The 288,358-nt window shown below is 41.8% G+C and overlaps 7 protein-coding genes across 13 annotated transcripts in view; 3 read left to right on the top strand and 4 right to left on the bottom strand.

The window, feature by feature from the left end:
* Window positions 1-21,880, bottom strand: part of Nup98 (nucleoporin 98 and 96 precursor) — an 82,006-nt gene extending 60,126 nt beyond the window's left edge. The window contains exons 1-10 of one of the 4 annotated variants that reach the window (XM_027407858.2): window positions 21,742-21,880; window positions 14,255-14,359; window positions 13,366-13,467; window positions 13,077-13,253; window positions 11,471-11,610; window positions 8,841-8,948; window positions 8,031-8,211; window positions 7,038-7,201; window positions 5,629-5,766; window positions 2,450-2,588 (exon numbers count right to left, since the gene is read on the bottom strand). In XM_027407858.2, the coding sequence (XP_027263659.1) occupies window positions 2,450-2,588; window positions 5,629-5,766; window positions 7,038-7,201; window positions 8,031-8,211; window positions 8,841-8,948; window positions 11,471-11,610; window positions 13,077-13,253; window positions 13,366-13,467; window positions 14,255-14,330 (1,225 nt within the window). In that variant the 5' untranslated portion in view covers window positions 14,331-14,359; window positions 21,742-21,880. Of the gene's footprint in view, window positions 1-2,449; window positions 2,589-5,628; window positions 5,767-7,037; window positions 7,202-8,030; window positions 8,212-8,840; window positions 8,949-11,470; window positions 11,611-13,076; window positions 13,254-13,365; window positions 13,468-14,254; window positions 14,360-14,831; window positions 14,854-18,719; window positions 18,806-21,503; window positions 21,651-21,741 lie in introns of those variants that run through there. The other 3 variants (XM_027407859.2, XM_027407860.2, XM_027407861.1) reach the window with 3 other exon arrangements.
* The window catches only part of Folr1 (folate receptor alpha), a 349,146-nt gene extending 327,041 nt beyond the window's left edge, over window positions 1-22,105 (bottom strand). Inside the window, 1 exon segment of the mRNA NM_001246763.1 lies at window positions 22,019-22,105. The gene's annotated coding sequence lies outside the window, so the exon portion shown is untranslated.
* A 441-nt stretch (window positions 22,106-22,546) lies between these two features.
* Pgap2 (post-GPI attachment to proteins 2) lies at window positions 22,547-51,353 on the top strand. Its single transcript, NM_001246811.1, has 7 exons — window positions 22,547-22,603; window positions 37,696-37,808; window positions 40,387-40,561; window positions 49,485-49,737; window positions 49,841-49,947; window positions 50,536-50,644; window positions 51,006-51,353. The coding sequence occupies exons 3-7, from the start codon at window positions 40,397-40,399 to the stop codon at window positions 51,134-51,136; spliced, it is 765 nt and encodes a 254-aa protein (NP_001233740.1). The 5' UTR covers window positions 22,547-22,603; window positions 37,696-37,808; window positions 40,387-40,396; the 3' UTR covers window positions 51,137-51,353.
* Window positions 51,354-52,802: 1,449 nt separating this feature from the next.
* On the bottom strand, window positions 52,803-64,349 carry Rhog (ras homolog family member G). Of its 3 annotated transcripts, none has more exons than XM_027407877.2 (2): window positions 64,219-64,349; window positions 52,803-53,995 (listed from the first exon to the last, which is right to left on the bottom strand). In XM_027407877.2, the coding sequence occupies exon 2, from the start codon at window positions 53,925-53,927 to the stop codon at window positions 53,352-53,354; it is 576 nt and encodes a 191-aa protein (XP_027263678.1). In that variant the 5' UTR covers window positions 53,928-53,995; window positions 64,219-64,349; the 3' UTR covers window positions 52,803-53,351. The 3 variants fall into 3 exon arrangements, with proteins under 3 accessions (XP_027263678.1, XP_027263680.1, XP_027263679.1); XM_027407879.2 differs by lacking the exon at window positions 64,219-64,349 and adding an exon at window positions 63,921-63,945; XM_027407878.2 differs by lacking the exon at window positions 64,219-64,349 and adding an exon at window positions 56,208-56,383.
* A 17,302-nt stretch (window positions 64,350-81,651) lies between these two features.
* On the top strand, window positions 81,652-248,619 carry Stim1 (stromal interaction molecule 1). 2 transcript variants are annotated; one of them, XM_027407886.2, is made up of 13 exons: window positions 81,652-82,424; window positions 173,224-173,354; window positions 200,096-200,210; window positions 214,785-214,896; window positions 217,413-217,528; window positions 225,911-226,088; window positions 231,710-231,887; window positions 236,796-236,963; window positions 237,385-237,485; window positions 237,919-238,154; window positions 239,845-239,937; window positions 242,095-242,161; window positions 246,722-248,619. In XM_027407886.2, exons 1-13 carry the CDS (start codon window positions 82,286-82,288, stop codon window positions 247,236-247,238), a joined length of 2,151 nt encoding a protein of 716 aa, XP_027263687.1. In that variant the 5' UTR covers window positions 81,652-82,285; the 3' UTR covers window positions 247,239-248,619. The 2 variants fall into 2 exon arrangements, with proteins under 2 accessions (XP_027263687.1, XP_027263688.1); XM_027407887.2 differs by lacking the exon at window positions 239,845-239,937 and having other exon boundaries at window positions 81,653-82,424.
* A 5,879-nt stretch (window positions 248,620-254,498) lies between these two features.
* Window positions 254,499-280,795, top strand: Rrm1 (ribonucleotide reductase catalytic subunit M1). The gene is made up of 19 exons (XM_027407889.2): window positions 254,499-254,803; window positions 255,665-255,753; window positions 258,653-258,830; window positions 259,540-259,640; window positions 261,810-261,869; window positions 262,632-262,671; window positions 263,419-263,581; window positions 265,831-265,972; window positions 267,777-267,860; window positions 268,404-268,565; window positions 268,859-268,938; window positions 270,382-270,583; window positions 271,109-271,258; window positions 271,453-271,674; window positions 272,756-272,832; window positions 275,023-275,158; window positions 277,107-277,202; window positions 278,481-278,669; window positions 280,171-280,795. Exons 1-19 carry the CDS (start codon window positions 254,785-254,787, stop codon window positions 280,357-280,359), a joined length of 2,379 nt encoding a protein of 792 aa, XP_027263690.1. The 5' UTR covers window positions 254,499-254,784; the 3' UTR covers window positions 280,360-280,795.
* Window positions 280,796-287,036: 6,241 nt separating this feature from the next.
* LOC100761875 (olfactory receptor 52E8) lies at window positions 287,037-288,047 on the bottom strand. The gene has a single exon (XM_027407956.1). It carries the CDS (start codon window positions 288,045-288,047, stop codon window positions 287,037-287,039), a length of 1,011 nt encoding a protein of 336 aa, XP_027263757.1.
* Between the last annotated feature and the right edge of the window lie 311 nt (window positions 288,048-288,358).

Here is a 288,358-nt window from a genome sequence, read left to right as displayed (position 1 = left end):
GAACATTAGTATAAATACAATTTTACAGCACCCCCCCCAAAAAAAACCCAAACAATCCAAAACCAAAAAAAAAAAAAAAACCACCAAGAAGTCAGGGGGCACACATCTAGAATTTTTTTTTTTTGCTCTCCATGAGTCTGAGGCCAGCCTGATCTACATAGTAAGTTACAGGCCAAACTAGGCTGCATAATAAGATTCTGTCTCAGTCAGACAGTCATGATGCCCACCTTTAATCCCAGCACTTTGAAGGCAGAGCCAGGGGATCTCTTTGAGCTCAAGGCCAGCCTGGTTCTACATAGCTAGTTCCAGGACAGCCAGGACTACATAGATAAACCCTGTCTTGAAAAAAAAACAAAAAAAAAAACCCACAAACAATAAAGAGTGTCTCAAAACACCCACGAAGAAACAAATCCCCCCAAGAAAATCCGCAATCTGTAAAACCTGTCCAAGAACTTGTCATTTAAAAAAATAAGCCCTCAAAACAAAAATAACCCATTTAATTCTGAATATGACCTATATAACAAACAAAGATTTTTTTTTAGTAAAAAAATATATTCACAATGGTAGTGAAAACTGGCCCTTTGGAGCAAAAAATAATTTAATGGTTAATGGTCTGCCAAAGGGCAACAAACAACAGATAAAAAGAATACATATGGTATTAAAAAATTTTCAGCTAGTGAGCTGAGCATGGTGGTGTGCACCTAGAGTCTTAACTGCCTGGGAGGCCAAGGCAAGATGACTGCTTGAATCTATCTGGGCAACATTGTAAAAACTCAACTCAGCAGGGCATAAGTAGCAGATCATTAAGAAATGTGGTCCACAGCTAAGTCTGGTGGCACATGCCTTTAATCCCAGTACTCAGGAGGCAGAGGCAAATGGATTTCTAACCAAGGTCAACCTAGTCTACATAGCCAAGACTATATAGAGAAATTGTCTAAGTGGAAGAGAGAGGAAGAGAGAGTGGGGGGGAGGAAGGGAGGGAGGGAGAGAGAGAGATAAGGTCTTCAAAGGCTCCTCGGGAAAAGGAGCAATGATAATGATCTTTTTAAAAATGGTCTGAAAAAAGGGGGAAATAATGATATACTTTCCCCCACTTTGGTTTATATGAAAACCATACTAACCATGTCTACTACCTCAAAGCTATTCTTCCAAAAAGAATTATGAATGAAATTATAGTCAATACTAACAATGAGTGAACAACCTGAGTAAAAGGGTCTATAAAAATCAACTATCTGAGTCTAAAATAGGCATGTGCAGTCTTACATGTCTTCTACAAATAATTCATACTTTTGTGAATACACTAACCTTTTGGTGCGTGCTTAAAATGTTTTTTAGTAGATTGCAAGACTATATAGTATAAACTCATTGAATATGCTGAGAATTTGGATCTAGAAAGTGTGCCTAGAATACAAGACCCTGTGTTCTCCCCCAACATGATAAAGGAAAACAAACAAAAAGACCTAAGAGCTCTCTGAAGAAAGTTCTAATTACCAGACCACTGCCAATAACTGCATTTTGCACACATCTTCCAGGAAAAACCAACCAGTACCTAATGAGGACTCTGGCAAACAAAATGTTCAACAAATATTTGAACTTCTATTACCCTTGTCAATAAAATGAATTCTTGAACTCTGTACAATGTTGAATATCTGAAAACGATCATGTATGGATAAAGCTGAAACATACTTCTCTTAAACTGGTTTAAATATTTCTAATGTATCTAAAAAGAATAAAGTTCCTTTTTAAAACAATTTGCTCAATCGCATTTCTATTTTCTTGATTTTTAAGTAATTAACAGGCACTTAAAAGAATAATTTCGGGGCTGGAGAGATGGCTCAGAGGTTAAGAGCACCGACTGCTCTTCCAGAGGTCCTGAGTTCAATTCCCCGCAACCACATGGTGGCTCAAAACCATCTGTTATGAGATCTGGTGCCCTCTTCTGGTGTGCAGATATACATGGAAGCAGAATGTTGTATACATAATAAATAAATAAAATCTTTAAAAAAAAATAACTATAATTTCGTTGTTGTTCTCTTGGAAACAAGTCTCATTCTGTATTCCAGCCTAGACATCATGACTCCTGCTTCAGAAGTTAAGGCATTACAGGTATGAAGCTTTGACTTTCAGAAAGAATCATCAATCTCTCCTTGTCCACTACACTCCCAAGTTTGAAACCTACCTGAATAGAATGGGTTACTTCAGACAAATGAGGTTTGCATATACTTTTTCATTTGCTGGTGAGGTAACCCAGAGAAAATGAAAAGCAATTTGTCTATACTAAATATCTCCTATCATTTACAATGACTTTAAATCTTGCCTTCTGGTACCTAGCATCAGGCTACCGCTTACCTGAGAATTTTTAAACATTTCCAATCATATGAATCAGGAGAATGATGTGTGGTATAGTCAGTGTAACTTTAAGAGAGTCAAACCTGCATTTTATATGTACCAAAATTGGAAGTGTTTGTATTGGTTCCTAAAGTCAGGGTTGGTTTGTTACCGAAGAGCCCGCCACTGGTTGTACCAAATGAAGGAGCACTGGTTGTGCTGGTTCCAAAAGTTGTAAGCTTGTTATTGCCAAACAGGGTCTAAAAGGAAAATAATACAGGAAAATTAAAATAATATAAAAATACAACAAGGAGAAAGTAAGCAGGCTAAAAAGATAGCTCAACAGTTACTGTTCTTTGCAGAGGACCTGAGCTCCATTCCGAGCAGTGACATCAGGTGGCTACAATGACATGTTACTCCTGCTCCAGGGATTTCTGACAACTCTTCAGACACATATACTCATGCATACACACATAATATAAAATAATAAAGATTAAAATAATAGGACCTGGAGAGATGGCACAGTAGTTAAGAGCACTAACTGCTCTTCCAAGTTCAGTTCCTAGCACCTGTATCAGGTGGCTCAAAACTGCCTATAATCTAGTTCCAGGGGATTCTATTCTTATGGCCTCAGAAGGTACCTCATTCATATGTTTGTACCCACATGCCAACACATAATACACATAATTAAAAGTAATGAAAGGATGCAAATAAGCTACTCCAAGTATCAAGTGTGTAATGAAAAAGTTATTTTTATGAAAAATTAAGACAGATGAATCAGCAGATATAATAATCTGAGCAAGATTATAAGTACAATGCTACAAACCCAAAAAAAACACCTCAGCAAACAGGATTTCAGTGACTCAAAGAAAAAAATAAGAAGGCAATCAAATATTTTCATTGGCCAGGTGTGATGGTACAGGCCTATAATACCAGCATTTGGGACACTGAGCCAGGAGGAAGACCAGGCTTCTGTATTGGAGACAAGAGGGAGGGAAGAATAAAGTGGGAGGAGTGTGAAGAGAGAAAACACTGTGTTTGTAGTACTGGGAACTGGACTTGGTATGTTATGTAAGCATTCTAATACTGAGCTACATCCTCAACTCGTAATTTGTTTGAGGCAGTATATTATACATTTTGGCTGGCCTTCAATTCTCTGTACCCCAGGTTGGATTCAAACTTTCAATTTTCTCATCTCAGCAATGTTTAATCAGCTTTTTATAGTGGTGGTGGTGGTATTGGGGACCAAAACTGGGGCCTTGCTCATGCCAGCCACTTATTTCTGTACCAAAGTTACATCAAAACTGTCATTTTCGGGGCTGGAGAGATGGCTCAGAGGTTAACAGCATTGACTGTTCTTCCAGAGGTCCTGAGTTCAATTCCCAGCAACCACATGCTGGCTCACAACCATCCGTTATGAGATCTGGTGCCCTCTTCTGGTGTGCAGATATACATAGAAGCAGAATGTTGTATACATAATAAATAAATCTTTAAAAAAAATGTCATTTTCCCAAAAATGTTATTACAATATAAAATCTACAGCTCTTTTTAAATGTATTCCAAAGCAGTTCTATACTGAGACAACTTATTCAACAAGGTCAATAACTGAGTCACACCCTTATTCCAGCAACATCACCAACTCCAAAAGCATTTAATTTACAAATACCACACTAGTTTATACCTCAAAACACAAAAAGGAAAACTAGGAGTTAAGAATTATCTGATTTGGAGTTGGGCAGATCTCTGTGAGTTGGAGGCCAACCTGATCTACAGAGTAAGTTCCAGGACAGGCAGACCTGTTACAGAGAAATCCTGTCTCAAAAAATGAAACAAACAAACAAAAAAAACACAAAAAGACTCTATGTTGTACACAATAAAAACAAACAGGGTTAAACTGGTCCATGGTGGTTCATGTCTTTAATCCTAGCACTCAGGAGGCAGAGGCAAGGAGATCTCTGTGAGTCCTAGACTACAGAGTGAATTCCAGGACAGCCAGGGATATACAGAGAAACTGTCTTGAAAATCAAAAACCAAAAAAGAACAGTTTTACTTCTCAATTTAAAAATTAAAACTAATCAACTATAACAGTATTTAATCTTCTTTCCCCTTTTAAAGATTTTTTTCTTTTAATGTGTATGAATGTTTTGCCTGCATATAGTCTGTATACCATGATCATAAGTAGTGCCTACAGAAGTCAGAAGTGAACTGCCACATGGGTATTAGGAGTCCTATCCAAGTCCTATTAGAGCAGCCAATGCTCTTAACCGCTGTACCACCTCTCCAGCACTTAACAGTACTTTCAAGAAGTAAACTATATCATCACTGAGCTAAGACAATTTAGTAACTGCCAACAAACCAGGGCAGGGGAAACAGCCCCCAGTTACAATGCTTTCCTAAAATGTATGAGTACCAGGGTGTAGTCCCTAAAACTTCATGAAACTGGCATAATGGCAAATGTTTGCAATCCTAGCACCTGGGAAGCAGAAACATGAAAACTAGTTTGGGGCAAACTATTAAAATTAGTAGTACATTCCTGAATCCCAGTACTAAGGAAGAAGAGACAGGCCTAGTTTGAGGTTATCCTTGGCTATACAAGTCTGAACTACTTGAGACCCTGACAGAAAGACCTAGAGAGAAGCTAGCAAGATCCCTCAGCAGATAAAGGTACTTGCCATCAAGCCTGATCTGAGTTTGATCCTTGGAACCCACACAGTGAGAGAGAGACTGGACTCCCACAAGTGGTTCTATTCTTTCTTTCTTTCTTTCTTTCTTTCTTTTTCTTTCCTTCCTTTCTTTTTTTGATTTAAAAGAAACAAGGGTTTCTCTGTGTAGTCCTGGCTGTCCTGGAACTCACTCTGTAAATCAGGCTGGCCTTGAACTTACAGAGCTCTGCAGAGGCCTCTCAAGTGCTAGGATAAAATGATGTGCTGCCGATGCTACCATCACTACCCAGCTTCCACATGGCAGAGGCATACATACACAAAAAATAAATTTAAAAAATTATCTAATTAAAGAGAGAAAATAAAAAAAAAAAAAACAAACATTAGCCAGGCAGTGGTGGCGCAAGCCTTTATCCCAACACTTGCGAGTCAGAGACAGATGGATCTCTGTGAGTACAAGACCAACCTGGTCTACAAGAGCTAATTCCAGGACAGCCACCAAAGCCACAGAGAAACCCTGTCTTGAAAAACCAAAACCAAACAAACAAAAACATTAAATTCTTAAAAGATAATTATCTGTTTTATATATTCCTTTAACAGATTTAAACAGTTCAAATTACAATCAACTGTCAACACCTACCGAACCAACTGCACCAAATCCAGTATTGGGCTGCCCAAAAAGACCTGTTCCTGTTCCAAATGCTGTTCCAGTGCTGGTGTTTGTAGCTGTGCCAAAAAGACCTCCTGGTTGTGAGGCTTGGGTTACTCCAAATAGGCCCTGGAAAGGGTAATCTAGATTAAAAGGCAATTCACAATAGTTTTCTTTATCATCTTAAGAGAGATTAAAAATAGTCACCACTGTTTATAAAAGCATGTGTGATAAACACAAATCTTGGAACATTTCTTTGCAACAACCCTGAAAAGCAAGAATAAGGCATCCTTCCCAAAAAAGCATAAAGTTAAGAGCTATTAAACTTTAGAATCCAGGTCAGTAAATTTATCCCTATATCCTAAGTTCCTGTTTCCAGAACAATGAACTTCTGATGCTGGGCATGTACTAAGGCTTTCTATGAATTCTCAAACTCTAAGGTGTTAGAGTTTCATACGGAGTTCCAGGATAATCTAAGACCATATTATAAAACAAAAAAAAAAAAAAAAAAAAAAAAAAAAAAACCCACCTCATTTTCTTCTAAACGCTTTACAAGCTGGATATAACTCATACCTATAATCTCTCCATTTTGAGGCTGAAGCAAGAGGATCATGAGTTTCAGGTGAGCCTTGACTACACAATGAGACCACCCTGGTCATCAACAACAAAAGACAACCAGAGTTTCAAAATTCTAGGTATTTGATCTATTGAGTAAACTCTGGCTATTAATGATAAAAGGGATTTAACCTCGTTTTTTTTGCAGATGGATAATCGGTTGTGGTATTCTTGTTGGAAAATCAGTTGTCTTTAAATGTGAGAATTCCTTTTTTATTCTCAATTTTATTCAAATGCCTCACTTAATTTTTGAGATTAATCTCATGCTGCCCAGACTGGCCTTGAACTAGATATATAATTAATGTTCTCCTTGAACTCTGAGATTACAGTATGCTCAGTTCTATAGTTCTATCCTATAATTGCCAGTAAAAACTGTTCCTTACTTTCAAAAAAAATTTTTTTAACAATCTCATCCACATACATAATGTATTTTGATGGTACATACTTTCTCACATCTCCCTCCTACTCCCTCTGGAACAATTGTCAATATCACAAGGTATATAGCCTCAAGATAGCAAAATTGCAGCCCACTAAGCTCATAATGATAACTATGATCAGAAAAGATAAATGATCCATTCAACAAACCTTCAATGAGCAGAGTATGTATGGGCCCAGACAAAATCTAGGTTTTCATTACTAAAAGATCTGTTTTCTTCCCTATGCTGAATAACCTCAGCTCTAAAGAACTGCTGTGGAGGTAGAATTTACAAGGTAAACATGATTACTAGTCTCATTAGTTAGCTTAACCAGTAAGACCTGGAGTCAGTCAACGCCTGTTTCCTTACCATAGTGTTGGTGCTCGGCTGTCCAAGTGTACTAGTATTACCAAAGGAAAAGCCAGTATTTGGGGTGGTTGTGGCCTGGCCAAATGGTTTGCTGAAGAGACTGGTAGTCTGTTGATTCTGTTGGCCAAAGAGACTACCTGGATTTGTTCCAAATCCAGTTGTACCTTTTAGAAAAAGAGGTAAAGGAAAGGGAAAATAAATAAACAAGAAACAATTGTCTGAGCTTTGTCTATTGCTATCTAAATTATTCTCGATTCATTCCTTACTTAATAGCCTTCATTTTCCATCTTCAGCTAGCTCTACTTTATAGTAAAACTTTCCTTTCTACAATACCTCAAAACTCAAGAATTCTTTTGTTTTTTTTGGGAGGGGGGTTGTTTGTCTGTTTTTCAAGACAAGCTTTCTCTATGTAACAGGCCTTAGCTGTCCAGGAACTTGCTTTATAGACCACACTGGCCTTGCACATAGAGATCCATATGCTTCTGCCACCCAAGTGCTGGGATTAAAGGAATATTACTCCAGGCCAGTTCAACTTAAGAATTCTAAAGAGACTAAATGACCTTCCTTTCTAAACACAAATTTTCTTTTTTTTAAATAAAGAAAGAAAAATATTCAATCTATATTCAAATTAACCTTGACAAAATGAGACTTTTTCTTCATATCAATATTCAGCCTAGTCTATTATACACAGTACTGTGGTTCACCTGTCTTGGGCGGGGGAGTTTCTAAAAGTTCAGAGTTTTGAGACTTTAGCTTCAAGTTAGCAGATTTTTCCTAAAAATAAATATAACCAGTTCTTTTACCTTCTTTGGGTAGGTTACTACTCAAATATCACCTTCTGAAATAAAGGACTCCTTAGCCATCTTCACTTTTAACTGTCTCTCCCTACTCATAAGTATCCTCAAATTATTTTTCTCCACAGCTCCTGTAAAGCAGTGAGTCATGATTTACTTCTGTTTGGCCGCTCATTTTATGATACAATAAAATACTTACTAGTTCCAAAGGCAGTTTTGTTCTGACCATATGAAAAGGCTGAATTAGTGGTGGAGGAGCTGAAGAGTCCTGTTGCACTTGAAGTCGCTGGAGAAGACCCAAATAAGCCAGCTGTGGTACCTGCTCCCACTTGGTTCTGTGGGCCTTTACGGTTAGCCTGATAATCCTCCAAACGAAGTTCCTGAAGGTAAGCACATTAGCAAACTTAACCTAAGGCAAAAGAATTTCCTAGAAGAGATCTACACAACAATCTGTTACAGAGTAATGTCACTGATGAAGTGTAATATTAAAGTATAAAGTAAGTGTCCATTTATATAAAACTCAAAGACCAGCAAAAATAGGGCAGACAAGATAGCAGTTAATTTTGGAAGGAGAGGATTATGATGAGGGGCAGGGAACAAGGGCATTGGGATGTTAGCTATTCATTCCTTTTTTTCTATGCTATAACTTGATACGTTATCCTTTCACTTAATGAAAAATTTATTGAGGGCAATTTATTTATTTACTTAGGATTTTGAATAAATCTAAAAACTCAAGTATGCACATACATGTATTGTCACTGCAATGTTAATATCTAATCAGAGAAGAATATTAGATAGAATATTTGTATCTATGTGGAGAATATTATCTCAGCCTAAAATAAAGGTATTCATAATAATAATCTTGAAAAACACATTAATGTAAAGCTTTTACTCAGACCCAATTCAAACCACTTAATCTTCAAAAGAATCAAACATTTGAAAAATCTGTTTTTTATGTATAATCAAAGTATTAAGCTGATTTTTTGTGTGTGTACTTCATTTTACTGACCTCTAGTGACTTGCTTTCATATTCTTTCATAGCAGTAATACACTGATGCTTGGTACTAATATTAGTGCTAACTCCAGCTTTGACCATAGTATCCGTACCAGTGGGAGGCTGCAAATGAAGGAAGACAAAGGAACATTTCTAAGTCCAGTTTTTTCTTTTTTCTTTTTCTAAGTCCAACTCTCACAGACACAGTTTCTCAACCACTGAACTTCAAAACTATCCCCCACCCCTTTCTACAAGCCAATGGCTATATACAGCTCAGTGGTGAATGGCTGCCTAGGGTTAAATACCCAACCCATCGCCCCCCACCCCACACCTACTCAAAAAATACTATTTATAAGGGCATGATGGCCCATACCTACTGTCCCAGAACTACAAAGCTGTGAATACCAAAACAACCTTTGTGGGTTACATAGTGAGACCTTGTCTCAAATAAACTAACACATGGAGCTAGGAACAGTAGGACAAGCCTAGAGTCCCAAATGTTTTGGAAGTTGAAGTAGGATCATTTGAGACCAGGAATTCAAGACCCAGCTTGGACATCACAGGGAAAACCAAATTGTTTTCAAGGATACTTGATTAAAATATAGGGCAACATTTCTGATTTTTCACGGTTATCTGAATAAACCAATCTTCATTTTTGAAGATTAATTATTATTTTTAATTATGTGTGCCTGCATGTAGATATTTCATGAGTGCAGAGGCCAGAGGCATTGGAGTTAGTTTTAAATCAACTCTTGGAGTTAGTAGTAATTCAACTGTCTATTATTATATCTAACTCCAAGATACTAGGAACCCAATTCCAGTACTCTGGAAGAAAAGCAGGTACTCTTAAATACTAAGCCATCTCTCCAGCCCCAAAAAGTCAATCTTGGTAACAAATTTACCACAAACTTAAGTATTAGTCTCTCAATTCAAGCTATCCAATTATATAGTAAAATATAGGCAATATATGCTTACAGATGGTTTTACCCAATTTACTCAAAAGAAGGATATTTATTTAAATATTTAAGCAGTATTAACTGCTCATTAATTATCTGCTTTTTATTTTTCATTCATTTATTAATTCATTTAGAGATAGGGTTTTTAATGTAGCCCTGGCTGTCCTGGAACTCTATGTTAACCAGGCTGGACTTGAACTCAGAGACTGACCTGACTCTGCCTCCTGAATGCTAGGATTAATGGTGTGAACCACTAAACCCAGCTTTATTTTTTGAGATAATATTCTATATAGCCCACACATGCCTTTGAAGTCCAGGGTTCAATTCCAAGGCCCATTGTGCACTGTTCTTTCCATCCACTTTATTTTTCCATCCTATCCAACATTTTATTCTTCACTAGATATAGACTATTGATAGACTATTCTATATATCTCCACAAAGAAATCTTATTTCTAGTTGTTTTTCTATGGTTTGTCCATTATTCTTTATTTCTATGAAGAGATGAATATTCCAATTCTGCCTTAGAACAGTAAATACTGATAGACACTCGTAACCCTAGCACTAAAAAGCCAAAGCAATATCACTCTGAGTTCAAGGTAAGTCTGAGCAATGTAGTTAGTATAATGTCAGCCTAGATTACACAAGACCCTGCCTCAGAAATTCTGTTTTATATGGGCTACCATAATCTACATGAATACAAATTTGACTGGAGTGAGCATAATTTTAACATACATCATAATCTAGATGATGTTGTTTCACACTGGAGATGAATTTCAACATAGTAGTAGAGTGTCTACCTACCATGCATGAGACTTTGGCAACAAAAAAGGAAAATTAGATTTTGTTTGTTTTGAGACAGGGTTTCTCTGTGTAACAGCCCTGGCTGTCCTGGAACTTGCTTTGTAGACCAGGCTGGAATCAAACTCAGAGATCCACCTGCCTCTGCCTCCCAGGTGCTGGGAATAAAGGTGTGCACCACCACACCCAGCTGGAAGATTAAATGTATGTTTCACATTGCTTGTGTATTATGAAATCATATGCAATATTTTTACTGTTTATTTTGTTTGCCTACATGGGGGTCAGAGAACAACCTGCAGAATTTCCCTTTATCATGAGTTCCAAAGATCAAACTCAGTTATCAGGCTTGACAGCAAGTGCCATTACCCACTGAGACATCTCACTAGCCTATAAAACTATTAGTACTATTTTAAAACCTGTTTTATTTTTTTCAGGGTGGGGAAGACTATAAAGAAATGGCTCCGTACATTTAAGGATTTTCCTGGAACCTGGAAATATGAACTAGGTGGTTGATGGATTTAGGTCTTTGTTCCCATTTTTGGCAAGTATTAGGATCTGTGTGTTAGGTTCTAAGGTCAGAATAGTGCCTCTGAGGTGGCATCAATTACGCCAAGGTCTTGAGACCTATTATACCAGCATCAGATGGAGGTTCACCACCATCTGTTACTACAATTGCAAGAGATCATGACACCCTCCCTCTTCTGGCCTCCCTGGATACTGGCACACATTCACACATGAAAAAATTATTCATACACATAAATAAAAAATACATCTAATTTTTTTAAAAGTCAAACTACAACATGTATTAATGGAGATAGGAGCAATCTGACAATTCATTCTACAAAGAAATACACAAATAGGAAAAAAGAATTCTGAATGAAAATACCATACATTAAATTTAATGGTAGTTCCTGTAGGTGCTGCTGTAAAACTGCTTGGTCCAAAGAGGGAGCCAGATGTGCTACCAAAAGGATTAGAGGTGGTGTTTGTAGTTCCAAAGAGTCCTCCACTGCTAGTACTTGTTCCAAAATCTGTAAATTAGAAAGAAAAATGAGAATTAAATAGCAAACAACTTAATCTTTAACAAACATTGGAAGTGTGGTAGGGTAATGGCAGCAGTGCTTTCACACTGTTAAATATTCTTTACTTCTCCTGAGCAAATTCATTTAAGCAATATTTCACACCAACACATACTTCCAAGCTACAACTTTTAAGGTAAACTATTCCGAACCCATTAATTAGCTATATATGCAGGTTCTTAGACATACCAGACAAGACTAAAAAGAAACATTGTTTGACTATTTTATCTTATCTCATTTCTCCTTTTCTTACTAAGCAAGAATGAATGCTGAATAAAACTGTCTATCTGAAAACACGTCATCATAACAGACATCACAACAGTATTTTTTATTTAGATGTAATACTGCATACACCATGAAAGAATATTTTGAATATTAAGTGGTCTTATTGAAGCAATCAAACATAGATAGGTTAACATAAAATATAACCACCCCTAAAAAAATTTAAACTCAGAGGGCATTGTTGGTCATTTTATAGAAACTAACTCAGAAGGAGGATTGTAATCCAAACACTTGGGAAGCTAAATAAGGAATGCTTCTAGTTCAACACTAGCTTGGGCTAGCTACAGAGTGAATTCTAGACTACCCTAGGCTACAGAGTGAGACACTTGTCTCAAAATCAAAAAGGAAACTAATACCAGACCCTACCTGGCAGGGCATAGTGGCCCACACCTTTAATCTCAGAAGGGAAGCAGAGGTAGGTGGGTTTCTATTTGAGGCCAGCCTTGTCTACATAGGGAGTTCCAGGTCAGCCAAGGCTACACTGTGAGAACCTGTATCAAAATGGGTGAAAGAAAAGAAATTAAGAATTTGGTTTTAGGCTGGGCATTGGTGGCGCACACCTTTAATCCCAGCACTCGGGAGGCAGAGGCAGACGGATCTCTGTGAGTTCGAGGCCAGCCTGGTCTACAGAGTGCCAGGATAGGCTCCAAAGCTACACAGAGAAACTCTGTCTCTAAACACCCCCCAAAAAATTTGTTTTTATTTTATTGTTAGTGTTTCATCATCATAACACCAATGATACTACTGTGACCTTGCTGTTTCGTCCTCTATCTATCTCTATCTCTGTGTTTGTTTGTTTGTTTGTTTTGAGACAGGGTTTCTCTATGTATCCCTGCTGTCCTGGAACTCACTTTGTAGACCAGTATGGCCTTGAACTCAAAAGATTCTGTCAGGCATACCTTCCTGTCTGCATCCATTACAAATACTAGTGCTTCAAGCTCCCATCCTTTAAGAGATACATTTACTGCCCTCTTTTCTAGCCCACAAACTCCAATACATTTTCAGGTTCTCCTATTTTCTAGTTTTGACCACTTGGTGGGAAAGGAGGTAAAGGAACATAGAGCAAAGAAGAGAGAACACAGTCAACAAACAAAATATTAAAATGTTAGAAGTACACAGAATGGTGTCCTACTCACTCCCAAAGCCAGTTGGTTTATTTTGTGCAAATGCATTGTTCTGGGATGAGAAAAGACTGGTCCCTGTACTTGCAGTTCCAAACAAACTGTTTGACGTTCCTGTTGATGTACCAAACCCAAAGCCGGTGCTTGTGGAGGTTGCTGGCTGGCTAAATGAATTGGTACCAAATAATCCTCCTGGAGAAATGGAAAGGGAGAAAACAAATTCATGTAGCAAATTGTAGTCACCAAGGAAACCTCTTATACCAGCTATATATAAACTATCTGTATTCCAAACAAAATCCCTTACCTGGTTTGGTCTGTGAATTTCCAAATAAGCCTCCAGTATTGTTGCTAGACCCAAAAGCAGATGTTCCAAATGCTCCTCCACTAGTAGTACCAAAGCCAGTATCTGAAAAAGCAAAATCCAGAGTCTATGAGTGAAATAGTTTTAACCTTTTATTTTGTTGGGTTTTGTTTGTTTGTTTGTTTGAGACAGGGTTTCTCTGTGTAGTCTTGGCTGTCCCGGAACTTACTCTGTAAATCAGGCTGGCCTCAAACTCAGAGATCCTCTTGCCTCTTACTCCCAAGCACCACATACCCATCACCTGGCTACATTTCTTATCACTCTGCATTATATAGAACCACTAATGCAGTTTGAAGCTTTTCTCAAATTTCCATCAAAATTCTTACAGGATGGAAATCAAGCCAAGGAAGTCAAAATGTATGACTCTGAACCACCAGAGGGTGCCTGCAGCCCAGTGGTAGAGAGTACTTGTCTAGCACAGGCAGTGGAGGGACCTCAAGCACAAGGAACAGTGCTATCTACAGTGGGTAGATCCTCCCCCATCAATTAAGATAACCACAATACTCCCTGCTGTCTACAGTGGATACATCCTCCCCATCAATTAAGATAACCACAATAATCCCTCAGATATTCTCAGATCTAATTCTCCATTATGTCAAGTTGACAGTTAAAACTGTAACAGTGGCTCATGCCTGTCATCCCAGAACATGTGAAACTGAGAAGAATTGAGAACTGGAAGCCTGAACTACATAAAGAAAGAGTTGTGAGCTGCCTCATGCTACAGTGACAACCAGTCTCAAAACAAAACAACTGAACTTAAAAAAGTCAGTCAATGCTAGGCATCGGTCAGTTAATTAGACATTTTCTCCCTTTATTATTTTTCAAAACTTACTTTGTCCAAATGTTGAAGTTGTGCCGAAGCCCCCTGTTCCACCCCCAAAGGGGGTTCCAAATGATTTGTTAAACATCTTCAAAAACGAGTGTTTGCTTCAGAAAGCTGTAAAAGAAAAGTTACTGTTTTCAGTGTTGTATGAAAGGATAAGTCAGAAAAGTTACTCTTTTAAAAATGATTTTATTTATTATTATGTATACAGTCTTCTGCCTGCATGCAGATCTCATTCAAGGCGGTTGTGAGCCACCATGTGGTTGCTGGGAATTGAACTCAGGACCTCTGGAAGAACAGTCAGTGCTCTTAACTGCTGAGCCATCTCTCCAGCCCAAAAAGTTACTCTTTAAAGAAACCACAGAAAGTAATTTCTTTCAAGAATTCTACTATTCTGCAAATATTAGTGAGGCCCATAGAAATGATAGCATGTTGCTCCTATTCAATATTCTACAACCTTGAATAAATTAGATTCAATTAAAATGTATTTTAATTAAAAGTAATAAATTAAAACCTATAATGTTCATTAATCCACACATCCTAAAATAACTAGTACTGCAATGTGAGATTAACTTTCTGATCTTACCAATGACCATCCCCTTAAGATGTCTTCTATTGGCTGTGTGTTGGTGGCGCATGCCTTTAATCCCAGCACTCAGGAGGCAGAGGCAGGCAGATCTCTGTGAGTTCGAGGCCAGCCTGGTCTCCAGAGCGAGTGCCAGGATAGGCTCCAAAGCTACACAGAGAAACCCTGTATCAAAAAACTAAAACAAAAAACAAAAAAAAAGAGAGTATCAAATCCCAAGAACTATAGTTATAGGTGGTTGTTAGCCTCTAATCGAATGTTGGGATTCAAACCCTAGTCCTCTGGAAGAGCAGTCAATGATCTTAATCACAGAGCCATCTCTCCTGCCTCCCCTTTTACAAAGTACTCATTTATTTAATGTATATGGGTGTTTTGCCTGCATGTATGTCTGTGTACCGCTTTCTGTGCCTGGTGCAGGTGGAGGCCAAAGGAGGGCATTGCATTTCCTAAAGCTGTGGAGTCACAGACGGTTGTGAGTCACTTTGTGGGTGTTGAGAATTGAACCCATGTCTTCTGGAAGGGCAGCCAGTGCTCTTGACCACTGAGCCATCTCCCCAGCCCACCCCCCTTTTTTTTAATTATTATTAAATATAATCAGGATTTTCTGTATTCCAGGCTGGGTCTCAAAGTGGCTATATTGCCAAGAAGATCTTATACTTCTGTGCCTTATACTCCTGTCAACTTGACACAACCTAGAATCACCTGGAAAGAGAGAACCTCAACTGAGGAACTGCCCAGACTAGACTGGCCTGTGGCCATGTCTGTGAGAAAATGTCTTGATTGATGATTGATATGGGAGGTCAGTCTACGTAACAGCAGCATCCTATGAAGGTCTCGTGGGTCTGGGCTATATAAGAAAGCAAGCTAAGGAGGAGCCAGTGAGCCTTTCTGCTGTTTCTGTTTCAGTTCCTGTCTTAAATTCCCTCCGAGATAGGCTGTGACTTGGAAGTGTGACATAAAATAACTTTTGCCTCCCCCAAGTCACTTTTGGTCACAGTATTCATTATAGCAACAGAAAAGTAAACCAAAACAACTTTGATCTTCCTACCTTCACCTCCCAACAACTGGAATTATAAAGTGCTGGGGATGGAATCCAGGGCTTCATGTGTACTAACACAAACAGTTCACTATACTGCACTCAGCTTCTAAATTCTGTTTTTTTGATAGATGCTGTCCTGGAAGTCCATCTGTATACAAGGGTGACTTCAAGAATGTAATTGAAGGCCTGTGCCAACACATACTGGCTTAACTACCTAAGAGAATACTAAGGTGGATTAATATAGAAACAACTGTAATATATGATCTGTCAAAATTGTAACTTAGTGAACCAATAATCACCAACACTGATGTTATGAAATCATGCATGAGTAACGATGCAGCATACAAATGAACTGATGAAATTCAGTATAACACTGCACATAAATTTAATGATAGTTTCCAAATCTGTAGTATAACAAACCTTTAACAAGTTATTATAGTGTCAATAGAAAATACAATTATCATTCTAGTCTGAAGAGTGAGTTCCAGGACAGCAAAATCTACAGAGAGAAACCCTGTCTTGACAGTGCCCCCCCCAAAGAACCCTACTTCCCTTTTTAGCTACTTATCTATATAAGGCTGGGTATTTCTCACAAACTTAAAGTAAAATAACCTTGCCGACTCTTACAACATAAAAGATGACTAGTATATCCAATCTTTTAAGTCTGTTTCCTCACTGAATTCTTCAATTATATTTCAAACTGCATTTTATTTTTCAGACAGGGTCTTACTATTTAGTTCTGGCTGGCCTTCATATGCTTGCCTAAAGTGCTAGGTTTAAAGGTATGAGCCTCCATGCCTCCACTTACTATTTATTTTAAATAGTCACTTCTATTTTATTTTAAACTTTTAATTATGTATGTATGTATGTATGTATGTGTGTATGTATGTATATGCGCATAAGGCAGTACCATGGTGGCCAAAAGAGGGCACTGGATCCCTTGTAGCTGGAGTCACAGGCAGCTGTGAGATGCCAGAAATAGATGCTAGGAACTGTACTCAGGTCCTCTGCAAGACTACATGTTCTTAACTACTATTAATAGTTAAGAAATATTAACTATTTCTCTACTCTCATACTGTAAGAGTTCAGGCTATCCTTGAACTCCTAGCAATCAACATTCAAGTTCTGGGATTAAAGACATGAGCCACAATAAACCTTTTTTTTTTTTTTTTTGGTTTTTCAAGACAAGGTTTAACAACCCCAGCTCATAATCTTAAAAATGTTTATTAAGTTTTATTATTTTTGAGAGTATGCCATGAAGTACATGCAGAGATCAAAGGACAACTGGAGTTGTTCTCTTCTTTCCATGCTTATGTGGGTTACAGGGACTGAATTCAGGTTTCTGAGCTGTGTGGCAAGCCCTTTACCTACTGAACCATCTCACTGGTCCTAGAACACTTAATTTTCAAAGATTTAAGGAGTTTAGGAACCACTAAGTTTGAGAGGTGCTATGTTAAACTACTGCCCACCTCCAGTTTCACACCCCTCAATCTAGCTACCCTACTAATCCTCATCCCCTTATTAAATTTACTTAGTTTGGGGAGGTTTTGTTTGTTTTGTTTTTTGAGACAGGGTTTCTCTTTATTGAGGTTGTCCTGGAACTTGCTCTGTGGACCAGGCTGGCTTCGGAACTCACAGAAATCCGCCTGCCTCTGCCTCCCAAGTGCTGGGATTAAAGGTGTGCACCACCAATGCTGGTCTAAATTTACTTAAAGACTTAGCTAATTGCATACACGCGCGCATGCACACACACGAGGAATATGTGAGTTAGAACTCACTACATACAGCCTCCTACCTTTACTGCTTAAGTCAGTATTTCCAACCTTCCTAATGCTACCAACCATTAATAGTTGTGGTGACCCCCCAACTATAAATTTATATTCATTGCTACTTCATAACTATAACTTTGCTACTGTTATGAATTGTAATGCAAATATTTTTGGATATAAAGGTTTGTCAAAGGGGTTACAGCTCACAGGTTGAGAACTCCTGGCTTAAGTACTGGGATTTTATTATGCCTGATTTATTGTGTGCTGGAGACTGAACTTGGACTTCATGCATGCTAAGCAATCAATCAACAACTAACTAATCTACATCCTCCAGCTCCATAAAACTGTATTTTTTTAAAATACAGCTGGGCATTGGCAGCACACACCTTTAATCTCAGCACTTGGGAAGCAGAGGGCATCCTGATCTATACAGAGTGAGTTCTAGGACAGCTAGGGCTACCCAGAGAAACCTTGTCTCAAAAAACCAAAACAATAACAACAAAACCCACAAAAGCAAATGCACAAAGTCAAAGGTATACATTTTGTTTTGTTTTTTTAGATAGCGTTTCTCTGTGTAACAACCCTAGCTATCCTGGAACTCACTCTGTAGACTGGGCTGGCCCTTGAACTCACAGAGATCCTCCTGCCTCTGCCTCTGCTGGGATTAAAGGCATGTGCCACCTCTGCCTGACTCACAACACTATATTTAATAGATGAATTCAACTACAAGTTCTTTTACCTCTTCCACAAAAAGAAAACTGTGGATTTGTCTTATGGACAAGTAATCTACCACAGATAAAAGAGGAGAATCTAAAGCAAAGTTGCTCTATGACTTGGCTTTACAGTTTCCCAATAGCAGTACTTGACAATTTTAAGAGTTTCATGGAAAGCAGGACATACTACCCTGTATTTGGGAGGAAAGGCAGGAGGATTAGGAGTTTAAAATCTTCCTGGAGCTACATACCAAGAATCTTGTCTCAAAGAAAAGGGAGGAAAAAGTCATTAGACAATTTATGAACTGACTTTACAAGCAAAGTAAGGGTATGGTTTTACTGAAATGTTGAGAATATTTTTACTTACAGCATTGATCTCAATCAGGGACAATTTTGATAATTTCTTGACCTTGGTAGTTAGTTACAACTTTGGGAAGAGCTGTTAAACAGTATCTAATAGGGAGAGGAGGAAGGCTGTTACATAGTCTACAACACAGGAGAGCCTACATTAAAAAATTATCTTAATATAAAAAATATTAGCTGCAGTAGCTGAAATATATTGCTATGAGTTCGTACTAAACAATTAGGTCAATTTCAAACACAACACATCAAATTCTCAGAAAATGCTTAATACCTGGCTTCTACTAAGATTTACACAAGATGTGTGTCTGTGTGTTTGTGTGTGTTTTGTTTTCTTGTGTGTGTGATTGGGATTTCTCTGTGTAACAACTCTGGCTGTCCTGGAACTCATTTTGTAAATCAGGCTTGCCTCAAACTCAGAGATCCACCTGCCTCTGCCTCCCCAGTGCTGAGATTAAAAGCACATGCCACCATACTCATTGATTTACAGATTATAATAATCTCAGAATTTTACAAAGTCTCTTACTAGAAATTAATCAATATTACAATACTCTATGTCCTAGACTGCTAGTACACAGTAATATGACAATAAATAACTTACTTTCCTAATCTGTGAATTTGGTGCGTGCTGTAAAAGTTTAGTTATTCTTAGATACCTAGGAGCTAGTGGCTACAAAAAAAAAAGAAAGAAAGAAAAAAAAAAAGTATTTCAGAAGTACACAAATATCTAGCCTTTTTTCTGGAATATTTTTCAGTTTAATTTTTCTGTATTTATTCATTCACAAAAATATAACTGAGGCCGATGAGCCATGTAACCTAAATACAAATTAATATACATGTTATTTTATGTTTGAGGCAGAGTCTCATATTGTAGTCCTGACTGGCCTGGAACTTGCTTTACAAACCAGACTGAACAAAAAGCCAGAGAGCCACATACCTCTGCCTCTGAAGTGATGGGGTTTTATTTGTTTGTTTGTTTTTGAGACAGGGTTTCTCTGTGGCTTTGGAGGCTGTCCTGGAGCTCGCTCTTGTAGAGCAGGCTGGTCTCGAACTCACAGAGACAGCCTGCCTCTGCCTCCCGAGTGCTGGTATTAAAGGCGTGCGCCACTACCGTCCAGCATGAAGTGCTGGGTTTAAGGACATTCAGAAAGACCAAAAAATATAAATTTTATCATAACCTAATAAAAAGACAAACACTTGAAATATAAAATGTGTGCTACAAGCAGAAGTATCAGTAAGGAAGTGTGTGAAAGCTTACATAGGAAAGCATACCAGGAAAAGTTTCCCAGGTTGTGATGTCCAAACAGATAAAATAGTACAAAAAAACACCAGGTCACAACTTTTAATATTTATACCACAGAACTCCTCTGTTCTCTTGAATTACTTGCTTTTAGGTTTTACTGTTTATATAAACATCAAATCTACAAGCTGATAAGTATGTTCAAATCAAACTGACAACTAATTTCGTGAAATCCTTTTTGTTGTTGTTTTGTTTTTCGAGGTGGGGTTTCTCTGTGTAGCTTTGTAGACCAGGCTTGGCCTTGAACTCACAGAGATCTGCCTGCCTCTAGCCTCCCGAGTGCTGGGATTAAAGGCGTGAGCCACCAACGCCTGGCTGCCCTCCACAATTCTTAAATGAGATGGATCTTCTATGTTGTCCAGGCTGGCTTCAAACTCCTGGGCTCTAGTTCTCCACCCTCAACTTCCATTACTGGTGACACTACAGGCTTGCAACACCACATCTATATTGACTTTTTAAAAATAATTTAAGCTGGGCGTTGGTGGCGCACACCTTTAATTCCAGCACTTGGGAGGCAGAGGCAGGCAGATCTCTGTGAATTTGAGGCCAGCCTGGTCTCCAGAGCGTGCCAGGATAGGCTCCAAAGCTATACAGAGAAACCGTGTCTCGAAAAACCAAAAAAAAAAAAAAAAAAAATTATTTTTGTTTTATATGAATTGATGTTTTGCCTTCATCTATGTCTATGTGAGGGTGTCAGAACTTGGGAGTCACAGACAGCTGCCATGTGGGTGCTGGGAATTGACACAGCTCCTCTGGAAGAGCAGTCAGTGTTCATAACTGCTGAGGGGTCTCTCCAGCAGCCCCTATATTGGGTTTACTCACCCCCAACGCCTGGGTTTTTTTGGGCAGTGTCTCTATGTGCAGCTCTGGCTGTCCTGGAACTCAGTATGTAGAGTAGGCTAGCCTTGAACTCAGAGAGAGCCGCCTGCCTTTGCCTCTCAAGTATTGGGATGAAAGGCGTGCATCACTAAGCCTGCCTCTTGAACTATTTTTAAAGTTTAGTTCTCAAAAGTCTAGGTTAGGGCTGGTTGTAATGGCAAAGACCTTTAATCCCAGCACCGAGGAGGTAGAGGCAAGTGGTTTCTTTGGTTTCGTGGCAAACCTACATAGTGAATTCCAGATCAACCAGGATTTGAATGAGATCTTGTCTCCCCGAGCTCCCCAAAAGTTTACATCGAGGTAATACTAATAAAGTTCTATTATCTTACTATATAAGCAAAAATGGTAGCACCTAAATGGAAATGTTTTGAACACTATGTCAAATGTCCGTTTCCTTCCCCCTACCAAATACAGAACAGCCAATAATGAGAGACTGGAACATACAGGGAGGGTGGAATAGTATAAAAATTCTAGGCTTGAGTCAAGACATCTGCCATTACTGAGTCCTCTCCCACCTTACAAAACCTCTGCACGTGATGCAGAATGGGGGCATTGACATAGAATGTCTTAAACGCTATGGCTACAGTAATTCAAGAATCCAATCTTTCTCACCTCGGTTTACACGAACATGCGGCAGAACAGAAAAGAACCTTTCATTCGGTTGACCAGACCCCTCCAATCGCCAGACAATGTCTTAAAAAGCTAACGCACTTCCGACTCACTCAACCCTCTGGTTAACCCTAGACAAGACGCGTACTGTAGAGTGGTCAAAGAAGTGATGGGGGGGGGGACCTCACTGAGTCCCCAAGGCACCATCCCCGCAAGGGCCAGCCTACCGCGGGCTGCTCACCTCTACCCAGCGAATGAATGAGTAGCACCGGAGACAACGAGGTTCCCTCAGCGTGGGCTGCCACCCGAGGCCCCCTGGCCTACGCCCCACGCGTGTGGACTCCCTCCCAGGGCCTCCCGAGCCAAGCCGCAGGGCCGCGGGCCCCGCCCCCTCACGCAGGCCCGAAGGAGCGCGCCCCGCACGAGACTGGGAGGCTGAGGGCCCGGGGCGTCCCGCGCAGATGCCGGTCCAAAGAAGAGGACCCGCCCGCCCGGCCCCAGCAGCACTCCCGACTTACCGCGGTGCGTCTGGGGTGAGGGCCCAGGTCCGTCTGCCACCCGCCGCTCACAGAGCAGCGCGCGGCCACCAGGAAACCGTCGCCGCCGCCGAGGCCGCCGCCGCCACCGACCGCCGCTTCGGGCGCAGCGCGCAGAGGCCCGACTGCGTCACACGCCGTCCGCCGTCAGAGGCCAGCCCCGGGCGTTCCGCCCTCGCCAGCCGGGCATTGGCAGGCCGTTCCGCCACTCGAGGCCTACCGTGTTACTCATTGGGCGACGAGCCTTTTGAAACCGAACGTGAAGGCGGTCTCTGAGAAGGAGTAGAGGGGAAGAGGAGGGGCGTGAGGAATTGGGTGGGGAGAAAAAAAAAAAAAAAGAGGGATGGTGGGGAGGGACCTGGAGTCCCACCCCTTTTGCCGCGACGGTTGGCTGATAGAGACTCGCGACGTCACACACGGCCCCTCGAAGAGGGCTGGGGAGTGGCTAGAATAGTGAGCACCAAAAAGCGGTGACGTTGTGCCGAGACCCCGCCCCTTTCCTTGGAGCGCGGAGACTCGGGCTACGGAAGCTCCGGCCAATCAGAGGGAAGGCCCAAGGATGACATGGTAACTGTTCTACCCTTCTTTAGTTCAAGTCTGCGGGTAATGATGGGCAGGCTCTCAGGCCACCCAGCTGGCACTTTCGGAGCTTGAAAACCCTTTTGGGATACCTATCAATCCATGTGGCTTATCAGCAGCCCTTCAGAGACCCTCAGTCCCCACTGTTGTTCTTGCCGGTCCAAGCAAGTCTTCTCACATCCTTTCCTCTGAATCTCTAAGGTAGATCTGAGCAATGGTCTATTATAAGGCTTGATCCCAATGAGGGTTCTGCTTCAGCTGCAGCTTCAGAACCTGTGCTGTTCTGGATGGATTGGGTGCAAATGTACTGCCTTCTCCAGGACGCATTTGCTAACCTCAACAAGTTGGGGTGATGCCTGGGCGGTCCTCTTATCAGGACTTGTTACTTTGTATCTTATTTTTCTATTCTTAGACTCCTCCCTCCCCTGGTGTTGGTCAAAGTTGCGTTTTCATCCTTTTGGTGTCTGTTTCCTCCTGGGATCTAGCTAAGAGCAGAGGAGTGGGCATGTTCTAGAAATCAGACCTGTCTCGTTATTGAGGTCTCACAGAGGAGCAGGACTGTGCTCAGAAAACAAGCGTGCATACTACCTTTCCACCACCACCAGGGACAGCAGTAGACAACTGAAACGATATTTGCTAAGAATTTTAAATGAATCCCTCAGTGTTTTTGGAAGTAAAGGGAATTAGAAACATCTTAAAGATGAAGTGGTTTTGGGGTGGGTAGGGGCTGTAGCTCAGTTGATAGAGTGCTTGCCTGCCATGTGCAAAGCCCTGTATTCAATTCCCAGCACCACATAAACTGGATTTAGTGGTGCACACCTATAATCCCAGCATTTCAGAGGTGGAGGTAGGAGGATCAAATGGCGGCAAGATCGCTCAGGTAAACACACTTCTTGCCAAGCCTGGTGACCATAGTTCCCATCCTTGGGCCTTACATAGTGAAAGGAAAGAATCAACTCCGAAAATTGTCTTCTGACATCCATACATAGCACAAACACACACACACATATATGCACTCATACAAAATAAACAAATGCAATACAGTTTTTTAAATGAAGTAGTGTGAAGATGAAATAAGATAGTAAGTGGAAGAAGTGTGATACATTGTATGTGTTCAGTATATACTTGGAAGAAAAGTTAATGTATAGATTGCCTGACAGGAAGCTAGTTTGAGCATCCATCTGCAGCCACCTTCCCTGATCTAATCCCCTCTGTCCAAATAGCCCTGCTTTTCTACCAACGGTCCTTGCCTTTGCTCTGAATCAGAATGTCATTAGCAGGTAGGGTGTAATGCCAGCCTGGTATAAATGAAACTGTCTCAAGAACAAAACAGGTGACAACAATCATTAGGGTTCTTTCTATTTATGGGTTTTTTGGTTTGGTTTGGTTTGGTTTTATTTTTTATTTTTTGAAAAAGGGTTTCTCCGTGTAACCCTGTCTGTCCTAGAACTCACTCTGTAGAGTGATCAGGCTGGCTTCAACTCAGAGATCCACCCTCCTCTGCCTCCAGAGTGCTGGGATTAAAGCCACAAGCCACCAGTGCCCAGCTGCTGCTGCTGCTGCTGCTGCTGCTGCTTTCTTCTTCTTCCTTCTTCCTCCTCTTCTTCCTTCTTCTGTCTTCATTCTTTATTCTTCCTCATCCTCTACCTTCTTCCTTCCTCCTCCTCCTCTTCTGATGTTCATTACAGTAGCTTTCTCAACACCATCCCAAACCTCTGATTTTTTGGTGCTTCAGTCTGCAAATATAACTACATTTTAAGCCTGCCTATGAACATTTAGTGTCCATAAAGCCTGGCACACATTGAATATGCTTTACATTTACATATTTAATGCATAGATGAGTGAATTATTGTTTTACCTGGGAAATGATAGAATTGAAGACTTCAGAATCAGAGAACCCCAAGTTTAGATCTAGACCTAACTATAGTCATATGGAAATAATTCCCACTGCCTCTGAACTTCAGTTTTCATGTCTGTAAATTAAGGATAATTTTGCTTGACTTACAAAACTATTGGGAAAATTAAATGAGAGGAATATGACATTTGCTATAGTACCTGGTAAACAGTATATCCTCAATAAATGGTAGATATATTTTTATTCCTTAAAAATGGGGCTTCCCACTGGGCGGCAGCGGTGGTGGTGGTGGTGGTTGGTGGTGGTGGTGGTGGTGGTGGTGGTGGTGGTGGTGCACACCTTTAATCCCAGGATTAGTCAGAGGCAGGCAGATCTGTGTGAGTTCGAGTCCAGCCTGGTCTACTAAGGGAGTTCCAGAACAGCCTCCAAAGCTACTGAGAAACCCTGTCTTGGAAAACAAAACAAAACAACAACAACAACAATGGGACTTCCCATTTTAAGTAGTTTTTAAAGCATAAATTCTGACAGAGAAAGAGGCTCAGAAATGTTTCTTAAGTGAATCAGCATATGAGTATATTCACTTGAAAGTGCTAGTAGGTTTTCAGAAACTGGACTCCTTAAATGGTATGTACTTGTAGGAAGAGTGGGGAGGATACATTGAAAGAGAAATGCTTCTGTGAAGAATTTCTGGGGACCACGGTGACTTTCCTTATTAAGTATTATTCTGGTGAGCATATAAGCCGTAGTTTATAATCCCCTTGAGCCCTGATTAGGAAGAACAACTTTGTTTGGAGGCAGCCCCCTCCCTAGTCTAATTATCATAACAACCCCTTGGAGTTACTATCATCTTCCTTCATCCACTCTAAAAGCAAGAAATTGGGGGCATACTCACAAGGACTTTCCAAACCAAGGTAGTGGGAGCCCAGAGCTGCCCATAGTCCTATGCTATATTGTTTGGTTCTATCTTAGGAGCCTGTGTTCTTTCACACACTTGACTTGAGAGATTTCTATGCAGCTATGAAAGATTATTGCTCAGAGAAGAGACTGTCCTGTAAAAACAGTGGAATCATGAAAGGGTAATGGTTTGGGACTGATGGTTCTAAATTTCTTTATGTTGCAATGTAATGCACAGCAGAGCTGGAGTCAAACAGAGTGAAGTCCATATCTCAGATCTGCTAGTGTTCAGACCGTGACAAATTGCTGTGGCCTGTCGAAGTTCCCTTATTATGAAATGGGCACAATACTTTGTAATTAATAAGGTGATTGTGAAGATCAAATTAGGTAATAGAATTGCAAAATTATGAGGTCAAGCTAGGCCCAAAATAAATACCAATAAGTGTTGATTCCCTCCCTCTTCTACAATTTGATAGGGAAGGATGAGGTTTGTAAGTAACACCTAATTGGATTTTTAGAGATTCCATGTGAAAATCAGGTGGTGAGTTCAAGGCTAGACTGGTCTAGTGATCCAGTTTCAGGACAGCCTCCAAAGGTACAGAGAAACCCTGCTTGAAAAACCAAAATAAGCCTGGGGTTGGTGGCTCATGCCTTTATTCCCAGCACTCGGGAGGTAGAGACAGGCAGATATCTGTGAGTTCAAGATCAGCCTGGTCTACAAGAGCTAGTTCCAGGACAGCCTCCAAAGCCACAGAGAAAACCTGTTTCAACCCCCCCAAAAAAAATAAATAAAAATTCCATGTGGATACCTTTGATGTTTGAGTATAGCATTTATCCCATTGCATTTAAAGAATTTATTGGCATACTCAGGGTTTTACATAACACAGTATTTTATGCTTTTTTCCTGCTTATCCAACCTATTCCACGTCTGTTTCTCTTTTATTTTTAATTTTACTTTATTCATTTTGTGTGCATGTATGTATGTGCATGCATTGTCTTGGGGAGCAGAAGAGAACATTGGATCCCCTGGAACTGGAGGTATGGGTGGTGTGAGCCACCATATTGGTTCTGGGAATCGAATCTGGGTCCTTGGGAAGAACAACAAGTGCTCTTAACTGCTCAGCCATCTCTGCAGCTCCTCACTTTTATTTTAGTTTTGTAGTAGTACCTTCTTTTTATTTAGTCCCAGTTTTTGACTAGATTTTTGTTTGTTTGTTTTGGGGAGCTTTTTTGTTTTATTTTTTTGGAGACGGTGTTTCTCTGTATAACATTTCTGGCTGCCTGGGACTTTGTAAACCAGGCTGGTCTCGAACTCACAGAGATCTGCCTGCCTCTGCCTCCCAAGTGCTAGGATCAGAGGTGCATGCCACCACAGGCCAGCTCTAAACTCTTGTTACAGCCCCCTAAAAAGAATCCCTGGGCTGGAAAGATGGCTCAGCGGTTAAGAGCACTGACTGTTCTTCCACAGGTCCTGAGTTCAATTCCCAGCAACCACATGGTGGCTCACAACCATCCGTTATGAGATCTGGTGCCCTCTTCTGGTGTGCAAAGATATACATGGAAGCAGAATGTTGTATACAAATAATTAAATAAAATCTTAAAAAAAAAAAAGAATCCCTATAACCTTGAGTAATTACTATTTACCTTTGAATTCAAGCCCTAGGAAATACTAATTAATCCCTTTCTTACATAGTGCCAGTAACAAAATAAAAATAAATAAATCTAAACAAAAATTAAACAAATAAATCTAAACAAAATAAATAAATCTAATTTTTTTTTACTCACTATATAGTATAAGCGCCCATGCTTACTTATTAGGCCAAGGTCACCTGAGAAACACAAAATAGGCTGAAAGCTTCACTGCCTCTCAGGAACTGGAATGCATATTGTACCCCAGGAGCCATGGACTCTAAATGCCTCTCAAGGCAGCTAGACCAAGCCAACTCCATGGTTCCCTTCAATTCCTCCTTTTTTTATTTTTTAATTTTAGGGTATGTAAACCAATATTTAAAACAGACATGGAGTAGCAAATCCATCTCAAGACTATTAATGCTTCCCAGTGTAACCAGCAAAAAACTTTCCTGTGACATTCCTATGAACTGTATTCCAATTAGATTCAGAAAAATAATGACCAAAAATCTTGGCCAGGTTTTCTGCAGCAGTGGAAGAGGATAATTCATCTAATTTTGAATGTTGAATGGTTAATATTTTATCATGCAAGGAGGCCTAAACATCAATACTTTAATTGTCATGTGACCATTTCTGCTTGGGAGCAATATGAGTAGCAGTGGGGCACCCAAGATCTCAGAGTCATAGACATAAACAAGAATATTATTCTCTTCCCAGTTAAAGTGAAGCACAGGAGGATCAGGTCCATTATCCCAATGTCTCAGCAGTAACAGATGCATTCAACAGAGACAGCATAGCAAAAACAGCAATTCTGCAGTCACACCCTTCCCCTGAGATTTCATCAAGTCTCTTCCCTCAGTCACTAGGTTCTTCATCTGAGTCATTGTGGGTAGGAAGACTTTCTTTTTCTTGGTTCCACAACTCCATTGCCCCATTCTCTTCCTTTTCTTCAGGTGTAGCTTTGGAACTTCCTGCTCCATCTTCTACACCGGCTCTTCAGCCCTGGGAAAAACACAAACAGCCTCGGCTCCAGTAAATTACTGGATCAGGCCATTCCATCGACCTAACATAATGTCTCTCCAAAGGATTTTGACCTTGAATTTTTTCAGAGGAACCCAAAAACATTTTGCAGCAGTGAGGCCATCTTGCTCAAATTTAAAATTTTAAAGTATATGTAATAAAAGATAAAATATGTGCGGAGTAGTCATATTATCCTTCTCCCCCACCTTTATTTTTAAATAACATTTAAGCTGTTCATTAGGTCTTTCCAAAAAAGATTGACCCTGAGGGTTATAAGGAATGCCTGTGATGTGGGTTATATCAAACTATTGGTAAAATTTCTGAAAAGCCTTGGCAGAGTATGTAGAAGCATTGTTGGGTTTTTTTCTTTTTAGTTTTTCAAGATAGGGTTTCTCTGTGTAACAGCCCTAGCTATCCTGGATCTAGCGCTGTAGACCAGGCTGGCCTCAAACTCACTAAAATCTGCCTGCCTCTGCCTCCCGAGTGCTGGGATTAAAAGCATGCGTCACCAACGCCCAAATTGTTTTCTTTTTCTTTTTTCTTTCCTTCCTTTCTTTTTTTCTCCTTGGTTTTTTAAAAAAAGATTTATTTATTATGTCTACAGTGTTCTGTCTGCATGTGTCCCTGCAGGCCAGAGGAGGGCACCAGATCTCATTACAGATGGCTGTGAGCCACCATGTGGTTGCTGGGAATTGAACTCAAAACCTTTGGAAGAACAAGCAGTGCTCTTAACCACTGAGCCATCTCTCCAGTCCCTTCATTTGTTTTTTGAGACAGGGTTTCTCTGTGTAACCGTCTTGGATGTCCTGGAACTAGCTCTGTAGACCAGGCTGGCCTCGAACTCACAGAGATCCTCCTTCTCTGCCTCCCAAGTGCTAGGAGAAACCCTGTCTCATAAAACCAAAAAAAGAAAAAAGAAAAAAAAAAAAAGAAAGAAAGAAAAGAAAAGAAAAAGAACCCTAAGAGTCAGGGCTGAGTGCTGGGTGCTGGGTACTGGTGGCACAGAGGCAGATGAGTCTCTGTGATTTCAAGGCCATCCTGGTCTACGGAGTGAGTTCCAGGACAGCTATGACTACACAGAGAAACCATCTAAAAAAAGGGGGGAGGGGGCAGGAGAGATGGCTCAGCGGTTAAGAGCACTGACTGCTCTTCCACAGTTCCTGAGTTCAATTCCCAGCAACCACATGGTGGCTCACAACCATCCGTTATGAGATCTGATGCCCTCTTCTGGTGTGCAGATATACATGGAAGCAGAATGTTGTATACATAATAAATAAATAAAATCTTAAAAAAAATAAGGAGAAGGAAGGAAGGAAAGAGAAAGAAAGAAAGAGAAAGAAAGAAAAGTCAAGGCTGGGAAAAGCTCAGTGGTTAAGAGCACTGGCTGCTCTCCCAGAAGACCCAAGTTCAATTCCCAGGAACCACATGGCAGCTCACAACTGTCTGTAATTCCAGTTCCAGGGGATCTGGCAGCCTCGCACAGACATACATGCAGGCAGAACACCAATGCACATAAAAATAAATCTTTTAAAATAAAAAAAGATCCTGCCAGGTGGTAGTGGCCCACACCTTTAATCCCAGGACTCAGGAGGCAGAGGCAGGTGGATTTCTTTGAGTTCACCTGGTCTATAAAGCAAGGTCTTTAATTCCAGGACAGACTCTGAAGCTACACAGAGACACCCTGTTTCAAAAAAACAAACAAAAAAGTTTTAAATGAAATGGGTGTATAATTATTTATTTATTTATTTATTTATTTATTTATTTTGGTTTTTCGAGACAGGGTTTCTCTATGTAGCTTTGGAGCCCATCCTGGCACTCGCTCTGGAAACCAGGCTGGCCTGGAACTCACAGAGATCCACCTGCCTCTGCCTCCGGAGTGCTGGGATTAAAGGCATGTGCTACCCATGCCCAGCTAACACATTAATTCTTTTTTTTTTCCTGGTTTAATAAGGAATTGTTTAATTTGAGAAAATGATCCCAAACATCAGGCTGTTCACAAAAATAACCCATGGTATTAACTTTAGAAAACAAAAATGTTATTCCTACAGAGAAAGCAACACATTAATTCTTAATTTAGCAAAATGCCGTGCTGTTAAAATACTTTTATAGGAAGAATTGGAATTTGCTAAGATGGAAGTGCAAGATAAGAATATTCCAGATGAGATGACTGGAGAAGCAAAGGTAGGGTCAGGAAAGTACTCACTATATCCAGGATTGAAATCTGAGACTTCATTTTAGAAGCAACAGAAAAGCCAAAGTTCCTTAGAACAATGAAGATTCTATTATTGTTTGTCTGGTACTGCAATTAGATGGGTAACCCTAGGGTTGGAGTTTATCTTTCCCAAGACAGGGTTTCTTTGTGTAGCCCTGCCTGTCCTGGAACTCACTCTGTAAACCAAATTAGTCTTGAACTCAGAGATCTGCCTGTCTGTACCCCCAAGTTCTGGGATTAAAGGTGTGCTCCACCATGCCTGGCCTTTTTGGGGGGGTTGGGGGGGTTGGGGGGGAGTAGGACTGAGATTAATGGCATGCACCACCATGCCTGGCAAGTTTGTTTTTATTTTTCAAGATTTTATTTATTCTTGTGTGTATGAGTGTCTTATCCGAATGTATGTTTGTGCACCATGTGCAAGAAGTGCCTGTAGAGGTCAGAAGAGAGCACTAGATCTCTTAGGACTGGAATAACAGATGGTTGTGAGCTGCCATATGGGCGCTGGAAATTGATTCTGGGTCATCTGGAAGAGCAGCCAGTGCTCTTATTATGGAGTCATCTCCTCAGTGACAGGGGACGTCCTTCTCTATATGTATTTTTCTTATTGGTTGATGAATAAAACGCTGTTTAGTCAATAGCCAGTAGAGGCAGGAAGCTAGGCAGGACTAGGAGACAAGGAGAATTCTGGGAAAGATAGGCAGGGAGAGACCAGAAAGGATGCCATGTAGTCACCAAAGGAGTAACAGGTCCGGACATTCTCTGGTAAGCCAAGACCAAGTGGAAATACACATATTTATAGAAATGGGTTAATAGTTAAGACAGCTAGCCAGTAAGAATCCCTAGCCATTGACCAACAGTTTTATAATTAATATAGTGTCTGTATGTTTATTTGGGGATAAAGTGGCAGCAGGACCTGGAGGGACAAGGAATTCCATAACAAAATGGCACCCAACGTGGGGTACGAACCCACGACCCTGGGATTAAAAGGCCCAGGCTCAGGCTGGGCAGTGGTGGTACACGCCTTTAATCCCAGCACTCGGGAGGCAAAGGCAGGTGGATCTCTGTGAGTTTGAGGCTAGCCTGGTCTACAAAGCTACACAGAGAAACCCTGTCTTGGAAAAAAAAAAAAGTCCCATGCTCTACCGATTGAACTAGAGGGGGCCCGAAGTTGTATCCTCAAGGCTGAGGGTAAGACCCTTACCTTTGACCAGCTAGCCCTGGAGTCTCCCAAAGGGGTGTGGCCACTAACAAAAATACAGCAATGATAGATGCCACTACACCTCAGCCCCAGAGTGTGGACTTTAAGTATTCAAGGAGGATATCTTGGTCATGACAAAGATATCTTGGAAAAACAATACTCATCAGTTTAGGATGAACTTGGTTTCCTACAGCCTCCAGTGAGGCAGGGCCAGGATTGGCCTGGATTTCTAACATTGCCCATGTCTCCCTCTTTTGCCTCTCAACTTTCCTCAGCCATCCTCCCTTCATCCCAGCCTCTAGCAATTGCTCTCCAAAGGCCTATCTTGAAATTCTTAAAGTGCTTCTAGATCTGTCTTAATACACCCATTCTTTAAAACCCAGTTCAGTTAAATCCATCAAATGTTTCCTGCACTATTACTCTATTCCTGCCCCTAGGCTGAAAGATCAAGTAATCAAGTGGAGGGTCACCTCCTTAAACTAGCTCCTGAATACTTGAGAGACTGAGATAGGAGGGTTTCTATGAGTTTGAGGTCAGCCTAGGCTATATAGTAACTTCTAAGTCAGTCTGGGCCACAGATTAAAATTATCTCAAAAAATAATTAAGAGAGTTCCCAGAAAGGTGGAGGAAATTAGACTGGGCAACAGACAAGGAAGTCATTTGCTCCTTTGTGGTCAGAGTCCTAATAAAAGCTTGGTAGACAGTATATATTATTACAGCTGTAGGAAGATAGGCAGATGGTCATAGGGTGTAGAGATAAGGAAAAGATAATCAAAGTTTCATGGAAGAGGGGGATAAAGTTAGGGTCTCAAATCTAATTGCTGAAGTAGAGGGTGACCAGATTATGAAAGCTGTTGAGCACTACTGCTAAGGAGTTTGCTCCTGCTCATAAAAGCTATGGAGAGTTACTAAATAATTGATTATTGGCATAGAAGGGATATAGTCAGATCTGTGTTTCAAGAGGGAGGAGACATGGTGCTGCAAACCTTTAAGCTCAGCACTGAGGAAGTGAAAGTAAGCAAATCTCAATGAGTTCTTGCCAGCCTGGTCTACACAGTGAACTCCAGGCTAGCCAGTGCTAAAAGTGAGAGCTTGCCAATAAATAAATAAAAGGTGGGGAGGAACAATGTGGGCTGAAGAGGTGGCTCAGTGGTTAAGAGCAATTACTCCATTATGATTATTGTTCTTTTTTGTTTTGTTTTGCTTTTGTTTTTCGAGGCAGGGTTTGTCTGTGGCTTTGGAGGCTGTCCTGGAACTAGCTCTTGTAGACCAGGCTGGTCTCGAACTCACAGAGATCCACATGTCTCTGCCTCCTGAGTGCTGGGATTAAAGACATGTGTCACCACTGCCTGGTTTATGACTATTGTTCTTACAGAGGGCCTGGGCTGTGTTCCTATCAACCATAAGATCGATCACAACTCCAGTTCCAGGGGATCTAATGCCATCTTCTGACCATGTTGGGCTTCTGCAGGCAGAACAGTGTGTACATAATAAATAAATCTTTAAAAAGAAAAAAGAAAGACGAATAAATAGAAAGAAAAGAAAAAGTGGCTCAATGCAGCTGTAATTTGAGGGTACTAGGGAAACAGTAAGCCAATGAAGCAATCTTACAGGAAATCGTTTTTTCTTTTTTCATTCATTATTTTGTAGATGGATGTTTTGCCTACATTTACATATGTGTACCTATGGAGAAATACAAGTGGAGTCAGAGTAATTTATTAGGGGAGATACTCACACAAGGGAACCAGTGACCTGGTTGGCACCCTGAGGCAGTTGGACCCAGAAATGCTTCCCAGTGTCAGCTCAGCCTAGAGAGCGACCACGTGTGCTGGCTTCCCTTGTTCTTATACACCCTGCTACATAGCTGTGACCATGCCCAAACGGGTGTGGTCATCGGTACCTATAATCAGGGTCTCTCCCTACAATTCCCCTTTTAGTCTAAAGAGGATTTAAACTTGATACAAAACTAAATTGTGTACAAAACGTCTTAACATATGTAAGAGCATACATCATCTTAAATAGAGAAAACTTTACAGAGTAAAACGATGTGTGACAAACAAATTATACATAAGTTACATCATACAAGGATCTATAACAGTGTAAGTTATCTATAATTAACAATCATAAAGGTGAATCACAAGAAGATATAATAATCTACTTATATCACATCCTAACTATATCTATTCCATCTAAACTCTAAAGTCCATCTGAAAGAGATGTCCAAGCCTGAATACCTCCTTCCAAACCCAACCCTAAACAATAGGAAACTAGCCCTAACGAGGTGTACATTATCCTTAGTGTCAACAGTGGGGAAAGGGGCATGTAGTATTCTCCGAGTTACTTCCTGCTGAAATGGGACGATCATAGCCTCATGGGGTCCTGTAGGAAGAAAATGTTAAGAGTAGTGGATTATCTGCAACACATGTATCCAGTCTGTGTTTGGTTTGAGATGCTTGATTGAAGTTCTTGATTGATTAAAGTTTATATCTTGATTGAAGTCCTTGTGTTGATTGAAGTTCTTACTTGAAGCTCTGGCCAGAGTGTAAATAGAATGTGCACCATCTCAGCTAGCTGTTCTGGAGTTGTTTAAAGCGATGTAGTCCAAACCAAGTGTGGGATGGAGATTGTCAGTTCAACGCATCAAGTTGGATCCAGTGGACTCAATGAGGTGGGGCCCCATCTTCTTTCTGGAGAGTTCAAAGATTGCTTTTAGGAAGTTATTTGCTGTGGGGAACTCAGGGTCTCTCCCTACATGTACCATGTGCATGGTTCGACCCGTAGGAGACCAGAAGAGAGTCTCAGATTTCCTGGAACCAGAGTTACAGATAGTTATGAGTCACTATGTGGATACTGGGAATCAAACCCAGGTCTTTTGGAAGAGCAGATAGTACCCTTAACTGCTGAGCCATCTCTTCAGCCCCACAGAGATGTTCTTGATATAATCTATATTCTCTTTTTATCTATCCCCCATTTTTACACTACCTCCTTGCTACTGGGTGCTGGAATATCTTTATGAACACTGAGTCTGCTTGAAAGGGTGTGTATGTGGGTGTGCATAGGGAGATTGAACAGTAACTGTGGCTAAAACTGGACATTGATGATGCTATTTAAGGCACAGCCTGCCTAGGGTATTTACAGATATAAGCAAATCCACAGGAGAACAAGAGATACTGGAAAATATCAACAGCAGCAGCTAGTTGGACAGTGGACAAATGCCAAGTTAGGAAGCACTAAGTGCCTGCTGGTTAAGGGGAGACTGGAGGTCTAATTGCTTATTAAATTTCTAATGCTTTTGTAATTAATTTACTCATTAATGTATTTTGGTTTTCGAGACAGGGTTTCTCTGTGTAGCTTTGGAGCCTATCCTGGCACTCACTCTGTAGACCAGACTGGCTTCAAACTCACAGAGATCTCCTGCCTCTGCCTTTACCTCCCGAGTGCTGGGATTAAAGGTGTGTGTCACCAACACCTGGCTAATGCTTTTTTAAAAATGATATTTATTTTATGTGTGTGTCTGCATGCATGCATGCTTATAAGTGCCCACCTTGGGTGTGGAGGTAAAAAAAATAGTTTATGGGACTTGGTTATCTCCTTCCACCATAAAGGTTGAAGTTGTCATATTTGACAGCAAGTACCTTGCCATCTTGCCACTTACATTCCCCCTTCTTTCCTTTTAGAGGCAGAGTCAAGGCTGGCTTTAAATTTGCCATGTAACCGAGGATGTCTTTGAACTCTTGGTCCTCCTGCCTCTACTTCCCTCCTGCTGAAATTACAGGCTTGTGCCACCACACCTGTTTGCTTGACTTCTTTTTCTGAATGATGGATTTTACCAAATTCACCTGTCTAGATTTTTTTGTTTTGTTTTGTTTTGTTTTGTTGTTTTTGTTTTTCGAGACAGGGTTTCTCTGTGGCTTTGGAGGCTGTTCTGGAACTCGCTCTGTAGACCAGGCTAGTCTCGAAATCACAAGAGATCCATCTGCCTCTGCCTCCTGAGTGCTGAGATTAAAGGCGTGTGCCACCACTGCCCGGCACCTGTCTACATTATTAAGAGGAGCAAATGGAACAGTATAAAGTCTCTAGCACGTTGTAAGAACACATTTCTCTGCTTTTCCTTCCATAAACCAAACAGACCAAAATATGCCTAGAGGGGGTCACTGGCCACTGAGGTCAGAGAAGGCTTAGGATGAGGTCCAACTGTAGCTTGTGTGTCTGGTTGTAACAACCTTCACATATTGGGCTGGAGAGATGGCTCAGAGGTTAAGAGCACTGGCTGTTCTTCCAGGGGTCCTGAGTTCAATTCCCAGCAACCACATGATGGCTCACAACCATCCATAATGAGATCTGGTGCCCTCTTCTGGCCTGAAGGATACATGCAGACAGAACAATGTATATATATTAAATCTTAAAACTAAACTAAACTAAAAACCTTCACATATTGGGCACTTTCCACTTGCCTGCCACTGCTGTATTTCTCCAATTCTCACAGTACCCTGTGATGTAGATATCCATCCCTTAAGCCATTTTACATATGAAGGAACAGACTCAGAACTGTGAGTTGAATGGTCCACGCTGTACAGATCCCAAGAGAATCAAATGCAAGACCAGAGACCCTCAAGCCAGACATTGGTATTAATTTAGAAACTGAAGGACCCAACCTCAGGGGCCAGTATTTAGGGCCATAGGAACAGTCAAGGAATCAAAATAGGGAACAAGAGCAAAGTAAGCACCACTGGGGTGGAGCCGGACAGAAGACATGAAGTCACAAGTCAGAAAACACAAATCTAGTTGCTGAGACTGGATAGAAGTGGTCATTTTAGGCTTGGTGGCAGTGGTGGCACATAACTTCAATCCCAGCACTCAGGAGGCCAGCCTGGTCTACAGAGTGAGTTCTAGGACAGCCAAGGCTACACAAAGAAAGCCTATCTTGAAAAACAAAAACAAAACAAAGTATCCACCTTATTTTTATGAGGATTAAATGAGTTACTGCATACAAAGTAGAAATGTTCCTAGGATATAGAGGATACCAAGACAGGTTATTACTGTGAGAATTTAAGTAGGGTTTAAGTGCTGATAACTGGCTCAGAAGTTCTGCATCTGCTGTAGGTGGTCCTGGCAATCCCCTAGATGCCTAGAGGAGAAATAAATATTTGGTTCCTCACCTCCTCCTTCCTTTTTTGGTAGGATAATCTTTTCAGAGAGATTCCCCTTTAATGGATCAGCCGAGGCCAGGCCAAAGTGAGAAAAGAACACTGGGAGCTGGTTTCTCTTCGTTGTGAAGAACCTTTTAGCTGGGTCCCGCAGAACTTCCACCTCCTCATCCCTACCCCCCCCCCTCGCCAGAGACGTCAGACAGGATAGGGCGCCCTCTTCTGATAGAACGTGGGACTAGGTTTGGCCCAAAGTTGCTGGGATAGATTTACAGTATCTATCTCACTACCTGCAAGGTGGTATTCGTGGAGTTTCTTGTTTGTTTCCCCAGCTCCTTTTGTTGCATGCTGTAACCGGCCATAGGGAGCAAAGTTTGAGGGAAAAGCTCCAAGGCTGGGGCAAAACTGGCTTAATGTTTTAGAAGTGCAAAACTGGATAATTCGTTTAGAATGAGGGTGGAAGACTGGAGAACCAGGTCAGGGAAAGAAAGAAATTTAGGTCCTACTGAATTAATTTTATGTTCTTTCAACAGGTGATGGCATGCAGCCAGAGGTAAGATGACAAGGTGACTTATCCAAGCTGTCAAAGCCAGGTGTCTAGGGCTCTTCTGGCTGTTCTCACGCAGTCAAAAATAGTGGGGACAGAGTATTCCTGGAGAAGCTTGGCTTCTGGAGACACTATATGATCAGTAAAGCCAGGGGTCGCAGTCCCCAAAGCGGGGAGGAGCCAGTGTAGACACGGGCCCAGTTTCCTCTCTAAGATCCGCCCCAGACGCGCTGGCTCCGCCTTGTGCGTTGCTGCTGCGACCCGCCCCCTCCTACTCGCCCCCTGGGCCGGGCGGGGGCTCCAGGTTCCCGCGCCCCTGGCTACGGGTTCTGCCCCGTAGCCACCACCGTTTGGGTGAGTAAGGGAATAGCCGGTTTGGGCCACAGGGTCACATCACTCGGGAAGCCCCGCCACAAGGTCTGGCCTCCACAGGCCTGGAGTCCGGGTGCCTGCCCGCCTTGTTCACATACACTCGGAACACCGGGAACTGTAGGCATACAGACGTAGAGCTGACCTCCTCTGTTTGCTCTGTGGTGGGGCTAGGTGTGCTGGGATTAAACACTGCCTTTACTCCGCAGGGACTCCTGCTCAAGATCCCTCCAGGCGCTGCGGATGGAGGCGTGGGGGAGCCTTGGAACCTCATAGTCTAGTTTGAATCCCAGCTCTGCCAGTTACTAGCCTGTGGTTTTGAGTAAGTGTTTTTAACCACCCCAAGGCTCAGTTTCCTTTTCTGTGATATGGGAACCCAGAGGACACCTACTCTAGAATAATAGGACTAAAAGAGATTGTATATCAAGTGCTGAGTTAAAAATGTGGATTCTGAATGGAGGGTGGTATTGAGATCTTTAGGGACTTTGGATATGAAGTGGGCATACTCCTAAAAAAAAAAAAAAAAAAAAGCAGTTTTCAGAGCCTTGTGTGGCACCTTTAATCCCAGCAACAGGAAGACAGAGACAGAAGGATTGGGAGTTTTCAGCCAGCCTGGGCTACACAGTAAGACCCCCTTCTTTATACACACTAACACACTAAAATAAAACAAAGGAAAACTGACTAAGTAGTACCAGGGAAGAAGTGAAAGCTGTCTAGGAGCAGAACTTTAGGTAGTGTACCCCTAAAACTGAGATGTAAAGCAGGGACCAAGTTGGTTGGGCCTTAGAAATAATCTAAACCTTGTGATTTCTTCCTGTTGTACAATTTGAAACAGTCCGAGGATGGTTAGGTGACTTGTCCAAGGTCACACACCTAAAAGGGAGGCCAGGCACACAGCCAAGAAGTGGAACCAACTATCATTTCTGTTAGTTTCTGAAACTGTTCTTGAACCAACTCATCGTCCCTTCCTGGGGTAAGGTCTGATCAACCTGAAGATCTGGTCTTCTGTTAGAGGAGCCCAAAGGTTCCTAGGGGATTAGGAGGAGGGCTGGTTAAATCTACTTCAAATACAGTCTAGGTATGGGCTGGGTGAGGAAAGTGATCCTGTGTAGGGCCCTACCTATTCAGGGAATGGGTTGGATGTAGGAGGGTCATCAATGCCACTTCCAGTTTCCTGGGGAGATGCTTGACCAAATATTTATTGCCCCAAAGGGAAGGAAGGACCTGAGAACTTGGGCTGGGCAGCCTGGTTTAGGCTGGCAGAGAGGTGGTTGGGAAGGTAGATGAAAATGTCGAGGTGTGTCCACCTGTTTCAGGAATGCTAGGAGGCCATCCTGAGCTCAGAGTTCTGTTTAAGGGTGGGGCCAGAAAGAGTCATGGCTTGAGACCAGAAGGGCCGGTTTTTTATGTAGCTGGAGCCAGCTATAGATTGGCACCAAGAAACCTAAACTCTGGGAGTGACTGTTCCCCAGGTTCAGCCCTGAAGAAGAGATTCTCTAGTCTTGTTTCTCCATCTTTACAATGGGAACAGGCAAATTGGCTTATCTATATAGTATGTAGTATTTGTTTTTCTTTCTTCTTCTTTTTTTTTTTTTCTTCTTATTTTTGTTTCTCGAGATGGGATTTCTCTTTGTAGTCCTGGCTGTCCTTGAACTCACTTTATAGACCAGGCTGGCCTCCAAAGATCCACCTGCCTCTGCCTCCCAAGTGCTGGGATTAAAGGCATGTGCCACCATGCCCGGCATATTTGTTTTCTTTAGTCCTTTGCTCACTCCTGTCCTAATCTGACCCTCCTGTCTATAGAGAAAGGGATGAAGAAAGTCAGAGTTGAAATATATGGCTTTTTGTGGACCCTACATTTTCTCACTGCTGATCCTGAGTAGCCTGCTTCAGCTCCCTTTCCAGACACTGAGAGGGGTTAGGCTAGGGTTGGTAGTGTGTACTTAGGTATTATAGTATTATAGTGCCTGGCCTTAGAAACTCTTTTTTCCCTTGTCTCTTGAGACAGGACTTCTCTGTGTAACCGAGCCCTGGTTGTCCTAGAACTTTCTATGTAGACCAGGCTGGCTTTGAACTCACAGATATCTGCCTGCCTCTGCCTCCCAAATGCTGGGACTAAAGGTGTGAGCCACCACTGGCTGGCATTCTTGTCTGAGGGAAAAAAAAAAATCAGTTTTTCAGGAACCTACATCTTGTCTCAGGAGGCACTGGATACTGGGAAGGTACCAGAAGCTGACCAGGCAGCTCTGACCTCACACAGCAAGCCCAGGCTCTTACCAGGCCTGATTCTGCAAAGCCTTTCACCCTTAGAGCACATGAGGCAGCAGGCAGGGACAATCATGGGACGGAGGTTCTGTCAGCTTCCATGGTGTCCCTGCTGCACTGGATTGCTGTGCCTGCATATAGCACCCCAGGGTCTGGGAAGGCCTGACAGTGCAGCAGGGCCCTGCACTGGTGAGTGAAGCAATGAGAACTGATAGGCCATGAACCAAGAGGCTGGGGCAGAGGCTTGGGGGTAGGGGTGAGAGTGGGGGGACATGGGCCAGTCTGTTTACCAGGTGGTTCTTGAACCAATGAGAGACTAGCTAAATCAATTTCTGTAGTCTAAGGCCTATCAAGCCAGGCAGAAGCTTGAGGAGAAGATTGTGCAGTCTGTTTCAAACTTTATCTTAGTATAGATGAAGTTCATTGTCTTCCCTCAGAAACTGAAGTTGAGTGTTGCCTTGGGATTCTAAGCTAGTCTTCCTTATCCAGGACAGGAACTGTAAAAGTTTAGGAGTCTCCTCACATTCCCTACCCTATAGCATAGCTAAGTTCTGGTTTGAGCGTGAGTGCTAGCATTACCACTGAGCCCTTAGCCCTGCTGCCTGGGACCCTGACAACATGCCCTCCATTCTCAGGTCTGACAAGATGTACCAAGTTCCACTCACGCTGGACCGGGATGGGACCCTAGTCCGGCTCCGCTTCACCATGGTGGCCCTAATCACAGTCTGCTGTCCACTCGTCGCCTTTTTGTTCTGCATCCTTTGGTCCCTGCTCTTCCACTTCAAGGAGACAACATCTACACACTGTGGGGTAGGGCTTGGAGGGCACTGGTGGCTTATATTCAGACCCATCTGGGCCTTTTCTGAGATCCTGATTTGGTATTAACAGAATTAAGCCAGTTCTATAGGCTCCATCAAATAGACTGGGCTAGTAGGTGGTAGTGGGTTACTTGTAAATTGAAGTCTCATGAATTAGGCTCCTTCTACTTTCCATAAAGGTTCTAGGAACTGGGGTCATTAAAGTGGGTCAGTCCCCAAACCCAGAACCTGGGGGCAGGTCTAGAGGTTCATGCCTTTAATCCCAGCATTTTGGAGGCAGAGGCAGGTGGATCTCTGAGGCCAGCCTATTCTACATAGTGAGTTCAAGAGAGAAAGGGATGAAGAAAGTCAGAGTTGAAATATATGGCTTTTTGTGCACCCTACATTTCCTCACTACTGATCCAGCCAGGGTTATATAGAGAGACTCTGCCTTAGAAAACAAACAAAGACATAAAAACCTAGAGTCCAATCACTGCTTCATAGAGGAACAGATTCAGGAGCTTCCAGGTTTCCTGGAGGGTGAGATGAGGATAGGACTAGCATAGAGGACAGTGTAGGTCTTACAGTGTGTTACAGTGGGCTTATGCCTGTGTTTGTGCATGTATGTGTCTCTTTGTGATTGTGAGGGACATGCCTATATTTAATGGCTTCAAGTAGGGTTGTGTGTGTGAGAGAAATTCCATGGGGGGACCTAGTTATGTGCATGAATATGTGTTCTAGGGTAAGTCCCATGCCCTCTGAGGGTGCTTGAGCTATGAAGAGAGATTTGAGAGTTTCTCCATAAAATATCAGAATAAATAGGGTAAGACTGTGTTGACATCTATTATACTCCTCATTCTCTGAGCAACAGTGCTACCTGAGACCCAGTGAGCTTCAGTTTCTATGTGTATTGAGAGGTTGATGATGCCAGCCCTGCTCCTTTCCAAGGCTAGTGTAGAGCTCCAGGTAGAGACAGCATGGGAAAGGTGGGTTGGGGAGTGCCAAACAGGAGGAGGAAGAGAATGAGAAGGAATAAGAGATCATAAGATTAGGAGGTGAATCAGGAGATACAGAAGCCCCAGGTGAGGCAGAGCCTGGATAGCCTTAGAGAGAACTCTGATGGCCCCTGCCAGCTTCCTTTATATGACCCTCATCTGCTCCATAGGTCTAGGTCTAGCAGATGATCCTGTCTGGGAGTTTGGGGTGAGGGCTTACTTCTTTTGTTGAGTATGACTTAAAACTTTTTTCTGATTGTAGACATGAGCTTTGATTGAGAGTACACAACCTGATGAGAGATATCAGAGGGCCTAAGGAAGCCAGAAGTAGTGACTCATGCCTGTAATCCCAGCAGTAGGGAGGCTGCAACAGGAGGACTCACTTGAAGTCAAGGCCAACCTGGACTAAAGTGAAACCCTAAATAAGTAAAATAAGTAAATAAGTAAATAGAAGGAACAGGTCTAGGAGAAAAGAGAGAAGCTAAGTTAGTAATTCTCAACCTGTGGGTCGTGACCCTCTGGGGTCAAATATCATATATTCTGCATATCAGATATTTACATTATGATTCATAATAGTAGAAAAAAATTACAGTTATGAAGTAGCAACAAAGTAATTTTATGGTTGTGGGGTCGCCATAACATAAGGAAGGTTGAGAACCACTGAGCTAGGTGATCTAAGATCATTTCCTGCCTTATTGTTTACCTATGATAATGAATGCATCATGTATTCCCATTACCTAACTCTTGTCCATCTTGAAAATCCTTTCCAAAGTGTTTCCTCCTCTGGAACACCTTGCCTAGCCTCTTTGAGGCACTTAATTCCCTCTTCTAAGTGCCTACTATTCTTGGTGTTATTGCCACATTTCTCTCATTCTATATCTGTATCTGTCTTCCTCTCCATACTGGAATCTCCATGAGAGCAAGCATTGCACTGAGTCAGAAAGTATTTGTTGAGTAAATAGATAGGACTTCCCAGTCTGGTGCCTTGGGAAAGGCAGATAGTCCAAACAAAATTAAAAAGGTTTTACAGTTTATATGTTAAACAGAGTAGGCTGTTTGCTCTGCCCTTCTGGCTGGCCCTGAGGGCTAACGGGACCAATGACCTCAGCCTACCTGATACCTACTACCCACTCTTGGCATACCAGTTAGGGAACTAAAGCATGAATAGTTGCTTGCCTAATACCCTGGGAATATTTCATCCCCATTCCCTGGGACTTTTCTGTTGAATACAATTGAAGCTTTTGATTTATATTTTGAATTTCCTATCCAGAATATCCCAGGAAGGGCCAACCCTAGGAATAAAATAAGTAACCTAGCATAACACACCATCATTAATGATGTCACCTCTGCTTATACATCCCAAGTATCAGGGAGCTCCCTTCTTTAGGTAACCTTTCTACAGAGGTTTAGTAACTGACAATGAGCATACTCTTTTTTTGTAGTAAGCATAGATTTAGAGGAGGTGATTTTTTTTTTTTTTTTTGAGACAGGGTCTCACTATATAGTTCTGGCTGACCTAGAATTTGCTATGTACAACTGGGTGGCCTTGAACTCACAGAGATCCATCTGCCTCATCTTCCCAAGTGATGGGATTAAAGGCATGCACTACAGATTTTTCCCCTCAACTGTCTACTCTGGCCTTGGCTCTGCTGTGATAACCATAGAGCTATGTTCTCCTCCTGGATTTTCTTCAGTCCTGCAGAGATGAGAAGACAGTAATGGAGACCCCTAAGTCTGTCCTGGTAGCATAGCTATAATTTTTGTAGGTAACCTTTCCAGGATAGGGGCTATAGGATCCTTATAACCCTAAATATGTCCTTGGACTCAGTCCAGTTGGTAACTGTATTGGGCCCAGATCTGGATAATAGGACTTCAGCTGACCTGGGCAATACAGGCACAAGCAATACTGTTCATCCCTATTTCTGCTGATGCAGCCCAAGCTGCCATGAGCTATTTCTGTACAAGTACAGGCTGGACACTGATTCCGCATATTCTAGAACTCTGATCTGATTCTACTCTATTTGCTGTTTATGTGTGTGTGCTCAAGCATATGTCACGTATGCATGTCCCACGGCACATGTGTGGCAGTCAGGGGATAACTTTGTGAGTCAGTTATCTTCTTCCACCTTTACATGAGTTCTGGGGATCTAACTTGGGTCAACAGGCTGCTGAGGAGTGTGTTTACCCTTCAGCCATCTCTCCAGCCCCTTGGCTCTTTTAATGCAGGAGTAGTCAGCTTACCTAGTGAGCTAAAAAAATATTCCCAGTCATGTTTCAATCAAAAAGAGCCAGATCCCATTCTTCTTTCTCCTTTTCCCTTTATAGAAATGCACTTGCCTCCTCTGGACACAATATTTAGAAAGATCTCCGCCTCCATGCCTGGCAAAGAAGCTAGTGGGCTGACCTTAGTCACTATCATTTCTTACAGTTGCACAGTGTTCTGGGATTTATGAGGTGGCCTTGTTGATTCTGAGAAGGCTATGTGCCTGGGCAGGCGTGGAGAACTTGGCTTTGTGGGCGGAGGGCAGGCCCTGAGGACCTGGGGGTGGGACCCTCTGGTCTGAAGCAGTTTCAGTCTGGCTGGAGCCCTCAATCCCAGCCCAGGATTCTTCAGCACCCAGTGTAAGTGTTTCTTGATCAGCCTCCTATTCTACCCCATTCCTGATGAAGAGCTAGTCTGGTAGACTAGGGTCCACTTCCTCCTTGATGGGAGGAAGTATGGGATCCAAGGAAAGATTTGGTCCTAGGCCTTCTAATCCAAAGCCATCTCTATTTGCCCCAGCTTGCCCCAAAAGAGAGCCCAGCTGGAAGAGCCATGGTGGTCAGGGCTAAAGGGGCTGTGGGGAGGGACTTCTCTGCTTGGAGGGAAAAAGGAGTAGGAAAAGATCAGCTTCTTGGGCTTGTGCTTAACCTGGATGGAGGCTTCCTGGGTTTGACTCAGTACATTAAGCTGAAGCTGAAGGGAGAAGGTTCAGAAGAACCTCATACTCCTCCAAATTTGGGATTGGATAAGCTAGTCCTCTCGGAGGGGAAAGGAATGGACATTTAGTCCTCCACAGGATCAGAATGCTGCTGTCCTGTGTCTTGGTTCATTCAGAGCCTGGGGGTGAAATGGCTGGTAACTTGTAGTTCTACTGAAATGGGCCTAGGACACTCATTGTTCCTCGTTGAACATGGGTGAGAATGAGGAATGTGATCAGACAGGGTCAGTGGGAGGGCTTAGCTAGTCTGAACCAAGGGTCCTTAATTTAGAGCCTTAAGCTGCTAGTTAACAAAAGGCCTTAATTCCATCACTTGATCCTGGCATAGTTCTGGGCCTTTGTCTCCTCTGTGTGGTGTGAATAATAACTTTTCCACTTTTGATCCTCCCCAGTTACCCTGAGGGTAGTGGTTGTGAAGTGAAGCCATCACAGTTCCAATGTTTAGGCCTCTTGTTGTCTAGAGCATCACTGCGCCATGGTTCCTAAGTGCTGCCCATCTGTCTGCCACTCCTGTCCCATCTCTTTGTTTTCTGTCCTTCTTTCTTTATACCAGCTCTGGAAAAGGCTCCACTTTCCCAGGCCCAGGTATCCTAGCAGGGCCCAAGTTGTGTCCCTTGCCTTGCGCTGACCACTCCTTACAGGATGTTCTCTGCGCCCCTGGACCCCGATGGGACCGTGTTCCGGCTCCGCTTCACAGCCTTTGTCTGGTGGGTCATCACTTTTCCCCTGTTCGGCTTCTTCTTCTGCATCATCTGGTCTCTGGTGTTCCACTTTGAGTACACGGTGGCCACTGACTGTGGGGTGAGTTCCAGGCTTCCGAGCACCCTCGGCAGGGGCAGATTATAAGGCAGTGCTAAAGGAAGAATCAGGGAATAGAAGACAAATGGAAGGTCAGAGAGAGGAAAGGAATAAAAGGAGTGGGAGTGGGACAAGCCAGAGTTTATGGAGAAGTTAGAGGCAGGAACTCTGGAGTCACTGCCACCTCTAAGACAGAAAGTACAAAAGAGTTGGGGCAGAGCATGGTGAGGGCATGTGGGGGAGGGGAGGAATTGGGGCTGGGCAAGAAAAGGAGGAAGATACTAAAGAAAAACTAGATTAGAGGAAGGTAGGGACTAAGGATGTGTAAGAGACCAGGAGGCTGGATAAGTAACAAGCAGTTTTAGCTCAGATTAGGGAATGATCCCTGTTCTGAGATCTCCTAGCTTGGTTCTCTACTGGCAGCCCTAGATCCCAACACCTGTGTGCACTCAGGGTAGCTAGAAACCAGGATGGACTTCCCACTTCCTAGATCAGTTTACTGGGTCTTTTCTGAGGAACCAGGGATATAAAATGTGTGTCAGAGGCATGGAGATGAATATACACTTGCTCTTAGCATCTATTCACACAAGAGATTATCCATAGATATGGTTACAATATAGTGAGTTGGAATTCCTTTTTTTTTTTTTAAGATTTTATTTTTATTTTTATGTGTGTCTGTGTGTGGGTATGTGCACATAAGTGCGGGTACTTAGGGAGGCCAGAAGCTCTCTTAGAGCTGGTCTCCTAGAGCTGGAGTTAAAGGTGGCAGTGAGCTGCCTGAGGTGGGTGCTGGGAACCGAACTGGGGTCTTTTGGAAGGACAGCAAGCTCTCTTAACCACTGAGCCATCTCTTGCCACTTAATTTGGATTCTTATTGTGATAAAAAGGAATACATGAACTACAGGGCTCAGAGGAGACGTTTACCCTACCTTGGAAACTGGAGATGATTTCTTTTCTGAAGGAGGCAACTTTGTTGCTGCATATGTGTGGAGGTGAGAAAGGATCATTGTGGATACTAGGCCAACAACTGTGGATTTTATCCTGAGGACCAACAACCGTGGATTTTATCCTAAGGATAATGGGAGCTTTAGAAAGATTTTAAGCAGAAAGAAACATGATTAGGGTTGTGCTTTAAAATTTCCTTCCAGCTTCTGAATGGAGAAAGACTAGGGATTAAGTATAGAGAGACTGCCAGGTGGTCTACTACTGCCAGGTTACTTCTAGCACTCCTGGGGCAGAGGAAGGAGGCCAGCCTGGTCTACAGATCAAGGCCTAGGGCAGTCAGAGCTACTTAGAGGAACCATATTTCAAAAAACCAAAACCTAAACAACAACAGAAAGAATAGGGAGACCAATGAGAGTGCTAGTGTAGTGGCTTGTATTACTGGTGACCAGCACCAAGAAGATATATCTCCTGGCCTAGATAACCTTTTATAACTAGTATATGTGATTTTTGCCTGAGTCCAAAAAATTATTCTTTAATGGTATAATCTGAATCTGGGAGGTGGTGGCACATGCCTTTACTCCCAGCACTCGGGAGGCAGAGGCAGGCGGATCTCTGTGAGTATGAAGCCAGCCTGGTCTACAAAGCTACACAGAGAAACCCTGTCTCCAAAACCAAAACAAAACAAAAGGTATAATATGATAAAGAGTGTATGTGCCAGAGGACAATCTTGGGCTCTCGTATCCACTTTATTTTTTAATACAGTCTCATTTGGCTAGGCTGACTGGCCAGTGAGCTTCAAGGATCTCCCTATCTTTGCCTCCCCAGCACTGGAATTACAAGTGCTTGCCATTGTGCCTGGCTTCTACCTGGAGTCTAGGGCGCAAACTCAAGTTCTAATGCTTGCACAACAAACATTTTACTGAGCTATCTTTCCAGTCACTAGTTAGGGGATTTCTTAGAACTTTCCCCTACTTTCTGATCTACTTCTCTATTAGAAGGGGGTTCTTTGCTCATCAATGCTTTTAGCTCTGGACTTATGGGGATGTTTGGAATGAACTGTGTATATCTGGTGTCTGATAGTTTCTGAGGTGGTTGTTGGCACAGTTAGTAAATTAGGGAAACTTGATGTGCTGGAGAAGGAAGTGGAAATATTTACCTGGTTATATGTGTATGTTTGTATGTGATGGGTGACACAGTTCCTACTCTTAAAATCCTGCCTCACCTTTAATCTGTGTGAAGATAGCCTCACAGTCACTAACCTTCTCTTCCTCTCAGTCAGGGGCTACCACCTGGAATGCTTTCAGTTTCCCAGTAGACTTTAACTGAGATTGAGAAGTAGTCTTCAGAATGAATATAACAGGAATCCTGACTGCACTCAGCCACCCAACTCAGGGCATCAGAGATGCAAGAGGTCTCACTCACCATCTGGTGTGCTGCCTTTCCCTTCTCAGTGGGTTTCTTATACTCATTAGCCCTGCAACTCACAGCCTTTTTCTCAGGCTTTTCATGAAAGCCTGTCTTCTGAAAGCCATCACTTTTATACCCACTGTGGGCCTGACACTGTAGAAGCTCTGTCACCCTACAAAGCCAGGTACACTGGCGAATGTTTTCAATCCCAGCACTCTCAGGCGGATCTCTTTGATCTCTGTGATTCAAGACCAACTTGGTCTACATAGCAAGTACCAGCCAGCTGGGGCTTCCTAGTGAGATTCTTTCTTAATTAATTAAACAAAATTAAATCACCTTATAAGATAGGTGGCATTATAGCTCTATTACCAATGAAGACATTGGAGCTCAGAGAGGTGAAGGGAGGGCCTTGCTCAAAGTCACCTAATGATAAAGACAGAGCTGGGATACAAACCCAGCTTTTGGAGCAGCTTCTCTGAGAACTCTGCACTTAGCTTCCTCTTGCAGTGCTGTGGTGGCTGGGAGGTCCCTGGATGGCCTACCCCATGCCCTGAGAGGTCCCTCCAGCATTGTCCACTGTACCAGCAGCCCAGAGGCTCATTCAGCATCTTCTCTGAAAGGAAGGAATGGAGCTCCCAGAATTCTGTTTCTGAAGATCTAAAGACTGGACCCTTCATAGTTAGAGCAGGGTCGCTGGGTGGCTGGGCTCTACACTGACCTGGCTGTTGTTGAGTCTAAAAGTCTGTAGAAAGTGTGGACAGTGGGTTGACAGCTTCTGGCATTGGAATCTTTTACAAAAGCCACTCTCACCTTCCAGGCCTGAATGTCCCACAGCTCCCAAATGAGCTCATGTATGTTAAAATTTGCAAAGCACTGCTTTGCAAGAGATCCTCTTCCCATCCCTGGCTTTCCCAGCCCCGTCTAAACCACTGCTCACTTGTTCCCATCCTCTTACTTGCCACACAGATAACAACAGCACTCCTTCATCTCTGTGATTGTTACCTTCCCCTCTTTCATCAAGCTTAAAGAGTGAGACTGCAGCTCCGCAAAGAATGAGGAGTCCCAGGCACTGAGAAAGATGGATGGAATTGTTGGTGCACAGGGACAGGGACATTTTCTTTTCTTTCTTCTTTTGAGACAGGTTTTTTTGTTGTTGTTTTGTGTTTTTTTGGTATCCCTGTCTGGTCTGGAACTCAGAGTTCTACCTGCCTCTCCTTCCCATGTGCTGATATTAAAGGTGTCTGCCACCTCTTCTCCATCGCGCGGAGAAGAGCCTACTTTCTTAAACACAATCAGATGATTACAATAGGGATTACCTGCAACTCTTGGCTCCCCTCAGGATCTCACAGCATCCTCTACACATTGCTGCACCTGCCTGGGGGAATGAGTGGAGCTGGGAGCAGTGACAGGAACAGCTCAGCAGGGGGGTGCTGTTCCAAGTAAAGTCCAAAGGTCTGTGGCCCATCCTGATCTTCAGGAATCAAACCTGGGATCCTGGGATGCCTACAGAGCCTTATTGAGTCACAACCCTGAGATGTCAGCATAAGGAGAGCCTGAAGTCATATGCATGCCTGCTCAGATGTGCGGGTTTCAGTTTCAAGAAAGATGGAGATAACCTTACCCCTGTCTAAATCCCAGACAGACTAGGGAATGAACGTATCAGTCCTGGGACCTAGAAGTGGAAGGCTTGGGAGGGCGTCAGAAGGAGAACTTGGAAGAAAAGTTAGTGGCTTTAATAGATGGGAAGAAGCCCTTCCTGGTGGGCGGGATCGGCAAAGGGGATGCCTAGACTCCCGGATTAACTCTCTAGGTGCCCAATTACCTGCCATCAGTGAGCTCTGCCATTGGTGGGGAGGTTCCCCAGCGCTACGTGTGGCGCTTCTGCATTGGCCTGCATTCGGCACCCCGCTTCTTGGCGGCCTTCGCCTATTGGAACCACTACCTCAGCTGTGCATCCCCGTGTCCGGGTTACCGCCTTCTCTGCCGCCTCAACTTCAGTCTCAACGTGGTGGAGAACCTCGCGCTGCTCGTGCTCACCTACGTCTCCTCCTCCGAGGACTTCAGTGGGTGCCCTGACAAGGGAGGGGTGAAGGGCACGGGAAGGAGGCGCAGCCCCCTTTCCTGCCTAAGGGTGAAGGTGGTGTCTATCCTCCTTTCTCCCTCCAGCCATCCACGAAAACGCTTTTATTGTGTTTATCGCGGCATCCCTCAGTTACATGCTCCTCACCTGCATTCTCTGGCGGCTGACCAAGAAGCACACAGTAAGTCAGGAGGTACGGTCTATCCCTACTGGGTACTAGGAAGCCCAGAAGAAGATCAAAGACATTGGTCCTCAGGATGTGGGTAATGATGGGTGATTAAGGACTTCCTATTAGGAAGCCAGAAGGGCATGGGGGCTTTGGGCTGAGGCTTGGAGAAAGGTTGATTTGTCCCAGTCAACCATTTGGGTAGTACTGAAGAATGCATAGAGGCTGGAAATGGGACCAAAATCAAGGGTAGCGGCCCAGTGGGTTTGAAACACTGTCAGTGGACTGGTTTATAATAACCCCCACCCACATACTTGGCCTTTCTTTGTCCCACAGCACCTGGAAGTGTTGGGTTGGTGGGTGAACTCTGTGCATCTTTCCTGTTCCATCCCACTGAAGTGGGAAGGGCAAGAGATAGCACTATTCCTTGGCTTCATTGTCACCCTAAATGCAGGGATGTGGAAATGCTCATCGTTTTTGCTGCCCCTGTCTATATTCCCTTCCATGACCACTTTGGGAACCAAGGGGGGAGTCCCAACCTTTAGGAACTGAGTCTAAGAGGGAAGCCCACAATACCCTACAAGCTGCAGAGTGATCAGATAGTCCATCCTCTAGGATCGCAAGTCCTACAGCTGGAAACAGCGGCTCTTCATCATCAACTTCATCTCCTTCTTCTCGGCGCTGGCTGTCTATTTCCGGCACAACATGTATTGTGAGGCTGGAGGTGAGGCCAGGCTACGATCTGTAAATGGTCATAAGTGACTTTAGAGCAGCTGTGGTGTTTTTTTATAGTAGGCAGTGGTCTTGGGCACTGGCTGTCATTGTGTTCTCTGGTAGGCTGGTCATGTGATGATTTAAGAAGCCACTAAGAGCTGGGTTGGTGGCACGTGCCTTAATCCCAGCACTTGGGAGTCAGAAGCAGGTGGATCTCTGTGAGTTCGAGGCCAGCCTGGTCTCCAGAGCGAGTGCCAGGATAGGCTCCAAAGCTACACAGAGAAACCCTATCTCAAAAAACAATAAAAGAAGCCACTAAGAGGGTAAAACAAGAGGTTCACCATACCCTATTCCTTATGTCCTCGTAACAGTGTATACCATCTTTGCCATCCTGGAGTACACTGTTGTCCTCACCAACATGGCGTTCCACATGACAGCCTGGTGGGACTTCGGAAACAAAGAGCTGCTAATAACCTCTCAGCCCGAGGAAAAGAGATTCTGAACCTATCTCTGATGCTGGGAAGAGGCAACCTACTGCCCAGAAACAAGAAACCACTCTGGCCTTTCCTCTCTCCATGTCCTCTCTGGGCCCTTCTCAAACTGGGGGCTGAGGGAGAAGAGCAGGAGTGGACATGACAAGGCTGACCCCAGCACTGCTGACCTCTCCCCAACCCTCCCAGAGATTTTCAAGAAACATCACCATTAAGTGAAAGGGCCTAAAAACTGAGCTGGCAGGAAAGCTCCACCACTTGGTGCTAAAAAGAAAAAAAGTTCTGAGGTTCATGACCATCCTTTAATTTTTGACCTTTATAATGACACTTTTCACTGAGGTTAAGAACCCCTGAGCAGTGGATCACTACTTGAAGATCATTTCTCTCTAGGCCCTTCATTTGATGTGTCTAGTGACTCTGCACACCCCAGAGCAGTTGTAGTTCTGTGAATTGCCCAGGTGTTCTAGATGTATGCTCTTCCCTTCAGCTTCGTGTTCCCGTGTAAGCCTGGGAGGCGGCTTTGCTGGTGTCTCTGAGGTCATCTGATAGAAGTAGTGCTCTGTATTTGACAGATGACTTGGCCCAGAAGCATCAAGCATAGAATGTATTTTCCTTCCTGTCTAGAACCACTGGCTTTTGGGGCACACTGAAATGTGCCTGTATGCTTAGCACATTGGAAGCTGAGACTGGTGGACTGCTTCAAGATCCATGCCAACCTGGGCTACAATGAGACCTTGTCTCCAAAATGGAGTGTTAGGCATTGGTAGTACATGCCTTTAATCACAGCACAGCAGAGACAGGCAGTAACTGTCAGCTCAAGGCCAGAATGGTCTACACAGTGAGTTCCAGGCAGGTCAGGGCTACACAGTAAGACCTTGCCTCAGAAAAAAAAAAAAAAAACAAAACAAAAAACAAAAAACCAATCCCCCCACCAAATCACAGGCTTGTAAAACCTTTCCCTCCAACAAGGGGGTAAGGGTCACAGGTAGATTTCCCTACTCCAGAATGGGTTCCTTGATTTTCCTCCATTTTCTCTATTGCCCCTGATACCCAGCTTTTATTTGTATATTTTATTTCGAAGAATAAATTTTTTCATTTGCCAACAGTTGGGGTTGTTATGTTACTCCTGGGGCTCATTTGTGCATGGGACAGACCTGAGGTGAGGAATGGAGGGATTAAGTCTACAGCAGCTCATTTTCATGTGGTTCTTCCTTACCTCTGCTGCCTAATGTTTCTTCAGCCTCCATTTTGGTGTACAGAAGTGGCTGAGCTATCTCTGAAATGACTCAGCCTGGAAGCTGGGCTGGCTAGGAGTGTTCAGTTGAAGCAGAGGCCTGGTTCTGGCTATAATCCTGCCAGTAACGGTCCCCTTGTAGTCTTGAGGGGACATCTTAAATGTATGACTGAAAGCACATGTCTTTAGACTCATGGCTTTCAACACCCCACTTTGGAGCCTGGACCAGGAAGTCTTTTCCTTAAGCTTTGCATTCTAGTCCACTATGGCATCTGTGGCCAGGTCCCAAAGCTTTGTTAGGGAAATTGAAGGGTGGTGGTAGAGAACCACAATGAAGCCTACTGTCTCCTATCCTCTTAGAGGAAACAAAAGGTTCCCAGTTTCTGGGGAGCCCTAGCTCATGCCCACCCGTGAATGCCCAGCACATAGGGAGGAGCCGGGGCCACTGGAGACAGGAGGTTTTATTGATGCTGATGGGGGTAGGAAAGGCCCCAGAAGCATGGGGCTCGAGTCAGTCAGCAGACGTATCAGGCCTGGGCACATGGGGCAGGTTAGGGCATTTTTCTTCTCAGGGTTCTGTGGCTCCTCCCTTGGGGGAGGGAGAGAATATCTTGGAGAGCCTACTCCAAGAGCAAAGGCAGAGAGGTTAGAGCCCTTAACCTGAGAGGAGGCACCACAATAGGCAGCAACAACTTTGTGGAAAGCTGGATGAACTGGTCAGTAGCAGGAAATGGAAGGCAGCACTGGGTTGGCCTCTTGGAAAGGTCAACCTGGCTTAGGTGAACTCATGGAATACTTGGTATTCCTAAGCAGAGTGGGGTGGGGCCCAAAGCCCCTTTCCCTGTGTACCTCCTTAAGGAATAAAAGGCATTCAGGGAGTCCCCTGGCATGGGGTGCCAGAATTAGTCCTTAAGGCACAGCTGGGAGCAGACAAGGCGCCAAGGCACAACTGGTGGGGGAACAAGGGGTAGGCTCCAAGCTGAGTGCCAGGGTCACAAGAGGATGCAGGACCGCCCACGCTTTATCGGTGTTGGGTTGAGCACTGCCCGGACAGCCTCAGCAAACACCTCCTTGACGCCGTCCTGCTGCAGTGCTGAGCACTCGAGGTAGCGCACAGCATGAATCTGCTTGGCCAGTGCCTGGCCCTGCTGCGGTGTGATGGGCGCTTGACCCTGCTCCTTGAGGCGTCGTAGGGTATCAGGCTGAGCTCTCAGGTCCTTCTTGGTGCCTACCAGGAGGATAGGCACATCTGGGCAGTGGTGACACACCTCTGGATGCCACTTGTGCCTCACATTTTCATAGGAGGGTGGACTGGCAATGGAGAAACAGATGACAAAGACATTGGTCTGAGGGTAGGAAAGGGTGCGGAGGCGGTCATATTCTTCCTGGCCCGCAGTGTCCCACAGGTTCAGGTTCACTGTGCGTCCGTCAACTGCACTCTGGGCGCTGTAATTGTCGAACACAGTGGGGATGTATTCCTTGGGGAAGGCATTAGTCGTATAGCAGATGAGAAGGCATGTCTTGCCCACAGCCCCATCACCCACCACCACACACTTGATGCTCTGCATTGTGTGTATAGCTGCTGGAGTGGAGGCAGTGCCTCCTCCCTCTTCTGGACTCCACTGGAAGTAGTAACCTATGGAGAGATGAAGGGGACATTCTTGATTTAGGAGACCTGTACCCACTGAGAAGAAAAGATGAAGATATACAGAGGAAAACCATTTCTCGTTCAGTTATCCTGACACCATCCCAAAGTATCATTGTGACAAACATTAGAAACAAGGAGAGGTACTAAGCAAAATGCTGCAAAGCTGCAGCATTGTATGAGTTCTGGTGTCAGCCTAAAGTCAAATCCCATTGCTATTTCTAGCAATGACAATGGACAGACCACTCAAACCTCAGTTTTCTTACCTGGGAAATGGAGATAAATAATATCAACTCCATGTACTTATTGTAGGGATTTAAAACATTGAGGGTAGTACCTGGTTAATTAATACTAGCTATTTTTATTCTTCTTTACAAGGATCTCCCAGTTCATCTACTACATATGGACTCCCCTCACCAGTCTGATCTCCCAATACTGGCTCCAGAGCCTCAAAAATTAAAGACAATATGCATGATGGAGGCTCTTTATTGGGGAGCGGAAAAGGAACTTTGGCTTTTGGCTATGGGGCTGCAATGGACCCAAGCATTGACACTGGTCCCCTCTCAGGCTGCAGCTTCTTCTAGGACCAACTGGGAGGGAAAGAGTATTACATGATGAGGCCACATCTCATATTCCTATTAACAGGATTGCCATCTGATATGTACTCATGTGAGTTCAACCTTCGGGTATTCAGGCAGACCCTGAGAGTGGGTAGTAGCGTAAATAATGGCCCTCTAGGGCAGCAGAGAGAACCTCAGATTTGAAGACCAGAGAGTAAGTTTTACCTCAGCTTTCTGACTCACTGCAGCCAAGCACGAGGCACTTATCCCCTCTGGGTCTCAGTTTTTCTTTTCAGGAAATGAAGGTAAAAGGTCTATGACAGGGCTGGAGAGATGGCTCAGCACATAAGAGGAGGTACTGCTTTGATGATCTAAGTTCAATTCCCAGAGCCCACTTTGAATAGCTCCACAACTGCCTGTACCTCCAGATCTAGGGAAGCCATTGCCTCTGGCCTCTGAAGGAACAAGCAGTCATGCAAAAACACAGCTGTGTGTTGTGTATTTACCTATAATCCTAGCACTCAGTCAACAAAGGCAGCAGATTACTGTAAGTTTGAGACCCATGTAGTCTACCTAGTGAGTTCTAGGCCAGCCAAAGATACACAGTAAAAACCCTGTCCCAAAGCAAAAACAAAGACAGGCTTAAAGAGGAAAACATATTGCATGTGTTTTCTCTCATATGTGAAGTCTAAATTTAAATATATAGCAGAGTTAAATGTGTGTGTGTGTGACATGAAAGCAGAAGGGGAACTATTTGGGAAGAGGAAGGACATCAGTGTAGAGAGAGGAAGGGTGACTATGAGCAAAGTATAGATAAAGATGATACATATAGGAAAACTTCATAATGAAATCTATTTTCTTGTATATGAATTTTAAAAATGTAACTTAAAAAAGCCTCAGGGGCAGGGGTCATTAGTTGTGTCCACTGTGTTATTTGAGTCCTGGCATTTCACAGCAAAACTCCTGGGCCTGAAATCTTTAGATCAATACAGAAGGGTACTAAGTAGTAGTAAGACTTAAGACCCCTAACCAGAGGTGGTGGTGTACGCCTTTAATCCCACTCTGAAGGCAGAGGCAGGCAGATCTCTGTGAGCTTGAGGCCAGCCTGGACTACAGATGGAGTTCCAGGACAGGTCCAAAGTTACACAGAGAAACCCTGTCTCAAAAAAACAAAAAAACAAAGACACCCCTACCCCCAGGTTCAGCAATGAATGCCACAGGCAGGAAGGCAAGGAGGGAATTCTGGCCAGAAGTCTGAAAGTACAACATGCTCTCTAGGGAGGTAGTTATCAACCAGCAATCAGTAAACCAGCTCTTAAAGAAGTGGGGAGGGAGAATAGCTTCCGGGCTGGCAAGGGAAGAGGGCCTGACACCGGAAAAGGATCATGAATGAGTTAGTGTCCAAAATAAGATGTGGCATATGATCAGCAGTAAATACCTGAATCTGACCCACTAGGTTCACCTGCTGATCAATAAAACACATCTATATGGTACAAGTGTTTACAGATGGCATAATACCATGTTACTTGATCCTCATGACCTTTTGATAGGACTTCTATTTTACAGATGAAGAAAACAAACTCAGAGCTGTTAAAGTAATCCAACCTCACACAGCTATTTAGAGTATGGGAGCCAGGACACACCTCAGTTCTGTGATCCAAAGTCTTCTTCATTGTATCACGTGGCTCCCAGCTAACTGTGGGGCCTTGAACAAATCAGTCACTTCCTTTACCACAGCCTCAGTTTCTTCATCTGTATAGCAAGAGTCATAACACTTGTGCCTTCCTGGCCTCGTGGGGATGTAGCACGAGAGCGGACATACTTTCCTGTACCGTGCATACAACATATGATTGCTCATGTGTGAGTAGTAGCATTGGCTTAATTCTCCCTGTTCACTCTTAGCTCAACCTTCACCCTCTCCTGATATGACTCTCCTCTCCTTTTTCCTTTTAGTACTTTTATCTCTGTTGTTGTTAGCACTACTGAGAATTGAATCTAGAGCCCCACACAAGCTAGACAAGTGCTCTACTATTAAGCTCTATCTCCAGCTCTCTGGCAATTCTTTTCTCTGAAATTCTTTGGCTAAAGTGGGTCAGCTTAGTTCCCTTTACCCACTAAACTATACACCCCTGGGCTTATCTAACATGTCAAATTGGAAGAAAAGACTGTCAGTGCTGTAGGAGGCCAATGTCTGGCATTGGATTTTGATTATGACTTTTGCTGGGAATGTGGCTCAGTGGTATTGCACTCGCCTAGTGTATGTAAAGGCCCAGTTTCAATCTCCAGAATTCTACTCCCTAGTAATAGATATAATTTAAAAAACAAACTTGGTTTAATAAATAAATTGATGTTTGAAGATCTATATATTAGCAAATGACAACAATTTGTTCTAGGTTTTTATACCCAATTTAACTCATTCAGATCATGCCTGGACTCTTTGTCATTCAAAGTTGATCACAATATAAGAAGGGCTTTAGAATCATACAGCCCTGGATTTAAATCCTATTTCTACCACTTACCCATTTTGTGACCCTAAATTTAGGATGAATTGCCTCTGTAATCTTCAATTTCCTTATCTCTCAAATTGGGCCACAATAGTACTATCTCACAGGGTTGCTATAAAGGCTAAGTGCATTAATATACAATATGTACATGATATAGGTACTTAGTATGAGTCCTAGCTCCTTGTTCCAAAAACGTCTACAATGTTGTCTCTAAAGCAAATCTTGGTCATTTTCCCCTGCTGCTCCCTTTTTTGAAACAGGATTTCACTGTGTAGTCTGGAACTTGCTCTGCAGACCATGCTGGCCTTGAACTCACAGAGATCCACTTGCCTCTGCCTTCCGAGTGCTGGGATTAAAGGTGTACAGCACCACTCCTGGCAAGTCCTAGACATTCTTCTATCTCAGATTTTATTCTTGTTTTTCTTTCTGCTATTATTCCCTTTCCCCCTCAAATCTTCCTGACTCTTCAAGGCCTAGCCTAAATCTCACCATGCCATAAAGCTACTGAATTATTTGCATTTCCATAGCATGGTCACCCCTTTTAATTCTGCTTTGGCTCCATGTAAATCTCCTTCTCTATACATAAGTCATAGATATCCCCTTATGTAGCAGACTGGGTTTCTGTCAACTCAAGCACAGAAAAGCTTTTTGTATAGAGCTAGACACATAGGAGTGTACCACCACTGCCTTTTGATGTGCTGAGCCAGCCCTTATTATGAAGAATAGGATGGATCCCTCTCAAGCCTGCCCCAGCCAACAATGTTACAATACTGAGTTTTAGTGAGAATAATGACAGAAAAGCTAAATCTGCCTAATTAGCTTGAAATGGCTCTAGAAAGGTTAGTATGCTCATGAGGCGCAGGAGGATGGAGCCTATTGGGGTGAATATGGTCCCTGGAGTCCAGTTTGCATCCAGTGAGCCCTGGCCTTGGGGTGTGTCCCAGGCAGGCCCAGAATGGGGAGGAAAAGGAAGTACTGATGTTTGCCTGATTGCCTGATCTCTGTGGCAGTTAGAGCAGGGGAAGTGTCCCAACTGGGAGTGGGGGAGGGGAAGCATGGTCTCTAAAAGATGGGTCCGTGTAATCCTACAGCCTCCTAAGACACCTCTCTAACAAAGCTCTCATGGTTTGTGCAACCCTCTCTACTGACGACGCACATTCCAAACCTTACCTCTGATTATACTACCCCATCCTTTGCAAAGTGACCGCCAAAGTCTATACCTCCAAAACACAAGTAATACTTAGCAGGGTCAAGCACTACTGTACAAGCTAGGTGGTGGTGGCAGTGGATTCGGCAGCCCTCATCTTAAATCCCAGCACTAGGGAGTTTGAGGCCAGTCAGGTCTACAGAGCAAGCTCTAGGACAGCCAGAAAACCCTGTGTTAAAAAATTAAAAAAAAAAAAAGTTTTTGTTCATAATCCAAGTCACAAGTGACTTCAGTGATCCAATGTCTAGCCCCTGTCTATTTAAATGGAGGCTGGCCAGAATCTTATCTCTTGTTCTTAGACTGGGAAAGCCTAAAGGGCAGAGTCCTGCCTGATTTCTGACTCTCTGAGTACAGCACATGGCGCTGTCAATAAAAAACAAACAGTGAGCTCAATCTGTCCCTCTTTGCACACAAGAGCTCATCTCCCGTGAATGCTGTGTACCTTCAGATTCTTCCTGTCCTCTGGGCTCAGTTCTGTTTCCCACCTTCTCCAGGCTACCCGCAGGCCCCTCCTCTTTTACCTTTCCCAGTACTGACTGTTCTGTTAATTGCTGAACTACTCCTGGATGATTTGTGAGGAGGGAGTCTGTTTATTTGCAGAAGCCCAGCACAAGGCTGAGCAAAAATTGCAGAGTGACATACAGCGCTTCCCCACCCCCCATCAAGCCTGACATTGAGATTGGGAACAAGGAAAGCCTCTATGTCCACAAGACACTGGACAAAGGTAGCCAACTTCTTCCTCACCCAGAGAAACAGAAAGTTAGGGTAATGAACACACAAGCTAAATTGCTCTGTCCTAAGCTCAAAGAGTGAGAGATCAAGCAACAGTAACTCAGAGGGGCTGAAGAAAATGGGAAGAAAAAGTAGAAGATAGGCTAAGGATTAGACTTGGTTAGCCAAAGATAACAAGCCAGGGACAGGGCACTGCAAGTTTGTTTGTTTGTTTGTTTGTTGTTGTGAAGAGGAGACAAAGGAGAGGTGACACAAGGAGGCTTACACTGGGGCTGCAGCTGCCTGCAGCTGGGCTGGGAGGAGGAAGCTAGGGAAGACATGAGGTCAGTGTGGGACTGGGATCATCCTACCCCAAGGACATTTGCTCAACTATGTTCATAGCAGCTTTATTTATAATGGTCAGAAACTGGAAACAATCTAGATGCTCCTCAATCAAAGAATGCATAAAGAAAATTTAGTACTTTTACACAAAGGAGTATTACTCAGCTACTCAAAACAATGATGTCATGAAATTTGCAGGCAAATGCTCAGCCTTAAAAAAAAAAAAAAAAAAATCCTGAGCTCATGGCTTTAATCCCAGCAGAAGCAGGCAAATCTCTGAGTTGGAGGCTAGCCTGGTCTATAAAGTGAATTCCAGGACAGCCAGGGCTACACAGCGAAAGAAATCTTGTCTCAAAAAAACAAAACGACAAAAACAAGCAAGCAATCCTACACTGAGGGGCTCTCCGCTTTTTGTCATTCTCTGGGGTCCTGTAGAAAGGATTCTGCACTATAGTAGGTAGGGTAAAAAGAGAGAGTTGATGCTACTTACTAGGGATTGCAGAGGAGGAAGCAAAAAGCCAATTGTAGCTGACAAGGACGTAGAGACAGCTCATCCCAACACCCAGGGTGTTCCACAAAGGGTGAGCCCCAGAGACAGGACAGCTCCAGCTTAGGGAGCCAAGCTGCCCCTCCCCCATCCAGCAGCACAGAGGAAGGCTCACACACTGGCTTCTCCCCGCCTAGCAGTAGCTCAGCAATCTCTGGGCCCCATGAAAGGCCTGTGAAGTGGCACTTCCTTTGCTTTTGCTCACTTCACATGAGGCTGTGAGTGCCAACCTTGCAATCCTGTCTCCTCCACTTAAAAACATAGAGAAACTCAGGGCTTCCCAGTCCTTTTAGTATGCCTTGCAGGTCTGAGGGGGTTTCCACAAGGGAAAAAAACATCAGGGAGGAAACTCCACATCTATTTTCCACTGTCAGTGGTTACAGTGCTGGGGCAGAGGACAGGGTATACACCCCCACCCTGGAATCCTGCAACAGAATCCCAGCATCACTGCAGTATCTCTCTCAACCTATAGCAATGTTCGTACTTTGCATAAGGAGGACAGTTCTGCATTGGACAGATCAAGGCTGGTGAGACAGGAAGGCTGAGTATGAGGCACTGCTATATCTCTTAGAGGAGGGACAGTCTAATCTATCAGTGTTCACTGAACCCTTTGGAAGTATTGAAAATGCAAATCTTTTTTGTTGTTATTTTATTTTATTTTTTTTAAAAACAAAGTCTCACTAGATCACACTGGCTGGCCTGGAACTTGATATGTAGACCAGATTGGCTTCTGCCTCCCAATCACTGGGATTAAAGGTGTATACCGCCATATTTCGTTTACAACCTACTTCAACCTACGCTGAAATAGAGGCAAAACAGAGTAAGGACCTGGATCTCCTAACCTCTGGCCTGATGTTACTCTCATGAAGCAGAGAAGGTGAAGACTGTTAGTCTGACCTTTGACTTCATTCAAGATGACCCTAGTGTGCTCCTTTGCAATGGGCCAGAGGGCTGGAGAGATGGCTTAGTGGGTTTAAGAGCACTTGTTCTTGCAGAGGACCCAGATTTGATTCCTAGCACCCACATGGTGGCTCACAGGTTCATACAGTTCCAGTTCTGGGGATCTGACATCCTCCATGGGCACTAGGCATAGATGTGGTACACATACACATATGTAGGCAAAATACCCATATACATAAACAAATCTAAAATAAAGAAATGGGCCAAAAGAGTCAAGTTGACACCTGTCTGCATCCTTTTGTTTTTAAATCCCCAAGTCTCCCCCAACCCCGGGCCCGTCTTGTAGTGCTCGTGGTTTAGCACTAACTGTACAGATAGCCACCCTGGCCCTGCCCTAGCTGAGAAACTCCTCCTTTGGCTTGGCTTTTAGCTCCTGGGGACATGCCCTCCCCCCATGTGAGATGAGGACAAAAGAGGAAGCTGGACCCTGGACAGGAAAACCAGTCTGATCTGGGGAGGTGGCCCAGGCTTTGTCTTTGGTTTCCCTTCAAAGATCTTCTCCCAGACCCCTACAAACCTTACCTCTAGTGGGTCGACAATGTACATGAAGGGAAGAGGCTTTTAGTTTGTACCCAGGTACCCTTTTTATTCCCAGTTCTCCAGCTACTATCACCCCAATATCGTCACAGCTGCCTATATAACCACAGCCTCTCCTATCTTCCTGATCATAACCCCCTACAAGCGCCTATCAGACACCTCATCTGCCTTAACATCTCCCCTGAAGCAACTCTCCAAAGCTCAGATTGCTAAGGAGGACATGTAACAATGTCACCCTACCACTTCTCGTATTACCTTAACCATAGTGTGTAGCCAAGGCCTCCACAGCAGCTTCTTAGGCAGCCCCCACCCATGGTGTTTGTCCAGTTAGAACCCTCTCATCCTGATCATATTTTTCTTGTAATTAGCTTAAACTGCCTATAAAGCCAGACCTTGCCTAAGAGAATAAACCCTGTTACTTCCATCCTATCTTTGCCCGAAGAGCCCTGTGGATTGCTTTGTTATACAGAACACTAAATTAAGTACTGGTTTGTCAGAGGACTTGGGGCTCCTGAGGATTTTTACTGAAGCTGTGATGCACATCCTTTCCTGAGCTGGGATTTAATACAGATCCCTTGGATTTCCTCTGTGGGGCCAAACCTCTGTACCTCCCAGAAACGAGAGTAGGAGAGACAGGTGGAGAAGGGCAAGACTAGAAGAAGAAACAATTGATGGGGAAGGACAACTGTGAGGTGGTAAGAGGATAGGAACGGGAAGGAGCCTAGCTCTTAAATTTAGCTTTGCTTGAAGATCCCCCAATTGTGGCATTTGCTCCCCACCACTTCTCTTTTATTCTCGTGGAGGGAAGTTAATACAGAAGAGTGGAGGAGGTAGAGACAAACAAAATCCCTGAGCATGTAACCCAAAGACCGAGGAAAGGGCTCTAGAATGGGGAAAAGAACTTACAGGGTCAGGACAGACTAAGTTAGACTTTGGAGAAATTTCTCAGGGAAAGGGAACAGAGTCCTAGGTAAGAAGCAAATAGCAAGGATGCTTAAACAGACCTGTCAGCAGAACTCCCTGAAAGGCTCTGACACACACCAGAAAATGCAGATACCCAACCTCTGCAGTCCCCAGAAAGCTGCAGGGAAGAAGAACAACCCCCTTTTTCTTATATCTCTTTCCTGGTCAAAAATTTAAGACCAGTCAGGACTGACGTTAGATCAGCTGCAGTTTTCCCTCCAGAATCTTGCCTTTGCCCCCTCCTTTTCCTAGCATACCAAACAGCCCACCCCATTCTCACCACTGGTTGGAACCAGCAATGGCAGGGACCTTCAGGCTAGCCCAACTCCTGGGCAGGACTCTTGGTTGAGCACCTAAAGATCAGGGTAGTTTTGATTTCCCATGGCCCTTCTCACTATTCCCTTATTCTTGTGTCATCCTACCCTGACTGCTACAAACTGCTTCCCCCTGCCTAACCACAATGTCACCCACTGCAGGTTCCCTTCATTCTGTTGGCTTCTGCTCTGGGCCTTCTCAAGGCTGAGGGCAGTTATTTTGTCTCTAAGAGATAAAGATGTTGACACACCAGAACTTACATGCTTATTCGCATGTGCACGTTTCCAGCCCTTTAATCATCTCCATCATCGGGAGGCTGCAGACTGCATCTCTAAGAGGCGTGAAAAGGCTCCCAAACTCAAGTCTAAAGCAGTTTCGGACACCAAAGCTAAAGACATGAACACAAGGAGACAGAGGGCAGCAGGGAAAATGGAAAAGGGGTGTGTGTGTGTGTGTGTGTGTGTGTTAACCTGTGTGTGTGTGTGTGTGTGTGTGTGTGTGTGTGTGTGTGTGTGTGTGTGTGTGTGTGTGTGTGTGTGTGTGTGTGTGTGTGTGTGTGTGTGTGTGTGTGTGTGTGTGTTAACCAGAGGCTGAAAAGAGATGGGAATGTGAGGCAGCAGAGAACCGAGCAGACAACGGCGGGGCAGGGTTAAGTGTGAGATTACCACTTAAGTACATCTATGTGGTTGGGGGAAAAAGAGACTGAAGAAACAAATGTGTGGTAAACACTAAGGTCAGTAGAGGAAGACAGTATGTGGAATTCAGGTGAGAAAGACTAAGAGACAGCTCTTAATCATTCTCGAAAGCCTAGCTGTCTCTCAAAGTCCTATAATACGTTATCAGTGACTGTTGGTATCGAGACCTTTTCCTTCCTCAGTTGATCCTCAAAAACAGCAACGCCAGATTGAGTCAGTCAGACACAACAGACATGTTCACTAAATACCTGTTGCACGGCACAGAGATAAAGAGGTCGGCTCAGAAAAATAGAGAAGGGGCGGGGATTCCCCCACCCGGTCCTCCAGAGGGTTGCAGCAACAGTGTAGCTATAGACTGGCCCGGACCTTCCCGGGTGAAACCTTTCTCTGCATTCTCAGGCTTCAGAGGCCCCAGACGCCGCCTCCCGCCCCCCCCCCCGGCCCAGTCTCACAAATGTCACAACTGCAGAGCCAGAGAGCGCGCCTTCTCTAGCCCAGAGGCCCTCTTCTTTCACACACTACTGAACACCCCCCACAACTTTTGAGGGCACCCCACCACAGAGTCCCATCCTCACAGCTCAGCGCTTTCCCATTTGCGAGCCTCTGACGGCTCGGATCTCAGAGGTCCCTCGCGGCTCTCGGGATCCCGCGCTGTCCTCTGGATCCCATCCTCAACTCAGCCATCAGCGATCGACTCGAGGTGGCCGCTGTCCCCGCCCGGCCTGCCGCTCCCGCCCAACTTGCAGTGAGCGAGAACCTCCCGCCCGCGGCCTCCCTCCTGCAAACTTCCCTGCTCCCGGGCGCCCAGCCAGTCCCAGCCGGCCGCACTCCTCTTCCCAGGACCCCAGCCCACCGGCCCGGGCCGGGCCTCACCTGGTGCCCTCCCCGCGACGGGGGAGCTGGGGGCGGCGGCGGCGGCTCTGGGCTCAAGAAGGAAGTGAGAGCTGGAGGCCGGAGGAAGTGGGGGGTGGGGGACGGGCCGGCGGGGCCCGGGGCGGGCGGGCGCGGGGCGGGCGGCCGGGGCGGGGCGGACCAGGAAGTCGGCGGCTTCCCACCCCATCGCCCGCGGTGTTCTGCAAGCTTTGCCCCCCGGGCTGTCCCGCGTCTCGTTTCCCTCCACCCTTCGCCCTATGGCCACTGAGACCCCTCGGGTCTGGCCTCTCAAAGTCAGGTCTCCCCGCTTTCACTTGGCATCCCACCCCAGCAGAGGCCCGAAGCTAGGCGCTAGGCATTTGTTCTCTTCCTGGTATCTCCCGCCCGGCAACCTCCGCGGGCAGGCTGAGAAATGCCTTCCGCTCAGCGCGGGCATCTAGAGGTAGCTGTGGCTGGCGAGGGGTTAGCGGGAATGGGGCAGGCTGGGGCAGTCCCCACCCCTGCCCTGAGCCTTGGGAGATTGCCGGATGGTGGTGATTCAGCAGTGGGAAGGTCCCAGACCCCTAGGGAGGGTGGGGAGACTAGGGAAACTAGGGGAAGGGCAGCTGCCGTCAGCACCCCGGGAAAAAGACACGATCAGCAGAGCCGCAGGCGGAGCTGCGCGGGCCCCAAAAAACAGGATGTCGTGTCGTGGTTCCGCACTTCGCGGCTCCGCGCGGCTCTGGGGAGGGGGTGGGGCGTGGGAAGACGTGGGGCTCCTCTTGTTCCCCGACTTCGGCCTGGCGCGCAGCTGTTTGGCGCGGTGGGACCCCACCCAGGCCTGAGGTCCGCCTTGGGCCCTAGAGACAGGCGAGTGGACGGACTCGTGGGCGCCCCCTGGTGCTTCTAACCCAGGCCGGGCGCTGAGTTTTGACTGGAGAATCCAGTTCTTGGTTCTTTTAACAACTTTCTGGGTGCCCTACCACGTGCAGAGCTCCGCTAGGTGCAATGGAAACAGTACTTACAAGGACTTCCAAATAAAGAGGATCAATTCTGAAAAATAGTTTAACCTTTCCAAGTATCAATTCTTCTCTCTCTCCCTCTCTTCTCTCTCTCTCAAATCAACAAAAAATTCTCCACCCTGAGGATGTGAAAATAACAGAGTATGTGTCTGTGCTACTGTATCGAAAGTGAAGTTAAGACGATCAGATTCAGGATGGCTGGTCAATGACTGAGTGAATGAAAGCGTGTTCTGAGATCTTTCAGAAACCTGTTCTGATTGCTTTTGGACTTTCTTCTTCTTTGGTCTTTGAGACAAATTTCTCCCTGTGGGGAACAGAGAATAGAAGAGGTTAGGGGAAATTTGGGAGGACAAAACTGGTACATGGAAAGAGGTTTGTGAGTCCTAGAAATAACAGGGTCCTGAAGTGTACCTCACATTCAGGCGGCTTCAATGAAGCCATTAATAATGCGTTCCAAGCCAGATGTGGTAACACACACTTATAATCAGCGTTCAAGAGGTAGAGACAGGAGGTTCAGAAGTTCAAGTCCAGCCTGGGCTATATGAGACCTTAAGGGGAAAAAAAAAAAAAAGCCCTAGTCTGGCGTGGTGGCACATGCCTTTAATCCCAACACTTGGGAGGTAGAGGCAGGCGGATCTCTGTGAGTTCGAGGCCAGCCTGGTCTTCAGAACGGAGTGCCAGGATAGGCTCCAAAGCTACACAGAGAAACCCTGTCTCGAAAAACCAAAAAAGAAAAAAGAAAATTCTTGCTCAGTGGCAGCGGTAGATTGCTTATCATGTGCTGTACCCCAACACCACAAACAATGGCATGTCTATTTTAGAGCCAGTTGCAGGGCATAGTGGTAGGAACAGGGTGGTAAGAGCATTCAGAACAGTAGATTGAAAGACTGGATTGGCAGCCTGGGATCATCCTCTGCTTCCTGAGCACTGAATGTCTTGGGTTTGCCTCACCTTAGACCAGGAGGGAGTGCTTTTCCAGACATCTGTTTGATGGGATATGGGACTATTGGATTTGAAGCTATCAGAAGATGAGGAAAAAAATCCCAGGACTGGGTTCTGGATAACATTGAAGACTAGACTCAGCCAGTTAGAAAGAATTTACACCACATCCTTACCCATTTCTGAATCTCAGGTTCCCCCACTGGAAAACAAGGGGCTGAAGTAGATGATACCCTTCAGCTCTGACCTTCTATGATGGACTCTTGAGAATAATAATTAAGTAATTGAGGTTTATGCATATAGCATATTGCTCATAGTTCTTTAATATCACTTAGGTCATCCTGTTTTGAGTTCTAGTAAATTGTATCTGTGTCTAATGTCTGTCTCCTCTACCAACTGTTGAGTCTTTTGAGGTTGTGTCTGATTCATCTCTGTGTCCACCTACTGGGTCTGGCACAGGCAGGTCTGAGCACACACTTGTGTTCAGTAAACATTTGTGGAATGAAATTGCTTCAATAAATTACTAATATGTATTGAGTCATTGGCATCCAGGTGATTTGGAGCTGTCTTTCTGTCACAGATGTGAGTAGGCAGAAAGGTGGATCCATCTGTCCATCTGGAAAGGCTTCTGTTCTGTTTGTTTTGTTTCGTTTTGTGGCAGGGTTTCTCTGTGTAGCCCTGGCTGTCCTGGAACTCACAGAGATCTGTCTGCCTCTTGCCTCCTGGGTGTTGGGATTAAAGGCGTGCTGGAGTGGCTTCTTGGAGGAGGAGAGTGTTAAACGGAAAAGGGTTCATCCCATATTGTTTTTCTTAGTCTTTCATGAGCTTTCCCCTATCAGGTGAGTTTGTGCAAGTGGTTCATTTTTTTAAAAAAGATTTATTTATTTATTATGTATATAGTGTTCTGTCTGTATATATCCCTGCAGGCCAGAAGAGGTCACCAGATCTCATTACAGATGGTTGTGAGACACCATGTGGTTGCTGGGAATTGAATTCAGGACCTCTGGAAGACCAGCTATTCTTGCTTAGCTAGTGTTCCTAACTACTGAGCCATCTCTCCAGCCCAGCTAGTGGTACATGTTAATGTTTACAAACAACTGAGAGACAAGGATAACCACAGAATCTGGATATTTAGAAGTGAGAGGACATAGGGAAGTCTTTTGTTGTTTGTTTCATGTAGTTAGGATCTGTTCCTAATTAGCTGAGGCTGTCCTTGAGCTCCTGAATTGTTGTGAGATATTTGTACACTGTGTGAATATTTATTGCTGTGACTAGTTTAATAAAGAGCTGAATGGCCAATCACTGGGCAGGAGGTATAGACAGGACAGCAGGGAATAGAAAGAGGAGGAGAAATCTAGGCGCTCAGGAGAAGTTAGACAAAGAGAGGAAGCAGGATAGGCAGTACAGAGATAAGGTAAAAAGCCAGGAGGCAAAAACATAGATCAATATAAATGTGGTGATATATTGTTTATGATTTTTTAAAGCCATTGGAGATCAAAATAGCAAAGCGCTCCATACTAGTCAGCCACAGAAGCCAGGCACACACCTTTAATACCAGGACTCAAGAGACAAAGGCAAATGGATCTCTCTGAGTTCAAGGCCACCCAGGGCTACACAATCAGGCTGAAAGAGTAACAGAGCTCACGATTTTAATCCCAGCACTAGAAAGATATAAAAGATAGGAGCAGGGTCTCCAGCCATGCTGAGGAGAGCATAGCAGTCTGGGATTGCATTGTGATGTTTGGTGGAGCCAGGATGGCCTTTCAGTCTGAGGTAGAGGTAAGATCTAGTGTCTGGCTGCTTTGCTTTTCTGATCTTCAACTTGAAGCTTAAACCCCAATATCTGTCTCTGGGTCTTTTATTTTTTTTGTGTTACATATAAATGGTTTAATTTAAGCTATAAGAGTTAGTGGGATAAGCCTAAGATAAGACTGAGCTTTCATAATTGATAATAAGTCTCAGTGTCATTATTTAGGGGCTGGCTAGTGGGACAGAGAGAGACCTGTTACATATGGTGTTCAACATAGGGCCTGAATTTCCACATAGGACCTGAAAAAGCTGGAAAAAAAAGAACCAAAAAAATAGATATGACTCCTTTATGAGTTGCTACTATGCAGCAGAACACTTGAACAGCCAGCATGCTAAGTAGAAACAGCTAACAAAATAAAAAAAAAAATGCCTGCCACAATGTGGGTACCAACTTCCTAGAGCTGGGGTGGTTAAATGCAGCTCTTGGTTAAACACAGTTCCCAGTTGAATGCAGCTCTTGGTCAGGCTCATGGGCTCAAGGCTCAGCTCTCACAGACCCAAGGAGGGGGCAGAGCCAACCACCAGAGCCTCAGGGTGGAAGGCCTAGCTGCTGCTTAGAAGTTGAACATTTGGCTCACATGGTCAGAAAACACTACAGGTGCACAGTAAAACAGGTCCAGAATGGAAAAAAAACTTTAAACAGGTCCAGTGTGCACAGGTACATAAGAAAGAAAAGAAAATGGGTATAGACAATCATAGGAAAAATAGTTTTAAAACTAATTAAAGTATTTAAAGAAAGAATAAAGTAATATAAAAAGAATAAGCCACATTAAGATGGGAAATACACAGGGAGTCTGGATCCTATATGGTGTTTTGTTGACTTTGAATTTTTGAATGCTGATGAACAAATGGCAGCTGCTGAGAAACATGGGGTTGTAAAAGGAACTGCTGAATTAAACATTTAGGGATTTCTTGAATTTAAAGTGGAATTCAGAAAATGCATTGTGTTGGGGGAGAGGTTATGCTTTTATTCCCACAGGAAATGAAAGACTGTAGATTCCTTCAAAATTAATAGAGACCAGATTTGATGGGGGAGACCCCCTGAAAATCTTGAGCTACAGACATAAAGAAATAAACCTAGAAAAACTACAAAACAGGTGACATTTATGCTGATCCCTTGACAAGAGAACAGCTCTGAGACTGGATGAGACATGATAAATCTTGTTGGTTACAGAGTCCTCATGACTTATCATTGCATGCCATCCCTTAGTATGGGGCATGGATAGAAGTTTGGTTATACAATCCTAATGGACTTACAAAGATGCCTTTTACCTGTTCAAACAGAACAAAAAATCATCTTCACTGCCCAGCTTGTTTCATTTAAGATGTGAATGACAAATGTCTTGATGGATTGTGCAGATGAAGTAAAGTACACTTGTGCAATGGCAAATTGGTACAACAAATTAGCATTAATTTCCATACCTCAGTGACTTTCTTTTTTCAAGCTTCCTCACTTTCTCTATTTCTTAAGTCAAAATGCTAGAGTTGACTTAGTACCCCTCAAATTGAAGGGTCCAGAGGCAGGGAGAAAAATTCTCCTGGGTGATCTCACCTGAGCTCTGCTGGTTTCCAAACAGGTCTTCCCATCCCTACTCCCCAGTAAACTCCAACTCCTGTGGTTTACCGGCAGCTGGCAGGGGGTTCTGAGTTTTAGTGTATTGACTAACTACTTTACCCTACTGGCTAATCTTAAATCTAAATTCTCTGTAGTCTCTGATGTGGCTTAGGGGAACTCCAGATTTCTCTGGGCTCCTCTTAATCCCTTGGTCACTTTCAGTCTACCTGAGAAGTAGACAGTCTCTTCATTCCTTTTCTTTAACCATATTGCTAAAGACAAATTCCTTATCCTATTTTGTGGGCTTTGATAACTAAGATGGGAGACAGCAGAAAGAAGTAACAAAGGAAATGACATTAAGCAAAGCTCAAGTCATTGGTTTTGACTGTTTTGAGGAACCCAGTATCTAGATGGAGGGAGTATGTACAATGACCATGTCCAGTTTTTCAGAGAGTCTTTCCTCCCAGGCAGCTAGAACAATAGTTGTCCTGTTTCTCTACAAAACCCTTTTGCATTTTTGAGATGGGTGGTACCCAGGTCTCCTGGCATAATCCCTTTTTGAGAAATTCCTCTTCTTCAGGAACAATTCAATTCTATAGATGCCTAAATAATTCAGTATTCCCTGTCTCCTTCTCCCCCCCTCCCTCCCTCCTTCCTTCCCTTCCTTCTTTCTCCCCACCTCTCTTTGTTGTTGCTGTTTTCCCTTTGAGACAAGGTCTTACTATGTGTAGACAAGGCTGGCCTCCAATTTCAGAGATCCACCTTCTGCAGCCCCAGTGCTGGGATCAAATGTATGTGCCACGTGCCCTTCCTCCTCTAATTTTCATCTTTGCCATTTACTTTCTATGTGTAAAAGTTATGATTTTAGCACAACTTAGATATGTGTTATACTTTTTATGTCTATATAAGCACTCCTCGAGGCAGGCAATATCTCCCTTCATTTTATAGATTAAAAACACAGCCTCCATGTAGGAAAATAGGACTTAGCAGAGTCTTAATTTAAACCTTTTTAAAATGAATCAGAATTATGGGAATTATCATCAGGTTACTGTGGATGTTAATTATGAGGCAATTATAGGGGCAATAAGTTATGTTTATTTTATCTAGTGCTGTATTCTCAGTGTCTGGCTCAGTGAATATTTGTTGAAGGAATAATTGGATGCAGTGTGTTTAACATAATATCTAGGCTGTAATAGTGCCTACCAGCTGGGCATGATGGCACATACTAGTAATGCCAGTGATCAGGAGGTGGAGCTGGGAAGACCAGTTCAAGGTCATTCTTGGCTACATAGCAAATCAAGGCTGGTCTAGACTCAAAAACAAAACAAAACCAAATAAAACAACAAGGAAACAAGACTACAATGTAAGTTTTAAAAAATTTAAAAAGTGCTTTGCAAAGTCACAGCCATTAGCTAATGATGATCAATCTTGATGCCTTACATTATCACCCAATTAATTACCAAATAATACATCACAAATCTGGATCCTTTCTATTATTTCAACTATTGCTCAATCATAATTACTCCTCAGGTTCTGCTCAAGTTCACCCATCTAATAAGAAGGCGAGGAGAAATGGCTCAGGGGTTAAGAGTCCTTACTGCACATGCAGAGACCTCAGGTTTGGTTCCCAGAACCCACAAGGGTCAGATACCCACTTCTGGCCTCCACAGGTACCAGGCACACAGACAGTGCATAGACACACATGCAGAAAAAAAAACACTCATACATATAAACAATAATTAAATAAGGAACAAGGTCAGCTGGGTGTTCTGTGTACATCTGCCTGACTATCTTCCTTGCCTAGCTTCTACTTCTTTAATCTATTCTCATCATTATCATCAGGGTGATTTGCTACCTATACATTTAGTTGATTTTGTTGTTTTGTCTTTGAGACTGGGTTCCATGTAGCCCAGGACTGACCTCTTATTCATTCTGTAGCTAAGGTGACCTTGAACTCCTTATCCTCCTGTCTCTACTTGCTGAGTGCTGGGATCATTGAGTACATTATAACACCTAACATATGTAGTTGATCTTGGTATAATTCTTTAATGGCTTTGATATTCTTTATAAAGTCAATATTTATTGAGCATATTATGTTAGATACTGTTCTGATTGCTTTATATACATTAAATCATCGACTTTTTTTTTTTTCTTTTTAAGACAGAATCTTACTCTGGGACCGGACTGGCCTGGAATTCACTTTATAGCACAGGCTGGTCTTGAACTGATGGCAGTTATGCTGACTCAGCCTTTCAAGTACTGAGATTTCAGGTATGAGCTACCATACAGCTAACTCACCTGAGCTTTATGGAATCCTTCCTTTTTCAGAGGAAAAGCTAAGGATAGAGGGAGATTTAAAGGCCAGGGAGCTTGAGTGACTTGCTGAGAAGTCACACACCAGAGCTCAGATATGAATCTAGGCCGTCTGAAGCAGTCCTCTTGTTTCTTGTTCTCCCAAATGGTGCCTCTGCACAACCTCCTTGACTACTTCTAGGTAATTACTCTTTCTATACTTCCTCACCTACTCTTGTACACTCCCTCTCAAGACATTACCGAGTTACTAATTATCTTTTCATGTACAGGGTAGTTATTGTGGTTATTATGAGTAAATGCTCAGTAGATGTTGAATGAATGAGTGAAGATTGACAGTAAGATTCAATAAGTGGGGGCTGGAGAAATGGTTCAGAGGTTAAGAACACTAGCTGCTTGTCCAGAGGTCCTGAATTCAATTCCCAGCAACCACATAGTGGTTGACAACCATCTATAATGAGATTTGGTGCCTTTTCTGGCATGCAAGCCCACATGCAGACAAAATACTATACATAGTATAATAAGTAAATCTTAAAAAGAAAAAAAAAGGATTCAAAAAGTGGAGTTGGAGCCAGGCTGTGGTGGTGCACACTTTTAACCACAGTACTTGGGAGGCAGAGGCAGGTGAATCTCGTCTTTTTGTTTGTTTGCTTGTTTTTTTCCTTTTGAGACAGGGTTTCTCTGTATAGCTCTGGCTGTCCTGGAACTGGCTCTGTAGACCAGGCTGGTCTCAAACTCACAGAGATCCGCCTGCCTCTACCCCCTGAGTGCTGGGATTAAAGGCATGCGCCACCATCGCCTGGCAAGACCTCCATGAATGTAAGTCCACTCTGGTGAGTTCAATCCCCAGGATGAACACAGTAGAAGGAGAGAACTGCCTCCAAAAAGTTGTTTTCTGACCTTCACAGGCTCCCATGGGTGAACACACACACACACACACACACACACACACACAAACTAAATCTTAAAAAAAAATTCTAGAAGCAATGGTGGAACGGAAGATGATTCTGTTTGGAGAAGCCAAGCAGCCAGATCATGGGTCATTTCTCAGTAACAACTGTACTTCCTATTTTGGACACCAGGGAGCACTACTATTAAGGCATTCCAGACAAGAATTGAGAAACCTTTCTAAGCAGATCTACAACTTGTGTGTGTGTATGTGTGTGTGTGTGTGTGTGTGTGTGTGTGTGTGTGTGTGTGTGTAGGGTGCTATGAGTGGAACCAAATTGTTGGGAATGCATGCCAAGCAAATGCTCTGCCCTGAATTATATATACCCAGAACTCTTGTAACTTTGCATTGAGATAGTATTTAATACAGCCCAGGCTGGCCTCCTAACTGGATCTGTAGCTAAAAATGGCTTTGAACTCCCAACCCTCCTTTGTTCACATCTCAAGTGCTCATATTACAGCTGAGTGTTACCACCTGACTGATGTCATAAAATGTTTTGAACATATATACAATGGAATTGTATTCACTGTAAAGAAGAAATTATGACATTTGCAGGATAATGAATAGAATGAGATAATCATATTAGTCAAAATAAACCAGACTCAGAAAGACAAGTATTGTATATTTGCTTTCAGATGCAATCTAGATTTAGTTTTACATACATACATACATACATACATACATACATACATACGTAGGACATGAAAGCACAAAGGAGTCAGAGAGTGGAGGAGGAAGGGGTTGGGAGGACAGGAGAGAAGAATTGAATACATCCCACATGAAAGTGGAAGGTGTGTCATTGGGGGAAGGAAGGGACCAGTAAGAAGGGAAGAGGGTAGGGAAAGACAGTAGGGGGCTAATAAGAACAACATATGATATTTCTGTATGAAAATGATAAAGAAAATCCACTACTTTGTATACTATCTAAAAAACTTATCAAAACAAAACTATAAGACAAAAATTTAAATCCAGGTTCTCTGGCCTACACTGAAGTCTGTTTCTGTTGGATAGCAGCTGTGTAAACACTGCAATCTGGAAGCCTCAAAGCAATTCAGAGTAACCTAAATTCAGGGTAAAAAAATTACAGTAATTAAAAACATGACTGGGGCTGGAGAGATGGCTCAGAGGTTAAGAGCACTTACTGCTCTTCCAGAGGTCCTGAGTTCAATTCCCAGCAACCACATGATGGCTCACAACCATCTGTAATGAGATCTGGTGCCCTCTTCTGGAGTGCAGATATACATGGAAGCAGAATGTTGTATACATAATAAATAAATAAATAAATAAAATCTTTAAAAAAACCATGACACCATGCTGGGTTCAGTGGCACACACTTTTTTTTTTTTCCTCTCTTTTTATTATTATTAATTCAAGTTAGGGAACAGGCTTGTTTCACATGTAATTCCCCTCTCCCTCTCCCTCTCCCTCCCCTTACCCCTATTCCTTCTCCCCCACCTCCAACCTACCCCCCACCCCATCCACCCACCACTCCCCAGGCAGGGTAGGGCCCCCAACCGGGGCTCCACCAAGTCCACCAAATCTTCCTGTGCTGGGCCTGGGTCCCTCCCCATGTGTTCAGAGACAGAGTGCATCCCTTCAAGTGGGATGGGCTCTTGAAGTCCCCCACATACACCAGGGCAAAAAGCCAGTCCACCTCCGGAGGCTCCCAGGAGTGCAGAGGCCTCCCCGATGGCATCCATGATCAGGGGGCTGAATTAGTCCCGTACTGGCCTCCCAAAGAGCATCTGGGGTCGATATGCTTTCCCTTTTTCAGGCCAACTGTTTATGTGGGTTTCTCCAACCTGGTACAGACCCCTTCGTTCTTCATTCCTCCCTCTCTTCAACTAGGTTCCAGAATTCAGCTCAGTGTATTTCTGTGTATGTCTGTCTCTGCTTCCATCAGCCACTGGATGAGGACTCTAGGATAGCATAGAGAGTAGTCATCACTCTCATTCTAGGGGAGGGGCTGGTGGCACACACTTTTAATCCTAGTACTTGGAAGGCAGAGGCAGGCGGATCTTTGAGTTTGAGGCTAACCTGGGCTACATAGAGAAATCTTGTCTCAAACTACAGCAAAATTTAAAAAATCACAACATAAAATCTTTCTTTTTACTTATTTCTTTTATTTTTATTTTTTTTATTTTTTTGAGACTGGGTTTCTCTGCATAGTCCCAACTGTCCTAGAACCCACTCTGTAGACCAGGCTGGCTTTGAACTCACAGAGATACACCTGCCTCTACCTCCTGAGTGCTGGGATTAAAGTCGTGCATCACTGCCCAGCTCCTAGCTAAAATCTTGATCTTTAAATTTATTTTGAGATGGGGGCCTCATTATGCTTTCCAGGCTGGTCTCAAAATCCTGGGCTCAAGCAGTCCTCCTGCCTTAACTTTGTCTGTAGCCATGACCATGGGTACATATCGTGGCACCTGGCTTTGGACTGCTGGGGTTGTGCGTGCTAGGCAAGTGTTCTACATTGGCCTCCATCCTCAATCTCTTTTTGTTTTTGTTGTTGTTGTTTTAAGATTTTATTTATTTATTTATTATGTATACAACATTCTGCTTCCATGTATATTAGCACACCAGAAGAGGGCACCAGATCTCATAACAGATGGTTGTGAGCCACCATGTGGTTGCTGGGAATTGAACTCAGGACTTCAAGAGGAGCAGTCAGTGATCTTAACTTCTGAGCCATCTCTCCAGCCCCATCTTCAATCTCTTAATCATTTTTAAGTGTACAGGTTAGCCATGTTAAGTATTGCACATTCACATGGTGGCATAATAATTGCTACAACTCTTCCTCTTGCAAAACTGTAACAGGCTATTAAACAGCTCATAGCCCTCCTGCTAGGTTTAGCAACTACTGTTCTCTTTTCTGTCTCTGTGAATTTGACTTCTCAGGAAGCTATCTAAATGGAAGGAATCATTTTTTTCTTTCATGATTGGTTTTATTAACATATTGTTTCATAGATATATCAATATAGTATCGTGTGCTACAATTTCTTTTTTTTTTTTTAAAGTTTTATGTATGTGTGTCTGCACATGTGTGTGCATGTCACCGTGTGCTTGTGGAGGTCAGAGAACAACTTGTGTAAGTTGGTTCATGCCTTCACCATGTGGATTCTGGGGATTGAACTCAGGTCATCAGGTTTGGCAGCAAGCACCCAGATCCTTTATCTGCCAGTTCTTTAATTCCTCACCCACCACTCCTACCCCAAGACAGGGTTTGTCTGTGTAGCTTTGGAGCCTTTCCTGGAACAGGCTGTCATCTAACTAACAAAGATTCACCTGCTTCTGTCTCCCGAGTGCTGGAATTAAAGGCATGCGCTGCCATCACCCGGCCTAAATGGGTGTTCTACCAATGAAATAGTTCTCATTTTACTTTTATTTTTTAAGATTTTAAAAAACTTGTGTGTGTGTGTGTGTGTGTGTGTGTGTGTGTGTGTGTGTGTGTGTGATTGTATACCACATGCATGTAGCTATCTGAAGAAGCCGGAAGAGGGCTTTGGATCCCCTTTAGCTGTAGGTATAGGTGGTTGTGAGCTGTCCTACGTGAGTACTGAAATACACTCCAGTCTTCTGCAAGTGGCAAGCACCTCCATACCTCTCTCCAGCTCTTTACTTTTTATTTTAATACATGGGCTAAATTGTCAAGGCTGGCTTTGAATTCCTTTTGTAGTCATCGTAGGCCTTGAATAACTGATACCACTTCCTGAGCCTCCCAAATAGCTGGGATTACAGGCTTGCTCCACCAGGCCCAGCAAGACCAAAGCTTTCTGTGTCAAGCTGGTTATGCTACCACAGAAATCATGGGGTGGTTAAGAGAAATGATCTGATTACTTTTGAGAGAAACTTTGTCAAACATGCATTGCTTTGCTGTTTCATGCTTGTCTTCTTAACTAAACGGGAGGTGGCTTAGGCAGATTTGATCAACAAGGCTGGAGGGGTTAATACAGGCTATAGATGTATCTCATGCAGCCTATGTAAGTTTACTGACTTTTGTGATGCTGAGGATCAAATTCAAGTCTCACACAAGCAAAGCATGTGTTGTTCCACTGAATTACATATTTTATCTCCTGCCTTGTGTATGTGTGTGTGCATTGTGTATTTGTAGACCAGAAATCAGTCTTGGGTGTTGTTTTTAAGGAGCCATCCACTGTGGCATTTGTTTTAGTTTTTCCTGACAGGTTTCCTCTGTGCAGCCCTGGCTGTCCTGGAACTTGTTTTGTAGACCAGGCTGGCCTCAAACTCACAGAGATTGCTTGCCTCTGCCTCCCAAGTGCTGGGACTAAAAGGCGTGAGCTACCATTGCTCTCACCGACTAGTTGTTTGTTTCTTTGGAAACATGATCTCTCATTGGCTAGGAACTTGCCAAGTATGCTAGTTTGGCTGGCTAATGAACCCCAGGAATCTACTTGCTTCTACCTCCCTAGCACTGGGTTACAAGCACACTACCACACCAAATCTTTGAGCTTATGCAGCAAGCACCTTACACAGTAAGCCATCTCCGTAACATGGTTTTATGTTTTTAAACTTAGTTACATGTGAAAGAACAGAAGAACAATAAGAACAACGCATTATCTGATGTTGGAGCTGGAGAGATGGCTCAGTGGTCAAGAGCACATACCATCTCCTTTTTGGGTAGGAGGATCTGCTTTCTCAGCACCAATATCAGATGGCTCAAAACCTCCTGTAACTCTAGCTCCAGGGGATCTGAGGCTCTTATGGTCTCTGTGAGCATCTGCATACATCTGGGCGTGCACACACATGGAGATACACGTGCACATAAATAAATATAAAATAACAACAATAATAATGATTACTTGCCTGGCAAGAGAGGCTTACCATTGTACTACAGATGTCTGATCATTGTGATTTCCCCACATATGGAAAGCTTCATTTGTGGTAGCAGGGGACTGAATTCAAGGTCTCCCCTTAACCAGTTTTTGAGTGTATGTGTGTGATTTCTTTTTTTTTTTTTTTTTTTTGAAATTTGGTTTCATATAGTCCAGGCTAGCCTCAAATTCACTATTGTCTTAGTTAGGGTTTCAATTGCTGTGAAGAGACACCATGACTACAGCAACTCTTTTTTTTTTTTTTAATGATTTATTTATTAGTTTCAGTTAAGGAACAAGCTTGTTTCACATTAAGTCCCTTCTCCCTCTCCCTCCCCTCACCCCTATCCCTGACTACAGCAACTCTTACAAAGGAAAACATTTAATTGGGTGACTTACAGTTTCAGAGGTTTAGTCCATGGTGGCATGCAGACAGACATGGTGCTGGAGAAGGAGCTGAGAGTTCTACATCTTGACCCACAGGCAGCAGGAAGTGAATGGTGACACTGGGCATAGCTTGAGCATAGGAGACCTCAAAGCCCACCCTCACAGTGACACACTTCCCCCAACAAGGCCATACCTACTCCAACAAGGCCACATCTAATAGTGCCATTTCCTTTGGGGCCATTTTCTTTCACACCACAATTGTGTTGCTGAGGCTGGCCTTGAACTCCTTATCCTCCTACTTCTACCTCTCAAGTGATAGGATTATGTGTGACTATTAATGGCCTTTCTTTCTTTCCTTGCTTTTTTTTTTTTTTTTTTTTTTGAGACAGGGTTTCCCTGTGTAGCTTTGGAACTAACTCTTGTAGACCAGGCTGGCCTTGAACTCACAGAGATCCACCTGCCTCTGCCTCACAAGTGCTGGGAATAAAGGCATGCACCACTATTACTTGGCTTAGACTATTTTTCTTTTTGAGACAGGCTGCCACTATGTGGCCCAGACTGACTTCAAACTCACAATCTTTCTGCTTCAGCCTCCAAAGTGGTAGGATTACAATCATGCACTCATTGATTTAAGACACTTTTGATTCAAGTCTTACTCTGTACCACATGGCCTAGAACTCACTGAGTAGCTAGGCTGGCCTTGAACTTGGCGTAATCCTCCTGTTTTAGCTTCTTAAGTGCTGAGGTTAGAAGAGTATCCCACAATGCCTAACAAAATCTTTTACTTTGTCTCTGTGTGTTGCTAGGGATCAAACCCAGAGCCTTGTGCATGGTAGGCAAATACCCATAAGCTACATTCCTAGCCCTCTTCTATTCCATCCATCCGTGTTTTCCCGTGTTGAACAATGCTAGTTTTCGTTTTTAACTTATTGTTTGTTTTCCAATGTGCTGGGAATTGAACCCAGGGTCTTGGTGTGGGAGGCAAGCACTGTGCTTCTAAGCTGTATCTCCAGCTCCCCATTTCTCTTGAGTTTTATTTTTTATGTGTGTGTGCCTGTATGTGTGTGTGTGCCTATGGAAGGCAGAAGAGGGCATTGGATCTCCCTGGAGCTGGATTCAGGTGGTTCTGACTGACCTGATGTGGATCCTCTGAAAGCACATGCCCTCTTAACTGCTGAGCCATTTCTCTAGCTCCTCTACCATTTTTTGGTGACAATCTGTTGACACTGGGTCCATTGTCCTGTCTTCTTTTTAATCTGTAGTCTCTATCACTCACTATTACTGCTACCTAATCACCCAGGCATATTACCTACGTGTTCACTTTGCCATTTGAGTGTGAGATCTGGCTCCAAACGTAGGTCTAATAGAATCTAGGTCAGGGGTTTGCCTTTTGTTCTGGCCACTTTCCCAGCATACAGCTGCCACTCGATACATATTTGAAGGGAGGCAGAGGCAGGCGGATCTCTGTGAGTTTGAGACCAGCCTGGTCTACAGAGCTAGTTCCAGGATAGCCTGCAAAGCCACAGAGAAACCCTGTCTCAAAAAACCAAAACCAACCAACCAAACAAACAAAAAAAACCAAACAAAAACAAAAAAATTGAGTGATCAAATGAACTACCTCTTACCATCGAGCTTTTACTAAGTATTTATTACCTTCAGGGTGTACATCTTGGAGACAAATGACCTCTGAAACTATAGTGGGAGGAACATATATTTATGGTCCAATTCTGGTTGCAGACCAATTTTGAATGGTGATTCAGGTAGCAGTTTCTCCCCTCACCCTTTGGTTTTTTGAGACAGGTAGCCAGCCTTTTTGTGTGTAGCTTTGGCTGTCTTGGAACTCACTTTGTAGACCAGGCTGGCCTTGAACTCACAGAGATCCCCCAGCCTCTGCTTTCCCAGTGCTGGGATTAAAGGCCTGAGCCACCATCACCTGGCTTAACTTTATTGGTAGGGTGGGTGTAGGGGAAGTAGGGCGAGGAAGGTTTTGAGTAGAAGCAACAACAGACACAAAGGCTTTGAAGCCTGTTTGATGTGTTTGGAAACTTCCTGAAGGCCCATGGATTGTAGAGTGCTTGTTTAGCATGTCCGAGGTTCTGGGTTTGACTCACTATATTGAAAAAGTACTCACACACACACACACACACACACACACACACACACACACACACACACACACACACCCCACACCCCCATCATACAAAGAAGAAATTAAAAAAAAGAAAGACCAGTGTGATGGGAGCTTATATTGCAAAAGTACACACAGACACACAGACACACAGACACACAGACACACAGACACACAGACACACACACACACACACACACACACACACGCCACACAAAGAAGAAATTAAAAAAAAAGACCAGTGTGATGGGAGCTTAAAAAAGTGGGGAGAGTGATAGTAAATGACGTCCGACATGTATTTTTATATCAACAGCCTAACCCTTAAGCCAGGCAGCTGTTGGGCAAATCCGTGTTCTGGTCTTCAAAGGGCTTGCTCAGAACAGGAGCTGGTTTATCACTGTCAGAAGAGGGACAGGGCCTAATCCAGTCTCCTGCCTCCGGTGCCAAGGACAGGGGTAGGGCACAGAGGTTTCAATAAAGATCTGCTGACCGTATGCTTGAGAAGAGAACAGGAAGTATAGGCTTTGTTGAAGGAAGTCCGGGCGGGGTTCTCTGTTTTGGGGGCACTGGTTCTCAAGTCGCTGCCACCTCCTCTAACTGAATCAGAGATGGGAAAGTGAGGAACCGGTTATGGGCTTTATCCCATAAACCTCAAGAGGGTGGGGGCTTGAAGGGCGGGTAGGAAAATGGGTTGCAAGAGCTACGCAAGTGCATCTAACATAGATCAGAGAGTTAGGAAGGCTTCGTACAAGTGAAATAATACCTACAGTAGGATGGGCATTTCATTTTGCTTTTCAGAACAATTTCTTCTGTAAACACTTGTAGCTCCAGTGGACTTGGCTAGGGGCTTTTCTTCAGTAACCCTCTACAAAGGGTCATGGTCACCTAGGACCTAGTGCTGCTTGCAGTACTTAGATGTGGCCACCAGGAACCGCTGCGTACGGGAGACAGGACGCGCGGGTTCCTGAGCCGCAGAAAGGCGGAAGCCGATTGGTTGCGAGGCGCGTCGAAAGGGCGGAGTCCGGGAGTCGGGAGTTGGGGGCTGGGAGAGCGCCCCCGGGGCAAACCTAGCCGGGATGTAGTCACCTCAGGCGGCTCCCGGTCGGTTATCGTAGTGCCGGGGTTTCTGTTCAACCTGGCTTTACAGTGGAGCCTGGGGAGCAGCGCCGCGGCCCAGAGATCCGGGCAGGGCAGTAGCTGTCACCTCCGTCGCAGGCCTGAGTTACCTGAGCAACTGCGTGCCAGAGGCTCGCCCGCTGGCGGGCGTTAGAGCGGGAGGCTGGGGTGCGTACGGCAGAGGCCGAGGTCCCATCCTTGGTGCGGGGCCGCGGACCTGACGACAACCAGCGCAGGCCGGGTCTCCGGGAGACCCCGCCGATTGCGGTGGGCTCCGGCCTGCCGTCTCCAACAGGTTATTCCGGGATAAGGCGGCTCTGGGGCGGGCCCAGGCTTCGCTGGGGGCCGGGCGGCGCGGGGCGGGCCGGCGGTAGAGCACGCCTCCGCCCACCTCGGGCCCGCCCCGCGCCGCCCTCCCGCCCTCCCGGGAGCCGCTGTCCCGGGCCTGGCCCGTGCGCGTCCGCCTGCTGCACAGGGGCACCAGGAGCCGCAGAGGTACACTACCGGGCGTGGGTGCTGACCTCGGCCTAGGAGTCTTAGGATCCCGGAGACCTCGGTGTCCTCTGGGGCCTGCAGGTCGCACGTTGAAGTCCTAGCTGCTGTCGCTCACCGCTGGTCCGCGGGGCGAGGTCAGGTGCCCCCCTTCTCTCCTCCCTTCTTTCCCTCCCCCACCTCAGTGCGGGCGGGAGATCCTGCCCGCCTCCTCCCGCAGGGGTGCAGCAGGCTGCGGAGCTGACAGCGGCCCCACAGCCACCCTGCCCAAACTCTCCGGAAGCAGCTAGAGCTCAGGCCGCCGAAGCCCCGGCGGACCCACTGTTGGACCGGAGGGTCCGGTCCTTCTGCGCCCAAACTTGGAGCACTTGACCTTCGGCTGTTGGAGGAGGCAAGCCCGCAGGTGGCTGGACAGCTGTGGTGCCGCGAGGGCATCTTGCCTGGGAATCATCGGCTGCATTCCCCGACTCTGGGATTTGCTTCTGGGATCTGCTTCTGGGATCCCCAAAGGTGTCTACATCAAGCGCATGTTGACTGAGACTTACAGTCATGGATGTGTGCGCCCGTCTTGCCCTGTGGCTTCTTTGGGGGCTCCTCCTGCATCAGGGCCAGAGCCTTAGCCATAGTCACAGCGAAAAGAATACAGGAGCCGGCTCTGGGACGACTTCAGAGGAGTCCACTGAAGCAGGTAAGGCCTCACAACTGAGTGGCCCGAAGTGGGCAAATAGAATCTCCGCACATGGGAGGTTGGTGGAGGATACACACATAGTACTGTGTACTCTCAGTAGTCCAAGAAGTTCTTTCTGTGTAGCAGCCATGCCCAATGTTACTATTTCCCTTGGACAACTTTCTTCTGGATGTTTTGGTGGTAGTGAGAAACCTTTGGGGCACTTCGACTTTTTCAGATCAGCAAGGTTAAGTCTCCATTCAGGACTTCTTGTCGGGAAGAGTGGCCTTCCCAGGTGTTAAAATTGCTTTTAGACAGTTTCATCACTTGAGGGGGTGGGCGGTGGTGGTGGATTGGCCACTTGGGATGGGCCGGGAAGATCTGGGCTGGGTTGGCTGTTAAAGTATAGCCAGGTGTTCAGTTGTGCTTTTCTGTTCTAACCACTGTGAGAATCCTAGTCCCTCCTTTCCCTCAGGTAATTTGTCTTTTGGTTTTGCCAATGTAGAATATCAAAACAAGTCCTTAGCTGGAACCCTGTTTACCACTAGGGAGTTAAATGGCCCTTTCTTGACTTCGTAATAAAAAATCCTGGGACCACTTGTTGACTTACTCTGTTTCGTCTGGATGATGAGAGTGAGGATTCCATGTTAGTATTTTTGACCTGACCTTATTTTTCCTGCATACTTGTGGAGCCTTGTTCGGCAACAGTAGCTGTGGAATATGCTCTTGCAGTAGAAAGGAATCATTTTTACATATAGCTTAGAAGTACATCAGTTCTCTTTTTTTATTTCTCACCTGTTACTTCGATCTACCAAAAAACTGTGACTTGAAGGCTTGGGGGTAGAGGAATAGCTGGGGTGTTTGAAGATAGGCAAGCTTAAGTGAGGGGATGTCTCAGTGGGTATCTGCTGATAGAAGTAGGAAAAGTATAAATCATGGTGGGTGAAGAGTTTCATGGATTGCATTAGTGGTAGATTTTTTCTTGGGTTGTGCTCTTTTAGCTTTCTTGACAGAGTTGGGTATAATTTTAGATGCTTCAAGGGCATGTTTTCATATGAGGCCAGGGCTGTCCTATGTATAAGGATAGAATTTGGGCTGTTGCTTTTAGGATAGATCGATCATTCCTGCAAACGAGTCCTTCCTCTCCATAGGAAGTTTCCCAGGCCTCTGAAACTTAGTTTAAATGTTCTTCACTGGGCTGTGAAGGGAAAGATTGGGTGAATTGTGAAGTAACCATGAGTAGCATTTCTGCTCTCCCAGTGACAGACATCCTTGTTTCTTCTAATTGATAATTTATTCTTTTGTTTTCACTTCAGAATATGCAAGTATGGCATAAAATGAACCTTTTTGAGAGATGTTCTGTACTTTAGTTTTAAGCTAGAAGGATGCAGCTTTGAGATTCAGGCATGAGCTAGCCTTTAGGAAGTTGACTTTTAGAGAGAGAGAGAGAGAGAGAGAGAGAGAGAGAGAGAGAGAGAGAGAGTGTGTGTGTGTGTGTGTGTGTGTGTTGCATAAGATAGAGAAGCATTCTAGCATTCCTCAGGAATATCTCATGACTTGAATTATGGAGACATTCCTTATACATCATATTTTAGATGACTGGCTTTTCAGATTATATTATAAAGGCCTCTCTTTTCATCTTTATTTCCTCTTAGTTCAGGAATTGGCTTCTGTTGTTATAGTAATTATTTTCCAGAGAGGAAGGTCTCAGAGCCTCTGGGTGTTGGGGATTCCTAAGGTTTTTGTGGGAATGAGAGTCTTCTACCAGTATTGTTTTGTTATCTCGTCTCCTTGGGTGACTATAGAACTTTGGCTCAGGCAGGGACTTATTTTTTCAAAGAAGTGTCATTAGCCTGAGCTCTTCAAAAGGGTTTGGGGGAGAAACTGTCTATATAGCCAGGGACTCTTTTTTTTTTTTTTTCAGATAGGGTTTCTCTTTGTAACAGTCCTAACTGTCCTGGAACTAGTTCTGTAGACCAGGCTGGCCTCAAACTCACGGAGATCCACCTGCTTCTGCCTTCCAAGTACTGGGGTTAAAGGTGTGGGCCACCACCGCCCAGCTTGGCCAAGCATTCTTGAAGCCTTTACAACCCCTATATGTCCACATATGTCCACAGAACACAGGACTTTTACTTGTTAAAGCTATCACCTCCCCTCCCTCTCCCTCTTCTTCTTTTGAGATAGGGTTTTCAGTAGCCTAGGTTGGCCTTCAACTTAAAAATGTAGCTGAAGCAGGTCTTGAACTGTTGATATTCCTGCCTCCACAATTTAAGTACTGCACTACAGGGCACAGAACACCAAGCCTGGCTAGCTACCACTTTTCTCAGCCAGAGATTCAACATAACTGGTAAATTTATGTGCTGTGTACAGCTTGTATTTTACAGTTACATTCACAATAGCCCTATTAAAATACAGGGAAGGGTAATAATCCTCATTTTAACATGTGAATAAATGCCTTGGGCTATCAAGAAAGCTCAGCAAGTAAAGGCTCTGGCTGTGCATATCTGGTGACCTAAGCTCAATCCCTGGGACCCAGGTAAAGGTGCAAAGAAAGAACTGACTCCACGAAGTTGTCTTCTGACTTCCATATGTGCATCATGGCACATGTGCCCTCAAATGCACATCATACATACACGTGCGCATGCCACACACACACACACAAACACACAAATTAAGACAGAGAGACAGACAGACACTAGGTTCTTTGCTTGGTATTTGAAGTAGGTGTTCTGATGCATAAGTCCTGGACTTCTTCCATCTTCTCAGGTTCTATCCTGTTAAAAAAGTACTAGGTGGGGCCTAGAGAATGTTGCTTTCTTTCTGGCGATTAGGCAGGCCCTGGTGATTCTGTATCTGAGGTCCAAGAAAAGGGGGGTGCTTTTTTTTTCTTCTGGAGAGCGTTGATGAAAGAATTCAACCCTACCCCATTTTGGATGTATATGCAGTCCATTTCTTTTTAGTCAGTCATAAAATTTGATTCTAAGGGTTTGTTAAAGTCTTTATAGGGTCCAGGTATGGTGGAACATGCCTTTAGTTCCAGCACTCAAGTGGCAGAGGTAGAGGCAGGTAAATTTCTGTGAGTTCTAGGCCAGCCTGGTTTACACAGTGAGTTCCAGGCTGATAGGAATATATAGAGAAGACTGCCTCAAAAAAAAAAAAAAAAAAAAAAGTTTAGTGCACTATAGCTTAGTGGTAGAGTGCTTGGTTAGTGTATGAAAGGTCTTGGGTTCCATTTCTGGCACCACTTAAAGAAAGAAATACTTGGGCTAGAGAGATGGCTCAGAGGTTAAGAGCATTGACTGCTCTTCCAGAGGTCCTGAGTTCAATTCCCAGCAACCATATGGTGGCTCACAACCATCTATAATGAGATCTGGTGCCCTCTTCTGGCATGCAGGCATACATGCAGGCAGAACATTGAATACATAATTAAAAAAAAAAAAACTTAAAAAGAAAGAAATACTCAATGACTTCCCCATCTATACCAAACAAACCCAGTTGGGCAGTGGTGGTTTGCCTTAATCCTAGCACTTGGGAGGGAGAGACAGGTGGATCTCTGTGAGTTCGAGACCAGCCTGCTCTACAGAGTGGGTTCCAGGACAGCTAGAGCTGTTACACAGAGAAATCCTGTCTCAAAAAACAAAACTAAAATAAGCCAAAACAAAACAAAACCCCAACACATAAAACCCTGACCAGGGGTAAAAGAGATGACCCAGCTGCTGAGAATACTTGCTGCTCCTGTAGAGAATCTGGTTCTGTTTTTAATGCTCACATGGTTGCTCACAATCATCCTTAATTCCTGTTCCAGGGCTCTGCTAACCTCTTTATGACCCTTGAAGGCACCCAGCATACAGTTGGTGTGCATAAATAATGCAGGTAAAACACACACATAAAATAAAAATAAACAAATCTATAAAAATCCAAAACTCAACAAAACTCTGAACATGGGGGCTGAGGTTATTGGTAACTTAGTTGATAGAGTGCTTTTCTAGTACACATGATATTCTGGGTTTGATATTCATTCAACACTGAAACCAAACCAATCCACCCACCAACCAGACCAACAAAACTTCTGAATGCTGAGCTTATAGTGCTCTCATTGGGCAGTGGAGAGAACATCCCTGTCACTTTTTGCTTTTTTTTTTTTTTTTTGGTTTTTGGAGACAGGGTTTCTCTGTGGCTTTGGAGGCTGTCCTGGAACTAGCTCTTGTAGACCAGGCTGGTCTCGAACTCACAGAGATCCGCCTGCCTCTGCCTCCCGAGTGCTGGGATTAAAGGCGTGAACCACCAACGCCCGGCTCACTTTTTGCTTTTTAAAATACCGGAAGACCTAGCTGTACTAAATCATTTTCTCAGGAAAGATCTGTCTATTGCTGTGTTATTCTAGTGCCTACATTTTTGAAGCTGGCTCAAAATGAATACCAGGAACCTCTAGACTCTAGGGTATTGCTTTCAGAAACTAAGATGTTCAATAGAATGTGTGTTGTGTGAGAGACCTCAGGTTGACTCTGGAGTTTGGCTGCCATTACAGGTGGTTTTGAGGGTCTTTAATCAGAAACTGGTTTCACTGGAATAAGGTCCTGGAGGATAGGCACCTATGCAGAGTGCAGGCTCTCTTTTCAATCAGCCTCTTTGGAGTGGCAGGTCTGAGTCCAGCCAGCCCACCCAATTAGTTGCTGCTGCCTCCAAGGCTATAAATGGCCTGGCCATCTTGGTAGCTATGCTAATTTTAGCTGAGGGTGGCTCCTGGAACTAGGCTGGAGCTAAGAGCAGGTGGGTGGGGCTTGGTTGAAACTAATACCCTGGGCTGGCAGGAGGGACACGGACGGCTATCCTGGGGCAGCCAGGATGTATTTACTTCCAGGCCTCAGCTCTGACAATCACCTTTAGCTAGGTTAATTGATTCAGCAAACATTGAACAGTGCCAGCTCATACGGTATTTATTCAACAAGTGTTTGAATGACTGCTCTGGGTCAGTTACTGTGTATACCTTCTGTGGGGATTTAAGGATGAATGAAAGAGTTGTCGTCTTTCATGGAAGTTTTATTCTTGTTGGGGAGACAGTTAATAAGCACACAAATAAACACTGTCTTGTGAAAAGTGGAATGGAGGAAAATGCAAATAGGGTGCTCAGGGAAATAAGAAGGGACTAGAGACATAGTTAAAGCTGGAACCTAGTGTCTAGCAGGACAGAGTGAAACAGTAACATCCACAATATTGATAGCAATCACCCTGCAGCTGTGGCTGGCCTAGAACTTGCCATGTAGACATGGTTGGCCTTGAACTTAAAAGAGATCTGCCTGCCTCAACCCCCCAAGTGCTAGGATTGGACTCATTTGCCACTCCTCAATCATTATAAACTTTTATTCCATTTAATTATTGTAACCAGCTTCTGTGGTAGATGTTATTCTTGTTTTATAGGGCAGGAAATTAAATGAGAGAGGTTAAATAACTTTCCCAGTGTAACACCGACGGTAAAGAGAACCAGTGTTTGAATTCAGAATTCTTTTCCTTAGCACTAACTTAGCTAGAAAGTTATCTTGTAAAAGTCACAGTAGTGTGTGTGTGTGTGTGTGTGTGTGTGTGTGTGTGTGTGTGTGTGTGTGTGTGTGCATGCATGCATACATTCATACAGAAAGCTGTGGGAAGTCCAGGGGACCAAGTGACTAACCTTGCCTGGGAGAGCTGGGGGAGGCTTTACAGTTTCCCTCATAGTTTTTCTCAGATCTTGGGGAGATAAAAAGTGGCTGCTTAATTTAAAAGTTAAGAGATGGAAACAAGTTCAACCTACTTGTTTTTATATATGATGAAACTGATACTTAAAGGCATTAACTATATGTTTCATAGTAGGTTATTGGTTGAGAAACTAGACCAGGACATTTGAGCCAAAGATCCAGACTAGTAAGTCAGAATAATGACTGTTTACTGCTTGCTTGTACTATAGAAGGAACTACCCAATGAGCCTGAGCCTATTCTTTTTTTTTTTTTTAGGTAGAGTCTCATGTAGCCCAGGCTGGCCTTGAGCTTTTTGTGTCACTGAGTATAACTTTGCGCTGATTTTCCAGCCTCTATCTCCCAAGTGTTTGGGTTACAGGTGTGTTTGTGCCACCATGCCTGGGTTTATTTAGGTAATATTAAGTACAATATAACACACAGACTTAATCAGATTCTAACAGTATAGACTGTGTAGGCAAAGGAAGAAAGATCTGTATAGACTACAGTAGGTTAAGGAGAGAGCTGAAGGAAAGAGGGTTTTGTGGAAATCTGAGTGACCAATGTGAACATATGGAATGTCACTGTTGGGTGGTTGGGTAACTAGATAGGTGCCTTATTGCTGGCTAACTGCTTCATGTGAGCAACTGAAGATAAGAAAAATTCAGTTATGTGTGACCTATTGCTGGTCCTCATAATTACCATAAATTTAAAGTAATGATGAATGTAAGTACTATTTTAAGATTTCTATAATAATGTAATTATGTGAGAATAGCTATGATTTTGGTTGGTGACAAAAAAAACAATAGGTACTGTTAATATTGTAGTTCATTGCATTTTTATTGCATATAACCATATATTTGAAAGAAATACTAATTTGCAGTAAGAGAATATTGAAAATGATGATGTAGGTTGGGTATGATGATGCATGCCTATAATACCTGGCATTTTAGAGACAGAGGCAGGATGATCATCAAAAGTTTGTGTAGACGGAGTTTCGTGTCCCACCTGGTCCCGCTGCCTTCAGTCCCAAATAAACACACCGAGGCTTATATTAATTAGAAACTGTTTGGCTGATGGCTCAGGCTTCTTATTGGCTAGCTCTCTCTTAATTATTAACCCATTTCTATTAATATAAGTATTTGCACGTGGTCTTGACTTACCGGAGAATGCCCAGACCTGTTACTCTTTCAGCGGCTACATGACATCTCTCGTGTCTCCTCTCTGTGTCCTCTCCCCAGAATCTTCCTCCTAGTCTGGTAGTCCTGCCTATACTTCCTGCCTGGCTATATCCTGCCTGTCCATTGGCTGAAACAGCTTTATTCATCAATCAATAAGAGAAAACTATATTCACAGCATACAGAAGGACATCCGCCATTAAGTTTGAGGCCAACCAGCTGGGCAGTGGTGGTACACTCCTTTAATCCCAACACTCAGGAGGCATAGGCAGATGGATCTCTGTGAGTTCAAAGCCAGCCTGGTCTACAGAGCAAGTTTCAGGACAGGCTCCAAAGAGACACAGAGAAACCCTATCTCAAAAAACAAACAAACAAAAAAAATAAAAAAAGTTTGAGGCCAAGGGCTAGAGAGATTGTATGTGCTGCATTTTTAGAGGACTAGAGTTTACTTTCCAGCACCCACTTCAGGTGGCTCACAACTGCCTATAATTCCAAGTTGAGGGGATCCAATGCTTCTGGCTAACTCATACTCATCTCTACACACACATGCACATGTGCAAGTGGGTTTATGAGTGTGTGCACACACACAGACACACAGAGTTAAAAATAAATCTTAAAAAACTTGTTTTCAAAGTGAGTTCTCTGCCAGCCATGGCTATGTAGTAAGACCCTGTGTCAAAAACAAAACAAAGTAAAGCAGTTCAATAGAATCAGAAGTTTAATGACCATTCTAAGTTAGGTAGAGAATTGAGGGTCAGCTTTGGGCTACATGAGACTGTCTCACCCAAACCGAAACCAAACCCAAACAAAACAAAGCAAATTGAAGTTTTGTTCCTTGCCAAACATGGTGGATCATGTCTATCACAACTTTGGAGGCTGAGGCAAGATGATTGCCACGGCCTTTAATCCCAGCACTTGGGAGGCAAAGGCAGGCAGATCTCTGTGAGTTCAAGACAAGCCTGGTCTACAAGAGCTAGTTCCAGGGCAGCCTCCAAAGCCACAGGAAACCCTGTCTCGAAAAACCAAAAAAAAAAAAAAAAAAAAAGATGATTGCCACGAGTTCAAGGCCAGCCTGGGTTACAGACTGCTACCCCTATCTCCAAAACCCCAGAACAAATAGCAAAACTCCCTAACAAATTTCTACTGTTTGTCCAGAAGGAATGATGCCTCATTGAAGGGAGTGGTTTTCTAGGTCTTCACAGAACTTGGGCTCTAAGTTCTCTGTGGGGCCTTTGGTTTCCTGATGGGTGGCCTTTTAGTCACATTGCAGGGTGGCTTCATGAACACTTTGTGGTTCATGGCTATCTGTGGGAAATGATTCTCAGAAAGCCCAGCAGCTCTGGCTGTCAGGTTCTTGGGGAGGAAAAAAAGATATCAAACTTAGCTTACTATGGCTTTGTTTTTTGTTAGTTTATAAAAACTGGTGAAATGCTAAAATAACAAAATATGAAATGACCATATGCACATAAGAAACTAATAACAATATAGAGTTTCCTTTATTAAGTCAAGGACACTTTGTATGACTTTCTGATATAAACGTAGTACTTTTTTTTTTTTTTTTCTTTTTTGAGACAGGTTTTTCTGTGTAGCTTTGGAGCCTGTCCTGGAACTCATTTTGTAGACCAGGCTGTCCTCAGACTCACAGAGATCCTCCTGCCTCTGCCTCTCAAGTGCTGGGATTAAAGGCATGTGCCACCACTACCCAGCTAGTACTTTGCATATATATTTTCTTCCCTGGGATCTTTGTGAAGGAAGATAGGAGTGGTTGTACTTTTTTGTCTTGAGCCTACCAATGCAATATTGAAGTTTGTTGGAAAAGCTGGTAATCAGAGACTGTTTGAATGAGATCTTATTATTTTTCCCCCTTTCAAATGTCTCATGTTTTGAGCCTTTCCTCAACCTTTGGAGGTAGTACTCAGGGCACTCTGTATTACCTTTATCTAAGTTCAGATCTCTCTTTAATCTTTTTGTTTTGTTTTTTGAGACAGGGTTTCTCTGTGAAGCCCTGGCTGTCCTGGAACTTATTCTGTAGATCAGGCTGGCCTCAAACTCACAGAGATCTGCCTGCCTCTGTCTCCCAAGTGCTATAATTAAAGATTTGTTCCATCATTGACACATGGTTCTCTTTAATCTTTTATTTATCCCATTTTTGCCATCTCCAAGAAGCATTTGTGGCTGAGAATTTGCCTTCTAGACTATATAGCTATAAAGGACAGTCTCAGAATAATAACTGGGAATCTGGACCCACGCTGTTTTTAACCAAAACTCATTGGTGTGCTCCGAAGTGAGCAAATACCACTCATTCATCTGGTCCTCAGAACCTCTGTCTGCTGTAGCTTTTTTTTATAGCTTTTATAGCTTCTTTTTATATTGACCAAGGAGTTTGAATAGTACATAGAGCCACTCATTACAAAGCTGTGTTGGGAATCAGCTCAGTTGTTTAGAGTGGTTGCCTAGCATGCACGAGGCTTTGGGTTTCAGTGTCCAGTACTGCATAAACTGGGCATGGTGGCTCATATCTGTACTCCTGCAACTCAAGGAGTACAGACGGGAGGATCAGAAATTCAAGGATACCCTTGGCTAATATAAGGAATTTGAAGCTAGCTTGGGATAAATGAGACAATTACAGTTCTTAGTACAACAAGGCTTGGTATATGGCATACCATACATATTTTAAAGTTTGTGGATTTGAATTGGATTTTGTTAAGTAGTTTGGATTCTACTGTAGTTTGCTAGGTACTTGAAAGTTAAAAATTATTTTCCTTGGAGTGGGTTGCTAAAGAAATAAGCTTCATGATGGGTGGTGGCAGTACACACCTTTAATCCCAGCATTCAGATGCAGAGACAGGCAGTTCTCTGTGAGTTTGAGACTACCCTAGTCTATAGAGTGAGTTCCAGGACAGCCAGGGCTACACAGAGAAACCCTGTCTCAAAAAACCAAAAAACAAAACAACCCCCCTAGAAAACAAACAAACAAACAAACAAACAAACAAAAAAGAACCACTTATTTGAAAGTTCATTCTTTAAGATTTTCATATTCACTACAGATCCTTGGCAAATAAGTCTTGTATTAGTTTTGAAAAAGTAAAATAAAAGGTGGATGAGATGGTTCAGTGGGTGTAAGGTCTTACCACACCAGCCTGAGTTCAGTCCCTGGAACTCACAATGAAGGAGAGAACCAACTCTTTAAAGTTGTCTTCTGACCTCCACATGCATCACACACACACACACACACACACACACACACACACACACACACACACACCATTAATAAAATAAAAAAATATTCAACTCCAGGTCAGTTTGGGACCAACAAACTCATTTTACTTGGAAGAAGTATTAATTAAATCATCATTGTGTGTGAGCATGATGTATGTGTTGGAGGATAGTGCATGTGTAGAGATTAGAGGAAAACTTACAATAATAAATTCTTTTTTTAAAAGATTTTATTTATTATTTATTATTTATTTATTTATTATATATACAGTCTTCTGCCTGCATTCAGATCTCATTCAAGGTGGTTGTGAGCCACCATGTGGTTGCTGGGAATTGAACTCAGGACCTCTGGAAGAATAGTCAGTGCTCTTAATCGCTGAGCCATCTCTCCAGGCCCCAATAATAAATTCTTTAGTGGTGTCTTTGTTAGTTTTTTGTCAACTTGACACAAGCTAGAGTCACATGGGAAGGGGAACCTTAACTGAGAAAATACCTCTATCAGATTGCTATAGATAAGTGATGAATTTTATGGCTGTGGGAGGGCCCAGATCACTGTAGGAGATGCCATCCTTGAGCTAGTGGTTCTGAGATGTAGAAGAAAGCAGGTTGAGTGAGCAACCCATATGGAACAAGCCAGTAAACCTCTTTATTTCATGATTTTTGCTTCAGTACATGCCTTGGCTTTTCCATGATGGACTCTAACCTGTAAGCCAACTAAACTCATCCCTCCCCAAAGTTGCTTTGGTCATGGTGTTATTTCATAGCAATAGAAAGCAAACTAAGACATGTGGATTCCAGGGGTTGAACTTAGGTTGCCAGACATTTCTTAACGTGTGTACTGGCTGAGCTATTTGGACAGTCCATGTATGTAGCATTTTAAAGAGGCGAGGCTCTTATAATTACAATTCCCCAGAAGAAAATGGTTAAAAGTATCTGGGATATTTAGACTATAGAGGCCCTGGGTTTGATTCCTAGAATTGGGAGGAAGAGAAGAAATAAAGAGTGGTAGGGAAAACTAATTTTACAAAGGACTTCTGAGAGGAGGGGCAGTTGGGAAATTAGGGGTAGAGCTGGATAGATCCCCAAACAAATTGGGATGATTGGTTTTGGTTTTCAAAAATATCAGATTTGGCCACACCATGAAAATTAGGGGTTTTAGAGTTCTAGCCCCTTTCTTTACTAACTGTATAGACCTAGTGAAGAAGCAGTCATTTCTCTTTGCTCTGGTTCCTTTGTTTGTCCTAAAAATTGAGAACTTTGGAGCTTTATAAGCTACATCATGATGTGAGTACTTGGGTCCTCTCAGCCTTTGGTTTCTTGTGGGCCCAAAAACTTCAGTGAGACTTTGTAGGCACTGGGAATCTAATGAACTCTTTCTTTCCTGTTACTACAACTTGCTAGGGCAAGTGAGATGTCATTAGGGCAGACTATACCTCTGTCCTAGTTTTCAGAGTGTAGTAGGTTGTTTTGTGTGAGAGAATACAAAAGGAAAAGCCTGAAATGAGCCAGCAGCAGTATAACTTTTTTTCTGCTGGGTAGCTGACAGCATAGAAGGTTCAGGTGCTATAGTCTCTGTTGCTTTCTGAACTCAGGGGTCCGACTCCAGAGCACTTTATTCACTTTCTTTCTTCTCTTCATTGCATTCTTGGCACATTTCTTTATCTTGGCCTGCCAAACACTTGATTATTATTATTTGTTTTTTTTTTTTTTTGAGATAAACCAGGATGACCTCGAACTCACAAAGAGATCTGCTTGCCTGTTCCTCCCAGGTGCTGGTATGAAATGTGTATGCCACACCTGTCCAAATATGCTATTTACTGCTTCTCTTTATTTATTTTTTGGCTTTTGAAGACAGGGTTTCACTGTGTAGCTCTGGCTGTCCTGGTACTCACTCTGTAGACCAGGCTGACCTTAAACTTTCATAGATCCACCTGTCTCTGTCTTCTGAATGCTGGGATTAAAGGCGTGCACTACCACTGCCCATCTTCTTTAATAATTTATTTTTATTTTATGTGCATTGGCATTTTGCCTGCATGCATGTCTGTGTGAGGGTGTTGGATCCCTTGGAACAGGAGTTACAGACAGTTGTGAGCTGTCATGTGGGTGCTGGGAATTAAACCCAGGTCCTCTGGAAAAGCATTTCGTACTTTTAATTACCGAGCCGTCTCTCCAATTCCCTCTTTTATTTTATTGTGCCAATTTTCTTAACTTCCAGAATGTTTTCCTCCATCTCATTTATTCTTAACTAATTTCTTCGTCCTCTGTCCTCAGGGCTAGCTATGACATACCTCTCATCCCTGGTCAAAGTCTGGTAGCACTTACCATCTCCAATACTGTGTATGCACTTCACACTTTGCTTATGCTTCTTCATTGAGAGACAGAGTTACATGTTGTCAGGAGTACTGGAGGAAGCCACAGTATTGCAAGACTGCAAGGCCTGGCAGGTAGAAGAAGCCTAGTACTTGTTAAAACAAATCAAATACTTGATATTGGCTTGTTACCTTTCTGATAAGATGACTTCAGTTATAGTACCTTCAGATTGGAAAATGGACTTCAAAGAGAGTTATTGTATATGAGGGCTTTAAAGCCAATTTTAAAGTTCTCTTGCTTGTGTATTTCCATGTCTTTTGAGGGTAAGGGTTTGATTTGTTGACCATGGTGTATAAAAGTATCTAGCTTATTCCTTTTGTCTGTCACAGTGCTGGTCAGAGAATATGTGTTTCATAGATATTTGTTGAATAAACAAATGAATACATAATAATGAATTAATCCCTGGATTGGGTAAGAGGGTAGTGAGAGCACAAAATAAATCAACATTGGTTTCTACAAAGGTTTAGGGAAGCATGGCTTGGGATTAGAGGTTGAATTTGCATGGTTGGTGTCCTGATGACTTTATGGGCATAGTTTTCTGCCTGGACTAGTACTCCATTTTTATTTCTTAAGTGCCTAAAGAAGCTGTGCTTAGTGACAGTTTCAGTCACACTCTGGGGAACATTTGCCAGTGTCTCTAGTTGGCAGTTTTTGTTTGGAATAGTCATGACCACCTTGATCAAGTGGCTGCATCAGCAAAGGAGGAAGGCCAGGCCCCAGAAAGACATGACCCCTATGGATAAGGCTTCCTTGGGTCTTGCTGCTCTATCTTTGGTTCTGTGGTCTATATGGGTTTATTTCAGGTTGGATATGAGACAGCCAGATAAACAAAATGAACTTTTAGCTGCTTTTCTTAGCCTGGTTTGTGGGGTTTTATGGTTCCCACTGCTGCAGTAGTTGTGTAGAAGGGAGATGGAGGAGTCCTGTGTTGATTGCTTTTAAAATGTTATCAGTGATGCTGAGAACTCCTTGGACCTTTCCTTCAAGGCATTAAGGAGGGGCCTCTCTGGACTTCATGAAAGATTTCAAAAGAAGACAGCCCATTGTGCTGTTTGCATGGCCCAACCAGAATAAACCTGTCCCTTTCCTCTGTTACCCATATTTCCAAAGTTCTTGGCTGCCTTGTGTTGAGCTCTGGTCTAGGTAATGACCAGAAATCTCCCTGGCAGGCAGGCTTCCAAATCTCATGTGTCTCTAATTTTCAAAGTGTGATTCAGTAGTTCTGTACTTGTTTGGCCTCTCTGGGTTATCTCAGGCCTCTCAAGAAGCTCTCAGAACTCTCATCACTACAGTGAATGTTAAAACAAATGTGCCTATGTTTGCCAAGTTCTCAGAGCCACATACTAAAATATACCAGCCAGGGAAGATGGATGTCTTTCATGTTTGTATCTCCCTAGGTTAGAAAGAAATCTATGTTTTGTGTTTGTATGTTGTTGGAAGATTAAATTTCCATTGATATTTTTTTTTTTTGAGAAACTTGCTCACAGGGGCAAAGGTCACTAGAACTCATACTTCATATCTCTAAAGAGATAAATATGTAATTCACACAACTCAAATAACTCACTTGAGCAGAGGTGGTCCTTGTCTTTACTCTCAGCATTCAGGAGGCAGAGACAGGTGGATCTCTGTGAGTTCGAGATCTGCCTGGTCTGAGTTCCAGGATAGCCAGGGCTACACAGAGAAACCCTGTCTGAAACCAAATGATAAGAATGATGATGATAACTAGGATTTATTGAGCTTCTTTGTAAAGTTGTACAACTATATAACAACCCTTACTGGTGTACATTGTTCACTGTGTTTCTGAGAATTTAAGGTAATTTTCTCAGGATGACCAAATTGGCATTTGAATTGAGCTTTATCTGATCCCAGGGCCAATAAGAATTCTATTTTTGTTTAATAACTCCTGTGGAGGGAAAGAAACTGCTGTCTGGATTTAAGTAAAGGTAGCATTTTGACTAGAAACAATACAACTGTTAATGGTATTAGTTTGTTCTACCACGAAAAGTGTCCTGAAAGAAGCTAAAATTAGGAGTTTGGGGGTTGTAGAGAGAGACAGATCGACCGTTTTACTTACAAAATTTGAGTGGGTAGTATTACTTGGTGAGGAGTTTAGCTGATGAGTGTTTTATATTCAGTTTGTATCTTCCAAAAAGTAGTAGTTTGGTTGGGTTGTTCTAGATAGGAGACTTAGGATAGTGACTGGATACACTATACAGTGTCTTTACTTCAGTTAACATTCGACACGGTGTTATATATGACAGTTACTGTCCAATAGAAGTATTCAGTATAATAGCAGGAGCCAGTCCTATTATTTTATTTTCTAAAATAAAGGTTGTTATATAGCCCAGGGTGAGTTCAAACTCAATGTGTAGTTCTCCTGATCTTCTTGCTTCTACCTCTCAAGTACTAGGATGACAGGTGTGTGCCATCACTCCCTGTTTATTTGGTATTAGGATCAAGCCCAGGGCTTTGTATAACCAACTGAGCTACCTATTCTGTATTAGGAATAAGCTAGATACTGTGTGTGTGTGTGATGGTGGCCAGAGTACAATCTTGGGAGTGCAGTCTACCATATGCTGACCACCATATTTTGAGACAGGATTTCTCATTGCCCTTGAACTCACCAAATAGACTAAGCTGGTTAGTCACCAAGCCACAGGATCTGTCTGCCATTAACTCACAGTGTATTACCAATGTGTGCTACCATGCCTCTCACCTTACAGCTTTTTTTTTTTTTTTTAAGATTTATTTATTTATCACGTATACAGTTCGTGCCAGAAGAGGGCACCAGATCACAATACAGATGGTTGTGAGCCACCATGTGGTTGCTGGGAATTGAACTCAGAACCTCTGGAAGAACAGTCAGTGTTCTTAACCCCTGAGCCATCTCTCCAGCCCTCACCTTACAGTTTTTAAAATTACATTTGATTCATTTATTTTGTGTACTTGTATGTATGCATGTGAGCACATATGTGTGTTTAGGTCAGAGGATAACTTGCAGGAATAGATCTTTCTACTGTGTGGATCCTTGAAACAGAACTAAGGTTGTCAGGTTTGGAGGCAGATGTCTTTGTCTGCTGAGTTGTCTTTTTTTTTTTAATTTATTATTATTTATTTATTTTTGTTTTTTGAGACAGGTTTCCCTGTGGCTTTGTAGGCTGTCCTGGAACTAGCTCTCGTAGACCAGGCTGGTCTCAAACTCACAGAGATCCACCTGCCTCTGCCTCCTGAGTGCTGGGATTAAAGGCATGCACTACCACTGCCCGGCTTTTTATTTTTATTTAAATTTTATTCTCTCCTTTTTTTGTTTTGTTTTGCTTTCGAGACAAGGTTTCTCTGTGTAGCCCTGGCCATCCTGGAACTCCATCTGTAGACCAGGTTGTCTTCAAAGACTCACGGATTAAAGGTATGAACCTCTGCTTGGCCTTGTTTTTATTTAAGTTTTAGAAGATTTACTTATTATTTTGTATGTATGAGTGTTTTGCTTGCATGTATTCACGTGCATCATGTGTAGGCCTGGTGCCCACTGAGGTCAGAAGGGACTGAAGTTAAACAAGGTTGTAAACTACCATGTAGGTGCTGGAAATTTAATCTGGGTCCTCTGTAACAATAATAAACACTCTTAACCGTTGAGCCAGCTCTTCAGCCCTAATTTCATTTTTTGTGGCAGTGTCTCACTACACACCTCTGGCTGGCCAGGAACTCACCAAGTAAACAAGGCTGGCTTAACACTAGAGATGTGTCTGCCTTTGCCTTCTGGGATTAGAGACATGCACCAATACTCCTGGCTCTTGCTTTTATTATTTATAGCCCAGGGTAGCTTCAAACTCAATATGTAGCTCTCCTGATCTTGCTTCTACTTCTCAAGTCCTAGGATGACAGGTGTGTGCCACCACTCCCTGTTTATTTTATTATTTTTTATTTTTACTATGTGTCTATGTGTGTCTGTATGTGAGTATGTGCACATAAGTGGAGATGCTTTTGGAAAAGGAAGTGTCAGATACCATTGAACTGGAGTTGTAGGCAGTGGTAGTGAACCTCCTACTACAGGTAGTAGAAACTGAACTGAAGTCTTCTGGAAGAACATTAAGCACTCTTAAGCTCTGAACTATCTCTTCAGTTCCTGGCTTAAAAAAATAAAAAACAAAAACAAATAAACAAGGACATGGCTTTTGGGTATCAAACTCAGGTTCTTGTGCTTTCAAGTCAAATTCTTTTGTGACTGATCTATCTCCCCAGTCCATATGATCTTGTTTAATTTTCATAATAGGCCTTTTATTGTGCAAGGCAATATCTAGATTCAATGGCTTGTGATACATATATACACACATACATAAATCTCTCTATATATACATACATATATACATATATATGTATGTATAGTTTGTATATATATATGTATATATAGTTTATATATAACAAACTATACACACACACACACACACACACACACACACACACATATATATATATATAGTTTGTTTTGTTTTCAAGACATGGTTTCCCCTGGCTGTCCTAGAACTCGCTTTGTAGACCAGGCCAGGCTAGCCTCGAACTTACAGAGAATCACCCGTTTCTGTTTCCCAAGTACTGGGTTTCAAGGCATGTACCCCCACGCCTGGCATGATATGTATTAGTAGTCCTTTTGGAAGGAAGAAGGGAGAAGCTTTGTGGAGGAAATAGCAGCTTAATGGGTCTGCTGGTACTAAAGGCAGAAATGTAGGGAAGGTTGAGGGAAGCATTCCACTTAGAGGCAATATCATGAGTAAAGGTATAGAGAGAGAAAAACTGAAGTTTTGGGAGACATTAGTTCAGATTGCTTGCAGTTTTGTAGCTGTGCAGGAAAGTGCTATAAAAATAAGTTCAAAAGGTTCATTGAAGAAAGGTAATGGAGGTTCCAAATGTTAGGTTAAAGAGTTTAGACTAGTGGTTTTCAACCTGTGGATTGTGACCTCTGAGGTTGAATGAGCCTTTCACAGGGGTCGCATATCAGATATCCTGCATATTTGTTATGATGGATGTTTACATTACGATTCATAATAGTAGCAAAATTACAATTATGAAGTAGCAACAAATAATTTTATGGTGGTGGGGTCACCACACCATGAGGAGCTGTACTCAAGGGTCACAACATCAGGAAGGTTGAGACTCACTGGTTTAGAATTTATTCCTAGACAGTGAGAAGTCCTTGTAGATTTTGAGGAGGGAAGTGACAAGACCCAACTTGTGCTTTAGGAAGATTGAATCTCATAGAATATTCATAAACTATTGGTGGGAGTAAGATTGAAGGCAGAAAGTTTTGAAAGGACTTGAAAATTGTTCTTAAGCACAGGAGATAAGAGTTTGCTGTGGAGGCAGAATAGGTAGACTTAAGTATAGAGAGAAAGAAAGAGTTAAAGCTACACCAGTGTTTTGAATTCAGTAAGGAGACTGATTGTGCCATTAACCGAAAACATGGCAGCCAGGAATGCCAAGTGGTAGGGCGGCTGACCTTATGTGAAGTGCTGGGCAAGGGGCCATACTCCACGGTATTCCTGGATTCACTTTTTAGCTATTAAGTTTGCTAATAAAGCTGGGCCTTTGCTCTAGGAACATCAGAAAGGGTCATGGAGGTAGATGGTTCTGAATTCAGCCTCATGCTTTTTCATTTTCTATTTGTTGTTTATTTTTTAGATAGGGTCTTGTTAGCTCAGGCTGGCCCCAAACTCGTGTAGTAGAGGCTTGAAATTTAAGCGCACACTACTTTGTTCAGCAAAAGGTTGAAAGAGCTTAGATCCTCTCACCTCTCTTCTCCTCCCCTTCTCTCCCCCCTCCCTTTTGTTTCTTTTCTCATTATGTAACACTGGCTGTCCTGGAATTTAATGAGAAGACCAGGCTAGCTTTGAATTCACTGAGATCTATCTGCCTTTCAAATATGGAGGGTAAAGGTATGCACCACCATGTCTGGCCATATTTTCTTTCCCTTACCCTGTCTGAGAAATGTCTCATTATGTAGCCCAAGGCTATCCTTTTGCCTCAGCTTCCTCCTGGTGCTAGAACTACACACCACCACACCTGGCCTTTTCTTTCCATTCTCTTTCTTTTGTTCTTTCATTCATTTGTTAATTTGTTATTTTTGTTTCAGCCTCTCATTCTGTAGGCTAAGCTGGCCTAGAAATCAACACATTGCCTGGGCTGGCCTGGTACTCTTAACAATCCTTCACTATCAGTCTCTCAAGTGCTGGGATTATAGCCATGAGCCAACATACTCTTTTACATTTTTTTTTTAAAGACAGTGTTTCCTTGTGTAGCCTTGGCTATCCTAGAAGTAGCTTTGTAGACCAGGCTGCCTCTAGTTTACAGAGATCCGCCTGCCTCTGCTTCCCAAGTGCCACCATCACCTGACTTTTTTTTTTTAAATTAATTGACAACAGGAGAGTGACTGTATTACATTGACATTATATCTGGTTCAGTTGTAAAATAGAGGACTTCAGCTCCTGAGGAAATGTAAAGTTCATTGGCTTTGCAGTACTATATTTTTATTTGTTTATTTTAAAGGATTGTATTTTTACTTTTCACTTATGCCCAACCCCGCTATGTGTGTGTGTTCATTTGCAGGTGAACATGTTTGAATGCTAGTGGTAGCTGGGTGTCAGATCCCCTGGATCTGGAGTTAAAGGCTGTTGTAATCCCCCAGTGTGGGAACTGGGAACTGAACACAGGCCTCTGAGAATAGTATGCAATCTAACCACCATCTTCCCAGCCCCATACAATATTTTAATTAAGTTGACAAATACAGCTTATATCCCAGGCTATCCTCAACTCAGTATGTAGCTGAGGATAATGACCTTGAATTTTTTTTTTTTTTTTTTTTTTTTTTTTTTGAGACCGGGTTTCTCTGTGGCTTTGGAGGCTGTCCTGGAACTAGCTCTTGTAGACCAGGCTGGTTTCGAACTCACAGAGATCCTCCTGCCTCTGCCTCCCAAGCGCTGGGACTAAACCAACGCCCAATAATGACCTTGAATTTGTGAGCTTCCTGTCTCTACTTGAATGCTGGGATTATAGGCATGTACCACCACACTTGGTTTTGTTTTGCCTGTTTTTTATTGTTTTCTTTTGGTGTTGGGCCTTGATCCCAGGGCCTTATGCATGCTAGGCAGGCACTCCACCACTGTATCCCTAGCCCTCTTTTGAGTTTTGAAATCAGTTCTATCTCTGAGGACCTCCCCTCTCTCCTTTAAAATACAAGCATTGGGGCCAATGAGATGGCTCAGTAGGAAAAGCACTTGCTGTGCAAGCCTGAGGATCTTAGTTCCAATCCCTGGAACCCATATAAAAGTAGAAGGAGATAACCAACTCCCTAAACACGTCCGACTCCTCCCCCCAATTTAAAAATCAAGTTCAGCCAGGCATGGTGGGGCACACATTGAATTCCATTGTAATCCCAGCACCTGGGAGGTAGAGGCAGTGGATCTCTGTAAATTCAAGGCCAGCCTGGTCTACATAGTGAGTTCTAGGACAACCAAGGCTATACAGAGAAACTCTGTCTAAAAACAAAGAAACAAAAAAGCAAGTACAAGCATTTTAAAGTAGTAAAATCCATACATTAATGTAAATATTTCAAATAATACAAAAATGCAGGTATTTTGATGAGGTTACTTTTCAACTGAGTGATCAAAACTTGCCCTTGCTCCCTAGAATTCTAGCATGAATTAGGTTGGGATATAGTTACTGTGAGAATGGGCTACAGTAGGACTCTAGGTTGGGGAAGCAGTTCTGTTAGCTAAGCTCACCTGTACATGAAGGGTGTCAGCATCTCAAGGCATACAAGTCTTGTAGCTCCTACTCAGCTGTTCTTCTGAGCTGAGCATGTGCCTATACTATGCTGTCACATAGAACTTGGAACTTGGTGAGTCTGATTCCCTACGGAATTCAAGGATGAAAATTAGGGCACTTGAATAGCTCTAATTGGCTGAACTGTGTGAAGGGCAGAAACTTCCCCTGGGGGCCCTTTTTAATCTCCTATGGTTATAGACTATTAAGGTTGAACTAATTAAAACATGCTGGCAGCTGGACTCAATACTTTTCCTTGCACTAGGTTTTGTTTCAGCTTCCTGGAGTTCTAGCAGTTGCCATAGACTGTCTTTCTTGAGGAGCAGGAGTGGGTTTCTATTTCCTCATGTACTAAATGCACTATGATGTGACATTTGTCCAGTATAGGTTGCCAGACATCTGGTGGTGGAGTGAAATGTGTGCTGAGACCTGGTTATGTCCTGGATTTGCTATTTTCAGACTCCTAATATGCCCCTGAGGTTAATTTCTTATTTTGTTGTGTCTCCTCCCACCTCCCATGGGTTTATTCTGTTAGCTGGCAAGTAATTTTTTTCTTGGAGTATCCTTCCCTGGTTTGTGTTCCTGCTCTAACCAGAAAAAGGGATAAGGAAAGGATATTTATTGAGTTCCACCATGTGTCAGGTCAGGCACAACTATTTTTTTAATTTTTTTTTTAAATTTACTTCACAATGCCTGTGTTATAGATTCAGAGAAGCGAAAGCATGCCTGTTGGTCAATACAGCTTGTTATCAATCAAATCAGAATTTGGGTATCTCTTAAGCTTCTGGTTACCTTCCACAAGGTGGCATAAATGACCTCATGCTTTTGTTGTTGTTTTGCAGTCAATTGCTCAGATTGATCATGAACTTCTAGGCTCAGTGAGTCTTCTGTGTCAGCCTCCCAAGAAGCTAGGACTTGGTACTTACCACTGTGCTTGTCCTTATATCCTTTTATCCTTCTAAACCTAGCTAAGTTCTCACTTTCAGAAAGTTGTCTCCAATTTCTAAAGTCAAACACTGATTCCTCTGCTCTCCTTATCTGACTTCTCCTATTCCTTCAAGGAGATCTGAATGAAGTTGTAAGGTTGGGATTTCAGCTGTCGACGACAGACTGATGAAAGTCAGGGTTTGGGCAGAGTCTTGGCTAGCTCTCTGAGTAAAGTACAGCCTGTGGTTTGCTTAGTGTGGTGTTTTATTCCGGATGCAACGGATCTCTTTCCAAGGGCAATCTGGTTCTCCAGAGGTAGGTATTTCTTCCTTCGGTTTATTTTTCCTGGTGTTTGGCTTTAAAGTTGCCCTTGCAGACAGCAGAGCTAAGCTCATTGGTATCTGGCTAGAGGAGTATAATGAAGTTTTAGTTGCTAGACTATGCCTGCTGACTGAATTTATTTCTTTTTGCAAGGACACATTGAATTATTAACCCAGCATTTGGGACATATACTTTCTGTAACATTTGCTCTCTGAAATGCATCACTTCACAGAATAAATGGGCTTTCCTGGAAGAGGCAAGCATGTGTAAAGCCATTTTTAAAATAAGTTGAATTTTCTTTCTCAATGACTGGAAAATAATTATAAAGGTATTTTTTTAAGCCTGTGGTGGTGTCATACACCTTTAATCCCAGCACTTGGGAGGCAGAGGCAGGCAGATCTCTGTTGAGTTTGAGGTCAGCCTGGTCTACAAAGCAAGTTCCAGGACAGCCAGAGCTGTTACACAGAGAAAGCCTATGTGGAAAATCAAAATCAAAACCAAACCAAACCAAAAAAAAAAAAAAAAGTATTATTGGGGCACTTTTCTGTGCAAATAGGGATATATACTTTTCAAAAAAGCTTTTTAAAATTACTTTTAATTATGTGCAGGTTGTGTGGATCTGTGTGTGAGTAGGTTCATGTGAGTGCAGGTGTTCTTGGGGCCAGTGGTGTCAAATCCTTTGGAGCTAGAGTTACAGATGGTTGTGAGCTGCCTGAAGTGGATGCTGGAAACTAAATCCTAGTCCTCTGGAGGAGCAACAAATGCTCTTAGTTGCTGAGCTATTTCTCCAGCCCTTTCCCACCCCCAATTTTGAGATTTTATTCCCTGGCTGGACTAGAACTCACTACATAGTCCAAGCTTGCCTGGAACTCAGAGAGATCTGCCTATACCTACTGAGATTAAAAGTGTGTGCTACTATTCATCAAATAGATACTTTATTTTTATGATGAAAGTTTGTTCTTTTGAGAACAGATTGTAAATTGGACCATAATTAAATATAATAAAACATATTTTATATAAAAAGTAGTAAGTAGTGATATATTATTTATGATTTATTGAAGTTTGCCTGAGGATTCAGAAAGCAAAACCAGCCTCAAGCTATAGAGATCAGTCAATGGTGATATACACCTTTAACTCCAGCAACCATAGAGCTAAGTGTGTGTGTGGGGGTACACACCTTTAATCCCAGGACTCAGGATTAATAAGTGGATGGATCACTGATAGTTCAAGGCCACACTGACTACACTAAATTGATCCAGCATTAAAAGAAACAGTTCATACAAAAGTGATCTCAGCACCTGGAATCACACTCCTTTAATCCCATCATTAGGGAGGTATATAAGATAAGAGCAGGATCTCAGAGCTGGCATTCAGTCTGAGAGTTAGTCTCTAGCCACGTTTGAGAAGAGCATAGCAGTCTCATTGAATTTGAGAAGCAGTGAAGTCAGGAGCATCTGAGGATTGCCCCTTTGGTCTGAGCTGAGGTAGAGATAAGAGCTAGTGGCTTGGCTGCTTTGCTTTTCTGATCTTCAGCTTGAAGCTTGAACCCCAATATCAGTCTCTGGGTCTTTTATTTATTTGTGCTTCCGTTAATCAAAGTAAATGGTCGGGTGTTGGTGGCTCACACCTTTAATCCCAGCACTCGGGAGTCAGAGGCAGGCGGATCTCTGTGAGTTTGAGGCCAGCCTGGTCTCCAGAGCAAGTGCCAGGAGCTCCAAAGCTACAGAGAAACCCTGTCTGGAAAAACCAAAAAAAAAAAAAAAAAAAAAAAAAAACCAAACAACAAACAAAAAAAACCTAAAAAAAACAAAACAAAAAAATCAAAGTAAATGCTACCATTGGATGCATAGCAGATTAAAAAAAATTTTTTTTTTTGATACAGGGTTTTTCTGTCCAGCCTTGGCCATCCTAGAACTGGCTCCAGAGTCCAGGTTAGTCTCAAACTCACAAGAGATCTGCCTGCTTCTGCCTCCAGTCTCCAAATGCTGGGATTAAAGGCATGAACCACCACTGCCTAACTATATAGCAGATTGAAAACAAAATAAAGCAATTCCAGTCTGGTCTACGAAGTGAGTTCTAGGACTGTCAGAGCTGTAAAACAACAACAACAAAAACTGAGACAGTTTTTCATATAGTTCTAGGTTGTCTTGAAGCTTTCCGTGTAGCTGAAGTTAGTCTTGAATTCCTTCTGCCTCTACCTCCCCAGTGCTGGGATTATAGATGTGTGCCACTGTGGCCTGGCTTTAGCAAGAATGTTTTTGTTGCTACTTGTTTATTTATTTTGATATAAAGGGAAATCTGAATTAACTTAGTGATGCACCCTTCTGGTTTCTCTGCACTGAAGAATATGAAGCACTCTTTTTTTTATGTTTGATTTTTTTAATTTAAATTAGAAACAATCTTATTTTACGTATCAATCCCAGTTCCCGCTCCCTCCCATCCTCCCATGCCTCCCACCAATCCCCTCTCCTCATGAAGCACTCTTAGAAGGGAAGAGAAATGTCTTCTGAGGTTAGAGAGCTGTGTGGTATCTGAGCTCCTCTATTTAGTGCATCGGTAGGCTAGTAACTAAGCATTCTAGGTGTCAGTTTGCCTGTTAAATGGGAGTAATACCTATCTTGTTGAATTTTAGAGAGATAAATAAAATTATTTATATGAAAGTGTTTTGAAATCTTGAAGTACTTTTATTTTCATATGTACTAGGTATCTGGAACGGGTTTGCTAACATTTCAAGGAAGCTTTTGATTTATGATATGGCTGAAGTAGGTGGAGGAAGGATGCAGAATTAATGGATACACAGTTGAATGCTGTTTGTGCAGCAGCTGTGGTGAGAGAAAGGCATACATTCATTCCTGTAGTATGTATCTATTTTATTATGCTTAGTGAAGGAGAAAGAAAACTGGTAAAATATAGAAGTTGCTTGATTTAGATTGAAAACTCCAAAAAGAGGGATTCTTGTCGGACTCAGATGTTGCTGTATATTCACCCAGGAGTAATGCCAAGTATGTAATAAACTCAGTAAATATTTGCAGAAAAAAAGAGTTACGCTTTGGAGTCAGAAAGACTGGGTTATTATTTGGGTTCTGCACTTTACTGGCTCATTTTCTGGGAAGGTCACTCAGATGTTTCTTTCATAAAATGAGACTAGGATTAGCTCTCATATAAGGTCATGAGGAGGCTCAACCAAAAAACCAAACATTTAAGAACTTTTGTTTAGCGTCTGGAGAAAGAGATGTAACTTCAGTTGTAGGGGCTTTTTTACCCTGTTTTCTATCCTCTTAGTGTACCAAGCATTCAGGTGCTCAGACATATATGCAGGCAAGGACCCATACATATAAAACATGAAAAAAACCAAAAGCAAACCAAACTTTGTATAAAGTGTAGCACATAGGTTTTTTTTTTTTTTTTTTTTTTTCCAAAATAGGGTTTCTCTTTGGAGGCTGTCCTGGAACTCATTCTATAGACCAGGTTGGCCTTGAACTCACAGAGATCCACCTGCCTCTGCCCCCCAAGTGCTGGGATTAAAGGCGTGTGCCACCACCATTGTCTCCCCAGCACATAGTTCTTAATAGTTCTTTTTATCTTCCCTTTCTGGTTCATAAAGTGTAATGGATGCACCCAGGAAGAGGCAGAACTGTTTGTGAGGTTAGATTAGCCTCACAGATTTGATCTGACAATGTCTTTCCAATGTATGAGCTCAGAACTATTGATGTTAGTCCCCGGGAGTCTCCTGGGACTAAACAGGGTCTCAGAATTGATATCCTCTGCTTTTCTGGATCTCTCAGATCTTGGTAGAAGAGTTTGAATCTTGTACTTCTAGATGTTACATTTACACTGTAGGTTTGTACAGAGGTTGTTCTGAAAGAAGCAACTTCCACTGAAGACTGCACTTAGCCGAATTGGTTTAGGCTCTAGCCACTAATTCCTCTACCCACTAGACTCCACACTCTCAATAATTAACTGGTTTTGAGAACATGTATTTAACTTGACTTCTGTTCTGGATCACTTGTAAATTCTCTGAGGGGTTGGAGCAGAGCATGTTCACTTGGGTTAATCACGTATTTATGAGTTGACCTTTCCCAGTGAAAACCTCATTTTGCCCTCATGCCTGAGTAACTCTAGCAAGCTTAACCTAGCATTCCTGAAACTGCTGGAAGTTGTGATAGGTTTGCCTTCCCTTGTTAGATATACACAAAGACTAGTGAGATTTATGTGCTACTCAGAAAAGAGCCAGAACCTTTTTCTTTTGTCCTGTGGTCTTAAAGTACTGGACCAGTCATTCTCTTTCTGATAAGCATTTAGAGTTTGGAACTTTTTCTTCTGGTTTGTTTCTTGGGAAGACATAAGCAGAGTGGAATTATTTGGCCATTGAGCAGAGGGCTTCTATTATTTTTAAAGATTTATTTATTTACTCTTTTTTGGTTTTTCAAGACAAGGTGTTGTAACGATAACTCTTTCCACCAGCAGCTTGAGTTCTGCTGCCATGTTAGGGCCCCCAAATAACACACAGAGTCTTATCTTAGTTACAATGCTGTTGGCCAATGACTAGGATTTCTTACTTGCTAGCTCCATCTTAATTATCAACCATAACTACTAATCTATGTATATCATAAAGACTTACCTTACTGAGGACGCTGGCGGCATGCATCCTCTCTTGCTGGGATCACATGGTGACTCCTGTCTTTACTACATTTCCCAGAATCCTCCTCAGACTCCTAGCCTCACCTATCTTGCTTTCCTATTGGCCAACAGTGCTTTATTTATCAACCAAAGACAAACATATATACAGAAGGACTTCCCCTATCAGGGTTTCTCTGTAGCTTTGGGAGCTGTCCTGGAACTCACCTCAGTTTTCTTCCTGCCTCTGCCTCCTGAGTGCTGAGATTAAAGGTGTGTGCCACCACTGCCCGGCTTATTTACTTATGTTTTATGTGTGTGAGTCTTTTGTAAGTAAGCTGTGTACATGCCTGATGCTTATAGAAGCAGGAGGAAGGCACTGGATTCCCTGGCACTGGCATTATTGATGATTGTAAACCACTAGGTGGTTTCTGGGAATCAAACCTGGGTTCTCTGCAGGAGCATGCAGCTGTCCAAGGAAGCCAGTGTCTCTCCAGCCCCAAGGCTTCTTTAAAATATTTATTTTATTATTATTTTAAAAATTATATGGATGGCTGGAGAGATGCCTCAGTGGTTAAAGGGCACTAGCTACTACATGTATGGCTCACAACTGCCTGAAACTGCAGTTCCATCAGGGAACCCGAAACCTTCTTCTGGCTGTAGTGAGCACCAGGCATGTGTGTGGTGCACATACAGTCAGGTAGGCAAAACATCCATATACATACAGTTAAAAATTATGTGTGTGTATGACTGGTGATCAGAGGTGTTAGATCCCTTGGGAGCTGGAGTTACAGGTGTTCGTGAGCTGTCTGATGTGGGTGCTGGGAACTGAACTCAGTCCTCAGAAAGAGCAGTGTCTGCTCTTAGTCATTAAACCGTTCAGCCCCAGAAATGGCTTCTTTCTTGTGAATTGAAGACTCTTGGCAAGAAGCATGTAAAGAGTATGTTTCTGGATGGCATGATCAAGCTTTGGGTAAGTTAGAGTCAGTCTGGGTATTAAGTGGGCTTTCTGAGAGTGTTCTGGATATGTCTGTAGTGCCCTCCTTTTGAAATTATCATTGCTGCAGGGGAGATGTCAATGTGGGTGGAGGAGAAGGGGAAATAGGGTTAAGGAAATAAGAGATAATGGGAAGAAAAGAGAAACTTCATGAGATTTTATTCAGTTTTCCTCTGTTCTTGTTGACAACTTTGATGAGGCAGCTGTCATTAGTCGTGTTTTAAAGGTGCTGAACAGAGAACCAAAAAACTTTCCCAAGGTCACAAATGTAGTAAATGATAATAGTAATAAATGTCATTTATGGGGGCTTGCTCACAGTTTCAGTGAATGAATCCATGACCATCATGGTAGAATGGTGGCAGGCAGGCATAGTACTGTAGCAATAGCTGAGAGGTTACATTTGATCCATCGAACAGGAGGCAGAGAGGGGGTGGGAAAGGAGGAGAAGGAGAAGGAGGGAGGAAGGGAGGCAGGGACAGAGAGAGGAGAGGGAGAGGGAGAGAGAAATGGGCCTGGCATGGGTCACTCTTAGTGACCTAGCTCCTTCAACAACACCACACCTTCTAATCCTTTTCAAACAGTTCCACCAACTAGGGACCAAGCATTCATATATGAGCCTGAAGGGGCCATTCTCATTCAAACTACCACACCATCTTTTGTGACTTCCCTGATCCCCTAACACATATAGCATCTATGCAGTACTATTGATTCTTGCATCTTCATCCTTTTTACCTTTGGTTACCTTTGCTCCTGCTGTTGCTCTCCATCACCCTCCAGAAGTATTTTTGTTTGTTTGTTTTCTATAGTTTTCATGATCAATTACAGAGACTTCTCTTTCCACACTATTATTTTCTTAGTTTGTACCTACTTATTTACTGTTTCATTTTATTTTTTAAATTTATTTTTAATTATTTTGTGTGTATTGGTGTTTTGCCTGCATATACGTCTATGTAACATATGTATGCCTGTTGCCTGCATTGGGCAGAGGAGGGTGTCAGATCTCCTGGAACTGGAGTTACAGCAGTTGTGAACCAACATGTGGGTGCTGGAAAATGAACCCAGATCCTCTAGAAGAACAGTTAGTGCTCTTAAGGCTGGGGCATCCCTACAGCCCCCCACTGTTTCATATTCTTTCTTCTTTTTCTGAGACAGAGTTTCTCTATGTAGCCCTGGCTATCCTGGAACTCGGTTTGTACACTAGGCTGGCCTCATGCTCAGAAATCCGCCTGCCTCTGCCTCCCAAGTGCAGGGATTAAAGGTGTGTGCCTTTTCATTTTCTGTTCGTTATAGGGACTTTGATCTTCTCCCCAGCCAGCCAGTGGTGGCCATATCATCATAATGTTCCTTCAGAATGATTTGTGCTCTGCATTTTACAAAGTATTCTTCTACTCCACACCTGTCTTTCTGCTCACCACACTCAGAGAAACGGAGGTATGACAACAAGAGATTACTATCCCCATATTATTCAGAGAAAACAAAAGCAAAAGAGGCAGGTGGCTTCCTTAGGTTACATATTTAATTAGGGCAAAACTGAGCCAAAATTTAGATCTACTGATTTCTGGTGTAGTGTTTGTCTGCAGTCCCCTCCACAGCTTTTCTTTTTCTTGCCTTTTACCCTGCTGCCATCCGAGGGCCATTCAAGGTAGAACATCAACCTTGTGGTTTTCAGAAGGCTTGGTTGTTGGGAATGTCAGAGTAACCTAGAGTGCAATTCTTGGTGGCATCAGTATTCTGTATTGCTGTTAGCTGAGAGTTCTGACCATGTGGCTGTGACTGCTAGGATTGAGAAGCATTGGATTACTCTCAGTATTCTTTCAGGAAGATCCAGGAAACAGAACATGACATATGGTTCTAGGCTGTTATACAACAATGGAAACAGTCAACCAGAGTTTGAAATCTGGCTTTTCTGTTACTAGTTCTGTGACCCTGGGTTAATCATTAATTTCTTTAGGACTATTGTGAGAATTTATTCAAGGGCCACAAATTAGCCCTTAAAAGCATTTGTTGATAGGGATGGAGAGATGGCTCAGTGGTTAAAATCCCCTGTTGCTTTCCCAGAGGTCCTGGGTTTCATTCCTAGCACCCACATGGTATTTCACAATTGTCTGTAGTTCCAGTTTGATTCAATGCTCTTTTCTGGCCTTTGTGGACTCCAGGCATACACATGGTGTATGGACATACCTGCAGGCACAATAGTCAAACATCAAAACAAAACCAAAATAATTTGTTGATGATTTTTATTGTCAGTATTATTTGAAGTACAGATTTCCTGAAGGGCACAAGGAGCCAGTTGTGTTTCTTACCCTTATGGGTTACTCCTGGAGTCTTGACTCCCAAGCATCTGTGATAACAACATGTATGTAACCTTTAAGCCTGTTGGCTAACAGGAGCTGAGGATAAATGCAGTACCTGGTTTTCAAAGCCTCTTGAGGGCAAGGAAAATAGCTTATAGACAGTGTCAATCTTTGGGAGTAAAATTTTTGTTTTTGTGAAGCAGTTTGGCATTAGAATTGTTTCTGTAAAGTCAAGAACCTAGTTGTTATTGAGAAATTTTAGTTATTTCTGAAACTAGATACTGCTCCCAAGCTATTTGTTAAGTAGTTCTGTATTGTTCCTGAATTCTCACCTTTCTTCCTGAAGAAAAATTAGGTCCAGATCATTGTGCAATGGTGGTGTCTTTCACTCTAGACAGCTGTTTTAGGAGAAGTCAGCCAGAACGTGTCTCCTCCCTAGGCATGATCTGCTCTGTGCTGTAGGGGAAACAGGATGAAACATATGGACAACTTGGATTCTATTTAAAAAGGAGCTTCCTTTTTCTTTGGGGCTTTTAGAATGCCTAACATACAGGAAATGACTAGAAACATGACCAAGGGAGCATTGTTCATTGTTAAGATACCAGGTTTGAATGACTGAAGGATGACAAGAAGGCCAGTTTCCTGGAGAGACATAAAGGCACAGTTTGATGGGGAAACATTTGTAACTTGAGGTTTTCATTTTATTAGTGTGTGGTGCCATTGGGTATTTTTTTCTTTTTAATTAAGTTGATAGTTAACATGAGAGCCAGATGTGGTAGCTTGTGCCTGTAATCTAGCACTTGGGAGTCAGAGGCAGTATTGCTGCAAGGTCAAGCCTAGCTTAGTCTACAAAGTAAGTTCTAGGCTAACTAGAGCTATATATAGAGAGACCCTGTCTCTAAAACCAATCAAACAAAAATGTCTTATACTATATAATTAACCTCCTTAAAGTATACAATTCATTGGCATGCAATAAATTCAAAATGTTAGGCAACTACCACCTCTAACTAGTTCAAGACAATTTTCATCCTCTTAAAGGAAACCCATACCCATTAAACAATTACTTTTCATTTTGGCCTTTCCCTTTCTTCAGCCACCAGTGCACCAATGTACAGTATGTCTGTGGAGTTATCTATTCTGGATATTCTCATTCTCTCCCTCTGTTTCTCTCTGTTGACTGAACTTAGGGCCATATGCATGCTAGGTAAGCACTTACAATTGAGCTTCAGCTCCAGCCATAGATTTTTCATATAAAAGGAATTTTTGACATGTAATCATTTCTGCTTGGCTTCTTTCACTTAGCATACAGTTTTGAAGGTTTATCTGAATTATAGCCTCTATCAGTATGCCATATCCACACTCTCCCCCCCCCCAGTATGTGTGTGCGTGTGTTTAGGTGTGTGTAGGTGTGCAATTATGCATGTACAAATGGAGGCCAGAGGAGGCCATTGGGTATCCTGGTCTATCATTTTCTACCTTATTCCCATGAGATAGGGTCTTTCACTGAAACTGGGCTAGGCTAGCATCCAGCAAGTCCTGGTGATATTCTTATCTTCACCATATCCCCAATCACCACCATTGGGGTTACAGGTGTGTGTGCAGCTACACCTCTCTTTTTACATGGGTACTGGAGATTCAAACCCAGGTCCTCATGTTTTTACAGCAAGTGGTCTTACCCACTGTGCTATCTCCTTAGTCCTTCTCTTTTTGAGGTGCTTAGAATTGAACCTATGGCTTCCTGAATGCCAGGTAGGTGCTCTACCACTAAACTTAGTGTCTGTAATTATTTTTTAATTGACTTAATGTATTAGTACAGGTATACATTATAGAATGTTCAAATCAGGGTAACATTCTATCCCTCAAACATTTATTGCTTCCTTGTAGTGAAACATTAAAACAATCCTTTCTTCTAGTCTTTTGGGATATACAAGTATTATTGTTGTTGGTAGTTACCCTACTGTGTAATACAGTGCTAGATTTTATTTCTCCTGACTAGTGGCAATCTAATTGTCCAACCTTTTGCAGTCTCTCTTTGTTTTCAGTAATGACTGTCTTAATCTACATTCCTAAGACTTCTTTTCTGCATATCCTCTAAGGTTTTTGGATATCTTTTTTTTTTTTTTTTTTTTTTTTTTGGAAATCCAGCAGTAACCATTCCTGCTGGAATAGGTGACAATATTTGTAGTTTCAATTTGCATTTTCCTGATGATTAGTTACATTTTTCATATACTTGTTAGCAATTTGTATTTCTTCTGAAAAATTTCTGTTTACTGCATCTGTTGCATTTTAAAGTTACATTTATTATTGTGTGTGTGTGTGTGTGTGTGTGTGTGTGTGTGTGTAATTCGTTCATGCCTACCATCTGGGGTCCTGGGGAACTCAGATCCTCAGGCTTGGGAGTAAGGGCCCTTTCCTGCTGAGCTATCTCACTGGCTCCAGTTTTTTTTTTTTTTTTTTCTTTGTGACAGGGCCTTGTTTAGTAGCGTGGGTTGGGATTGAATTATGTTGACTAAACTGGCCTTGGACTTGTGGCCCTTCAACAACAACCTCCAGAGTAGTGGGATTACAGATATTTCTTGCCATGTTTTTGTTGCACATTACTAATTGTATTATTTTTGGGTTTTGCTGTTGATTTGAATTACTTAGTGTGTTTATTAATTCCTTGTTAGATACTTTTGTCCCATATTTCAAGTTTTATCTTCAGTTTGCTAGGTAGAAGCTCTTTTAGTTTTATATAATCACATTTTCCCATTTTTGTTTCCTGTGGGTTTTGGGGCCTCTCTGTGGTTTTGATAGGTCTTTCCCTGATGACTAATAATGTTATCGTCTTTTCATGTGCTTGTTGCTTATTTATATATCCCCTTTGGAGAAATGTCTGTTCAAGTTCTTGGTCTTTTTTTAGCTGAGTTGTTTGTCCTTATTGTTGAGTTATAAGAGTTCTTTATAAGCAGGGAGGTGATGCACATGCCTTTAATACCAGCACTGGGGAGGCAGAGGCAGGTGGATCTCTGTGAGTTCGAAACCAGCCTGGTCTACAAGAGCTAGTTCCAGGACAGCCTCTAAAGCCACAGGGAAATCATACCTCAAAAACAACAACAACAAAGAAAAAAAAAAAAAAACAAAAAGAAAGAAAAAAAAAGAAAGAAAAAGAAAAAAGAAAAAAATCGTTCTTTATTCTAGATAATAGACATTCATGCTTTAGAAATTATATTTATTGCCAGGCAGTGGTGGCGCATTCCTTTAATCCCAGCACTTGGGAGGCAGAGGCAGGTGGATCTCTGTGAGTTCCAGGTCAGCCTCTGGTCTACAGAGCGAGTTCCAGGACAGCCAGAGCTTTTTCATTGAGAAACCCTGTCTTGAAAAACCACTTCCACCCGAAATATTTATTTCTTCATTTATGTATTTATTTACTTACTCATTTATATTTTTGTGTGTGTGTTTGCCTTTGTGTGTATGTGCACCAAATGTGTGCCTGGTATTGTGGAGGTCTCAAGAGAGCATTGGATTCTCTGGAACTAGAGTTACAGGTGGTTGTGAGCTGCCTTGAGGGTGGTAGGAACTGAATGTAGGTCCTTTACAAGAGCTTTAAGTGCTCTTAACTGCCCAGCCATATCCTAGCATTCATTATTTTAAATATTTTAAAAAGATTTATTTTTATTATTTAAAAATTGTATGGGGGGTGAGGAGTATGAGCATATGAGTGCAATTGCTGGTGGAGTCTAGGAATCAGATACCCTAGAGCTGGCGTGATAGGCAGTTATGAGGCACCTAGTGTGGGTACTGACAGCCAAACTTGTGTCCTCTGGAAAGGCAGCAAGTGATGTTAACCAATGAGCCATCTCTCTAGCCCCAACATTTATGTTTTTTAAAAACATAATTTTGGAGCCAAACTTTTTAAACTCAAACATCACTCATTAACCAAGTGTGGTGGCACATTTCTGTAATCCCATGTTGGCCAGATGCCAGAAGTGCAAAGGTTTAAGGCTAGCCTTGGCTACATGATATCCTGTTCCTGAACAACAAAACAAAACAAAATTACTAATCTAAAATATACCTAATCCTTTCATGTGTTTTAATCTGTGTCTTTGTTCTTCTAGGCTCAGGTCAAATGTAATCCCCTCTTGGAAACTCTCTTAATCATTTTCTGTTCCTTCTTCCACTGGTTATGTATGTTCTTCTATAAAAATTGGTGTTTTGCCATTAGGGTTGGGTCCCATGAAACTAGAGTCAGAGACAGCTGTGAGCTGCCATGTGGGTGCTGGGAATTGAACCCAGGTCCTCTGGAAGAATAGTCAGTACTCTTAACTGCTGAGCCATTTCTCTAGCTATAAACATTTTTATAATGGAGCAGCTTTTATTGTCTTTTTCAAACTTCTAGATTATGTTTCTTTTTTTAAAATTTACTTAACTTTATTTTATGTGCATTGGTATAAAGGTGTCAGATCCCTTGAAACTGGAGTTACAGACAGTTGTGAGCCGCTATGTGGGTGCTGGGAATTGAACTCTGGTCCTTTGGAAGAATAGCCAGTGCTCTTAACCGCTGAGCCATTTCTCCAGCCCTAGATTATGTTTCTAATGTCATGTGTATTACATTGGATTTGACCGAGTTCTTAGCACCTAACACATGAACTAGCATATAGTGGATGTTAGTAAAAGCTTAATGAAACTTAAACATAGACTAGAATTTTGAGTATAGACAGAAGGCTTACTTGGCAGTAATAGTGTAAAGGGATCAGTGGGGGCTGTACTGAATTCATTCATACAGTAAATATTTGAGGCATACTTTATGCCAAGAGCCTTGATTGTTACTTAGTATGCAAAAGAAATAATGTTTCCATTTTCCTGTACTTAAGTAGGATAGAAAATAAATAATGATGCCTTATAATGACACAATTATAAGCCCCAGAAAACAAGGTAGAGTTAGAGAGCAATCAAAAGGGCTGGGAGTATAGCTCAGTTGGTAAAGTGCTTGTTTAGCATGTATGAAGCACTGAATTTGTAAAACTGGGCTTGTTGACACATGCCTGAAATCTCAGTACTTGGGAGGCAGAGACAGAAGGATTAGAAGTTCAAGGTTATTGGGTAACATATTCTAGACCAGCCTGGATTGCATGAGACCTAAAAAAAAAAATAAGAAAGAAAGAAAAAGAAAAAGGCGGGGTGGAGGAGGAGGGAAAAGAGGAGAGGGAAGGGGAGGGGAGGGGAGAGAGACAGAGAGACCAACACAAGCTTAGGTGGAGTAGTTGGAAGGCCTCTTATTGGATGACCCTTAAAGTCAGTCAGCTAATAGGAGTCCCAACCAGGAATGACACCAGAAGTATAATGGAGCTTAGTCCACTATGTGAAGCTATAAAGGTGAATCCTGGATTGTGTTGGAGACCCTAAGATGTTGGAAATGCCAGAGCCATGGGATACCTGCCAAGGAAAGCTGCAGACTGGATGTGGAACCATCCTAAGGGAGAGAAGTATGTTGCAGTCAACAAAGCTAAAAGCAATTGGAGATCTGAAGAGCTCGTTGACATCAGGCATAGAGATACAGAATTTAGAGTTTGCCCTACTGGTTTTTGGTCTTGGCTTTGGTTCAGAATTTCCTTATTATACTCTCCTTGCCTCTCTTTGAAATGGTAACGCATATTCTGCATCATAGTATGTTGGAAATATGTGATCTACTTTTTGAATTTGATTTTTTAAATGCCTTTTTTTTTTTAACTTGTTTTATGTGCATTGATGTGAAAGTATCAGATCCACTGGAATGTGATAGTTGTTAGTTGCCCTGTGGGTTCTGAGATTTGAACTCTGGTCCTCTGGAAGAGCAGCCAGTGCTCTCAACTGCTGAGCCATTTCTCCAGTCCCCGGGCTTTTGATTTTATAGGGGTTTACTGTAAAGAGATTACTGTGTGTCTCAAAAGAGATTGAACTTTGGACTTTTAGACAGTCTTCAGACTGAGATAGACTATGGGGACTTTTTTTGCGGGGGGGGGGGCGGGGGGGGGTGTACATTATATAACTGTAAGCCTCTGAGGGCCAGGGAGTGGAATGTGGTAGTTTGAATAAGAATGGCTCCCATAGGCTTATATATTTGAATGCTTGGTTACCAGGGAGTGACACTATTTGAAAGGATTAGGAGGTGTGGCCTTGTTGGAGGATGTGTGTCACTGGGGATGGGCTTTGATCTTTTAAAAGCCCATGCCCAGTCCAGTGTCTCTATCTCAGCCTGCTGATAAGGACATATCTCTCAGCTACTACTCCAGCGCCTTGTGTGCTGCCATGCTCCCCACCATGATGGATTAAACATCTGAAACTGTAAGCAAACCCCAGTTAGATGCATTCTTTTATGAGTTATGTGGTCATGGTGTCTCTTCACAGCAGTAGAATAGTTACTAGGATAGGAGTGTTCCCTGGGAACCAGCTGGAAACTTGGAGAAAGCAAAACACTGAAGCCTGTGGGAACAGTTGGGTAAGGGATATACGTGACAGGCTTTTTTATTTTTAGACAGGTCTTTTTATGTTGTCCAGGCTGGTTTCAAACTTCTGGGCCCCAGTTGTCCTTGTGCTTCTGCCCATGAGTAGTAGCTAGGACTACTGGTGTTATAGATATATTTCTTTCTTTTTTGGTTTTTCGAGACAGGGTTTCTCTGTGGCTTTGGAGACTGTCCTGGATCTAGCTCTTGTAGATCAGGCTGGTCTCGAACTCACAGAGATCCACCTGCCTCTGCCTCCCGAGTGCTGGGATTAAAGGCGTGCGCCACCACCGCCCGGCTAGATATATTTCATTACACCTGGCTGACAGGAATTTTTCATCTCACAGTAAGAAATTATGATGTTCAGGGAAATTGAGTTTTTCTTTCTCCTAGCCTGTAAATAGATACTGGTGTACTTCCTTATGGTTGATATTGTGTTTGTACTACATAAAGAGAAATAGCTATATAATCAAGGAATCTCCAAACACACTAACAAGATGAAGCAAACACTTAGGATGACAAGTAGTTCAGAGGACAGTTTCTGATTATTCAGTCAGAGGAGGGAGAGATGGCTATGAGGTTGGTGTTAAGAAAAATACTTGGGAAATCCATCCTCAGTCCAAGGCTAAAGAACTGCTTGCACTGGGTGAAGGCCTCAAGGGGGAGAAGGCATGAAACACTCTTGAACTTTTGCTCCTGTCTTGTTATTATATCTTCTAAGTTTTACTCTGTAACAAACCAATCCTTCCTTAAGAATCATTTCTGAGCCTGGCCCTGCCCTTGCAGAACTGTAAACATGCATTATGAAATATAAACCTGCTTCTGTAATCCAGGAGGTAGGTCTAGAGAGAGTTGACTATCATACGTGGCTTAAGGCATGTCACAAACAAGAGATGGACTTGGTATGTGAGACTGCAGACTGACTTTATCTTGAGATTAGGTAAACCTACTCTAGAATATGTAGTAGGAAAGGCTCTAAATGAGGAACCTGTTTAAGTTGTCGTGAGATGCAACAGAGGTACAAATACTCTTGGGTGTGGACTGTTTTTAGCCTTTCAGATTTAACGGCCTGTGTCCAGGAGTATTTTCCTTCCTGCTACCTTTCCAAGCAGTGCTAGAGTGACTGGAGAAGGTGTCCCATTGCTGTTTTGGAAAGATGAATCCTGGTTGGTGCCAGAGCTATACTAGTTGCTGTGGGACTGGAAACAGGTGAGACTTAGCTCTGCTTGAATTGCTGAGCTAGGTGTTTGTCTTTTTTGGCAAGCTTAAGGCTTGCCTTTGCTGTGAAGCTGGATGTAGTCCACATAGCTTGTTTTGCATTTAGTGCTGTTGTCAGTTTTGAAACCCCATAAGGTGTAATGAGAGAGATGCTTTTGTGAGATTCACACTTTTTTTGCTAGATCCCTTTGTCAGGATATGTTCCCAGCAATTTCCCAGGAGATCAGTTTTTCTAAACAAACAGTACTAAAAGGAAGGAACACTTCCCTTCCCTCAGTGTGCCGTGTAGGAAATGTAAAGGTGGCTATTCAGTTTAAGATTACCACCCATGTCTTAAATAGAGATGCTGTATAGTTAGAAACATTTCCAAATGGTCCTTTTTTGTTTGTTTTGTTTTGTTTGTTTGTTTGTTTGTTTCGAGATAACATTTCTCTGTGTAGCCCTGGCTGTCCTGGAAGTCACTCTGTAGACCAGGCTGGTTTCAAACTCCAAGATCCACCTCCACCTATTTTTGCCTCCTGCTGAGTGCTGAGATGAAAGGTGTGCACCATCACACCTGGTCCATATTATCCTTAAAGCAGCTTTGAGGAATTATCTGGATACTTCTTGTCACCTCAATTGCCAGGTTTTATTGTGAGAGATGGGAGGCTTTGTAAATGTATTGACTTGCTGCTGGCCATGGACTTGGTCACTTTCTATACATGTTTACTTTCAGAGCTTGCAAAGCAGGTGGAGAATTCATGCAATACTGGGAAGTAACCTATTCAGTGGTCCATATTCAGGATGTGTCCTGGACTTCTCTGTTTAGCAAGTACTTACTGTGTACAAGGCAGCTATGGTCTATGAAGGGTGTCATACTAAGTGCTGAATCTTAACAGAAACATTTAAAATTATTGTTATACCTCTGAAGCTCCAAACACTAAGAATTTCTTGAGGTTTAGTAATTATCAAGGGGCTGGAGAGATGGTCCAGCAATTAAGAGCATAGGCTGCTCTTCCAGAGTACCTGGGTTTGATTCCCAGAACCCATATGGTGGTGGTTCACAACTGTCTGTGACTCCAGCCCCAGGGGATGTGATGCCCTCTTTTCTGTGGGCACTGCATGCACATGGTGCATAAATGCAGGCAAAACACCAATACACATACAAATAAATAGAATTTAAAAAGTAAATATTGGTGGTAGGAAAACCCTTTTTTTTTTTTTTTTTTTTTTTTTTTTTTTTCCCAGACAGGGTTTCTCTGTGGCTTTGGAGGCTATCCTGGAACTAACTCTTGTAGACCAGGCTGGTCTCGAATCACAGAGATCCTCCTGCCTCTGCCTCCCCAGTGCTGGGACTAAAGGCGTGCACCACCAACTGCCCAGCAGAAAAAACTATTTTTTTATTAGTGTGTGTGTGTGAGGAATGTGGGTGTCAAGGTATACATGTTGAGATCAGAGAACAGCTTTTTGGAGTCAGTTCTTCCCTTCCTTATGGCTTTCAGGAATCAAACCCAGGTTTTCAGACTTAAATGGCAAGCACTTTTAGTTGCTGAGTATCTTTTTTTTTTTTTTTAACAATACTTTTTTTTTAAGTTTATTTACCTATTATGTATACAGTGTTCTGTCTACATGTATCCCTGCAGGCCAGAAGAGGGCGCCAGATCTCATAACGGATGGTTGTGAGACATCATGTGGTTGCTGGGAATTGAACTCAGGACCTCTGGAAGAGCAACCAATGCTCTTAACCTCTGAGCCACCTCTCCAGACCCAGTTGCTGAGTATCTTATTGGCATAAAACATATCTTACTGTTTCCCTTCTTTTAAACAGGAATCCAGACAAAGGTTGTGAGAAGGGAACATGCATTGTTACATACCTGCTATGTGCCAAATAACATGTTTACCGATTTCACATACTTTTTTCTTTTTAAGACAGACTACATCGTGTTGCCCTCAAACTTGTTCTGTAGCTGAGATTGTCCTTAAAGTACCAATCCTTCTGCCTGTACTTTCTCAGGGATGGGATTAGAGATGTACTACCACATCTGGCTTTTCACAGATATTTAATTTTTTTTTTTTTGTGTGTGTGTGTGTGTGGTTTTGCTTTCTTTGAGATAGGGTCTTACTTGAAGACAGGGTTTCTCTGTGTAGTCCTAGCTGTCCTGGAACTCATTCTGTAGACCAGGATGACCTTGAACTCAGAGATCACCTTTCCTCTGCCTCCCAAGTGCTGGAATTATAGGCATGTGCCACCACACCAGGCAAGAAACTTTAAAAAATTTCAGCAGGTGCAGCTTGTATCCTAGGGTAGCTTTATGCTTTGAAAAAGGATTCTATTGTTTAAAAAGTAAGTTTTGAAAACTATTAGATTGTAGCTGTATGACAGGAACCAGGGACTATAGAATGGGGACAGTGAATGTAACTAACTTGTCAACCTTAAACTTTTTTTTTTTTTTTTTTTGAGACAGGGTTTCTCTGTAGCTTTGGAGGCTATCCTGGAACTCGCTGTGTAGACCAGGCTGGCCTCCAACTCACAGAGATCCACCTGTCTCTGCCTTCCAAGTGCTGGGATTAAAGGTGTGTACCACCAGACTTAAACATTTTTTAAAAACCTCCCCAAGTTTGGTTTTTTTGGCCTGTATTGGTTTCTAACCCAACAGTTAAACCCTTGCAGCAGAAAGGGCCCAATTATTTTAACTTTTGAAAGGGTAGGTGGATGGACTGTTTTTTCCCTAGAGCCAGTCATGAGGAAGGGAGCCCTAAGGGGTGGCAGTTCTGCTTTAATGAGCAAAGGAAGTGGTTAAGTCCCTGGGGCCTCTGTAGTCTGAAGAAGAGACTAAGATACAGCCCCAGGAGCATCTAAGATTAAATATTGTTAGCCGGATATGGGGGTGGGTGGTGAGTGGGTGGTGATGGAGGATGGATCAGTCTCTTTTCTTTGCCCTATATTTCACATCCTAACAGGGCTCCCTCTTGTCTAAATGTCCTGGATGGTCTGGCCTTAGTTGTGTCATATTTGATATGTTCCAGACCCAGATTCTTGGTTTCTGTGTTTAGAGTGGATTCCCAGGAATCCTGATCTGATAATCTTAGGAAAAGGAGAGCAGAGCTCCTTGTTTTTTACTATGTTCTAGTGCAGGAACCTCTTGATCTACACCCAGCAATACCTTACTTATGTCACTCTGGCCAAGGGAAGAGCTGCTGTGAAGAACTTGGTGTTCTCCAGCCTTTTCAGAGGTCACAGGCACACAGGGCAAAGGGGCAGGACCTTAATTAGCTAGAGACTTCTGGAGGAAAGCCACTTGGCAGTGTCTCACCTCAGCTCCTTAGTGGGACAGGCGCTGTCGCCTAGTGACAGTGCAAATCCTCCCTCCCTTTATTATAGCCTTTAGGCCTCTGAGAGGGTAGTGTTCTTGAGCTGCAAGACACTTTTATGCAGTGTGATTCAGGGTTGATTTTATAAGCTAGAGAGTTAATATGACAACAGTTTATTTAGACACTCAAGCATGTTTTATTTAATTTCTCTGAACTAAGTATTCTGATTTGTAGATGAAGAGATTGAAGCTCCAAAGAAGTACTTAGCTAATTAGTTATTGCTAATTAGACTGCTTTCCAGACTGTTGTTCTCTGTGTGTGTATATAGGAGAGTGAAGCTGAATAGTTCCATAAAGTTGAACAATTTTTATACACCAATACTGTATTAAATGCTTAATTTAGTTTGATTAAAAAAACATTATATGGACTAGAGAGATGGCTGATCAGTTAAGAAAACTTGGTACTCTTGTTTTGTTTTGTTTTTCAAGACAGGGTTTCTCTGTGTAGTTTTGGAGCCTATCCTGGCACTCTGGAGACCAGGCTGGCCTCGAACTCACAGAGATCCACCTGCCTCTGCCTCCCAAGTGCTGGGATTAAAGGCGTGCGCCACCAACACCTGGCAAGAACACTTGGTACTCTTGCAGAGGACTTGGATTTAGTTCCTAGCACCCATGTAAGGCAACTCACTATTACCTGTAACTCCAGTTCCAGGGGATCCAAAGCCTTTCTCTGAACTTTGAGGGCAATTGAATTTTCACAGGCACATACATAATTGAAAATAAGATAAATATTTTAAGGAAAGGTTTATTTATTTTTATCTTATGTTTATTTTTTGCTTGCATGTATGTATGTGTACCACAAGCATGCATCATGTATAGAGGCCAGTAGAGGACACTATCTCCTGGGACTGGAGTTACAAATAGTTGTGAGTTGCCATGTGGGTACTGTGAACTGAACTCTATGCAAGAGCAACTTGTATGCTTAATTGCCGAGTCCTCTCTCCAGCTCCTAATAAAATAAATCTTAAATGAATATATATGATCAAAATTTTAATCTTGGGCTACAGTGATGGTCCATTGGTAAAGCTCTTGCTGCTAAACCTGATGACCTGAGCTTCATCCTCAGAACCCACATGTGAAAGGAGAGATCTGACTTCTGACTTGTGCACATGTACCACAGGCACACACAATGAATACATAAAAATGGAAAAATTTAAATTCTTTTAATGATAGGGAAACTTAGGCTTCAGTGGTTAAATGACTTTTTTTGAGATACAGAGCTATGAAGTGTTTTTGTTCAGATCTAAGTCAATTTGATTTTAAAGAATGTGTCTTTTTTTGTTTGTTTGTTTTAAAGATAGGATCTCACTGTGTAGCACTGACTGGCCTGGAACCCTATGTAGACCAGGCTGGCCTTCAGTTCACCAGCCTGCCTGCTGCCACCTGAGTGGTAGGATTAAAGGTATAAACTGCCATATCTGGCTAGACTATGTTTCTTAATAGTTGTTTATTCTAAAAGGTCTTGATAAGTTCAAGACCAGCTTGGGCTAGATAGCAAAGACTGCATAGTGAGACACAATCTTATACTGTGTCCTTGTACCTAGTGCTGCATCTGTGGCTTAATCATGACCACTTAGAATGTAGTCTGAAATAAAACAAGCTTAGAGTTAAAGATTCTAAGAGGACTGCAAGATGGCTTGGTGGGTAATGTCACTTGCCACCAAGCCTATTTAATTGTTACTATTTAATTGTTAAATATTATTTTATTTGGAGGAGGAGAGGAGGGAGAGGGAACTGGGATTGACATGTAAAACAAGCTTGTTTCTAATTTTAAAAAATCTGGAAAAAAGTATTATTGTATTTGATTCTTATACCAACTGTGAGGTAGGTATTTTTATTTTCTTGTTTTATAAATAAGTCCAGTGAATTTAAATAACTTAAACTCATGGCTAATAAGTGGTGGGACTGGGGCTTAAGCTTAGGTGATATGTTTTCAGAATCTTTCCCTTTAACCACTGTGCTATGTAGTTTTAGGCAGTGAGAAGCCATCTTAGAGTTCTGCTTAGTCTGTCAGCCTTTTGTAAGTCGTATGGTTCAGGAAAGTTTCCCAAGGCAAGATGATTAGCCACAGGCTGTTGTAGTAATCAACCTAGTTGCTTTTGAAGGTGTATAAAGGTCATGAGTTACTTCACAAATTCCTTCCTGAGATGAACCTGGCAGCTGCAATTCTTCCTTGTGGTCTCAGCCCATTTTGGAAGTCGTTTTCCAGAGAACTTGAATCTCCAAAATTTTTATTTATATATTTACATCTGCATGTGCCCTCCTGCACGATCATGTGGTGGTCAAAAGACAACTTGCTGGAGTTCTGTCTTCCTACCATATTGATCAGGCTTGTTGGCTGCTGAGCCATCTCTAGCCCTTTTTTTCTTTTTCTTCTTTTCTTTTTTCTTCCTTCTTCCCTATGCTTTCTCTTTCTTTCTTTCTTTCTTTCTTTCTTTCTTTCTTTCTTTCTTTCAAGGTTTGGCCTTGATCTTTCTGTCTCAGCCTCTAAATGGTAAGCTCCTAGCCCAGCAATAATTTTGATCCTAAGGAAGCTCTTCTCTCTGCTGCACAGGTTGTTCCAGGGAGAGGAAAGTTAGGAATAGCTCTTTTAGGGTCAGAGTCTAAGCAGCATCTGGCAGCATTTGTAAGAAATGAAGTTGAACCTATTAAGACTTGCTGTTGCCGGGCATTGGTGGCGCATGCCCTTAATCTCAGCACTCGGGAGGCAGAGACAGGCAGATCTCTGTGAGTTCGAGGCCAGCCAAGTCTCCAGAACGAGTGCCAGGATAGGCTCCGAAGCTACACAGAGAAGCCCTGTCTCAAAAAACCAAAAAAAAAAAAAAAGACTTGCCTAGAGTTTGGGGTCCTGCTTTGGGAGTGGAGGGTATCTTTAGGATTGTTAGTTGGCTCATTTTCAGATTCTCAGTGAGGTGCTGGGGCACAGAGCTGAGAATGACATACCCCCTGTCTGATCAAGCAGTGATTGCCAGAAAGTAAACAGGTAAGTCAGTCCACTCAGTGTGGTCACTCAGTGCTATAATTGAGTGTAGGGAGACACCCTAGCCCCGCCCAATAGTCCTGGGACAGGTAGCAGGTGGACCCGGGACTCGCCCATAAGGGCGTGGTGAAGGAAAGCCGGGGTGATGTAGGGGAGCTTCTTAAGGGGCTGCACGTGGGGACCCTGGCCCTTTTTGTTCTGGCCACGCTGGCTGGGTTCTATAACCTAGCTCTGGCCTGTGTTTTACCTTGGTGTCTTCTGGAATAAAGAGACCTTAATCTTACAATTGAGGAACACAGAAAATGCATTGGGAGAGAAAGAAAGGAAGAAGATCTCCTACCTACAGAGATTCAGAGAAGGAATGAAAGCTGTGAAGCTGGATCTTCAAAGACAAGAAGTATGTTAGTCAGAGAGGTCCTGCAAGGCATTCTGAGCAGTGTCAGTATAGAAAAGCAGGAATCTTCAGGAACAGTGGGTTGTTCTTTGAGCTAGAGAGTTGGGGTATTGGGGTATTGGAGGGAGGTGTGTGGGGAGGCCCAGATTCTGAATACCTTGTATTTCATGACAAAGCTTAAATAAATACTATAGGAGTTGAACTTTAGTATCTAAGATAGAGAGTGACATCAAAAGCTCAGCATGGAAAAATTAGAGGCTGGAGCTGGGTTTGGTGGCTCACACCCATAATTCCTGTACTTGGGAGGTGGAAGCAGGAAGATCAAGATTTCAAGGCCAGCTTTGGCTACATAGTGATTTCCAGGCCAGTCCTGGCTATGTTAAACTACCTCTAAAAAAAAAAAAAAAAAAAAAAAAAAACAAACAAAAAAAGCCAAGTAAAAACAAAGAAGCAAGCAGTACCCCTCCCCCCCAGAAAAAAAAAAAAAAAGCCCTCATGCAGGGAAGCTAGCCAGAGACTGTGACTTGTAGCAGATAATGAAGCTGGTACAAAAGGGTAAAGCAAATGGTGTTGAGTGACTGGATATTGTTAGGCTTTCAACACATGAAGTGTGTGGTGTGTGTGTGTGTGTGTGTGTGTGTGTGTGAGAGAGAGAGAGAGAAAGAGAGAGAGAGAGAGAGAGAGAGAGAGAGAGAGAGAGAGAGTTGGGGAGACGAGTTTTGAAGCTCCTGAGAGAGAAATATATGGATGAGAATGATGACATATAAGTGGTAGTAGAAACCATGAAAGTAGAATGAGATCTACTGAGTAAAGTTTATAAAATAGAGCAGAGTTGATAGAGCCCTAGGGACTCTGGTGCATACAGACAGAAGTTAAGGCAGCCTGAGGAAGAGCAGTTATAGAGATAAAATTCATTCTGGGAATCCAGGAACATGTTTTTAACATGGGGGAAAGTGTCATTTGTGGTAGAGAACAAGTGGGGTGAGCCCTGAAATGAAGCTACTGAGTCATTGGTGACCTCAGTGATAACAGCTTCTGTGGAGGGGTGGGGACGGAAGCCAGACTGCTGTGGCTGAGGATACAGAGGCAACAAAAGATTTCTCATTTGAGAAATATAGTGGTATGGGGATGAAGGAATAGTGTAATGTTTTTAAGAGGATGCAGGGTTTAATGATTTATTTTTCAAAGTTGGAGGGAGTTAGGGAACTGAGCTGATAAAAGGTTGAAGGGAGGAAAAGTTAGTAATTGTAACCAGTGAAGGTGCTGCAGCTCTCAGAATGGGACATTTGTTGTAGAAGCTCTAGACTTTACTGACCTGGAAGGCTGCAGCCCCTAGGTATGGAGTAGACAGGGAGACCTTGTCTTTAATAATAAGTACTTATAACATCATTTATTGGGTAACTTCTGCATGACAGATATTTTTTGTAGGTTCTAATGTTCACCACAGCTCCCCAAAGTAAGTATTCTTACTGTTTGTGAGATAGAGAAATAGGTTTAGAAAACACACTAGTTAATGGTGAAGCCAAGCTTTCAGTTGGGTCTTTGGATCTCCAAGATGGGCTCCTGCTTTATACTGCTGTATTTTCCATTAGAGGCTTAATGTTTTTGACTCTAGTGTACCCTTGCAGGGGGCAGAGATGGATGGTCCAGAGGGACAAAGATAGAATTTGGGAACTGGTACTTTCCCAGAGGGGATATTGAAAGACCCCCGCCCTTAGCTTTCTCTTTTAAGTTTTCCCGCATGCAGCTGGCGAATACATCCTCTCCTGCACCCCCTGACCCTTGATACCCACAGCTGCCGGCACTTCCCCGCCGCCGCGCAAGGCCGGCCCCGGCCCCCGCCGGACCGCTCCGTCCCAAGGTCTCCGCCCCCAAGGTCAGCCACCTGGGCGCGGAGGGAGGAATCAAGTCTGTTGTACCAGACACCAGACCTTGAGAATATGCTGATCTGGAATGGCTCTGTGCCTCATTTGAACCATCAAATAGAATCCCTGCTCCTAGCTTGCGCCTTTTTCCCTATATAAGGACGCCTTTCCCTTGGGGCGGGGGCGCTTAGCCACACAGAAGCTAAGTCGCCCCAGGTACCTGCGTCTCCAATAAAGCCTCTTGTTTTTTACATCCAGTTCGTGGCCTCGCTGGTTCCTGGGTGTGTGGGTCTCCCTCTACGAAAGTGCCTCTTCGGGGTCTTTCATTTGGGGGCTCGTCCGGGATTGAGACCCGCCCAGGGACCACCGACCCACGTCTGGGAGGTAAGTGTTGTGCGGATCCGCTGTTTTGTCTTGTCTGGTCTGAGTCTGTCTTGTGAATTGCGCTTGCGTTTGTAGTATACAGCTGTGTACATTTGTAGGCGGATCCGAGGAGGGACTGACGGGTCCGAACTCCCGACCGCGGCTCCAGGAGACGTCCTGGTAGCGTTTGAAGCCCTCTGTGTGAGAGATTTGTATTTTGAACTTGGGAAGCCCTCAATGTGAGGGATTTGTACTTTGAAAACTGCGCTGCGAAAACCTGTTCTGTGTTCTGTGTTGTTTGGCCTTTGTTTTATAATTGATGTGCATAAACGCAAATGAATTACTCTTTGTTCCTCAGCTCGAGCGTATAAACTTATCTGGCCTGATCCGGACATCTAAACGGCCTTAAAGTTATTAAGAACTGTAAAAAGGACTTTGATAAAATTTTGATGTTAACTGAGAAAAAAAAAATGTAGGAGACTTAAATAATAAAGAGGGAAAGAAAAAAAAAAGAAAACTTGTCTAAGAATGTCTAAGAGAGTCAGAGAAATGAACTAAAAGGTTATAGAAAATTAAAGCAAGCAAGTCATAGCAGAGAAGATTGTTACAGAAAGTTATGGAGGGTCAAAGCAAGTTATAAAAGGTCAGAGGAAAGTTGTTAAAAATCAGAAAAAAGGTTATTATAAGTCAGAGAAAAATGTAAACTGTGCTATGGTTTCTCATGTCTAAAATTTTAACCATATTAAGCTAATTCTGTTTTATATATACTTGTTTTAAAATGTTCATATGACTTGACTGGTCGCCATTTTGCTAAAATTAAAAAAGGAATACTTAAACCGCCATCTTGACTAAAGATGACCGCATGGAAATTAGAGGTACCATCTTAGAAACAAGTTTTTCAATTGAGATTTACAATGTTAATGCTTCTATATATTACAGAAAGACCTTAAGGGAATTTAAATTTCTTTTTAAAACCAGTTTTTTTATGTTTGTTTTTATTAATGTTTGTACTTAAAGAGCTTCAATTTAAAATTATTTTTGAGCAAAGCCTGACAATGTAAAGTTTTTGTTTTATGAAAGATGCTGATCTATTATATGATATTACAGTTTATATTTTAGAAATAAATTTAGGATGTTGATAACACACACCTTTAAGCTCAGGATGTTGGTAACACACGCCTTAAGTTTAGAACATTGGGGATACACGCCTTTAATCCCACCACTCGGGAGTAAGAGGCAGATGGATCTTTATGAGTTCAAGGCCTGTCTGGTCCGGCAGATCGAATTCCAGGACAGGCTCCAAAGTCACAGAAAAACCCTGCCTAAGAAAGAAGTTAAGCTACTGTTTAAGGAATATAAGGTAGCTCTATGCAGTTTTAAGTTCAGCTGTGCTGTTTCAAACATCTTACTAAGTTAAAACCAGTTACAGTCAGACTAAAAATTATTTACAGAAATAAGACCTTACCTAGCCACCTGTATACTTAATGTGTGCTTAAGGCAAGTAATTAAAACAGACAAACAGACCTCTAATGCTTCAGAGATCTTCAGAATATGGCATTTAAATTGTTATCTTTAAAGTTTATAATGTCAGACAGACTGCCAGATCCTGACAATGACCCGAAGATTACAGGCACCTCAGTTCCTGCACCTGGACCAATGAGCAGATGCTCAGATATGAAACCTGCCGCCTGCCAGAACCTGGCCGAGACTGTGGACAAAGCTGCTGGACGCTGGAAAATTGATTGTACCCCTTTGCCTAGACAAAACAAGGTCAGTCTTTTCCATGTCCCTCTTCCACAGAGAGAAAATAAAACCTCTCACAGATAGGCCTGGCGAAGATTGTTGTTCTTTGAGACAGCTGCCTCCAACGGTAATGGAGAAACTTGGGTTTGGCTAACTGTATATGGACCTACTTCTAACTGGCTTCTGTCACTTTTTAGTAGATTCGGATAAAATATACCCTTCTCAGATCTCTGAAATATTACTGGTTGTCAGCTTGACAGCATCAGACAGTCAGATCCACTATAGACTAGTCAGTATGTTAGCTGATAAAATAATGACTATCTACTGTTCAGGCACAAGCTCAAGGTTTTTAAGTTTATTTTGGTTGTCATCTAAGTACAAACTTAAAGGGCTTTTCATCAGGCCAAAGGCACCCCTGTCCAATCCATACCTAGCTCTCTGGACAGAAGAAAAATGTACATGCTTATAGCCCAAATCTGTAGTTTTTGCTAGGACTCAAAGTTATAAATGTGTTCTTGCTGTTTGAACAGATATCCAGATATCTGCTTTTTCTGCACTGTGGGCTTCTATAAATAAGTTTTAACCTCTGTTCCTAGTTTAAATATGTCTTAAACAGGTTTCTGCTTCTGACAGACATCTGAGTACCAGTTGCTGACTTCAGACTGTTCTAAGTAGACTGCGAACCCTAGACTTGCTATGGATGTGAACTAGTCTGCTGATATGGACACCCCCTATCTCTGCAACAGTGTCTGCTAACCAGAAGCCCCTGATGGATTCCCCGTTGCCTAAATTCCTTTTTGCTTTTGACTAGCATTTCAACCTTCTGGGGTCCCTAACTTCGTCCCAAAGTCAGCAGGAAGCAGTTTGGAAAAGAATTTCGCCGTCCATTCTCCCTGGTTGAAATGCTAAGTCAAAGGGAACTTCCTTGCGAGGGGATGCCAGTACCTATCACTCCCTGATGGGGACTGGGCCCTCCTACTCCCCCTAGCATACCCCTAGGCCATATGGGCTCACATCTTTTTAAAAAAAAAAAAAAAAAAACTTATAAAGACCCAGAGGGACCATCCTACCATTCCCCATTCCTACCAGATCGGGGACACTGTCTGGGTCCGGCGTCACCAGACCTCAGCGCCTACCAGTTGTAAAACTGCCATGCAGCACAAGCTCACATTGTCTGAGGTCTCAGGAAAGGGGCTATGCATAGGCAGTACTGGTTTGACCCCCTGCGTCTCTACCACTGTTCTCAACACCACCATTGACTTTCGTATATTGACAGAACAGAGTCACGTATCACCAACCTGAATATGTTTATAGGGTACTAGAGAAGTCAACCCGACATAAGAGGGAGCCAATATCCTTTACCGTGGCCCTATTATTAGGAGGGATAACAGTGGGGGGCCATAGCAGCCGGCATAGGGACCGGAACCATTGCCTTACAGGGAATTAATCATTTTAAGCTTCTACAACAAGCCATGCACACGGATATCCAGGTCCTAGAAGAGTCAGTCAGTGCACTCGAAAAATCCTTAACATCACTCTCTGAGGTAGTCCTGCAGAACAGACGAGGGTTAGATTTATTATTTTTAATAGTTAGAGACAGCATGGCCAAGCTTAGAGAAAGACTTAACCAGAGACCTCTGAATGAAAGATTCCATTCAGTTACAAGAGAAATGGGGGAATGAAAGACCCCCGCCCTTAGCTTTCTCTTTTAAGTTTTCCCGCATGCAGCTGGCGAATACATCCTCTCCTGCACCCCCTGACCCTTGATACCCACAGCTGCCGGCACTTCCCCGCCGCCGCGCAAGGCCGGCCCCGGCCCCCGCCGGACCGCTCCGTCCCAAGGTCTCCGCCCCCAAGGTCAGCCACCTGGGCGCGGAGGGAGGAATCAAGTCTGTTGTACCAGACACCAGACCTTGAGAATATGCTGATCTGGAATGGCTCTGTGCCTCATTTGAACCATCAAATAGAATCCCTGCTCCTAGCTTGCGCCTTTTTCCCTATATAAGGACGCCTTTCCCTTGGGGCGGGCGCGCTTAGCCACACAGAAGCTAAGTCGCCCCAGGTACCTGCGTCTCCAATAAAGCCTCTTGTTTTTTACATCCAGTTCGTGGCCTCGCTGGTTCCTGGGTGTGTGGGTCTCCCTCTACGAAAGTGCCTCTTCGGGGTCTTTCAATATGACCTCATTTCTGGCATTAGGGAGGAAGATATTCATCTGCTTTTGTTTTGTCTTTTTAATTAGATGGAGGTCCTATTGGCTGTAGCCTTTAATTTTATTTTTCTTTATAGTCCTTATTTTTTATCTTATTTTTAAATGCATGTGCGTCTGTGTGGGGGTATGTGCAAGTAAGTGCAGTTGTCTGAAGAGATGAGAAGAACGAGTTGGATTCCCTGGAACTGGATTTACAGACAGTATGAGCTGTCTGACATAGGTGCTAGGAACTGAATTTAGGCCCTTTATAAGAGCAGTACAAGTTCCTAATCACTGAACCATCTCTCTGGCCACTTTCTGAAACCTTTTACCAGGGCCTTAGAGGCACTGAAAGTTCCATTTTGTAGACTGTTTACAGAAAAAAAAAAAAAACAAAAAAACAAAAACTAGAGGATAAACCACTTTAGTGGGAGTGGTTCATTGTACTATTTTATTTTTGTATGACGTTGGAGAAGTTCCATAGTGGGGCTTAATCTTTTTTTTTTTTTCCCCCGAGACAGGGTTTCTCTGTAGCTTTGGAGCTTGTCTTGGTACTCACTCTGTAGCCGAGGCTGGCTTCGAACTCACAGAGATCTGCCTGTCTCTGCCTACTGAGTGCTGGGATTAAAGGTACCACCACCACCCAGCAGGGGCTTAATCTTTTTGACAACTATTTGTAAAGAGTTACCAAGCTGTAGAATGATATTCTCTTGGCAGAGGGCATATGGTAAATGCCTGATAAGGATTTTTATATGAGTTGGGCAGTTAGATCAGTAGAAAGGACAAAGCACCAAGAATCAGAAGACACTATATTCAATCTGAGTGGTAACTAGTTTTCCCTAGGGAAATCCTTTCTGCAGTTCTTCTCTATTAGTTGCTGACTTGTTGCTGTGATAAAACACCATGACCCAAAGCAGCTTAGAGAAGAGTTTATTTTGGCTTACAGTTCCACAGGGCTAGATGACTGTAATGGTGGGAAAGGGATGGTGGCAAGAGCAGGAAGCTGAGAAATCACATAGTAACCACACAGGAAGCAGAGAGTGTAACCAGGAAGTAGGTGAGGAACAGTGCATATAAAATGTACACCTACTACACTATGTAGTTCTAAAATATTTCCTTTGTGCTGGTGGTATAGCTCAGTGCTAGAGTGCTTGCCTAGCAATGTGCAAGGCTGTGGGTTCAATACAGCACTGAAAAGAAAAGCAAAAAGCAAAATCAAACAATGACAAAACTAAAGTACTTCCATTACTCCAAAGGAATACATTTTATTTTTTAAGTAGTTTTCCTCTTCCCCTGATTAACTATCAATAGGGGGCTTACCTATTCAGAATGTTTCAAACCAGTGGAATTTTACTGTCTGTAACCCATTGTGACTGCTTTCTTTAGTTTAGTAGAATAATTTGAAAGTTCATTGTTCTGGTTAGTTTTTATTGTCAACTTGATAACACCTGAGTCACCTAGGAAGAGGGAACCTTGGGTGGAAGAATTTCCTTCATTAGATTAGCCTATGGGGGCATTTTCTCTATTGCTAATTGTTATAAGAGGGCCCAGCCCACTATGGGCAGTACCATACCCAGGCTGTATCAAAAAACTAGCTTGAGCATACAACAGAGATCGAGCCAGTACTGGGATTAAAGGCATGTGCCACCATACACAATTTGATTGCACATTTATAAATGATTCAAGTGGAAAACTTTGTTTTAATACACACACACACACACACACACACACACACACACACACACACACCCCTTAAAAAAACTAAAAAAAAAAAAAAAAAAAACCTCGTTATTGTGTGTGCTGTTATGTGTGTATGGACATGTGTGGAGACCAGAGAACAATCTTGAGGTGTTGTTCCACTGAGGGATCTGGGGATGGAAGTCAGGTTGTTGGGTTAGCTTAGCAAATGCTATCAGTTGGGTGTGAGTGTGGACGTGGATGTCCTATAGCGCTATGTGGAGGCTTTTGGAAGTTCGTTTTTTACCTTCTACCTGTTGAGACTACTCTGCTTTGTATTCCATGCTAGTTGGTCCATGAGCTTGAGGCCAAGTCTCCTATCTCATTGCCCATCTCATCCTAGGAGTGTGGGGAGACTGGATGAGCTTCACTGCACACTCTGTTCAGCTTTTTATAGGGGTTTGAGGATCAGTTTCAGTTTGCCAGGCTTGTTGGCAAGTAATTTTACTGGCTGAGCTTTTTTTTTTAAGACAGGGTCTCATGTAGACCAGACCGGTCTCAGATTCTATGTAACAATAACAACAACAACAACAACAAAGGTGACTTTGAACTCTTTTTTTTTTTTTTTGACTTTGAACTCTTAATTCTTTCTTTATCTCCCAAGTTCTGGTATCACAGATATGTGTTAGTTATCATGTTTGCTTTGATCCATTTAGAAAAGTTGTGGGTTTTTGTTGTTGTTGTTGTTGTTGCTAATTTGGGTAAAATATGTAAAAATAAAGTTTGCCACCTTAGTCATCTGTAACGGTACAATCAAACCAGGTGTGGTGGCATACCTCTTTAATCCCAGTATTTGGTGAGGTAGAGGTAGGACCCGAAGTTCAAAACAAAATTGCATGGTAGCTTCTGCCTTTAATCAGTAAACAGAGACAAGAAGATTGCCACAAATTTGAGACCGGTCTTGTCTATGGTTCCAGGACAGCCCAAGTTGGGAGACCTTGTGTCAAAACCAAACCAAACCAAACCAAACCAAACCAAACCAAACCAAACCAAACCAAACCAATAGAAAAGTATCCAATTCAGTGGTAATAATTAGCGTATCTATAATCCTGGTACTAACCCTACCCCTAACTAGTGCTACAGTGGACTTACTTTTTGACATATACTTGTTTGAATACCTGTTTTCAATTTTTTGGGGAGTAGAATTGTGAGGTAATGTGTTAACTCTATAAAGTTTTTGAGCAAAAAAAGAAAATAAGTAATCTGTAAGAAATGAGACTTCTTTTATTAAAATGACTTTTATTAAAAAGATTTTCTGGACAACTACTTAGTTGTAACCGCTTTAGAGCAACTACTAGAACTATAATAAAAAGAGTCCTGGACTGGAGAGATGGCTCAGTGGTTAAGAGCACTGGCTGCTCTCCCAGATGACCCAGGTTCAATTCCCAGCACCCACATGGCAGCTCTCAACTGTCTGTAACTCTAGCTCCTGGAACTCCAGCATCCTCACACAGACACATATGCAGACAAAATACCAATGCACATAAAATAACAATAATTTTCTTTGCCAAACTTGTTTTTCTGATTTATTTATTTATTTATTTGTTTATTTATTGGTTTTTCAAGACAGGGTTTCCCTATGGCTTTGGAGGCTGTCCTGCTGTTTGTTTTTAATTGCTTTTAATTTCTATTTTGTTTTTAATTAGTAGGTATTTTTGTGTGTATGAAGTAGCATCTCAGTGTAGCTCGATATTTTTGTTGAGTTTGTAAATTCCTTTACATTGGATACTAGACTATTATGATTGTGATTTATAGATACTTTTTCCAAAAGGTTGACTTTTACGTTCTTCATAATATCCTTTGGTGCACAGTGCTTTTAGCTTATTTATTTGCTTGCTTGCTTATTTATTTTTTTATTTTTGTGCTGGAGACTGAATTAAGGCCCTTGCATATATTAGGCAAGTGCTCTACCACTGAACCATATCCCAGATCATAGATTTTATGGATTCCAAGTTATCTATTGCTCATGGTTTTCGTTTTATATCTAAGAAAGTATTGTCAACGCCAAGGTCATGAAGATTTATTGTTTTAGCTTTTGTGTTTAGGTTATTGGTCCATTTTGAGTTAATTTTTTTTTTTTTTTTTTTTTTTTTTTGCTTTTTGAGATAGGGTCTTGCTATGTAGATATGTAGATCAGGCTCATCTGGATCTCACAAAATCTGTCTGCCTCCACCTCCTGAATGCTGGAATTAAAGGCATGCACCATCATGCCTGGCTCTGAATTAATTTTTGAAAATAATGTTGAGTCTTGTGTACCTTCCTTGAAAGTTTGCTGTTGGGGTTTCTGCAGTCAGGAATGGATTATGGGGTTTAAGATCCTAGCAGATATCAAAGGGTGGTTTGGTTGCTGTTGGCCACTGTGCAGCTCTTTACCATTGTATGCATCTCGGAAGACATTTCTGCTTCCTTAGATTTTACCCACTGATGTGTATTTGATCCATTTGGGGCTACTGTGAGAATAAGGTCACTGATTGAGAGCTGCCAGTCAGTCGAGTGATGACACATCTCTTGTCAGCAACTCAGCCTTTGAAGAAAAGGAGCAGGGTGAGGCAGAGCTGCATGGGGCCAGGGGAGCAGGGTGGTGAGGTAGCACATCTGTGTTAAACCCAGCCAGTTCCCAGCTCTGCATTTTATTTGTTGAGAACTGTGCAAAGTAGTAGTAAGTAGCGAACAGAGAGAATTTGTAGACTTCGACCTTGATTGCAAATTGATGGCTAAAATCTAATCACATACCTGAATTTGAATGTCTTCATTTATAAAATGTTAATGCTGAGCTGGAGATGATGGCTTACATATGTGAACCCAGCACTCAGGAGGCTGAAGCAGGAGGATCTCGGTGAATTACAGGCCATCCTGTGCTGTAGAGTCAGACACTGACTTAAAAATACAACAGATGCTGACCTCAAAGAATTGTATTGTTTCTGAAGATCAAGTGAGGTTGTCAAGGGGAAACAATACAATGTACACACATCTGGCAATGTAATTGTAAATCAAGAAAGTTAAGTTTTGCTGGGCTTGGTAGTCCATACCTTTTTGTTTGTTTGTTTTGAGAAGGGGTTTCTCTGTGTAGCCCTGGCTGTTCTGGAACTTGCTTTGTAGACCAGGCTGGCCTCGAACTTACATAGATCCTCCTACCTCTGCCTCCCAAGTGCTGGGATAAAGGTGTGCTGAGGGGCTAGGCCCGTGCTCTCCTTCTGAGGTGTATCCCCTTAGCCCTTGGATATAAGTTTCTTGTTTGTTTTGGGTCTCATGAATTCTAGGTGGGCATTGATGGAGATGAGGGTAATGTGGCTCTGGGGATTGAACCCAGGGCTTCATGCATGCTAGGCAAACACTGCTGCCTGAGCTAAATTGCCCACTGTGTTTCTGTGTAGACAATCCATTTTACCAACTTTCACTTTATATTTGGCCCTTTCTACATCTTGTTAAAAAGCAAAACAAGACTTTGTGTGCTCTAAGATCATAAAAATATTCTCCAGGTCTTTTATTTAAAAACTTTATTAGAGCTGGAGGTGGGGAAGTGCACTCATTTAATCCTAGCACTCAGGAGCAGAGGCAGAGGCAGAGGCCGATGGAGAAGCATCTCTGTGAGTTCAAGGCCAGCCTGGCTTACATAACAAGTTCTAGGTCAGTCAGGGCTATATAGTAAGACTCTGTCTAAAAAACAAATTTTTATTAGTGCTGAACCTGGCAGTGCAGATCTATAATTCCAGCCACTCGAAAGATCATTAATTTAAGGCCAGCCTGGACCACTTATTGAGTTGGCTCTGTCCAGTGCTTCCTGCCTAGCATGTGTGAGGCTCCAGTGTTAACCTCTAGTCACAAAACAAAAACCTGAACCCAGCAATTTCAATGAGATCTTGTAGCATTTAACATTTCTGGTTTCTGTTTCTTTGCTGTGGTAGCTTGCTTATATGAATGATTTAGGAAAGAATTTTATGTTTAGGGCTTTTTTAAAACTATTACTCAAGACCCTTTTTAAAAAATATTTATTTTTATGTGTACTGGTATTTTGCTTGCATATATGATGTTGGAGTCCCAGGAGGTGGAGTTACAGACAGTTGTGAACTGCCATGTGGGTTCTGGGAATTGAACCTGGGTCATCTGGGAGAGCAGCCAGTGCTCTTAACCACTTGAGCCATCTCTCCAGTCCAGGACTCTTTTTTTATTATAGTTCTAGTAGTTGCTTTAAAGTGGTTACAACTAAGTAGTTGTTCCAGAAAATCTTTTTAATAAAAGTCATTTTAATAAAAGAAGTCTTATTTCATACAGATTATTTTCTTTTTTTATTATTGTAGAGAGAGGGGATTTCTTTTCCCTTCTCTACTCCCCCTTCCTCCTTTCCTCCCTTCCCCTCTCTTTCCCTCCCTCCCTCCTCTTCCTCCTCCTCTTTCTTTCTTTCTTTCTTTCTTTCTTTCTTTCTTTCTTTCTTTCTTTCTTTCTTTCTTTCGAGACAGGCTGATCTTGAATTTGCAGTCTGAGTGCTGGAATACCAGGTGCTGTATGCTGACCCTATAGAATATGGTTATTTCTTGTGTGTTTTTCACTTAGTAATCTTTAAAAGGCAGTTCCTTTTACAAATGCCCTTAATTTTCTTTTTTTTTAAAAGTTTTTTCAGACAGGATCTCACTATGTAGCCTTGGCTGCCTTGGAGCTTACTATGTAGAAAATCCTGGACTCAAGTCTCACAATGATCTTCCTGTCTCTGCTGGGGTTAAAAGCCTGTGCTACCACATCTGGCAGAAAATAAATTCTTGTAGAAATCTTTTATGCTTCATAATTTTTAATACTGTCTTTTCAAGTGATATTATTTATATTTTTAACAATAGTTGTTGATGATTATACTTTTTGAAACATTGTTTTTCATGTACTGTGACAAGAAAGAGTAAATATTTTACCAATGGAAATAGCCTTTGCATTTTACTATTAAACAAGAAGTATATGTCATTTTAAGGCTGTTTGGAATAATTCTAAGCTTTAAACATCACAGAAAAATTAGGAATATTATGTTCACATATAGTTTTTATTCATTCATTTTTGACTTATAGAGATAGGTCTCATTCACCCCAGGCTGGCCTTGAATTCATAATCTTCCTGCCTTTGCCTCCAAAATGCTAGGGTTACAGATGTGTGCCCCTACACTTGATTTATTTTCATAATTTTATTTTTATTTAAGGCATTGGAGAGATGGGTCAGTGTTTAAGAGCACCTCACTTCTCTTCCATAGGACCCGAGTTCAGTTCCCAGCACCCTCATCAGGCAGCTGTAACTTTATCTCCAGGCCAATTCCTTTCTCTGGCCTCCAAAGACATGGGTGTATGTACACACACACACACACACACACACACACACACACACACACACACACACACACAGTTTTTAAAATTTATTTTTATTTTCAATATGGGGTTTGATTGTTTTGTCTAGGCAGGCCTTAAATTTCTAGGCTCAAGTGAATTTTCTGCCTCAACCTCTCCAGTGGCCTGGGCATTGTGTATTGCTAATCTGGCTTTTAGATGTATTTTTTATCATGATGGATTAATTTCACCATTACGTAATACAAGAATTAGCAAGTTACACCTTCTTTAGATAAGCTTGTGTTAGAACACAGTGACACTCATTTATTTATATGTTCTCTGTGGCTACTTTTGTAGTATAAGAGTAATTAATTACAATAGGGAATGTATGGAATACAAGCCCGATTTTTTTTTGTTTTGTTTTGTTTTATTTTTGTTTTTCGAGACAGGGTTTCTTTGTATATCCCTGGATGTTCTAGAACTAGCTCTGTAGAGCAGGCTGGCCTCTAACTCACAGATATCTGCTTTTCTCTGCCTCCCAGTTCGCCATCACCAACCGACACAAGTTTAACATATCTGACCCTTTATATAAAATATTTATTGATTCCTTATTTAATGTATCTAAGCACAGTAAAGATTTTATTAATTATTAAGTAATCTTTTGATAAATTTGATTTTTTTGTTTGAAACAATTCGGTTGCTTTTTCCCTATAATTTTGCTTATATTAGGAATAAAAGTATCACCTCTGTCATTTTCTTGTTAATTTTTGTTTTTAATTTTAACATTATTTTTAATTCTTGTTGGACTCTCTCTCTCTCTCTCTCTCTCTCTCTCTCTCTCTCTCTCTCTCTGTGGTTTTTCAAGACAGGGTTTCTTTGTGTAGCTTTTGAGCCTATCCTGGCACTCGCTCTGTAGACCAGGCTGGCCTCTAACTCACAGATACCTGCTTTCCTCTTCCTCCCGAGTGCTGGAATTAAAGGCGTGTGCCACTAAAGCCTGCCATGTTTTAGGAAGTCTAGTGGAGTCTTACTAGAGGAGCAGAGGCAAAGACAATGATGTTCTAAACTGGCTAGGATAGTGGAAGTTGGCAGTGGAAACACCTGTGACCTGATCAGACTAGTTTTACTTGGTTTTAGGCGTTGTTCTTGGCATCTGTCTTTCATTTTCCACTTCTCCAGGTGAGGCTGAGTAACTCTTTTGAGAAGTACTTATTTATTTGTTTATTTTGCTTAAACTAGTCAGAATCAGTTTGGATGCAGAACTTATAAGCCAAGTTGTTCATGTAAGAACCTTGCTGATAGAGCATCCTAATGCATTTGTCTTCAAGAAGGAACAGTCTTTCCGGGTGTTGGTGGCGCATGCCTTTAATCCCAGCACTCGGGAGGCAGAGGCAGGCCGATCTCTGTGAGTTCGAGGCCAGCCTGGTCTCCAGAGCTAGTGCCAGGATAGGCTCCAAAGCTACACAGAGAAACCCTGTCTCAAAAAACCAAAATAAAATAAAAAAAAGAAGGAACAGTCTTGTTCTAACTAGAATGTTTGAGCTTTGTTGTCTCTCCCTTCCATCTCCTTTTATCTTTCTGACCCTTTAAGGCAGGGTCTTAGTAGCCCATGTTTACCTGAAACTCAGTGTGGTCTTGAGCCATCATCCTGCCTTAGCCTCCTAATAACTGGGATTACAGGCATTCGTCATCACATTCTGCTCCATGTGACAAAGATTTCTATATTCCTAGGGCTTACAGTTATGTCTGGCCTATAATAAATACTAAGTAAATATTTGTAGAGTGAATAAATCATGGGTACTACTAATAAATGGTTCTGCTTTTTGTCTGCTTTATATTAACCAGTCTCCTCAATGGACACTGTTTATCATTAGATATGTTAATGTAGACATAATCCATTTAACAGTTAAACTTTAATGGCTCAGAAGCTATTTCTTTAAAACTTACTTGGCTTAGAAACTAGAAGCAGCCTACATGCCCCTAAACTGGAGAATGGATAGAGAAAATGTGGTACATTTACACAATGGAGTACTACTACTCAGCAGAAAAAAACAATGGAATCTTGAAATTTGCAGGAAAATGGATGGAACTAGAAGAAACCATTCTGATGGAGGTAACCCAATCACAAAAAGACAAACATGATATGTACTCACTCATATGTGGATTTTAGACATAGAGTAAAGGATTACCAGCCTACAATCCACACTGCCAGAGAAATTAGTAAACAAGGAGGACCCTGAGAGAGACAAACATTGTCCCCTGGAGAAGGGGAAAGGGTCAGGATCCCCTGAGCAAATTGAGAGCATGGGAAGAGCGGGGAGGGAGCTATGAGAATGAGAAGAGAAGAAGAGGAAGAGAAGAAGAAGAGGTCATGAGGGAGCAGAAAGGTTGAGTCAGGGGAAGAATAGAAGAAAGGGTATGTGATAGGTAGGGTTTTAGTTGGGGGGGTGGTAGGGAAGGACGGGAGGGGGAAGGGAAGTGGGATTGTCATGCAATTCAATCTAATTCAAATAAAAAAAGAGAGAGAAAAAAAGGCACTTTTTGAGAAAACAGTTGTTCTTGACATCAATACTAAAAAAAAAAACTTACTTGGCTTATGTATATTTTAGTTAATTTCTGAGATAAAGACTCTATATCTATATCTATATCTATATCTATATCTATATCTATATCTATATCTATATCTATATCTATATATCCTGGGTGGATTAGGGGCTGGTAAGGATGGGAACCTGAGGGATCTGGTTTGAGGGTAGATGGAGGGGGAGAGTACTAAAAGAGATAACTAAAAAGAGGGAACATTTTGGGGTCAGATAGAAACATGATGCAAGGGAAACTCCCATGAGTCTTCAAGAATGACCCCAGCTAATATTCCTAATAATAGTGGATATGTATGTAGCCTGAACTGGCCATTTCCTGTTGTCAAATTGATGACTGTCACCAGAGAGCCTTCATTTAATAACTAATGGAAACAGATGCAGAGACCCACAGGCAAACATTAATTAGGCAGAGCTCAGGGAATCCTGCTGAAGAGAGGGAGGAAGAAGGATTGTACGCCAGAGGGGTCAAGAAAATCACAAGAAAACCCACAGAAACAACTTGGCTCATAGGAACTCACAGCTAAACCGAACAGAGAGCTCTCATGGGACCAGCTTAGGTCCTCTACATACGTGTGGCAGTTATGTAGCTTGTTCTACTTGTGGGACTCCTAACAATGGGAGCAGAGGCGATCCCTAAAGCTTCAGCTTGCTCCTGGAAATCTATTCCTTATACTGGATTGCCTTACCCAGCCTTAATAGAAGGGGAGATGCTTCGTCTTACTGCAACTTGATATGCCATGCTTTGCTGATACCCATGGGAGGCCTGCCCCTTTCTGAACAGAACAGAGGAGGGATGGATTGACGGAGGTGGGGGGGATAGGAGGGAAGGAGGGAGAGGAAACTGCAGTTGGGATGTAAAATAGATAAATTAAATAAAAAAAATGTAGATACTATTTGGCCTAGCTTTTTTAGTTTCTAATGTGACAACAAGCCAGAGAACAGTGAGTTATCTAATATCCCCATGTTTAGTCATGCGTAGGGTGGGTGCCTGAAGTTATTTCTTTGCTTAGGTGTATGTTGTATGTGTCTTTGTACATGTAAGGGTCAGACTTTGATCTTGGATGCCTTCCACTATTGCTCCCCACCTTTTTTTTTTTTTTTTTTTTTTTTGCTATCTGAAGTAATCATTGTTGTTTTTTTTTTTTTTCCAACTTTTTTATTTGAATTAGAAACAGGATTGTTTTACATGACGATCCCAGTTCCCTTCTCCCACCTGGTCCCCCCCCCCCACTAAAACCTTATCTGTTACATATCTTTTCTGCTCCCCCTGGATTGTGAGGCCTTCCAAAAGGTGTCATCAGAGTCTTTCCAATCCTTTGGGATAAGGCCTAGGCCCACCCCCGTGTGTCTTGGCTCAGGGAGTATTCCTCTATATGGAATGGACTCCCAAAGTTCACACCTATGCTAGGGATAAATAGTGGGCTAAAGACATGCATCACCATCGTCCAGCTATTTCTATTATTTTTAATTATGTGTATGCATTTGTGTCTGATAGGCACTCAAGTTTCCAATAAGGGTAGAGTTGTGGTATCCCCCTGGAGTTGGAATTATAAGCAGTTGTTAGCTGAATCCAGGTCTTCTGCAAGAGTGGTGCCTACTCTTAACTGCTGACATGTTGTAAGCCTCTACCCCCCCTCCCCCACCAGGTGCTTACTCATCAGGTAAAACTAGGTAGCCAGTGAACTCCAGGGATTCCCTGTCACTGCTTCCTCATTCTGGGGATTATAGGCATTCAACAATATACCTGGCTTTTTATGTAGTTCCGAGGGATGTGAACTCAGGTTCTCATGCTTGTGCTGCAGGCACTTCACTGACTGAGCCCCTGAAGGTATTTATAAGGACAGAGTAAAATACCTAAAAGGTTAAGGCCTGCCTTAGGCTTACTGTATCTTAAAGCTCTTGAGGTTAGGAAGGGTGCAGGATTTATTCTTTTGTTTTCTCCCTTAACTGTTGGGAAGAGTCAACACCTCTGGATACTTTTCTTTTTAACCTCTGGTTACTTTGATTTTTCCACATTTCATTATTCAGGTGGCTACTGGTCGGCACTTTTATTCTGAAACACCCAGCCTTACTTGCTTGTCTTGAGCTATAGGTTACCAAGTTTGCATCTAATAGTCCTATGCCTCTCAGGACAGGTGACCAACCAGGCTAATAATAGATATGAAGTTCTGGGAGAGCCTCAGGCCCTCACCATGCCCTGGCTTGTAATTTCTGAAGTGCTCAGACATCTGAATAGAGAATGGAAACAGGGCAGACTGCCCATCCTGTTCTAGGAGGCAGTATAGCCTCAAGTGTATGTGAGTAGGTCTGGCCTCTTGGGTCTCTGCATTGCTTTAGGTCAAGTGAAGTACTTAGTATTTAGGAGGAAATCATATCCTTGTGTTCTAGGGTTGGTTTTCTTTTTTTTTCTTTAAAGTACATGTGTTGGTCCTCACTTACATGTAATATGCTTTATTAGGTGCTTTGCTTGTGTTACTACAGTCTTTTCCTTTAACCTTTTGAGAAAGGTTATATCAATTTTCAGAAATTACTGAAACTTATAAAAAGATTGACTAGGGAAATAAAGTCATATAGTCATCAGGACTTTTTGATTTTTTTCTTACTAAATTAAGATAGCTTTCATGTTTATAACTTTGTGTAGTAAAATTGGGCTAGTATCATTTGGATAGATATCGTTGGAGACACTTGTATTATTGTATTGAAATATCTGTTTAACTCAAGAAAATGAAATAAATCTATGGGCTACAAAAGTTGCTCACTGCATGAGGGTAGGGGAGAGGGAGCTGGCAAGAAGAGGAGGGGAGACGAGGAAATGGAGGAGCAAAAAGGTTGAGTAGGGGGAAGAATAGAGGAGAGCAGGATGAGAGATACTATAACAGAGGGAGCCATTATAGGTTCAAGGAGAGATCTGGCACTAGGAGATTTCCAGAGAGCTACAAGGATGACACCAACTGACAATCTAGGCAATAGTGAAGAGGCTACTCTAAATGCCCTTCCCCTATAATGAGACTGATGACTGCCTTATATGCCATCGTAGAGCCCTCATCCAGTGGCTGATGGAAGCAGAGGCAGACACCCACAGCTATATACTGAACTGAACTCTGGAACCCAGTTGCAGAGAGGGGGGAATGAAGAACAAAGGGGTCGGGACCAGGCTGGTGAAACCCACAGAAACAGCTGACCTGAACAAGGGGGAGCACATGTACCCCAGCCTGATATCTGGGAGTCCAGCATGGGACTGATCCAGACCCCTGAATGTGAATGTCAATGAGGAGGCTTCGGCACTCTATGGGGCCCCTGGTAGTGGATCAGTATTTATCCTGGTGTAAGAAGAGACTTTGAGAGCCCATCCCACATAGAGGGCCTAGGCTGGGTCTCAGTCTGGACACATGGGGGAGGGCCTAGGCCCTACCCAGGATGATATGACAGACTTTGGGGAGTCCCCATGGAGTGCCTTACCCTCCCTGGGGAGCAGAGGGGGCCTGAAGTGGGGGGCTAGTGGGAGGTTGGGGGGAGGAGAGGGAGAGGGAGAGGGAGAAGGGATTGACATGTGAAGCAAGCTTGTTTCTAATTTGAACTAAGAAAAAAGTTGCTCACTGAAGGGATGTAACAGGATAATACCTATAGTAGGAAAGGAAGACCTTAATGAATCCAAATTAAATAGTGTCCTGTCTTGTAGATTAATAAACTATATTCTGGGCTGGGGATGAGCTCAGTTGGTACAGTATTTGCCTAGAATGCATGAAGTCCTGTGTGTTTGATCTCTACTTCTGCATTAACTGGACATAGTGCTGTGCACTTGTAATCTCATAAATTTAGGAGGATCAGGAGTTCAAGGTCATCTTCAGCTATATATGGAATTCACAACCTTCTCTAAATTGGTAAATGAATAGATAGGTAGGCAGATATGTAAATGAATAACCCTACCATATTCCTTACCATGGCATATTTAGTAATCAGAGGTGAGTTCTTGATTTGTAAAACCTATTTTATTTTTCCTCCCTGTCAAACTGTACTATCCCATTAAATATGCTGTTATCTTTCATGCATGTGCATTTTTAGGCTCTTAAGATTGTTGGCAAATGAGCTGTTGCTATCTTAGGGCTCACTTGACAATTTTGAATTTCAATTATCCCAGAATCTTTCAGATTGGAGCTTCCTCATTTATTCACTTGTTTGTTCATTTGACATACTGGGTCCTACCTCTGTGCCTGCTACTATCTTAAGTCTTGGCAATCAGTATGATAAATATGATAAACAGATGTGGTTTCTGCTCTCCTAGAGTTTTAGTGTTGTAGGGAAGTCAGAAAATAAAACAATCACAAAAGTATGATGAATGTTAGTCAGTGGAAATAAGGGATTTTGTGGGAAGATACACAGAACAGGAAACTCAATGTTGTTTGGGTAACACACATGAGGAGGTGGCACTTAAAACTTGGTAAGAATTATTTGTGTAAATGGAATTAAGGTATATAATTCTAGATGATAGGAAAAGTATATTCAAACACCTAAAGAGTAGATCTTAAGGACTAGACATGCCCATGCCAGCTTTGTGTGTGTGTGTGTGTGTGTGTGTGTGTGTGTGTGTGTGTGTATGCATGCATATATGTTTATAGATCATAAAAATCTGTTTACAGCTGCTTTATCAGATTCTAGGATCATAAAAAACAATCAGATGTGGTCCCTACTCATCTTGGAGAAACTGTCAGGAGTAATGATGTCATTTCTTGGTATCCATATACTAAGGTCACCTTAGATCTTGGGCTCAGATTCCTGGGTCCCATGTGACAGGACTTAACACCTTTAAAGAAACTGCCTGCCCTTGAGTGTTTACCCTACCTGTCAATCACAGAGGACATGAGTCTCATCTGCAAACTGAGTATTTGTCCTTATCCCTGAATTCATAACCACTATATACTTGATTGCTAGGGTTCTGCTAGAGAATGCTTATGATCCTGTCCTTGCTCCAAGTTAGTATTTTGAAATCTTAACCCTAGTGTGATGGTATTAAGAGATGGGGCCTTTGGTAGATGATTGTGCTGTGAGGATTGATCACTTATGAATGTGATTATTGCCCTTATAAATGAGACCTCAGAGAGCACCCTTGTCGTGGAGCATATGGTGAAGAAGACATTCATCCCTCAACCTGGAAATGGACCCCCACTGGGGACATGCCAATTCCTTGGTTTTGGACTTCTGGCTTCTAGAACTTTGAGAAGTAATTATTTATTTTTTAAACAATAGAGTCTATGGTATTTTTATTACAATAATCTAAATAAGACTAAGACAAATATAACCAAGAATTAGGTAATAAATGCCTAAAAATGTGAAAGTGACTTTGTAATTGAGTCAGTGAAGAGAGCATGGGATAATTTACAGGTACATACCAGAAAAATGTTTGTTTTCACTAATAGCCATTTAAAGTTTATCCTGAAGAGAGTTTAAGGGAAAAAAGCTGTAGAGACAGTCTTAGTCTTTAGAGGATTTCAAACAGTCCTCAACAGGATGCTGGTAGAAATCTGGTTGGTAAAGGTGATTCTGATAAGGTCTTGGAAATCAGAAGAGTGTTGGAAACTGGAGGAAATGTGATCCATTCTTCTGAAGTAATAAAGAACTTGGTTAAATTATGTTCATATTGTACCATTCTGCTCAAAGTAGAACTTGCATGCAAAGACATGGAGCATTTAGCTAAAGTAATTTCTTAAAAAAATTTAATTACCTATATCGATTGATTGTTGTGTGTGTGTTTGTTTGTGTGTTTGTGTGTGCACCCACACCCTGGTAAGTATATGAGGTGAGAGGTCAACTTTTGGGAGTTGGTTCTCTCCCTCCAATATATAGGTCCTGGGGATTGAATTTAGGCTGTTAGACTTGGCAGCAAGTAGCTTTCAACACTGAACCATTTCACTAACTTTAACTAAGTAAAGTTATTGAAGGTGTAGCTTGGTTCCTCCTTTTTGATTATAGTAAGATGTAGAAGAAATAAATGACTTACAGAATTTTTAAGCAAAACAGTCAGTGACAAAGAAAAAGCAATAAACTTAGAAATTAAAGATTTGGGAAACTTTCAGGATATCCATAGAGACAGAGAGAGATATGGATGGATGGCAATAAAGTGCATGTTTGGAAGAGAATCCTGAGTGTGTGTGTGTTCTGGTGATGATCAGGAGGTTAGTATGGGGGAGCCACAACTTTTGCCCACTGTTTCAGCAGAAGCCAGGCACTGGACTTGAAGACAAGAAAAGAAGATTCTGAAGATGATTCATAGATCATTGGTGCTGGCTCCTTGTTTTCAAAAGGGTGGATAAATTACCTTGTTTTCAGCAGCCACTTGACATCTGTCTAAAACCATAGGGACAGTGTCACCTAATTCTAAGAGGGCAAGTCTTGGGTGTGCTTTCACATAGACTGTTGTAATTGAGGTCATTCTTCTTTAGTTTATTTTGCTATTGCCTATTTTTTAAGTTTAGTTTTATGATTAAGTATTGCACTTAGGATCCTGAATATGCTACATTAAGTGCTCTACTACTAAGCCAGACCTCTAGTTCCCACCGTTGTATTTCTGGTTAAGATTTAGTATTTTTAATTATGTGTATGAATATTATGTGTGTAGGGGGGTATGGATATGTGCACGTGTGTGCAGGGTGCCTGTGGAGGCATTATATCCCCTGGAGCTCGAGTTACAGGTAGTTATGAGCCACCCTATGTGAGTTTTCTGCAAAAACAGTAGTCTTTTCAAATTTTGTTTTTGTTTTTCAGTCAGAGTCTGTGTAACACTGGTGGCTTATAACTCATTTTTGTAGACCAAGCTGGCTTTGAACTCAGAGATCTGCCAGTTTCTCCCTCCCCAGTTCTGGGATTAAAGGCATGCAACACCATGCCTGGCCTAGTACACACTTTTTTTTTTTTTTTTTGGTCTCTCTGTGTAGCTTTGGAGCCTATCCTGGCACTCGCTCTGGAGACTAGGCTGTCCTCGAACTCACAGAGATCCGCCTGCCTCCCGAGTGCTGGGATTAAAGGCATGCACCACCAACGCCCGGCCCCCTAGTAAACACTTTCAACTGACATTTTTTCCGTCCTGCCCACACTGAATTTTAAAACTCATGATTTGTTTAGTTTCCCAGGTTCACAGCTGAATAGCACTTTGCCTCAGAATGGATTGCACTTTGAATTTAATCTGTATCTGATGATAGTCAAGTTTTATGTGATAATTAGTTTTAAGACTTTCAAATTGGTGGAACAAGTTAATATAAGGAATGAATATAAAATTTTGCTTCTTTTGGGATGTTATGAATTTATTTTGCATCTAGGAAGTACATGATTGAATGTGGGATGGAGGCAAAATATTATGACTGAATGTTTGTGTCCCACCCAAACATGTTGAAATGAAACCCTAACTCCTCTCCCCATGTGATGGTGTTAGAGGTGGATCATTTTCTAGGTTATAAGTCCTGGGTCCTTATAGATGGGATTAGTGTCCTAAAATTAAACAACAACAACAACAACAAAACTTCACTGAGCTTGCCCTTTCTGCCAGGGGAGGACACAGTGAGAAGAATCTCTGAACTAGGAAGTGAGACAAGATGACAAATCTGCTGGTGCCTTGATGTTAGTCCTTACCAGCCTCCAGAACTATGAGAAATGAATGGTTATTGTTTAAGTTTTTCTACCTATAATATTTTTGTTTTAATAGATTGAATGGACAAAGACAGGTTCGTCTACCTACAGATTTGAGCTTGGCAGAGATCCAGAAATAGATTGAACTCACGTGGTCAGGCTAGCATGGCAAGTACTTTACCTGTTGAGTGATCTCCACGACCCATAACTTTTTGTTTCAGTTTTTGGGGCTCAGTGTCTTATATTTGTTAGTACAGCCGAGTCTTAGACCCATTTATTGTCTTGAGTGCATCTATAGTTTTATTAGGTCTTTTGAAAGGTTTATTATTATTTTTTTCAATAATATAATATAATAGAGACTGGCCTTAAACTGCAGTTGAGGATGTCTTTGAACTTCTTGTTCTCCTGCCTCTCTACCTCATGAGTGTTGGGGTCACAGATGTGTGCTACCATTCCCAGCTAGTCGAAAGTTAGTTTGAGTGTATGTGTGTGTGTCTGTTGCATGTGTGTATTTGTGTGCATGAGCCTGGATGTTAGAGGTTGATGACTGATGTCTTCCTTAATTTCTCTCCACCTTATTTCACTGAACCTGAAACCCTGATTTGGCTAGACTGGCTGACTGCTGAGCCCTACAGATCCTCCTGTCCCTCCCTCCCCAGCACTGAGATTAATAAATGCAACTGCTATGCCTAGCCTTTTAATGTAGGTTTTGGGGGTTGTACCCTAGTCCTTATACTTCCATGGCAAACACTTTACCATCTGAGTCAGCTTCATAACCCTGCCTGGTTTTATGCGATGCTGAGTATCAAATGCAGGGCTCTGTGTAAGATAGACAAGAACTTTACCAACTGAGCTATGTTCCTGGCTCCTTTAAGTTGGTTTTTCTGAGTTCTTATATAGTTTTTGAGTTGTGCTTATACATAAAATTCTTAATGCTTTATTATCTTAAGCTGTGGTGCTGCTCCTAATAGTCTGTGTTGTTGAGATTGGGACCACCCTTCCCTAATTGTGAAAAAGTACAACATTGTGATCCTGGGAAGAAAAAATACTGTATCTAATAGGCTTTTTTGTTTTTGTTTTTGTTTGTTCATTTATTTTTGGAACAGGGTATCTATGTAGCCCTGGCTGTTCTGGAGCTTGCTATGTAGACTAGGCTTGCCTTGAACTAACTCACAGAGATCCTTCTGTCTCTGCCTCCTAAGTGTTGGGATTAAAAATGTGTGTCACTATATCCAGTGGTTTTTGTTATTTGTCCAGTATTTTTAGTAGTATTCTAAGGTTAAATAGGCTTTCTTATTTACAAGAAAGGAGGTGAAGTTCATTGAACTAAGTCAGCTATCAGTAGTTTGAGATCAGAGCTCAGAGCTCATTCTTCAGAGATCATGCTTTCTCCACTCCCAGCTGTTTTCTAGTGTAGTTACTGATTTCAGGTCTTGTATGTCATTGCGTTTCCATGGTTTCTTTGGCTCTGTCTACCTTGATTTAATCTCCCTGTCTTCTCTGTGTGAGTAATTCAAGGATTCTCAGCATGGCTGATGCTTAAGAATGCGTTCTGTTTGAAGAAAATCTAGTCTTTCCTCTCCACATCTAAACTTTATTTATTTAAAATATTAAAAATTAATTTAATGTGTATAAGTGTTTTGCTTGCATGTATGTATGTGCATTATGTGTGTGTTTGGTGCCTGTGGAAGTTAGAAGAGCATTGCAGATCTCCTGGAACTGGAATTACAGACAGTTGTGAGCTGCCATGTGGTTGCTGGGAATTGAACCTAGGTCCTCTAGAAGAGCATTATCTAGCTGCTGAGTCATCTCTCCATCCCCATAAATTTTTTTGTGTGTGTGTTTAAAATGAGGCAACTATAACTATTTTAAAGAGTAAGTTAGCTCTGGATTTGTTGGGTCATCTCTCTTACTCTAGCTTTCACTATGTTCTTGGAGGATGGACACTGGGAATGACTGGCTAGAAATGAATGAGTGAAGAAGGCATTTGAACTGAATATGGGTGGTAAGAAGAGATTCTTTTAGCCTTTAGAGTCTAAATAGCTGCTCTGGCTGGTTGACTGTTTATATACTAGTACATAATGCCTCCCTCTCAGGAATTTAAGGTTCTTTTTTCTCTTTCAGTAGAGAACTGGCCTGTCCATCTAGTGGTTCTGAAAACTGCTGACATTATAGTGGGGAAGAATTTTTTTTTTCCCAGAGTTGTTAGGGCTGTGGGATACAGATATGTAGGTAAAGCAGGGTCAAAGAAAGGTAGGGAGGAGCCAGGTGTTGGTGGTGCACGCCTTTAATACCAGCACTCGGGAGGCAGAGGCAGGTGGACTTCTGTGAGTTCAAGGCCAGCCTGGTCTCCAGAGCGAGTGCCAGCATAGGCTCAAAAGCTACACAGAGAAACCCTGTCTCGAAAAACCAAAAAAAAAAAAAAAAAAAAGGGAGGGAAGTAGGTTGTGTTATTTGTCTGCTTTTCAGGATTTCTTTTTTTCTTCTACCTTTCTTTTCTTGGAGGCTTTGCAGTCTCATTTGAGAAGTAGGGTCCTAAAAACCACAGAGATGCTATACTTTACCAGGCTGCTTGCTGTTCTCAAAGCATAGCAGGTCTAATCTGTGTATGAGTGTGTATGTGTGTGTGGTGTTTGTGCATGTGTTTGCTTGCACATGTAGAGGTCAGAGGAAGGTGTAGAGTGTCTTCCTTTCTCATTCTCCTTATTTCTTTGGGGCAAAGTCTGTCCCTAAACATAGAGCTCCTAGCTAGGTTGGCAGCCAGTAAGCCCTAGTAATCGTTCTGTCTCTGCCCTCATAGTGCTGGGGTTACAGGCTTGTGTGAGACTTATCTGTCTTTTTACATGGGTGCTGATTCTGAATTCAGGTCCTCAAAGTTACACAGCAAGTGCTCTTAACCACCGAGCCAACTATCCAGCCCACAGGACTTATTATATCTTGAGTCTCTGTACTTTCTCTTCCCTCTATCAGTGGTATCTTTCTCTTTTTCCTGCCCTCTATGTTCATAATCTTCCCTAAAGACCAAGTTGCATGTCACTTTTTAGGTTACTATCTTTGATATCCTTTTTAAATAGAGTCACTTTTGTGCCTTCATATCATTTTATATGGCTTTTTGTTGTACTGTGATTATTTATGTAGCTGTCTGTCTTTCTCCCTATATCTTGTACATCTTTTATTTTTAAATTTTTAATTGGCAGTGTCACTATGTAGCTCAGGATGGCATCATGCTTGGGTCCTCTCAGTTTCCTACATTCTAGTGTATTAGTCAGGGTTCTCTAGAGGAACAAAACTGAGTGTGTGTGTGTGTGTGTGTGTGTGTGTGTGTGTGTGTGTGTGTGTGTGTGTGTAAATATGGATTTACTTTAGTAGCTTATAGGCTGTGGTCCAATTAGTACAACAATGGCTGTCTCTTGACAGAAAGTTCAAGAATCCAATAGTTGTTTAGTCCACAAGTCTGGTCATCTCAGCTGGTCTTCAGTATACATTGGAAGCCTAAAGAAGTAGCTTCTAATACCAGTGAAGGAATGCCTCAGCTGTAAAATAGATTAACATGCCAAACCAAAGCTTTCTTCCACATTCTTTATATAGGCTGCCACAAGAAAGTGTGGCCCAGATTTAGAATGGATCTGCTGACTCCAAATGATCCAGTCAAGAAAAATTTCTCACTTGTGTGCCCAGCTGCTAGGGTTTTAGTTAATTCCAGATGCAGCCAAGTTGATAACCAAGAATAGCCATCACATCTGGGATTACACATGTGTACCATGACCATGCCCATCCATTTTGAACTTCTTAAGCTCAAGAAGCTGAATTTTCTCTATTTTATACAAGCTGAGGATCTAAGGGAGACCATTATTAGTTTGGATAATTAAATTTACCATTCATCAACGTAATGGTGTCCAAACTAGAAGTAGGCTGTTGTCTGTAATTATCTTATGTACTTCCATAAGTGGAAAAGATTATCTTTCTATAACTCATTGTAGTGCATATCACCAAGGCCCCACAACTCTTCCACACTTGTAGTTGTTGATGTCCAGAGAGAGCAGATGTCATTTCTGCCTGCTTTGCTTTACCTTGCCCTTCACTCTGTGCTCTTCTTCTAAGCTCTTGGGCCTGACCCAGGGAATGTTTTAGGAGGAAATGCCAGGGATGAGCCTGTCTTGGAAACTGGACCTTTTGATTCACAGGTTTGACCCTTGGGGGCTGTGCAAGGTGAGAAAATGGAAAGGAACAAATTTCCTGTAATAGCTAGACAGGAACTCCTCTAGAGCTTTGCTGCCATCATGTTTGCAGCTGCATCAATGAGGCACTCTCTAACCTGGTTTGCTTTGAGAATTCTCACAGAGCTGACAGTCTGAAGCAGATAGTCCGACACCTTAGTTGTTGTTTGTTTGTTTTGTTTTGTTTTTGAAACAAGGTCTCACTCTGGCTGAGGCTGGTTTGGAACATGGAGTCTTCCTGCTTTTCTTTACCAGAGTGCTAGGGTTAGAGACATGTGCCATAACTCCCAACATTAACACTTGTTTTTCTAGCATTGTCAGGTAGTAAACTATGAGATTGTCTTCATTCTTTAGATGGGAACACAGATTCACAGTGGGCAGGAAACTAACTCAAGGTCATTTGATTTGTGAACCTGAGGATAGGTACTGGTCTTCTAACTTTCTGCAAATTGTTCTCATCATTATACCTTGTGTCTCTGACACTAGTTTCTTTTCTTTTTGCTTATAATTTCCTCTGTATGGTATAGTTGAGGTAGAAAGTGCTTAATAAGGCCAGTTTAGAGATGATAAGACCTCCATATTCAGATGTTAATAGTGGTTCAAATTATATATTAAATTGAGTGGTAGCATTAGTGTTATCAATAGTTACTGAATACAATGAATGACACAGAACCAGAGCCTAGATACTGTGTTTCCCCAATCTTATTATTTCAAGACCTCTGGAGCCTTTCTTTGAGTACCATTTTGATTAGATGGTCTTTGTTGATCTTTTTTTTTTTTGGTATTCCCTCATTCTTTAGCTGAAGCTGTGTGAAGTCTTAGAGACCATCATCTTCCTGAGTGGTCAGGGAAAAAAAACACTCCACCTACTGAGATTCTTTTTTGGTTGCTTGTTTTCTGGAATCTTTATATCATTGTTGACAAGGGTGACTCATAGATTTCACTATGTGAGTTTTTCTCCATTAAGAGAGCGCTTTCCTTAGCCCTAAAATAAATTAGTTGTTATATATGGTTAAGACACAGCTGCTAGCAGCTTTACCTAGAACAAAATAGTTCTTCCTTCTTGGTGAGTCCAGACCCATCAATTTGGGGTTGGTAAATCTCTGTAGTCACTGTTAAATGTTTGGGAGAAGCCCTTCAGGTTTGGGTAGAGGTGATCAGAGTTCATGTGGGAGAGACAAGACATATACCTAAATGGTGAGTTTGAGGCAGTTTTTAATAAAATGCAAACCTAATTGTGCATCTGAGTATTTACATGTGTAGAATAAGTGATTAGGGACTTAGAAGGTATAGTGGAACAAGCATGTGTGCCGTTGGCAAGCTAACACTATAAACTGAATTTTTTCTCTTTAAAAGTTTTATTTATTATATTGTACATGCACATGCACGTGTGCGCAAACATGCTTGTGGAAGTCAGAGAACAGCTTTTGGCAGTCAATTCTCTTCTTCCACCTTATGGAGGCAGGTTTTCTTCTGTTGTTTCTACAGTACTGTGCTGTGTATTCCAGGCTGGCTGGCCTGCTAGCTTCTGGGAAATTCTTGTTTCTCTGTCTATTTCCCCATATGAGTGCTGAAGTTGCAGATGTTTGCCACATCATCCAACTTTTTTCTCCAAGTTTTGTTAGTTCTTTGAGAGTTTTGTGTAACACATTTTGATCATATTTACCTTCTTTCTCCTAACTCTTCCCAGTTCCATTTCCATTTTCCACCTCCTAACTTTGTATCCATTTTTAAAAATCCTTCAAGACCAAGACTGACTATTCTTGGATGTGTGATCTTCCATTTGACCATGGTTGACTTACCAAGGGCTACACTCTTAAACTGTTTCTCCCTTTCCCAGTTGTTAACAATTGCCAGTAGGTCTATGAATAGGAGTAGGATTGTCCAACTTCCATCTCCATGTTGGGATTTGGTATGGCTTGGGCTTTCACAAGTTTTGTGCATGCTGTCATAACTGTCGTTGAGTTCATATGAGCAGGTGTCCTGCTGTGTCCAGAAGACACTGTTTCCTTGTTATTTCATCCACTACCTCTGGCTCTTACCCTTCTGCAGTGATCCCCAAACCTTTGTAAGAGGGGTACAGAACACACATTCCATTGAGGGCTGACCATTCTGAAGTCTCTTATTTTCTTATTAACCTTGGCTAGTTGTAGGTCTGTGTGTTAAGCACCATCTACTGCAAATGGAAACCTCTCAGATGAGGGTTGAAAGATGCATTCATCTATGGGTATAATGTTGGTTCTGAGGATTGAACTCAGGTTATTAGGCTTTCATAATAAGCAGTTTTAATGAGCTGTCTTATTGCCCACCTCCTGCTTTTTTCTTTGTCTGCAAAAATAGGGACAATAATAGCTATACCATAAGGTTGTGAATATTAAATGAGATAATGTGCAGAATGTGTGGATATAGTGACTGATGTGTAGTTGGCAGAAAACTATTGGAAGATCTGTTTACCTCACTCCTTTTTCAAGGACTAACTGCGTCTAAAAGTCCTATTAATGCTTTGGGGGGGGGGGGGAGAGAACAGCAAGCTATCAATCAAAGTCAGGTCTTACTCTGAGCCTAGGCTGGCATAGGTACTATTTCATAAGGGTTTTTCTAGCTATAGCCAAATCCTGTCCCTAGAAGACTTGTTCATGCCTTAGGACAGCCAGACTTCAGCATCATTGTACTTACTTCAGAACAGAATTAAGTACATTGTTACTGTATGTAAGAGACAAAGGAAAGGGCTAAGGAGATAACCCAGTGGGTGATCACACTTGCTAATAAGTAAGCATGAGGACCTGAGTTTGAATACCTAGAATCCATGTAAAAGCTGGGCATGGGTGAATGTGCCTGTAACCCCTCTACATTGAGGGGGAAGAGCAGAGACATGTGTGTTCTGAGAGCTCCCTGACAGCCTAGCCAAAACAGCAAGTGTCAGCTTAGGTGAAAGACCGCATCTTCAAAAATAAGGTGGAGAATAGAGGAAGATATCAGATATCCTCCTTTGACCTCTGCATGAATGTGCAGGATTGCATGTGCATGAACACGCACGTGTGGATGGACAGATGGATGGGCATAGGCACAGACATGCATTGCAAAAATGAGAATAGGAAGAAAGGAAGACAGAGTCAGGAATGATGTTGAGCATTTCTATGTTATCCTCTCCTTGAGACCCAATCTACTAAATTATTGACCACACAGATGTTGGAAGCAGGAATGGAACTGGGCTACTGGTCTGTGTCCAGAGTCTTTTTCATTTCCTTTTAAATTTTGATACAAGGTGTCTTTATGAAAACCTTGATATTCTAGAACTCACTATGTAGACCAGGCTGGTCTTGAACTCACTGAGATCTGCCTGTCTCTGTCCTGCAAGTGTTTGGGTTAAAGGCCCTGTATTGTTTTGACAAGAATGATTGTATACTGATATCTTTCTGGTTTCAATCATAGAGTGAATTTGCAGGGAAATTCTGTGATAACAGCTCCCCATCTTAGTTCTTCTCTGCTGACATTCTGGGCCTTAGAAAGCAGTTTGGTAGTGGCAGGAGCACCTGCTGATGCTTTTTTCTTTTTATTTGAATAGAGTCTCAGTATGCAGCCTTGATTAGCTTGGAACTCCCTATATAGACCAGGCTGGCCTCGAATTAAATGTGGACTGTTTGGTTTGTTTTCTTCCTTTTATGTTGTCCATGAACTGGAGAGATGGCTCAGAGGTTAAAGAGCACTGACTGAATGCAATTCCCAGCACCACATGGTGGCTCACAACCATCTATAATGAGATCTAGTGCCATCTTCTGGCATGCAGGCATACATGCAGGCAGAAGACTGCACACAATAAATAAATAAATAAATAAATAAATAAATAAATAAATAAATAAATCTTCCTTTTACATTGTCCAATACACAAAATACAAATAGAGACTCCTCAGTCCTCTCCAAGATGGAGAATGGAAGAAACAGACACATAGAGGGTTCTTCCAAGAGGATAGAAATACAACTTCTCTTATTTTCCAATATCAGGGCCAAAAAATTACACTAGTTAAACTTTCTGTCTTTACAGATGAGGAAGTTAAAGTGTGACGGAGGAGATCATGCAGTTGAAACTGAAATCCTTCCTCCTGAGCCTTGAATTGGCACTCATTTTGTTCTAACTTGTATCAAGTTGTGGAGATGGCAGTGAAGTATGACCCGCCAGGACTGTCACTAAGTACAAAACCCAAAGGCTGTAAACACAGGAAATGGGCTGGGATGAGGTTCAGAGGGAGCAGCAAATGTTGCCAAGTTAGAAGTGTTCAAGGGTTTCCTGTCCATGCTGTTAACTGTCAGAAATCTCCAGAAAGAATGGTGGGAGGGGGGGACTGCTAAGAATGAGAGTATAGTCAGGCTATGTTTGGCTTCCATATAGGCCAGTCTATTATTTGTTTTACTGATATGGAAACCAGGAGTCTCCTCAAAAGAACTATTTTGCCTAACTCAAACATAGAATTTAAGGATACTAAGAAACCACTGATTTGGTTAAAATCTTTCATTTTAAGATGAGAAACCTAAGACTCAGAGAGGGCAAGCACCTTACCCAAGGTTACATGTTAGACAGTGGCAGAGCCAATACTGGGGCTCAAGTGTTCACTTCACAGCAGGATGCTTCCCTCTGCTCAGAGAAAAAAAAAATAACTTGTCATGATCACCAAAAATGCTGATTCAGTCCTGAAAAGGTATATGACATGGTCAGGAAATTGAGTTACAAGCAGGATATGTTAATAGCTTATGAAGAAAACCAAACAGAGCCAGCCTCAAGGAGTCAAATGAAAGTGCTCTTGCTTAAGACACTTGGAAAAGTAAAAGGGCAATAAATAAAGAAATAAAAATTTTGGCTATTTTAGGAACTCAGAATCCAAGCAAGAACCAGCAAGACAGGCGGATAGTGCAGGCCTGTAGTCCTAGTATTTGGGACTGGAGAGAGGCGGGTGAAGTCAAGGCCATCCTCAACTACATAGCAAGTTTGAAGCCAGCCTGCTCTACATGAAGCTGTTGAAAGTGAATAGAAGAGAGAGAAACAGGACAAGAGAGGGGAGAAGAGAGAAGAAGAAGAAGTAGAAAGAGAGACAGGCAGGACAGAAATGTTAAAGATAATCCTGATTTACTGCCCCTTCCTCTGTCATAGACGACATATTCAGAAAATGTCATCTCACAAGCATCTCTGGGTTCCACAGCCAGCCCACTGTGTGGGTAATACAGTGACTGGTATCGTACTGGGTCCCATTCATCACACATTTGGCTGATGTGCAGAGAAATGACATTAGCACACTGCCTGGTATATCATATGCATTTATTTCTCACACAGGCCCTCAAGACAAAGATTATGACTTTATTTAACAGATAAACTAAGACTAAGACAAGTTTCTTGCTCATGGTCCTAAACTTACTACCGTATGTAGCAATCTAGTATTCAAATGCATATTAATCTTATTCAAGAAATTTTTATCAAAATTTGTAAATGGTGTAATGAATGGATATGGTCTCTGAACTAAAGGAGTTTAATTATAAAAATACAATTAACTAATAACTATAATTTATTGTTTCTGCTTTTAAGATAGTATCTTTTTTTTCTTTTTTCTTTTTCTTTTTTTCCCGAGACAGGGTTTCTCTGTTTCTTATGTAACCCAGATTGGCCTTGGAACTCCTGAACTTCCTGTCTCAACTTCCCAAATTCTGGAATTCCAGTCATGCATTACCATGCCTAGCTTAATAATTATCTGTTGTGACACTATATGACACTTTTTTTTAGATAGGGTCTCATGTAGACTAGCAAGTTTTATATTCACTCTGTACCTGAGGATGATCTTGAATGTCTGATATTCTTGCCTCTGTCACCTAGTGCTGGGATTATAGACCTGTGATACCACCAAGGGACTCAAGCATGCTAGACAAGCACTCTACCAGTTGAGCCACATTTCCAGTTCTCCACTCCACTCTTGAATAAATTTTGTTCCTGTTTTAAATGTTTGTTGCTTGTGTTTGTTTAAGAATGCCTTGTGTTTTGTGTATTGGGGACAAGGTCCCAGGACCCTGGCTGGAACTCACTAATTAGGTCCAAGCTGACCTTGAACTCATGATCTTCTTGTCTCTGCCTTCTTAAGCTGGTATCACAGGCAGGTGCCACTATACCTGCCTAGAGCCTATATTCTATAACGGTGCCAACCTTCCTAATACAGTTCCTCATGTTGCGGTGACCCCCAATTATAAAATTATTTTCATTGCTATTTCATAACTGTAATTTCACTGCTATTATGAATCGTAATGTAAATATCTGTGTTTTCTGATGATCTTAGGGACCCTGTGAAAGGGTCATTTGATCCCCAAAGGGGTTGTGACCCAGAGGTTGAGAACTGCTACTCTAATATTTACCTCTAAACACAATGATATGTTATTTTAGTGAGTACTGATAGGGAAGTCAAAGCTATGAAAGGCCTTGCAGGGACAAATGATATTTCTGGGTTATCCATATTATATAAAGGCTGCATAGCAGCTAAAATACCACAAAGGTCAGAGGAGACAGATCATCCAGGACCAGGGTACTGCAGTTTATTCCTCTAGGGACAGGACCCTGATGACAAAAGATGGGATGGTAACCAGAGTTCTCCTCTGTGACCAGGGCAGTGTCACTTCTACTCTGCAGAGACTTCTTACCCAACAACAGCAGTCCTCACTGTCAGATGAGGCAGTCCTGATCCCCTTTGACTTATGAAGAGGGTAAGCCCCACAAAGCAGCAGTTATATATTATAGGTGATAACAATGTCAGGAAAGGCTTTGACTTCTACCCTTTCTACTAGGTCACCAAAAAGGAAATCTAAAACATGGTAAAAAGGTGATGCTGAGGAAGAGTTGAACTCAGTATTTCTCTGGTCACTGTCTTCTCATTTTACTATCACTTCATTGCACCACCCTTCCTCTCCTACCACACACACATATGGAATCCTGTCTACTTAGGTTATCATGTTCCTTTCCTTTGTGTCTCCAGAGGCCAGTTATTCAGGCACAAAGCTATTGTAAGCCATGTCCTCAGGGAAACATTCTCCTCCATCAGTGCATTCACAGCATTCAAATCTTTAAATCAATTAAGAGAGGAATGCTAAGAAAGGAAAGGCCAGGGTTACACCCACCCATGAGGAGAGAACATTTTGTATTATCTTAAGTTGGTACAGAAGGCAGAGTTTGGTCCTAGACTTAACTAGAATCAAATACATTGGGATCTTAAGATCCTAACAAGAAATAAATTACTGAAAAAAAGTTCACATTAATCCATTTGTGAATTCATCTGTTCATTCCTCACTATTGATGTCTACACAGTATACCACCTATGTCCTAGCAAGGTCTAGAAACACACAGTTTTATTAAACTCTGCCTTCAAAAAGTATATCTTGAATTTGCACTTCATTGAGGATAAAACCATCCTTTGATGAATTTGTTTAATGTGAACCTCTTGTATAATGGCAATCTGTTCTTTTTTTCAAGTCTTAGGGTATGATTGAATGAGTTGTAACACCAGTTCCAGTGTTCTGACACTATGGCTACCACAAGTACCAGGCACACACATGGTACACACACACACACACACACACACACACACACACACACACACACAGGCAAAATACTCATAAAATAAAAATAATTATTGGAGTAAAAAAAAGAACAATCTAATTGGCAGGCAGATCTCTGAGTTTGAGACCAGCCTTATCTACATAAGGAATTCCAGGCCAGTTAGAACTACATAGTGATACCTGTCTGAAAAAAAAAAAATGAAAATACAAACCCCAAACAAGCTAGTTTTACTTTTATCCGTGGAGTATATGGTTTGCTTGTAAAATCTTAAATAGAAAATTGCATCATGCTATATTTTACAACTATACAAAATAGTTCCTTCAATAGGTTGAGCAACTGTTTGGGCTAGTATGACAAATTAAAGAGTCCCTCATAATGATTAAGTGTGGCTTGAGCTAGTGGTTTAGCCCAGGCTGGCCTGGAACTCCTTGTGCATCACAGGCTAGCCTCAAACTCACAGCAATCCTCTTCCCTTGTCTTCTCAAATACTGGGATTCTATGTGTGACCTTCCATTCCTGGTTTGGCTTGAGTCACTTTGGATTATACATGTAAATTAGCAGTTCTCATTTTTTCTTATGTATCCAAATTCTCAATCTGGAATAGGGCCTTCTTATGTTTATTTTCCAGAAAGATTTATCTTATTCTTATCTCCAACTTATACTAACTCTTGTTCTTAGCAATAGTTCTCTTTTCTCTAAATCTTCAGTTCTATCTTTGATTTAGATTCTATCTACCTATTCAGTCTTTGCTTCCTAATTCTTTCCCAAAATATTTATCATCTATAATGTACTTAATTAGAGATGGATGCAAATCTGATTCTTGCTTTGATCTAGTCTTAGTTACATTTTTAATGCTGTAAAGAGACAAAATGACCAAGGCAACTTATAAAAGAATGTATTAAAATGGGGACTTGCTTATAGTTTCAGAGCATCAGTGAGTCCATATTCATCATGGTGGGGAGCATGGTGTCAGTCAGTCAGGCAGGCAGGCAGGCAGACAGACAGACAGACAGACATGACCCTGTAGCAATAGTTGGGAACTTATATCTGATTCAGAGAGAGAGAGAGAGAGAGAGAGAGAGAGAGAGAGAGAGAGAGAGAGAGAGAGAGAGGAGAGAGAGATATCGAGATCCTGGTAGGGGCTTTTGAAATGTCAAATGTTTATTATATGTTATACTCTAGTGAAGTGCTTTATATGTGTTAATGTGTTTAATTCTCACAACCCTGTGAAATAGATACTATTTTCTCCTTATTTTACAGATTGCAGAGGCAGAGTGTTCAAATAAATGTTCTAGATTATAATAAAGAAGCACATAGGAGCAGAAACATAGAATAGGGATTCCTACGAGACAATCAGTGGATGCTAAAAGGACTGTTTTTGTCTTGAGACAGGAGCTAGACTTGTATCCTAACCTATGTCAAACTTGTGACAGGCCTCCTGCCTCAGTTTTTGAAGGTTTTGAATTATGGAATACTCGAGCCTTCAATAGTTATTCCAAAGAGTTTCATATATGTCATAATTATTATATGATACTCTTTGGAATAACTATTGAAGACTTGAGTATTCCATCAGTGAGGATGTGTTTTAGAAATAAGATTTTACAGGCTGGGGCGATGGCCCATTGGTTAAGAGCACTTGTTCTTCCAGAGGACCCAATTTTGTTTCCCAGCACCCATGTCAGGCATCTTACAACCATCTGTAACTCTAGTTCCAGGGATTCTGCCTCTTACTTCTGGCCTGCATACACATGGTTTACATTCACATAAACATAGAAATCAAATTAAATTTTCAGAAAAAAATAAAAATTTCACTGAAGTGATTATAGATTTACATGCAGTTTTAAGTAGTATGGAGACATCACTGGGACACATTACAGTTTTTCTCCATAGTGTCATTTTGGAAAAACTATAATACAATATTGGCATTTATATACTCTACTGATGATCTTGTTCAGGTTTCCTGGAGAAAGAGGGGAGGGAGGGAGGGAGAGGGAAAGAGAGAGGGAGAGAGAATCTATAAAGGATTTTATTCAGCAGAATAAAATCTAGTAGTTTTTAATTTCAGAAAAATTGTGATTACTTCTTGATAAGGGATGAGTCTGAAAGAAATTGAAACAGACAGAGGGATCACTGAAGAAATTGTGGTTATTTAGAGCATTGAGGCCTCAACTAAGCTCTCTTGATGGGGATGTGCTTTCCTGTAGAGGGCTGGCCTTCAGAAATCAGTTCCGACTTGTGTGGATGAGGAAGCAGGTCTGTAAGGAGGCTCAGGCACACTTCCTTCTGGATGGTCCTCACTTGGGAGGCATTCTGCAGCATATTGAGAAAGGTCAAGGAAAAGTTACTCTTGAGTTGCAACTGCTTCTTAGAATTACCATCTTGAATGCAAGCATTTCAATAGATGTTCTTGGCTGTCTTCTTGGAGAAGATGAGGGTCCATTTACCTTCTATTGTTTGAATAGAAGTTTGTATGGGATAGAAAAATAATGTGAATCTCTCCCTAGTTCTGCTCTCTCTGGAGTCTAGTGATGTTTTCTCTGGTGAGCTAGTGAGCAGCACATCTAGGAGATTTGAGGCCATCTTCTTGTCGCTATGGAGACTGGAATCCACATTGTTTTTACCCCATGCTGTGGTCTGTTTGATTCCTCAGTATTAATGTCATTGTGCATTTGGTGCTGTTGTGATTGGGACTTGATAGTTTTTGGAACTAGCCTCATTTCTTAACCTGGTATAATCTTAGCTGTGGGTTAAACATATTTTGTGGGCACTGTGCAAAATCCCTATCTGGGTTGGTCCTTAGGTCCCTAACACTTTGATAAAACTTTTCCCAGTACAAATCTGTCTTGAATTGTCTTTAATTATGTTTTTGGCTATCCTAGACTCTGATGAGTGCTGGCTAGGGTACAAGAATGTTGGGTCAGCCTTCAAGTCAGAGAACTTGGGGTGGTTTTTGAACAAGTGTGTTGATTTTTAATTCCTTCAGGGCTTGTTTTTTTGTTTGTTTTTTTTGTTTTGGTTTTTTTTTTTTTTTTTTTTTTTTTTTTTTTTTTTTTTTGTTTTTTTCCGAGACAGGGTTTCTCTGTGGCTTTGGAGGCTGTCCTGGAACTAGCTCTTGTAGACCAGGCTGGTCTCGAACTCACAGAGATCCTCCTGCCTCAGCCTCCAAGTGCTGGGATTAAAGGTGTGCGCCACCAACGCCCTGCCAGGGCTTGTTTCTTGACATAGACAGCTTTAGCATATAAAGACCTGTGGCATGTGGTACCCTGAAGCTGGGAAAAACAAATCTTCAAAGAATGTATACAGCTTTAGGTTGTCCCTACATCAGGAATTATGTTGCCTAGTACTTGGCTAAATACAGGGGAACAGGAGAAAAATCAAAGGCTGCTCTTGTAAAGCAGAACACAGAGAACTGACAAATGAACAACAATGGTGTAGGTTTACCACTTTTAAAAGGACTTTGCTGATTTTTCAGATAAAATTAATTCTGCCTAATAGTAATGTTTGTAATCCCAATACTTGGGAGGCTGAGAGAGTATTGCTGTGAGATACATATTGCATTTAAGCCTGAGATGCATAGTGAGTTCAAGGCTAGCCTGGGCTACATAAGACCCTGTTTCAAGCAAACAGACAAACAAAACAAATAAGAGGGTGGGAGAGAAAAATAATATGTAGTAGTAGTAATCAATGTATTTCAAAGTTAGAATTCAAAGACACACATTTACTCCTTCTGTAATTCAGAATGTATTACAGGAGTTCAGAGGTTAAGGACAGAGGGGATCCTAGAGTCCAGGAAAGGGTTTTATTATCCTGACTTCCTAGTGCCTTTGACTAGTTCAACTAATTTTGTTTTCAGCAAATTGTTGCTTAGAAGTGTTGAGTGAAATGCTGAAACAGATATGTATGAACACTGGACTGGGAACAGATACTTTTAATTCAGTCAGGAAGGTACAGAGACAAAAAGCCAGGAAAATGTGCTGCCTAGCAATAGTTACAATCCTGGGAGAGACTGAGGAATAGGCCAAGGCAATTAGAATACACCAGGGACCCATGTCACTAAAGTCATGGCCTGCTTGGCATGGGCCACCTGTAGGGATTAGCCATTTTCTTTTTGAAGAAGGCTTTTTCTCTTCCTTCCTTCCTTTCTTCCTTCCTTCCTTCCTTCCTTTCTTCCTTCCTTCCTTCCTTGTTTTCTTTCTGTCTGTCTTTCTTTTCTTCTTTTCCTCCTCCTCTTCCTCCTCCTCCTTCTTTCTTTCTTAGCATAGATCCACCTGCCTCTTCCTCCTGAGTCCTGAGATTAAAGGTGTGCATCACCATATGTGGCCCTAGGATGCATTTTTTAAAAAACTGAAAAAGGCTTTTTGTGAGAGCAAAGTTTGAAGGAAATACCAAGGTGAGGAAGAATGTAAATGTAGAGTCTAAGGAGTAGCTGACAGTGAGTGCCTCCTTGAGGAGAAATGGTGATGATTTCTCTTCAAGCAGACGATTAGGTTTCCTGTCCTTTCATAGAAGTATCTTCTTTTGCTGTTGTTCCGCTTTCCTCTTTCTTACACACTATACTAGGAACTAAGTATTCTTCTCTAGTGATTTGTCAACTTGTTTATAAAAGGTAGTGAGAAAGGAACTTTTGGCCAGTTTTTATCAGAGAGAAAATTTGTGGTCAGTGTTTAGATTAGGTCTTTCCAGGTACTCATTTTTTTCCAAAGCATTGTAATGCAGGCATACACAGATTGCAAAGAGGAAATTGTATTCAAAGGCAAAGCAATTATACAGATCAGAATACCCTGCCAACAAGCAGTCACCTGAGTGAGAAAGTATTCAAGGGCCCTAGTTATTGTGTGGGGCTTCCTTTTATGGTTTAGGAGAAGGAGTTTCGTGATTAGGCAACATAATGTTGGTGGTTCTTTATTTTGGTTGTATACTGCATACTGACCACTTTCACCCCTACCCTGTCCACCCCCCACTTCCTTCTCACAAATCTCTCTTTCATTTGTCTATTTGTTTAGCTTTGTGACTTACCAAGATTAACCAGGGCCATCTTTGTAGTTGTAGGCCTGGAGCTATTTGTTGGAGTTTGATACTCTCAGCAATGGGTATATAACTGAAGACAGTGGTTCCCCTTTCTCAGAATTTAGCAATAACCCATAGTTCAGAGGTAAAGGGTGTGTCTGATGAGCCCCTCTCCCTTCCTTGACTTACTGGGTCTTGTGTAGGCCCAGTGCAGGTTACTACAATTCTTATGAGTTAATGATTACAAGTGTTGCACCAAATTTAGAGAATAGTATTTTGTAGCCCTTCACACTGTCTTTGGCTTTTAAAACTTTCTAACCATCTTTCACAGTGTTCTCTGAACCTTAGAGGGGATGATATAAATGTCTTTGGCTTAGGGTTTCTAATGCTGTGAAGAGACACCATGACCATGGCAGCTCTTATAAAGGAAAATGTTTAATTGGGCCTGGACTTACAGTTTCATATGTTTAGTTCATTATTATCATGGTAGGAAGCATGACAGTGTGTAGGCAGACATGGTGCTGGAGAAGGAGCTAAGAGTTCTACATTTTGATCTGCAGGCAACAAGAAGTTAATGGTTTCTACACTGAGCACAACTTGAGCTTATGAGACCTCAAAGCCCATCCCTACAATGATATACTTCCTCCAACAAGGCCATACCTACTCCAGTAAAGCCATACCTCCTAATAGTGCCACTCTTTAGGCATGCTCTTCTTGCAGAGACTCCATGCTTGCTTCTCAGCATCCATATCATGTGGCTCTCAACAGAGAATCATTCTGAAATCTTGGCTAGTCTGGTACTTGCTGTGTGAACTAGGCTGGCCTAGGACTTGTGGTGTTCCCCTTACTTTTGTGTCCTGGGTGCTGGGATTACAGACATGTGCCACCATTCTGCTTTTGATGAATGATCCCTGGGAGAGAAGTAATCTTGGTCAGAAGTCAGAGTTTTGAATTTGAGATCATTACTGTCAGTGTTGCTTGGATAACTGAAGCCAGTGCCAGTTTTGTTCAGAAGAAAAGCTCTAAAGCGCTTCTGAATTCCTGCCTCCTGCTGAGAAGAACTGGGTCCCTTCTTGGACACGAGGACATAATGTTCTAACAAGTGCAAGGACATCTCTCACATTGGCTGGGTTGTACTCATCCCAGTGGCCTGATCTTTCCTCTTGGTGGCTATACTTGCTATGTGTTTCATTAGGGTTTGTATAGCGTTTCCCATCTTCTCAACACTAAATCTGTTCCCATCCATAGTCTCCACATTTCTATTCACTCCATTTATCTACTTTCCCCTACCCCGTCTCTACTTTAGTTTCCCTGTAACTTTATCTCTGAAACTTCTGGTACTTGGCCAAATCTGAGAGTCTTCCCAGGCTAGCTCTGTCAGTCTTAGACTTGGGGTCTCTTTCTGAGAATAAGGGTTTATCATTCATTCAGTTAGCATTTGCTGATTTCTTGCTTGACGTGGAGAATGTTAGCAGTGATGACAGACTGGACTCTCGGGAATAAAGTGAGTTAAACTTGGTTCTTGCCCTTTTCTGGATGTGGCATGTGAACAACGCAGAACATGAAAATTCATATACTAGAACTATGTGCAAAGTGCTTTGAAGCATGGAACAGTGAGCAGTAAATGACTAACTCTGCCTGGGGGAGAGAAAGAGATCTGGACACTTGGGAAAGAACTTTGAAATTTCCTCTGCCATAATAATAATAGTAAGAGACTGCTTGTAGGAGTCAGTTCTCTCTTTCTGTCATGCAGCCGCATGTATCAAACTCTGATTTCCTCCCCAAAGGTAGAGGAGGGAGACTGAAAGTCTTTTAACCTTGCCTTTGCCTTTTCTATGGCTAGCTCCCATCCTAAAGCTGCTTAGAGGTTGCATTAGTATATGCCATTAGCATACAAAGGTACCCTTATCATTTGAAGATTATAAGGATTTTAGGAGATGTGTGCCTTGAAAATAGCAATGAAAACTCTCTCTCTCCCTTCCTCCCTCTCTCCCTTTCTCTCCCTCCCCCTCCCTCCCTCCCTCCCTCTCTCTCTCTCTCTCTCTCTGTATGTGTATTCCAGTATGATAAGTGAAAAATCATTCTTTTTATTAAATTGTGTCTCTTGAGTACATGCTGCTCAGTATTCTGTGTCATGAAATAGGATATACATATGAAACTCTGCTTCAGAGGAAGGTTGGTGGTTATCTTAGGGAAAAGCACCAGAAAAGGGCATCCAATCTCCTTGAACGGGAGTTTCAGATGGGTTGTTAGCCATGTGGCTGCTGCACATCAAACCCCAGTCCTCTGAAAGAACAACCAGTGCTCTTAACTGCTGAACCTTCATCTCTCCACCCTTTTAAGACAAGGTCTTATCCTATATTTCAGACTGACCTGAAACTGGAACTGAGCATTTTGCTGGAGTTCTGTGATTATAGTCTAAAACTATTAGTACCCAACTTGACATTTTCTTGAAAGTGAATGAAATGAATGTTTTACTTGAAGGAAAATAACTGATAATATTTGCTGCCAATGGTAAAATCCCGATGTTTAAGTGAAAATTAAGTTTTGGAAAGTTTGTATTAATTGCTGTAGGTTTGACAGCTTCCATGAATTAAAAGCTTTTTTGATAAAGTCAGTGGTGACAATAATGATTATTTTGATTTTGTCTAAATAGAATATGTCAACATTTGGATGTTCTGCATAACTTAGAATCAAGAGTTTCCAAATGAGCTGTGCATCATATTACAAAACCATGCATGTATGAAAGATTCATTCAAAGTACAAGATAGACCAAAGAATATGAATGTTACAGAATACAATATGTTCATCTGTGTAGTTTAAGATTTCATATTGCACCTAGTCTTTAAACTTGACCACGTATCAAGTTTGGGTGAGAATAAGCCATAGTTTTTATCTGGAAAAGCTATTAAAATACTCTCCCTTTCCAGCTACATGTCTGTGTTTTGATCCTCAGTGAAAACTGCATTACAACAAGGTAAATGTAAAAGTAGATAAAACTTATAGTTGTGTTCTATTAAGCTAAGTGTTAAAAATTATCAAAAATATGAAATGATCTTCTGTTATCATGAATTTTTTCAGAAAATATTTTTTTAAATAGCCTCATGTATCCAGGCTGGCCTCAAATATAATATGTAGCTAAAGATGACCTTGAACTTCTGATCTTCCTGCTTCTACCTCCCAAGTGCTAAGATTACAGGCTCTGCACTCTACCAACTGATCTGCATTCTCCAGTCCAGAAAACACAATTAGTTTTCATAAAGCTGAGATTGCTTTTAGACTCTTACTACTCCTAACTGCATCTCCCAAGTGTTAGAATTGCCACCACATCTGACTTCTTTAAAAAAAATTGAAAGAAAAATATATATTATTTACTATTATCATTGATGTATGGTGTGTGTGTGTGTGTGTGTGTGTGTGTGTGTGTGTGTGTGTGTGTGTGTGTGTGTATGGTGTGCAAGTGCTCACTTATGCACATGCAATCATATGTTCAGGCTTGTACATGCCATGGCTCATGTAGAGATCAGACAGAGGTAAAACTTTCAGAAGTTAGTTTTCTCTGTCCACTGTGGGATCTTGGAATTGGGCTTATTACAACAGGCAGTTTTGCCTTCTGAACTATCTTGCTGGCCCTCTGTTACAATTTCTAATGTGGCAAATATCAAATAGTTCTTTGGGATTAAAAAGTTTAACTGTGTACAGAGATTCTGAGACTAAAAGTTCAAGAACTTGGCCTTGTTCTTCTTTTTTCTTCTAGTTATCTTGTTTGGGTCCACCTAGAATTAATGCTAAGGTATTCTTTTAATATTTTTTACTGACCATCTTAACAAGAACCTAGATTTTTGGTTGCTGCTGGGGACATGCTAACTGAAGTTTGTGGAGGTCACAGTTAAACAGATAGTTGCAGCACAGTGTGGCAAATGTTACTAATAGATACAAATAATTTAGTAAGAGTTCAGGCCATTGTTAGAGTTGTCTAGTCACTTAGAACAGGGCTTCTTAAATCTTTTCAACTTGTGACCTCTTTTTGCTTGATATGTTTTATGTAACCATAGGTATATATAACCTGGGTTCAATTCCCACCACCTACATGGTGACTCATGATCATCTATAACTTCAGTTCCGGGTGAGCCAACACCCTCTTCTGTCCTCTGTGGACATCAAGCACACACATTGGGTACAGACATTCAGGCAAAACATTCATACTCACAAGATAAAATATCAAGAAAGCAAGAAAGAAAATAAAAGAGACTGGGCTGGGGCCCCATTGGTGGAGAGCTAGGCTAGCATGCATAAAATCCTGGGTTCTATCCCCAGCATCACACAAACTGAGTTTGGCGATGCATACCTGATATAGAAAGCCAGACATTCTACTTCACATCTGTGATTACAGGTTCGGGGAGACCAAACCCCTACCTTGAAAAAAAACTGGGTGGTGGTGGTGCATGCCTTTAATCCCAACAGAGCCAGAGACAGGTGGATGCCTGTGAGTTCAAGGCCAGCCTGGTTTACAGAGCGAGTTCCAGGACAGCCTTCAAAAGGTACAGAGAAACCGTGTCTCAAAAAGAAAAAAAAAGCTTTGAGGGGAGGCAGTAACAATAGGATACCTGGGATTGGCTTGCTACCTAGCTCAGCAGAATTGGCGAGCTCCAGGTTCAGTGACAGACCCTGTCTCAAAAAAATAAGGCTCACACCTGAAATTCCAGCACTCTAGAGGAGAGGTAGGTGGATCTCTTTGAGTTTGAGGCCAGCCTGGTCTATATAATGAGTTCCAGGTCAATCAAGCTACATAGTTAGACCTTGTCTCACTCCTGCCTCTCCCCTTCCAAGTCTCAAATCTGAGCTGAGGTATTTTCAGGCAAGTGTTCCTTTCTTAATGCTGTGTGGTGAATGTGATGGCCTGTACTATGCAAAGTCATCATGCTGTGTGTTCAGAACCAAGGCTGCAGTGAAGTTGTACATTACAAGATGATAACACCTCATATTCATTATTCATTTTATTCTGAATTAATTTTTGGCCGTTGCATGTTCAAATGCCTTTTACCGTTAAGACCCTTTGCTTTGTAACTCCCACATTAAGTTATGTGACCGACAACTTAAGAAGCTATGACTTATGTGATAGAACTGGTTAGTAACATTCAGATCAAACTGAATTTTCTTTGTTTGAGTCTTATTCTGTCAGGAAAAATCAATTATGTGAAGATGGAAATTACTCACTTGCTGATCTAGAAGGAGGAAAGAACACTAGGAATTGAATATCAGGCTTATTACTTACTTTGAAATAAAAAAAATTAAAAGTAAAGACAGGATCTCATGTCATCCAGTCTGGCTTTGGTTTCCCTATGTAGTTAAGATTCCCAACCCTCTTGGTTCTGCCTCCCAAGTTCTGATATTCTGCCTGGGTACTATCATACCCAGCCTGAGAGGTGCTTTAATATATACAGTTCAGTGTAATTCTCACAAAAATAGCATGTGGTGGATTTTTGCTTCATTTCACAGATGAGAAATGGAGGCTTGACGGAGTTTTACCACTTGTCCAATGTCACATAGTTTATAATTGATTAAAGATAGGATTTTGGTGTATGTGTTTTTGACTCTAAGTTCAGGGTGTTTTCATTGCAATAAAAAGGTATTGCTAAGTGAGTGGATCTCCTAAGGTATTCCAGGTGTCTGTGGGAAACTGCCTGTGTGGGAGATGTAGAAAAGGTTTGATGAAGGACAGGAGACAGCTTAGGAAATGCTTGGATGAAGGAGTTATTTGTAAATTTTGGCTGACATGGTTTTTCTGGGTTCAATTCTGACGTCATGTGGGGCATCAAACTTTTGTCCTCTCTTAGCCTCATCCCTTTAATCATCTGTGCCAGATGATGCCAGCAGCAAGGTCACCTGTCTGTTTGATCAGGTTACACATCGGAACCTGCTGTTAGAAATACAAACTTCTTGCATTTGCCATAGACATTTGGAAAAGATGCTGGCTGACCTCAGGAAACTGATGCTCAGCTGGAGACCTTTGGTCACTAGAGCTTGATAAACTATTTCCATTATTTTTTAAAAGTCTACTAGAGATGTATAATATTTATGTAAGCACTATATGTACCTGTAGTGACAAAGTGAGAGGCTGAGTCCCTAAAGGATGGAGGAGGACTGGAGGAGAGGCTCCTGTAGGTGGGCTGCTGCAGTACTAAATCTGGAGACTGGAATAGAGGACAAGAAGGACAATAAAGGTCACCTACCTCTATTGGGAAGTTTCCCTGGTTAGCCTGTGGTTGGTATTATATGTATTTCTAGTGACAAAGTAAATAAAAAGAAAAGCTATACCATTTATTCAGATGTTGGAACTGTTGTTCTAGTGCTAGAAAATTATATTAATTTATTTTTGTTTGACTAATGAAATTATCTTTAAAATAATTTATTTCCTTGATTATTAGTGAGTCCAAGCTTTGTTCTGTATATGTTGTCCCTTTGGTTTTCTCCTCTTATTTGTGAGCTCTTCGTGTTCTTGTCTGTGCCCTAGAGTAGGCCTAGTCCTATACTAGACTTGTCTGCTTGAGAGCTATGAGAATGATAAAGCATTGTTTCTGTATGGGCAAGCTCATCACATTTTCTAAGAGATGTAGGGTAAAGATTAGATGATATACTTCCACCATGTATTTGTGGTTGATTAAAATGCTTGTATGAGAGCTAAGATTGCTGACATAAGAGGATGGTAGAGACTGAGTGAGAGCTCTGAGTAATGTTGTCCCTTGCTTTATCCATACAGAGTTTTGCCGGATTGACAAGCCCCTGTGCCACAGTGAGGATGAGAAGCTCAGCTTCGAGGCTGTCCGCAATATTCACAAGCTGATGGATGATGATGCCAACGGTGATGTGGATGTGGAAGAAAGTGATGAGGTAAACTTCTTACCTTTTATGGCTCTTCTCTCTGTGTGTGAAATGATCCCTGCAAGCTGCCTAGACTAATATGTGTGGAGAGATGATTGATTTCTCCTTGTGGCCTCCTAGGACTTTATTTCCATCAGGCAAGATGCTACCAGCAGAGCCGCTTTCTCTGTTTGCTGATTGGTGAAAAGCTTAACACTGACTTAACTATTTGAGTGGGGGATTCCTCAGATGGTCTTATAGTTTCCCTGATCTTCAGTGTGACCTTGCTGTGGAAAGAGAGTATTAATCTATATTCAGCCTTCTTTGGTGTGTAAAGAAAAAGCAAAAATAGTCAGATCCCACCTTCTGGGATTTTATACTCTTATATGAGAGGAAGAAGCAAATCTTAGCATGGTAAGTCTAACTTTAAGGAGAAAAGAGCTGTCTTGCTGTTGTACCTTTTGGCATTATTATAGCTCCAGATCTACAGAGCCCTGTGTACAAGGTCAACATGTAGGAAAGATTTAAAAGTTTCTTAATTTCAAGATCAACATAAACCAACAGTTTGTTGAAGCTACCTGGCCATGCTAAATATTCAATAGGATATAGTGTACATTATGAAAGAGAAACATAGTCTCTTCTTGTAAATAGTTCATCTTCGAGTTTGTGTCCAATTTTGGATGATACATCATCAGAAGACTTTAGTACAGCAAGACACTATACAGAGAGGAGTGATGTGAATGATGAAGACAGTAAACTTCAACCAAGAGCATCAACACAGCTCATTGATATTAAATGTCTATTATGTTTGTGCCTTTCACTGTGCTAGGCATGGAGACCGGACAGTAAACAAGACAGATTAAAGATACTTTCTTTTTTTTTTTTTTTATTTGAGTTACAAACACGATTGAATTGCATGACAATCCCAGTTCCCTTCTCCTTCTCCTTCTCCTCCTCCCCTACCACCCCCCAACTAAAACCCTACCTATAGCATATCCTTTCTTCTAATCTATACCTGACTCAACCTTTCTGCTCCCTCATGACCTCTGCATCCTTCCTTTTCTTCCTAAAGATACTTTCTTTTCTCACATAATGTACAGGATTGTGAAGAACCTGGAGTCTTGTGAAGAAAAGACTTTAGTTTCTGGCTCTTGTGACAAAATATCTTTGAAAAACTTATTATAGCTCACTGTTTCAGAACTTTTAGTGCATGGCCAGTTCCATTGTTTCTGATCTTGTAGTTAAGCAGACTAAGCATTTCAAGGAGCATGTGGTAGAGCAGAGATCCTCACATCATGGCAACTAGAAAGCAGAAAGAACAGAAGGGTCTTAGAGCAAGATATACCTTCCTAGGACATACCCACATACACCAGTGTATTTCCTACAGCTAGGCCTCACCTCTTAATAATACTATCATATTACTAATCCATCAGAGTTTCAATCAATTGATAGGTCAGAGCCTTTGTGATCTAATCATTTCTCAATAATGAGATTGGCCAATTGGGACCAAGCCTTCAACATGTGATCTTTAGAGTGCATATCATATCAAAATCCTGGCATGGAAGTAATATTTTTGACTTCAAATACATAAGGAGTTGAGAAATCAGATTTTGAAAATGACAGATCAATTAAGTATTGTGGCAATTTCATATGATCCCAGCAGTTTGGATGTAGAGGCAAGAGGATCAAGAGTTCAAGTCCAGTCTAGCTTAGGTTATATTAAGCCTTCCCTAAAGCAAATGATAATGAAAACTATGGCACTAGCTGTCATCAATTGAGGTCTTTCTCCATGTCAGACAACATTACACTCTTTGCATAGTTACTCATTTACTTTTTTTAATAGCCTTGGGGAAGTGGACTGTGATGCTAGAAAATTTAAACATTTTGCTTAAGACACATGCTAGATTTGAGCTTGTATCTGATTTCAAAACCCCTGTTCTTTCTTTTTTTTTCTAAAGATTTTATTTATTTATTATGTATACAACATTCTGCTTCAATGTATATCTGCACACCAGAAGAGGGCACCAGATCTCATAATGGATGGTTGTGAGCCACCATGTGGTTCCTGGGAATTGAACTCAGGACCTCTGGAAGAGCAGTCAGTGCTTTTAACCTCTGAGCCATCCCTCCAGCCCCAAAGCCCCTTTTCTTACATAATGTATTGTTTTCTTTATCCTAAGGGCAGGGCAAGACCAATGTAGGGAAATTAAAAGCAGGTATATATTATCCTGAAATAAAGAATTTTGTTATAGAAGAGACTGCAGTGTTTTGTTGTGGTGGAGGTTTTTTCTTTCCTTTCTTTCTTTCTTTCTTTCTTTCTTTCTTTCTTTCTTTCTTTTTTTTTTTTTTTTTTTTTTTTTGAGACAGGGTTTCTTGCTTTGTAGACCAGGCTGGCCTTAAACCCCCTGAGATCCATCTGCCTCTGCCTCCCAAATGCTGGGATTAAAGATGTGCACCACCACTACCTGGCTGATACTGCCTTGTTAACTATTGAATCTCTTGTCATTGAAGACAGGGCAAGTGGGAAGTACCATTCTACTAATTGGTTGGTAGAGGGATTGGTTCTTCTGTACAGATCAACAATGCCTAAGTAATTCAAGAAGGAGGAAAGGTGGAATTTAAACAAAATGGAAGTGGTAGGGTTCCCTGAGTGTGGAGAATCAGATTGAGAAAGATATAGATGTAGTAAGAAGCACAGTGGAAGCCGGGTGGTGGTGGCACACGCCTTTAATCCCAGCCCTCAGGAGGCAGAGGCAGGCGGATCTCTGTGAGTTCAAGACCAGCCTGGTCTACAAGAGCTAGTTCCAGGACAGCCTCCAAAGACACAGAGAAATGCTGTCTGGGGTGTGTGTGGGGGGAGGGGGAAGCACAGTGGATTGGTTTGGTTAGACAAAGAAACTGGTAGAAAACCACTGAACTAAAACTTGGTAAGGAAAATGGGGCCCAGATAACCAAGCTGAAATACTGTATTAATTTAACCTGTCAATTATAAGCTAAACAGGACCAATACCTATGGTCAAGCTATATAAATTTTTAGTCTTATCTAGAAATATTACTGGCCTTCAGAGACAAAAACTAAAACAAAAAATAAAACCCCAGCCATGTTCTTGGTAGAAATGAGGTCTCTCTAGGCCTCATGTCCTAATCATTTCCCTATCATTACCTGAAGACTGGAGAATGGATAGCTCAGCAACTGAGAAAGTGATATATAGGGGCTAGAGGTTAAGGGCATTTGTTGCTCTTATTGAGGACCAGAGTTTGGTTCCAAGTATGCACATGGGGGCTTACAACTGTAACTCCAGTTCTAGGGGATCCAACACCTTCCTGACTGCCACAGGCAGATGCATCCAAAATATTCATACACATAAATCTTTTTTTAAAAAGTGAGGCAGAAGCAGGAGTCCAACCAGTGAAATCCTGTCTTGCAAAAAGAATGAAAAGGTGATAGAATCTATTTACAGATATGAAATCCACAAATTTCTGGATATCTTTGTCAATGCTCCTCCTTTTTTTGTGTGTTCTGTTGACTTGCTTTGTCAAAGAGGGAAGGAAGAAGAAAATGTTCTCTTTAGAGGAATGTTACCACAACAAAAATCTCATCAGCACAAACTGTTCTAAAATAACACAAATGCTGTCACCCGCTTTTGGTGCACCCGTGGTGTGAGATGCTCTTTTTCAGCATGGCTTCTGCCTTGCCTGGGCTACACCTGTTCTCACTGTGATCTCAGGGCTCTGTGGTTTGAGAGGCCTGCTAGTGTGCATGTTCATGGTCACTTACCACCTGAGTCCTAGAGCAAAAAACTAGTAAAATATGTGCATTTCACTTGCTTTAAACATGTATGAGACAGAGTTGGAGTTCAGGGTTTAACTAGAAAGTTAGATAGAAATAGCAGGGCTGAGGTAATGGATGGTATGGTGCTGTGGAAAAGTTCTGGTTGCACTGGCTGTCAAAGACCTCAGATTTTTGGGACCCATCTAAAGGTATTGCTAATTACCCAAGAACCTCAGTAGAAGTGTGAAGGAATATTAAAACCTTCTTTAAGCCAGTTGTGGTGTTGTAGGCCTATGATCCCAGATATTTAGGAAGCAAGGCAGAATTACAGGAGTGAACCACTATTCCTGGCAGTGATGGTCTCTTGGTAAAGCAGTTTTACTAAGCTAGCAGTATGAGAACTCCTGATAGTCTGAGGTGGACAGATAGGACTTTTTTAAAAAAAAGTTCTTGGTGTGTGTGTGTCTGTGTACTTACCACCATCTGTATGTGGAAGTCAGACAGTTTTCAGGAGTTGGTTCTCTTCTTCCACCTTATGAGCCTAAGGTGTTGAACAACTCAGGCCATCAATCTGATGAGACACCTCACTGGGCCCTTTGGTTTTTGTTTTGTTTTATTTTTGTTTTACAGATAGGGTTTTATGTATCACAAGCTGGTCTCTAGCCTCAAACTCAGTCTTAGACCAGAGGTTTGAGAATTGAGAGTGGTATTATTTTCTTCGCATGTAAAATTAAGGTATTTATTTGGTAGCTGAGAATGTAACTTAGTAGAGTGCTTAAGTGTGCCACCATTCCCAAATCCCTGGGTTCCATTCCCAGAACCACATAAACCTAGAATGATGGCAATTCCTGTAATCCCAGCACTTGGGAGTTGGAGGCAGGAGGATCAAGGTCAAGGTCATCCTTGGCTTACTGGAACTTGGAGGCCAGAGACCAACCTAGGTTACATAAAACCCTGCCTCAAAAAAAAAAAAAAGGAATAAATTAAAACATTATAAATACAGGGTCAGTGAGATGTACAGAAAGTAAAAGTTTATAAAAGTGCTTGACACATAAGCCTGATGACACAAGTTCTATACCCAGAACCCACAGTGGAAGGAGAGAATTGATGCCTGGAAGTTATTCACTGACCCTCACACACATGCTGTCAATCACCCTTCCAATAATGATGATGATGGCAAATATAAATAAAACCCCTACATTCTAGTTGGATATCAGTCCTGTTCCAGTCGTTGTTTGAGGGCTTAAGATTCTATTGTGAACAAAACAGATTTCCTATTTTCTGGAGCCTGCATTCTAGTGACTAAATTATAGTAGTTTAATGATTCTCCCTTTTTTTCAGGATAAAATAATGATTACTGATCCTTATCCCAGAATAGTTGTCAGGATTAAATTTTTTTAAAAAACACTGACTGTTAAGACTTCTTAGGCTAGTTGGGTATGATATGTTATGCCTGTTGTCCCAGCACTCATGAGACAGAGGCAAGGAAGATCACTGTGCCTTCTAAGTTTGAGGCCAACTTGGCATATACAGTGAGTTCCAGGCTAAAAAAGAAAGGAAAAAAGTTCATACAAAGGCCAGGTGTAGTAATGCATGCTTATAATCCCAGCAGTTGGGAGACAGAGACAGAATATCAGGAGTTCAAGGTCATTCTCAGCTACATAGGAAGTTTGAGGCCAGCTTGGGCTTTATGACATCCTGCCTAATATCTATATGTATATATGCATATACATAAACGCTCATACATATGTACATATTATATCACTATATATTAGAGAAAATTAACATTGAAATCATATTGAGATTCTACTATGAACCTATGAAGATGGTATTAAGTGGACGGTACCAAGTGAGCAATAAGAGCCATCAGATTTCATGCTAATAGGAATGTAAGATGATAAAGCCTTCTGGTAGTTTGACAGTTTCTTATAAAAATTAAACATAACTTGCTATATGTCCCAGTAATTCTCTTTCTAGGTTTTTACTCTATTAGGTAAATGAAAATTTATATCCATACTAAAAATTATATATGATTTTCTTTGATCAAGGGTGTAAGTGTTACAGCTCTGAAGAGAAAGCTATCCTGGCAGTCAGGAGCCAAGGAATACCACAGTCATATGGCACAATAAATCTCACACAAGTGATTTATTGGGAAAGACAAGATGGCTGCCTCTACTTGGAAGAGAAACAGCAAAGAGCTAGGTAGGAGGCAGATTTTATGTAGGTTTCTTGAGTGGGGGGAGGTGGAGCTTTCCAAGGTGGCCTGGGACTAGTGGGATTCTTGGTTCTGGACCCCAGAGCACTCTCTTGCTTCCAGTCAGGTCACAGGGAGCAGCCTGGGAGGATCCTTGGAGCTAGAACCTACAGTGGTCACCCACCTCTTGTGTAAGTGCATTCTCTCAGAATAAACCCCACTTAACCTCTACCGAGTCTAGTGAATCTTGATTCCCATGCAATAACAGTGAGTCCATTTATATGACATTCTGAGAAAGGTAAAACTCTATCTAAGGCTGTAAAGTAGATCAGTGGCAGCTAGGTATGAATATAGGGAAAGTTTAATAGCAAAGGTCAACATTATGTATGAAAGAATTGTTCTGTGTCCACCCAGGTTGTAAAAGTCATTATACAAGTCTAAATAGAGATTATAATTCATAGGGTTATACATAAACTCAAAAACTTAATCTAGTCATGTTAAGTAAAAGATGTTTCCCCTGCATACTTCCAGCCTTAACTAGAAAAGCTTCTCTGCTGTGGTGAACACAGAGACATCTGGGTGCTCAGGCACTGAAAGTGACGGCTGAGTGCTCAATCCTGCACAGGACATTTATACCACTCCTCTAAGGCTTGAGGATCGTGTGGAACTGGAGGAGGGGCATGTAAGAGCCAGTAGATCAGAAGAAGGGCTATAAAATGCTGTCTTTTGGGCAGGGCACAGCCATTGCAGTCATGATTATAGTAGTCCTGAGAGATGACTCCATGGGTAAAGGCACTTGTAAAGGATGTGTAAACCTAGCAACCTGAATTCTATTCCTGGAACTCACATAAAGGTGGAAAGAGAGACCAGCTTTATAAAGTTGCCCTCTCACCTCCAAACACAAGCTGTGTGTACTTACAGTGTGGCACCCTGCCCCATCTACACACACACACACACACACACACACACACACACACACACACACACACACAAATAACAATAAATAATAATAATAATAATAATAATAATAATAATAATAATAATAAAGACTGGGCTTATCAACAGTCATTTGTTGATCAGAGAAGGCCTTATGAGCCCTATGCTGAGTTATTGACTACTGTTGGATTCTGTGTGAGAGAGGAGTCCACCAGGCACCAATGAATAGTTCCAAATCCATGGTCATACAGAAGATCTTGATTAAACTCAGTGGGCCTTAAACAAAACAGAACAAACAAAATAAAAGACTTGAATATGGGAAAGGAACTTGGTGGGGGTGGGGAGATTAGAGTAATGGTTTTCAATAATCAGAATTCATTTTATACATTTGTGAAACTGTCTTTGTCAGAGTGATTAATGGTAAGGAAGCAGACATAATAGCAAGCAAGGGTTACTACTCTAGAAGCCCCCTAACCATGCCTATATATTTTTTAAAAGGTCTGGCTTCAATAAAAGATCTGAGGCCTAAATTTCTCTGTATGAATCCAGAAGGATAGAGGAGCTTAAATCACAATGACATATTATAGTGCTGCTAGAGATATATTGGAGTTTTGCAGAATTGAAACAGACATCTTAGCTCATGGTGGTGCACATGCCTTTAATCCCAGCACTTGGGAGGCAGAGGCAGAGGCAGAGGCAGAGGCAGAGGCAGAGGCAGAGCAGAGGCAGAGGCAGAGGCAGAGGCAGAGGCAGAGGCAGGCAGATCTTTGTGAGTTCAAGGCCAGCCTGATCTACAGACCGAGTTCCAGGACAGGCAGGGCTGTTACACAATGAAATATGACTTAAAAAAACAAAAACAAAAACAAGCAAACAAAAAAACAAAACTAGAGTTCAAGGCCAGCCTGGTCTACAGAGCAAGTGCCAGGATAGGCCCCAAAGCTACACAGAGAAACCCTGTCTCAAACAACAAAAACAAAAAGAAGATACTAGGACAGCCTCCAAAGCTACAGAGAAACCCTGTCTCGAAAAACAAAACAAAAACCAAAAACAAAACTAAACAAAAAATAGGAGACATCTTGGGACTAGAGAGATGCTTCAATGGTTAAGGGTACCCACATGGCTGCTCAAAACCATCTGGATGGTAAAGTCATGGTAGACTCTGAGTATGGAAGAATGTTGTGAGCTGTTGCCAGGTAGAATTTGGGCTGGGGAAGTAAACCCAGAAGGGAACTGTCAGCAAGAGCATTTGCACTTACCCAAAGGGCAGGCAGAAATTTGGATTTGTTGGGAAGTAGTACATATGTAGGAAGAGAAGAGGAGGCTCAGTGCATTTAATATGGGCTAATTTAGGTGAGGGAAAGTAGCAGGATTATACATAAAATTATGACTATGATTAATAATAATAATTGATATCCCTCTTCAGGCTTTGTGTCTCATTTCTTTGTAGATAACTGTAGACAACCTTCCCTTGCCACTAGTCTCTTCCTTACTAACTCCCACTGTGTCTGCTACCAGTAATCTTGGTTTTGTGTCTCTTGTGTGGTCTCCTCCTGTTTCTTCTGACATCTTGGGTCTAACAGTCCATCCCTTCAGATTTGGCCTTAGTTGCTATTAGATTCTCTAGACATAGCTGCTGCCACTTTGGTCTGGCTCTGTTCTTATTTGTGTCATAAACACTTCAAACTGTGTCCAGACCTTTTCTTTTCTCAGCAAGTGTTCCTCTCATCCCTTTGTCTATGTCATGTTAGCTGCCCTTTGGAATGAGCCAACCAGTCAAGCAAAGATGGAGGACTTCCTGCAGTATGCCAACTTCATCAAGTTAGCCACACTGCTGAATGATGTGGTGTAATGGCATGATGAGATGGTTAATTTGAAGTCCACTCTGGTGATGTGGTGATTTTTTTATTGTTGTTTTGGTGCTGGGGATTATTATATCCATGGGCTTGCTATGCCAGGTAATTACTTTACCACTAACCTAAATCCCCAGAACCTAATTTGGAATTAGAACCTAATATGCTGTACAGGCCAGCTCTTACTAACTGTACCATCATATTAGGAAAGGGAGAAAAAATAACAAAGATTCAGTGCTGATTGCATGCCAGATATTGTGTTTGTGGCTTTGTATACATTATATTCTAAAAATAGTTATTCTTGTCAAATAGCTGAAAAAATAATGCCTTCTAAGTTAGTTTTTTGCTTAAGGTCACATAGCCACTAAGTGGCAAAGCCAAGTTTTGGAAACAGGCCTATTTGCATCTATTCTTTCTCTATTCTTTCTGCTAATAATATTCTTTCTTCTTCTTCTTCTTCTTCTTCTTCTTCTTCTTCTTCTTCTTCTTCTTCTTCTTCTTCTTCTTCTTCCTCCTCCTCCTCCTCCTCCTCCTCCTCCTCCTCTCTCTCTCTCTCTCTCTCTCTCTCTCTCTCTCTCTCTCTGTCTCTCCTGATGATGATAACCACAAAAATTTATATTGAGCTTATTCTGTGTGCCATACATTATACTAGATTATACTAGGTGCTTTTTATGCATTAGTCATTTAATCCCTGCACAAACTTGGTAAGCTACCTACTAATTGCTAATGAGGAGACTGATAAGGGCCGTAATTTTCAAAGTTTCTAAAGGGGCAAAGTCAGGTCTATTTTTGGCTCCAGATATGGAGTCTTAACTCTGAAAAGTATAACAACTACTACTGTTACCACCCCTTCTTCCTCATCATCACCTCTCTCTTTCAGATACTGGCTGTGCTGGGTAGTTTTATGTCAGCTTGACACAAGCTAAAGTCATCTGAAAGGCGGAAACCTCAACTGAGAAAATGCCTCCATAAGATCTAGCTTTTTGCTCGGCATTGGTGGCACACGCCTTTAATCCCAGCACTCGGGAGGCAGAGGCAGGCGGATCTCTGTGAGTTTGAGGCCAGCCTGGTCTCTAGAGCTAGTGCCAGGATAGGCTCCAAGGCTACACAGAGAAACCCTGTCTCAAAAAACCAAAAAAAAAAAAAAAATCTAGCTTTTCTTGGGGGCTGGAGAGATGGCTCAGAGGTTAAGAGCACTGGCTGTTCTTCCAGAGGACCTGGGTTCAATTCCCAGCACCCACATGATGGCTCATAACCATCCAAAATGAGATCTGGTGCCCTCTTCTAGCCTGGAGGGATACATGCAGACAGAATACTGTATACATAATAAGTAAATAAATATTTTTTTTAAAAAGATCTAGCTTTTCTTAATTAGTGATTTATGGGGGAGGGCCCAGCCCATTGGGAGTGGTGCCATCCCTGGGCTGATGATAGTCCTGGGTTCTATAAGAAAACAGGCTGAGAAAGTCATATTGAGCAAGCCATGGCCTCTGCATCAGCTCCTGTCTACAGGATCCTGTTCTGTTTGAGGCCCTGTCTTGACTTCCTTTAGTGATGGACTACAATGTTACAGTGTAAAATGAATAAACTCTTCCCTCCCCAACTTGCTTTTCATCATGGTGTATCATCACAGCAATGGAAACCCTAACTATGACGCTGACCAAAGCCTTTGCATGTTTTCTCTAGCACTTTGTTCTTTCTCAGTGTTTTTTCTAAAGCTACTCCTGTTTTGCCACATGATTGCTTGCTGATACCCATTGCTGAACATACTGGCCTAACTCAGAAGGGCATGGCTTTCTCTTGACCTCTTCCATGTAAGGTTTACATCTTACCTACCCTATTTTGTCTTTAATGATGCTGTCCTTGAGCTTTAAAAAAAGAGATAAACTTACGAAACAAAAAAAAATGTAAAATTATTAGTGAACAAGCAAGACAATCCTCCCTCCCTCCCTCCCTCCTCCCTCCCTCCCTCCTCCCTCCCCCTCCCTCCCTCCCTCCCTCCCTCCCTCCCTCCCTCCTCCTCCCTCCTCCCTCCCTCCCTCCCTTCCTCTCTCTTAGAGTTTTATTGCTATGAAGAGACACTATGACCATGTCAACTCTTATAAAGGAAAACATTTAATTGGGTCTGACTTACAGTTCAAAGCTTTGGTACATTATAATCATGGCAGGAAGCATGTCAGCATACAGGCAGATATGATGCTGGAGAGATAGCTGAGGGTTCTACATTTGGATCTACAGGAAGCAAGAAGGGAGAGTGACACTGGGCCTGGCCTGAACATTTGAAACCTCCAAGTCCACCCTCAGTGTCATACTTCCTCCAACAAGTCCACATCTCCTAATAGTGCCACTTCCTATGAGCCTGTGGGGACCATTTTCATTTAAACCACAGACACTTACCTTTCCTTCCTTCCTTCCTTCCTTCCTTCCTTCCTTCCTTCCTTCCTTCCTTCCTTCCTTCCTCTCTCCCTTCCTTCCTTTCTTTCTTTCTTTCTTTCTTTCTTTCTTTCTTTCTTTCTTTCTTTCTTCCTTTCTTTCTTTCTCCCCCCTCTCTCCCTTTCTTTTTTAAGACAGGGTCTCAACATATAGCTCTGGCTGTCCTGGAGCTCATTTTGTAGACCAGGCTTGCCTTAAACTCACAGAGATCCACCTCTCTCTGCCTCCCAAGTACCAGGACTAAAGGTATGCACCACCGTGCTTGCTGTAAGACAATTTCTAATGAAATACTAAACTGAATGGTATCGACTAGATTCTGTGGAATTGAGTGCTGAGACAAGAGAGATGGGAAAATCAGGGTAGGTTTGTGAAAAGTGAGGTTGCTGGCTCATTCCAAAGGACACTGACATGACACAAAGGGTTACATGGCAGGGCTTCTTAAGTGACTGCACTGGGAACAGGGTTTCTGGAAAAATCAAGCCTGTCTTTTTGAATACCGGAATTACTAAAATGCACCTCTTTATCTGGTAAAGAGAGTATATTCACAGGGGAGTATCACTACCATATGCCCAACCAATACCAGCTGATAATGTGTGTGATTTCATTCAATCCCCAGTTTCTCTGTGAGCTAGAAGTTACTAACTGTATTTAAAGATGATTAAACTGTAAGTGAGTAGCTTACCTTTGCTTATTTAATTGAATTCTTACAGTGCTCCCATAATCTGGTTGTGGATCATCTGAGTGGTTCTTGTTATACTGTGTTTGTTCCTTTACTATATGCTACCATTACCCCAAGCATGCTCTTCATAAACCACCCTTGTGCTCTTGCTGCTATAGATGAACCTTACCCTGCCTTCCATTTGCTTGTAAAATTTTCTCACTACCAAGGCCTAAATCAGGTTTCTGTATCTCAGCATAATTTTTTCTTAAGAAATCTCCCCTAGTGTTGAAAGTAATCCTTCCTTTCTCAGGTTCCAGAGAACTTTGTGTGAACCTTCCATTTGGCATGCTCTGTGCTTTGTGTTGTAACTTGTTGGGTTCATCCTCATCTGCCCCGCAAGACACCCTGAATTCTATTAGGAGTCAGGAACCATGTATGGGTTTTATTTTTTTTTTTTAATTTTTTTCTCTCTTTTTATTATTATTAATTCAAGTTAGGGAACAGGCTTGTTTCACATGTACTTCCCCTCTCCCTCTCCCTCTCCCTCCCCTTACCCCCATTCCTTCTCCCCCACCTCCAACCTACCCCCCACCCCATCCACCCACCACTCCCCAGGCAGGGTAGGGCCCCCAACCGGGGCTCCACCAAGTCCACCAAATCTTCCTGTGCTGGGCCTGGGTCCCTCCCCATGTGTTCAGAGACAGAGTGCATCCCTTCAAGTGGGATGGGCTCTCGAAGTCCCCCACATACACCAGGGCAAAAAGCCAGTCCACCTCCGGAGGCTCCCAGGAGTGCAGGGGCCTCCCCGATGGCATCCATGATCAGGGGGCTGGATTAGTCCCGTACTGGCCTCCCAAAGAGCATCTGGGGTCGATATGCTTTCCCTTTTTCAGGCCAACTGTTTATGTGGGTTTCTCCAACCTGGTACAGACCTCTTCGTTCTTCATTCCTCCCTCTGTTCAACTAGGTTCCAGAATTCAGCTCAGTGTATTTCTGTGTATGTCTGTCTCTGCTTCCATCAGCCACTAGATGAGGACTCTAGGATAGCATAGAGAGTAGTCATCACTCTCATTCTAGGGGAGGGGCTTCTAGGCCATCCTCTCCTCCACTGCCCGGACTGTCAGATCGTGTCATCCTTGTAGGTCTCTGGAGATCTTTCTAGTTCCAGATCTCTTCTCGGACCTATAGTGGCTCCCTCTGATATGGTATCTCTCATCCTGCTCTCTCTCCTCTATTCTTCCCCCAACTCAATATATCTGCTCCTCCATTTCTTCTCCTCTCCTCTTCTTCTTGTGCTCTTATTGTGGCAGCACCCACTCCCCTACCCTCATGCTCTCAATTCATGTATGGGTTTTAAAAAGTTTTTTTTTTTTTTTTTTGTCAGTCACTGGATCTCATGGAACTGGAGGTACACATTGTTGTGAGCTGCCACTATGTGGGTGCTGGGAACAGAGGCCAGGTCCTCTGTAAGAGCAAAAAGTGTTCTTAAGCATTGAGTCATTTCTCCAGTCCTAGTATGTTTTTTTTTGTTTTTTCAGACAGGATGTATCTATGTAGCCCAGGTCATGAAATGTAGTCTTGGGTATCTCAATGTACCCTTCCCTCTTCCACTGACACCCTCCTTCCTGAGTCCTACTTTCATGCCTTGTGTGTGTGTTACCCACTCATTTTAGGTCCCTGCTCCCCTTGCAAGCTGGGTGGGCATGGCAACTTATCAGTGACTACACCACTGATGAAAGTGACACACTACCCCTAGGTAACCATCAACTTCCAGTGGTACCTCAGGGAGGGTTGGGTCTTGTGGCCTCCTCCTCCAAACATGATGAAATGGAGACATGTCTAGTATTGTACAAGTCTTACGCAGGAAACCCAGTTGCTGTGAATTTATAAGTGGAACAGCTGACATGTCCAGAAGATGTCTCTTTGCAAATCTCTCCATCTGTCAGGTCTTACTTTCTTTCCTCCTCTTCTCTACAGTGATCTTGGTGGGATTGATACAGATGTCTTGTTTAGGGCTGAGCACTCCACCATCTATTCTTCTCAGTTAAGAGTCTACATTAATCATTGAGTTCTGAGGTGAGAAGCTTCTCTGACAAAGGCTGAGGGTATCAGCACAGGTTTCTGATAGATGCATATTGGTTGAACTTAGTTTGGAGACACTTTTCTTATTTTGTCACTTTTAGTTTTGTTTTTTTTTTTTTATTTTTGAGACAAGGTTTCATGTAACCCAGGCTGGCTTTGAACTCCTGGCCTTCTACTTCCTAAGTGTTAGAAGTACCTTTCTGCTTTCCTGATTTCTAAGTCCTACACACATGCAATTCCAATCACCCTCTTATTTCCTGTCTCATGGAGCAAGCTGGTGCCTTGCTATTTATCCAGACAAAGTATAGACTGAATTCTGCTTAGGCCTTTGGGACACAACAAGCGATGATCATCGTAATAATCTTCAGGTGAAACCTTATTCTTGAGTCAAGGAAATGTTCTAACCTCATCTTTCCCCCATCCTCTGGGTCAGTTAGGGTCTCACTCTGTAGCCCAGGCTAGCTTTGAACTCTAGATAACCCCTAGCCTCCCAAGTGCTAGGATTATAAACATGAGTTAAATCCTGGGGAGGGAGGTGTGCTGGCATGTTCTTTAGTTAGCATTCAAAGTAATGTGTTTCATTGCAATATTTTAATGTATGTGCATACATAAATACTTAGTTCTTATTTTCCTTTTACTGCTGTTCCCTATCAACCCTGCAATAAAACAAGTTCTGTATAATATAGCACTGACTGGCCTGAAACTTATTATGTAGACCAGACTGGCCTTGAACTCATGGGAGGCTGAGGGCAAGAGGACTGCTATGTGCTTGGATTATGTGCATGAGTCAACACACCTGGTTCATAGCCACTTTAGAGCTTGAAACTTTGTATTAGTTCTTGGCCAGCTGTCTTTGACAGGACTTCATATGGCCCTCCAGAAAAGGTTAAGGATGGAGAAATGGATTCAGTCCTCTGTGGGTGAGGGAATTACCATTTGGTCTCTCATAGTTTCTTCGGCATTTTTGGAAGCAGAAATGTAGAACTGCTAAAACATCCAGCCTTCATTTTTGTGACTTTCTTAAATTTTAAGGACATTGACTTTTTAGGGCTTTTATTTAACTTTGTTTTTTTGAGTCAAGGCCTCACATTTTGTAGCTCAGTCTGTCCTGGAACTCATTATGTAGCCTGTGTTGACCTCAGACTTACGGCAGTCTTTTTGCCACAGCCTATCAAGTGCTGGGATTACAGGCATGGATCACCAAATTATTTAGGCTTTAGAGAGTCTTGCTATGTATTTCAGGCCATCCTTATTGTATAGCCTAGATCGGTCTCATACTGAAGGCCTCCTGCTTCACCTTCTAAGTGCTGGTATTGCAGGTGTGCACCATTATATCTGGCTTTATTCTTTAGGAAGTGGCAGCTCACTGTGTTGCTTTGGCTGCCCCAAAGTAGTTTCAAGTCAGCCTCAAGCCTCAGTCTCTTGAGAAGCTGGGACTTATGGGCATATGCTACCAAGCCTGGCTTAGATACTGACTTGCAATTTTTTAAAATTACCAATTGTGTGTGTGAGTGTATGTGTGTTCACACTTGAATATCACAGCTCACATGGAGAAGTTGGAGGACAACTTGCAGAAATTAGTTCTCTCCTTCTCCTCTGTGGGTCCTGGGGATCAAATTCAGGCTTGTTGGCAAGTGCCTTTACTCATCTCACTGACCTAGATACTGACTTTTTAAAAGTCTAAGCATGAGCCAGCCATGGTGTTTATGCTGCCTAGTTTTATGTCAACTTGATACAATCTAGAGTCATTTTGGAAGAGGAGACCTCAATTGAGAATATGCTCCCACCAGAATGGCCTGTGGTGCCTTTTCTTGATTGATAATTGATGTAGGATGGCCCAGCTTACTGTAAATGGTGCTACCCGTGGACTGGTGGTCCTAGGTCCTATAAGAAAGCAGGCTGAGTAAGCCTTGAGGAGCAAACAACCTGGTAAGCATGATTCCTCTGTGGCCTCTGCATCAGCTCCTACTGCCAGTTTACTGCCGTCTTTGAGTTTCTTCCCTAACTTACCTCAGTGATGGACTGTGATTCAAAACTATAGTTGAAGCAAACCCCTTCTTTCCCAAGTTGCTTTTGGTCATAGTATTTTATCAAAGCAATAGAAACCCTAAAACAGTGGCTAACATCTTTTATACTAGCAATTGAGAGGCAGAGGGTAGGTGGATTTCTATGAGGCCAGCATAGTTTATGTATTGAGTTCCAGACAAGACAGGGATACACATTGAGACCTTTTCTCAAAGCAAAACAACAAAACAAAACATAACCCAAATCTGAGTATGACCTTTAGAGTCTGGCCTGAGTGAGTTTTTTAGCTTTTAAGGTCAAGTATTCCTCTGTTATGAAATTGAGATGAAGATGAGATATTTTTTGCTTTTGGCAAGCCCTAGAGCTAGTTAGGCAGAGGTATAAGTGGTCTGTAGCAGAAACACTAGTTTGTTTTGAGACTAAATGTCGCCCTGGCTGGAACTCACTAAATAGACCAAGCTGGCTTTGAACTTGCATTGATTCCCTCAACTCTGCCTCCTGAGTTGAGTACAGGGATTATACCTGTTGACAGGAGTACAGTTAAGGGCCAGAGTGCTGATATTCACCAAGAACTGTGGGAGTTTCAAGAAGAACCAGGTGTTGTGCTGTAGAGGAAAAGATACATTGTCAGTTGGCACTCAAGCAAGGGTCCCAGTTGGCAGACACATGGAGCTACACATTTCAGAGAGTAGGCATACTTTACAATCTGTCTCAGTGACTTGCCAGATCCAGGATGAGGTAGCAGCTCCCCCAGATGGCGTCCCTCATGCTTCCAGGAAAACCAGAAGGTGGCTTGCTTTGACAGGGTAATTCTTTCTCACTAAGCAGGCTGTTGTTTTCCTTCCTCCTTTCTTTGTTGTAGAGTTTGCTTTGTCTCTTCTGGATGGTAAGCCTGCTGATGATGGGTTTTCTGTCTGGATGCGTATTAGTGTCCTGTGTTTCTTCTCATGTATACATGCATCATTTTGTGCTTGTGTGGGTATGTGTCTTTCTGCATTTAGATGTGTCAGTGTCTAACAAAAAGCAGAGGAAGAAGAGCAAACACTGAGCTATAGAGACCAGGTCAGGGATCAAAAAGGTTAGGGGCAAAGGGTTATGCCTTCAGTATGTGCAACCTGGAGGTAAAGTCAAAGTCCCAAAGCTGTTGGTAATATAAGCAAAATCAGGGTTCTACCAGGTTGTAGGCAGATTTCTGGGATCATCTGGCAGCCAGGAGTGGTGAAGCCAACACAAAGAAAAACAAAAACAAAGGTATTAACCCTGCTTTTGATTCTTCCTGTCAGACAACTTAACAGCTACTCACAAGCTCAGCTTCTCTTTAGGTCTAACTGGTTTTTGTCTGTTTGTATATTTATGCAGGTCTCTCTGCACATGTTTATGTCTACATGTATATCATGTGCAATGTGAGTCACAAATATTAGGAAGAATTGACTTCCAATGTAATGTCTGCTTCACTTGAGGATTAACGACCCTCTCTATTTGTTTTTGTTTTGTTCTCTCCTCACTTCCTCACTCTCCTGTCTTCCTTCTCCACATATTTAGTGTCTGCTCTGAGCTGGGTTCTGAAGGTACAAAGACCAGTAAAGCAGACATACTTCCTTCCTGGGAAGATTTTTTAGATTACTGATGGTCATGATGGCACAGGCCTGCAATTCCAGCATTTGGAAGGTTGAAATTGGATACCTGGAATTCAAGGCTACTTTCAGCTATATAGTGACCAGGTTTTATGATAAGAGATTGAGGTCAGTAAAGGTAAAGGCATTTGTTGCCAAGCCTGATGACCTGAGTTTGATCCCTGGGACCCACATGGTGGAAAGACCGAACTAACTTCCATAAGCATGTTGTGGTGCATGGATGCATGTACACGCGCACACACACACACACACACACACACACAGTAAATAAGTAAAGTGTAATAAAAGTTCATTTACATAAGCAGATGAACTCAACATGTTTTGGGAATAGAGAAGAAGGGAAATTCAATGAGTCTTAAAGGTAGGAAGCCAAAAACATGGCCAGTTTGGGAGATAAGAGCAGGAAGGTGCCTAGAGAAGTTTCTTTACCCCTCAGTAGGGAGATCAGTAGTAGATATTGTCAGTGAGTGATATGAAGCTCAAAAAAGACACATGGGTATAAAGGATCCCGTGTAAATCGGAGCCATACACATAGTGCAGTAGTGGTGTTATCCAGTTTCTGGCCATTTCCTTTCAGTGCCCAAAAGCCACAGGCCTTCTATATGCAGTTCCACATAGCTGTGCACCTTAAATTTGCTATGTGGACAAGGACAACTTCTGATTTTACTACTTCTACCTCCCAAGTTCTGAGGTTACAGGTGTGTGTGCCTTTAGTTGGTACAGCATTGTCTCATATGTTCCCATATTTTTCTTTACTTTAACCATGGTCTTATAGTTTGCATGTGAAGTATTTTTTCAAAACTGTATAGAAGGTTTAGTTTTTAGATAGTGGTACTACTGAAGAGGGATTGAATGATGAGGGGAACTTACTCGTCATTGGCTTTAACCTGTTGAGTTAATAGCTGAATGGAAAGGCAAGGTTGAGTTAGGGGAAGGAAATCACTAAGGGCCTGTTTTTGAATGTTATTCCTTGTCCCTAAGACCTGTCCTCTTTTGCTGTTTTTGACCACCCTAATCTCTCCAAGACTTTCATCATGAAGGGGTATTGGATTTTGTCAAAGACCTTTTGATGCATCTAATGAGATGATCATGTGGTTTTTGTCTTTCAGTTTTTTTATGTGATGAATTACATTTATTGATTTATGTATGTTGAACCATCCCTGCATCTCTAAGAAGAAGTCTACTTGATCATAGTGGATTATCTTTTTGATATGTTCTTGGATTTGGTTTGCAAGTATTTTATTGAGAATTTTTTCATCTAAATTCGTAAGGGAAATTGGTCTGTATTTTTCTTTCTTTGTTGGGTCTTTATGTGGTTTGGTTATCAGGGTAACTTTGGCCTCATAAAATGAATAGGGCAGTGTTCCTTCTGTTTCTCTTTTGTAGAATACTTGAGGAGTATTGTCATTAACTCTTCTATAAGAGTGGTGTAATTCTGCACTAAAACCATCTGCCCCTGGGCTTTTTTGTTTTGTTTTTGTGGGAGAGTTTTAATGACTGCTTCTATTTCACTAGGGGTTATAGGTCTGTTTTATTGCTTATCTGACCTTGCTTTAACTTTGGAAGAAGTATGTATCAAGAAAATTATCCATTTCTTTTAGACTTTTCCAATTTGGTTAAGTCCAGGTTTTAAAATATGTCCTGGGTTTCCTCAGTGTTTGTTGTTAAATTCCCCCTTTCATTTCTAATTTTGTTAATTTTAATTTTTTAATTTTAATATTTTCTCTGCCTTTTAGTTAATTTGGATAAGAAATTGTCAACCTCTCAAAGAGCCAAGTCCTTGTTTCACTGATTCTTTTCATTTTTTGTTTCTATTTTCTTCAGTCCTGAGTTTATTTCTTGCTGTCTACACCTTTTGAGTGTGATTTCTTCCTTTTTCTAGAGCTTCCAACTATGCTGTTAAGTTGCTAATATGATATCTCCCTAATTTTTTAATGCAGGCACTTAGTGCTTATGAACTTGCACCTCTGGATGAGGGAAAATCTGTGATTAGCCTACCTGTTTTCTTAGCCTGAGTGGCTTGGTGGTTCCCAGAGAATCTCTACTTCTGTTTTACTGGAGACTTGATCCATTTAGCTTTTCATGGTACTGAGCTACAAGTGCCTTCTATCCCAGCAGTTTTTATAAATATCCTTTCTTTCACTCAGGCATTAGCCAAACTGATACAGGTTAGCTTCTGAGATCAAAGGAGATTGGGTGTGTCCATGGTGGTATGGATATAGACTGGAAATATCCTTTCTGATGCATTCTGTTCAGTGCTGTATATTCATCCTAATGACCCCAATTAAGAAGATGTTCTTTTCTCTCTGAGGAAATTCATTCTAATTAGTGATCTATTTTTGTTCATCTGTCATAAAACAAAGGTCATCAACCAGTAGTCCTTGACCGTTTTGGATATTTTGGTCCTAATAGTTTGCAAGACTGAAGATGTTAGAGTAATCCAGTCTTTGCTGTTCTGTTCTGGTGCCTGGAAAGCTGCAACCTTAGATGTGGACTTTAGGATTTGACCTGTATCATATACCTAATATTGTGGTGCAGCATCAAGCATGATTCCATGACAAGGGCTGCCCCTTATCTTCACCCTCTGTGTACATTTATGTGATGGTGTTGGAAATAAAGAGAAAAAGATAAGATGTTCATTCTGCTTTGGAACAAGTTTCCTAGTGACAGGAATCCAGGAATCAGTTGAAGTTGCTGTATTATCTTAAGTGAACAGTATGAATCACAGCAGAGGAAGACCCAAGTTAACTTTATTCATGTTCAGGATGACCACTGATATGTAACTTGGATCTAAACAGATGACTAGGTATGGTCAGAAAAAGGTGGGGAGTGAGGAGTAGCATGTACAAATCACTGGATTGATGAAAAGGCTGGTACTTTCAGAGAATAGGAATTTGTTACCATTAGGAATAGGAGAAAGAAGCAGTTGATGCTCTAATAATGTCAGGTAGGGCTCAGACCATAGAAAGTTTTGCAAAAGATCTGTCTAGTTTCAATTTAAGGTGGAGTTAGGATTTCCAAAGAATCCCGGTGTAGAACAGAAACAATCTCTGAAGTTAGTAGACAGTTGTGCCTTTTCTTAATTTTCTTTATTGCAGGTGGTCTTCTAGCACATTGGCTTTTGTTAGCAGGCATGGAGGAAATACCCATCTTCTACATCCTCTATGGGACTCTCTTAGATCTGAGGGATCTGCATTATTATAATAGTGGTTCCCAGGATTGTACATACTTAGCTATATCATCCTTAAAAGACCCACCCTCCTCACACACACACCCACATACTTACTTTGTTTCAGGTACTATTCTAAGCTGTTATCACAAATTAACTCATAAGTAAGTGGTTCATGTGTGAGGGTATTATTGTTACCTTCATTTTGCAGGTGATATATACACTATGCACTGAAAGTAGGTGGTAGACCCACAATTCAGACCAAGGCAGCCAGCTTTAGAAGCAAGGTCTAATTTGAACTCCAAACAGTATAACTCTCTTAACTGCTAAGACATCTGTCCAACATTCTGTGTGTTGAAGGATAAATTCAAATAATAGACAGCCTTTCAGTTACTTAGTAACTGGATACCTTGCTCTGTGTCCGGGCTATACTTGAAGATGGGTTTAGGGAGCTAAATTCATTATTCATTTAGGTATTCTAGGGAATTTACAAGGTAAGTGAATAAAAAGATAAATGATAAATATAGTTTCTATTTTTGATTTGCTTAAGGAAAGTAGGAAGGAGCTAATTAAATAGTAATTATAGTCTTGTGTGAGTACTGTTATAAATGTGTACTTGAGAACTAAGGGAACAAATAACTAAGGGGCATTCAATTAACTTACCTAGAACTGTGGAAAACTACACAGAGGCAGTGACTTTAACAGGCATAATTTTTAATAGGTATGACACATTTCATGTGGAACGTGTTATGTGGAAAGGCTTGGAGCTATGAACGTGCATGATATACTTAAGGGCCTGAAATAGTTTGATATTTCTAGAGGGGGTTAGTCTGGAGATAGATAGAAAATAAATATTTTAGGGTTTACTAGCCATAAAGATTCTGCAGCAACTAAGTTTTTTCTTTTCCTTTTTATTTTTATTATTATTCTTTTTAAGATAGTGTTTCACTATGTAGTCCTGCTTGTTCCAAAACTTGCTATGTAGACCAGGCTGACCTTGAACTCATAGGGATCTGCCTACTTCTACTCTTGAGTTCTGAGATTAAAGACACTTGCCATCACACCTGGTTTCAGTTCTACTTTTGTAGTCTGAAATTAGCTATAGATACTGTGTCAGTGAATTAGCTGACTGTATTCTGGTAAAGCTTTACATTGTGGGGCTGGGAATGTGGCTCAGCTGTTAGAGGCATGCTGGCCCAACATGCACAAAGCCCTGGGTTTGATCCCAGTATCACATGTACTGGACATGGTGATGGTAAATGCTTGTGATCCCAACACTCTGGAGGTAGAATCAGGAGGATCAGAAATTCAAGATCATCCTTAGCTATATAACATTTGAGGCCAGCCTAGGATACATACTAAAACAAAAACAAACCTCAAATGAAAAAATATGTAAATAAAGAGATTATTAACTGAATATGGCTTATTATAGTTGTAATGTCATGACCCCTGGTCTGGCAGGGAGGGAGAGTATGAAGGAATGTCAGTGCCAGACTATGAAACCAGGGTTTTATCTTGTAAGTAATGAGGAGCCATGGGATTTTAAGTGGAGGAATTGGTTCAGTTGGATTTGTATTTCATAACAGTCATTCTAGTAGTTTTTGTTTTGTTTTGAGACAGGGTCTTATGTAGCCCAGGATGACCTTGACTGCTGATCCTAATAACCCAAGTATTGAAATTGTATTTGTGCACCACTGTGGTGCACCCTTTTTCCTCATGGTCCATTGACCACCAGTCCATGAGAACAAAGGGGCAGAAGCAACAACAGAGAGCCTTGGATAGCCTGTGACCACAGTGGAAATAACCTCCCAGGAGACAGCTTCAGTGAGACTGCTCAACTTTATTTCAGAGCATAGGGAATATATAGGATCTGGGTAATAGCTGAGGCAAACCCTCATTTGCATTAGGTGGCACACTTCTATCATATAGCTGGATTAGTAGCAGCATGGCCCTATGAAAATAGCTAGAGTATGTTACTTAGTTGCCATGTGGGCAGCAGGGGAAGAGTGTTTTGCAGAGAACTGTGTCAAGGGTCATCCTTGAGATAAATCAGGCATCTAGCTAGAGACATCTCTAGATAAGGATAGGTAGAGAGCAGGAAGCCTCCACTGGGGTGGGAGAGGGAAGTCCTTCATATTGTGCAGAGCCCAGGGGGAGCTGCTAAGTTGTGGTAGATTGCAACTTTTGACCTGTAGGGCCTCCCAGCAAGTATTGAGATTACATTTGTGCACCACTGTACCTTTTTTCATTATAGTATTTAAATTGGCAGAAGACCTAGATGTATAAAGATAAGTGAGAAATAACTGTTCTTGCTGGGCAGTGGTGGCATATGCCTTTAATCCCAGCACTCAGTAGGTAGAGGCCACAGAGAGTTCCAAATTGAGTTCCAGGACAGCCAGGACTGCTACACAGAGAAACCCTGTCTTGAAAAACCAAAAGGAAAAAGAAAAACAAACAAACAAAAACGACTGTCCATTCATAATCTTTTAGCAATAGCTGGTGAATGTCACTGAGGACAGTTATTTTGTCTCTGAAACATTCCTGTCCTAGCACTTGGTGTAAATGGTACCTGGAGGTTTGACAGCTAAAATGAGTGTCCTTAAGCTCAATGTGGTGGCACTTTTGTAATTCCAGTACTGAGAATGCTGAAACAGTAGGGGCTGTTTGTGGCTAGCCTGCACTGCATACCAAATCCCTGCATTGAAAAACAAACAACAAACTAGGCATGGTGGTGCATGCCTGTAATCTCAACACTTTGAGGTGGAGGCAAGAGAATCAGAAGTTCAAGGGTAACCTCACAATACAAATAACAAAAACAAAAAGTGAATCATTGCTAGATATTTAAGATACAAAGAAGAGCTGAGAAGCGTGGGTTTTGTGGGAGGAGGCTGTAGAGGTGCTATGTTTGTGAAATAGCAGACATGCAGTGAGGATCAAGGTTGAGTAGCAGAGGAAGGAGGCAGTGGTACTAAGTGGTGCCCCTGGAGAGCTGCTCAGATCCCTGCACCTGAAGACCTGCTGCTCTTCTGGCTTTAAGTGAGTCCTATCCCTGAGGAGGCTAGCTGGTACTGTGCCAAGGGAATCTAGAGCTGTGTTTTCCTTCTTCTCTGCTACCACCCACAGAATTTCACTACTGCTTGGGATCAGCTTTGTGCTACCTCATGGAAGAGCACTTTTCTGAGCTCATAGAGCTAAATATACCTAGTGACAGCTGGTGCTTTGGCACTTAGGCGAGCTACTGAGTTGTCATTCTAGCCAATGCTACATTCCCCATGGTAAGACAAAACTTGTAGGGCACCTCCTTGGACCTTCTTGAGAGAGGAGATTCTTGTTCTGAGCTTGAAACAGTAAATCCTTGTTTGAGAGCCAAAAAACAACCTGATTTTTTGTTACTGCTTTTAAAAATTGTTCTAATTAAGACCAGCTATTTGCTGGATATATGACAATATTTAGAGTAAAATATGGTTAATGCTTATCTAAAATATAGTGGGAATTGGAGTTCTAGTCTAATATAACATTATTATCTTAATATTGTAGTATATGCTTGCAATCCTAGCATCTAAGAGGCAAAGGCAGTAACATTACTACAAGTTTGAGAGCAGCCTTGTCTACATATTGAGTTCCAGTTCTAGGCTAGGCAGGTATATATAATGTAGCCAAGGACAGCCTTGCATATCTGATCCTCCTCCTTCTACTTCCCAAGTACTGGGATTACAGGTATTCATTACTACGCCTGACTAAAGAAAACAATTCTTGTACATTTCTGTTTATAGTTGGGTAACTGGTAGCTTCTGCCAGGGTTTTGAAGGGAAGCTAGATATATACCAACTCAGATAGGAATACACACTAGAGCTGTGGGAGCATAAAAGGTCATCATTGGTCAAGATGTTTCTGTTTTCTGTATTTCCCTACTTTTGAGTTATATTTTAAAGCTTAGGGGTGCTTTTGTGTACACCATGCCTCTGTGGGGCTGTGAGTCTCACACCTGAGCAATGGGAACTGTGTGAAATACTGCATAGAATGTGAGTGGCAGGAACACATGCTCTTCAGAAGGGGCCCTGCCATCTTGTTGCACATGCATGTGAACCTAGGAGTGGAGCCAGGAGGATGAGGCTTGAGCCCTTCATTAACTCCTTAAGAACAACTCTCCAGCCTCCATGTTCCCTTTCCACTTAGATATGGGCAATTGCTATTTTCCTCAATTTTAAGTAAAACATGAAGAAAGAAATCTTCATTACCTGCTATATTTCAGGCGGTAGTTAAAGGCATATATTGCTCTTCCAGAGGACCTGAGTTGTCCAGCTCCAGGTGCGAATGCCTCTGGTTTCTCATTGTTTTTCAATACAGGGATTCTCTGTGTAACCCTGGCCATCCTGGAACTCGCTCTGTAGACCAAGTTGGTCTTGAACTCAGGATCCACATGCCTCTGCCTCCCAAGTGCTGGGATAACAGCATGCGCCACTATGCCAGGTCCCATTCTCATTTACTATTTAAGTAAATAGAGTTTTTTTTTTTTTTTTTTTTTTTTTTTTTTTTTTTTTTTTTTTTTTTTTTTTTTCAAAGACCAGTTATCACTGTAGAGACCTGGCTGGCCTAAAACTCTCTGTATAGATCAGGCTACCCTCCAACTCACAGAAATCTGTACTCAGTGCCCCTTTTCTTTTCTTTTTTTCTTTTTTTGAGTTAGGGCTTCACTTTGTAGCCCTGGCTGTCCTGGAATTCACTCTGTAGACCAGGCTGGCTTCTTAGAGATCTGAGATCCAACTGCCTCTACCTCCCACCTGTCCAAGCATTTTTTTTTTTTTTTGAGGTGGTTTTCCTTTCCTCTTTATTTCTAATACTTTCTCCTTTCCTCCCTTACTCCTCTTGAATAATTTAAAATAAATGCAAACATTTTTCAAAAAGAGTTTAAAGTCATCAACTATATAGCATATTAGCCTGGGATACTTGAGACTTTGTCCAAAAACAAACAAAGGAACTGGAGCTACTAAGAACATAGCTTAGTTGGTAAAGTGCCTGCCATACAAGTGTGAGGCCCTGAATTTTGATGCTGAGCATCCATATAAAAGTTGAGCACTGCAGCATATATCTCTACCTTCAGGGCTGGTGTGGGTGGGCAGATAGGATACCTGGGACTTACTAGCCAGTCAGCCTAGCCAAATTGATGATTTCCAGGTTCAGTGAGAGACCCTGTCTCCAAAGGTAAGGTGAATGTTGACCCTCGACTTCTGTAAACACATGTACCCATATGTTGTGATACTTTGTGTTCTGACAAATAAAGCTTGCCTGGAGATCAGAGGGCAGAGCTAGCCACTAGTTAATCATAGAAGCCAGCGAGTGCTGGCACCCACCTTTAATCCCAGCACTTGGGTGGTAGAGAGAGGAAGTAATAAGGCAGGCCAGAGACAGGATCTGAACCCCTTTTGGTAGGAGAATTCAGAGCAGTAAGAAGTCACTGGTGGCTACTGCAGGTTTTATTAAGATTAATTAGATTAGTGCTTCACCCATATGTACATGTGTGCACATGGATGCACAAACACTAAAATTTTTTAAATGTTAACTCTTCTTTGTCCCCTCTTATAGCTTGTTGAATTCACTGCCATTCTATAATTAAAAAGAAAAACAGTATGAGGGAAGAATTCTAACCTATTTTTTCGTGTGAAACATATAACAAATCGAAAAAATGTTCTCTTTCGAAATGGAGACAATCACACAATGCCTACATGTAAAAATGTATGGGTAAAGGGGTTTACTGTATGACTCCATAAGATTTTTTTCTTTCTTCCTTTTTTTCCCCTTAAATTTTATTTTATTTTTAGGGGAGGGAAATGGGGTGAGGTCAGGAGGCATGATGTAAAAGACACAAAGAATAACTAAAAAGAAAGATTAAAAAAGAAAGATACAGGAGTGGGGTTTGTAAGTAATGCATGTGTATAGCTGGAGAGAGATGACTTATGTGGAGGTCTTGGTGGGCTCACAAGTATCTTCTGTGACTTACATGCTTTTCCCTTGCAGTTCCTAAGGGAAGACCTCAATTACCATGATCCGACAGTGAAGCACAGCACCTTCCATGGCGAGGATAAGCTTATCAGCGTGGAGGATCTGTGGAAGGCATGGAAGTCATCAGAAGGTAATGGGCACCCTCGTCTGTCCTGGTTGTCAGAGGTTTAGAGAAGAGAGGAGATGAATAGATACCTGACCTTAAAAGGACATGAACAAAAATGCTTAACAAGATGTGAATTACTGAGATCATTCTATATACAGTCATGTAATAAGACTGAGTTATGGTCATTATGCTGGGAAAGGGATTTGAAGTTGTCTTTCATCAGGATGTCTTGAATTCCAGCCTAACTCAACTTCTGTCCTCACATTATCCCCCATAGACATCTACTAACTTATCATGCCATCTCCAGAGATAAGGAGCTTGCTGTTCTCTAGGAGGCTGTTCTGTACTCCTTGCCCAGTCCCATCTCTTCTGAGTCCAGATGATTCAAAAGTTGAGTGGCAGTAAAGATGGGTCCATTCCTGAACTCCCCCCAAAAAAACTTGAATAGTCCTTCATCTTTGCATAAAACAGTTTTCAGTCTTTCTGATCTAGATTTTCATTTTGTAAATATTTTTATATCTTTGTTAGATCCTTGAATTGTAAAAGACTCCCAATTGTGCTTTGATTCATACAGAGATGAATTGCATTGCTAACTTCTGAGCTCTGAATCCTGGATATGTGCTAGTACTGCCTGACTAAATGCTAGTGCCCTCAGTGGTCACATTATTGACTCATGTTGAATTTATCAGTGAAAACTTTAGATATTTCTAATAATAAAGCTACTAAACCATGACTACCTTGTTTTTCCCCCTTTGGAACATTTTATTCAGGCTCCTAAGTAAAAGAGTATGTTTAGTTTTGTGAGACTTGACAGGAAAGAAATAACATGTCTTTAGCTTCCTCACCGTTTATTTCTGTGGCTAGTGTCCTTGGATCTAGGATCTAGATTGGAAGCAGTGACTTGTCATCAAGTTCAGATGGAGAGGGCTTACTTCACATGCATAAAGCCCCAAATTTGCTTCCCAACCCTGAATAAACCAGCTGTGGTGGTTCACATGTATAATCTTAGTTCTTGGGAAGTGGAAGCAAGGTCAGAAGTTTAAGATCATCCCCACTAAGTTCAAAGGCAGCCTTGGATCTATGAAACTCAGTCATTAAGATAGATAGATAGATAGATAGATAGATAGATAGATAAGATAGATAGATAGATAGATAGACAGACAGACAGGTAGATAGATAGATACATACATACATACATACATACATACATACATACATACATACATACATACATGGATACATAGATGGATGGATGGATGGATAGATAGACAGACAGATAGATAGGTAGAGGATAGATAAAAAAGATTGGAAACAGTCTTTTCCCAAGGTCTTATAGAACAGATGTGTCCTAATTTACTTTTCTTTTGCTGTGGCCAAAACTTAGGGAGGAAAGGGCTTGTTTGGCTTATAACTTCCAGTCCATCGTCAGGAGAAACTGAAGTCAGGAACATTGAGTCAGGAATTGAAGCAGAGACCATAAAGAAATGCTTCTTACTGGCTTGTCCTTTATGGCTCGTTCAGCCTGCTTTCTTATACCAGTCAGGACCACCTGCCCTGGCGTGGCAGCACCACTATGGGCCTGTGCTCTCCCATATCAGTCATTAATTAAAAAATGCCTCATAAACTTACCTATAGGCTGATCTTCTGAAGACATTTTCTTGATTGAGATTCCCTCTCCCAAGACAATCTTAGCTTGTGTCAAGTTGACAAAAAAGAGAAAGAAAGAAAGAAAGAAAGAAAGAAAGAAAGAAAGAAAGAGAGAGAGAAAGAACTGACTAGTACAAGTTGTTAAAAAAAAAAAAAAAAAGAGTAAACGTGGGCTGGAGAGATGACTCAGCAGTTAAGAGCACTGGCTGTTTTCCAGAGGTCCCAAGTTCAATTCCCAGCACCCTCATGGTGTCTCACAACCATCTATAATGGGATCTGATGCCCTCTTCTGGTGTGCAGGAAAACATGCAGATGGAACACTCATACACATAAAATAAATAAATCTTTAAAAAAAGAAAAAAAAAAGGTTAAAGTTGATTGACCAAGGGTTCAGAATTTTGAGACTGTGTTGCTTGCCCATGCTGGCCTCAGACTCTTGGATCCTCCTTTCTTAGCCTCTTAAACAGCTGGGACTATAGGCCACCATTTGTAATTTTCCTGGTTTTTAATTGAGGAAACTTAGAACCAGGCTTATAAAATTGTGTGTTCACTGTCATGCTTTTAGGAGAGTCAGGACTAGATGTAGATCTTCTGGTCCTTATAGAACAATGCATTTCCTTGCCTTCTGATGGCAGAAAATACTACTTTTAGTAGAATGAGGCAGTTTTTATTTTTATTCAGATTCTTACCTAGGACTGTAGAGTTTTAGATATGAGAAGGAATGTGTGTGTGTGTGTGTGTGTGTGTGTGTGTGTGTGTGTGTGTGTGTGTATAAAACAGCATTAGATTCATTAGATGTGCATTAGGAAATTGAGTCTAATCCTAATTCTGTGGTGGGGTGAAAAGGGCATTGCTGCTACCCTTCTAGAAATCTTTAGAAGCTAAGCCCCCCTCCCCCCAGGTGTCTTTATAGCTCCTGAGCAACTCAGGCTGTCTGCTGATTAGCTTTGAAGCAATGACATGAGCTTTTATATTAGCATTGCCAGGAAAATGTCTTCCATTAATTCTGTTTAGTTTTGATTTTCTTCTCTAATAACATGATGATAATAAGGAGCCTGGTTTTTAAGAGTAGGTTTTATAAGCACAAACTCAGAATGCAAGAGGCAAGGAACACATTCTTGGCCTTTTCTACAAGCTCAAAGCAAAGTAACTGAGAAAGAAAGTGACCAAGGGAAGGCAAAAATAGAGGCTTGAATCACAATACTAGAAACAGCCCCACAGTTTTCTGGTAATAACTTTATTTCTGGACTTAGCAACTATTTGGAACACTTCCAGTGTATTTCAAATGACAGGAACATGGAAGACAATGAAGTAAGTTTTTTAGAAGGGGCTGGGACTCATTTACCCTTAGTACTATAGCATTGTAAGGTATAGCAGAGCACCTCACTGCTGAGAAGTCATTTACATGTACCTTTTAAGGACCAGTTTACCAAGTGGTTTGATAGACTAAGAGTAAGAACCTTCTTGTGTCTAATAATTTGCTTCATTATTCAGAAAAAAAGACCCCATTCTTTCTAGAGAGACAGTTTCCAGAGCTACAAAAAGCATGTAGTATTCTGGCACTAGTTCAAACTGGCTGGCCTGAGTGTAGCTAGCTGGTGTAGATATCAGCTTTTGTCATTTGTGTTGAGAAAATCAGCAGGCTAATGTCATTCTTTTTATATGATTATTGTTGTTAACATTCTCTGACTAATGGTGAAAACCAGTGTTTGTTTTTCTTTTCTTTTCTTTTTTCCCTGTGTTATTTAGATCTCAGCAAAGTTTGCTACTCTTACATTAACCAGCTCTGGTTTTAATAATTAAAAACAACAGCAAGTCAGAAACTACTGATACTTTTATAGTACTTCATACATGCTAAATACTATTCTAAGTATTTTTCTTATGTTCATTCATCTCTCACAGTAACCTTATGATGTATAGTTACTCTGGTTATGTGTTATCTCTATTTTCAGATGTGGAAAATGAGGCAAAGAGGTTAAGTGGAATAATGTAATATAATTCTTTCACCAGCTACCTGGAGCTATTTCAGATATCACAAATTAAGATCATGGTTCCTAACAAGTCTGCTCTTACTTTTGACTGACATCAATTACAAAGCTGGGGAATTCCCAGGTCATCTGCACTTTATTGCTGCTTCTGCAGCTTCTTCTTCCTCTTCCCTTTGTATTAGCTGTTGCTACATTTTGAGAGAAAAAAATTCATTTATTCCCTCCTTCCTTTCCTTTCTTTAGTCTGCACGTCAAGTGGCCAAGGCTGACTTTGAACTTTTAATCCTCCTGCTTTTCTGTCTTCCAAATCCTGAGATTACAAGCATGTGGCATCTGGTGCTTGCAACTACTCCTCTATATACAACTGTGCTGTTTTTCAAGTTCTAGAGCTCAAATCCAGGTCCTCACACATGCCAGGCTTATTACCACTAAACTATTCTCTGAAACCCCTAGATAATTTTTATTTCTGATGATTGCACCAAAATTGTCAGTTATGAGCCAGGCGTCGGTGGCGTACGCCTTTAATCCCAGCACTCGGGAGGAAGAAGCAGGCGGATCTCTGTGAGTTGGAGGCCAGCCTGGTCTCTAGAGCGAGTGCCAGGATAGGCTCCAAAACTACACAGAGAAACCCTGTCTCCAAAAACAAAAACAAAACAGAACAAAAATATCAGTTATGTTGTGATCTAATATTTAACATAGTCATTTTGTGTTTTATTTTAAATATACACTAGAAGATAAACAGTCTTACTTCATCCCTATATAATAGGGAAACTGTGCAACCCTCTCTGCCACCAAGCCTACAATTCTTCCTCTTATGTACATCTCCTGTGCTGCTGCCATAACTTGATCTTAGCTTTTTCATGTGAGTTACTGAGGTGTAATTGACATAAATTGTCAACATTTAAAGTTTATTATATTGTGTGTTTAGGTAGATGCATACAGTTGTGAGGCCAGTGCACAGAAAAGGCTTACTATGTTCATCACTTCATATCCTCTCTAATTTCTCCTTCCCCTAGATCACTGCTGAACTACTTTCTTCCAAATTTAGTTCACATTTTCTGGAGTTCTATTTAAATAGAGCTATATAATATATACCCTTTTAAAGTTTAGTCTCTTGCATTTGATGTAGTTACTTTGGGATTCATATCTTACATAAATAAATAGCTCATCATTTTTATTCTTGAATATTAACACATTGAAGAAATGTACTTCAATTGTTTTTATTCATTTACCACTTGTTAAGACATTTGAGCTATGTCTGGTTTCTGTTTATTATAAATAAAGCTGCAGTGACCATTTAAATATGAGTACATGTATTTTCTTTGTCTTAGGAAAATACCTAGGATGGAATGACTAGATCATATGGTAGGTATCAAGAAATTATCAGTGTTTTCTAGAGTAGCTGTCCTGTTGCATATCCTCACTAGCAGTGTGTGAGACTCTCAGCTAATCAGTATGTTAAATTTTAGCATAGTGTAGTGGTGTCTTATTTTTATCTTAGTTTATGATTTGCTTAATAATTAATGATACTGGGCATAATTTCATGCACATAAATTGCCATTGGTATATCTTTTTTGGTAGAGTTTCTTTTAAATCTTAGCTCTATTTTTTGTAAAGATAGCATCTTATATAGCTTGCCTTAAACTGCCATATAACAGTGCTGGGATTGCAGGAATAAATCACCATGCCCTCGGACTGTGAAATAATCCCCCCCCCCCCAGTTTTTTAATATGAAGGCTGAAATAATTGACTTGAGCCTTTTTTTCTTCATTCTTTTTTCACATATGTCTTTGTGCATGATGTGAATGCATATGTGTATGTATGCTTGCATGTATATAACTGCATATATGTGAGCATGTATACAAGTGTATAGAGACCTGAGGCTGACACTGTGAGTGTTCCTCAGTCAGTGAGGAACTATTCACTGAGGCAGTGTCTTAATGCTGGTTCAGAATGCACTATGTGTTACAGACTGGCCACAGATTTGTGGCAGTTCTTAGATCTCTGCTTTTTGAGTGCTGGGATTACAAGTGCGACCTGGCCATCCTCAAACTCGTGACTCTCCTGCCTCTATTTCCCTAGTGCTTACATTACAGTTGTACACCATTACATCCAGTTGAAACCTTTATTGTTATATAAATATTTTTTATTTTTATGTCCTAATATATAGTCTGTTCAATGTTCACATACTCATTGGCACCTATATTATATTGGATAGTGTATAAGTGCCAACCAAGTCATTGGTTGATTATATTAAGTCTACTTAACTTTGTTGATTTTTCTGGCTGCTTGGTCTATCGCTTACTGAGAAAGGAACACATACATTTCTAGCTGTGAGTATGGCTTTGCTTGTTTCTTTTTGTAGTCTTTGCTTCATCTATGTTGAACCTCTGTAATTGGTTCCAAAAAGATTTACAATTATTCTGTCTTCTTGATTAATTGACCTTTTGTCATTATGAAATAACATTCTTTAGTTCAGTATAATATTCTTTTCTCTAAAGTTTGTTTTGGTATTAATATAGCTCTTTTTCCCCCAAAGAGGGAAATTTTTTATTTGGCTCTCAATTTCAAAAGCCTTGTAGGTAGTAAGGCAGAACATTCAGGCAGAGAGTGCATGGCAGGAGAAACGTTTAGTTCATGGTACCTGGGAAGCAAAGAAAGAGTGTATGGTCAAGTGACCTGGGCTTCTAATTCTCATGTGTTACAAAATTTCGTTTTGTTAGGCCACACCTACAGGTTCTACTACTTTCAGGTATAGGGTTTTGTTTGTTTGTTTGTTTGTTTGTTTGTTTTCCCTGTTATAGTTTAGTGTATCTTTTTCTATCTTTTTTCATTTTGATTATTCTATTTTACTTTACTTTTGTAGTACTGACAGTTGGACCCAGCCCTAAACGTGCTAGTAAGGTGCTCTCAATTTGAGCTATATCCCCAGACCTAGGTTTGTGTTTTAAATTTAAAATATGTACTAGGCAGGTATGTTTTACACCTGTAATGCCAGCATTTGGAAGACTGAGGCAGGAAAATTGCCTCTGAGTTTGAAGCCAACCTGGGCTACATACATAGTGAGATTCTTTCTTAAAAAAAAAAAAAGCAGGGGGGGGGTCTCCTGGATGTGGTGACGCATGCCTTTAATTGCAGCACCCTTGAGGCAGAGGCAGACAAAGCGCTGAGTTCGAGGCCAGCCTTGTCTACAGATCGAGTTCTGGGATAGCCATGGCTTCACAGAGAAACCCTGACTCAAAAAGCCAAAACCAAATCAAAACAAAAATCCCAGCACTCAGGAGGCAAAGACAGGAGGATTTCTGAGTTCAAGGCCAGCCTGGTCTACATAGTGAGCTCCAGAACAGCCAAGACTGTGTAGAGAGACCCGGTCTCAAGAAAAAGTGGGGGAGGGGAGTGGTCTCAAGGGGTAGTATGCTAGCTCTAGTACACATGAAACCCTGGGTTCTATTCTCAGCATGGACCATGTGAGCCAGGTATAATGACACACTCCTGTAAATCTCAGCACTTAGAGGATAGGGCCAGGAGATTCAGGAGTTAAGGATCATCTTTGTCTATATAGAGAGTTGGAGGCCACTTTTGGTCACCTTAGACCCTGCCCCAAACAAGCAAACAAAAACAATCAAACATTCAATTTAAATATTTGTTTTTGGAATCTTTCCTGAAAACCACAGTCTAGATAATGTGTGTTGTGTTCCCATAGCCTCTTATGTTTATTTCATCATAACACTTAACATACAAATTATAGTCTGTTTCCCTGCCTGTTTCTCTATCAGGTTGCTTGAGGTTAGCATCTTATATGGTCCCATTTTCTAACATTTAGTACTGTACTCAGCCCAGAATAGGAAAGAAGTCAAAAGGTTTTTCTTGTCTCTATAATTGTTCCATCTTACAATTTCTCATTTCAAAGTTGTTCTGCAGCTGTGTTGCCACACTGTCAGTGTTTCTCTAACCTGCTTTTCTCTGGGCTTTGTTGTAGCTTTGTATATAACCTTTGATAGTTTGCCTTTTGGGGTTTAATAGACCAGAGTTTCACACAGTAACCTAGTGGAGTGAAACTATTGTGACGCCTACACCCAACACCCAGATTATTTTTACAGTGATGTTTCAGAATTTGACATTGGCATCATACTAGGAAACTAAGATTCCCAGGTAGTGGCAGTAGGAATGGAACCTCTCTGACAACCCAGTTCCAGGCTACATTCCATCTTTAGGAAGAGCCACTTTGGGAAGATTTTGTAGATGCTATGGTTTGCTCATATGTAGAATAAATAAGAACACCAGTTAATTTTAAAGTTATTATTTTTATTTTATGTGTATGGGTGTTTTGCTTGCATGTGTGGCTGTACAGTGTGTGTATGCCTGGTACCCACAGAGGCCAGAAGAGAGTGTCAAATCTCCAGAAGTGAAACTGGAGTTAGAGATGGTTGTGAGCTGCCATGTGAGTGCTGAGAATGAAACTAATCCCTCTGGAAGAGCAGCCAGTGGCCTTAATCACTGAGCCATCTCTCCTGCCCCTTCAATCATTGTTTTTAAGTTAGCCTACAAGTAATCTTTGTATGCCTTTTCTGTTGATTAGTTCCTTGTTTTCCTCTAAGCCTCCACATCACCTAATCTAAGAGAGTTCTTATCACACTGTTATACTCATCCATTTCATCTTACATCTTCCTCTTTTCTGAGAGAGCTTTTTAAGGATGGAGTTCATGAAGATTTGTCTCTGTGCTGGTAACATACTTTAGCACCTTCTACAGTATATACTAATAAAAGCTTGGTGAATGAGTGAATAAACAAATGGTGATGATAATAGTAAATGTAGTTGAGGCTGGTCTTAAATACCTGCCTTTACCTCCCAAGTGCTAGAATTCCAGGTATGTACGTCCATACTTGACTAGCTACTATTTCTTTAGAATTTACTATAGGAAAGGAAGTTCCCTGTATCTTTACTACACCTTTCTGAGAACTCTACTTATCTCCAATTTTATCAGTATCAAAAATGAGACTGAGAAACTTTTAGCAGCTTGTTCATGATCTTACATTTAATAAGCGATGATGGTTCAAGGCACAAGATTACCAAACCCACATTTGTAACTGCTAGGCCATATTTGACTGACAGACCAAATGACTGACTGAGGCTGACCAGGTGGCTAGCTAATTCACTAATAGCTGTGTGAAGGAGACCCAAAGGTTTTGGCAACTTTCCTAGTAGACACAATTCTTTTGGGATGTGAGTTTGAAACCACAGAAGTAGATGAGGGCTTCGTCTAGAGGCGCCACAGGTCCATTATAGGAAAGAGATACTGACTCAGGAGCTCATTTCTTATTGCGTATTCTATTCCTGGCAAGAGAAAAGATTGGCCAAGGCCCAGTATCTGCCTTGGCGCATCTCTGGAGGATAGCTATAGTTGAAGTGCTAGGAGTGAGACTTATTGTTCCTTCTGCTGATGTGCCCTTACCCCAAGCATCCACATGACATGACTCACAGCTTCATTTTCTTCTCAAATGTCACCTCACCAGAGAGGCCGTTTCTTCTTAAAAATAAATAAATAAAATAAACAACAAAAAACCTTTTTACTTTTATTCTCTTATTACTTAATTTTTAAAATTGTACTTAGTACCATTTGATGTGTTTTTTTATTTTCATTTGTTATATTACTTATTTATTTTTAAGACATGGTCTTACTCTGTAGCCCTGGCTAATAGGGAATTTTCTACATAGACCAGGCTAACATTGAACTTACAGAGATCCACCTACCTCTGCTAGGCTTAAAGATGTGGACTATAATAATGGCTTATTTTAGTGTGAGTTTGTGGAGGTCAGAGGACGATTTGCAGAAGTTGCTTTTTTCTTTTCACTTTTCAGGTTCCAGGGATTGAAACTCAGGTTGTCAGACTTGTTAGCAAGTGCTTTTCAGGTATCTTTACCTGCTGAGCCATCTCACAGACTCAGTTTAGACTGTCTGGTTTGCCTTTACCCTCAGAATAATAGGTACCAGGAGATCTGTGACTTTTGTATTCTGCTGTATTTCTAGGTACTGGAATGGGGTCTAGCAAGTAGGGGGTGCAACTTCCTTGAGTTGAAGACAACCTGCTTTCAAGAACTTATTATTTAGCTTTAGTAACTTCTTATTTTCCTTATCTTTATGCATGACCTTGAACTGCAGACAAACTGAAGTCTGTGTTCTCTGTACATGACTCACACTTTGTAGTTCTGTGTCTTACTCTTTGGTAGATCTGATTCTCTGTTTACCCAAATTCTGACCACTCTATTTTTTTTAAAGAGTATTTACTTATGTACTTGCTTAACTTATTTGCTGACTTACTTTCTTAGTGTATGTATGTGTACCTACATGAGTATATATGCACACTACATGAGTGGAACTGGAGTTGTAGTTGTGAACCCCCTGATATGTGTGTGCATACTGAACCAGGGTCCTCTGTAATATCAGTAAGTTGCCTTAATTATGGAACCAACTTTCTAGCCAGTGAACTCCTTTTTTAAAAAAATGAATGGATGTACAAGCAATTACTATTGATAGATATTGCTATATTGTAAGCTACAGACAGTACTGGAAATAGGGATCTCCTTATTATTGCTCTGTTTCCAGTGCCTAGCTCGGAAGAATATAAAATAAATGTTTATTGAGTGACAATGAATATTTTACAGAAAGGAAATTGAGGCTCATATCAATTAAGTGATTTTTTTCCCAGTTAGTCAATGGCAGATAAGATAGAAATTAAGCTCTTTAACTTCAAATTTATATTATATATTTTATAATACAAATCCTTCAGGGCCAAGCCTGTAATCCCTGCACCTAGGTAATGGAGACTGGAGGATCAGGAGTACAAGGCCAACCTTGGCTGCATAACAAATTTGAAGCTAGTATGAGCTCCCTGTTACTCTTGTCTCAAAAAACAAAATCAACCAAACAACCAAACATACCCCCAAACAAAGAAAAAAGATCAGAGGTGGCAGTTAGATGCTCTCTTTCTCTCTCCTTTAAAACTTTTCTTTATTTTTGAGAATTTTATACATGCATACAATGAAATATGATCTCATCTAGTGTTCCTCCCAAGCTCTCTGTCCCGTCCAACACTCAATTTTCCAACTTTATGTTTGTTTCTTTTAATAACCCACTAAGTCCAGTTTTTGCTGCCTATATATGTACCTAGGTTAGGGCCATCTACTGGAATATGAGAACCTACCAGTGGCTATATATATTCAATAAAGAATGATGCTCCTTATAGCTTTATAGCTAAATATCTTTTGAGAGTTGTTATAAGACCTTTAGAGTTTGGCTTTTCTTGTTCTGTGTAGCATTGTTCATCATTTTGCCTATAGATGGTCTCTTTGATATTTTAGCGACCACATGGACAGGTTTGGTGAGGTGTATAGCTTTAGGATACTGTTTCTTGCTCTAATGTCCTCCTGGGATTTGGATATGCCAGTCATCTGTGATTCTGTATCTGATGTCTTATAAACTCTTCTTGCTGAATTATGTAGTCTCTTATTGATAGTGAGCACTCTGTTCTTGCTGTGGCCTTCTTCCTAGCTTGGCCCAGAGTTTCTTTCTATCTTTTTTCCTTTTGGATTGAGAATACAGTCTGAGCCTGGTGGTGCATGCCTATAATCCTATCACTCGAAATGCAGAAGTGGAATCCAAAGTTACCCTTTACTTCATAGCAAGTATGAGAACTTACGTTGCCTGTATGGGATCCCATCTCAAACAAAACATAGACACTAACTAACAAAAAATGGAATGAGAAAGTAGAATAAGACCTAACTTGCTGGGCATTGGTGGTGCACACCTTTAGTCCCAGCTCTCAGGAGGCAGAGGCTGGTGGAATCTGTGAGTTTGAGGCCAGCCAGGTCTACAGAGTGAGTTCCAGGATAGGCTCCAAAGCAATACAGAGAAACCCTGTCTCAAAACAACAACAACCAAAAAAAAAAAAAGGAAAAAGAGAAAAAAAAGACCAACAAATTTTAGGTACTTGAATCTTAGGGATAAGAAGCCCTAGTATTTCAATTAGACTGTTGAGTGAGATCATGTTGAAACTCAGAGTTGCTATCTGAGATACAGATAATGAAGGATACAGCTCATTATGGCTTTTGTTGTTCAGATTGCAGTGCTTTAGGTGGATGACACTGTGCAGGCAAGTCCTGCCTAGATGGGGCTGCTGCCTGGGTAACTGAATAATACATAGAGCTAAAAACAAACAAACCAAACATGGCTCTGAGTTTTGGCATGATGCTGAAACCATTATCTCTTTTCCCTGTAGCTTAGCTGTATAGAGGGTCAGGAACCATCCTTGGGGGTACAATGATCCTCTTAGAGAACCTCTGTCTCAATACAGTATTTAGAGCAGTGGTTCTCAACTAGGGAGCAATCGTGCCTGTAGAGGGACAGATTTAGCAGCACCTGAAGATAAATATTTTTATTGTAACAGCCAGCAGCATTCTGATGGCATGTAGTGGGTACATGCCAGAAATATTGTCAAATGTCCTGCAGTAATACAGAGCACACAGTCCCTACAGCAAAGATAACCTCATCAAAATGTCACTGATCCAGAGGCTGAGAACCACTGGTCTAGAGTGACTCTTGCTTGTCTCCATGTCTGTTGAGGATGCTGATTACAACATGCCAAGAATCTATGCCCAGGCTTGTGTTAAGGCGTCTTCTTAGTAGACAAAAGGGCCTTGAAGCACCGCTGGCCTCAGGCTTTTCTATCAACAAAAAGGGTGCCTTCCTTCCACTCTATGTGCCAAGCAGAAAGGCTTCTTTGTGTTGGATTAAGCCAAGATCCCTTGGCACAATTACAGGACTTTTGTTGTTTTCTGTACTTTACAGGCTGGCACTTGTCTGTCTGCCTCATGTGTATCACTCTCCTCTCCCTTCGTTACCAGACATTCCAGACTATAGTAATGACTACATTGCTAATATGTTAGGATATATTTTCATTTTAAGTAATAATAGCTAATTCATTTTACTTTCCTCACCAACTCCTTATCATTTTCAAACCTTGTGGTTTGAATGTATCTCTTGGACATTACTTTTTCTTTTCTTCCAATGTATTCTCAATTGGGAACCAGACATTTAACCAGCAGTGACCAGACACCCTTTGTGTAAGTCTGTATCATCTTGTCTTCTAGGAGCAGTTTTGGAGCACATTCAGTATTCCTGCCTCATTTCTTCTCCTGTCACCTTTTCCTCTCACCTCTAGTCTAAGCTACTCTCAAGACCACTCAGCGTCACAGCTTTTATCCTGAGCTCCAGAATCTTCTGAGGGCGTTGAGATAGAATCAGTTTGCCTTCAACTTTGTTTCATTCAAGAGGTCTTTTTGGCTGTCTTCTTTGTAGTCATATTTTAGTGGAAGCAGAAGAATGAAAGGACATATTCCAAATTGTTTATGTGAGACTGATAGAGAACAACCATAGCTATGGCTATACCTACTATCAGAGAAATATCTGAGTTTTTTGTTTGCTTGTTTTAAAGATAGTATCTCTTTATAAAGCACAGGTGGCAGCCAGGCGGTGGTGGCTCACACCTTTAATCCCAGAGTTGGGAGGCAGAGGTAGGTGGGTCTCTGAGTTTGAAGCCAGCCTGGTATACAGAGAAAGTCCTAAGACAGACAGGGCTACATAGAGAAACCCTATCTCTAAAAATAAAAAATAAAAAAAAAATCAAGCTGCTTAAACACTATCATCATAAAGTATAAGTGATGGTCTCTATTAATGTAATCATTACTAATATTGTACTTCAGATCAGTTCACCTGGATGCCAATAGACTCAACATGTAAGTCTATCCCCTTTGAGCCAATGAAAAAAAATTATAGAATTTCGTTTCTGTTAATCTTATTTCAGAAACAAGCACTGTGTACAGGAGTGTAAAATGTACTAGTTGGCTGGTCTTGGGTTACATGTTCTACTCCTAGAAGTGGATTTAGCTTGGTCTGAAGCATCTTACCTGAGAGTAAGGGAGAGGTGGCTCTATTAATACAAACTCAGAGTACTGTTGCTAAGGAAATGGGACTTGGAATCTTGGCGGCAAAATGACCTTTGACCATTGCAGTTCTACAAGATCAGACAATGTTACAGCAATCTCTCTGGGGTCAATTCTTGGTAGTTTATGCCTTCCACTGGACAACATTAATCTTAAATTCAAATTGCTACCAGGTGTGGTGGCCCAAACCTTTAATTCTAGCAGTTGGGAGCAGAGATAGACAGATCTCTGTGATCTGTATATAATAATACATATATTATTTTGTTTTGTTTTGAGATAGAAGTAGCTTCAAACTCACTATGTAGCTAAGGTTGGTCTGGAATTCACGATTTTCCTGTCTCAGTATCCCCAATGCTAGGATTATAGGCGTGTTCCTCCATGTTCAAGTTTAAAAATATTTTAAAATTAAGTTTGTTGAGACACAAAGAAGATACAGATATTTTATTTTGTTTTGTTTTGTTTTTTTTGATAGGGTTGATCTATGTAGTCTAGATAGGCCTTATACTCACTAGCTAGCTCAGATTGGCTTGAAACTCAGGACTATCATCTTGCCTCAGCTTCCTGTATGGTGGGATTAAATGTGTAAGGGACTATTCTCCATTATGTATTTAGATTCAAGATACAGAATGTTTCTTCTCAAAACATTGCTTTTTTTTTTTTTTTTAAATCCTGGCTGAAACCAACCACTGATAGTTTTATTGTATTAGAGTTTCGTATAAGTAGATTCATATAGTACCTACATCTTTCAGACTTATGGACAGATGCTATGGACACAAACATGATAAGTGTTAAGGTCAGTGTGACCACAACAGCAAGTATTAGTCAACACTGCTTCAGAGTATCATAAATTCCTTCAATGCTGACATTTTTCATACTCAAAAGGAAACAGCTACTGGGAGAAGAAAGAACAACTAAAGCAAGGAAATTTTTAGAGTAATGTTTTTTTTTCTTGTCTTTCCATAGTGTACAACTGGACTGTCGATGAGGTGATACAGTGGCTGATTACGTATGTGGAGCTACCTCAGTATGAGGAGACCTTCCGGAAGTTGCAACTTACTGGCCATGCCATGCCAAGGTCATAAATTGGGCTGGATTTTTCTTTTGAGGGCATAGGGAACAAGCTGGGAATGGGTCTGCCTTCAGGTTGCTGTGGACAATTCAGTAAGGCTTCACCCTCAACAGAGTCTAAAGTCAGAAGAGCAGTCTGTAGACAACTGCTCTTCTCATGTGTGTTTGCTATAAAGCATGAAGGCCACTTTGTATCTGTTCTCTTGTGTGATAAATCTTATCACTCCTGGGAATCATACTAATGGCTTCTATTTATTGAGGGCTTAGTACATGCCAGTGGGTAAAGTACTTGCCGCTAAGCCTTATGACTTGGGTTCAATCCCTGGGACCCACATGATGGAAGGGGAATACTGACTCCAAATAATTGTCCTCTGATCTTCACACATGCACCATATAACATGAACCCCCACACCAAACAAAATAAATAGATAGATAAATAAATAAATAAATAAACAAACTTTTAAAAAAGAAAACTGATTTCAAAGAGAATTGGTTTATTTATTAAGTCTATTGTGAGGACTCAGTGCTCAATGAGGTGTTACATGTAAATGTCAGAACACTATTAGTCAATGTTAGTAAATATTGTCATCTTTTTCCTTTTCATTACTTAAAAGGATAGCATTATAACTCATTGGTGTCACTGAGAATTAGCGTGTAGGAAGTATGGTAATAATACAAATTCCATTTGCAGAATCGACCTTAAGAGGAGTTTAAGAACCCCCAGGCTTTCAGAAAGCACCCCATTTTACATAAATTACACAGAAGACCAGGTGTGGTTATGCACATCTTTAACCCTAATACTCCAAGAGGCAGAAGCAGGTGGATTTTTGTGGATTGGAGGCCAGCCTGGTCGACATAATGAGTTCCAGGACAGCCAGGGATGCATAGAGACTTTATGACATAAATAAAATAAAAATGTACTCAAAAGGAAATCGAGGTCTTAGGGGAGGAACCAAGCAACTTGTGATCAGACAAGTGAGAATGCTCAGGACCAGAAACCTTATTCCCCCTTTTGTAAATGCCCTTGATTGCTTTCCAAGTTCAGAGGAGGAAGTAGCTGCCACTTCTTCATGCTCAGACAGAAGTAGAAACCACACACTGTGATGTCAGAAGCTTTTCTTCTAGCTGAGGAAATAAAGCTTTGTGTCAGAAAAGGTAACCAGTGATGCATAGTAGTATACTATTAAACATACCCTTAAGGGACCCGGGAGCATGCTTTCTATTGTTTTGTATCTTATACTACTTTCCTATTATACCTGCTGTATTTCAGCAGAAAAAAAAGATGAAGTCCAATTTTTTTTCAGGCATTTTATTATCTTTACTAAAATAAAGTCTTACTATCAGTGTGTGGATAAAGGTAATAAAACTATAACTCATTAATCTTATGAGTAGTAAATTATATTGCAATTACTTAGATACTTGCTAATAGGACTAACTCAGTTTTGTTCATAAGCAGGTTTATATATAATAGCAGTGAGTTAGAAGGCCCAAGACCCAGTGGGTCATTGAACACGATGTTTTGAACTGGACTGTACAAGAGAGTACAAAGGGACTAATATTTAATAATCCAGATGATCTCTGGAAGCAGAAGCATAAGAGAAATCACTGGTGAGATGCTTAGCTGATAAAACACCTGTTGTATAAGCCTGATCTGCATTTGAGTCCCAGGCCTTTAAAAAAACAAAAGCAAGAAGAAGAAGGGGAAAAAAAAGTAAGGTGTGGTGGTGCATATCTGTAATCCCAGTACTTGACAGTGAAATGGGAGGTGGAGACAGGACAATTTCTTTGAAGCTCTTGGACTGGTTAGCCTGGATTATATGTCATGGGAGAAATAAGAGAAATCTCCCTACAACAATGTGGAAGGAGAGAATCAACTCCAGAAAGTTATTCTTAGACTTCCACATGCACACTGTCACACATGCATGCACACACTCATATACACATCATACATACATAAAACAATAACAACAAGAAAAAGAAGAAACGAGAAATAAGAAGCATAAAAATATGTAATTAAGTAAGGGAATTGCCACAAATTGTTAGTTCTTAGAGGGTAGAGCACTTAGAAGATTATAGATATGGAGGGTTATCAAATTCTTGGTAAATGCTCCCTGTTAAGAGACAATTTACTGGTGCTGGAGAGATGGTTTAGCACTTAAGACTTTCTGATCTTCCAGAGGACCTGGATTCAGTTGCCAGCCCCCACTTGGTGGCCCAGGCATCCATAACTCCAGTTCCAGGATATAGAATGCCCTCTTTTGGCCTCTGTGGGTTCTGCCTGCATCTTCTGGTGCACAGACATGCATGTAGGTAAAACACTCTCATATACATTAAAACAAAAAACAGCCAACCAACCAACCAAACAAACAAACAAAAACCCCACCTCACGAAAGACTCTGTGTTCTAGAGTGCAGAGAAGGACAATCACCAAAAGCTTAATGTGTTCCTGGAAGAGATAGGTAATCCTCCCAGTATTTTTTTTTTTTCTGTCCCAAATCTGACCCTTATTCTTTCACTTAACAGGCTAGCTGTAACCAATACCACCATGACAGGGACTGTACTGAAGATGACAGATCGGAGCCACAGGCAGAAGCTACAGCTGAAGGCCCTGGATACAGTGCTCTTTGGGCCTCCTCTCTGTGAGTCTTGTGTAGAGGTCTACTGCTGTGCCATGGAATCCAAAATCATTGGGAGAGGCTAGGCTGAAATCCTGGGTCTCATAGGCATTCCTACAAGACAGCACCTTCATTATCCCACTGGTGTTAAAAAATGAAACATTCTAAGTATATTCATATTTAAACATTTATTCTACTCATTCATTAAATATTTTAAGGAAAGATTCACTTTTTGGTAGTGCTGTGCTGGATCCTATAGGAAGACCTAGATGAATCAATCATAGGCTGTACTAGTGGGATAACATGATCACTGCAGACTGGGGGTGTAGCTCAAGTGATAGAACACTCAAATTAGCACCTCATAAGGCCCTAGGTTCAACTGCTGCACACCCAAACTAAGACCATTGTTCCCTATTAGTACTCATACTTGTGTGTTCCAGACCAGGGACAGAAAAAACATTATTTAGGAGAGGTGGCCCATGATCTCTGTCTCTCAGAGGGATCCAAGATTTTATTCCATGGCTTTTCCAAGAGAAGACATTGTAGATGAAGGAAACAACCTAAAGAAAACAGTTAAGTAACACTTAGAGACTAAATGTCACTTAGCTGTTTGCTACCATAATATTGAGAGAAGGGACTGATTGCTGAAAACTTTGTGTCTATGAGTGGCCAGGAAAGACTAAATGGGCTTTTGATGTAGCAATAGACACTTATTAAATAGTTCAGTCTCTAGAGTTCTGATTGGTGAGAATAGTTAGCCTTGCCATCCTTTTCTTATTTTAATGGAGTCGAGATGGAACAAAAGTGACCAAAATTTCTATCAGGGCATGGTGGTGTCCATCTCCAGTCTTGTACAGGCGACTGAGCCAGGCGAATTTTGCTTAGTTGCCCACCTGGGTTGTGTAGTGAAATCCTATGTATGCAGGGGTTGGGGTGTGTGGGAAAGAAACTGAAGGCAAATCTCCCTTAAGGGCCTGTACCTACACTTGGGCATGTCTTCTTTGCCATAATTCTTCTTTGAGAAGCCCACAACCCTGTTCTTGGGTGTGTTTTAATTTTTTTCTGAGAGCCTCTTTCTTAATAATTATGCTTAAACTTATATTAAAATAGCTTTATCAAACCCAAACTCTGCTTCATAAAAGCAAAAGGAAGAAACTACAGACTGAAGCAAGCAAGTACTCTAGGTAAAAAGATCAACTAACATAAGGACCAGAACCCTGGCTCCATGGTGCTAGGTCCAGATGATCAGAGTCAGCAGGAGGGACCTTAATGGAAGAGGTTAGACTGGTGCTGTACCATGACATGGAAAATTTTTTCCAAGACCCGTTTCATACAGCTTATATGCTGAGTGTGTGTGATCAAAACTAAAAGTGGTCAGAGGTCAGAAAACTGCTCCTGAGATAATCGGAAGTATCACAGCCAAGAATATTTTATACCATCTACAATAGCATAGCTATAACAATAGCAATAATAGTTGTTTCAGCTGGGTGTAGTGGCGCACACCTTTAATCCCAGCACTCAGAAAGCAGAGGTAGGCAGATCTCTGAGTTTGAGGCCAGTGTGGGTTACTTAGGTTCCAGGCCAGCCAGGCTACACAATGCTGTCTGGACCCTGTCCAAACTTTTTTTTCTTTTTAGACTTTTAAAAATTTGCTTATTGGCTTATTTATTTAGTGATTTATTTTGCATGTATGTGTTTATACATGTTCACTGATGTGCACATGCAGATGCCAGAAGAGGATCTTGGACCTTTCAGAGCTGTGGTTACTAGTATTTGTGGGGTGTCTAGCTTGTTATGTGGGTGTTGTGATTCCAACCCAGGCCCTTCTGATTGCATAACAAGCGCTTTTAACTGCTGAGCCATCTTTCCAGCCCCTAATAATAGTTTGTAAAAAATGGAAAATAAGATACGAAAAGTTGCAACTCTTCATCTTTGCTGATGATAGGATAAAATGGTGCAGTTACTATGCAAAAACAGTCTGGTGGTTCCTCAAAAATTAAACAGAAGAGTTACCACAACCCATCAATTACATGCATAAGTATATAACCGAAAAGCTTGAAACAGGTACTCAAACAAGTACATGTATACACATGTTCATAACAGCATAAATCTAAGGCGAAATGGGGAAATATCCTGAATGCTCATGAATGGATAGACAATTTGTATTATATATATGCAATGTAGTGTTTGCAGCCATGAGATAGAAGTGCCGATACACACTGCAGTATAGATACCAAAGAATAAAACCATTATGCTAAATAACAGAGTTGGTTACAGAAGGTTACATTCTGTTTCATTATATGAAACGCCCAGAATCAATTAATCCATAGACACATCCTAGAGTCAAAATACATATTGGTGGTGAGCAGGCACTGGAAAGAGGAAGGAATGAGAAGAAACTATTTTATTGCATGGAAAAAAATGTTTTGAGGCAGGGTCTCGGCCTTAAACTCTTGATAATCCTCCTTCCTCAGTCTCTCTCTCTCTCTTTTTTTTTTTTTAGAGTGGTCAACCTAGACCCATCTCAGAGGCCCTGTTTTAGTGTCAATTTTTTTTAATTTATTTATTAGTTCTAGTTAGGGAACAAGCTTGTTTCACATGTAAGTCCCTTCTCCCTCTCCCTCCCCTCACCGCCATCCCTCCTCCCTCACCCCCCAGCCTACCCCCCCACCCTATCCACACATCACTCCCCAGGCAGGGTAGGGCCCTCAACAGGGGGGGCTCTGCAAAGTCCACCAAATCTTCCTGTGCTGGTCCTGGGCCCTTCCCCATGTGTCCAGGGCCAGAGTGTAACCCTTCACATGGGATGGGCTCTCAAAGTCCTTCTTGCACCAGGGAAAAATACTAATCCACCACCAGAGGCTCCCTGGAGTGCAGAGGCCTCCTTATTGACATCCATGTTCAGGGGTCTGGATCAGTCTTGTACTGGCCTCCCCGACAGCATCTGGGGTCGATGTGCTCTCCCTTGTTCAGGCCAATTGTTCATTTGGGTTTCTCCAACCTGGTACAGACCCCTTCGCTCTTCATTCCTCCCTCTCTTCAACTAAATTCGGATAGTTAGAATTAACATAGTAAAAATGGCAATCCTGCCAAAAGCAATCTACAGATTCAATGCAATCCCCGTCAAAATCCCAACACAGTTTTTCACAGACATTGAAAGAACAATACTCAACTTTATATGGAAAAATAAAAAACCCAGGATAGCCAAAACAACTCTTTACAATAAAGGATCTTCTGGAGGCATCACCATCCCCGACTTCAAGCTCTACTATAGAGCCATAGTTCTGAAAACAGCTTGGTATTGGCACAAAAATAGACAGATAGACCAATGGAATCGAATTGAAAACCCTGATATTGACCCACGCACCTACGAATACCTTATTTTTGACAAAGGTGCTAAATCTATACAATGGAAAAAAGATAGCATCTTCAACAAAATGGTGCTGGTACAATTGGATTCGGACATGCAGAAAATTGCAGATAGATCCATACCTGTCACCATGCACAAAACTTAAGTGCAAATGGATCAAAGATCTCAGCATAAATCCAGCCACACTGAATCTTCTAGAAGAGAAAGATCTCAGCATAAATCCAGCCACACTGAATCTTCTAGAAGAGAAAGTGGGAATTACCCTTGAACAAATTGGCACAGGAGACCGCTTCCTGAACATTATGCTAGTAGCACAGACATTGAGGTCTGCAATTAATAAATGGGACCTCCTGAAACTGAGAAGCTTCTGCAAGGCAAAGGAAACAGTCAGTAGGACAAAACGACCACCCACAGAATAGGAAAAGATCTTCACCGACCCCACATCTGACAGAGGACTGATTTCCAAAATATATAAGGAGCTCAAGAAGCTAGCCACCAAAACAACAAACAATGAAATTAAAAAGTGGGGTGCAGAACTAAATAGAGAATTCTCAACAGAGGAATCTGAAATGGCTGAAAGACACTTAAGAAAGTGCTCAAAATCCTTGGCCATCAGAGAAATGCAACTCAAAACAACTCTGAGATACCACCTCACACCTGTCAGAATGGCTAAAATCAAAAATACCAATGACAATCTATGCTGGAGAGGATGTGGAGAAAAAGGAACACTCCTCCATTGCTGGTGGGAGTGCGAACTTGTAAGACCACTCTGGAAATCAGTATGGCGGTTGCTCAGAAAAATGGGAATCAGTCTACCTCAAGATCCAGCCATTCCTCTCTTGGGTATATACCCAAATAGTGCATGTTCATACAACAAGGACATATGTTCAACCATGTTCATAGCAGCATTGTTTGTAATAGCCAGAACCTGGAAGCAACCTAGATGCCCCTCAACTGAAGAATGGATTGAGAAAATGTGGTACATTTATACAATGGAGTACTATTCAGCAGAAAAAAAGCAATGGAATCTTGAAATTCGCAGGCAAATGGATGGAACTAGAAGAAACCATCCTGAGTGAGGTAACCCAGTCACAAAAAGACAAACATGGTATGTACTCACTCATATATGAATTTTAGACATAGAGCAAAGGATTACCGGCCTATAATCCTCTTCATCAAAGAAACTAGGAAACATGAAGGACTCTAAGGGATAAATGGTCCCCAGGAATGGAAGTGGCATGACCTCCTGAACTAATTGGGGGCATGAGGGCAGGGGGGGAAGGAGCTGCTACAATAAGAGCAAGAGAAGAGGAGTAGAGGAGAGGAAATGGAGGGGCAGAAATATTGAGTTGGGGGAAGAATAGAGGAGAGAGAGCAGGATGAGAGATACCATATCAGAAGAAGCCACTATAGGTCCGAGAAGAGATCTGGAACCAGGGAGATCTCCAGAGACCTACAAGGATGACACGATCTGACAATCCAGGAAATGGTGGAGAGGATAACCTAAAAGCCTAAAATGAGATTGATGACTTCTCTTTATGCCATCCTAGAGCCCTCATCCAGTGGTTGATGGAAGCAGAGACAGACATCCACAGATATACACTGAGCTGAAATCCTCAGTCTCTTGAGTGCTGGGATTACAGATGTAAACCCAGGACTCCAACCCCTCGACCCCTGCCCACAAAAGGACTCTATGGCTCAGGATGGTCTTGGATTCTTGACAGCTCTTTCCTGCCTCAGTTTCCCAAGAGGATTACAGATTTTTTCTTTCCCTCTAAGCACCTGGATCAAACTAGGGCCTTGTGAATTCTAGATAGGTACCTTACTAAACTGTATGCCCACCTCATTTCATAATTTTGTTTTGAGACAGAATCTCACTAAATTTCCTAGGCTAACCTTGAAATCACTGTTGTCTAGGCTGTACAGCTGAGAAATGATGATGATGATTTTTGGCACTAGGAATTGAACTCAGGTTTTTTCATATGCTAAGCCAGTGTTCTTCCATTGAGCTGCATAAATTTCCAACTCTCTTCCTCCTCCACTTTCTCTTCCTGCTACTGCTGCTGCTGCTGCTGCTGCTGCTGCTGCTGCTGCTGGTGTCTCTCCCCCATCTCCTCCTCCTACAGAGTGACTGGATTTCACTGTGTAGCCTTGGCTGTCCTGGAGATTGCTGTGTTTATCAGGCTTGCCTCAAACTCACAGAGATTCACCTGCCTCTTCCTTTCGAGTGCTGGGATTAAAGATGTATAAAACCACACCTATCCCTCTTTTATTTATTTATGAGCAATAAGTTTTACTTTGGAGGGATAGAATTGCTTTGGAACTAGGTAGAGTTGGTGTTAACATACATTGGGACTGTACTGTGAATTGTTCATTTTAAAACAGTTCATTTGTATTATATGAATTTTACCTCAAGATACTACTTAAAAATTATTTTCTATGTATATGAGGGGGTGCTAAATGTATGTATGTGCACCACATGATTGTAGGTGCAGAGGCCAGAAGAAAGGCATTGGATCTCCTGAAACTGGAGTTATAGGTGGTTGTGAGCTGTCCAATGTGAGTACTGGAAAGTGAACCCCAGCCCTCTGCAAAAGCAGCCAGTGCTCTTAAATACTGAGCCATCTCTTCAGCCTCCAGGAAGAAAAGATACATGGTACTTTTTCAAAATTAAAAACTTGTGTGTATCAAAGGACATATCAAGAAAATAAGAAGAATGGGGTATGTTGGCATGTATCTTTAATCTGAGCACTTGGGAGGCAGAGGTCACATATACCCCAGAGAACCTCTGCTCATCCCTGTAATTCCCAGCACTCTTGAAATTGAGGCAGGAGGGTTGCTGTAAGTTTGAGGCCAGTCTGGGCTGCATAATGAGTTCTAGAACATGAAATTGGTCAGATTTCGTGAAATAGCTAAATCTAGTTTGTATGCTTATCTAATAACCAACTTCATGTGAGCAATACATTTTAGACATTTGTTAATAACATAAGGGGCCAGCCAGTGATGGTACACACCTTTAATCCCAGCACTTGGGAGGATTTCTGTGAGGCCAGCCTAGTTTATAGAGCAAGTACACAAAGAAATCCTGTCTTGAAAAAAGGGGTGGAGGGGTGGAGGATGCTAGAGAGATGTTTTAGTGGTTAAGAATGAATACTGTTCTTGAAGATGACCTAAGTTTGTTTCCCAGCATACATATCAGGCACTTCACAACTGCCTATAACTTTGGCTCCAAGGAATTCAATACCTCTCACCCTCTCACCTCTGTGTGTGTGTGTGTGTGTGTGTGTGTGTATGTATATGTATATATGTATATATGTATATATGTATATATATGTATATATATATGTATATGTCTCAGGAGCTAAATGTGCTTGCTCCCAAGCCTTATGATGCAAGTTCCATAGGATCTACATGGTAGAAGGAGAAAATTGATCCCTCTGACCTCTCATTGCAGGGCATGCGCCCTCCACCCTATCCACCTTAAATAAATCAATAAACAAATGAATGTAATTTTTAAAAAGAATGCAAAAGGAGTTTGGCTTGGTGATGCAGATCTGTAATCCTAGGTACTTGGGAGTAATAGGTTTTCTGTATCTGGATTATGAATTTCTTCACCAATGAAGTAAGCTAAATCAAACTGAATTGAAGAAGTATAACAACTGGTTTATTTGAGCAAAGCAACTCCTGGGTGGGTTTTCTAGTCCCAGAGATTGAGGCTGGAGAAGCCACTCACCCAAACTAAAGCAGGGGGATTATATAGTCTGCAGGAGAGAGGTGATGGTGTGCCTACCACAGGCTGGGTTTGTGCCCAAGTACGGTCAAAAGCTAGAATGCTTAGGTGGGGACTTGGGCTACTGGCAGCAACAGGGGAGAAAGTCTCAGTAGTCACCAGGAATGTGTAACTGGGCATTTTTGGCACTGTTTCTTTGTTGAAGATTCTCTGAGAGGGCAGAGGTTTGAAGAGAGAAAGACAGGAATGGGGCTTTCTGGATCATGCAGGGGTGAACTGAAGGTTCCAACTGAACTAGATGGACTGCAAGTTTACCTCAGACTGAACAAGTTAATGAGATTCTGTCTCAAAATAAAAGTAAAAAGGGCTTGTGGTATAGCTCAAAGATAGAGTACTTGCCTAGTATTCCTGAGGCCCTGAGTTTAAGTCCTATACCAAAGTGTATATGTGGTGATGTTGGCATCGAGGAGTCTCAACAAACCAAGATCAGAAGTTCTTAACAAGGAGCAAAGACAAAAAATATCCAAGGCTCTTAGTAAAGACTGTGGAGGAAGCAAGTATATTCCAGAAAGAAAAGCAACTCATGTGCTGAATAAATATCATACTGTATGTGAGGACAAAAGAATAACGCTTGAGTATGGATAGAAGTACAGGATTTACTGGAGGCTAGAGAGTAACCATTAGAGCTTTCACCCTTTAATACAGTGGTGACCCCTCCCCACCATAAAATTGTATCATTGCTACTTCATAACTGTGATGTTTCTACTGTTATCAATAGTAATATAAATATATGATATGCAGAATATCAAGTATGTGTCTCAAAGGGATTGAGAGCCACTGCAAAGGATCTTCAGTTTTCTGTCAGAAAGCCTGTATTAAACACCAATGGCTGCCCTCCTGGACCTAGTAATTCCCCTCCCTTGCATGGAAATAGGGTGTGCTGATTTGTCTTTGATTTCATAGAACCCCCATGGTTGTGTAGGCTTATTCCATCCCACAGATGGTTGAGATACACTGAGGAGGTACTATTCTCTTCACTGCATCCTAGGGAAGGATGAGTTAGTAAGCTTTTAAAATTTTCCTCAGGCCTATTATCCTATCCAAACTAGGCCTTGGCGGTGGAGAAATAAGTATAGCCTTTATTATAGTAGTAGGTGGCATATGTGCCCAAGAGAATCAGTTCCTTCTGAGTTGAAAGGTCTGCCTGTCTTTCCCAAAAGGAGTCATTGAGGAGAGGATGCAGTGAATCTGCAAGCTAAGTGTGCTATGGGTTCCCTGATTCACCATGCCTTCCCTTGTCCGGCAGTGACTCGACATAATCACCTCAAGGACTTCATGCTGGTGGTGTCTATTGTTATTGGTGTGGGCGGCTGCTGGTTTGCCTATATTCAGAACCGTTACTCCAAGGAGCACATGAAGAAGATGATGAAAGATCTGGAAGGGTTACACCGAGCTGAGCAGAGTCTGCATGACCTGCAGGAAAGGTAAGGCCTTGCTTCTTTATCCAGCCCTGGTACTGCCAACTCTTGGGAGTCCCGTTTTGTGATCCATGTAGCTCCCTGTTGACACCCCTTGACATGGGTGTAAAGGCTATATCATCCTCTAGAACTGGTTTTGAGATCATATGTCCTGAGTCATTACTCCTCTTGAGAGGAGCTTTCATTCTATTTAAAAACGAAACAAAACTTTTTTCGCTCTGAGCTTAAAAAGGAGAAATGCATAGCTGCCAGAGAGGTCTTGAGGTTCCCTGTCAGGGGTCTTGTTATGGGTCATTCTGTTTCTTGTCCTACATCTTGATTGCTTCCATTCTCATACAGATAGATACATTAACTGTTTCTCATGGCTCCCAAAGAAACTTCATAAAACAAGCTGGTCATGGGGCCACATGTATGCTATACTCCTATTATTTTGGAGGTAGAGGTAGAAGGATCAAGAGCACAGGGTTATCATGGACTACTAGCAAGTTCAAGACTGGGCTATATAAGACTGTTTCAAAAAGAAAACAAAAATGGTGAGAATGTAGCTCAGTTGATAGAGCACATGCCTAGCATGTGCCAAACACCACATAAAATTGGACTTAGGGGCCTGACAAGGTAGTTCAGCAGGTAAAGGTGTTTGCTGCCAAGCTTGACATGCAGAGTTCAACACAAGAGCCCACATGTGGAAGGAGAGTACTAATTCCTAGAAGTCAGAGTCGTCCTCTAATATGCTCCCATGTGGGTGTGTGCACAGACATTCATACACATACTCAATGTAAAAACATTTTTTTTTTTAACTGGGCTTGGAGGCAGATGACTAGAAGTTCAAGGTCTTCTTTCACTACATAGCAAGTTTGAGGCCAGCCTGGTTTATTAAAACCCTGTTTCATAAAGAAAGAAGTAAATAAAGTAACCTCATAAAAAAACTTTCATCCTATTCCCTTAGTTCTTTCTCATATACTCTAAATACCTTAAGTATTGACTTCTGTGACTGAGTTTCCAGAACTCTTTGTCATTAATCCGAAGGTTGGGGCAGAAGAGAGTCAATGTCTAAGCATCGACTGTAATCTGTAATCTCAGCATTTGGGTGGTGGAGGCGGGTGTATCAGGAGTCTAAAGTTATCCTCAAACATAGGGAATTCCATGTCAGGCTGGGCTATGAGACGCAATCTCAAACTCTCAAACTGTCCCCCCTGAAAGAAAGAAGCCTGGTTTATGCCCCCCCCCCCGTGTGTGTGTGTGTGTGTGTGTGTGTGTGTGTGTGTGTGTGTGTGTGTGTGTGTGTGTGTGTGTCTATGCATGATATGATTTGAGACATAATATTACTACATAGTCCAGGTCTAGGCTGGCCTTGAACTCTTAGCAGTCCTCTTGCCTCAAATTTCTAAGAGCTGAGATTACAGGTGTGTACCACTGACCTGGCTTCTCTAGGTTTTGTTTTTGTTTTTGTTTGTTTGTTTTTATGACAGGGTCTCACTGTGTAGCCAAGCCTGGCCTGGAGTCTATGGTGGTCCTGCCTCAGCTTCCAGGTGTTGGAATTACAGAGGTTTACTACAGTACTTGAGGCATTTAAAGAGCTACTTTTAAGTAGCATACAACATTTTCTTTGGATGGGTGAGGAAAGGCTTTCTCATAAGAAAGCTTTCTTTTGGGTTTGGGGTAGTTTTTTAATCAATTAGTTAATTTATTACTATTTTTAAGTGTATCCTTGGCTGGCCTGGATCTTACTACATAGACCAGGATGACCTCAGAGATATGCTTGCCTCTGCCTCCCAAGTGCTAAGTCTAAAGGCATGCACCATACCTGGCCCATGAGCTACATATTTTTAAAAGTGCATTATTGCTTTTCATAATCACAACTCTTTGAAGTTGTTAGGTACTGTTATTATCTCTATCTTAGAAATGAAGGCTAGGAAGGTTACATGTCAGCAATGAACGATGACTTTTTAAAAAGATTTGTGTTTACTTTATGTGCATGAATCTTTTGCCTGCATGTCTATATATATATACCACGTGTGTGCCTGGTAACTGAGACAACAGAATCCCCTGGAACTAGAGTTACAGCAAGTTGTAAGCCACCCTGTGGGTGCTTGGAGCTATCCCAGCTCCTCTGATAGAGACAAGTACTCTTAAGTGCTGAGCTATTTCTCTAACCTCTGAGCTAGGAATTTTGACACTCTAGCTTGGCTTCTAGGGGGCGAGAGGAGTTTAATTTCTAAACTGATTCATGGTTACTCTGCTGGGCCCCTTGTTCTTGGATCCTTGCCAACTAGAAGCTAACTGCTGCTGTCTGAACCATTCCCATACTTCATTCGTCTGAAAAACATGTACTGTTTTCATTCCAAAGACAAAAGAATCTAAGCAAAAGACATTCCAAGTTTGGGAATAAAACCTAAGCTCGGAGTCCTCCCTGCTCCCCAAAGCCTCCAGAGCTTAATGACTACTATAGCACTAAGCAAGAGACGGACACCCTCCTCTGGACTTGTGCGTACACACACATGCCCTTCTCTGACAGAATACAGAGACCACATATCACTTTGTTCCTGCTGTCTATAGAAATACTGTCATTATGAAGCTTTGGTGAATAAATATAACACCAGACATACATTCCAATTAGGATTTCACTAGTTTCCAAACAATTCTTTGAGGCAGGCAGGAACTTTGTTTCCTTTTTCTATGAAGAAACAGGTGAAATGTGACCAGGGACTTTCAATCAGGCTGCTTAATTTTCTTCCTTATATTGCCAATTGATTGTTGCCTTGGAGTAGGACAGTGCTTGACTGTACGTTTATTTGCTTGTTTTTGCACCCAATAATATTTATTGATATCTGTCTCCGTTAGACAATGGAGCAGAAGAGGCTGTTTTGGAGACAAGAGCCTTTTGGTGAAAGGTTGAATCCCTAGTGGTATAGTTTCTTGCAGCTGGGTCATGGGACAGTAGAATCAGCCAGAAAAGGAGATGGGAGGAAATGGCATCTTTTTTTTTTTTTTAATAGCTATGCATGTATCGCCACCTGGTGTCCATCCAATTAACTCCTTCTCCAGGGGCAGAGTAGGCAGTAAATTGCTGTTATTGGGGAGCTGCTTATAGCCAACTGTCTCTTCTTATTAGGACTGCAGTCGAAAACAAGTATGGATTGCTGTTTTTAAAAGATTGAATTCTATAACTGCTTTTTAATCACTTTTTTTCTCTGTTGATTTTGAGACATGGTCTCTTACAGCCAAGGCTGACGTTAAACTCCTTATCTGCCTTCCTCAGCCTCTCAAGAATTGGGCTTATACATGTTCTTCACCATGCCTGGATATTTTCACTTTAATTATAGACAATATTATAGACAATAACTATCATTTCTCTTTTTTTGTTACTACTTTTGGTGGTGGTAGTGATGGTAATCCTCACTCACCTGGGGAGCCTGAGACTTGTGTAGACCAGTTTGGTCTTGAACATTAATTGATCCTCCTGCCTCTACCTCTTCTGTGACTACAAGCTGGTGCCACCACACCTGGCCTTATCTTTTACTATTCTCTACCTTAATTCTAAACTCTACCTCTCTTTTCTTTTTCTTTCTTTTAGACAGTGTCTCATTCCAGACCTGGATGGTCTGGAACTCACAAAGATCCACTCACTTTCAGAATGCTGGAATTAAAGGTGTGCACCACCATGCCCAGCCTCTTTCTTTTAAAAATACTTTTCTTACATTTACTTATTTATTTGTGTTGGGGGGGGGTGTTAGTACCTTGGTGTGGGTCTGGAGGTCAGAGAATTAACTCACCAGAGTCTGTTCTCTCTCTCATTCTACCATTGTGGGTCCTTGGGATCAAACTCAGTTGTTGTGCTAGGCAGCAAGCACCTTTACCTACTGAGCTACCTCACTGGCCTCTTCCTTTTCCCCTTTCCTTGCCTTTTACTTCTCCCTTCCATCCTCTTCTCTCACCTTTCCTGCCCTCTTCTTTCTTGCCACCCCTCCTTTGTACTAAACCAGGGACCTCACTCAGGCTAACCCAGCACTTAATTGCTAAGTATCTTCTCCTTTATCACCCTCATATCCTAGTTCCCAGCTAACTTAGTGCTTCCTGCTAAGTTAAAAAGACCAGACAATAGTACAGTTCTTTTCATTTTCAGAGCAATTAGTAAACTCTTTCCCTTGGATCTTGTCTTAGTTAGGGTTGTTATTGCTGTGATGGAACACCATGACCAAAAGCAACTTGGGGCGGAAAGGGTTTATTTAGTTTATACTTCCACATCACTGTTCATCATCAAAGGGAGTCAGGACAGGAACTCAAGCAGGGAAGGAACCTGGACACAGGAGCTAATACAGAGGTTGTAGAGGAGTGCTGCTTACTTCCTTGTTCCCTATGGCTTGCTCAGTTTGCTTTTATTTATAGAACCCAAGACAACCAGCCCAGGGATGGCACCACCCACAATGGGCTGGGCTCTCCCCATTAATCAATAATTTAAAAAATACCTTATGGCTGGATATTATGGAGGCATTTTCTCAGTTGAGCTTCCCTCCTTTCAGATGACTCTAGCTGTGTTAAGTTGGTATAAAACTGGCCAGCACAGATCTACTCCAGCCGTTTCCATCCCTGACTCTTTTCAGACACAGTTGATTGTTCATTCTTTTGCCTCGATCAACACCATATATTCATCTCTTTATTGTACAACCACACTGTAGACAATCATTGGTCTACTGTTGGTAACTTTTTCTGTGTATCCCTGGCTGTCCTGGAATTAGCTCTATAAACCAGGCTGGTCTTGAACTCACAGAGATCCATCTGCCTCTGCCTCCTGAGTGCTGGGATTAAAGGTGTGTGCCACCACCACCTGGCTAAGGATAGAGTTTTATTGTAACTGATTTCCTTAAAATCTTACCAACCTTAAAAATTCCACAGGACCAAGGGCAACAGGTAATCTTTTTAAGACCTGCTCAGTCCAGTCCCTTACTTGGACATGCATTTCAGTGTGTGTGTGTGTGTCTGTGTGTCTGTGTGTCTGTGTGTGTCTGTGTATGTCTGTGTGTGTGTGTCTGTATCTGTGTGTTCAAGCACACATACATACACACATACACATGCAAGCACACGCTTGGAACAGGCATTTGAGAGTCAAAGAGGTCCAGCTAGTAATTCTTTTCTCATCTTCCATAACTTCCCGCCTACCACCACCTCACCTGAATCTGAACCACTAGGTGTTGCCTCACTTTTATCTATCACTAAGTGCTTTCTACATTTATGTCTTGAAATGGGAGAATAATTATGAACTTTGAATTCACAAAGGTTTGAATTGTAACCTTTTATTTGCCTTCTTCATATTCACACTTGTCCCAGGCTGATGTTACTATTTGCTCAGAGGACAGATGCGTACTGCCTTGTAAACTAGTAGCTGTTATAATTTCAGTGTGTGAGATACTTTAGGGGAGGTATTCAGATGTTTGTGAACATGGCTTCATGGTTTTGTGTACTAGCAGCAGAATAATAGGCAACATAAGAATTAAGGCCAATGACTGTGGTTTCTGATGGCCCTGACTAGCTCAGATCTGCACAGCCAGCAGAGAAGCTATAGCTGGCACCTCCTTGCCAGGTCTCCTCCAGCTTTCTACATTGACCCCCTCACCCCACCCAACCCCCAGGCTCCACAAGGCCCAGGAGGAGCACCGCACAGTGGAAGTAGAGAAGGTCCATCTGGAGAAGAAGCTGCGTGATGAGATCAATGTTGCCAAGCAGGAAGCTCAGAGGCTGAAGGAGCTGAGGGAGGGTACTGAGAATGAGAGGAGCCGCCAAAAATATGCCGAGGAAGAGCTGGAGCAGGTAGGAGTTTGTGTCGGATGCCTCAAGGGATGTGTAAAGGGCAGGGGACCAGGAAATCTTCATGTGTGAACATTTTGAATCTGGTTCAAATCTTTACTCTAGACTTACTAATAAGGGTAGTGGGAAAGCTATAAAAAATGTTTACCATTATTTTCAAAGAATGGCAGATAATGGGAGATAAAAGTGATTCTCTTACCCCTCCCCCTTTTTCACTGAGGTATTTATATCAAGTGAATAAATCGTAGGTATCAAGATGGTAAGTTTTTACATATGGATACACCAGTGTACGTACACTCAGAAAGCTCAGTTTTGCTCTTGTCAGATTTTACTGCAAGAGTAACTGTTGTCATAACCTCTAAATTTGATTAGTTTTGCATGCTTTTGAATTTTATAAAAATATCAGCAGAACTTCAGAGAAGCCTTAGCAGTTAAGAGAATGTCCCCTTACAGAGGAGCCAGCACTCACGTTATGTGGCTCACAACTGCCTGTGACTCCAGCCCCAAGAGATTCAACACCCTCTTCTGGCCTTCATGAGTACTGTACTCATGTGTATATCACCCATCCCACCTCCAATATACACACATAAGTTTTCAAAAACTTTATAAACATGGCATTATATAGCACTAGGAGTGTGGCTTAGTATTAGAATCTTTTCCCAGCATACATAAGATTCTGGGACCAATCTCCAGCACAACAAAAATAAAATGAAACAACAGAAAGAATGGCATTATGTATACATGCTTTGTGCATTTGGTTTTTTTGAGTTAACATTGTGAGAGTCAGGTCGCATATAGTGATTGATGATTGATTTCCATTACACAATAGTCTAAGAAAGCAAAAACAAACAAATAAAAAACAAAAAAAACATTGGGTGTGGTGGTGCATACCATTAATCCCAGCACTCATGGATCTCTGTAATAAGTTCCAGGCCAGCCAGAGGTATATAGTGAGACCCTGTCTCAAAAAACAAAACAAAACAATACCCCACCCTCCAAACAGGTTTGGAGAGATGAGTGGGGGTTAAGAGCAGTTTTGATTCCCATCACCCAAATGGTGGCTCACTATCATCCATAACTCCAGTTCTAGGGAGTCCAAACCCCTCTTTTGACTTGTGAGGGCACCAGACACATATATGATACACATATATACATTCAGACAAAACATTCATACACATAACATAAATATTTTAAAAAAGTGGAAAGGCAAGCCACAATCAGAGAGGAAATTTTATACACACACACATACAAAAAGGCTTACATTCAGGGTATATAAAGAACTCTTACAAACAAGAAAAGACAACTGAAAGTTTTTATTTTACTTTAGTGTCTAGCAATAATTTCATCTTATTATCAATCTGCCACATACAGATGTAACGATAAGTCTTTACTCCATCTGCCCGAGCCCCACTGCCATGTGGGCGTCCAGAATAACATACAGAGTATTATATTAGTTTACAATGCTGCTGGCCAATTGACTAGGATTTCTATCTGCTAGCTCAGTCTTAATTATCAGCCATAATCATAAGACTTATCTTATGGAGGACACAGGCGGAATGCGTCCTGTCTTCCTGGCGGTAACATGGCGACTCCACAGAGAGCAGGAAGAATAGCAAGAGCAAGGGGCAAGAGAACGACTTCCTGTTTTTCCCTGCTTATATATGAGTCTCCCTGATATGTCACTTCCTGCCTGTATCACAAGACTTCTTTTTACTACATTTCCCAGAATCCTCCTTGACTCCTAGTCCCATCTATCTTGCTTTCCTATTGGCCAACAGTACTTTATTTATCAACCAATAAGACAAACATATACAGAAGGACATTCCCCATCACACAGATCTAAAAATACCAAATGAGTCCCTATTAAGCTATTTGAAAATCAGTATACAGGGGTAAAGGAAGCTAGAGGAACAAATGAATGGTAAAGAAATCTCACAAAACTAGAGGTGAAGGCCCAGTGAGCCTAAAATATGGCTGAGACAGGAAGGACACTCCCAAGTTCCAGGCCAGCCTGAGATACAGCCAGTAAAACTCTATATCAGAAACAACAACAAAAATCAGAAAAAAAACTGGAGTTGTGGTATAGGCCTGTAATGAACCCTTAGGAAATAGAGGCAGGAGGATCAAGAAAGTTCAAGGTCATGCCTGCTACATATTGAGTTGATAGCTGGCCTCTGCTAAGGTGAACTGGGGAAAAATAAAATTAGAACCTCTACCTCCTGTTGACCAAGGAGCCAGTATATCAGAGGCAGAAATCACTGAGCAAAAGCTCCTAGGATGTGGCTCTGTGGGGTTTACAGATACCCTTGATACAGATTCAGAAACCCTCAGAACCTGATTTATTATTTGCCATGCCTTCTCTGTTCATGTGTCTTTATTCTCAGGTGTGGACACAGAGAACAAGTGTCTCTGAAAGGCCTCCAGTGTTATAGGATGCTTAGTTCAGCTCAGGAAAGGCAGGGAGGCTGTGTGTCAGAGTGCACAGAATCAGCAGCTGTGCATACAGTGGCATGTAGACTCTGAGTGGTTGGTGGGAATGAGCCTGGACTGCCAGCTTTGAGACTTAGCAGTGGGCCCTGTAGTAAGCACAGTACATGATGGGTGGGGTGGTGCAGATGAGCAAATGGAAGCCACAACTCCTGCTCTGGCATGCGCCCATGTGATGAACCTTGTCTTGGCTTGCTTTTCCTTCTGATTGAATCTTGCAACCAGGATCTTGTAAAGGAATGGTTAGAGTAGGGCTCCATCTTGCAATGTTTCCCTAGCTCCCAGTACTACTCTAAGCTATACTTTTAATCAATGAGAACTATCTTAGTTAGGGTTTCTATTGCTGTGAAGAGACACCATGACCATGGCAACTCTTATAAAGGAAAACATTTAATTGGGTGGCTTATAGTTTGAGGTTTAGTCCATTATCATCATGGTGGGACATGGCAGTGTGCAGGTAGACATGGTGCTGGATCTGAGAGTTTTACAGAAAATGCAGGCAACAGGAAGTGAACTGACATACTGGGTGTAGCTTGAACATATATGAGACCTGACATACTTCTTCCAACAAGGCCACACCACTCTAACAAAGCTGCATCTCATAATAGTGTCACTCCCTTTGGAGGCCATTTTCTTTCAAACCACCACAAGAACCCAGTATGTAGGAGTTCAGGGAATGCCAAGGTTCACCCATTTTGATTACAGCTCAGTTCAGGTGTTTGAGGCCTGTTCTGAAGAGCTAGGCTTAAATCTACCTTCACCCTGGACCTGTTGAGCTGGAACCTTACACCTTCAGACTCTCCTACTCTTTGTCTCTCTGACCCAAGTATTTAAGTGAGAAGAGCTTCACAAGTCAAATGACCAATTGTAAAAACAAAAACCAATATTAAGGAAGTGAAAGTTAAAGTAACAGTGGAATACCATTATGTTTATCAAAATGCCTAAAAACATAAAAGCCATGCATCAGTGGTAGTAGTTTTGATAGGAACAACCATTATAGAAAAATACTTAGCATTTCCTACTCCTTTCTCTGCCTCCAGTGCTAGGGATAAAACTTAGGATTTACATGCTAGCAAGCACTGACCACTGAAGCACAGTCCAAGCTCTATTACCGTACAACCAACAGAAATGACTGTTTATGCTCACCAAAAGATACATATTCAGTAATACTATATCCATTGTAGTAGTGTTATTCATAAAATCATAAATTTTAAAAAGTGTTTATCAACAGGAAAATGAAAAAAATAATTATAAAATACTTAGTAGATTATTACTCAGCAATGTAAATGAGCCCTCACCTAGAATTAACAGATGCAACCAGGAAGAAAATGACTTGAACCCAGGGCTTTGCATATACTAGGCAAGTACTCTACTACTAAGCTCTATTTCTAGCACAGTTTTTAAAAATCTGATACAGATTCTCTCTCTCTCTCTCTCTCTCTCTCTCTCTCTCTCTCTCTCTCTGTGTGTGTGTGTGTGTGTGTGTGTGTGTGAGAGAGAGAGAGAGAGAGAGAGAGAGAGAGAGAGAGAGAGAGAAAGAGAGAGAGAGAGAAAGAGAAATCAATCTAGGCTTGAATTCATTTTGTAGTTCAAACTGCCTTGAATTTTTTCTATATTGCCCAGGCTGCCGTAGCCTCCTGAGGCAGGAGGACCAGAAGTTCAAGACCAGCTTCTATCACATAGTAAATTCAAGGCCACCCTAAGCTTCATGAGACCTTTCCTCAAAAAACTAAAGCTAGGACTATAGAGATGAGTTAATGGTTAAGAGCACTGGCTTCTCTTCCAGAGGACTGTGGTATGTGCACCTGTTTTACAGGCAGTTATGAGCTACTTCATGTGTTACTAGGAACTGAATGTGTCCTCTGTATACCACATGTGTGCCCGCTGTTCAAGGAAACCAGAAGGGTGTGTTAGATTCCCTGGAATTGGAGTTACAGATGGTTGTGAGCTGTCACGTGGGTGCTGGGAACTGAACCCAGGTTCTCTGGAAGAGCATCCAGTGCTCTTAACTGAGCATCTTTCTAGCCCACGCTGTGGGTGTCTTGAGGTCCACACACAGACTCCAACTCACAGTAAGATGATTCAGTGACAGATATATTCCTGAAGAGATCAGGAAGGCTGGCTGAGACTGGCTGCATGACCAGGAGAATAAGCTGATATGATAGGAAAGAAAAATGTGCTGGAGCAAAAAAGAAAACAAAAGTATCCATTTGAATTCTGCTTGGCAGTATTGACAGTGTGATCTTAAGCAGGCTGTTTTTCTTGTCTGGCTTACTTTCTTGTACCTGAAATTCAGAGAACAATCATTGTCATTTCTTCCTACCTCAAGAATTGTAAAGCAGGTATGGACTCTTGAGTTGTGAAGAATTGTGCTGGAGAGAGTCTCAGTGTCAGCAAGCAGACTCACTTCCTATGTCCTCACAGGTTCGGGAGGCCTTGAGGAAAGCAGAGAAGGAGCTGGAATCACACAGCTCATGGTATGCTCCTGAGGCCCTTCAGAAGTGGTTGCAGCTGACGCATGAGGTGGAGGTGCAGTACTACAACATCAAGAAGCAAAATGCCGAGAAGCAGCTGCTGGTGGCCAAGGAGGGGGTGAGGCCTGCTTTCCTGTGGGCCTCCTTTTGCTCTCTTCCCTCCTCCCTGCCTTCTTGTTTTTGTGCCCCTCCCCCATTCTTCTCTGCTTTGCCCTGTCCCTCCCTTTGAGTGAATAGATACACTGGCAGGGGGTTCTGGTTTTTTCTAATGTATACTTCCTAATTTTGGGAGGAGGGATTGAGTATAGGGGTACTCCCTCTTGTCTTCTGGGCATGATAAAGCAAATAGGAGTGTGTAGAGGTCAAGCTTCCTCAGCTACTTCCTCCCCTTGTCTTACTTTTCTCTTTTCCTCTTTCTCTTCCTTTTCCTTGTGAAGCTTAAGTTGTGTCAGGAGGATGGGGACCAAGCTATAGGAAGGCCTTATTTCTTCCAACCATGACTCCATACTCTCCTTAATCTGGGTGCTTCATCTTTGCAGGCTGAGAAAATAAAAAAGAAGAGAAACACGCTTTTTGGTACCTTCCATGTGGCCCACAGCTCCTCCCTGGATGATGTGGATCATAAGATCTTAACTGCTAAGTAAGTAGCACCAGTTATCACCTCCACAATGACCATCCTTAGAGGCTGAGGTGAGACCTCTAACCCCAATCCCATCTCCTTGAGATGGAGTAACATCTGTGGTCTCCTGCCCAAGCCCTGATCCAGCTCCCACTTTACTCTTAAATTTATGAATTTGCTGTGTGTTGGTGGCACACACCTCTAATCCCAGTACTCGGGAGGCAGAAGCAGGCAGATCTCTGTGAGTTCGAGGCCAGCATGGTGTACAGACTCCAAAGCTACACAGAGAAACCTTGTCTTGAAAACGCCCCCCACCCCCAAAAAAGTTTATGAATTTATTGAGGTTTTTATTCATACACGCCTGTACCTAAATTTGTTTCTCTGAAAAGTGACGCTGTTCTTGTTGGGTTTTCCACACGGTTTACACTTGTGGTTCTCTTTCATCTGTCTTCAGGCAAGCACTGAGCGAGGTGACAGCAGCACTGAGGGAGCGTCTGCACCGGTGGCAGCAGATTGAGATCCTCTGTGGCTTCCAGATTGTCAATAACCCTGGCATCCACTCCTTGGTGGCTGCCCTCAACATAGACCCCAGCTGGATGGGCAGTACTCGGCCTAACCCTGCCCACTTCATCATGACTGACGACGTGGATGACATGGATGAGGAGATTGTGTCACCCTTGTCCATGCAGTGTAGGTGACCTCTTTGTAGAGAAGTAGCCTTTGGTATACAAGATGAGAAAGAAGTCTGTGACCTCTGCTGTGCTTACACAACAATTGGGGAGGATCACCAGGAAAGAAGTCAGCTCCTGTCATTGGTTAATAAAACAATTCACATTAAGATATTTCTTTATAGCTGTCCTTTTAGTGTTATTTTTCCCTCTTGCTATCTGCCTTCTCTGTCCTGTGTCTGTCTTTCTTTATTCTGTTTTTCAGTTTAGCTCTCCTTTTTCTTTCTCCTACTATCTACCTTTGTGAAAAAAATAATCTTCTTTAGAGACTTTTTACTGATAGTATAAAATAATATGCATTTGGGTTATTTGTGTTTATTTCACCTCATGTTTCTTATTCTTACTTACTAAAGCAGGTGAATAGAATGATGTCTCTTTTCCTCGCCTTTCTGCGTGAGAACTCCATATAGTAGTAGTCCTTTAGAGTGGTCTGTCCCTAAAGTCTCCAATTTGGGAGGCATTCTTGCCCAGGAGGGAACTCCTGTACAAGTATGTCTGACTAGCTACCAAACTTAGACTCCTACTACTCCCATCCACTCCTGGTTTTTTCTTCTTTCTTCTTTCCTCCAAAGGTGATGAGAGCTTAGTAGAGCACAGCAAAAAGGGACAGTATTCATGGGAATGCTTTAGTGACTCCCCTTCTGGTCCACAGCTGAATTTTTGTTTGGATGGGGATTATTTTAGCTAAGTAAATTAATCTTATTTATGGAAAAGGGGTTATCTTAGGTCCATATCATACCAGCACAGAGGAGATTGCAGGGCTGGTTTAGGATCTCACTTCAGGAGGCCATATACATTCCCTGCCTCCCCTGCAGGCCAAATTTATATTTCAGACAAAATTTATTTGTAAATGTCCTTTTTAATGAGCTGATTCTGGAACTTGCTGTTTAGTCCAGACTCACCTTGATTTCTGATGTTCCACTGATTTCCACCCAACCAAGTGCTGGGAGTATAAACATGTAGGACCATGTAAATTTTTTCAATAGTACAATAGGCCAAGCCTCTTTGTTTTCTTTCTTTCTTTTTTTTTCTTGAGACATGGTTTCTCTGTGTAGCTTTGGAGCCTATCCTGGCACCCACTCTGGAGACCAGGCTGGCCTCAAACTCACAGAGATCCACCTGCCTCTGCCTTCCAAGTGCTGGGATTAAAGGAGTGTGCCACCAACACCCGGTGCCTCTTTGTTTTCTTGATTTGATATCTTTTTTGTTTTTGTTTGGTTTTGGTTTTGGGTTTTTGAGACAGGATCTCACTATGTAGCTCTGGCTGGCCTAACTTTACTCTCAGTAGCCCTGCCTTGTCTGAACTCTATGTAAGCCATGCTGGCCTCAAACTCAGAGATCTACCTGCCCCTGCCTCCCAAGTGCTGGAATTAAAGGTGTTCGCCACCATTCATGGCTTGATCTGATATCTTGTTAAGTCTTTAGCCAAAGGCCTAACAAGGTTTAGGCCACTAGTAGGCAAATCTGGATCCTAAGTTATTGGTCTAAAGGCTCCTGTGCTCTCTAGGTTAGGAGGAACCTTCATTAGCTCTGAAGGTTCTGCTCTCCACTCATTCCCAGTCCCCAGCCCTTCCTGTATCCTATTGATAGACAGGCCAAAACCCTTCATAAATCAGATTCTCTTCTCCTTTTGGCCTGGCTGTTGACCCTAGATGCTGCCTGGCTGATGGGGCGTAGGTTCAGTGACCGCTCTCTCTGCTCTACATCCGCCGGCTCGGATGATCAGTCCCTCTGGAAATACCCGGGTTTGAGGAGCCCCTTTGGGGCTTTTGTTTTTCCGACTTTTGGAACTAAACCAACACTCCTATCCAATGGGCCCCTTCTCTTGCCTGCCTCACACCCCTGCCTGCTCCCTCTGTCCCCTCCGCACTGTCCTTACTAACTGAGAGGGGGGGGGTTCGGGGGTAATAAGAATCAGCCTGCTCAGCTGAGGACTGGAGAGAAAACATCTATGGTGATGGAAGCTTAGGCCTTTCCCTTCACCCCAGCCATGGATGTCCCAGTGGACCTTCCAGCTGGGCTGGGAGGGAAAGGAAAGGAAAGAACACTCCTCTTTTTCTCTTTTTCATGTTTCTTCCCTTTTCTCCAAGTTTCTGCTCCCCACCCTCTTCCCTTCCCTTCAAACATTTCTTGCTTTGAAACTTACCAGCTGTATAAGCCCTGCCACCTAACTCTTCACACTGTGGAATTGTGTTCTCTCCCTTGTAAACTCTACCACCCTAGTAATCTCTGACTTTCTCCAATTTTTAAGGAATAAGTATTTTTTTTTTTTAAAGTTGGAGCAGGGATTGAACCCAGAGACATGTTCTGGCACATCTGTAAGTTACCTGGTGCCCCGGTCAGGATGATAATTATTCTACAAGAGCCTGGTTTGCAGCACTGATCCAGGAGCTAGGTCATTGTCATTTATATGTATGTATTACTAGAGGAAATGTGGAAAGTTAAAAAAAAGTAAATAGTAGCATTTTTAAAAGGCATTCATGCTGGGTGTGGTGGCACATGCCTTTAATCCTAGCACTCATGAGACAGAGGCAGGTGGATCTCTGAGTTTGAGGCCAGCATGGTCTACAAAGTGAGTTCTGGGAGAGCCAGGACTACAGGGAGAAACCGTGTCTCCAAAAACAAAAACAACCCCCCAAAAGGCATCCATTGTCTCACTATAGCTGAATACTTTTTCTTATATTTTTCGGTCAATTTAAGAGATTTTATTTTTATTTGAAATCATGTGATATGTGAGCATCTTGAGTTTGGGTTTGTGCACATGAGTGCAGTACCTACAAGGGCCAGAAGAGGGCATTAGCTCCCTGGAACTGAAGTTACAGACACTTGTGAGTTTTTCAAAGTGGGTGCTGGGAACTGAATTTGAATCCTCTGCAAGAGCAGAACATACTGTTAACAGATGGGACATCTCTCCTTCCTCCCCATGTGAATTTTCAAAAAGTGACTAAAATATTTATTGAATACAATGACCTGTGTAGGTATTTTGTAGGTGCTACTTGAAAGTCTCAGAACAGCCCCACAAGATTTTACAGATGAGGATTAAAATGAGAATGTAGATGGCTTAGGGTCACAGCTAGAAGTAGAAAGGCTTGGGTTCAAACTTTAGTGTTTTGTGTTACAAAGTTCAAGTGTATTTAATCAAAATTGTTATCCTTCTTCATCACTTGAAAGTTTTTGATGTTTGTGTTTGTTTGTTTTTGATTTCTGAAACAGGGTCTCATTATATAGCCCAGCCAACCTCTAGCTCACTTTATAGTCTGTTGGCTTCTAACTCATACTCCTCCTGCCTTGGCCTATCAAGTGCTGAGATTATAGTTATATCCTACCACCTCCAGCTCCAGAACATTTTATTAAGTATCTTCCATGTTCTTAAAATCTTTTTTAGAAGCATCACTTTTAGTATCTCTGCTGTCTCCTGACAAATAGATGTATTTTCATTTTTTTCATCATCCCACCTTTATGTATCCTTCCATACAACTATTACTGCTGATCCAATGAACATGTTTGTGTATACGTCCTTGTCTGTGTTGTGGATTATTTGCTGAGGTTAGTTAAAAAGCAAAGGCTGGTTCTTGCTGCTCTCCCGGACCTTGCTCCAAGTCCCTGTCCTATACTCCCTGCCTGTGTCCCACTAACTGCCTTGCTACTTCCCTTTATAGTGACATTGGCCTTAGGTCTCCTAACACTGGAGTTGCCACTAAAACTGACCCGGGCACTTCATCTACAATTTCCCATCCTTCCAGGTCCCACAGTGGGAGGATTCTGGGAGGTGGTATCCTTCTCCCTAGATTGGGTATCAAAAGTCCAGAGAGGTATCTAGCAGGCATATATTTATGGGTACCTGCTTGCCTGCATCCAACCTGCGTTGGCCAATCCTTATACTCTCTCTACTCTCCTTGCAGCCCCCAGCCTGCAGAGCAGTGTTCGGCAGCGCCTGACGGAGCCACAGCTTGGCCTGGGATCTCAGAGGTTGGTAGAGGGCGAGGCTGGCCACTTCTTGACAAGCCGGGTATCTCTGCGGCGAATGCGTAGCCTTTCATCTGGACAGTCTTTCAGTTCTGAAGGCCACGGGACCAGCCCTCCATCTGCCTCTGCTTCTTCTTCCTGTTCCTCTTCCACTACCACCATCGCCACCACCACCTCCACCACTACCACCACCACCATCAACACCGTCCATGTTCACCCTGTTTATTATCACCACAGCACTTCCTATTTCCTCCAGATGGATCCCTACCCTGACCCAACCCCTTCTGACAACATCGCTGTGATGTCTGGGCATTCAGAGAGCTTGGGGTATCAGCTGTCTCTCTTCTCTTTCTTCCTTCCCTTCCCACTGCTTTTATCTTGGCCTCTGCCTGCTGCCTGCTGCTTGTTGACCTCTGGGAGGTGTGGTGGGGAATCTTCCCCCTTGTCCTTTCTTATCTCAGTTCTGGGATTCCTTATTAAGGTCAGCTTAATTTCCTACACCTGTCTTCCCTTTGCTGTGTGGGGATTTCTGACTCTAAAAATGAGTAACTGTCCTCTTCCCTCACGATCCTATACCACTTGTTTAAATTATGAACTTTCAGCTCAGTTATCTCAATTCCTTTACTCCTTAAACAAATGTACTCTGTGTCAGGTTATTCTGAACACGGGGATTCATAGATGATAAGATGCCATCCCAGTTATCATGATTTGTAGTCTTCTCTGGGAAAGGCACACAAATACATTATGAACGGACTTTATAAGTGCTCTGGGGTACTGAGGAAGGAGGAATGACTAACAGTGTGGATTTAGGTGGAATGCTTCACAAAGAGATCCTTTGGTGTTAAAGCCCTATGCATAGAGAAAGGAAATAGTGTTCTAGCTGAGGGAATGTTATGTGCAGAGGAATGGGGGTGTAAGAACATATTATATATTTGTAATGAAAGTCTGCATATGTGTTGGAGGGAAGGGGTGGTAGATGAGGTCAGAATGATGAAAAGTTCAGAAAGGCTAAGGGTTTGGCTTTTATCTTTTCAGAAATGGAGCACCATAAAAAGGTTTCTAAATGAAAGAGAATTGGCTATACTTCCATTTTAGAGGACTTGGGGTAATTACAAGTGCTTGCTGCTAAGTCTGATGACCTGACTTTGAATCCAAAAGCCCACATGGTAGAAGGAAAGAGCCAACCCCTGGAAGTTGCCCTCTGACCTCCACATCTGTGCCGTGTGTGTGTGTGTGTGTGCATGTGTGCACATAATAAAATAAATATATGCAATAAAATAAAAATTAAAATCTTTCCATTTTAGAAGTAACATTTTAGTGTTCTGTATGCAGGAAGGAAACAGAAGACTAAGGAATTCTGAGGCATTATAGCATACTGCTTGGGGAAGTACAGAGATTTTGGCATGGGAAGATGATTCCCTTGTAACTGGCTAGAGGTACAGAAAGAAGAATCTAGTTTGACACCTAGGTTTCTAGCACAGCCTTTATGGAATTACACTACAGGAGAAGGAATACAGATTTGAAAATTTGGGGCAAGAAAACTTAAGCAGGTATTGTAATACTTGTTAGAGTAGGAAGTTAAGGCTCTAAAGGGGCAATTTCCCCCAGGTCACAGAGATAATTAAGACAGAGTACAGACTAGAACATGACTTTTCATTCAGGACATTTGTTCTTCTGCAAGGTCTCATTAAGTGACCTAGAAAAGAGTTGAAAGTTTCTCCTCAGCCTGGTCTGGCAACTCATTGACTTTCCATGCTAATATGTCAAAATGTTAGGCTAAGATCAGAGGTAGTAACCTTGCATGGGACAAGCTTAGGGGACCTTAAGAAAGGACTTGCCTTTGGACGTACCTCTCATCCCTGAAATTGTGACTGTGGTCCAATCCTTGTTGCCGAGCTACAGCCTGCTCACTCTGTTGATTTCTTTTGGTCCAGCCTCACTGTGGCTACCCATCTTTCTATCTTTGCTTCATGTACCCTTAGATAGTTATCCTTGAGGGCTGTTCCTTTTGCTTCCACAAAGGAACCGTCCTAACTAGGGTTATTGCTCAGCAGAGCTGCCCATTTTCACTCTCCTCATTTTCATCTGGAAGTTTGGGAAGAGAGACCACCCCTCACCATACTTATGGAGAGGACTGGAATGGGTTGGGGAAACTAGGGGTTGCTGTAATTTCATGCTCTAAGGTCTAAGCTGAGGGCAATGGGGAGGAAGGGTGGGTAGTGCCTGCATTCACCTGGCCTGTTCACTGCTTCATTTTCTTTTGCACCATGCACCAGAGGATCATCTCTAAAGACAAACAGGCTCTCTAGTAAGGTTAGTAGCTTGGGATGGGAGTCCAAGGCAGCCTAGCCTTTGGGGAGGGGTGACTCTGGCCTAAAAGGTCTCAGAAATTCAGGGAGGGATAGTGAGCGTGCCTTAATGGACCTTTTCCCTCTTATATCTGCTTAGGCTTTCTCCTAGGTTCTTATATTTCTATGGGGTTCTTTGCATTTAATTGATGAGGGAGGCATGGAAGGATGAGGATCAAGAACAAGTTCAGAACTGTGGGTCAGGAGAAGTGAGGCTGGGAGGGCCAAGCCTTTTTATCTCCTTTCCTTGCTGCTATAAAGGTAGGATCTTTACCTCCTCAGTTTAAAAAAGCCACCATTTTTGGTGTGGCTTCTCAGAATGTCTTGTCACTCTTAGTGGTTTATGTTTATGGGGAGGATTGTTATATGCTTAGAGAAACAAGGACACTTTTTTATTGTTTAAGATATAGTCCAGGCTGGCCTCAAACTTGCTATGTAGCTAAGGGTAATCTTGACTCCTGAACCCCATGTCTCTACTTCCCAACTGGTAGGAGTATAGGTGTGTGGCACCATACCAGAATTTTACTTAGTTTTTTGTTTCTGAAACATGGTTATCTTTATATATCCCTGGCTGCTCAACCTGGAGCTCACAGAAGTATGTGAGAAGTATGTACAGAAGATTGGCCTTGGATTTGGGGTAGTTCTCCTGCCTTAGCCTCCCAAATACTGGGATTACAGATGTGCACATGGTGAAGGCACATTTAAGCAAGGACCAGGGTCAGATATATAAATCCAAATAGGGGACTGAATATTTATTGACAGTATATTATGTGGCTGAAGCAGTATTTGTAGTAGTGGAGCTGTAGCTAGCATTGTTTCCCTTCCACCTGTAAACAGGAAGGTACTGGCCTATGGAATTGCTGTTTAGTTAGTTGTTCCTTGAGAAAGAAACCTACAGTAGCTATGAGCCAACCCCCTTACTTTTGCCTATTTCAGAAGGCTAGTGCCTTTTTTAACCTTTGATCCCTGGCTTCCTTCTTACCTGGTCCTGTGTTTCCTCTCCTACTCTTCTGAATCAGATGTTTATACCTTTCCTTTATCTCTCTCCTCTGCCTCTGTTGTGAGCTCTCAGGCCTCTAGGAAAGTGAAGGGGAATTCAAGATTGACAGGGCTTCCTAATACTCACCCCATTGTTGTAGAGGCAGGAGCAGTGGCATTTGGGATTGGACTTCCTGAGCTCAGCCAAGCCCTTAAAAGGTTTCTAGTTGCTGAAGTAGACTCTGTGTATATGTCCAATATGTAATGGCATGATCCCATAATTCAGACCTGCAAAGAAAGCCTCTTATTATAAACTAGTCCCATATTGGCCTTCCAGGTTGGCTGGTTTCATTGCCTTTACTTCTACAATACTTTGCAATTTCCAAGTGTTTTGTTAACAGTTTTGTTCCTCCAAACAGTCTTGTAAGATAATTAGCTTGATACCATCTTCATTGGGCAATAATTGAGGCTTAGCAAAGTTAGAAGACTTAACTAAAATCACACAGAAGAGTCTAGAGCTCTTCTCAACCCCTGTACCTTAAAGGCCAATGTTCTATCTTCCTATGCCTCTCTACATTCCCCCTGTCAGTAGAACTCTGAACCAAACCCCATACTTCCTGCTTTGATTTGAGCTCTGCAGAACTTCTCCATGGCATTCTAAGAATCCTATGAGTGGGGAGGAAGAGGCAACATCTTGGCCTTTGGGATGAATTAGGAATTGTTTGCAAGGCTGTTCTAACTGTCCTCCCCAGCCTTGGTCAGGCCTGCTGACTGCATGTGTCCTGTTCTTTGGAGCCTGGCCCAGACTGCATGTATCCCAGGTGTGATGGAATTAAGTGGGGGGGAGGAGGGCTTGGAAAATGGTGATTCAGAGCAACATGCAGCTTCTATGGTAGCTTACAGCTGAGTCCTAAGAAAATTTACCAGTTATGGGAAGGCAGGTTATTGAAGAGGATGCCTATGGAATTTGAGCCTATGGTTTTTATCAGTGTAGCACCTTGGTATCCAGCAGGAATGTGGCCCAGCCATTGTAAAGCTGTTTGCCTAATGGTGGTGGTATATAATAACATTTGTTTTTGTTTCTTCTTTTTTGTCTCTTTTCATCATTATTCTCTTTCTTCTATCTCTACCTACTTTTCCCCTCCATGATCCTGCTTTTCCTCTCTTTGTCTTCTCCACCTCTTTCCATTTTCCTATATTCTATGTTCCTTTTTCCTCCCTGTCCTATATCTTACAGGGATTTGACCCATTCCGATTCGGAGTCCTCCCTCCACATGAGTGACCGCCAGCGTGTGGCTCCCAAGCCTCCTCAGATGGGCCGTGCTGCAGATGAAGCTCTCAATGCCATGCCTTCCAATGGCAGCCATCGGCTGATTGAGGGGGTCCATCCAGGATCTCTGGTGGAGAAACTGCCTGACAGCCCTGCTCTGTCCAAGAAGGCATTACTCGCGCTGAACCATGGTCTAGATAAGGCCCACAGCCTGATGGAGCTGAACCCTTCAGGCCCACCTGGTGGCTCCCCACTTTTGGATTCTTCCCATTCTCATAGTGCCAGTTCCCCAGACCCAGACACACCTTCACCAATTGGGGATAGCCGAGCTCTGCAGGGTAGCCGAAACACACGAATTCCCCACTTGGCTGGCAAGAAGGCTGTGGCTGAGGAGGATAATGGTTCTATTGGTGAGGAGACAGACTCTAGCCCAGGCAGGAAGAAGTTTCCACTCAAAATTTTTAAGAAGCCTCTTAAGAAGTAGGCAGGATAGGGTGGCAGTGTTGAGACAGCCTGTCCTTCCCTGGGTTTTCTGCCTTCTCCCCCTTCCTGTCTTTGCGAAATCTGGCCCCTAGAGTGGGCATGGAGGGGCTGGCCCAGGGGCCTGGGCACTGTACATACCTGCCCCACTCATCCTTGGCCCTTCATCATTATTTATTAACTGACCACCGTGGCCGGCCTGCCCTGAAACCCTTCCAACCATGGCTGCTGCTGTCACACCCTCTCCACTCCAGTGCATGTCCCAGTGCTGTCCCCTCAGTTCCCAGCTCCACTTGTCTCTGCTGTCCCAGTTTTGAGGTTTGGTTTTTGTTTCTGTCCCCTGCTTTCAGGCTCCTCTGCCCCATTATTCCCCAACTTTCCTAGCAGTTGTGGGAAGATAGGAGGGGTGATTTCTGATACCTGTACCTCAGATCTCTTCATCCAACTCATAATCATTCTGCTTACCCCAGACTGGGCCAAGGTCCTAATCTCTGAGGTTTGTTCTATGGAAGTGTGATGAGCTGGAGGGAACCTCATCCTGGAGCTCATTTGAATCTCCAGGGCTTCATTCAGGAAGTGAACCAGCTCCCAGGGAACAAGTCACCAGAGTTTTGAGGAGAGGCCAGGCTTGTATTGATGGGGAGAGACTTCTCTTAGTAGGAGGATGAGTAGATGCCAAAGCTGTGGGCAATAAGGCACTTGCCATTTCTCTCTTGCCCTGCCCACTTCTGCCTTCCTCTTACCTCCTCTGTTCCCCTATATTGCAGGAGTGTGTCTCTTAAGAGGTGCTGCCCTGAAACTCCTCAAGCATCAGTACTACTAGGGCTCAGGACAACTGGCTCCCCTGGCTATGGGAGCCACAGTCATGACACAGGGCTCTTGTGGAGCCCTGGGCAAGGATGTTGTATTTGAACCAAAAGACAAACAGTTTTAAAGTAAAATAAAATAAATCTCCTGAATTTCCCAAGTGCCTGCACAGCATCCTCCCTTGTCAGACTCCATTTTCATGTTACTGCATAGCCTGGGCCAGAGGCTCAAAATGGACACAACTGTTCTGGGGAAGGGGTGGTGAAGGAAGATGGTACATGTATGTGAAGGCTGCTGTGTGACCACTTCTCCCCTCACGCCTCCCATCTTCCAGACAACTCTCCTTTATCTGTTTTTGCTATGGCTGTAAAGGTATTTTTCCTTCTGCCCCATTCTGTTATGCCTTTACCCTGAGATCCTAGTTTGGGCCTGGGTTGGGTGCAGCTGGGGCTGGTCTTAGGTGGGTGCCAGGCTCTAGACTGCCTTGTAGCCCCCTGGACACCCTCACATGGGTTTTTCTGTGTTATTTCATAAGATTCTTTGAAGTCCAATAAAGCATGTAGGAGATTTTAACCTCTGCTGGCTGTGACTCTCACCTTGTGTTTTCTGTGGCTTAACAAAAGGGACGAAGGGGCTGGTGAAACAGCTCAGTGGGTTAGGGCACTTGACATTAAGCCTTACAGACCCGGAGTTTCATCCCTGAGACCCGCATGGTGGAAGGACAGAACCAAATATGAAAGTTGCCCTCTAATTTGCACACAGGAGCTGTGATGTGCATGCACGGAGAGGGACATAAAAAATAGTTTTGTTTTGTTTTTTCTCTTGAGACAGGGTTTCTCTGAGTAGCCCTGGCTGTCCTGGAACTTGCTCTGTAGACCAGGCTGGCCTCCAACTCAGAGATCTGTCTTTCTCTGCCTCCCTGGGATTAAAGTTATATGCTATCACACTCAGCCTAAATAAATGAAATATTTTTAAAAACATAAAAGAGATAAACTATTCTTCATTTGCCAGGGGTGAACGAAACTCCAGTGCACATATCTCAGCTCTATAGCTGAGAGATACCTCATAAAACCTAGGATACTTAGGTAAATTTGAGTTTCAGGTGAAGATTTTTTAAGTATAATCATGTCTTGCACAATGTTTGGGATTCATTTTTATTGATTAAATCTGACAGTCCTTTTTTTTTCTTTCCTTTAAAAAACTTTTTTTTTTTTTTTTAAAGACAGGGTCTTATGTATCCTAAGGTGACCTTGAACTTGCCTTGTAGATGAGTCTGGCTTTGAGCCCCTAATACCTACCTCCACCTCTCAAATCCTAGGATTACAGGTGTATACCACTCTACCCATTTGACAATTCTACTTTTGAGCCATCTTAAAGGTAAAAAGTACACTTATTTATCATATGCCTGTGTGTGGAAGTCAGAACAACTTGTGGTAGTTGGTTCTTTCCTTCATGGGGGCCCTGGGGGTTAGACTCCAATTGTCAGGCTTGCTGGTAAATGCCTTATTACCACCTTGATGTGGAGGTACAAATAATGATTCACAGGACTAGGTTCAAATATTAAATATAATTTATTCCGGGGAGAAGTCACTTACAGAAGAAGCAGACAGCTGCTGCAGGTTCCAGCTCTAAGGATCCGCACAGGCTACTCCCTGTGGCCCAACCAGACGGAAGTGAGAGCCACCTGCTGGGACCCCAGACCTAAACTCACTCCCAGTCAGGTCCTCACCTGTAACCACGCCCACTACAGGTTCGGGCGGGGTGGATATCTCACTACACTTTGATGGCCCAATCTTTTTTTAAAAGCATATATTCATTGAATAAAATATGAGTTCATATTGGCATCCTCATGCATGTCTGGCAAGTACTTGGCTATTATTCACTTCCTCCTCTAAATCCCATCCATTCTTGGGTCCATAAACCTATCATCTTAGTTTCTCCTCATTTCAAAAGAAATTAGGAAACAGAAGTTTGTAACAGGAAATGGATTTATTTATAGTTTTGCCACTGGGGAGAAAAAATAACTCCATCCTGTTCTCTAACATGCTGGTAGTCTTTTACAGTTTATTGAAAACTATGAGACGGGATGGAGAGGTGGTTCAGAGGTTAAGAGCAATGGCTGTTCTTCCAGAGGTCCTGAGTTCAATTCCCAGCAACCACATAGTAGCTCACAGCTATCTGTAATGAGATCTGGTGTGCAAGCATACATGCCGGCAGAACACTGTATACAAAATAAATAAATCTTAAAAAAAAAAAAGAAAACTATGAGACAAAGACAAGAAGGTATGTAGCTTTGCTGTGAGACAGTTCAACATGGCTTTTCTGGGGTTGTGAGGAGGTCACTAGTTTCATATGACCTGCAGTATCTCAGTTCTCAGCAGTTCTTGTTTAGCATGGAGGGGGTCTCTCTTTACAATTTTGCCATGGTTCCAGCCCTTTCTCAAGCATGGAATCACTGCTATATTAGTGTCCTCTTTGTTATGGGGTAAAAACCCAGAGACCATTCAAGCAACCAAAGTTCAGAGTGAGAGTTTGTGTTAAGCTGGTGACTGCCTGGAGAGAAACACTTCTCACAGAGTAGCCTCAAATGCATAGTACAGGGTGTTTTTAAGGACAGCACAGAAAAACTACATACTGGTTAGCAGTTGCAGAGGGAAACCAGCAAGCAGTTTAACAAGAGCCAAGAACATGCAGTTAGCTGGGACATTTTGGACCCTGAGTTTCTAGAACTGAGTTGGGTGCTTTCCCATGGGACCTTTCGGGGCAAGGGGTATGTTTTAGTTAAGGTTTCTATTGCTGTGAAGAGACACCATGACCGAGGCAACATTTCTAAAGAAAAACATTTAATTGGGATGGCTTGCTTAGATTTCAGTGGTTCAGTCCATTGTCATCATGCATGGCAGTGTGCAGGCAGATGTGGTGCTGGAGTAGCTGAGAGTCCTACATCATGCAGGCAACAGGATGTCACTGTCACACTGAAGGAAATTTGAGCAAAAGAGACCTCAAAGCCTGCCCCCACAGTGACATACTTCCTCCAACAAGGCCACACCTAATAGTGCCACTCCCTTTGGGGTGATTTTCTTTCAAATCACCACAGGGTAGACACCAAAGATGTCTTCAGCTGAGACAATTTACCCTGTTAACACTTTTCTTCTTCTGAAATAGTACCCCTGCTTCAAGTTTTATATTTGTTTAATACTTTTGGACTTCAGTTTCCCCTCCCTCCACTGCTCTCTTTCCCTCTCCTCCCCCTCCCCATCCACTCCTCTTCCATTTCCCTTCAGAAAAGTGTGCCTCCCAGGCATATCAACCAAACATGGCATAACAAGATACGGTGAGACAAGCCACAAACCTTCATATCAAGGCTGTGCTATATGACCCAGAAGGAAAAGGGTCCTAAGAACAGGCTAAAGAGTCAGAGACCCCCCCCCACTCCTACTATTAGGAGTCCCACAAGATCAAGCTAACAACCCTAACATAGGTATAGAGCACCTATTGCAGACCCATTTCTCTTCAGTCTATGTGAAACCCTATGAGCCCTGCTTAATTGATTCTGTGGACTGTGTTCTGGTGTCTGTGACCCCTGTAGCTCCTACAATTCTTTCTTTCCCTTTTCTGTGGAGTTACCCAAGCTCTGAGGAGAGGAACCTCATGGAGATCTCCAATCTGGTTTCTCACTCTGCCTAATGTGTGTGTCTCTGCATCTGTTCCTATCAGCTGCTGGAGGCAATTTCTCTGAATGGGCTAGGAACCAATCTGGAGTTCTGGCCACTGGCTCAAATTTGGTGGAGTGTTTTTTGTTGTTGTATGGTTGGCTTTTTGGTTTTTCAAGACAGGGTCTCTCTGTGTAGTTTGGAGCCTGTCCTGGAACTCCCTCTATAGACCAGGCTGGTCTCAAACTGACAGAGATCTGTCTACCTCTGCCTCCCAAATGCTGGGATTAAAGCCAAGTGCCACCACTGCCCTATTGTTTGGTTTTGTTTGTTTGTTTTTGGTGGTTGTTGTTTAGTTCTAAATTCCAATAAGAGAAAACATGCAATATTTGTCTTTATGAGGTGGGTTTATCATGATGATCTCCAGTTCCATTTTTTCCAGCAAATGACATAAATTTATTCCTAATGTCTAAATAACACTTAATTGTGTACATCACATTTTCCCCACACCACACTCGTCTTCTAGGTCCAAGCAGGAATTCCTATGAAGTGTGAGCTGTGGGTGGAGATGGACAGCTTCCGGAGGATACAAGAAACAAGTGAAAGGTTGTGCACACCCCCAGCACACCTGAGGCAGAGGCAAAGGCAGACAGATCTCTGAGTTTGAGGCCAGCTTGGTCTACAGAGTGAGTTAGTTCCAGGACAGCCAGGACTACACAGAGAAACTCTTGTCTCAAAAACCAACAACAAACAAACAAAAAAGAAAGCCACATACATTATTTTACAGGTAGTTTGTGTGGCCCAAATTAGTTTTTATACCTTCCCTGTATAAGTATAAAACAGGACCCTCTGTTATTCTTTTGCATAAATTAGAAATAAAGAAGAGGAGGCGCAAGATGAGACATAAGATGAGACATATTAGACATATTAACCAGTTTATTATAGGCCCGGCAGAGTAAAGAGACTAAGAGAGAAGAGGAACAGGGTTAATGGCTGACTGCCATGGCTGGTCGCCATAGAGAGGCAGAGAGAGCATAAAGAGACAAAGAGAAGAGAGGAGAAGAAGCAGAGAGAAGAGTAGAGAAAGAGAGAGTGTAAATGGGCAGGGGGTCTTTTAAAGGGGTCCTCTGCACCTGCGTGCAGACTCAGTTCCCATGGAACCCTGGGCTGACCAGGATTCCACCAGGTAACAGGGGCAGGCCAGAGTAATGCCTGAACCTTTCACCCTCACTATCCTTTTATTTTTTCACCTATTCTTTTTCTTTTCCCCCTTTTATTGAATATAGATTTTTTCTTCCTCACATAGTATACTCTGATTATAGTTTCCCCTCCCTCTACTCATCTCAGTTTCTCCCCATCTGGATCCCCTCCTTTTCTGTCTCCCAAGCGTCTAAGAAATATTAATTAATTTTATTATTAATTTATTAAATATAAGATAAAACTAACACGTCAGTATTGAACAAAAACAACAGAAGGAAAAGATCACAAGAGACGGCACAAGAATCAGATACCCACTTGTTTCTTGTTCGAACACTCAGGAATCCCATAAAAACACTAAACTGGAAACCATAGTGTATATGCAAAAGACCTGGTGCAGATCCGTGTAGGCCCTGTGCATTCTGCCGGTCTCTGAGTTCACATGAGCTTTGATCATTTTGATTTAGAAGACCTTGTTTCCTTGGTGTCCTCTATCCCCTCTGGCTCTTACATTCTTTCTGCTTTCTCTTTTGAGGGGTTACCTGAATCCTGAGGGGAGGGATTTGATGGTGACATCCCTTAGGGTTCAGTGTTCTGTGTCTTGCTTTCTGCATAGTGTCTGTTTTCATCTATTCTTTGTTTGTTTTGCTTTGCTTTTTGAGACAGGGTTTCTCTATGTAACAGTCCTGGATGTCCTGGAACTAGCTCTGTAGACTAGACAGGCCTTGAACTCACAGAGATCCTCCTGTCTCTGCCTCCTTAGTGCTGGCATGTGCCACCACCAGCAGGCTGTTTTCACTTGTTTGTTTGTCTGTTTATTTATTTTTAGGGTTTTGAGACAGGGTTTGTAGCCCTCCCTGTCCTGGAACTAGCTAGCTCTTGTAGATAAGGCTGGCCTAGAACTCACAGAGACCCACTTAACCTCTGCCTCCTGAGTGCTGGGATTAAAGGCCACCAGCTGTTTTCACTTATTCTTAACGTGATGAGTCATTAATATCTCTCCTCTCCCTCTCCCTCTCCCTCTCCCTCTCTCTCTCTCCCCCTCTCTCTTTTGAGACAGGGTTTCTCTGTTTCTCAGTAGCTTTAGAGCCTGTCGCTGGAACTCGCTTTGTAGACCAGGCTGGTCTCGAACTCAGAGATCCACCTTCCTCTGCCTCCCGAGTGCTGGGATTAAAAGCGTGCACCACTACCGCCCGGCGAATCCCTATTTCTGTAAGGCTAAAATCCAAATACCGTTGGTCTAGGCTGATTCTTCAATTCAGGAGTGCAGACCTAAGAGTCTCCTAGCTGCATCCGGTCTGCGGAGCATAGGCTTTGGCGCCAACCAGACAGAAATCTTGGGGTTGCCGGAATGTAAAACAGAAAAAAGGGAAACAAACAAACAAACAAACAAACAAAACAAACAAACAAACAAAAAAACCAGTTCTGGGTGGTTACTTCTTTGTTAGGAAATAAGTACTTGTGGGAGGAGACTCCTTTTGCCCACACCCAATATGGCGGCAGAACACGGTTCCTGCCAGGTCCGCCTTCACCCTACTTAAATGTAGTGGAGAGAGTCAGAGTGTCCCGGTTTTTGCCACACTCAATATGGCGGCCAAGGGACGGGCATGCTGGCTTTCTGCCTATGCAGTTCCGGGCGTTGGAAGCGTCAAGAACGTCGTTCGAATTTCGTCGCGCCGTTTTGTGCGTCACGGGTGGCGGGAGCGGGAAGAATTTCGGATTTTCGTTCCTCGGTTCTGGTGAGGAGTGTGCTGTCTGTCGCGCAGTTTCAATCCCCTCGCCAAGCATCCCCTAGGAGTCCAACCCTCACATTCGACCGTCGGCTCTGTTCCTTCAGCGCCTCAGAGCTGCACTTTGGTCTCGAACCCCTCAGCACTTCAGCCACTGGCGGCGATGCATGTGATTAAGCGAGGTGAGGGTCCGTGGGGATGAGGAGGGAGAGAGGGGACCCCGGCTGCTGAGTACAGAGCGGTTACTCGCGCCAGCCCGCCGGACCCGCGGCGCCCTACCGCTTCCCGCCCTTCCCGCCGCGCTTCCCGCCCTGTCAGTCAGCCGGGCCTGTGTCTGCTCTGACTGCCTCTGTCCTCCTAACCTTAAGTGGGTTCCTTTGGTTTTGTCATGGTTCGCCCTTCCAGAGTTACTCCTACCTGTGTAGGATTGTTTTCCCTGTAGCCTGTTATTTCCCTGTAGCCCTGTTATTCCCAGCCACCATCCCCTGAGGCAGCTACATTTGGCTCCATGTTACAGAAGAGGTTTCAGAGACTGACGGAAAGCACCCCCAGCTAGTAATTGGAGGCTAGAGTTAAAACGCATAGCTGATAACAGTTCTGTGTCTCTCTTAATATCTTAAAAAAAAAAAAAAGCCAAATACAAAAACCACGAAGTTGATGACCTGGTATAAGAGGAAATAAGGAAAGAAAAGACATTGGACACCACAGGGTGGGTCATCTGTCATTTTTCTAGTCTTTTGTCAGGTGGGATTGTGATACAGCTCCATCCTTAAATTTTTTGGGGGAGGGTTTCACTATATAGTGGTGGCTTGCTATGTAGACCAGGCTGGCCTTGAATTCACAGAAATCTGCTTGCTTCTTCTGCCTCCTAAGTGCTGAGGTAGGTGACTATAAATCCAATCAAATTGATAAGATTAACCACCGATCCAACGACAATCTCTTAATGAACTCTGTTTGGTCACTTTCAAAGGTTGATTACAGTTGATTTTTTGATTTTTGCCATCTTAATGACTGCTAATGCAAACTGTGGTTTGATTCTTCAGATGGCCGCCAAGAGCGAGTTATGTTTGATAAAATTACATCACGAATCCAGAAACTCTGTTATGGACTCAATATGGACTTTGTTGATCCTGTAAGTAAATATAGTTTATGTCATGGGTCTTTGCTTTGTGCGATTTTGTGTGTCTCTGATCTCTAGACCTTCACGTAGGTATACTTAAGTGTTAAATGTCAATTTATTACCTGAAACTTTTCTTAATTTTGATGTGTCCTTCAGAGAACTCTGAATGTGAAAAAAGAGGGAGCAGTTGATCTTACCACGGTTTAGGCATCTTATTTATCCTGTTATGGTGCCTATATTCCTCTTGGAGCTTTAACCACACAGTATGGGTTTGGTTATGTACACATCCATATATAAAATATATTTTTATCTTCTTTTCCCCAGTGTCCTCTTAGATCCTTCCCACCAAACTTCTTTTCCACAAGTCCTTCTAGTGCTCTCTGTGCTTGTATGTGAGCATGTGTCTGTGTATGTCCTCCTCTGTGAGTTTGTGTGTGAGCATGTCTGTCTGACTGTGTCCTCTGTGTTTTGTGTGTGAGCATTCGTCCCCATCTGTCCCACTTCATTTAGTTAGGGCTGCTTGTATGAGCAGGAGTCTGGGCTTAATTTACCTGATTGAGCAAGGGCAAATTACCAGTGATTGCATTACTGAGGAATTTGACTCCTCCAGCAACCATTAACTGGGCAGTGAAGGGTAGGGCCCTGTGAGCCCATCCTTCCCTCATGAAATGCTAATGGGCCCAATATTGCAGAAATCTTGTGCAGATAACCACTGCAGCTGTGAGTTCATGAGTTTTTTTAAGATTTATTTTATGTCTCTAACCAAATGTGTGTGGGTGCCCAAAGGGGCCAGAAGAGGCTGTTGGATCCTGTAGAGCTAGAGTTATAGGCTGTTGTGGGTCCCCCATAATGTGGGTGTGGGAATATAACTCTGAAAGAGCAGGGTTTTTTTTTTTTTTTTTTTTTTTTTTTTCCAAGACAGGGTTTCTCTGTGTAACAGCCCTGTCCTTGGAATTCTCTTTGTAGCCCAGGCTGTCCTCGAACCCACGAGATCCACCTGCCTCTGCCCCACCCCCAAGTGTTGGGATTAAGGGCATGTGAAACCACCACCCAGCTCAGTATGCACTCTTTTAACTGCTGAGCCATCCCTCCAACCCTCTTGAATATACCTTATTCTTGTGAGAGCCATAGTGTGACATTTAGCTAATTAGGTACTTGATAAATGTTTAGCTAGCCAAAGTGAGAAAATAATCTTGTACTTTAAAATATATTTATTATAAATCTATACATTTTGGACTTCTAGATAGTAATTAAAACAGTCAAATGTTAATATTGCAATGAATCTGAGGCCTTATTCTAGTTCATCTTTGTTTTGTAGATAAGACAGGCCCAAAGAGAGAGGAAGGGACTGATTGAAGTTAGTGGTAGTGCACTGAGAAACAAATAGCGAGTTTCTTGGTTCTTAGATATTGTTTGCTCACCTAACAACACATGTCCACATGCAGGGATTCCTTACTGGACGACATCTTCCCAGGGTGGATCCTGTTGCAGAAAGTCTGGATGATATTAGACGTGGCACATGGATGTTATGCTATTCCGAGTTCTGATTACTGTCCACATAGCATCAGAAACTAGCACTGCTTTCATACTTCTCTGTTGAATCAAGAAGGCAATCAGGAGCAAACTGCCTCAACGGTGTTGTAAATGCAATCATAGTAACTGCCAACATTCACTCATACTGTTTTTGAAAGAGATATGCTTTGGCCAACTTTCCCAGTTAAGCTGTTTTTAAAAGGTTTATAGTAAATATGTAGATACAACTTAGATTTTATTTTTCTTTAAAATGTATGGTGGGCTCTGTAAGCATGAGACCCTGAGTTTGGATTGCAACCCATGTGGAAAAGCTGGGTACAGCAGTGTGTTTAACCCCAGCTCTGGGCACATAAAAGCGTCAGATCCCAGGCACACATTAAATTGGCAAGCTCCAGACTCAAGGAGACATTGTCACAGTGAGACTTCTGTCCATGTGCTTTCCGTGCTGGCTCCTCTGACTGTGTGTACTGTGTACTTGTGTGGGTTTTTTTTTTTTTTTTTGTGTGTGTGTGTTTGCTTTTTGTTTTTTTCTTCATTCCTTGTTCATTTATTCTTATTACTGTGGGAGAAAATAATTGTAATAATAATTCAATTAAAACATAAAAACTATCTGGTTTCAGGCAAGCCAGGGATACTTTGTAAAAATGTGTCTGAAAACAAAAGTGAAAAAACAAAGCTATTCATATACTCTGTGCTTTTGTTATTATTGATCTTTCAATTTTAAATGGTCTTTACTGAACTAAAAATAAGGAGAGAGGCAAGTTGAATCCTGAAATCCATTCTGACCTCCACATGCACCTGCATGGGTGAGTGAGCCTATACTGATGTGAAGAGAGGGCTCAGTTGGTAGTGCTTGCTTTGTAAGCCTGAGGACCTGAGTTTGGATTCCCAGCACCCATGGAAAAAGTCAGATGTGATAGTGCATGCCTGTGGGAAGGCAGATACAGGGGGCTTCCTGAAGTCCACTGGTATATTATCTTGTCCAGATAGTGCACTCCAGGATCAATGAGAGACCCTGACTCAAAAACTAAAATGTGTGAGGTGGGTGCTGGAGAGATGGTTCAGCAGGTCAGAGCACTGGTTACTTTTCCAGAGGAACCAAGTTCAATTCCCAGTATCCACATGACAACTCAACTGTAACTCCAGTCCCAGAGGATCTGCCATCTGTTAGCATGAGGCATGTACTTACTCTTTCGAAAAACTAAACTTCTATTTTATATGTATAGGATACATTTTTGGTAGTTTTGTTGGTTTATGGATTCTTACATTGGGATAAATAATGGTTTTCAAATGAGGAGATTATGTTATAACTTAACTATTTTAAGGAGGCTATTGTTTCTTGGGAAAGCTCAAATAACTATTGGTTTTATTTTTGTAGGCTCAAATCACCATGAAAGTAATCCAAGGCCTGTATAGTGGGGTCACCACAGTGGAACTGGATACTCTGGCTGCTGAGACAGCTGCAACCTTGACTACGAAGCACCCTGACTATGCCATCTTAGCAGCAAGGATTGCTGTGTCTAACTTGCACAAAGAAACAAAGAAAGTGTTCAGTGGTATGTCTGGAGTAACAACATTTTAAAGAATTTAATGCTGTCATAACATTATAGGAATAATAATTACATAAGTTTCAAAGATTACATCTTATTTTAAAAGGCAGTAAACAACTCAGTGGTATAGTGTAAACTAGAACTTCCTGCTTTTCCATGTAGCTGACCTGCTACATGTGTGTGTGTGGTGTATGTTGAGACAAGGTCTCATTTAGCCCAGGATGCCTGCAAACTCAGTTTGTAACCAAGGCCAGCCTTGAACTCCCGATGCTTTTGTCTCTATCCCTTAAGTTCTGGGATTGTAGGCATATGTCATTATTCTGGCTTGAATTTCTGTTCGTTTTGTTTTGTTTTGTTTTGTTTTTCGAGACAGGGTTTCTCTGTGTAGCTTTGGAACCTATCCTGGCACTCGCTCTGGAGACCAGGCTGGCCTCCAACTCACAGAGATCTGCCTGCCTCTGCCTCTGCCTCCCGAGTGCTGGGATTAAAGGTGTGCACCACCAACGCCTGGCTTACATTAATTTTCTTTGAAAGACTATTTCTTTATATATATAAAGTATTATCCTATAGGAACTCAACAGACGTATGTTTGTTGAATATTTTCTCTGCTAGGCACTGAAGTGGGTTGGTATTTAAAAAACAAGAATTGAAAGCCACTGTTTTCAAACAGCATTAAGTGGTTTTGACTTTCCTTTTTTATTTTATCTTTCCTCAGATGTGATGGAAGATCTTCACAACTACATAAATCCACATAATGGCAGACATTCTCCCATGGTGGCCAGTTCAACACTGGATATTGTTATGGCCAATAAAGATGTATGTACAACATTTTTTTCTGGTGGAAATGTTTTGATTTTTGTTTGTTTGTTTGTTTGTTTTGTTTTAAAGTAATGTATTTAAGGCTAGGTAGTGGTAGTACATGCAAGCAGAGGCAGGCAATTCTCTGAGATAAAGGCCAACATGTTCTACAGAGCATGGGCATTCTGTTCTCACTGTTGTTATTTTCACTTAGAGCTATAACTCATAAATATCAGCATTTATGAATCTGCCTCATTTATCACTTATCCTATCAGTGGTATAACATTCCTTGTTTTTGGTTTTTCGAGACAGGGTTTCTCTGTGTAGCTTTGGAGCCTATCCTGGCACTCGCTCTGAGATCAGGTTGGCCTTGAACTCACAGAGATCCACCTGCCTCTGCTTCCTGAGTGCTAGAATTAAAGTGTGTGACACCAAAGCCCGGCCTACGAAAGTTCTTTAACATTGACCATTTTTGTTTTTGTGTTTTTTGAGACAGGGTTTCTCTGTGGCTTTGGAGGCTGTCCTAGAACTAGCTCTTGTAGACCAGGCTGGTCCCAAACTCACAGAGATCCTCCTGCCTCTGCCTCCTGAGTACTGGGATTAAAGGCATGCACCACCACCACCCAGCAACATTGGCCATTTTTTTTTTTAAATAATTTATATTTATTTTTGTGTACGTTGGTGTTTTCCCTACATGTGTGTCTGTGACAGTGTCAGATCCCCTGGATTGGAGTTACAGACAGTTGTGAACTGCCATGTGGGTGCTGGGAATTGAACCCAGGTCCTCTGGAAGAGCAGTCCATGCTCTTAACCTCTGAGCCACCTCTCCAGTCCCAACATTGGCCAATTTTATAAAATCTTATTACCACAATAGTAATTTGTTGGGCTAGAGAGATTTCTCAGTGGTTAAGAGCACTGCCTGCTCTTCCAAAGGTCCCGAGTTCAATTCCCAGCAACCGCATGGTGGCTCACAACCATGTGTAATGAGATCTGGTGCCCTCTTGTGGCCAGCAGTTATACATGCAGGCAGAACACTGTACACATAATAAAATAAATAAATCTTTAAAAAAATAGTAATTAGTTTTAGAGCTGTTAAAGGACCATGAGTTTTTAAACCCTATAAGCTACTTTCTGTTTGCTTGTAATATGTATTATTTTGTTCGGTTTAAAGTGGGTTCAATGTCAAATAAAAAATTGGAAGCTGAAAATGGTGGTATATGCTTATGATCCTAGGAGGAAGCAGAGTTAAGATTGTCCCTGCAAGTTCAAGACTAGACTGCTAGTCTACTTAGTTCAGGCTAGTCAGAGGTACATAGCAAGTTCCTGTCTCAATAAAAATTAAAAGGTGAAGCCAGGTGCACACCTTTAATCCTAGCACTCTGAAGGCAGAAGCAGGCGGATCTCTAAGTATGAGGGTAGCCTGGTCCACAGAGTTGAGTTCCAGGACAGCCAGGGCTATATAGAGAAACCTTGTCTTGAAAAAAACAAAAAATTAAAGTGTACACACATGCAATAAAGTTAAAAAAATATGAAAATATGAATTAGTGTCTGGTACCAATATTTTTAATATTTACTAGTATGAAAACATCATATAGTCACTTTCATTTATCATGTTCTTTTTTTATAATTTTTGTTTCATTTGCATTGATATTTTGCCTGCATGTATGTCTGTGTGAGAGTGTCAGATCTCAGAGTTAGACATGTGTGAGCTGCCATGTGGGTGCTGGGAATTGAACCCAGGTCCTCTGGAAGAATAGCCAGTGCTCTTGACCACTGAGCCATTTCTCGAGTCCCTACTCATGTTCTTTCAAATCGATAGAAACACAAGGGAAATTAATCACACAGTGTAAGTTCTCTAGGTTTTAAATAATTATATTTTAAAGTTCAAAAGGTTTTTTTTTTTTTTTTTTGTGGTGTTAAGAATGGAACCTAGGACCTGGTGCACTCTACTATTCTGTCACATAGCCTCTAGCCCACATGTTTACATGTCCAATTAGGGAGCAATTTGTATGCTTCCCCACCCCCTCTGTCTTTCCGGTGTTTGTTTTCTGTCTGTAAGAATAAAGACATAGTGCTATCTCTTTGATGTTATATATTAGTTTTAGTTCTGGAGTCAGTTAAAAACATATTAGAAGTTGTGAAAAAGTCTTATTATTTTAACTATGGATTCTTTTTGATTCACTTCAGCGCCTGAATTCTGCCATTATCTACGACCGAGATTTCTCTTATAATTACTTTGGCTTTAAGGTAAATAAACAATGGGTTTTTAAATATGTGGGGATTCCTTAACAAGAAGTATAGGGTTTTTGTTTATGTTTGGTGGTTTAGTTTGGATGCACCTGGTTATGGTAGGATTGTGGTAGTGGTGAAACTTTAAGCAAAAACCACTTAGTCATTAATAGTTTTTGAACTTTACAAATATTATTTCTGTGTTATCTTAAAAATTACTTGGATAATCTGTTACAATATTCCATATTCTACTATTTTTGCAGTAACTTGACTCCCTGCTCTGCGAAGTATTTGTCTAAATATAGTGTTGCTTACCCAAGGTAGTGACTAAGGACAGGGATGGTGGCATCAGACCAACTGGGTTCAGCTCTCCCATTTCTTGTTCATGAGCCATGCAATCCTTAAAGGGGGATAATATAAGATTCAATATGCTCTTCTGGAGATTATGTTGCTTGGGTTAGTGTCTAGTCTCTTACAAGCACTGCACAGATGTTGAAACATCCTGCTGCTGCTGCTGTTGGCTCCTGCTGTTACTCTTACCACAGCCTATAACATTGTTGTATGCCACTGGGTCTTTCACAGAAGTTTACATGTAATCTTTGCTGAAGCAGGAGAAGCCAAGTGATAATGCTCTAGACTGAAGGTAGAAATGGTAAATGTTATCCTTTTTATTTAAAATGATAAGGTTGGGAGATTTCAGCAGACTACCTTACTATATGAATTGCATATTCACTGTATATTTAAAAACTTGAGAATTCTTTGGTGGATTTGCTCTTCTAGACACTGGAGCGGTCCTATTTGTTGAAGATCAATGGAAAAGGTAAGAAATGAACATGTATGTTACTTTTTCTGTTCATTATGTTGAATGTTACTTTTTCTGTTCATTATGTTGAATGTAGAGTATTAGCCTTAACATTTCTGTTTACACTCCAAATAACATTTTAAAACATTTATTGCTTTTGGGGCTGGAGAAATGACTCAGTTGTTAAGAACCTGGCTGCTCACAACTATCTGTAGCAGCAGTTCTAGGGTATCCAATGCCCTCTTCTGGTCTCTGTGGGCACCAGGCATGCACATGGTACATAGATACACATATGCAAGCAAAACACCCATACACATTTTAAAAAATTATTACATTTATTTATTTGTGTGCATGGGCATGGGAAGGGAGAGATGTGCATGTGCCATAATGTGTAAATGTGGAAGTTGGAGGCCAACTTGTAAGAGTTTATTCTCCCCTTCCACAACGTGGGACCCAGGGTTTGAACTCCAGTAGTTAGCCTTAGCAATGAGTGCTTTTACCCGCTGAGCCATTTTGCAACCTTCCAAATAACCTTTTTGCTGTTGTTTTATTGTAAAGAATAGAAATTTTCTTAGCTCATGGTTCTGGGGATTATCATATGGTAAGGACAGCAAGATATCTTTAAATGACATTTGAACTTTAGGTTTATTATAAATAATTGTGTTGCTTGTTTGTAAAGCTTTTATAAGTTTCTTTTGTGTTAAATGTTTCAGCCTAGTTATTCTGACATATCCCATTATCTGAAAACTCCTACTTTGTTTATAGTGGCTGAAAGACCACAGCATATGTTGATGAGGGTGTCTGTGGGGATTCACAAAGAAGATATCGATGCTGCAATTGAAACATACAACCTGCTTTCTGAGAAGTGGTTTACTCATGCCTCTCCTACTCTGTTCAATGCTGGGACCAACCGCCCACAACTGTCCAGGCACGTATCATCTATAGCTGCTTTTTGTTCCTGTTGTTTTCTTTTTTAAAGGTTTACTTATTTATATTAGTGTTTTGTCTGTATGTATATATGTACATCATGTGTGTGCTTATTGCCCACAATCTAAAAAGGGCATTGGATCCCTGGAACTGAAGTTAGATAGTTCTGAGCTACCACGTGGGTTCTAGGAATTGAACCCATGGTTTGACTAGGGGCATAAGAAAAAGTCAGGGGGTTCATTACATTAAAAACAAACAAAAACTTCAATTATTGCCTGCTCTGATGAAATAATTTGCATTTGAAGCAATCTCTGACTGTTAGGGTAAACAACTTGGAAGAGGGCAAATGCTGCTAATGAGAACTTTATAAAATTGTGGAAGTAGTTGTACAACTGAATGGTTTAGGTGCTATTGAAGAGAATGTTTTTGATAGGGAATTGTATATCATTTATATACCAGGAGAGTTGTTTTTAATTAAAAAATAGGCTATATCTCAGTGGTAGATCAAGACCTTTGGGTAAAGACTTTTCAACACTGTTAAAATGATTAGTAAGAAAAGAAATGATTAGTAGGTATCTAGAGCAGTAATTCCTGCAGTAATTTATTTTTAAGATTGTGGAAGGATTAATGAGGTGAAAATAGAGATTGAGAGAAGGACTCACATTCCTAAGATACATGGGAATGAAAGTGATAGAATTTGTGATGTTCTGAATCTGGGTTAAGGATGGTTCCTGAATTTATGGGCGGAATAACAGGATCACTGGTGATGCCCTTAGCTGTGAAAGGGATCACAGTTACAGTGTCTGGAGTAAGTAAAAGAAAAAAATGCCCTTAACAAGTCTATGTATCCTAGGAATTTGAGAATATGCCAGGATCTACATACATATTTCATTGTATTAACATATAATTCATTGTTGTTTTATAATAAAATTCATTAGCAAAATTGGTGTGGAAAATAACCTCCTTAATTTGGTAAAAGATATCCATTAAAAACTTTGAGAGATGGCTCAGAGGTTAAGAGCACTTGTGGCTCTAGTAGAAGACCTACTTTGGGTCTCCAAAACCCATATGGTGGCTCACAGCTGTCCATAACTTAGTTCCATGGGATCTGACACCTTTTGATCAGGCATGCATGTGGTACACATATACAAGCAAATCACTCATACACATAAAATAAATATAAAAACAAAACAAAATCCACGTTTTTAGTGTGGTAATGGAGGCCTAAGCTAGCATTGTAAGATAAGAAAAAGAGATGATTGAAAATGTAAGAATTAAAATCACAGATATGATTTTTACATAAAGGATTCAAAAGTATCTATGGACAAGTTATTAGAATTAAAGAGATTTCAGCAAAATACTTGTATGTAAGTTTGATATAAATAAATTAGTTGTGTTTCTGTACTGTAGCATTTAGAAACTTTAATTTAGGATTTACTGTTAAGAGCCAGGCATGGTGGATGTCCTTATGATCTCAGGGTAAACACAGAAGGATTGTCATTTGGGGCCATTCTGCTCTAGATAGCAAATTACAGCCAGCCTAAGGTATACAGGGGGACCCTACCTCCAAACATCAAGGATTAGAGCTATAGCTTAGTGGGAGAGTGCATGTTAACATGTGTAGGGCATTGAATTTGATTCCTAGCAACTTTGGAAATGGTAGTACTGAGGTAGAATGATGGAGAATTCAGTATCAGCCTAGGCTGTATAGTGATACCCTTATAAGGAAATAAGAAAATAAATGGGAGGGAGGAAAGAATTTTCATAGCTTTTTTTAGAAGAGCAAATAAATTGAAAATGTTCCAGTGCCCATTAACAAGCATACGAACATATGAGATACTCAAGCAATGGAATGCTTTACAACCATGAAAATAGATTTAAGACTATATATATAGGAATGAATTGCTATAACATTGAGTTAAGGGAGGCTTCAGAAGAATAACTAATTACAGGAATTGTAATTAGGCTCTTCATGGCATCTTTTTTCTTTGGATAGGTACCATGCAGATGTATGTATATAGTCTTTCTGAATACCTGAGTGTTTTATAGAAAGTCAGTTAATTTAAGATAATATAATATATTGGTGTTTCATATTCAGTAAAAGATGTTTCCCACCTTCTGAAAACACTTAGGAACTTCATAGATTCTAGATATTTTCATTTGTTTGATTTAATTGTCTAGATTATTTAATTACTTTTTTGTGACTCACTGATTTTCCTTGCTTTAGTTATGCTTTTTTTCTCCATGTAGCTGTTTCCTTTTGAGTATGAAAGATGACAGCATTGAAGGAATTTATGATACTCTGAAGCAGTGTGCCTTGATTTCTAAGTCTGCTGGGGGAATTGGTGTTGCTGTAAGTTGTATTCGGGCTACTGGCAGCTACATTGCTGGGGTGAGTGTTGAGTTGTATGACTTTTAAAAACAACCATGGGTATGATAATGTTTGTGCTTGGGAGACATGGGTTTCTGTTAATGACCATCTAGTTGTGTGAGTGAGTCGTTTTACTTCTTGATTCGTCTTTGGAGGGCTAGGTTGTGTGAGATACTCTCTAGAATATTTTTTTTTAGCTCAGATTTTAGAATTATGATTTTTTTAAAACAGCAATAATAGCAGCCATCGTTTATTTGTTTGTTTTTATTTTGAGACAGGGTCTTACTCTTTAAACTAGGCTGGCTTGGAACTCAGAGAGATCTATCTGTTTCTATCTCCCAGGTGCTGGGATTAAAGGATTGTTGCCACCATGCCTAACCAGCTATCAATTATTGGTTGCTTGCTATGTGCCAAATCTGTTACAAATACTTTACAGAAATTACTCATTTGACTTACCTAGGAGATAGCTACCAATCCAGACACATGCTAGCAACTGTGTTCCTTACAGTAATCTAGGCACCAGTGTTTTTAATTCCCACAAGAAGAAAGTGAGGCTTAACAGCTAAGTTTCTTTCTGGATCAGTCATACTATGTGGTAGAGCCAGAATTCAAGCTTTAGACATTGGTGACCAAGATAATGGTGTATGTAGGACTTGGATTTTGATATTATTTCTTTTACCTACTGGTAATGTGGCCCAGAAGGAGTTGTATCAGTAAGGGAATTGTTATATGATATATTCAGGTATGTAATATTCTGTCTTTTTTGTATGTAATATTTCTTTTTTTTTTTTTTTTTTTTTTTTCTTTTTGGTTTTTTGAGACAGGGTTTCTCTGTGTAGCTTTGGAGCCTATCCTGGCACTCACTCTATAGACCAGGCTGGACTCGAAATCACAGAGATCGTCTGCCTCTGCCTCCCGAGTGCTGGGATTAAAGGTATACGCCACCAACGCCCAGCAATATGTAATATTTCATAATCTCTGTAATAGTTTGCCTGTGTATGTGTGTAACTATTTATCTACCTACTCATTTTGTTTGTTTTTTTTTTTGTGTTTTTTTATTTTTTCAAAACAGGGTTTCTGTGTAGCTGTGGTGTCCTAGAACTCTCTGTAGACCAGGCTGACCTTGAATTTAGAGTTCCTCCTGCCTCTGCCTCCCAAGCACTGGGATTAAAGGCGTGTTTCCTTGAATTCTTTAGTGGAGAAAGTGCAATGATAATATGTTTTTGTTTTCTTTTATGGTACTCAAAGTATATCTTTTCCTAATGACCATTAGATTTCAGAGCTTACATTTAGTTACCTTGGTTTTGGAATTTTTTTGACTTACTATACATCTCATTATAAATTAGGGTTGTGTTAAAGTAGCTGAACATATAACTTAGCAATGTTTTGTTGATTCTTATGATGAGCATTGTGTTTTTGTTGCTGAGGTGAGGATGGAGACCAGGTAAAACTTCCAAGATGGCTATTTAGAAATTAGTCACTGTGCCAGGCATTGGTAGAGCACACCTTTAATTCTAGTGCTCGGGAGGCAAAGGCAGGCAGATCTCTGTGAGTTCAAGACAGGCCTGGTCTACAAGAGCTAGTTCCAGGACAGCCTCCAAAGCCACAGAGAAACCCTGTTTCGAAAAAGCAAAACAAACAAAACAGAAAGAGAGAGAGAGAGAGAGAGAGAGAGAGAGAGAGAGAGAGAGAGAGAGAGAAGTTAGTCACTGCTTGAAAAAAGATCAAGAACAGGTTTTACTTTTGTACTATTTTGGTTTTTTTCCTTGCTGAGCACTGTGTCTCTCATCCAGATGCCTTTATTTTTGTTTGACCTTTCTTTCAGACTAATGGCAATTCAAATGGCCTTGTACCAATGCTGAGAGTATATAATAACACTGCTCGATATGTGGATCAAGGTGGAAACAAGGTATACTTTCTTACTGAAAATCTTCAGCTATGAAAGCTGGTTCGGTTGTATATTGTTGTACTTTGTTTTTAAAGATTTATTTTATTATTATTTTTATGATTAGTGTGTGTATATCTCTGTGTGAGCATCTACATGTGGGTGCTCATGGAGGCCAGAAGAAGGCAAGGATCCTCTGGGGCTGGAGTTATGTGGTTGTGAACCATCCAGTGTGTGTGCTGGAACCTGAACTCCTATCCTCTACAAAAACAGCAAGTGCTTAACTGCTGAGCCATCTCTCTAGACCCCCTTCTCTGGTCCTCTGTAAATGCAGCAGGTGATCTTAACTGCTGAGCCAGCCATCTTTCCAGCCCCCAAGTTTTCTGTATGTCAGTTTTGTTCTACTCCTAAAGTTTTAAGAAAAATATAGTTTACTTGTTTTGATGCTTTTACTTATTTCATTGATCATAGTGAGGATGAAAGGAGACATTCTAAAATATGTGCAAAATATGAAGCTGCTTTGTTATATTTTGATTCTGTTAAGAATGCTGACTTTCTTCTCTTCAGCGCCCTGGGGCATTTGCTATTTACCTGGAGCCTTGGCACTTAGACATCTTTGAGTTCCTTGACTTGAAGAAAAACACAGGAAAGGAAGAACAGCGAGCCCGGGATCTCTTCTTTGCACTTTGGATTCCAGATCTCTTCATGAAGCGAGTGGAAACTAACCAGGTAAGAGAGCTCGGTTTGTAGCAACGGGCTCTTCCAGGCCTTGCTCTTCAGACTTTTAAGTTGTGCTTAGAAACTCACCTGTGTGATGCTACAAGACAGCCTTCTATTCTCCATAGTAGATGCTACTTGACCTAAGTGTTTAGAAGACCATAGCAACAGGTAGAACAACAGTTTTAGGCCCCAGAATATTACTTCTATACCAAATTTCCATGAAAGCCCCCTTCTTGCAGTGTCTGTAACGGGCTATGGCTGGTTGTATGACATTTCTCATACGTGGTTCTACTTCTTTGTAGGACTGGTCATTGATGTGTCCAAATGAGTGTCCTGGTCTGGATGAGGTTTGGGGAGAGGAATTTGAGAAGTTATACGAAAGGTATGAAAAAATTTTAATGTTATAAACATTTGAGCTGTGGTTTCTCTTACTCAGAGCATCCAAGTATCAGAAGTGTTTATGGTGGACTAAAGCCGAGGCTCTTGAGAACATTTGCCTAGCCTTTTGTGAGGCACTGAGTCTGAGCCCTACTGTTGGATAAACAGAAAAATATTTAATCATTAATTAGTTTCTAGAAATCTTTGAAAGTATCTAGAAGAGAATATAAGTATTTGCTTTTTTTATTAGATGTTTCTTGACTTTTTCACCAAAATTATTTATCTTCTTAAAATTTGGGTGCTTGGTATTTTTTAAAATTGATCCTTATAAAAACTGAGATAAAGACTAGTTGAGTTATTTTATAACATAGTGCCTTAAAAAATTACATTTATTTAATTGTTTTGGGATTGGGGGCACAAATGTGCCATAGTGTATATCTGGAGGTCAGAGGACACCTTGCAGGAGTCGGTTCTCTCCTTCCACTATGTGGGTCCTAGGGGTCAAACTCAGGTTCTCAGGTTTGGTGGCAAGTACCCTTATTTACTGAGCCATCTCCCTTGCCCCAGTATAGTAGGTTTGGTAACATAAATCACAAGTAACTAAGACACATGCTGACAGTTCATTAAAATTAGTAACAGTAGTACATTTTTTGTATTTTAATTTTTTGAAGCTTAATTCCAGTTTCACTACAGTTTGAGAAAAACAACAGGCAGGCAAGCAATAAATAGAAGCTGCAGGGAGGTAGATGGGTGAGAGGAAGAGAGAAAGCCAGGTCTTTTGAAGTTAGGGTCCAAGAAAGTAAGCAGCTTTAGCAGTAGTGTTCGGTAAGCAGCTGCATGTAAAAGGGGAGGGGCTTCAGAGAAAGAAAGCCCAAACTGTCAGGGAAAGCATGTCCAGGCCACGCCAGAGTCTGAAAAAGAAAGCAGAAGGAAAAGCAAAGGTAAATGCAGGCTTCATGACAGAGTCTGTAAGCAGCTGCCATGATTTTGATAATGGCTTTTGTTCCTTTTGATTTTGAACAGTGTTATTGATTTGGTGGGGTCATCTGAAGAAATCTAAAGCTGCCTGGTTTTCTGCTGGTCTCAACTGATGGAAAATAGATTTCAGGGTTGGAGGAATGGTTTGGTAGTTAAGAGTGCTCATGCGGTCTTGAGGTCCTGATTTGGATCTCAGCACACAAATAACAAGCCAGGCATCCTGAAAATACCAGTCACTCCAGCTCTGGCTTCTGTGTACTCCCAGGCATGTGCGCACATGCACACACACACATGCACATACACTTACACAGACACAAATACACAAATAAATAGAACCAACCTTTTAAAAAGAGATGAATATCATTCCTTTTTCTCCTTTAGTAAAGTTTTGAGAATTTGCATAATTTCATATTTTCATGTATTCTTCCTAGGGTGTGAATATTGGAATAATTCTGTCTTTGTTGTTCAGTTATGAGAAGCAGGGTCGTGTCCGCAAAGTCGTGAAAGCTCAACAGCTTTGGTATGCCATCATCGAGTCTCAGACAGAGACGGGCACCCCATACATGCTCTACAAAGATTCCTGTAATCGGAAGAGCAACCAGCAGAACTTGGGAACTATCAAATGCAGCAACCTGTGTACAGAAATAGTAGAGTATACTAGCAAAGATGAGGTAGGTTAGAAGCTACCTAGCATATGGAGGAAATTATAGAGATAGTTACTACTGTGACTCCCTCACTTGAATTTACTTGAAGTGATTGAAGGCAATTTTGTTACCCTCACTGGAAAAAAACAAAACAACAAAAAACTATGTGGCATAGTTATGTTAACTAAACTATTTTAAAAATAAGAATTTAGCCACCTGGGAGAATGGAGAACGGAATGCATCTGAGAGCATAGTTAAGAATTGTTTCAGTATTCTCACTAGTGCATTTATAGTGGGTAGGTAGAATTATTGGGGTTCAGAAATACACTGATAAATGATGAGAAAACCCCAATTTTAGGGGTTGGAGATTTAGCTTAGTTGTAAAGTGGTTACCTCGAACAGACTAATAAATTCTTTGAGTTTGGTCCTTAGCACTGGTGTTGGGAGTTGGTTGTAAATTTTCATATCTGATAGTTCTAGAGGCTATGGTGATCTCACTGATACAGGGAGAAGAAACCAAAAGTGTGTGATTCTGAACCCTTTATATTACAGGTTGCAGTTTGTAACTTGGCTTCTCTGGCTCTGAATATGTATGTCACACCAGAACATACGTATGACTTTCAGAAACTGGCTGAAGTCACTAAAGTCATTGTCCGAAATTTGAATAAGATAATTGATATAAACTACTACCCCATTCCAGAGGTATGATAAATTTCCCTGCTTACTGGTTGTTATTGAATCTAAGATGGAGGACATTTGTCGTGGTCTGCAAGTCCTAATTTAAATGGATGTCCTTGGAGATTGGAAATAAAGAGGCCATGTGTATCCGTGGCATAGAATGTTACCTTTTGTGTTCAGTGATGTTTTCATTTTTTCCCCAAATCTTTCATGCAAAGGCACACTTATCAAATAAACGCCATCGGCCCATTGGAATTGGGGTACAAGGTCTAGCAGATGCTTTCATCCTGATGAGATATCCATTTGAGAGCCCAGAAGCCCAGTTATTGAATAAGCAAATCTTTGAAACTATTTATTATGGAGCTTTGGAAGCCAGCTGTGACCTAGCCAAGGAGTATGGCCCCTATGAGACATATGAGGGCTCCCCAGTCAGCAAAGGAGTAAGTACATGGTTGAGATTTCCTTTTGTCTGTAAGTACCAGTAATGGGCTGAATAATGACCCCTCTTCAAAGGATGGACACAAATCTTGCTCCCTTCAGCCTGGGAGAGTGCATTGGTTTGCAGAAGGGTCTTTACAGATGTAGTTGAGGACCTCAAGATGGGGTTGTTCTGGATTATTGAGGCCTAGATTTATTCAGTGGACCCTAAATCCAGCAATCACTGTTCTGCAAGAGACTGGGACATTTATGATATTCCTAGATCCTGTCCACATTCAGGTGGAAGACAGATTATTCATAGCTTGGGTCCCCAGATTCCAGGCCCTGGTATCACATCTTAGAATTCTTTCTTTTATGCTGCCCTTGCCAGCAATAGTATGTCTTTCTTTTGTATAAAGTTTTAGTTTCTACGTTTATGATGATACTCAGAAATTCTAGTGTATAGTTATTTGGAATTTGGTGTTCTTAGCCAAATAAGATCAAGGAAGCAGAGATTATAGAGTATGCTTTATTATAAAAGGAATGCATCTCTCAAATCATTTCATGAATGTTAAGATTTTCTAGTTTGTAGATCTTCAGGAATTTGGAATGTGATTGAGATGAGGTCCCATATTGCTCCTGATAGTCCTTTTCTTTCTTTCTTTCTTTCTTTCTTTCTTTCTTTCTTTCTTTCTTTCTTTCTTTCTTTTCTTTCCTTTCTCTCTCTCCCTTTCTCTCTCTCCCTCTCCCTCTCCCTCTCCCTCTCCCTCTTCCTCTTTCTCCCTTCTCTCTTTTTTGTTTTTCAAGACAGGCTTTCTCTCTGTGTAGTATTGGATATCCTGGAACTCACTCTGTAGACCAGGCTGGCCTTGAACACACAGAGATCTGGCTGTCATTGTCTGCCGAGTGCTGGGATTAATGGTGTGCGACACCAGCCACCATCGCCCTGCCAAGGAACTAATATTTTTTAGGTATTGACTCCAAGACAGCATTTGCTGGAACGTGAGGATATGATATTTAGCTCTCTTTTAAATTTTTTTTTTTTTTTGGTCATTGTTTTCAATTGCCTTAGACTAACATAAATGTGGAATATTTATTTCTTAGATTCTTCAGTATGATATGTGGAATGTTGTTCCTACAGACCTGTGGGACTGGAAGCTTCTCAAGGAGAAGATTGCAAAGTAAGTAGAGATGTATAAAGTAGCATGGAAGCTGGGAGACTGGGGCTTTCTGGCTCTTTAGGAGTTACATATGCTGTTGTAACTTCTGAAACTCAAAAATTGTCTTCTAAATTGGGGCTATGACTTACCTCACTGAAATGGCTTTAGAAAAATATAAGAAAATAGTAGTGTGAAAGTTGCTTGACATAGTGAAAACCTTTCAGCACACGGTAGGCATTTCAGTATGAGTTGATGTTATTTGAGGAGCTGAACACCTTTTGTTTTGGTTTTTGGTTTTTTCGAGACGTGGTCTTACTATGTAGCCCTGGCTATCCTGGAATTCATTATATAGACCAAGCTGGCTTTAAACTCACAGATATCCTCCTGCCTCTGTCTTTAGAGTGCTGAGATTAAAGGCATATGCCACCACTGCCTAGCACAAATAGGTCTACTTTAAAAAGAAAAAATGTTTTTACTCTTATTCACTGGGCTTATAAATAATTTTAATTTTTGTTTTTAAATATGATCTCATTCTATAGCCCAGGCTGACTGCAAACTTGTAGACCACTCCCGCCCTACCCTAAATACAGAAATAAAGTACAAAAAAATAAAAGCTTTTCTTTATACTTCTGTCAGCTGTTTGCTAAATAAAACATAGAGAAACAGAATTTGTTCCTTCCCCAGAGATAAGCCTTATTGATGATGTGTTCTTCTAGACCTGTCATACATCTACAGTTTGGTCATGTAAATGTAATGGAACTTGACAGATTCTGAGATTTGGTTTGGAGATCTTTTAGTGAAAAGTAGATCTTCTTAAGGTTTTCAGCAGTTACAGATGATTCCATAGTTGGGATCTAGCAAGTATAAGGACTTCATAACGATCTCCTGTCTATGAACATGATACCAGGATTTACAGGTGAGGAAGTAAAGACATGAGAAAACTGGTGGTTTGCTTGATGCCTTATATTTAGAAAGTGACAGTGAGGGTGAGAACCTAGTTGAACAAACCCCCTCAGGACCTGAGGCTCAATGCTGAGCGCCATATGGATCCACAGGTGTAGGATGTAGGAAGGATAGGCTGTCTGTATTAGAGGAACTTAAGTAAGACAAGCGATGCAGACAAAGTGTGTGTAATGGTGTTAGTATTTGTTTTGACATTTGTATTTATTGCCCACCTGGTCAGGAAAATGCTATGGAGGTTGGCCTCTAAACATTGTTTTAATTTTGAATATTTGTTTTGTTTTTTGTTTTTTCAAGACAGGATTTTTCTGTAGCTTTGGGGCATGTTCTAGAACTAGCTCTTGTAGACCAGGATGGTCTTGAACTCAGAGATCCAGCTGCCTCTGCCTCCTGAGTGCTGGGATTAAAGGCGTGTGCTACCACCGCCTGGCTTAATTTTTACTTTTTATTTATTGTGTGTATGGGTGCACACATAGAGGTCAGAGGACAGCCTGAAGGAGTTGGTTCTCTCCTACCATGTGCATTCTATAGATTGAACTCAGGTTATCGAGGTTGGTGGCAGATGTCTTTATCCACTGAGCTGTTTTGCAGACCCTGGAGTTGGTATCTTAGGCTAAGCTGTGGAGATTTCTAAGAAAGTTAAATAGTATATTCTTCTTTAAATACTATTTGGCACTGAAAAGTGAAAAAATTAACTTTTTAGAAACTAATAATTGGGTAGTAGGGTTAATGAGGATTTCCTCTGAGCATAATTTTTCTCTTTACACAGGATAATGGAGAGTTGTAGTGATATAATGAGTAGTTCTGAACCATTTTCACAGCACCGTTTTGTGAAGGGACCAGTGATGATAAAGGCCCATAGTAAAGATGAGTGGGGTTGAATGGATGTGCTGTGATACAGATGGGCTGCTCAGGACTGTGTTCAGTTTCCCTGGGCAAAATAGTGCATTGAGTGCTGTGTCTGACTGCCAAGTGCCGTAACAAGTGGCATAAGTGAGGACTTTATAAGACTTGCTAGCAGCTACAGTTGTTCTGGTTCTGTTGAGGGGCAGACATTGTAGAACAGTGTGGGGCAGTGGCATCCATGCTGTGAATTGTACTCCTTGTAGTGTGATGAAGTCAGTATATGAGTTACATGCCTTTGTGCTGGTATTCTCAGCCTCTTTCTATACTACAGTGTGTCAGAGTATAGCTGCCTTCTTGGCAGACTGTAGCTCTAGCACTAATCTCCAATAATCTTTTTCTTTTAAGGTATGGTGTAAGAAACAGTTTACTTATTGCCCCAATGCCTACTGCTTCAACTGCTCAGATTCTGGGGAATAATGAGTCCATTGAACCTTATACCAGTAACATCTACACTCGCAGAGTCTTGTCAGGAGAATTCCAGGTGAGAGCTAACAACCAGGTTTATAGGAGCTCTTCTGAAAGCTGAGATAGAAGTTTACTCAGGACCAGAGGTACAGTATGAAAGTAGCTGTTTTGTTTTTTTTTTGTTTGAGACAGTCTTAAGTAGCCCTGGCTGGCCTTGAGTTTACCATGTAGTTGTGGGTGACCTTGAGTGGATCATTCTTTCTCACTTCTCAGTTGCTGGGATTACAGGTGTGCACCACTATGCCTGGCTGAGTCAGAGTTGACAAGGGCCTCTTTTTTTGTTGTTGTTGTTGTTGAGAAACCTCACTATGTAGATCAGGCTGACCTCTGACTTGCAGTGATCCTCCTGCCTCTGCCTTCTGAGTACTTGGATTATAAGTATGTTCTACCACTCCCTGCATGTTTCATATGTGCTACCTCACATGTTTTAGTTGGGAGCGATATCACTACTCAGGTATGGTGACTTGTGTTTATAATCCCAGCACTTGGGAAACAGAGGCGGGAGGTGCTCTAGTTTTAGGTTAGCTTAGGCTACATAGCATTCACCCCACCCCACCCCCCTTTTTTTTTTTTTAAGTATCATTTTAGAGTAGTTCTCAGGTCAAGAATGATGGTTATAACTTTAATTCTAGCACTTTAGAGATGGAGACAAGAGAATCAGAAGTTCAAGGTCATCCTTGGTTATATAGCCCATTCCAGGGTAGATTGAGCTACATGAGACATATATCTTAAACAAAGAGGTGGGAATACATGATTCTCAGACATGGTTACCAATGAGAATTTCTGTGATGAGATCAGTATTGTTTTGTAAGTTCCCAGGTAATTCTTAAGTGCTGCAAGGTTGAAAACTACTAATTAAAAAAAAAAAAAAAAAAGAGAAAAGCAGATTCCTAGATGTCCTGAAATAAGTTTTTGTGAGGTATAGGGAAGTTGCATTTAGTTATTTTACTGTTGTTTTTATTGTGTGATCACGCAAGAGAATCAAGAAGAATCAGTTTACACAAATTTTCTCAGCTTAGACAATGTTGTTTCTCCTTTGTAAATGCCATATTTTTTTCTTCTCCAACATTTTTTGGGGGAGGGGCAGGCTCATGTCATGCCATGTATGTGGGTAGAGGACATGACAACTGGTTTTATCTTTCTATCATGTGAGTTCCAGGGAGGAAACTATAGTTGTCATGTTTGGTGGCACATACCTTTACTAGCTGAGCCACTTAAGATTTATTTATTTTGTTAATAATTTGTGTGTCAGTGGGAATGTGCATGTGTAGGTGACATTGGAGTCTAAGAACTTGTGCTATACTTGCAGAGGACCCAAGTTTGATTCTCAGTACCCACACTGGAAGGCTTGCAACCACCTGTAATTCCAGTTTCAGGGGGTTTCATCCATCTGGCCTCCATGGGTATACACACAAATACTATCAAAATAAAATTTTTTAGTGTTAGCAAGATAAGGTTTATAAAAATGCAAGACAAATAATGTAATGATTTGATGTATATGTGTGGGTTGCATATGTGTACATACATGTATTATACACCGCAGAATTATTACCATGATATATTGTTTCTTCAATAATAGATTTTTTTTTTTTTTTTTTTTTTTTTGTGAGACAGCATAACAGCCCTAGATGTCCTGGAACTAGCTTTTTAGACCTGGCTGGCCTCCAACTCACAGAGATCCTCCTGCCCCTGCCCCCTGCCTCCCGAGTGTTGGGATTAAAGGCGTGCTCTGCCACCGCCGCTGCCACTACCAGGCTTAGATGTAAAAATCTTAAAGGGATTTAACTTTGTGTGGTGAGATGTCCTCTCAGTTTCCTTTTAAAAGGGGGGGGGGGAAGGGTTTATTAGAGGATCTAATAAATCAGCTGTCTTACTATTTTGAGTTCTAGGTCTGCGATACTTTATAGGCCCTGCCAGTGTTATTTCATTTCTTGATATCTTTTTGTTTTTTTTTTTTTCATCAGATTGTGAATCCTCACTTACTGAAAGATCTTACTGAGCGAGGTTTGTGGAATGAAGAGATGAAGAACCAGATTATTGCATGCAATGGCTCTATCCAGGTACAGACTAGAAGTGACAAGTGCTTTCTAGGAGCTGAGCTGAATACTGTGGTGCCATCTCCCTTCTCTCAGACAGTACTTCCTTTCACTGTGGCCAGATAAGCTCTATTAACAATCTGTACTTCTGCATTGTTGTGCTAGTTTTATACACAACCTTACATAGTCCTTATTGTTTCTCCAATAAAACAGTAGTTCCCAGTTTTTCTGCACAATTGGGGAGCTCTTAAAACCTTAAAGCTTGGGTTGCATTTATTGCCAAGTAAATAAGAATGTCAGGAAGTAGGAATCAGACTTACAGATTCTTAAAAACCTGAAGTTGGAGTTAAAAGCATGAGGAACTGAGAGCAACAGTCTAGAAGGTAGTCAGGTAGTACTTAACAATAAAATGATTGCAGTTGTGTAGCAAAACACTGGTCAGCTTGGCAACTCCTCCTCTAACTTTCAGATTTTCATGGCAGAAACTGTAGCATCATCCAGGTTGTATATTTCAAAACAGTCAATCAGCCGTAGGCCTAAGAAAACCATTTTGACTCTTAAGTACAGTCTGTGGCACTCTGGCTTATTTAAAGGATCGTATCTCACTGATTCCTTTGATCATGTGCCTGTACAGTCCTGATTATTTGTATTTCTTTGTTTATTAGCTTAACTCTTATCTTCCCTTTTTTTTTTTTTTTTTTTTTGAGACAGGGTTTTTCTGTGTAGCCCTGGCTGTCCTGGAACTTGCTGTGTAGACCAGACTGGCCTTGAACTCACAGAGATCTGCCTGCCTCTGCCTCCCAGGAGCTGAGATTAAAGGCATGTGCCACCACTACCTGCCCCTTTTTTTTTTTTTTTTTTTTTTTTTAGATTTTATTTATTTATTATGTATACAGTCTTGTGCCTGCATTGCCAGCAGAGGGCACTAGATCTCATTCAAGGTGGTTGTGAGCCACCATGTGGTTGCTGGGAATTGAACTCAGGACTGCTGAGCCATCTCTCCAGTGCCCCCCCTCCTTAAATAGATCTCGAATAATAACTGTTTTGCCCATAAGTCAGTTCATGTTTAAATCACTTCATCAGATTTATATTTGATTGGTTAAATGACATTTTTTTGACTTTATAAGCAAGAGATTACCAGTTTGGGCAAACTTGCTATAACCATTAAGATACTAACTGTATAGCAGTGTCAGTTCTTCAGGAAGACCAAACCAAGCATCATAGCAAGCATCAGTAACCTGTTAGTTATATTGCTTTCTTTAATTGGAATTAAAACAACAATACATTGTTTTCATTTTCTAGAGCATATCAGAAATCCCTGATGACCTGAAGCAACTCTATAAGACTGTGTGGGAAATCTCTCAAAAGACTGTCCTCAAGATGGCAGCTGAGAGAGGTGCTTTCATCGATCAAAGCCAGTCATTAAACATCCATATTGCTGAGCCTAACTATGGCAAACTCACTAGTATGCACTTCTACGGCTGGAAGCAGGTTGGTCCAGCACCCTGAGAGGGCTTAATCGCCAGCTTGGGATGTTTGGGAATTGGATTAGTTTCTGCTCTAGCTGCCTTTTACATATTGCTATCTGGATGTTTTTCACTTCAAGTCCAAAATGTGTTAAAGCTGAGTGGTTTTTATTCCAGATCAAACTTTCACTTTGGGTTTTCTTGTTTCTGTTCAGCAGTTGTGAGCTGCCTGATAATGGGTGCTGGGAGCTGAACACTCAGATCCTCTAAGAGGGCAGGAAGCTTAAGCTACTGAACCATCATCTAGCCTTTGTTTTAGATATTTTTATTCTTTCAGAATTTCATACAATGTGTCTTGATCATTCATAATCACCTTTAACTACTCCCAAATCCACCCAATTCCTACAACTTTGTATTCTCTGTCTCTCTCTCTTGTTTTTTTGATGCAGAGTTTCTCTGTGTGCACCCCTGGCTGTCCTGGAACTTGCTGTGTAGACAGCCTGGCCTTAAACTCACAGAGATCTGCCTGCTTCTGCCTCCCATTGCTGAATTAAAGGTGTGCACCACTGCACCTAGCCCTCTCTCACCAACTCCAGTTTGTACTGTCCATACACTTCTGGGTGTGGGACCATCCACTGGAGTTTTGACTTTCTTTCCCTAAGAAACTGTCATCTGTCCATAGCTCCTAAGTTAGGGGTGGAGACACAAGAACTCCATGTTAGAACAATGACTAACGTGCAGCCAGAGACTCTGTTCTGCTCCAGTTGTCTGGGCCTCTGTCTTTTACAGTCTCTCTGCTCCTATGTACTGTTTCTTACGGCTCCCTTTCTCTTCTATTGCCACTATTGCCACCTTCTTCACTGACCTCTGTGTTCCAGACCATCTTGTACACTATTGCCTTTTCCAAAGTAGCTTTACACAACCCACTATTCAAAAGCATCCATTGTTCCCTACTTTATCCACAGCTATGAGCCAGGTTATAATATTGCCAACTGCAAAGTGCAGCAAACCTATTTTGCATTATATCCTTATGCCTTGACATGTGAGAGGCCTGTGGAATTACAGATCGACTTTCTTACTTGATATGCTTTTTGTCTGCTTCTCCTGGGAATACTAGACAGGAAGATGACCCTCGTGAAGTGCTGGTAGTCTGTCTTTCCACTGAGATCTTCTCATCCCCTAAATGGTTACAGTCTAAGCCAAGAATGTTGCTTTGTACAAACTGGAAGTAATACGTGTAAAAGTAAATACAACTGAACAAAAATATTTGACATTCCAAAGAGCAGTCCTGTTTTAGGGACAAAACCTCCAAGGTTTAGCTGTCTTATTTCAGCATTTTTCAGAATGCTTCATGGAGTAGATAAAATTGCAGATTTAAAAAGGAGTTCAAGTTGTTTTATAGGCATGTATTTAAAGGTTTAAAAAATTAATTTTGTGACTGATCCATGGGAATTGTTTTGAACAAAGATCTTGACTCTGTAGTGTCCTGGAATTCTTCCTAATAGCTGTGCTTATTTCCCATGTAGGGCTTAAAGACTGGGATGTATTATTTAAGGACGAGACCTGCAGCTAATCCAATCCAGTTCACGCTGAACAAGGAAAAGCTGAAAGACAGGGAGAAGGCCCTGAAGGAGGAAGAAGAGAAGGAGAGGAACACAGCAGCCATGGTGTGCTCCTTAGAGAACAGAGAGGAGTGCCTAATGTGTGGATCCTGAGCAAAGGCCCAGAAGAGACCGTCTCTCTGCCATAGCCGACTTCTCGAACATAGATAGGCTTAGTGATTTTACCAAAACAAGACAAAAAACCAAACCCAGCTTTGATATTAAGAATCAAAGTAGAGGCTTTGGGAATGCAGAAGAACCTTCTTGGAGATAGATGGAGACTTAGGAAGTCTCGTCGTCCTCCAGCATTCCCTGTCTGGCCATTTCAGTTTGGACAAAGAGACTTAGTTCTGCTTTGACTGATTTATTAGAACTAAAATCAAGAGACCTTTGTCTAGAGAAGGTTGTATAGGTCATTTTGAAATAAAAACATTTCTAACTGATTGTGCCATGCTAAATTTGTCATCTGTTATCATACAAAGGTCAATTTTGATTTCTGTTGATACAAGGTTCTATAGGACATTTTGAAATAAAAACATACTGTGCTGTGCTTAATTTGTCATCTATTATCATACAAAGGTCAATTTGAAAAAAATTTCTGTTGAGAGGTCAGAGGCAAAATTTTAAAGACATTATATAGACTATAGAAACCTGATGTTAATATATTCTCTTCTCTGCCCCATGATGAATATCTATAACATAAAATTGCCAGTTTCATCTATTTTAAATTTGACTCCATGGCATTGAGGACATTCACACTGTCGCATAATTATTATCACCAGCCATTTCCAGAATGTTTTCATCATTCCAAACACAAACTCTTACTCACAAAAACAATATTGTGTTGTTTCTCAGTCTCTGGTTACCATTCTTGTTTTGCATCTTTATGAATGTGTACTCCAGAGATCTCATACAGAGAATGCAGTGTGTACCACACCATAAACGCTTGGTTCCTCTGTATATATACACACCATGTTGGGTCTATTCAGTCATCCTTAGATGAACTTGGGTTGTTTCCTCCTTTTAGTTATTGAGAACAATGGCTACCGCAACATTGGTGTACAAGTATCTGTTGACATCCTTTCAGGTTGGTTTGGTTGGTTCTATACAGCAAAGAATTTTGTGTTTGACTTTGAGGAACTACCATATTGACAGCACCATTATATTTCCATATAAAATGCTTAACTCTGTCTTCATATCTTTCTAATACTTTTCTAATACTTTTTTCTAATACTTTCTAATACTTTTTGGTAAAGCAAGCCCTTCCCATGTGTTTTAGTAGGGAGTTTCCTGGTCTTGTAGATTAACATGTTTCATTAAATCTAAGAGGTTTTTGGCCTTTTTTTTTTTTTTTTTTTTTTTTTTTTTTGAGACAGGGTTTCCTCTGTGTAACAGTCCTGGCTGTCCTGTCCTGGAACTCACTCTGTAGACCAGGCTAGCCTCGAACTTGCTGAGATCCGCCTGATAGAAGGAATTATAGGCATGCACTACTGCTGCCTGGCCCATTTTTTTTTTTCTTTTGTAAACCATACTGCTCTTTTTCTCTTATGGAACTCATAATGAATCTACTGCATCACAATGGTGGCCATGTAGATAGGTCCCTTTGGATTTTCTTCCCCCCCTCCACTTTCTGCTTCTTAGACTCAATTTTTATTTTTCAGTCCTTAAGCTGGTTGATTGTTTTCCTGCTCAGACTTAACTTTAATTCCTCTAGTGAATGTTTTGTTTCAGTTATGTTTTTAGCTCCATAATTTGATGCTTTTTTTCATTTTAAATCATTTTTATCTTTGTTGACAGTCTGATGTTAGTAATTGATTTCATTTATTTAATTTGTTCATGTTTTCTATCAGCCTTTAATTTGTTTAAGACAGCCGGTTTGTTTTGTTTGAGACTGTAGTCCCATGAAGCCTAGCTGGCCTCAGACTTGCTGTGTAGCTGAGGGTAACCTTGAATCTATCGTCTTCCTGCCTATAGCCCCTGAGAATGGGGTTGCAGGTGTGTGCCTCTACATCTGGTTTATGCATTGCTGGGGTCACTCACGGGTTCTTTTGGGGGTGTGAGTTTTGAGACAGGTTTTCTCTGTATTGCTTTGGAACCTGTCCTAGAACTTGCTCTGTAGACCAGGCTGGCCTTGAACTCAGAGATCCACCTGCCTCTGCCTCCCAAGTGCTGGAACTAAAGGCGTGCGCCATGACCACCCATCTCAGGGATTTTTGCATGTTAAGCTGGCACTGTCTACAGAGCCGCATCTCTATCCTGAGGTACTGTTAATGTCTCGGGCCAGTAGGGCCACTGTCTTGGTTCCTTGAGGAAGTTTCTGCTTGTTTTCTGTAACTGGAATGCCTTGTGAGCTTTGGTACTGGGAATCTGGACTTTGACTTGTAATGATGCCATGCTGCACATCAGATTTTTGGACTCTACTGCTTTGCTTATTGTGGAAGGCCTTTTAACTATGTGTGGTTACTGGAGTCTCTGTTAGCACAGATTCGGATTATGCTTGGGTAAATATTTCCTTTGAATTTCTAGAGCTGTCCTAATCATCCCCATGGCAAAGTATGCTTGGTTACTATAAAAGACAAGAGCGTCAAGGCCACAGTCTGTTATTTGTGTGTAGAGATCAGTGGTTAGGCCAGTTAATTATGGTGCTCCTGGAAACCAGATAGATCAGAAGACTATTGCATTCTTTTTGTTTGTTTGTTTTGGTTTTTCGAGACAGCGTTTCTCTGTGGGTTTGGAGGCTGTCCTGGAACTAGCTCTTGTAGACCAGGCTGGTCTTGAACTCACAGAAATCCACCTGCTGCCTCCTGAGTGTTGGGTTTAAAGGCGTGCACCACCACCGCCCAGCTGACTATTACATTCTTATTTGACCTGTATGAGAAGAGTTTGGGGCCAGGTTAACAGAGACTAATTTGAATTCTATAAATGGTTATAGTACTTTACCCTGTTTCCAGATTTGTCCAAGCTTATAGGTCTGGAGCCCTTAAATGAAAGGGAGACCACATTTCCTTGAGTTAAATCTTTCTGTTTCCTGCTGGCCTTGTACAGGGTGATAAACACTGGGAAAAGGAAATAAACCTCTCACAGATTACTGGACTTTGTCTCTTAACTGCAGTATTTTCGGGTAACACCCCAAATCGTCACACCCCAAATCATCATAGGTAGATCTAGCTCAGTTTTGTCTCATAGAGTCTGACGGGGGTTGTTTCTTTAGGATACATCATTGTAGCACATACTCTGCAACTTGCAGAATCTCTACTTGGTCCTATGACTATAGAGTGAGGACTGTTGGACTAGGAAAAGGCAAACGTTAGCCACTCAGAGGATGGTAAAGCAAAGCCAGTTGCATCCTGGAAGGATGACAGATTAGTGTCACCGTCAACTTGGAGATTTCTACCCCACCTTCATTCAGGTCAACTGTTTGGCCTGTGTAAAAACCAAGAGAATGACAATGGATTATAAGTTTAACTGGGTGGTGACTCCAATCAGATTTTTGTTTGTTTGTTTGTTTTTTTAATGAATTATCCCCTGGTATGCAGTTACTAATTCGTTTTGTTTTCCTTTTATCCTTAGTAAAGGCAACCAGAAGCATGTTTGCTTTCAGTTGACAAGAGCAGCAACGTATTTCCACTGTCTTTTAAAGATTTTATTGGTTATTATTATTTTAAACAGGACCTCTATATAGTCCTGGCTGTCCTGGAACTTGTTATGTAGATCAGGCTGGCTTCAAATTCACAGAGAGTCTCCTGCTTCTGCTTCCTAAGTGTGGTGATATATTATTTTATGATTTATTAAAGCTTACCTGAGGATTCAGAAAGCAAAGTCAGCCTCAAGCTATAGAGTTCAGGCAGTTGTGGTACATACCTTTAATTCCAGGACTCAGGATTAAGAGGTAGACAGATTTCTGTTAGTTCAAGGCCATCATGGCTGACACAAGAGTGAAGAGTAACAGAGCTCATGCCTTTGATCCCAGAACCTGGGATCACATGCCTATAATCCCAGTATTAGGGAGGTATATAAGACAGGAGCAAGGTCTCAGTGCTGGCATTCATTCTTCAGCCATATTGAGGATAGGAAGACATTGAAGTCTCAGGATTCTCCAGCCACACTGAGGAGAGGCTTCAATCTGAGGTTTAGTGGAGCCAGAATCACCTTTCACTCTGAGGTAGAGTAAGGCCTAGTGATCAGCTGCTTTGATTTTCTGATATTCAGCTTGAAGTTTGAACCCCAATATCTGTATCTTTTAATTTTCACGCAACACCCAAGTGCTAGGATTGAAGACACCTATCATCATGCCTGGCCTTAAGATTTTGTTTTTTTAAATTATGTATAGGTATGTGTGTCTGTGTCAGGGTATGTGCACATAGTTCAGTTGCCCACAGAGGCCAGAAGCCATCAGATTTCCTGGGGCTGGGATTATAGGTGGTTGTGAGCCACCTGATACGAATGCTGAGAACTAAACTCTGGTCCCCTATGAGAGCTCTTAACCACTGAGCCATCTCTCCATCCCCTCATCTTATTTTGAAGGCATATCAATTCATCAGCTCTATGTTATAATTTAGTTGCCACATGATTTCAATCAGCTTTCCCTTCCACAAACAGAACTGGTACATTGATAATATTATTGCAGATTGGAGCATTATTTGTAATTTATGAGGGAGTAGTAGACTCTTCTAGACTTAGTGGCATGTCTACGGGCAGGAAATAAATCTGATAAAAATTCAGAGGCCTTCAACATCAGAGAAATTTTCCCAGGATCCTGTGATATAAGGTAAAGGACAAATTGTATATGACCTTCCACAGTCAAGGAAAGGGTAGAACTGCTGATAGCTTCTGGATTTGAGAGGTGAAATGTTCTCATTTGGGTGTGCTACTCTAGCCTGTTTACTGAGTATCTGGGAAAAGCTGCTTGCTTTAAATGTGGTCTGAAGCAAGGGAGGGCTCTGCCACAGATCAAGGATGCTGTGCAAATTGCTTTGCTACTTGGGCCATGTGATCCAGCATATCCAAAGATGATCCTGAAGTCATAGTGGCAGACAGAAGTGTTAAATGCAGCATTTGGCAGGATGCTGGAGGTGAACGATGGCAGAGGACCTGGATTTGGGGGTAAAGTCCTGTCATCCTCTGGATATGCATTCTTTTGAGAAATGGCTTTTGGCTTGGTGGTGTTAGGACACTTAATTGTGGGTCACCAAGTGACTCTTTACCATGAATTGTGAATCATGAGTGGGCTGCTGTCTGACTAACCAAGGCATAATTTTGAGCATGCACAGTGATTTGTTCTCAAATGGAAAGAGCATGTGTAATATTGGACTTGAGCAAGCACTGAAGGCACAAGTAAGCTGCATGAAATGACTCCCACCACAGTCCCTGCGCCTGCTCCACTGACTTCTTCCCAATCTGCATCCGTGACTTCCTAAGCAGTTTCCTACAATCTGTTAACAGAGGAAGAGAAAACTGTACAGCTTGGTTTGCAGGGGGGAGGTTCTGTGTAATATTCAGACACAATAGCCCATTTCTGGGACATCATACCTAAAAGGCATTCGTAGATGACAGGAGGCCATGGAAGTCTTAAGAAACAGAGTTGCTTTATTATTTTATAGTCTTATTGTGTTGCCCAGGCTAGCTGTCAGCTTCTGGGGTCAAGTGATCCTGAGACATTACCACTATACTTGGTGACAAAGTAGTGTTTCCATGAATTACACTGCCATTGAGAGAATGACCTGACATGGGTTTGGGCCAGACCCAGGTCCCTAGATTAGGGCCTAATCTGGTCTTTGTTTAAGATTTGGTCTCTGTAGCAGTACCTTATCTGTGAGTCCAAGGAGACCCCAGGGTTCTGGCTTGGGAGTTAGGCTCATTTGGAACCTATAGCATAGACTCTGCTCTGGTCTTAGGATCTGTATTGGTTAATTTTTGGTTAACAAGTTAGGGTCATCTGGAAAGAGGGAAGATCAATTGAGAAAATGCCTCCATCAGATTGCCCTGTAGGCAATTTCTTGATTAATGATTTATGGGGGAAGGCCCAGCCCATTGTGGGTGGTGCTGTAAGCTGAGCAAGCCATGTAAAGCAATCTAGTAAGCAGTGTTCCTCCATGGTCTCTACTCTGCTTGTATTCCTGTCCTGACTTCCCTCTGTGATAGATGATAACCTGTCCTGGCCAGGTGCTTTTGATCCTGGTATTTAATCATAGCAATAGAAACTAAACTAAGATTGTCAGACCAGAACCCAGAAAAGATCTGACCTGACCATCTTTCAGAATGAGGCTCCTGGATATGACTTGACCTATTTGTGTGGTCTAAATGACACCCCAGGGTTGTCTGGCTGTGTGCCTGTGTTAGATTTGGGCTCTCAGGTAGGGGCTTCACTTATGTTCAGGACTGACAGGACCCCAGAACTTAGCCTCAAGGCCGATAGGCCTATCTGAGCACATTGAAACCCATGTCAAGTCTTAGGCTTTATCTAGGAGAGACGGGAAGGACTGGGGCTTTGTTGCTTCAAATCGGTTCAGGGCAGATTGTGGTCTGTTAGATTTGCTCTGTGTCTTCTAGTAAAGCTGTAGGTATTCTCAAATAATTTTGGCTTTTTCAACAACTGGAAAGGAGACAGCATGAACTTAGAAGGATAAATATAAGCAATTCTATTTTGGGGGTTAGTAACAGAATGTTCTAAGAATTCAACAAGTCATAGCTGCAAGAAGAGGCCTCCATTGAGCCATAACCTGTTAGGACAGACTGCCTACTTCTTGTTCTCACAGGCCATAGTCCCAACTTCTCAAGCTGATAATGCCCTCTTACCCAGGTAACTCCCTTGCTCCTCTCATGTTCTGTGACTTCTCTCTGATGTCTTGGGGTGACTGCTTTCCACAGAGCATTTTCTCTATGTGTTGCCGGATCTCCTTAGTTCTCACCCCATAAATGAGAGGATTCAAGGCTCCTGGGAGCAGCAGGTATATGGCACTGAGTAGGTTCTGAACATCTTGAGACACAGTCTTGGCTACTCGAAAGACAATGGAAGTGGAAAGACCGGAAAGATAGATGGTGAGGATGACCAGTAAGTGGGAGCCACAAGTGTGCAAGGCCTTGGCTCGGGCTCCCCCAGAAGAGATCCCGAAGGCAGCATAGATGATACGGGTGTAGGAGGTTCCCAATAAAGCCAGATCAAAGGTCACAGTGACCAACCGCATAGCCAATCCCAACCGGTTGTTGAAGGTCAGGTCTCCACAAGCTATGCTCAGCAGTGCGATGTATTCGCAGGTGAAGTGTCTTATTACTGATGTCCTGCAGAATCGAGTTTTTGCAGTTAGTACCACTAGGGGCACTGCCACTCCTAGGCTCCGTGTCAGGGCAAAGGTGGCAATCAGGCCCAGTAAGTGAGAGGTCATCAGTTCAGTATAGCGAAGTGGGTGACAAATGGCCACATAGCGATCTAGGGCCATGGCCAGTAGGAGATTGTAGTCCAGAAGGAGCGTAAAGTAGATAAAGAACATTTGCGCTAGGCAGCCACGCAGTGAGATGGGGTTAGCGTAATGCACAAAACCTTCCAGCATTTTAGGCATCACAGCAGTGGAGGCACAGATGTTGACAGCCAGGAGCAGGGCAATGAGCACGTACATGGGCTGATGCAGACTCCTCTGGGCCACCACTGTATGGATGACTAAGGCATTGGCAGAAATGATGGACACATAGAGGAAGGTAAGAGGCAGGACCAGAAGGGGTCGCCCTTCCCGCAATCCAGGGAAGCCCACCAGGTGGAAGCTGGTGTATGAAAAGTTAAAGATGCTGGTGTTCCCATTCTCACCCATCGACTTTGGTCCTGGGCTGGCACCAGGCGTGAGAATCGGAGGCTGTTAGAACAAAATGGTTATTTTAGGAGCCCAAGGCTTGCATGATAAAAATTAACCTGTGTGGTATGTGTAAGGATTCAGGCATTATGCTGGCTGGCCTGCCCCCGTCACCTGGCTGAAGGCACTCAGGCAGTACCCTGGTCAGCCCAGGCTTCCATGATTGCACTGTCTGCACGCAGGTGCGAGGGACTCCTTTAAAAGACAGATCCCTGCTCACTTAACGATCGCTTTCCCTCTTTCCTGCTCTTCACCTAGGGCAGACCGGACTT

This window comes from Cricetulus griseus, chromosome 3 (genome assembly GCF_003668045.3).
Source record: "Cricetulus griseus strain 17A/GY chromosome 3, alternate assembly CriGri-PICRH-1.0, whole genome shotgun sequence".
Taxonomy (NCBI): Eukaryota; Metazoa; Chordata; class Mammalia; order Rodentia; family Cricetidae; genus Cricetulus; species Cricetulus griseus.
Note: the sequence above shows the minus strand (reverse complement) of the source record. Positions and strands in the feature narration are given on the sequence as shown.

Excerpts from the sequence above, each read along its gene's own strand:
- Pgap2 (NM_001246811.1), top strand. The coding sequence starts at position 40,397 with ATGTACCAAGTTCCACTCACGCTGGACCGGGATGGGACCCTAGTCCGG. Across the intron at positions 40,562-49,484 it reads CAACATCTACACACTGTGGG|GTGCCCAATTACCTGCCATC; the intron begins GTAGGGCTTGGA and ends TTAACTCTCTAG. Across the intron at positions 49,948-50,535 it reads AGCACACAGTAAGTCAGGAG|GATCGCAAGTCCTACAGCTG; the intron begins GTACGGTCTATC and ends TCCATCCTCTAG.
- Rhog (XM_027407877.2), bottom strand. The coding sequence starts at position 53,927 with ATGCAGAGCATCAAGTGTGTGGTGGTGGGTGATGGGGCTGTGGGCAAG.
- Rrm1 (XM_027407889.2), top strand. Across the intron at positions 268,566-268,858 it reads AGCGAGTGGAAACTAACCAG|GACTGGTCATTGATGTGTCC; the intron begins GTAAGAGAGCTC and ends ACTTCTTTGTAG. Across the intron at positions 270,584-271,108 it reads AGTATACTAGCAAAGATGAG|GTTGCAGTTTGTAACTTGGC; the intron begins GTAGGTTAGAAG and ends TTTATATTACAG.
- LOC100761875 (XM_027407956.1), bottom strand. The coding sequence starts at position 288,047 with ATGGGTGAGAATGGGAACACCAGCATCTTTAACTTTTCATACACCAGC.
- Stim1 (XM_027407886.2), top strand. The coding sequence starts at position 82,286 with ATGGATGTGTGCGCCCGTCTTGCCCTGTGGCTTCTTTGGGGGCTCCTC. Across the intron at positions 200,211-214,784 it reads GGCATGGAAGTCATCAGAAG|TGTACAACTGGACTGTCGAT; the intron begins GTAATGGGCACC and ends GTCTTTCCATAG. Across the intron at positions 242,162-246,721 it reads CTTGGCCTGGGATCTCAGAG|GGATTTGACCCATTCCGATT; the intron begins GTTGGTAGAGGG and ends TATATCTTACAG.